Genomic DNA, 278,801 nt, shown 5'->3' with positions numbered 1-278,801 from the left:
TAATGCATTGAGGGTCCTCTCTGTGGGCTCTGCTCAGCCCCAGGGGGCCCAGCAATAAGAGGGACCCAAAATAGGGACACCAGGGGAGCAGTGGCAGGAGCAGAGGTTATCCGTATGTCCTCGGTCACGTGCACTCTCCACAGGCCCGGGACTGCAGACACAATCATACCTCATCCCAAACAAAGACAACCCTGGACGTGCACATGCCATGCATGAGCATCCTTGGACATACAGATCACACACAGAACATCATGCCTGGACACACACATCCTGCTGTTGGGCATGAACATGGACACACTGATCTGTGGGCCACCCACACCCCTGGGACACAGACAGACACTGAGCGATCTACTGCTGGTGGACAGTGAACCAGACACACCCAGTCATCATGCGACGTTGCTATGCTTTATTGTTGCAGCCAGGCCCATCTGCTGGCTGGTCTTCTCAGGGGCTCTGGCTTTAAAGCTCAAAGTTGTCTACGGGCTCAGCGATCTCTCCCAGGTCATCCAGCTCATCTTCTGGCTCCTCTTCTTCTTCGTGGCGTATGCGTCTCTTGAGGGGCCGGCGCTGGATGATTGGGGGGCCATGGGCTGTGGCCCTTGGCCGCATGCTGCGGCGGCGAGGGCGGCTGTGGCCAGTGCGCCGTGTCTTCCGCAGGGGATGGCGGCTCCGGCTCCTGCTCCTGCGCCCTCTGCCCCGCCGACGGTAACCAGCCATGGTGGTGCTCACTGGGTGCTGTGAGAGGCTGCCCTGCTTTTATAGGGGTGCCAGGCTGGGGCCCTTTGTGATGCAAGCGCTTTACAGAGCCAACATCACCAGTGGTGTCACAATGGCTGTGTGATGACGGTGTTGCCAGCTTTGCTTGCAAGTATGGCTTCTGATTTCCCTAGTAAATTGGCTTTTATCTTGAGCCACAAGTTTTCCCATCTTCTCCATCAAGCTGGTGGGGAGAGTGAACCTCTGCATGGCACTTTGTTTCTGGCTGGGGTTAAAGCATTGCCTGCCTTCATTGTGCATGCTCAAGGGCTGCAGGGGCACATCTGCTCACCAATGGCACAAAATGGGCTGCACAGTAAGAGCCTGCAAACCATGGTCTTCCCCAGTATCTGCAGAGGAACTCCTGCTGCATTGTCTGGAGCACCTTCTTGCTTCCTTCTACCCTGCCCTGGCCACTGCACGACTGCTTCTCACATGTACTCCTAAATATGTTATCCACTCCTGCACTGCCCTTTATCACTACAGCTGTGTACTGGTAATTGAATTTTCTGCCCAATTTTATACTTTTATATAATTTTTATTCAAACAAGAAGCTGGTACTGACTTGGTAGGAAATGCTTAAAAGACTCTAATAGTCCTTAAATGATAATAAATAAATACAAACTGGTCACTTGCACTGTGTCCTAATGGAAATTGCTTGGTGAAAGTGGAATATTCTGGTATGCTTCAAATTTCATAGCATGGTGAGTCATAATCAACTGCTAGCCATGCTTTTAAGTATTGACAGAAACACTGCTTCAGCACAAGGGTATTATCATTTATAAGGGAAAAATTCTGAGGAAAACCTCAAGGGACCTTCTGAAAACTCTGTTCAAGATATTTGGGATTTGCTTGAGGAATACTTGAGGAAAGCCCTCTGCAAATTGAATGAGGTCTACTTTTCACCCTGGTGCTGTTTTTTATTTCCCCTTATCTTAGACATCAGTGGCACAAAGTTATAGTGATAGTACTGTAAAACACTCCAACTATAGTGCCTTCCCTGGTGTTATGTGTGACATTGGCTTCATGGTTCAAAAGCAAACCAGGCTGCTGCATTCCAAGATCTGCCATCAACTCCCCGTACATGTGGTAAAATAGTTTCATTTCTTTTGGCTTTATTTTAGTTTTTCTTTGCTGTAGGTAATGACTGACATAATGAAAATGCTGTGAATTAGCTGTTATAGGTATTTATGAGATTGAGATATCTCTTGACTATATTTGAAGGATCTTGGGAATCTGGAGAGGTCCCAGTTGACCAACATTGTCATTGGCTAACATTGTCAGTTTTCTAAAAGGTCTAGAAGGATGACCCTGGACACTACAGGCTTGTTAGTCTGACTTCAGTGCCTGGGAAGGTTATGGAGAAGATTATTCTGGGAGTTATTGAAAAATATCCGAAGGACAACACAATCTTCAGTCACAACCAGTATAGTTTTGTAAAGGGTAAAATCTTTTTGTCAGGACTTTAATTTTCCGTTTATGGCAGGGTAACCCACCTAGTTGATCAATGGAAGCCAGTTGATGCTATCATTTTCAGTTTTGGTGAAGCTTTTGATACTGTCTCTCACACGATCCTTCTGGATCCAGCACACAGCTAGGTAAACACATTGTATGATTTGTGAGCAGCTGGATCACAGGTTGGGCACAAAGGGTTACAGTAAATAGGGTGACATCAGACTGGTGTCTGTTCACTAGTGGGGTTCCACAGGACTCCATCCTTGGTTCTCTGCTCTTCAACATCTTCATAAATGTCTTGGACTCAAGACTTGAAGGGATACTGAGCAAGTTCCTAGACAATACAAAACTGGGAGGAGTTGTTGACTCCCTTGAAGGCAGCGAGTTCCTGCCGAGACACCTCAACAAATTAGAGGGCTGGGCAGTCACTAAAACTGTATGAATCATCAAAAGGATGCTACAAAGAATTCTTTTATTAGAAACATTTATTTATTTTAATTCTTACCTTAGCCTTTGTACTTCATAATGTTGTTGAACAATCAGCTGATTCTTGGTATGATTACTGAAAAATTTTCAATTCTCTTTCTAAAGAATTGGGCTATGATATTTTCAGTAGGTGTATATAAATTTATCTTCTTTCAAATGCGGTAAGAACAGAAATACTGACCAGAAAACATTTCTGGTTTGGTCGGAAACAGCAATTTCTTAATGCTTGGAAACTGGTCTCAATCCCAGTCTGTTAGAAAATAGCTGCAAGCAAAAGCATCCAATGTGTTTTTTCATGGTTTTTGTGAAAGAAGTCATTGGTTTGTATTTTTTTAACAATATCTTGTAACATCAGAAAAAATTCCTGTACTACTTTAAATGAGCAGTATAGTTTCTCCTTTATGTTTCAATAAGATTGAAAGTTTTAGTCAGTGGTACAAAAGGCTTTTGCTCCAAGAGCAGTAAGTTATATCAACAAGTATGTGATTGTCCCAACAGCCTTTGGTAATTTTCCCCAAGGTGATTGTACCACCTAGTATCGATGTAGACTTAGTGGGGCATATGCCCTGCAGTAGAAAATGTTGTTTTAATTTGCAGATCAGCTAGTGTTCTGAGCAGGAAAACAGGGGCCAAATGGCCAGTGGGAACTAAATTTTTCTCACAGAGCTGTAAATTCTGTCAGCTGGGAAGAGGAACAGAGAGAATTCTGGCTCCTCATTCTTGAAGATAGCTTTCATTTTGCCAAAGTCAGCATACTAAACCAGACCTGTACCTAATGTTAGTTCATTTAGCTTTTATATATTTCATATATTTGCTGCATAAACCCGTTCATTATTTGTATTGGTTTTATTTGAATTCTTTCACTGGAGAGTCTGTGAATCCCATTCAGGACTAAGGCAGGGTATAGAAAAGCTCCCAATTAATTTAATAGGATCAAAATGTAAAAAGACATATAATAATTTTTGAAGTATATTAGATGTACTAGTAAATACCTGAAATAAAACACTGCTTTATGATTGATAATGAATATTGTTGGTATATTTAATTAAAGTTGTGACCTAGATAACCTTTTTGGAGATTTAAGCTTGAAGTGAGCAAAGGATTGAATAAAAAGGGTGTTTTTGTATTGGTCTGGGATGGGTTCCTATTGCTACTTTCCATGTTACAGTTTTCATAGTACTTACATTAATGTAGATGTTGTTCTATCTAGATGGGATTATATTAATATCCAGATGTCTATATTCATATATAGATGTAATTATAGGGCTTTTATATGTACTTCAGATGACTGTGGTGAAAATATTGATTTGTTTATGATTTCTTAATTCTTTGGATAAAGTTGCTCTTAAGAATAACCACTGAAAAAAATTGCTGCAGCCGTAACTTTTGTGAGGTGCAGCTAATGAGAAATGTGTTAAATAATTTGCTACAGCTAATATTAATAAATACAGAGAAATTACTAATATCTCTTTCATCTTCAGTTGCATAAACCCCCCTTGTCACTGTGGGACCTGTGCAATTTTATCTACTCTGTTAGTTTCACATACACATTCTGACCTGCATCATATCTCTCTCATGTAGATATTTCAGCCTTTTCCAAGAAATTTCTCCCTCCCTCCCTCCCTCCCTCCCTCCCTCCCTCCCTCCCTCCCTCCCTCCCTCCCTCCCTCCCTCCCTCCCTCCCTCCCTCCCTCCCTCCCTCCCTCCCTCCCTCCCTCCCTCCCTCCCTTCCTTCCTTCCTTCCTTCCTTCCTTCCTTCCTTCCTTCCTTCCTTCCTTCCTTCCTTCCTTCCTTCCTTCCTTCCTTCCTTCCTTCCTTCCTTCCTTCCTTCCTTCCTTCCTTCCTTCCTCCCTCCCTCCCTCCCTCCCTCCCTCCCTTTTCTTTCTCTCTTTCTTCCTTTTTTTTCAGTTATAGGTTAATTAGGATGTATTTGTTGCACCAGTGCTTCATGACATGCATATAGTCATTTCTGTAAAATATTTTCTAAGTAAAGGATACTTTAAAAATATTTCAATATATATCCTATCTCTTAGGATACCTTAAGAATGTGATATCCAATAGTTAATGATCCTGTAATTCTGCCGAATGAGGTGAAGGTCTGTCTGCCTGTGACTTATTAATACTCTGTTCATTCTGTCTCAGTTCTACTATGAACAATTTAGCGCTTTCAGATACTATTCCTCATTATGACATTTTAAAGCTTATTTATCTCACCTCAACTTTGCTTATTTTGCAAGTAACAGTGAGTGGATTAATAAATTGCATCACTGTTGTAGGAACCTGATACCTTGAATCATTATTCTTGCTGGTTATTGATTTATGTAATTAAAACATCACACTAGGAGACTGGCTTAGTCATCTCTGAAATGTTTTTTGTGTGCTATAAGATAGCAGTTTTTTATGGCAAGACCTGGCAAAGGCTGACTTTCAGAACAATCATAGTGATGTCTTAAAGTACAGTAGTGCAATCTGAACATGATAATCCATCGGAATCAACTGCAACATATAAGATTCCTCAGCTGTTATTTAGGAATTTGAAAATAGAGGGGAACAGAGTACTGGAAAAAGGATACATTTCGGAAAGATTATTAATAATGGGGCATAAGATATTTGTCCAAAGTGAGGGCAAAATGATAAGCTGGGTAATGGTGTTGACACTTTTTCCTAAGAAAGGACAGTGAAATTAGAAGGGAAATAAGAGTGGCCTGTAGTAACTTTTCTAATAATCTCAAGTGGAGGATTTTGCATCTTCTTTCAAAATGTTCATGGACATTAAGAGAGTTTAGTACTTAGTGTTTTTTCAAGCAGTATGTGTCACCTGAAGTGATACAAAGAAAACAAAAGCACTGAAATGTCTGAGCATCTTGCAGAGGATTTTAGATGAGGATTTGAAATGAAAACTGAGAATATCTTTCATAGAATCTTAGGATCATTAAGTTTGGAAAAGACCTCCAACTGTTAAAAGACTGTCAAAGTGTTAACTCAGCACCACCGTGTTCATCACTAACTCCTCCCCAAGTGCAACATGCACACGCCTTTTTTACACTTCCAAGGGTGGTGAATCCACCACTTCCCTGGGCAGCCTATTCAATGCCTCACCAGCCTTTCAGTGAAGAAAATTTTCCTAATATCCAGTCTAAACCTCACCTGGCATACTTTAAGCCACTTCCTCCTGTCTGATCAGTTGTTACCTGGGGGAAGAGGCTGACCCCCACCTGGCTACAACATCCTTTCAGTCTTTATAGAGAGTGATAACGTCGTCCCTGAGCCTCCTTTTCTCCAGGCTAAACAACCCCAGCTCTCTTAGCTGCTTCTCATTGGACTTGTGCTCCAGACCCTTCACCAGCTTTGTTGCTCTGTTTTGGACACGCTCAAGAATCTCCACGTGCTTGTTATGAGTGGTCCCAGTCTCACGAGTGCCCAGTACAGGGGGACTCTAGTACCTGCTAGAGGTTTGAGTTAAGACTTCAACTGTAGCCTGTAGAGGAAAATAAAATAAACTTGATTGGTGGAAGTAATGACATAAAAGAAGCTTAAAACTTTTCCCTAATTTTTTTTTTATTCTACTGTGTGGTTAGTCCGTGCTCTCATCATTCCCTTTGGTCTGCAGTTAATATCCTAAAGGAGGTGAGAAATTCTTTATCTAAACTTTAGTATTGTAATCTTAAACAAAGTGCTTCACAATGCTACTTCTAATATTAATTTAATCTATTATACTTGTAACTAATATCCAGTATGAGTCAAATGGGTGATGTTACAGGCTTATGAAATATTACTTGGTTTATAAAGTATGTCAGTTATCAACAAAATTGTTTTGCAAGAACCTTAGTCTTAGCTTGTATACAGAAACAAAAAAGTGAACAGGAAATAGAGATATTGTACAGACATTGCATAAGAACAACCCTGCTAGCTCAGATCAAAGGGTTATTTGTGTCAGCAGTCTGATGTAACACAATTCATCAGCACTGGTTTAGAAAGAAGGCATAAAGACAAACAAAATAAACTTCCTCAAAATATTGTCCCAGGAACTGAACCTTTCAGTGGATTCATCTTGTATAAATCTGTCATAGATTTTTTCTGAAGCTACAGACATTGATTTTTATATTTGAGTTTGGTTTTTTGTGGGCTTATAGAGGGGCATTGAGGACTTAGTTAGCATTTGGGTATCAGGCAGACAAAATGGTGGATGGAGAAGAGAGTGAAAATGAGGAGTGGAATTCTTCACACTGAATTTTGGAGTTTGATGTAGGAGACAATGTAGAAGAGAGCATAGCCTGGATTCAGAGACAGTGCCCCAGTGGGACATCTGAGGGGCTGAGATGGGCTATCCAGTTAGGAAGTGAGTAGGGTGGTTTCAAAGCCTGAAATTACAGGAAAAACCTGATGTATCTGTGTTCTGTATCCTCAACCATACTGTATCGTGTTAACAGTCTGGCCAATGACATTTTAAAGCAAAAAACCTCAATTTTTTTTTTTTTCAAGCATTTTCTTCATGATATTTCTGAAATGCCTCAAAAATCTATTTGTAAAATCTAGTACTTTTGTATCAGCTGAGCCAGTGCTTTAAATCTGGCCAGGTCTGGAACATGCTTTTCTAAACTCATCAGTAATTACTGTTGGCAATCAATAAATTGTGGTTGCCATCTCTTTCGGTTGGAGACTTGTGTTTTCTGGATCATGATGATTTTTGTGGGGTTCTTATGTTCCTGCCTTAAACAACATGCAACAAACCCCACCAGAAAACTCACCCTCAAAAATGGGTCATATTGACTGTAGTGGAGTAGAGCACAGTTCAAAAATAAAGATTCTGGTTTTTGTATAAATACCTTTGATTTTAAAAATGGAAAGAAAAAAACCATAAACAGAAAATTAAATGTAAAAACTGATAGGTTATGTAAAACATTTTTTTTCTAGAGAAAATTTATTTTATGAGACCCTGAGGCACTTCCAGCTCATCAAATTGTTGTTAACCACAAAGGCCTATTTATTTTCATATTCTGAGGAAAAGACCTGTGCATTATATTTTTATTTTTAAACAAAGCAGTCTAGAGAGGTGAAAATTTGCTGCCTTCCTTTTAGAGACCAGTTGTTGTTTTCTGTTTAGGCCACACTAGAGAATGAGAGTAAAAAGAAAAGGCATTTTTAATAGTGCTGAGTTTACTATTTTAATTAATTCTCCCGTATCTTCCTTTCCTGACATGTTTACTTTACAAATGCTTTAGCTCATGGCCATAACTTATTTTGAATGGCAAAGTATATAATTAACATCAAGGTGAAAGACGATTATGTTTGTGAATACTGCTCTATGTCCTCCAGAAAGCACTTATGTAGCCAATTTAGGTCACACACGGTTCAGACTCTCAGAAATCTTACTTAATAAAGCCCCAAGGTGCTCTCTTTTACTGAGCAATTAACAGTGAGTGAGTTCTTGGTGTTAATGTGGGGAAAAGATAATTTTTGGAAAAGGAGGAAGAACCATGTGAAACATACAAATGTTTCTACACACAGTTCTGTGGAAAGCAGAAAATGCAATTTAAATGGGTACTTAAGGTAGAGAATAATATAGGCCAAAATGCTACAATGAGAATGCTTATATAAAAGTGCAGTGGTTTATGTTTGAGGTCTGCCATCATCTTCTGTTTTTTTTCTGTGATGTTTCCCTCCCTATGAAGACATGCTGAAAAGGAATTATTCTCAACATTTGGTGTATCTATTGCACCATGAAACCCCTTGGAAGTCTGCTTATGCAGGCACATAATGAAAATTTCAGAGTAATTGGTAAGCATTAGACTATGATTTGCAGTCATCATTTTGAAAAATCCAGCCCTTGAAAAACAGGGTCTTGTTCATGCTAGTAATATGGTAGTCACTTACTACAATTAGATTCTTGGCAGTGTAGACAGAAACAAGCTATGTATGAAAACATTGTACAATAACAATATGTAATGACCATGTGTTATTGTGTGGTACTGGAAGAGTTGCTATCAACTTGATATAGCTGGATTTCAGCTTGAATTTCTGAAGCTGGCTAGACTATGGGCTTTTATGTGAAACATCTTTATGGTGCTTCTGCCAATACATGACTTTGTGTCATTAGGCACTGATTTCACTGGACCAAGAGAATTCCCTCTAGTATCCTTGTTAGTCAGAAAATCAATCATATTAGTTTCATAATCAGACATTATTGAGTTATTACTCCATTTTTTAAACTCTCACAGTGCAGAAAAGTGCTATTACCAAATCAAGATACGCGATGATTGAAATTTAATAGTTACTCTTGTAGTCAGCACTTAGGAAGAGAGAAACAAAGTGCTGCTATAGTTGTGTGATCAATTGTATTTTCACTGTTTATTTTGCCATCTGTTCTTGTGATAGCTTGATTTGCATATATACATAAACTTTGTAGACATCCACCCAAGATGACCATATTTTGCAGCTGTCTGGTGGCTTAAAGGTCCACAGTTATTCACGTGCTGTACTGAGTTTAATTCACTGAACCTGATGGATGGCACTTCTCCAGGCTGAGTATAATGCAAAGCCAATGCAAGGCTGCTTAGTATCAGGAAGGACTGCACTTCACAGTAGGGATGTGGCTGTAAGCTATTTTTCTTTATTAAAAATACATGAATCCACTGCCCTTGTAAAAAAGGACAGAGATAAATACCCTTCCACTAGAAGGCATAGGACTAGGCTTGGTCAGTGTGAGTGGCTCCCATTTGGTTTGTGATTGGCAGGTTCTCTCTCCCCAGCTCTCCTCTGAACACAGCAGCAGCGGAGGTTGGTTGGGATTCAGCAGGCACTGAGCATTAAACTCTGAAGTCCTCTCACTCTCCAGCTGACTCTCTGTTGCCGACTGTTCTCTTCTGAAAAGAGAAGGGGGGACAACTGGTCTTCCTTCCAGCATGGTGGGGGGTATTATAAGGGATTACTGTGACTGCTGGTACAGGCAGGCAGGTGTTATGGCTTTAGGCTGCTCCATGCAAAAACTGCTCTGAGATTCAGATGATGAGACTGTCTCACAGCCTGTAGCACAAGAAAGGCAGGAAAATAAGGACCTATTCACTGGATGCTAAGTGGGTATTTTCAATGCTGCTTTCAATGACATAAAACTGCCTGTGAGGCTTTCTTCTGCAAGCAGCACAGAGGAAATCTCTAGATGTGATAATACTGGGTTAGAGGGTATGCATTAGTATAGTCTCCCTATGCTGTTGAGAATTGCCTTGTTAGGGACCTTTTTTTACACTCTGAGGACACAAGGAACATGAAATTTGTCTTTTCTGGTACATAATGTCCCGTTTAACTTAAACTGCTTAAATAGCTACCTGCACTCTTAACACCTTCCAAGCCTCATTTTCCCAGGTGTAGTTTATTTTTCTGCTGTTTGATCCGGTACCTCAGTACTGAGTGGCCCACTGATTTGCTTCCCCTGCACTCATCTCTCTTCTGCCTACATGCTCTCACTTTTCCATAGAGAAATATGGAAAACTCCCTTTCCATTGTGAGATCTCTCTATGGAAAATCCTTCTCCTAACTATTTTTGTGATGCTGACAGGAAATGAATGAACAGTAATGAGGCAGTTAGATGGAGCTGACAGTTCAAGTATTTATTTTTAAAGAATGCATATATTATAGAATTCAAATTGGATGGGCCAAATCCTTATTTGATATTGCAATTTTATATTAAAAGAGTTGCTCTCAGTTGTGCCAGAGAAATCTCTCTTGATGTGTACAGGTTTTTTTTTTTTTAATGGTAGTTGATTTTTCTGGGAATTCTTGCTTTGTAGGATGAAATATGTTATGGATGCTGTTTCAACACGAGTGAATGTAAAGAAATCTTTTTGGCATTGAATCCAACAATTGCTAGACTGGTGGTTGTATCACTGGAGTGCCCTGAGCCCCAAGAACACCTGGCAGCTGTCTCAGTTGGTGCCTGCAGGATGTTCAGCAATACGGTGCTCCTGGAACACTTTGCAGCACAGCAAGGGTATTGCACACATCTCTCTGGAGATCACACCAGTAATTCATCATTCAAAAGTTTTAAAAACAACAGAGTGTAATTTCTGAAGAAGTATAATTGTCACTGTTCTAAATAACACACCTCTTATTTAGCCAGGCCAGAACAAAGTGTCTATAAGAGCATGTATTTTATTAAGTATTCTTTCTTGTTGCAGCACCATAGCAAGCAACTCTGAGATAAAATTGCAAACACATCTTTAGCATCTTATGTACTGGTATTCTATGTTTTCTGGGTAAGGCTTAAGTTATACCTGATCTGACCTTGGAATAACTTTCAAAAGTGGAGCTATTTTTTAGTTCTTCCTTTGACTTTCTTTGTGATTTTCAAATCCTTTTCTTTGTTTTCAATCACTTCCTGTGAACTACAGGATGGTGAATGAATAAATAGCAAAATATTTATGAGAACAGTAAGGCTGGCCAGCACCTTTCTGAATTGATATCCTCTCACGCATCTGATTTGAAGGCAGCTGAGGAGCCAGAGTAATTTCTCATATAAGCTACTTGACAAGAGGAGTTCTAAGTGGTTATTATATGTCTAGAATATGCCTTTTTTTTTTTTTTTTTTTTTTTTGCAAAGATCAGGGTATTTGTTAGTGAGAGAATACGTCTATAGATGGTTAAGGTAATTCCATATTTCTACCTGTCTGGTTTCATTGTAAACATATGAAGAAAAATCAGGACAATTTACAATTCAGAAATTCGGATAAACTTTCAAATTTTTTTGCAGGATAGATTGGTTTTTAGCTGTAAGTGGGATAAGGAACTTCTCGCAGCCATGGAGACTCTTTGTACAACATAGAATTCTAGTTCAAATGTGGTCCAGGTCACCAGTACTCACTGTTCAATTTTCAAACTACTAGAAAGCTGGAGAAGATATCACTGCTGGTGCCCTGGCTGTCACCTGAGAGATAAGACAGAATAAACTAAATGTTAGGGACTGCTCTGTAATCTACAGAATTGGTCCCATCTCACTGGAGAGAGAGAATCATTTCATCTCATCTCATCTCATCTCACTGGAGAGACAGCATTGCAACTGGCTATATTTTACTTAACTAGTGGATGGAAGTGTTTAGTCTCCAGCTGGAGCTGTCAATGAAGTTTGAAAGTGACTTTTAAAAATTTAAGTAAATTTATAGCTATCTGAGCTTTTAATTTTATTTGAAGACAATTATAAGTAGAAAGGTTATCTGCCTGCTTGGCTGTCACCAGTACCAGGCTGCAGATAGAGTGCAGCTAAATATCAGCATTTCTAGGAAATTGGATGTTCTCTGTGTCAAGGGTTTGTTCTTGGAGCATAAAATCATTCTTGGAGTCAGTTCAAGACACTAGGCAGAACAGGTGCTGAACAAAGGACATGAGTCTGTTTTGTCCATGTCTGATATGGCATCAACTGTACTAGCCTGAGCAATTAAGATTCCTACACTTACTGAGCTTCGACTTCTGCTGCTTCCCATGGCTATGGTGTGCCCTGGAGATAGATGTTGTGAGAAGTAAGGAGAGCCAAAATTTGTAGTAGAATGGGTTGCTGCTAGGCTGCACTTAACAGCTTGAATCTCTGGTACTTTAGTAAGGACTTTTGCTTTGTCAGGGAGGGCAGAGAACCAAGACTACAGCTGTGCTGGTTGAACACTGTACAGCTGGAGGCACAACCTTAGCCTCACCTCTAAATGTTGCCAAGTGATGCCGTGGCAGAAGGAGGAGTGTCGGAACCCAGGACATCTCTCTGGATGCCCTGGATGTCTCAAAGCCCTGGCAGGGGCTCGGAGACCCTGGCAGGAAGCCAAAGACACCTGGAAATTTGACCTTAATTCATGGACCAAATTGCCAACCTGATATGAAGAATTACAGGTCACAAAAGTTTAAGTAGCATAGTAGTAAGAATCACAGGGTGAAGGGAAAAACTTTGGAGCACTGTACAGGGGGGTTTTGAACCTTGTACAGGGGGGTTTGAAATTCTGTACATGGGGGTCAGGGGTTCTAAGATGGAGGGATTTGGGTGTGCCCTGTCCTTCTTCTTTCTTCTCCTTGGCATCCATGTTCAGGATGATGTTGGCATGTGTGGATTGGTTCATAGTGAAAGTACACTTGCCAACAAGGGCGAAAAGTATTGGAAATAGAAGGTAAATAGCTAATAAATAGTTTTCACTATAAAAGAGACAACTGTCCCGTGGGCGGGAGAGAGTGCCTTTGGCTGTCTTGCTGATCAGACCTCGGCTGGACAGACAGAAAAACTTTGTAGATAAGGAACAGTAAACTCAACCGAAGACCAAAAAGCAAGAGTCCAGACTCCTTCAAAGCGCGGCCTGCCCAGAACCACCTTTTCCCGTGCTGGGGCAGAGACGAGTAACAGCCGACCCCGGCAGAGGAGAACATTGCAGTTAGGCTGAATGTTACTCCTATAGGTCAGTGAAGTAAAATCTCCATGTGTTCTTTTTTGAGTAGCCTGTTAGCCACTTCTCTTTAAGGTATTGCACCCAGTTGCTGTGTGCTGTTATACAGCGCTGCAGCAGCTGGCTGAAGACAGCCTTGTGTTTGGTTCATTGATCAGTTTGAATAGTGTTTTTGAGATCATTAGCATATGTAAGTGAAATAAATGATGCAAAGATCAAAGAAGCTGATATCCACACAAGAATTTACAGGCTGCCAGCTTGATTAGTTTTCTGTTCTACTCACACTTTAAGTACAGCTACAGATAATCGGTATTGAAAGATGTTATAAAAGGGCTAACATGGATGGAGAAGGCAGAAAAGTAGTTTATCTGTGAAAATTACCTAGATTAAAATTTAGAAAGTTGACTTGACAGTATTCCATAATGTCTTCCACCCCTCAGTCTGCAAGGAAAGTGTTATGTCCCACAGCTCTGCATGAAAAATTTTGACAGAATCAAGGGTTGCTTCCATCATGCTGCCAATGCAGTCTGTGTGATGAGCCTCTCAGAAGACATCAGCATGTGAACTTGTGTGATGCAGGACCACCTCAAAGAACTCGAGTTTCACATTGTTTCTGTTGACATGTTGGTGTTCAAGCAAATAGAAATAACCAAGAAGGATCTTTTTCAAGCAAATAGGAGATGCTGTGATTACTCAGGGTCCTACAGTCAGACATCCTTTATTTACTTGCTATACATATTTAAATTACAAATTTATGAGTACCTGAGATTCAAAAAATTTTATATATTCAATATAGAAGCCAGGTATTAAGAGCATATAGAAGAAAATAGCCCTTATTTTTTCCTGGAACAAAACGATTGTTAGAAAATCCTATTGTAGGGAAATGCCTTGAATAAGAAAATACCAAATGATTTTAAGCAAGTTCAAATCAGGATAAATATCCAAAATCCAATTTGTTTTGATTTTTTTTGGTTCAGCTGAATTTTCTGTGAAGTTTTTTGCATTACGAGAGATTTATTTTCTTGCAGTTTCAGTTGAAGTCTGTGAGATGGGATGGAAAGTGAAATGTTACAGGGAAAAAATGCCCCATGAAAGGCTAAGAGAGCTGGAATTGTCTTTGTTTGGTGACATAACCGAAACATTCCAGTACCCGAAGGGAGCCTACAAGAAAGATGGAGAGGTACTGTTTACAAGAGCATGTAGTGACAGAGCAAGGTGGAATGGTTTCAAACTGAGTGTAGGTTTGGATTAGATATTAGGAATAAATTCTTTACTGTGAAGATGATGAGACAACAGGTAGCCCTAAAAGAGATGGATGTCCCATCCCTGGAAGTATTCAAGGACAGATTGGATGGGGCTTTGAGCAACCTGGTCTAGTGAAAGATGTCCCTGGCCACAGTGGGGAGCTGGAACTAAATGATGTTTAAGGTCCCTTGCAACCAAGGCATTTCCATAATTCTGTGATCTGTGATGGAAAACACAATGCCTTACTGCAATAGAAAATACTCCAAAACTATCCTGTTGTATATTCTTCATCCTTTTGTAGAGTTTTTCTTAATTTAAAATAAGGTTGGCTAAGCCACTGAGGACAGTTTTGCTCTTTCTGTAGACATCATTAATACTGTAAACACCATTTGTACAGAATTACAGAATATTCCAAGTTGGAAGAGGCCCACCAGGACCACCGAGTCCAAGCACTAAGTGAATGACCCATACAGGGAGTGAACCCATGACCTGGGCACTATTAGCACCATGCTCTAATATGGGCATGCATGCAGTGCTGTAGTGGAAATTCGCAGGCAGTATTGTCCAGGGGAAAATGTTGCCTCAAAGAGTAAGATCCTATAGGATATGGAGACATCTAAAAGTTATTGTCAGAGCAGGTGGTATATCAGAAGTATGTAGGCAGTGGCTTTTACAACTTCGTCTTTTTTACTTCATTATTTATCTTCTACCAATGGGAAGCTGATATTTCTCCTTTTGCTTCATTTTTTCAGTAACTCTCATATGGCCTTATGATTTTATTTTTCATATTATCATAAGCTGTGAACTTATGAAGGGAACATGTGCTAATGCTATTTCTGAGAGTCACAAGTCAGAACTATTCAGATACATTCCAAGAAACCATGTCATTTTTCATGATGTCTTTTGACTAATTTAGTAGGCAAAAGCAACAAAATGAAATGCAGAAAGACACTGAAGTTCAGTTACCATTGTATTTACTGTCACCTGCCCTTGAATACAGAATATTATTTCATTTATGATACTAATTTGATCATTTTCGTGACTGAAACAGCAGCACTGTTGGATGTTGGCATGACATGTGGTAAGGAATCTAGCTGTACCTCCAGGCTAAAATTCAGTGAGTTTGAAACAATAGCAGAGACGCAGTTAAGAATGTGCCTGATTGCTAAATATTTGTTTCTCTTATGTACTTCGCATACAGTCCCATGAAAAATAAAAGGCTTTTAGGCAATTTGTTTTATATGAGCTTTAACAGAGCTTCACTGACAGACATATGGAATGGCCTTTTGGCCTGATGATAGGTAGCACTTTCCTCTACCTTTTGCAGAGCATGCCTAACTTTGCCTCTACAAAGTGTTGACTTATTTCTGATGTGTGATCTAACTCATGGCAGGAGGCAGGAAACTGTAATTTATTTTAAAGATGTAAATATTTCATGTTTCATTGTTGCATTATAAAGACTACTTGAGGGTTCAACTGATCAAAATAAGGCTCTGCGAGTCATTTTTGCCATCACAATCACAGCTCTTCCTCAAATATAGGCTGTGAGAAGCTGACAGAGCTGGGGATGAATCTGGGTCAAGAATGGTCTTGAAAGGATTTTTTTCTCAGCTCAGTACTCCAGCAGCTGCAGGAATGATACTTGATCCCTCCTCCTTGATCTCCTAATTTATGAGTATACCAGGAGCACAGAACAGGTCAGAACTGAAGTGGAAAAAAACCAGCCAAGTTGACTTTCAGGTCACCAGTTTTACTGTGTCAGAATAAAAATAGATCAGGAAACATTTTCAATTTTAACATGGAAAATTCAAAATGCACTTGTCTGAGTCTCTGGTGTGGGGCTTTTCTGCGAATGTTGTTTAGCATAAAGTTTAAACTGCTAAGAATGACTCAAATTCATTTACTCAACTTGAAGAAACATTCCACCTGTGTGACAGACTGCTGGCTTCCTCCTGCGTGTGGAAAATTGACATTGTATCACATCAAGAGTTAAGGGGGTAATTGGACAGAGAAATTTTTCATCTAATCTCCATTACTAGATTTTTTTTTCCTTGTCTATTTGAAATATGCATAGAAAATTCAGAAAAGCAAAGAATGAGAACCCTCAGTAGGCACAAGCAGGTGTGTGCAGGGTCAGCCATATTGCCCGACTCGGAATTGCTGATCCATAGGCAGAGCTCCCTTGATATTGTTGTTAAGCCAAATGATTTGCTTCAAGCTTTCAGCTTTAGATGTTGACATGACAATATATGGCACTTCCTGGAGTTTTTGAGCTCTGGAATAGATGGTAACAGATAAATAAATGTGTACCATGTGTGTACATGTGAGAAAAAAAATAAAGGATACAATTGTGCTTGCTTTTTTGCCAAATTTTTCAAAAAAGGTATACCCTCTGCTGGTTTTGGCTGGGGTAGAATTAAGTGTCTTCACAGTGGCTGGTATGGGTCTGTGTTTTGTATCATTCCAAACACAGGGTTGATAATAGAGAGATGTTTTTGTTATTGCTGAGCAGAGCTTACACAGCGCCAAAGCCTTTTCTGCTTTCAATACTGTTAAACAGGTGAGGAAGTTGGGGATGCAGGGGATATTGGGAGGAGACTCAGCCAGGTCAGGTGACCCAAACTGACCAAAGGGATATTCCAGACTATGTGGCATCATGATCAGTATAGAAGGAGGGGAAGGAGGAGGAGGGATGGGGTGTTTGGGGTGATGGAGTTTGTCTTCCCAAGTCATTGTTACATACGATGGAGCCCTGCTGTCCTGGAGATGGCTGAACATCTGCCTGCCATGGGAAGCAGAGAGTTAATTCCTTGTTTTGTTTGGCTCATGGGTCTGGCATTTGCTTTTCTTATTAAACTGTTTTTATCTCAACCCACAAGTTCTCCAGCTTTTACCCTTCTGATTCTGTCCCCAGTCACTCTGGTGAGGGACTGAGTGAGAGGCTGCTTGTCTGTGGGTAAACCATGAGAACTTCCCTCCACAATCATCTATAATTCTGATAACTCATGAAGCTTAATGTTTGTGCTAAACCAGTTTAACTTGCCAAAGGCTCTGCCAAGACTAAAAGACATCTTTGTCCAACCCAGGGTTCATACAGATAAAAATGAGAGAACATCATCATCTTGCACACGGAAGTGTTTCTTCAGCAGAAGGTTATTTTCTGTGAGGCTGAGAACTCCTAGGTAACTAAAAGTTAACAAGAGAGTATACATCATCCAGTATATGGGAGTAAATACATAGTACAAAGTTAGCCTTCTCAGGCTATGGCTCAGTGTTGTCTCTGCAAAGACTGCAAGTGTTAAAACAGCTAATGATAGCAGCATCTCCTACTTATCATAAAAAGAAACAAACCAAGGAATAAAAATTTAGGGAGAAAATAAAAAATTAATTGCAAATACTATATAGAGACAATTTTTATTATTACTGAAAGTATTTTTAACCTAACCAAAATGTCTTCCACATCAAGTGACAGAGTTGGTCCAGTAACTTATGTTCACGTTTTTTAGACACTGCATGGTGTCCCTAGATACAACAGGCTGCAAACTTACAGTCATGAAAAGGCATATCAGTGAAACAGAATGCAGATTATAAATCTCATTTATTTTTAGTTCTTTATGTTGGATTTTTTTTTTCTCTGCGTGTGACTCCATTTGCCTCTGCAGCAATAAAATGAAAATTGTCAACTTAATGGCTGACACTTGTTTTTGCTTAAGATTTCTCAGTCTTGTACATGAGTAATACTGAGTTTCTAATGCTGTAGAGAAAATTTTTGATGCAGATAAATTGATGGCCTTCAGGGAAAGTTTTAGTGGTCTTTAGCAGTGAGCTATTACTCATGCTTGGTAATCACAGGTGCACTTTAAGGTTTATAGAACTGCATTTTGATTTTGTAAAGCTTAGGCTTTTTACTAGCATACTCTTTTCATTTTTGATTTAAAGAAAATTGGTGCTTACTACCACACTCTTGTGCTATAGAAAGCTTAGCAGTATAAATGCCCTCTGCTTCTCCATCTGACTGGATGTATCTGCTGTGCCTCAAGTGCATTGGAAACCCTCCCTATGGGCTTAGAGAAAAATGGGATTTGGTGTCTTTGTTATTCAAATAAAGGGAAGAAGCAATTGTTTTGTGTTGCCAAAACTCAAGGCAATACAGGGATTTACATTTTTTAATTTAAGTGTGTTTTGATGACTCTAGTCCCTAAATTCCTCTTCTTAAAAATATGAAGTCAACATAAATATTACTGAGATAAAGAAAAACCATTAATGCTGGAGGCTCACAAGGCCAGACTCCTCTGCATGATTATCAGTGTTATTAGCCAGTATCTGTACAGACTTGCTTTTGCTGGGGTTCAGTTCATGCCAATCTTTTCTTTGCAAAAGCCCTTTGTGTTACAAAAGTCCTGAAAGCCCCAGAAAAAACTCCAGCAGTGGCCTGGATGCACACTCTTAGGTTGGTCTACAGGTTCTTGGCCTTTTGCTCCAAGCCTTTCAAAACCAAAATTTTCCAGATCCAACTATGGATGTGGAATAAGGTATTGACTCATCTGTGCTCCATTGCTCTAGTTTTTCTGCTGATGTTTCTAAGGTCAAGTGATGTTGTAAAGAATGAACTCTAGGGCCTTCTTAACCCTACTGGAAAAAGAGCCCAGCGTAGGATGTGGACAGGATGCAATGCTGGTCCACATTACTGATTCCCCACAGCCACATCAGGTGTAAATCAAGATTTCTTCCTTTCAAATGCTCTTAGCCTAAGGAGACATGATCCATTTTGGAGCGTAACCTCAGTCTACCAAGTACTCTATCAACTTCCTTTACAGTAGGTGCTTGTCCTTGTTAATGACAAATTTTGGGAGGAAAGCTCTGAGTCGGCTCCCTCTAGAAAGCAAATTCAAGTGGCCCCTCCCCCAAGTGGTTTGGGAAAAAAATTATCTGGAAAGAAAGTGGAAAAAACTGTTTATTTAACCAGCAGAGGATTCACAAGCATTAAAAAAAATAAATAATACTAAACAATAAAACCTCTCGCTGTTCTGAAGAGATGGCAAATTGAGAAAGTTGTTTTTGTGGAGTGTAGTCTGGCTCTCTCAGTCTCTCATCAGTCCCTCTAGTGCTGAAATGCAGCATCCTGGGTCCTGGTGGGCCACAGATGTGAGCTTCCAATGTTCTTCTGGGTTTTCAGCCCAGAGCAGATTTGAACACTTCTAAGAAAAAGAAAAACCACAGTCCAGGGAACTTCACTGCCTCAGCTAACTAAATAAAAACCTAAAAAGCAAAGGAGACCTCTGTCCTGCTGTCTGTCTGTGCTGCAGACAACACAGTCCAGGAGCAGGATGCGGGGCAGTGAGTGCAGTTTCTGATAGCAAACTCTGCACTTCTCCTCCCCCCTTCTCTCTCAGAACCAGTCTTAAAGGTGTAAACTTAATATCCAGCATAAACAGAACAGACAAATGGGGATACAAACATCATAAAGTCACCCCAGGACAGTGCTGAAATTGCTCTCTAAACCAGGATATGCAGATCAACTAAATCCATGCAGGTCAACTCAAATGAGGCCCGAAAAGACATAAGTGATTTTGTCTGAACAAATTAAGAAGTGTTGAAGGGCTCAGCTGACATATCCGTAGATGCTTTTGACTCCCAGTAAAAGGTGGAGCAGAACATGGTAACTACTCCCTTCAACAGTGGCATAGCTGAATCTTGCAGAAGGTGTCTCTGCCCTTCAGTTCCTTCTTTTCCAGAGAAGAAATGTATTTCTTCTTTCTAATTTTGTGGCTTAGAAGCAAACAGAATTGTTCTAGATTCAGTCAAATGTTTTATTTACAGCAATTGGACAATTACTTTTAAGTTCCTGAGCAATGTTGGACAGATCCTCTTTGCTTTCTTCCTTTCACCTGGAGTGGAGCAAACACTGGAAGTATTTATGAGGACATTTTGATTCAGATATTTTCTCAGTAATCCCAAGGTTTAACAGAGAGGTCCTGCTTATTAATTCTACTGTGAAGAAAAACAGTGAAGTGGCAATGTCAGATCTCATTTTACCCTCCGTAGTTTGTTACTGAACAACTCATCATCCCTGAATTATTCACAACACAGAATACCAGCAAGTGTCAAGATTGGTAACCATCAGCCAAGCAAGAAATCTCGGCTAGTAGTGGTGGTTTTGCACTCTCAGGAGAGGCTGAATTTGAGAAATTAGATGTTCTTGCTATTCCATGCTCAGAACAATTCAATAAAAACACAAACACTTGACTGGCCATCTATGTGTATTCAAATCCATCCATTTATCCCATTTTTAAAATAAAAAGGGTTTTGTTGTCCTTGCTAAGATTGTTTTTAATTTCAATTCTACCCATGTAAATGCAAAATAATTTCACTGGTAGTATTAGAATCCTTTCAACTTTATGTAGATTCAACAAAAGTTAAGTTCTGAACCCAGTATTCTCATGGATAATTATTGCAAAAGCTAAAGTTAGTGCTAAGAACCACAGCCTTCAACGATCTTCAAGATTTGGTGCACTACTGTAATAGCAGGTGCCTATAAAGCAGTCTAAGTTATTCAGCTGTAGATTGCATTTCTATGGTACAGTCTCTTGAGGCTTGTCAGGAAACTAATATGATGGATAATTTAGATGAGTGACATTCTTGAAAAAGCATTTGCCCTTTGATTGAATAAAAATGACTTGTTAAAAATAGTTGGAAATCATGATATGTTAATCAAACTAGGAAAGTGGAAAAGAGAAATCTTACCAAAATGAATTCTGATTATGTGCAGCAGCCAGCCTTTCTTTGTCTGTGGATGTTTCCACTAAGCAGAGAGAGTGAATATTTGTAAATGCTACCTTCCTTAGATGAGCCATGAGCAGGTTGAACAGCTTCTTTCATGGGACCAGGAGTTCTCATTAGTAATTAAAGAGTATGCAACAGCTGTATTTGGGTGGTGAGATTGGAACTACAGGGTAATCGCGTTTGTTTGCTGTGATCCAGAGGTTTAGGTTTATTTATTTCCCAAATGTTCCCTTTTTCCTTAGGCTGATGATGTGATTCCTGCTGTATGAATAAATTTTGTCTGATGTGGCTGTGGGGATTCAGTTACGTGCACTATCTCTGCAAAGAGCATGTGAGCTTTGTCTGTGCCCTTTTTCAAGTAGAGTAAGGAAACCACCAAGGGTGTTCTTTTACTGTGGTGGTTGACCTTAAAAAGACTAGGCCTGTCAGTGTCTCTTTCTTCTTGGTTTTAGTTGTGGTCTCTTTGGAATACTGAGAGGATGAAATGGGAGGGAAGAATGAGAAGTTTCTTTCAAAAATAACAAAGCCCAAACCAACCAGAGAAACCCCTCATAAGTCATATTTCTCCTACAAGGACAGGAAAAAGAGAGAAATCAATAGCTGTAATTTCTGAAAAATATGGAGTGATTCTTTGACTTTGGCAGGGTGATAAAAGTAGATAGATAGCAATGGAGTAAAATGGGGAGCTTTCATATCCCTTCAACATGCTGGTGAGGGGAAGTGAATATTATGCTTGAGCACTCTTTCCTATTGCTTGTTAGCCATTTCTTATTTTACCTGACACATTATTGCTATTTCCATTTTCTTTAGTGTTTATGGAGAGACTTAAAAAAATACAATATTAAGAAATTTTTTTTTAATCAATTAATCAAGCTTTGCTGTTTTTGACTTGTGGTATTATATTCCTTCTCACATTTTTCAGTCATTCACGTACAGTTTCTGGAAGAACAGTACATCCAGTAGAGTAAATCCAGTTGAATTGTTCTCCCCTCAACCCTAAGGCAGTGCTCTTATTTTTCCTTCCCCTGCCATGCACTTCTTTACAGACTTTCAAGGCTTTTTTATCTGTCTAGAGGACTGAGATACTAGAATTCCATATTTTTCATTTCAGGTCATGTTTGGCTTAAAAAGGAGACTTCAAAGAATACAAAGTATTTTGATGATACTGGTATACATCATGTTTTCAGCCTCCGTCATGAGAGACTACCTGCACAGTGAATATGATGTCTAGAAAAGTAGGAGGTAGTTTAGAAAACAGAATGCTGTCTGAATTGATGGGAAAGGAAGAAAGAAGATAAGAATTGAGGTGCAAAAAAATTTCAGGCACAGATAATGAGGAAACTGCTTTAACTGAAGAGAAAATCTAGGTTACATAGCTTAGAAGTGATGAGAAACTCTATAGCTTATGATTTAATATGCCTGAGCTCAAAAGAGTTGGTCTATTTCTTGAGTTAATGAGTAAGGAAGTCTGTAACTTATTGGACAGCTGAAAATATAGTAGCTATGGCTGCTATAAGGAAATAAACTTTTATTAGGACTGTAAATTTCAGTTTTCTCTTTTATTGAAGCTTTTTCATATTATGTGAACAAAAGCTGAAGAGCCTATGGAAACGGCCTGAAGTTGCCTCAGGTGTTAAGGTAATTTGGGTGGTGATACAGGGGTAGAAGGGGAGCATTTGGTGCAATGAGCACAAAGTTAGTAAAAAGAATAGCTGTAGTGCATTGAGTTCAGCAGGGTATAGTCACACCTCTGACAGTGTTAGTAAGAGCCTCAGTGTGTCTCCATGTGTGGAAGGTGTGACCCAAAGCCGTTACCAACACACAGCCAGGTAACGCGGGGGACAGGGAAAGAGATACTCTGAAGGTCTGGGTGTGCACAGCTGCCTGAGGACAGCTGCAGCCAGCGTGCAGGTCTCTCATCTATGTTGTTCTAGTTTGTACTGAGAACCAGATATTTTGTTTTCTTTCCCTTATTGATTCTATGCTTCTCAAAGGTAAAAAGAAAAAAAAAGAAAAAAAAAAGATTTTCCAAATCCTGGTGTTTGTGAGGATCCCCAAGACAAAGTGAGAGATGAATCTAACTCCATGTTCTCAGAAGGCTGAGTTATTATATTATGACATTATATTATATTAAAGAATGTTATACAAAAACTGTATTAACTATAGAAAAAATACATATAAAAGCTTAACAAGGAGTAATAAAAACTCATAACTAAGAGCTTTGCCACAGCTGGACCATAATTGGTCATTAAATTAAAACAATTCACATAAAACAAATGAAATAATCACCTACCACATTCTAAAGCAGCAAAACACAAGGAGAAGCAATCAAATAATTATTATTTACATTCCTGTCTGAGGCTTCTCAGCTTCCCAGGAAAAGAAATCCTGGGGAAGGGATTTTTCAAAAAATATCGCAGTAACACCAAATCACTTTCTTTTCCTCTCTGATGACCTTGGCAAGATACAGACTGAGTTTTTTCATCCATAATCAGGCTAACAATCACTTTTAAAATAGTTTCTCTGAATTTGAGTTTAAGAAATCACAAAGTAAAATGCTTCACAATGCAAGTAAAGGGTAAGGAATCAAATCTGCAGGATGTTGTTAGAAAACAGAACAAGATTAGAAAATGAAACAACTGGTGTACATGTATTTTAAAGCATAATGTTCTCTAGGGGAGAAAAGGAATTTTCATGCTTCTTATCTGCCAATTCTTTTCTTCTTGCCAATAAGTGCAGTAAAATAAGTTTGTTCTATTTTTTTTTTTTTTTTTTACATTTTTCTTTCAGGGCTTACCTTTTTGCAAACTGTCTCCACTTTTAAAATAGCTACCCCGTGACACAAGAAAACATGAATTTTTTTTTATCATCTGCTTTAGCATGTAGCTTGGCATAAAGTAAGCACAACTCTCCAAAAGTTTGATTTTTATTTCTTTAAGAAGCATTTGTATATTTTCTTGAAATTTTTCTGTGTGGAAAAGAGTGTCTTTCATGCAAAAACCCCCAAGCACTTCAATGAAAGACTTTATAGATTCTCTAAGTTAGCTCAAGGAACAAGAATGGGACAAAGTAATGCGTAGTAAGGAGGGGAGGTAAAATGTTCTTATCCCCCAGTAAATTAATGACTCTTCTGCCATGACAGTTTATAATAGTGAAATTGTCTAATGCATCATCCTTGCTGTAAGCAGAAGTGAGTACTAAATTCAATGCAAGTGTCTACAAGAAAGCACGAGGTGCTGAATGCTTTGTAAGTGGCTCTTAAGTTTAGTGCTGGAATATGACTCTCTTCAGAGTAATGAGAAGTTAAGTCTTTTTTGTCTTAGAGCTGTTAATGAAATATGTCATCCTCTACCTATAATGGATATAATACTTCACATAAAGTATTGAAGTAATGAGCCACAATGCTAAAAAGGTTTTTGTTATTAGAAATCGTTGCCACTGGAGTCCAGGCACTCATGTCTCCTGCAGTTCTGCTGATGTTTAATGTCAGTACTTGTCAGCTGTGTGCTTTATGGGTTCAATATATAGTGCAGTACATGCTAGTTCTGATGTATGGATGAGGTATCATACCTACTAACATAGAAGAATTTTGGAGAAGATAGAAGAGGTTTGGACTGAGTTCAAATAAAGATAAAACCTAAATAAAATGTATTGCTTTCAATTTATGAACATACAATAGACTTAGCTAAGACTAAAAATTAAAAAAAAAAAAGTAGAATGTGAGGCTTATTGCATTAATTCCTTGGAACCAGTTTCTCACTGCCTGTTCTGTACTGTGCAGAGAGATCAGGATCCATATGTGTATTTCTCAGAAAAAGAAAGTAGATGGTACTCTGTATCATATACAGAGCTGGGTGATGAAAAACATTCAAGAGAACAGTATATCTGACATACCGTATTATGGGTGAACTAAACTTTTATGCTGCTCAGAAACTCTGTGTTCCAGAATCAAAATAACAGATCAAAGAAATTAGTTGTTTACTAATGGCCTTAGACACTTCATTCTTCAATAGAATGGAACTAGTGGTTGTGGGTGAGCTGGAGAATATATTTACATGTATTCCTGAGGTGGTGCTACATTTTTTCTTTAATGAGTGATCATAAATGCCTCTTTCATATATCATGTCTAAAAATCTGCTCTTACCACTAAAAACCTAGCGTGTGGCTTAGCAAATTCAGCTATATTCTGTTGGGTTTAAAAACAGTATCTCCTCTATCTCTGGGGGAAAATTATGGTGCTAGTGGTAGTGATGCCTGTCAGAAGTAATGGTCTGCACTGTTACCTTTCCATGGACTGTAATGCTGCCCAGAGTCCCTCTGATGACTTGGGCTGTAGCCCTCTGAGCTATGTACAGCCCTGATTTGACTTGGTGCAAGCTTTGGCAGATGCAGCTGCACCATGACACGAAGGAGGGGTTTACTGCACTAGCACTCCTTATCTGACATTTGAGGATCTCTCCATGTAATTTAGTTTGCTCCTCTGCCCCATGAATCAGAGCCCCTGAAGGCTTTCAGCAGGATAATGTTGTTAAATACTGCAAGAATCCTTGAGAGTGTCACCTTGAGATAGTGTCACCTGATAAGACAGCTCTACCTGTCTCTATATTACAAAGCATTTGCACATAAACAAAGAATAAATGCTAGAGTCATATCAAGCATGAATGTTTAATCAGTAATGAAGAAAATGCTTTTAGATCCTTGCTGTTCCTGTAGATTTTTGATTTTGTAAGCAGGAGGTTAGAGGAGCAACTTTAAGAGCAGAAGTGCTTACTGAATAAGTTTTTCAAAGAAGAGGAGCCCCTGACCTTACAATGTGGCAAAGAGCTAAATAATTTTAATATCCATCCTGTGTGGAAAGGAGATGCAGTGAGATGGGTTATCACAGGCTCTCCATCACTTAAACATTCATGGACAGTTGTCTTTTGAACCTGTGAATCTATCTCAAGAATTGTGCAAAGAAGAAGGTGTCCAAAACTCACAACAGACAGAAAAATATAACTTAAAAAAATTGGTTTTCTTCACTTCTGAATCCAAGTTTAGGCCTCCTGGACTTAGCAGCACAACTAGAAGGTGAATTAATTATATTAATTATGTCTAGCTTTATAACAATGAATCAGTAAATTTGAATAGAAAAATTCTGTGTATGGGAGCATTTTGCTTTTTGATGCCTGATCTATGAAGTTGATTTTCTCAGATAGAGGTTTCCACTCTGCTTAATATACAACTTTCCCATTTCCCATGTTTTAGAGACATGGCTGAAGTAAGATTAAATTTTCCCTGTTCTTAGACTCATGGTAGTTTTCTTGTTTTGTGTTACATGTAGCAGTGTAGGAGGGGAGAGTGAAAAAACTAGGAAGAATTCAGTCTTTCCACCAGGATTTTGCATTGTGATGGATGGCATTGCTTTGTAGAGCTTCAGTTTCTCTAGCTGCAAAATTGCCCTTCCTTTGTTTAGCACGCTGGCATGAGGGTATAAACTTGGCTCATAAAGGTTAAATGTAGCATAAAAGTAGAACTTGTGCTGTTCTGTAGTAGGGAAATCATGAAGGGCAGGCTCGAAAGGGATGGTTTTATTAATGGGCACCATCCTTAGATTGCTTTACAGTGATTTACGTTCTTGTACTGTATGTCCATCTGTTTGGAACTGGAGTTTACATGGTGGAGAGGAAGAAGCAGAAGGAGCTGACCCAGCGGCTGAGTTGGGAAGGCGGTGCCTGGCGGTGCAGCCGTACCTCGTCGTGGGCAGGGGCTGGGTGCTGCTGCAGAGCAGAGCTGGGGAGAAATGTGGGCTGGGGCAGCTCCAGGGTTTGCCCATGTGAATACCTGGAATTTGTTCCTGTCCATGTTTCCTGCTGCAGTTAAATGGAAGACCCTCTCAGAGACTTGGGTAATTGTCCAGGTGCCATCTCAAAGGATGGTGACAGTAAGAATTACTGAAGAGAAGCAAGAAGCCTAATCTGACAGATGGGTCCTCTATGGAATCGCCTTTTTTTTTTTTTTTGGTAAGAGCTGAACACATTGAGACTATTCCAAGTGAAATTTTGCAGGAGTGAGTGCAAAGTAGAGGGAGAACACAGGAATACTTGTTTTAAGCACTATTGTCATGGCAAAAAATGTTTATGGTGTAGGAGACTAGACTGAAATGACTATTTGTGGCACTACTTGTAATTGACTTTATAAGAAACATTTTTTAACCTGATGGCAAGTATTTGAAAAGCTCTCAGTCTACAGGGAAAAGAGATTTCTGTGGGTGGCTATTTTCTTTATATTGTGTAATGTGCAAACCATTTGTTTTCTGAATAGGAGTTTGTAATTAAAACAGGTTAGAAAATGTCTGGGAGATTTTTATGAGGAAAAGTGTGTATGGATGGTTTGGTTTTTCAAACATGATTTTTTTTTTGTAGTTTCTTTATGATAGCTAAATTTCCCTTTAGGGTTTACAATGCAGTGTATGCAGTTATTTATGAGATGCTGAAGTATGATAAATACAGCATTCTGACATTAAAAAACACCTCAAAACCCACCCAAAGAAACCTCAGGATGTATTACATGCCTGCTTTGTATTAACCCTGACCTTTATTATGAAACTCAAAATAATTAGAAATACAAAAGAAGTTATGCTGGTGGTATGTAGGTAAAATAGCAGAAACATGTTTAATATGATGGCCAGACATGAAAAATCTTGTTCTACCTTTTATGCAATTATCCTCTTTGCAATCACTCTTTGCAATTGATTGTTGAATTTGATCTTCATCAACCCTGCAGGAAAAAACAGATTCATAGAATAGGAGTGTATCACCAGGGTTACTGAATTCATCCAGTTCTTGCACAACTCTGTAAGAGACATTCAGTCTATAAAAGTCTAGGGAGCAAACCTGCCTCAAGCCCACACACTTCACAGCAGTCAACATAAGCTCTACATCCAGAGGGGACCAAAAGCTGTAACCTTGATGTGCTTTCCATACCTGAGAGTTCTGCAGTACTAGAGAAACTTGAAAAATACCACCCATGGTTACAGTTCCTTCCTCATAACTTAAAAGAAGGCTGACCACTTGATTTTTATTCCCTTTTTACAAGAGCTGTTAAAAGTGTTCAAATTTCTTCCTAAATACCTTTTAAAATGTTTTAAAATGTTTTTAGTGAGTTATTTTGTTCCCACAACAATGCTTTTGGGATGAGTTGTCTGCGATACATTCCCTTACACCTTTTCTGTATCTTTAGGGGTTAGAATACCTTTCAGCTGGCCTTTTCTCACACTTCTTAGGTCTAGCTCAGACAGTCTGATACACACAGTGTGAGCTTTACATTTGCTGCATAGTTCCTATGGCCTATCTTCTTCCTCATCTTTGACACTGTATCACAAATGGTTGGTTCTGTGCTCTGTTGCCTGGCTACCTCAGCAACCTGTACAGGGTGATGGGAAAGGAAGAGAACTGTGATGCTGCGTGTCAGCAGCTATGGGTGAATATTTTCAGCTTGGTGTCCCTTGGGAAAGTGCACGCTCTTCTCCTGTGTAGTGCTTTGGGCTCCCCAAAAACCACAGACAGATTTATTTCAGATACAGCACCCAGGGTGTAAAGGGACAAACCAGGAGAAAAGTAGGTGTAAACATCTACAAAGCTTCACTAACCAGCATATTTGGGGCGTGTTTTCTTTGTGGTGACTTTGGATCCTTTCTCTGCAGCTGCTGAGGGAGGTGTCTTATGTGCCTGTCTGGGAAGCTGTGTCATGGGACTGCCTTTTGTGAACAGCTGTGGTCTGATGGCTGCTTTTGACTTTACTGGCATCTTGGGTTGGTTCTTATTTCTTGAGGGAGTACCTGGTGTTTGGACACAATGGTGATTTTTTTTTTTTAAAGCTGACTCTTTTTCAGTGAGCTTGTCTGTGTGTGTGATTATGTTGCATGTGTGTGTTCATCCTGTAATTTACCAGAGGACATGACTTTGGAAAGGGCCAGAAGCATTTTTCTTCTTTTAGAAGACAAAATGTGATAGAAAGTTCAGCACTAGAATACATTTCCTGCATTGGACTTATTTCATGGTGTCTGCATGGTCACTTCTAGAGCCTATATTATTTGGTAGATACTGCTGTGTTCATTTTAATATAAGGGTGAAAGTTTTGCTGAGTGAGACTTGTGGAAATAAAAAAACCTAATAATACTAAATAAAAAAGCCTCAATTGCCAGCAACCTTGTAACATACCAAGCCAACTGAATGAATAAATGTACATAGAATAAACAGGCAGAATTAATGCCAAGAAATGTGCTGGCATTCAGACCAAAGCAAAATACAGTTCAAACATTGAATATTGCTGAAGCTCTTGGAACTTACTTCAAAAATCCAAAGCCAAAAAAATATGTATCTAAAAGTTAAAAACCAGGCTTAACCCACTAGATATTTCTGAAGTAGGACACTCCACTTCTACCTTAATGTTAAACATGAATGTGTTTACACACTTCGTATTTACAGAGCAGTGACATGTTGAACAGTGGGCAGGGACTCTCCTTTCTCCTTTGCTGCAGTTAGTTCATGTGTCCATGCACTGACTCCATTGCTTTTGGCTTTTTATGTACCAAGAATGGCCACTAATTGGAGTAAAATATTCCTTCAAATAGATTAAATGTGTTTTCTTTTTTGTTCGTTATTTTGTTATTTTTGTTGCCTCATTTCAGGACAGAATGTTTTAGCATCTCCTGTTACTTGAATAGACAGAATCATCTCCCATTGGGATTCCTAATCTTAGTATATCTGACCAGATATTCAGATTCAGTATTTTGGTCTCACTGGCACACCCTAATAAACAGGGAAGCCAAACAATTCCTGAGAGGGAGGTATTTCTGAAACCCTTAGGAATTAGTGTAATTACAGTGGGATTTTCTTACTGCTATTTCTGCAGCTTCTCATGTGAGCTTGGGTGATTTCTTCAGACATTTTGCCCTTCACATTCCATTTATACAATTAGCATGCCCAATTTGTCTGAGAGGTGGATGAGCAAATACCAGAGCTACTTCTGGGAATCTTCTGGCATTAACTGATGTCCAAAATGTGGCAAAACCACCTTTTTCTTGCCTATTCCAATCTTGTGTTCTTAAATTGTAAAATATTCCAGGATTCTCTCCATATAAATAATTAATAGAGTGGATCTCCAGCTTGCATGAGATCCTTAGAGATTATTCTAATAAAAGGAAAAAAGACATATTAATATATCTTGCAGAGAAAACAGAGGAAGATTCACAAGTCTTTCCCTCCATTTGTTTTTGATGTGATCTATCCATTAAGCTTTGCCATGCCCACACCTAAAATGTGCCATTCACACACCTAAGATCCTGCTCTGTCTGTCACTTTCCCAGTGCAGTCAGTTGGAGTTGTATCTCTGACGCCTGGTGCAGCAGGAACAAGGTCTGTCAGCATGAGGAGGGGAGCCCATGGAGAAAGCTCTTTTGTCTGCTGATCCCCTCTCATCTCTCTGTATCTTTTATTTCATCTCATCCCCAAGGAAAAGGCTCTTTCACAAACCCTTTGGTCAGGAAAGGCACCTTAGCTGTCAATCCTGAACACTTACATGAAGAGGACATTTGTTGGTGTGAAATACATGCAAAATACAGCAGGTATTATAAAATATTGAACAAATCTACATGAGACAGACAGGCATACAGAAGTTCCCTGGAGTTCTAAATTCCTTAGTTCTTGCTCTGTGTTCTTGGTTTGTCTTTTTTCAGGGCAACAAAGTGGTATTTATTTACTTATTTTAATATATTATTTTTATTTTCAGATCTTGATTTAAAGGAATTTGTACTAATGACTTCATTTAATTAGAATAGGACTTGGTAATAGCTCAATAAAAATTAAATTACAAGCCATTCATTATTCTTTGGGAAATATTAAGATTTCTTAGCAATGCCTCCAGAATCAAGTATTTCAAAACTGGTATTTTTAGAGTTAAACTGGGGAACATTGGTTTGTTTAATTTAGGGTGTAATTTTGCTGAGAATTTTTTTTACTTGAATTAAACTTTCTTCATTTGGAGCCATATTTCCACTGTATACCATTTCACACTCCTTGATAACTGTACTCTAAAAGAAATCATCATTCTTTCTTGGAATCCAATGAATCCCATCAGACATGAATTTTGTTTCCAGAACTGATTCAAAAAAGGAGGCAAATGGAAGCTGAAGTTGATTTTATTATCAAAGTTCAGTACAAGTATGAAATGATGACATTTCATTCTTTGACATAAAGTATTTAATTCCTTCTATAATGAAGGGAGTTGTGGTAATCTTGTTTCATTAGGAATATCTCATGAGATTAATTTGTTCCCATATAAATATTGCAAAATTGATAAGCTGAGAGTCCTTAGCTAGATTGGCTACTGCTTGAGTGCTACCTACTGACAGACTTTCATAGTCTTACCTTGTTTTGACTGTGTCTAGAGCCACTACTGTCTTTGTAGTATCAAAAAGCTCATGCCAGTTTTTAAAGCGTATTTGCAAAACTTTCCTTAAACTTAAAAGTTCCACTTAGTTTTTAAAACTAGAGATGTTGAATTAGTAGCATAAGGTTTTCTTAATCTTTCTGTCTATTGTCCTTGCTTTTTTTAGTGGAAGCAAACCACTGGAGGGTTTGTATTTTGTTTATACTTTCTTCTTTCTCAATGGCATTTCAAGACTTCTACCTCCAAAAAGCTGTACTGTCAGATAAGAGCAGAGAAAAGTGATAAAAAAGCAATGAAAGGAAGTCTGAATGCTATTTAGTATGATGCATTCAATTGCAGGAAAAATCTGAGAAGGGGAGGAAGAATAAAAGTAATGAAAATATTTTGAAGCACATTTTGTTAGGTTTTGGGGACAAGCTTGACAGGAAATTTTGTCTTTTAGAGATAGAACAATTATTGGGGTGTTTTTTACAGAAATGCTTGTCTCTTCCTCCTTCTTTTCTGCATTATGTTTTAGCACTTTCAGAGATGCAAGAAAAGAGAGCACAGAGCCCCAAAGGCCTTGTTTCTAGTCTTGCTTAATACAGAGGAATGGCTGGACTGTTTGGAAAAGATGGCTCTTCTGTTAGACCAGTGAATCTCCTTGGCAAGGGAGATCATATATGAAATTTTAGCCTTTGGGGAGCAACAGGTTGCTCTAGAGAAAACTTCTGAGTTTACTGTGAACTCCTGTTTTTATGTACTTTATCACAGAGTGCAGTTCTGCTGTTTCATGGGGTAATAGGCTCTGACAGCAAATTGCCATTAGAAGCAACCATTTACCAATCAATGTTCACTACCACAGACAGCAAAAATATGAGTAGCAATGCCAGCAGGTTTCTGTGCACTCTTTCTGACATTTTTCATTAAATACAGCATATTTTCTCACAATTGGTCAATTACTGCTGTTAACAAATGGCTTATCACCACATTAACCTGCATTAATAGAGTCTTGTGTAAGAATTGGCAGAGACAACCAATTTCTCAATCTTTATAGATTTCAGTAATCCCTTTGTGTCATGAAATTTACAATTTTCTGGATGGAAAAACTGGGGAAGATTTTCACTGGCCTGACTGTGAGAAGTATCTGTCAGTACTTCAGTAGCCCCATACATATGGCATTATTCTTTATTCAAAACTTGTCTGTTGCTCACAAGGCTTTCTGGAGTGTTTTAACTACCTGGAAATGTTGGGAGAAAAATCTGTTGTGGTTGGGCTGATGGAAGAGGTGGATCCAGCAGCTCTATAAGTCTGATTCCTGAAGTTTACAAATACTCAGATCATCTTAAGAACTGTAATGAGAAATGTTATTTCAGTACAGATGGGACTTGATATTTAATAACAATATTTAGTATTTGAAAATTACTAAGATTCCTGAGCAACTGCCAAATTATGAAGATGAAGGTGCTCAGTGTAGAGACTCAAAGGTACTAAAGGAGACATGCAAAGAACAATTTAGCCAAAAGCTACTTGGTACCCCAGTATCTATTGTTGGTATGTCAAAACAAACTCTCTCTTTGTGATTTTCCCTGTTAATGATCCTCTTAATTCCAAAGTGGATGCCGAGGAGGACAGTGTCTGGTGTATTCTTTATGGCATAGAAACATAGGTACTGAGCAAAGAGAAGTCACAACTCTGTTGAATGCTGAGGAAATAGACAAGGTGTGGCAAGAAGAATCCCTGTCCCAAACCATAGGTTATTTTAAACACTGCTTTCACTGTGTGCACTTGCATACTTGGGGGGAGCCTCATTCCAGAGACATCCATCTGCATATGGACTCACACCCATACAGCAGAATAGAACTCCTTATATGAGAAGGGCAGAGAAGAATGAAGTTTGTGCTTTTTAATGCCTGATCCCACCACCTAGCTACAGACATGCTTAGTGTTAAAGCTGAGCATGACACTTCATCATGCAGTAAGAACAGGGACTCTGAGTATGACACAATGTGTCAAAATTTTAGACTCAAAGCCAGCTAAAGTCACACAGTTTGGCAGAAGCGGTGAGCACGGTGTATGCAACCTCCTCCTCAGCACTCCACAGAGGGAATTGAAATCCATCCCTGCCTAGTTTGGGAAGGGACCAAAAGTAATAGAGAAGGAGATGATCTGTAGGAGTAATTTTAATAGTATTTCCCTTGTCTCCTGAGGATTTTTCTTTTACTCTGTTGAAGAGACAAGACATTATACAGATAGTTTGCAAAATAGCATTCTCATGAATATAAAATGACTGCAGAGTTGAAGATGCTGAACAGTCACTATGAGGCCAAGGGCAGAAGTGTGTGATGTCCTCCATCAGACTGTACTGTGCAAGGTGAATTCTTTGAAAGCTAAGGGAAAGTTTTGAGCTGGTTGCATTCGATGAAAAGAATGACTCCCTACACATTACTTCTACACAGTGCATTTATTTACTCCTGACAGAAAACAGATTTTAGACTGGGAGTTTTGAAAGAGTCTAATACTGAGGCCAGTGTTGTTTAACTTATTCATCAATGACTTGGATGAAGGGGCAGATGCCTCCTTCTGTAACTCTGCTGACGTCACAAAGCTGGGAGGAGCAGCCCACACCCCACAGTTCTGTGCAGCCCTTCAGAAGGACCTTGAAGGTTTGGAGAGATGGGCAGAGAATCACAGAATTGTTAGGATTGGAAGGAACCTCTGGAGATCACCTAATCCAAACCCTCTGCAAAGGCAGGAAGGCAGGGTCACCTAGAGCAGATTAGGCAGGAATTTATCCAGGTGGATTTTGGATATCTCTAGACTGGGAGATTCCACACCCTCCCTGGGCAGCCTGTTCCATCTAAAATTCAACAAAGGTGAATGCAGCACCTGGAGAAGAATAATCCCATGCACAAGTACAGACTGGGGTCTGACCTACTTGTAAGCAGGTCTGTAGAGAAGGACCTGGGGGTCCTGGTGGACAACAGGCTGTCCATGAGCCAGCAGGGAGCCCTTCCTTGTGGCCAGGAAGGCCAGTGGTGTCCTGACGTGCATTAGGAAGAGCATTGCCAGCAGGTCAAGGGAGGTGATCCTGCCCCTCTCCTCAGCCCTCATGAGGCCACAGATGGAGTGCTGTGTCCAGCTCTGGGCTCCTCAGTACCAGAAAGTCTTGGAGCACCTGACACAGGTCCAGTGGAGAGCAGCAAAGATGATTAAGGGACTGGAGCATCTCCCTCATGAGGAAAGGCTGAGAAAGCTGGGACTGTTCAGCCTTGAAAAGAGGTGACTGGAACGGGGGGATATCAAGAGGACGGATCCAGGCTCTGCTCAGTGGTGCCCAGCAATAGGACAAGAGGCAACAGGCAGAAATTGATGCACGGGAAATTCCACCTGAACAAAAGGAAGAATTTCTTTACTGCACAGGTAACTGGGCACTGGAACAGACTGTCCAGAGAGGTTGTGGAGTCTCCCTCACAGGAGAATCTCTTCAAGAAAAGGATGTAATCCTGTACCATGTGCTTTAGGATGACCCAGTTTGAGCAGGGAAGTTAGACCAGTGACCACACAGAGTGGTCCTTTTCAACCTTTCCCATTCTGTAATTCTGTGATTCTATAAAGTGACTTCAGATTACAAGATCCAGGATTTGGCCTCTTTAATCATTCATATACCCTTAAAATACCCAGAGGTATCCCATAACATAGGTTTCCACAACAGTTGAAACAGTTGTTTCCTTTATATTTTCTAAGTGATATATCTTGTATCTGCTTCTCCATGTTACTGTGGATGGTATTTAGCAACTGTTCCTTCCTAGCCTAGACTAATTGCCTTGTTAAATTTAATCTCAATGAAATAAAAATACTACCTCATTAATACTTAGCCTAACCCTTCCTGCTAATTACCATCCTTAGCAAAGGTTTAAGCATCTTGCTATTTTACTTTTATAGCTGGCTATACTTTTCTGGTTGGTCTCATTAGCAGTGACTGCCTTTGAAAATGCTTTTCAATTAATATAATTTTCACATATTTCTTCACACATTATGTTGGAATGCGTGTTGATTGGGAAGAACCGGTGTGTTATAGGAATTGTGGAATCAGGAACTACCAAATAAGTCAGCACAGATTATTTTTCAGTAAAGGGTATTTATATTAACCTTCTGTCTAATTAAAATAATTGTTCAACTAAGTAAAAATTTTACAGAGTTTAGTGAAATCATTAAGCAGTGTTTTTGCTGTAAGTAGTAGGTGTGGAATATGAAAACACGTGTGTTCTTTGAAGTGTTAAGTCATAGCTCCACATGGTGCTAGATGAAGTCACTTAGAAGGTGAGAGGGCAATGAAAACAATTTAACTTTTCAAAGAATTTTGTGAGACTTTAGGACCTTGAATTTGCAAATTTTGGGACAGAGACTATATTGCCACCTGCATGCAGTTCTAATCACCCTCAATGCAGGGATGTTGTGAGTGTTATTCTGACAGAACGAATCTAATCTAGCTACTGTAGCTACTTACTTTGCGGTCTTCTTGTTAGCTGAATGCCATGTTATCCAACTAACTGAGTAGCCAGCTAGCTTCTGTGAGATCACCACTTAGAAATGGAGAATTCTCCAGTCTTGCATGCTTTACTGTGATCAAATCCCTCTAAGAGTCCTTAGACATCCCATCTGTTGTTCTGCATGTAACTACTGAATGGTAGAGCTGTTGAGTTGGTATCCACACCCCTTGCACAGGATCTATTACAAATGTCAGCTGTGCTGCTGTTTCTGTGCATCTGTGCAGATGCCATATTGTAAAGAGTTCAGCGGTGACCCAAGAGGGATATGATTTATATTTGAACTAGATACCTCATAATTGGATGATTCCCAAGCAGGTTGACAAATAACCTCCCTTAGTAGCCCTTGAACCCTAAGTGATATGGACTCATCATCTGGGTTTAATAAAGAATCATAACTTGAAAGAAACATGGATATTTGTGCACCATGGTGACCTGAAACCCTCTCTGAATATGGTTCTTCCTCCTTACTAAGAGAAAGGAGGGGCTGACTTGTATAAAAAAACTTCTCCTGAGAGATGACAATAGACAGAGGGTGAATACCCTTTTTAACAGCATTGTGAAGCAGTCAGGTGGATCTTACAGCCTGTCTGCAGCAGCTTGACTGATACGATGCAGGAAAGAGGGAAACAGAATTATGTTTCTGGGTGAAAAGAGAAAACACTTCTAAGAAATGATAAAAAAAGAGGTGCCTAGATCCTGAAATTTTGGGCTGATATGCCAACCCCAAAATATGAGTCCTGATTTACTACAGCAAATGAATATTCTCACTAGCAGGAGTACACAGAAAAATTCATCACGTAAAAAAAATTAACTCTATTTTTTATCCTCTAGAAAGCCTTAGGGATTTGAGGTCCCTAGAAATTGAAACTGTAAGAAAATATGCATAAATACAGCAATAAGAAATATGCATAATACAGCAATAAGATAATAAAAGGGCAAGGTGCAGGGCAACTTCTCTTGCAACTGCATTATCAGCCAGTCTTATCAAAGCCCTGGTGATTTTAAAGATATTTGATTCTTTTGAGGGTAATGCCTCCTTTTTTGGGCTCTCTGTCATGATTGTGCCTTTCAGGATTTAGGTCTCTAGCAAGAAAATTACATTTCTGAATTCATTATAGGTCTTCTCTTACCTCATTCAAAAAAAGAAAGTGAAGACAAGGTGTGTGTTTATATGACAGTTATTAAATTTTTTTTTTTCTACTTTGTGGAACTTTTGACTTTAAAACAGTGAAATTTTTCCTATGCAACATCCACATCAGATAAAATGTTGACACAAGTAGTCTTTGATCACTTCTGCATGAGACTCAGTACAATATGTATCCTCTGAATTTGATCTATTATTGTGAATAAGATAACCACACTGCATAGGGAGGAATTGAAGAGGTGAAGCTTCCCGTTTTTCTGCTCAGGATGTCAGGGATCAAAGCCTGAAACACAGCTTCTAGAAAATTTATCTTGACATCATGTCACCTCTCTGAGTCAGAACACAGTGCAGTGGAAGAGTAGCATACCCACAAGACTGTCATATTGGACCTATAAAAAGCAGCCACTGTGAGAAACTAAGCCTGCCTTAGGAAAACAACTAGGTGCTTGGGATACTGACTGCGCTTTCATGCTTTCTGCATCGAATCAATTTGTTTTTTTTTCCTGAGATTTGCAGTCTCCATTTATTCCCAGCAGATAACAATACATCCTCTCTTGAACACGCTGGCTCCCATAAGCCTACCTGCTAAGGTGAATATCCTTAATACCACTAACTGAGAAGAGAGCTTCCACACTGCTGTCTGAGGTTGCTTACTCCATGCTCACATGGCAAGAGGGATTTGTGGGACGGAACTCTCTGCAGGTCACATTCTCCCAGTGCTAAGGAGCCTTATGGAGACTTTTATAGAGCTGTTTGGAGATCCACTGCCACAGGCAGTGACTCACACAGAACTGCTTTAATGGAGACAGATTTGCCATAATCCAGGCATAGTGGTTTTCTTTCACAAGGAATAATGAGTAAGAATTCAATGCAACTGTTTATAATGGCCATGAGAACTTTTCTCACTGCTATGGCAGTTTGGGGTATAAGTCAGCCCAGTTAATGTACCAGGAAACAGATAATAAAAATTTCAAGTGTGCTGTCACTGAGTCAGTGGAGTTAGCAGACAATCATCAGTCTCGATTTCACTGTGCCCTGAGCAGTGCATGCTGTTAAGTCTTTTAGTGGGAGGGACCCAGACTGCTCAGCTGCATACCCTTGACCCTCAGCTGCAGAAACAGCTTTTCAGTTAGAAGTCAGAGCTTGTTCTTTGAGACTGGATGGATTTGTGTTCTTCCAAATATTAAAATTTCATGTTCCTTTTGTTTTTGATAGGAGATATTTGTCTTGTGTTGGGTTCTGTGACTCTAAGGAAGAGCACAGTGCTGATTCCACTGTAGTCCTTTCCCTACTTATGCTCAAGAATATCTCTTAGAAATACTAAATCCTTATGTGGAACTGTAATCTTGTTTATAAACTGATTCTATACAACAGGTAGTTTTTAACTATTTATATAAACAAACAAACAAACAAACACATATATATATATAGTTATTTACGTGATGAGAGGGTTCTGATCACAGAACTGAGATGAGCAGCCACTGCAACAGGCCCAGGCTCAATGTGAGAGAGCACCTGCCTACCTGTTGTCTGTTGGCAAATTGGAGGGTGTACACAGGAGCCATGGGGGAGCAGTGTGTCACACCCAAGCAAGGACAAGATCAGGTACTTGGTCTTTGAAGTCCTTCACAGTCCTTCACAAATATTTGCATATATGAGCTCTGTCATAAAACTAGGCAATTTTTGTGGTACTCTCTGCTTTAGAGATTAGAATGTCTGTATTTGTAACCTGGTTTGTAAATGTATTTGTTAGTTTTCTTTTTTATTTGGCTTAAATAATTAATTTTTCTCCTCTATTTCTACAAAAGCATCCATGCACACTTTGCTTGGACAAACAGTTGCCATTTCCTAAAAAAACCTGCTCCTTTCCCTTCAGGAACACTCTTTGATCCAATTTAAGTAATTTTTTTTTCTCAAACAAGGCTAAATAGTATCACATTTTTCTGGCATAGCGTTTTATGATGTAAATGTACAATACCACTCTGTTTCACTGGAAATACTTTACCATGCACATACCGTGAATTGAGCTTATCGTGCTCAGAGTTACATGTCTTGATATTTACAGTGACAATACTCCACAACTGTTGTGCCTTTTTTTTTAATTTAAAAAATATGATTATCCACTTAATAGCAGAAATTGTAATTCTAGTGCAGGGCTTAGGAGCACAGTGCTATGAACACCATTTTTTCAACACTCCTGGAACTTATCAGCAGCATATCTTCCTATTAAAACTCCCCAAACTTTCATGCTCACAATTCTTCCATTTTTGACACTAGAAAATAACTTTCTTCTCTTTATGTCCTTTTAATTCAAATATTATATTAGATTCCTGTAGAATTGTAATCACCAGCAATCTTCCTCTCATAGCAGATAGCTATTAACCCAATTTACAGTTCTTCTGTATTTTCTGCACATTAAATAATGATTTTTCATCTGAGACCATGTTGATCAATTTCCTTAAGTGATAGATTAGATTTTACCTAATTTCCCTAGCAAATCACCTACCTAGCAAATAAGATTATGTTATCTGTCATGCATTAATTCATATTTTTCCTGATTGACATCACACCTTGTAGTTGCCAATATCACTTTCCCCACTCTAGTAAATAAAACCGCTACATTTATGATTATTGACTTGCATGTTTCTGCCTCTGATTTGACATCAACTGGAATTTTTTCCATATAAATTTCTGTTTCTTTAGTGTTCTCTATCATTTTTACCAGCTCATCCTGTTCAATGCAATGTCCAGTCATGCTTACTATGCTTTTATGTTTTCCTTAATGTTTGCCACCATCCAGTTTCATATCCTACGTCAGAACTTGTCGTTCCTTCCAGTTGTTTGTTGCCTTTGTTCTATGTGATAAATACAACAGCTGTTTGTGTCTGACTTGGTGTTGAGTTTTGTATTGTCAGCCTAATTGCATCATCCACCTGGCCACTGCTTCCATCTGGCATCCTTCTGGCCCTTGCTCATCTCTGTGCAAAAAGCCATTGAGCTAATTAAGGACCTAGACCTTCTATTGATCCTCTGGAAAGCCTTTCTCCTTGGCATGGTCTGTTAAAATGAACACAGGTTTCAGAGAATTTCATAATGTTTAAAAGTTTTGGAAGAAGGTATGTTTTTCTGATTCCCTTGTGGCTTACTTCTGTGAGTTCTTCTTGTTCTGAATCCTGCCCACAGTTGCAGGAATGAATGTAAAAATCCAAATAGTATGTCTGGATTATTTTAATTTTGCATTTTCTTCTCTCACTTCTTATTAATAAATATATGAAATCACTGCTGAAAACCAAGTAAAAGCTGCTCTTGGTTTGTGCTCTAGACCTTAAAAATTTCTGGCAAGTGACATATGGGGAAAACATTGGAAGAAAAAAATACTGCTGCCTTTGAAGTAACATATGACATTCTTTGTCCAAACAAATCTATGTAAATGCTACCAATCCTTTCTCTAGAAATGCAGGATTGCTTTCAAAGCACACTGTCTTTGGCTCAGGAAACACAGGATGCTGCTCAGGAAAGCAAGGTTGATAATAATGGAAAGGGTTGTTTTAGCAAGCAAAGGAAGTATGTGTACATAGGAAGAATGTTGCAAATACACAGAAGAGAGAAGTCAGACTGGCTCTTTCATTTTTTGCTTAACACAACCCTGAATTTCTTTGCAGAAAGCCCTAGAGCTTGGCAAGCAATGAAGCAGATCTGCCCTTAATTGTTTCTCTTCATCCATTGCATTGAGGAGGCAGGATTAGAAATCTCAAGACCACGTCATTTGGATCTGGAATTGTAAGAACCAGAACTGTATTGATGTGAACCACATTACTCTTTTAAAAAAATAAGAAGGCTGGCAAAATTTTAAAGAAAAGTTTAGAGAAAGGACCTTTCTATCTTAATGACTTAGTAACTGTGCTTGTCTGCATGGGAACTGCAAATCAGCCCCATGTTCCAGGTATGCTGCTGTGTGTTTCTCTGCTGCTGTGGGCTATCTCCTACTGCTACCCAGAAGAGAAAAGAATAAAGGTGATGGAAAGATTTCCCTCACTCCTAGCAGCCCTTATTAATTGAACAAATTTGTGCTTGAGTGTTGGTAACCTTCTAAAACCAAATTTGTACGCCCAAATGTATTCAAATTTTCTCTCTGTCTCAACATGCATTAGTCCCCTAAATCACTATCCATAATAATTTTCAGCTTCCCACAGTTCTTTTCATCTGGAGCTTTTGGGTCAGAAAAAGGACAGATTTTTCAACCATCTGTGGGACTCATGACTCCTTGGTATTACCAGGGACTCTGGTTAACAGGTTGCCCTCATGTTGTACCTTATTCCTCTTCTAAGACAGGAAAAATGTGTTCTGGAACTATATTCCTAGACTATTTCATTCACAAATCTTTACTGTCTTGGACGGAGATTTAAAGGACTAAAGTGGCAACATATCAAAGCTACAGCAAAATGTGCAATTCCCTAGTTCCCAGAAAGCAGCTGTGCTTAAAAGCTGTCAGCCAGTAAAGCATTTTTCTTTTTGCAAAACTATGTGTTTCCAACAATTCACTCTGCCCTGGACAACTCAAATTAAGGACTCTCTGCCATTCTGTTTCCATCTCAATTATGCATCCTCAGATGAAAGCCAGCATTGATGTGGATGCATCTAGATAAACGCAGATTGCACCTTCATTTATAATGTGAAACAGTTTTGCTTTTATGGAAATGCTTTGCATTTGAGATATGATACCCTGGAAAAGTTAATGGGCTCCAATTAATTATCTTGTGTTTCTCCTCCTGGGTCAGTTCCAACCTTTTAATTCTTTAAAGCTATCCAGTTTCATTGCTTTATCACTTCTAACACAACAAGGCGTTCCAGGTCGTAACTTGGACCCGTGAGCATAAGAGGATTGCCCAGCAATTTATCTCCCAATAGATAAACCCTGACAGGTTCAAATGTGTATCCAAGTGCATCCAAAAATCTTTGGAGGAGAAATCTCATTAGAACAGACTTCCTTTGATTTTCTTTCATTCCTGGTTCGCTTTGAAACAGCATCATTCATAGCTTTGATTTCACATGTGCTTTTCTCCCCAGCATTTCCATTTGTAGCTCTGAGTGAAATTTGATAGCAGAATAATACAAATATTCATGAGAAAAAGAACCGAATTTTTTTGAGACAATCAAATAGTAGAGCTAGTCCAAGCACTGGTCAAAATGTAATGCTGGTTCTTGATCATTACCTGACTTGACCAGTCCTCTCTCGTCCTGTTTGTCATGTGCTTGTAAATCATGATCAGCTGGCAAAGAACTTGTTTCAATGTCTAGTTTGTAAATTTCCTATTTTGCTATTTAAATTTCATTGATTACTTATAAATTAAATCAGATTATGCATTTCAAATCATTCAGTACTTTGAATGATTTGAATGTTCATATGAGTACATGAATATTTGTGGAAATAAACCATAAAATTCAATGAGAAAGACAATAGCAATAGCATTACAGTATGAATTCTTCATTTATCACAAGCTAAGTTGTTCTTGATTACATATTCATCCTATTTTATTTCACAGTAATGGTAAATACTTAAGGAAATGTGTTGCTAAAAGGTAAATGAAAGACACCATGGATATTCTTTTTATGATATTTTCAACTTGCTCTGTTGGGGCATTTATTTTCTCATTAGAATAATTGCACTTATCCACATTTTTCTAGAACTTCTACTGGACACTTGCTGTCTAAAGCTTTTCAACAAAATCTCAAAAGCTTATTTAAAATTCTGTTAAATTATTACTAATTTATTTTATTTTTCTTTTAATGTTGCTAGAAAAATCACATTTGTCATTATATTTGTATGTGAATATCACTTCCTTGTTAAAATTGTATAATAAAAATCTCAGGATATCAGAAGCAATTCTTGAATCAGTTAACAATCTTAAAAGAAAAATCAGCATTTTTAGGTGCAGTTCATAAATCATGGTACCTTCAACTTCATAATATTCTGTGAAGGTCTAGGAAAACTTAGACAGAAATAGACTTTAGCTTAGTGTTTTGCAAGGTTTCTGGAAATGTTTTGAGGTGAGAATTTGTGCATTTGTAGGTCCAAGCCAGAGGTTACCTTCTTGAAATTTCATGTCCTGTAGCACCCATTCTGTACAGAAAAGAGTGCTCCCAAGTAGAGGCCCAAAATGCTTTTACACAAATGATTCCTAATGAAAGCACCAGCAAAATGGACCTATTTCTGCCATCAGCCTTCTCATTTAAGAGCTGACATAATTCATCCTCCTTCTCATCTGCTGCCCCTCATTATCCAGGAGGCCTGATGTGCCACGTTACACTCTTAGCAGAAGTGTCCCTTTCAAAAGCACACTGCCCAGATCAGAGCTGTTTCTTTTGATTTTCTTTCTGACTCACTGACATTTGCAGAGATATGCCAGTGCATCTGAGTCCAAAAACAAGAAGGTAGAAAACACCTGAAGTTCCTTTTATCTCTTCAGTCTTTGTAGTCAGAAAAGATTTCTATTACATTGGCCTTTCTTTTCTTCTTTATTTTCTTTTAATTTTTCTTTCATTTACCCTGATCTTATTAAAGTTGCTCATCTCTTTCTTGAGTCCTTCCAGCAGAGTTCTCAGCAAGTCTCCTCATGATGTGAGTGCTATGTAAAACATCCTTTAGCACTTTGTTGCTTGAGTTGCTCTGAACTCTATTCCTGTTACATCAAGATGCATTCAATTGAAGTTGGAGACGCAATTTTAAAACCCTGCTGAAAAGAATTGTTTTGCTCAAACTCAGGTGTGCCTTCGGAGGATGTTGTGATCTCCTTACTCCATCTTAGAGTTTATCCTTTGTCAGTCTATGATACAGAGATTGCTTTCTGTCCTGTAGTAATGAACTAGCAGTTATATTATGATTTCCTGCCTTTTTCTGCACTAAAAGTTGCCAGGTAAGTCTGAGGTTACCCTGTACTTCTGGCTAAAGCCTAAAATAAAGCTTTATACTATTGCATCAAACTGAAAGAGATTATCAGCAGACAATTACCAGTCATCTATCTATGCATTAAATATCTGTGTTTATAGAAGGTACTGACTTCTGATGATTCATCTGTCTAGTTTAATCTATGATTAGTATCTGTGTAGGTGTAACTACACCTACATGCAGATCATGTTTGCAGCATTTGTTTCTGAGAGGAAGAGAGCTCCTAAATGGAATAATTCCATTTGAGGCAATGGTGATAGCAGTCCCAATAGACAAGTTCATACTTCACACAGGGAGACCACAGAGGGCAGGCAGTTTATGGGCAGACAGGCACTACCTCTCAGAGATTTCTAGGTAGAAGAAACAGTTAACTGAAATCTGGGGAACAGATCTGCATCTCCTCCTAGTCCTTCAGACACAGTTCTTCCCAGCACTTCATACCCTGTGTAAAATGCATAGGGCAGTTGCAGCATACTAAAATCTCCTTCTGTCCGTTATAATCAAAGTCAGGAAACTGGTGTTATACAAATTTTTAATCTGGCTTTCCCACCCCCCCCCCATCCCCCAGAATTACTGAATCAAAAAAATGCCATACAACAGGATTTAAAAGCTATGAGCAAATCTTATTTGTTAGTAGATTGTCAGTTGCATTTGTCTGGGACTGTGCAATGAGAAACACATAATACTTACAGAGGTGTCTCAAGCACTGGTTATGCTTAACTGAATTTCATATCCCACAGCAATTCATTTTGCAGCATTCCGGTCTGTATCATGACTCTAAAACCTCCATTGGGAGGTGCAGGAGGTTTTCAGTTATGACAGTAAAAATGAAGTCACAAGAAATAGTGTTTGCTGTGCAGTTCTGAATATCATAGGATTTATTTAAAGGTTGTTATTAGTGTGTTAGATTTCAGCTGGACAACTGAACTCTTCTGTCACTGTCTGGGCTTTGACTTGGGCAGCAAAGAGACCTACAGTCCTAACCACTTGAGAACTTTTCTGTACAACTGCTGTGTGATCTGCCATCTCTGAATAGGTGTAAGAATAACCCCATCAATTGCTTTGTGCTGTTCATTGTTTCCATGTGACCTGGACAGTCATCTCTGATTCCCAGTTCTGACTCTTGCTCCTTTGAGCAGTAATTTGGGTTTTGTTTCCTCTCTTCAGCTATAAGAAGTTGTATCTTCTATTCTTTTTTTGAAGATGCAGTAGACATCTAAATGACACAAGATTATATATCTTGTGATGATAGATGAATTATAAACATGATACCTTCCTCTTTGATACAGAATGTATTTATGTAAACCGAGTGTAATATTAGAGAAATATCAAAATTTTTCTCTGCACCTTAAAGTGGTGTGTGTTTGTAACCTAGTGCAGAAAAAAAGTGCCTCGTAACCCTCTTGTCCCACACCTAAGTCCTAGGTAAGCAGCTGCTGATAACCAAGCTGAAGCAGATTGAATATTACAGAAAATGGTCTTAATGAGAAATAATAGCTCTTAATAGCACTTTTGGCATGAAAGAGTAGTGTTAGAAACAACATTCAAACTAGAAAATGTTAATTTCTTATCCTTTCTCTGCATTTCCTCTTCTGAAACTTCGTAAGTGGATCTAGCATCTTAGAAAATTATTTGAAAAATCTTTTTAAGGGCTATGTGTTGACATGTGTTTGCATGGTGATACTTCTAAACCTTTTAGCATAATTCAGTGTGGTGCAGTTCAAATTCAGAATAACCATTTTAGTATATGGGCTAACAGTTGAGGATTTTTCAAGGACACTGTAGAAAGTAAAAGTCCAGTTTTCATTTGTATGGTGTTCCCTGCCACTCTGAGATTTCTAAAGAGGCCTCAGCTTTCATATAGGTGACAAATAAGGAATCAAAACTCAGGTAAAACCATACTTCTACTCACACTGAACCCTTAGCAACAAGAAGGATTCAAATGGGTAACCATAGTGTTTGGGTAGAGACAATTAAGTTCTTTGGCTGAAATAACTGCAGACTGCCTTTCTTCAAGGTAGATTTCACTGTTGTGGTCTAGTCTTCAATATTTATGGAGCATTTTTAAGATGAATAGCTTAATATACAGCATTGTATTGCTACAGTGATTGGACTACTGCTGTGAAATACTATAGTATTTTTTAATAAGGATAGTAAGTTGAAAATGATCCATCAGGGATGGACCAAAACTGAAAATAAGCAATGTGAATGGTGCTCTTTAAAAAAAGAAATAAAGTCCTCCAAGACAAATAAACATTTGCTGCCAACCCCTTATTTTATTAAATTAGCTCCCTTTGCTCCAAGTTTGGTGTTTATCTTTTTAAATGTCACTTGTGTATATTATATCTTTAAAAGTTCCCATTTATGCCTTCCCCAAAGCTCAGTTGACTTTCAGTTACTGTCTGACATAATGAAACTGTGGTAAGCATTTTTTGGAGTTAAAGTGCACTGTCCCCATTTTCTCAATCTGCTGCTGCCAGTACAGCTTATAAAAACATATATACAGGTAAAATTTACATTTCAGGTTTTGTGCCTGTAGTTCTTGTCAAGGTGACAGTTTCTTTGCACTAGTTACTGGTGAGGCTGTAGCCCCTCATGAAGAAGGAAAAAATACTCATATTCTTTTGCTGTACATGGTTATCGTGCGAAAAAAAAAAAGTGTTACAGTGTGGTAAGTGTGAAGATTAGTGATATAGTGGTTAAAAAACTGCTCCCTGGAGAAAGAACACTGAAGAAGATTTCCTGCTTGCCATCCTTTACTCAAAGATAAGCTGAAAGTTGTTTTTTGGTCTGATTTTGGCCTGGGTTTCAATATAGCCTTAGAGGTGAAACAATTCACAGTTTCTGGAGAAGGGAACTTCATGTAATTCTTGAATTACTGAAAGCTGATGAAAGCCTTTGCCTGATCTTCTATCTGCAGCAACAGTTTTCCTTATGGTTCCTTGGTGCTGTACACCCCAGACAGTAATCCTTTCCCTCTTTAGGCTTTGACACAAGGGAAAACACAACCTGAATGAAAATACAAACAATTTGGTTCTGATATGGTGCTTACCATGTCAAGATTTTTACTTGTGTTCTTGCATCTTTCTGAGGTTGTGAGTGCTTGTTTACTCCTGTCCCATTCTACCAAGCTGATCACAGTGGTATGTATGCCATATCACTGCAATTACTCTGTAAAGTGTAAGTTATCAACTTCTGAGAAATAAAATATCTTTTCAAATATTTTAGATTCTTTAATCATTTTGGTTGAGTCCCTTTCATATGACTTTAGAGAAACTTTCACAGGCACAGCTGTTGCCTAGAAGCAACCTTCTTGTCTCTATTGGCAAAGCTTTTCTTGCTCTGGTGTAAACTGCTGAGTTAAAGTAGAACCATTTAGGACAATTATAGCAAAATACCTCTTGGGAGTAATGATTTAAGTCATAAAATAAGAGGAGATGGTGGGAAAAGTGCAACCAAAGGACATAATTCAATCTAGGTCAACTTCTGTAATCCATAATAACACGCTGATGATGCTTTTGACAGAGCAACTAGCAGAGTCAGTTTTATCACATTTCTTTGACCCATTTTGAAATGCCATAAAGCTAAGAGACCTAAGGGCAGCTGAGTCTAAGACAGCTGAACTGACAAAAAAAAAAGATATCCATTTAAAATCGTAACTAGAAAGATTTTCATGTGATAAAGTTGTGTGGCCTTTTCTTAAAAATACATATACAAATCCATAAACAAATGAATGGATCTCTTCAGCTAGTCTGGGTGCCCTTCTTTTGATACATTAAGCTATATGACTCAGTCATTAATTTCCAAGTATTTATCAAAGTTCTCATGTGAAGTGATGATGTAATTTTCTAGAATGAACCAAAGTTTACAGACAAAATTATGAGACTTCACAGGAAGCTGTTGACACATGAGAAGCTGATGCCCTAGGGTTTATAAGCAAGAATAAGTCATTAGCAAAGTTTTTATAAAGCAATATCCTTAGCTAATTAGTACTCTTCTACTTATATTTACCTGACAAGAGAATGAAGGAGGAATAGAATAAAACAAACACCAGTGAAATGAGGAAATTAGATGAGCAATTGTTAAAAGTTGTTAATCAAACCATTTTTAGGTTCTTTTTCAAGCAGCACTGGTGTTAGGGTGTCCTGTGCTAACTGTGTGTATTGAAGCAGCATTAAACATCTCAGATCCAGCTATGAATGTTGGGCCAGGGGGAACATTCATGGAAGTGTGAAAACAAGGCTTCAATTCAGCCTGTTTCAGTTAGTCTCCTTCCTCTATTGGTGGAATCTTGGATGCTGAGAATTTTAAACTTTCTGTGCTTAAAGGCAAAGACCCACAAGAGAATGCTGCATTTGACCTGAGGCTGTGAAGAAGGCTTCCAGAATTGATTGACAGTACTGGGATTACAAGTGCATAGTTGGTTAGAAGTGTGTAATTTCACAGGGTGGAAAACTTAGAGTTTGGGATTTTAGAATATAGAAATAAATATGAAACAAGATGGAGGTTTTAGGGTGGAGGCAGGTTGTTCTTCTTTACCTACTTCTTCCTTCTTCTTCATGGGTTTGGGTGGCGTTTTGTAATTGGACAGAAAAATCTGCATTGTGTGCTTCCAGGGATCAGTCATTGGGTTAAAAGGGAAAATAATCTAGGTGTCCTTTCTTAATTGGATAGTTTAGTCTTAAAAAACCTTGTAACAAGAGATAATTAGCCATTTTGTGCCTTGGTAATGAAAGGCTGCCAAACTCATGGTGGTGAGGCTGTTTTACTGATAAGAAATAATAAACACCTGAGTCTGAACATGAACTATTGTTTCGAGTGCCTTCAACCCAGACCCAGAGAAACCAATACTCTATTTATCTGAATTATCTGTTTAGGTCAGGTGCCCTGTGTCCATCTGTCTGTGACCATGGGCAGTGTAAGAAGTGGCACACAGAGCTAGGCCTCTCCCAGAATCAGCCCACAGAGGGTTTGGTCACATGTGGCTGCAGTCTCCTTTTGTTCCCAAAGCCCTTTTCAGTGAGTACATTGCAGTGTAGTACAATGGGCAAACCCTTTGGGTCTGTCATGTGCTGTCAGGTCTTGGCGGGAAAATGACAGTTCCTTTTACAGACTGTAAGTGAGCACTTCCTCATTGCAGGCCTTTGATGAAGTGCTTGGGAAAAGCAAAGATGGGAGGTGATGCCACCTCTAACTGAGCTCTGAAATCTGCCATTTATCTGTGCCCTTGCTGCAGGTCACCAGCAAACCTTTCCTCGTGCAGTTGATGCATTGCTAATGTTGCACAGGAGCCTCATGCTGGAGTAGGTAGAGCAATCACCTTAGTTTAAAACAGATTATGTCTATCTTTTCTTATGACAAGCTCTCAAGAACTAATTTTTACTACTGGTTTGAAAGTAGATTAATGACTTTCCTATTTAAGGACCTCTTCTAAAGTCCAGTTATAAAATCCAGTCATTCAATAAAATGGATTTTTTCCTTCTAAATGAAGTGTAAAGAGAAAATATGTCTCATATTCAGAAATATACTGACATAGTTTGCATTTTCTGTGGAGAGTCCCTTGATATTGTTCACAGATACTATATTTCTCTGTCTCTTCTTCATATTTTTGTCATAAATTCAGTGTTTGTGAGAAAAGCAAGATAATCTGCATATGCAGTTCTAGTCTCTCTGTGTATAATTCTGTACCTTATTAATGAAATAAGGCAGGACCAAACCTCATGGTGGCACTGGTAGTCCCTTCTCCAATACAGATTTCTGCTAGATTAAGCAAAATTCGTCTTAAGTTGCTCTTTGACATGGATAGTGGTGCTTCTACTCCTTACCAGCCTACTCTGCTGACCTGCTAAGCTCTATCTGTTTATCTTTAAAAAAGTCCATGACTGGAACAGATCTTAGATGATACATACTGCCCCAAAGGGTGATAGCAAAAGGCTTTTCTGCCAGAGTGGGAGAAACAGGGCCACACATTTTAAAATGAAGAAGGAGGGCCTCATAGAGAAATAGGTGGAATTTTGTTCTTCAATCACCGTGATACAGTTACCCATCTAAAACAGTAGAACCTGTCACAAGATTTCTTAAAAGGTAAATTAATTTATCATAGTGGCCTTGTGTTGTCTAGCCAGAATTTACTTTCTGTCATACATCCATATATTTCAGTACCAGGTTTTCTTAATGCAGTTGTATTTCTTTTACTTATTAATTGCATATTTGCAAGTGAGCAAAGTGGGCATCAATATAATCTGGTCTGATTCTGCAGAAGGCCTGAAAGTAAGTTGGAGAACTGAAAACTGACCCATTTCTCTCAGTGGGAAAGACTGTGAACTTTGTAATTACTTGCCTTGGATTCAGTGCTATGATAAACACCAACAGGTTATGTACCAATAAGTATCTTAATCTGTAAGTAACAGTGGATGTCTTTTCAGATGAGATGGAGGTGGGCCTGATACACAGAATAAAATTGATTTGGCAGTGAATTTTAAAGGTTAAAAATTTAATCTTTAAATGGTTAAATTTAAAGAAAGTAAATCCAATTTTTTCTACCATAGTGTTGGTGAGTATAAATGACCCAGCATTTTTTTAAAGTAACTGAAGCTTTTACATGGTGTCTGTTCCTTTAGTGCTTGAATCAGAATGTAAAATGCCTGTATTAGCCAGATCTAGGTGCCTGGCACGATTATAAGAACTGAGTTAACCCAGACCCAGATGCAGTAAAAAATTCCCCAGATGCACTCTCCAGCATCCAACAATATTTGGATCAAGAACTTAATCATCTGGAAGTAGTGTCTTTGTATTTATTAAATAATGATAGATATTTATTCTGGGATTTAGTCAAATTAATTGCCTTCTAAGTCCTTGTAAATACATAGTAGCTGCCATGTTCTGTGACAGTGACTTCAGTAGCTTAACTGAGAAGAAAACTGCTGCTTCTTCTGCACCCTGCAGCCCACTATTTATCTTTGATTTCTCTATTAGAAAAGAAAGAAAAATTATTCCATGTGCATCATCTTCAGGCTTATGAGCTTAATACTGTCCGTACATCTTCTTTCTGACCTGTAACCTGAGCCACTTACATGAGCTCAAGATGATGACAACTTTGTACTTCCTGTGCCAGGTTCTCCTCCTCAATGAGTACTGTTTCACTGTGCCTATGCATGACAGAAGAATCAGTGCTAACACAGAGAATCTTCCATATAATTATGCTTATTCCTGGTTTGAAATGTATCCCCTATATATGAGGATCGAGTTCTTCTCAAGTAGAGAGTGCAACAATATTTTCATCTGTGCTTGAAAGTGATATGAGACTATTTTCCTTGTGACTTATAAATAAATCACTTAGATGGTAAGTTTTATCTTGCAATATTTTTGTTGCATGATGTTGTTTAATGAAAGTGGCTTAATGGGAGATGCATTTAAACTGAATTTCAAAGGAGGTTTGATATCCTGTAGATTGGGTTTTATTTAAGTTAATATCAATACTAGTTCAGTTTCTGTGCTGCATCGTAATATGGAGATGAGAGTTCTGTTTGATATTGCAGTGGATATTGAAGGGTAATTGATGGCATTAATTTTTCTGCTGCTTCACTGCATGCCAACTCTATTAATTGCTAATTGTTTTAAGATACACCTCTATGTATTTGAAACGGGTGGGGGGCATTGTCGTCCTAAAGTGATGTGTAGTGAGTGCTCTGAGAGCAAGCATGACTCTTTAATTTACTGGGTCAGATGAGGGCTTAGATGTTGCTTTCTAAACTGCTGCATTTTACACTTTGTGTCCAGCTATTCCATCTTCTGACTCAGAAAGCTTGTTAATCCTGATGACTTCCAATTTACTACACAATAAGTAGCAGGCTTAAGAAGCAAAGTCTGATGGAACAGGACTTGTTTATTCAACCCTCAGCTTCCACTAACAATGTATTTCATTGCCTTTAGACTGGCTCTGCTCTCCATAGCTCAGGGCTGGCAGGGGCTTACATTGCTCCTCTTCCCATTTCAGGCTTTGGCTCCTTAATGGTCCGTGGCTGACTCACTAAATAGGTGTTCCAGACATGCATTTATATGGCTGACAGGCAAAGACAGATTGCCCTCTAGATGACAGGGCTTTGATTGGATGCTGCCTTTCTTTGAGCTGCTTAGCTTCAGACAAACTGGTCAGAAAATGCCAACAAATTAGAAAGTAGGAGCACAATTCTTTGTTATGCTGTTGCTAGCAATAATAATTCAAAACATGGTACATCAGTTCCCACCTGGTGTAGTTTTCATTTTCTGTGCTTTTTCCACTGGAGCAAACAACAAGCTTAGAATATGTTACAGAATTGGGTCATGGATAATTCTGATTCAGTTAACTTTGTGTTCATTTCTAAAATCTCGTTCATTAGCAGTGGGTTACTGTCAATTTGTCCCATTAGTCAGGGTGGTGGAGCATGATGGATTCTATGCTTATCCCATGAGAGAAGACAGGAAATCAAGAAATAAACTCCATGCAGCTTAAGAAAGTGTGTAAATAAGAACAGAATAATTTTTTTTTAATGAAGTAATCTTTCATATGTTTATGTCAGTATTTATCTTAAAACATCCAATTGATTTGTCCTTGCAAAAAGATTTTTCCTGCTAGATATCCTTCAAAGTTGAAAAATAATAAAATTGGATTTTTCTAATTTGAATGATAAGGAGAGAAATTAGAGTAAAACAATTTGTTTACCTATTTTGTTTCCTACAGTGCCAAAGTCTTGTTTTTTTGTTAAAATAAATACCCATGGTTTTATCTTTTGTGACTGGCTAATAAGAAAAATTACTATGAATTCAACCCTCTGTCCCCCTCAGTGTAGTCCCTGAATTTCTGCGTCTTTTAAAAAACCCCAGGGAACAGCTGGTTCAGTGTTGAGGTGATCATGGGTGTGTCTTCTTCCAGAAGTGCAAAGGAAAGCATAAGAGCCCAAACATATAATCTGCGTAAAAGTCAAAGATGTGTTTTTCAGATTCCATGTCCTTAGTATTGTCCATATTTACACTGGGAAAAACAGCATATGTGTAGCAGCTCTCATCTGTGTACTCCACACACGTGCTCCAGACATCCCAGACTAACTGTGCACAGGCACACAGGCCATGGATTGTCTGGATAAATTCACTCTTGATTACAACAGCACTGGGTCCAGAGTCTGATTCAGGCAATGTGGCCATTTGTCAGGAAAGCCAGCAGATGGCTGCGATAGGTAAAGAGCATACTACCACTAAAGCAGGAGTCTGGTGTTCAAACCAGTAACACTGGCAGAAGTGCTGCTAAGGTCAGCAAATTAAAACAAAATAAGATACTGTATTTTTCTGTTTTTCTGTCTCTATCATGTCCTTTTCTTCACATACCAAAACTAAAGATAAATATTTTGTCCATTACCAAAGAAATTTAGCAAAGAAATTTAGAATTAAATATATCATTTCAGAACTGTCTTCTGTCTTTGTTTCATGAAGAGGTAGATCACGAAGGTCCTGTATCTTAGGGTGCAAAGGGTTGCTTTTATACTTTTACATCCAAAATAGAGACACTGAAGCCAGCAGACTGTGCCTTCACTGTCTGACAACACCTTGCCTTTACCTTTCTTGAGTGGCTTCAGGCAGATTTCCTTGCATCCTTCCCTGTCTGAGGAGGAGTGCCAGGGATTGGGATGAGAATATCTGTGTAAGACTACATAGGCAGTGAGAGATACACAGCATGAGATACTCAAAAGGTTTTCACAAGTGCCCTCTGCCTTCCCTTGTGCTAGTTACTTGGCTGTTTTGTAACTGTTTAAAATTTGTGGGGTGGGGAGGAGCATGAGGGATGTTTGTCGGAGGCAAGAGCAAATGTGCAGAGGTAGCACGAAGAAGTCAATTCGAGCACATAAGACAGGAAATTTAACTGCAGTTTTAGCTTCCCTAAACTTTTCTAATGAGGACCCATTTAATTTTTGTAATCACTGTGGTTTTTTCCAGATTCTTTCCTACTCAGCAGTATTTAGAATAGTCTTTGCATTCAAATAAGATATTTTATTCTGTAAAAATAGGCTGTAAATATTTTTTGTGTCCTCCTCTTTGAAGGATAGCTACATATCAGCTGAAGAGAAGGCATTTCAGTGCCTAAAGGGAGCTCATAAGAAACCTGGAGAGGGAATCTTTACAAGGACGTGAAGTATAAGACAAGGGTGAACAGCTTGAAACTAAAACAGAGTAGGCTTAGACTAGATATTAGGGAGAAATTTTTCACTGTGAGTGTGGTGAGGCACTGGCACAGGTTGCCCAGAGAAGACATGGATGCATCATGCCTGGAAGTGTTTAAGGCCACATTGGTTGGGCCTTTAAGCAAGCTGCCCAGTGAAAGGTGTCTTTGACCATGGCAGGAGGGTTGGAACCAGATGATGTTTAAGGCCCCTTTCATTCCAAACCATTTTATGATTCTATGTTACGTGTCTTGTGTCAGATGATGAAGTAACTGCAAGGAAAAAAGATGTAACTTCTGCATGTCGAACAGCCAGATTGCTGTTTCCTTCTCTCCACACCAGGTCTTCAAACACACTATACTCATCAATTACTGTCTTCCAAATCTTTGCACTTTGGTAGAAATAATATGTGACACAGGACATGTTGGTGTAATTTACTCTGTGTGCAGTAAAGCTTAATGGTATTTAGCCTGGCCTGTGTTTTTTATGACAGAACATAAAAGAATTGTGTATGACCTCCTAACCATCCAGTGCTGCTATTGCCTGCAAGATAGTGTGTGGCTCCTTCCAATGGATAAAAAATATGTTGCCCAAAAAGGATCTGAATCACAGAATCCTCACCTCATAATCGATGGAGAAGTGAGGGAGCAGGCTCATACAAATGCTGTTAACCTGCTGGCTGCACTGCACAGAACCTTTCCTTGGTACACAACATACAACTGTGCAGTATGGCTGTTGGTTTGTCAATAGTGCGTGTCCGCCGCTCTACCCAGAGGCTGGAGAAAAGCAGCTTACTTGATCACTTTCCATTTGACTGGATCCATAAATCTATTACTTGGAAGTATGTGTATCTCTTCCACTGTCCTGCTGTCAGGAACTGAGACAGAGTACAGTGCTAGTTTTGTCTGAAGTAGAGTAAATTTTCTTCACAGTGGCTGGTATGGGACTGTGTTTTGGATTTATGCTGAACACAATGTTGATAATAGAAAGATGTTTTTGTTATTGCTGAGCAGGGCTTGCACACAGCCAAGGCCTTTTCTGCTTTTGAAATGCTATTGCTCTCCAGTGACCAGCTATGAGAGTTACAGCTGTCAGTGACGTGAGGCAGCTTCTCCAGAGTGTGAGGTTTTAAACATGTCATCAGTTATTAATGGCTACAGGTCACTATAACATGGGCCAGGATGGGAAATACTGACCTAGAGATGACAAGCCTCATGTATCTTTAGCATGGCCATGAGCAATCCAGGGCTTCTTTTCAAACCATGTAAGGAAATTATCTGCAGTGTTATTATATGTATGTACTAGTGGAGATAATGAGATGCAATGAGTCTTGGTTTTTGCTCCCTGTTTGCTACAGTGCAGTTCTGTTTGCCTTGATATACTGTTATGGGAGGCTGATGATTAACGGGCAGAAAGAAAGGGTATGGCTAAAGCTTGCCTCCCTGAGAAGGCCAGAAGGTCTAGCCAGCCAGCCATTAAAAGCTCATTACTGCAGCAATAAAGGGATTGATCCCTTAGTACAGCTCCCTCAGAACTTTAACAATTAGCCCACATGCAATTATATACTGGCAGTATAAAGAGGGTGCTGATAAATCATATTTTTTATTTCTAAAGGCAAGAGAGATGAGAGGTATTAATACACAGCAGCATATGGAATTAATATAAATTGGGAACTAACAAAACAGGCTGCTTGCAGTGGTGCTGCCATTGCAAAATTTTGAATAACTTGACAGTAACAGACAATTCATTGCATCTGGGCAGGGATGAGATTCTTCCCATATCAGGTGATTTGGCTCAGAGCAAATATGCATATTAAGCAGACTACAGACCTCAACAGAACTGGCTGGCAAAAATGAAGTTAGAGCAGCTTGAAGCAGTGGCCTGAAGAACAAATAGACGGTTTTAAAGTGTAGAGTACTAATTACTCCATTGTATTAGGTGCAAACACAGAACCAAAATGTATCTCCTACTCCCCAGTGATAACAGTTTATAGTTTTTGACATAGAAATGTATGACATGGTATATAATGGATCTGGTAAAAGACAGGTTATGAGGAAGAAACAAACAGAATAATAAGATTTTTGTTCTCTGGCTTCTCTTTATGTGTTTCCATGTAGTGGGGGCATGTTTGTACTGAGACAAGAACACCAGAGCTTTCTAGCTGAGTCCCATTAATAGTCTCACTCTGCTTCTCTGGACTTAGTCTTAAGAAACCTAGTTAAAATACAGGCCTGCAGTCAGCATTGTTTGCTCCTCCCCAGAGTAGGCTTGAAAGATACAAAGTGCTTATGCAATGGAAATAAACTGCAATATTAAATCAATACATATACACCTCCAAGCAAGGGCTTTAGTGGCCACAATACACCCTGCACAATTCTTCCATATTCTTCCTCTGCTTTCTCTTTCAGGTGGAGTGACTGCCTTTTCGGGAGCTCTCCTCAGCACATTTCACAGGCCCCCATAGGGCATACTGGTTCTTTAGAAATCAGCCCAAGAAAAATCCAGCTGTTAATACCATTCTTCAGCTTCCAGTAATTTCAAACATTTCAAACATTTTACCTTGAATAGAACATAGAGAGGACATTACACTGATTTTGCTTCCTGTTAGGTTTGCAGACCTGCCCGTAGGGTGTCTGGTGCATTACAGGAGTGTAGCAGGATGTGGGACATTCTCCCTTTGGGTCAGTGTCTTGGCACAGTGCTACAGAGGTTGTGGATTTCTGTGTGCTCTCTCAAGTGATTTTAGAAGCACTATCAGCTTTAGGATGATAAATTAGTAATAATATCCCATGGTGGTAACATTATTTACTCCTATAAAAGCAGAGTTAGAATAGACAAGATTTCTGCAAAGCACTTATTCCAGTGTCCATAAATATCACTAACTGGAGTCCTAATTCTTTGATAACTCAGCTGCCACTAGATATGCCATATTGCACTCCAGATAGTCCAGTCCATTTATGGTAAATAAAATAGAAAATTGAGGGATGCAACATAGAAAAATATCAGCTACTCATTCTCAGGATTGTTTTGCAGAAATGTTTTCAAGCAACTGTAAAGAGCTGATTGAATAAATTCTCTGATTTCTTCTTCTGCTTCTTCCCAATTAACTTGCATGTGTTTTCCATTCTGGATCTTGCACACCACTGCTAAAATAAAAGGGCATTGTTTTACATCCTTCTTTGACTGCATAATTGTGTGTATTCCTTGGCTTTCCATATAATTAGCTTAAAGGAAACTGTTACTGTACCTCAATTCTTGTAATTTATGAACCTTAAAAGAACTGACAGAAAAGACTGTCAAGTCATCATTTTGTTTTGCCATTTCCCAGTTATATATATATATATTCCCTAAATTTTTTAGGATGACTACTTGATTTGCATCATAAATGCAAAACTATTGTAAGATGAATTTCTGAAATAATTTCTTTCTTGTTTTTTTAAACAACTTCAGTGGCAGTTGGCATTCTAAGAAGTCAGCAGAATCTTAGTCTACACTTAACTGCACTTAAGACATGAATGCATTTTATTCAAAATAATAATCTACAGGTGAATATGCTGCATTTGAGAAAACTATTTGCTGCCTCACTTTAGTGGTTGATTTATAAAATAAAAAGTTTATTAATTTAAGTGAGTCTTATTTCTTCATAAGTCTAAAGAAAATAGTCAAGAGCTGCTGTTGGCCTAGACCTAACCATGAGGATCTCTACAAGGTTAGCATCAGAGCATGTCCTCTCTTCCTGCCTCAAAACAGAAACTCCTCTGTGCGTAGATTCAAGAATTCAACTGCTGTTGCTGTGGCAATCTGTGCATCCAATCTTAGCTTTCTTTTCATTCTCCTTTCATGACCTGAGTTCCTCTTGAGAGATGGATTGCGTATTTTAAAGGCACAGTTTCAAAGCTACAAATATCTGAATCAGGAGGGAGTAGTTAGAAAAGTGTCTTTATGTGCTTGCCTGATTTTATACTTTTTCCTTTGCATTTATAGGATGCCCAGGGACGTAATACTGAGTTGGACTAACCTTTTGTCTGACCAGGATGACTGTGTTGTTTCTGTACATCTTCTTCAGAACGTACATCCAATTACAGAAGTTAGCAACACTCAAGGGATTTTTGCAAAGAATTGCTTTTCCTCAAGTGGGCTTTTCCTGAATATTCAGTGCTATGTGAAGGGTCTCTTGTGTTACTTTTGCTGTCTGCAGCATAGCAGGAAACACTATGTCCCTTTTTTTTTCTTTAAATCTTACACTCAAAGGTACAAGACATGAGGTCTCTAGGTGCCCTTGCATGACAGGATGTGAAAGAAGAACTCAAGCACTCATTTCCCTTCTGTGCATGAAAGGCAGTTCACATATACAGGCTTTCAGTCTGGATTAAAGCTGTTGGCATCACTTGACATTCAGGTGGCATTTCCAAAGAAAGTGTTCATGTGCAGAACGCTTAGGTAGTCTCTGAACAGTTTTGAAAATGCATCTACAAACTTCAGGATTCATAAGCAGCATTCACAAGAAAAATGGCTTTGTTTCAGCCCACACATGCAATGTGGTATTTAGTAGTCATACCAACTTAGCAAAGTGTTTCACAAAGACACAATGTCATTTCTCATCACAGGCATACCCTACTCTAGGAAATGGGAAGAACATTTCTCAAAAGAAGCAGCAGATGAGAAGTGCTGCTTTAGCTGTGGATTTTGGTTAGTTCCTCAGGGATGAATTAAAAGTGGATCTAGTCTAGGACCTATGACAGGAGTTGTGATGGAGATGAGAATACAGTCAAGAGACTAACAGAAAGGAAACACGTGTAAAGCTGACCCATAGCATTTAACAAGCTATAAGCAGGCTGGCACAACCCACTAGAACATACTGTACATACAGTGCAGTTAAGGCCCAAGTTTAGCAGCAAATTCAATATTACAAAGTACTTCATGTGCTGGAGACATCTGAGTTACAAGGTGCCATGGGAGATATAACCATGCCTATCTTGGCTTTGCATTTTTATTCCTTTAGTTCACACATCCTTTTTGGGAGACGAGCCATTTCAAAATCTGAAAAAAACTTATTTGCAAGAAAACTGTACAGGTGAAAGTGAGTTTTTGTAACCTGAGAAGCTAGAGAGAGCAGGGAGTCCTTGAACCAGAACCAAGGTAGGTTCCCTCTGCATTTGGGCACCTGTTTCTGCAGTGCACTGTGTTCATGAGCCTAAAGACTGCAATGTTATCCAGGATAAAGAAAATGCCAAGGTAGTCCTTCAGTGCTATTATTTTTTTTTATTAGCAATGAAGCAAGATACTAAAAAACCCATAATCCCAATTATTTCCCTCTCACCTCAATAATCAGGAATCTTGGCACAATTTTGTAATCGCTTAAACCTTATACACCACAGTAATCCTTGATGATGTGCAAACCCTCCAGTGTCTCCTGCCAAATGAACTGCCTGAAGCAAAAGTGATATTCTTAACATAAAAAACCCCATTTCCACCAAAGCATGAGTCACTTTCATCCTCTTCTCATGTAATAGTCATCAGTGTGCAAGTTTTGATAAGTTTTACCAGTTCTGTGCTCTTCTGACAGACTTCAGACATTCCTTCCCCATGCTTTCCGTTCCATTATCTCACCAAGACTGAACTTTGTACTGTGTCTCCTGAGGACCTTGTTAAGCAATTTCCTTAATAGCTGCTACTACAGTGCCTTGTAAGTTTCTCCTTTGCCTCTGCATGAAGAACCTTGGTTAGATCAGGAAGGAGCAGGTAGAGCAGCAGACTGGGCACCCGTGGTAGGAAATTCCCACTGCTCACAGTGGTGGGTTCCACAGTGCTCACAAAGCTTTGGAGGGTTCAGTAAGTGCCTGAGTGCTCTGGGAACTGACTGCTAGGATGGAACTAGGTTTAAGAACTCTACCAGCATCAGCTTAATGTTTAAGAGCACTGAATGAAAAATTAAATATCCTGCTAAACTCACTTTTTGTGGGTTTCAATTTGAAACAAGTGTGGTTAATTGTCTTAAATTTTTGAGAGGATGAAAGTTAACCCAGATTTCAAGGGCCTTTCTAAAGCAAACTTCTGGGTTTGTGCCAGAACTTTGCTATATGCTGAAACTGAAGCTGTAGCTCTGTTATGGATCAAGGTCATAGAGTAATGCCCTTCCAAATCCAAGCCAGAAACCTCATAGGTTTTGTTTTGGTTTAGAATTTGTTCTTTTTCATGTTGCTCCAATCACAATACCTTTTCCCTGAAGCACCACTACCAGCAAATACTTTGCCCAGTACATTTCTCTTGCTATAATTTTTTTTGTTGCTGGTCAGGCCTGGCTGTGTAAGTAATTTTTTCCTTGGACTGAGGCAGGAGTGCTCACAAAGCACTGTGCTGGCCTGGCAAAATGTCTGCAGGGTCTCTGCCTTTCCTTCCAACTAGGGCTGTGGTGCCATCAATATGCTAATTCAAGGCAGCTGAGAGCAGAACTCCCTACCTGCAGCTTCTTAAGCTCAAAGATTTTTTTAATCAGTTTCTTAATTGGAACCTAGGGGACCCCATTATGCTTTAATAATACAAAATCTAACTTTAAAAAAAATCTTAATTATGGGCTGCTTTTTAAATGGATTTGATCAGTGAGAGTATCTACGTTTTGGAGAGGGGGGAGGGAGTTTTGGCTCCTTTTAGAAGATTGGTACACAGAAATGCTCAGGAATCACAGGTAAAATACTCCATATGGACAGTGCATTTAAAATGTTGCCATTGTATCAATCCAGTGCCTATACAATGATAACATTTTTTTAAACTTATTGTTTTCTTTGTCTTTGCTTTATTGGTGACCACAGTGATTGTTATGTGCTGCTGTGGTCAGATTACTCTGTGTCCCAGACAGTTTAAAGGTAAGTACTGTGTTGGTAGTTTTGAACTGATGATGTAGACCAATAATTTCGGTGATATATATTCCAGAGGCTCTACTGGAGAATAAAACTGTTCATCACAATGCTTCTGTAAGCAATTTCTCTCTAACCTCATCTCGTGATTGGCACCGTACTGTCCCTGAGCTTGGGGATGAAGTGTTACTGCTATTTAAGATTTTTATCACGTAAAGATAAAAGCCCTTTTTTTGGCACATGGGCAAGCACAATCAGAAGTATCCCTACATCTGCTGGTACACTGATTGTACTGTTTGTAAATCATCACTTGTTTCTCAGTTTACAAAGGGAAGAAATAGTTTCATAACACTTACACTAATTATGAATTTAGTAGTTTGTAAATTTGCATGTAATTTCCAAGATACTGATTAAACTCCAAACCAACATAATATTTTTTGGTGAAGATTGTGTTAGAATTCCCTGGAGACTATCTTGTGCTGTGTTTTCTTGAGTCCTGATAAGGAACTTGGCAATGTTACCCTCAGGATTTCAGCTACTGTCTTCATAATTTAATTTGTGGGGAATGCTCATACCTGCTCTTTATACTGGAAATCACCATAGTTTGAAGAGCATGCACTTTGTTAAGTCACTATGCATTAGAGGCACATTAGCAATCCTATGAGGTATCAAGACAGTGAGTGTCTCATTGATGTTCTGTAAGCCTGTGTATATCCTGCATTTTGCTCATTGTTAAATGACTCCATTCTTTGAAAGACAGTAAACAAGAGATGGTATCTACCAAGACACAGAGCTCTTACAGGGAGATTTGGTCCCACTGAGTGTTTGATCTCTGAAGTCATATTTGTTACCAGCTTCTTGAGATTTTGTCACCAATGCTTATCTCTAAATGTCTGATATGTAAGTTGAGTAATAAATATGCTGAGTGATGACAGGGATCTTGAGGCTGTGGCTGCCAAGAGATGTAGGAAGAGTTTGATTTGGAACTTTATATGGGGTTTGGATTGCAGTCCTGGAGAAAGGATTTGCTGATGGAGAGATCCAGAATCACTGAATATCTACCTGCTTTTGAGACAGGGTGGGAGTCTGTTTACTTCTGCTAGGGGCTGCCTGTTGCCTTTTTGCCTCAAGTACTATGCTCAAATAAGATTGTTTTGGACATCCATATTATCAGAAGAAAAATGCAGACATCTACCATAAATAGTGCAGTTCTGAGATGACTTTGCTTAAATGACTCTCCCCACCTCTTTCCTTTAAACACAGGGGCAGCTGAGGATGATTTGAAAATTTGGTTGAATGTCTTGGATTAAGTGGGGTAGGCCTGGATATAGGTATATAAACAATAAACTCAGTGTGAAAGAAGAAAGAGAGGCACTGTTAGTGATTTTCCTCAGAACGAATTCTATATTTTAGCAGAAGAAATCCAGTTGTAGAGTTGCAGTAACTACTGGCTAGAGGTGGTTGCGCTGCTAGCTGGGAACAAGAAGGTATGGGAAGATATAGTGAATCTGTTCCAGACAGCTACTTGAGACTGTAGGAATGTAAAATGGTCAAAATCAGTATGTGCATGGTGTTATATAAATGAGGGCCAAAGAAGAAACTAAAGCATTTCTTCTACCCAGCCATTCCTACTATGTAAGTTTCTGTTTGGTCTTTGGCTCTTAATTGGAAGGAGTGCACAAACCAATTATATTTAAGTTGTGAGACCATAGAAAAATCATATACAGCTGAAAGGGGAATCTGGAGGAAGTACTATGGAGTATGTGTATGGCCAATATGTTTTGGGGGAAGGCAGTTCTAAATCAAAGGCACATAAGTCAGCCTGGACTATTTGTCTTGGTGCCAGAAAGGACTCCTTGATCCTCTTTTACTGAGCTTTAGATATGTATTAGAGGGAAGATGTGCTGTTGTTAGCCAAATAAACTGAAATATTTTCAAGGGAAGGAAAAGGGAGGGATGAGATCTAACAAAAGAGCAGGAAACAGGTGCAGTGAAGATGTCTCAAAATTCATCTCATTCTTTATTTACCCAGGAAGGAGGAATCCCATCTTCTCCACTGTCCTAGGACATGCAATGTATCTTAGTGTGGCTGACTTGCAAACTTTATATTCCTACTGCAAACACAGGCAAATCAAATATGTAAGTCCCTGACACTGCTTGTTCTGCCTTTGCCTGAACTGAGAAAGCAGTTTCTGAAAAAGGAGCAGCACACATCAAACTGCGTGACACATCCTCTTAAAAGAGAAAGCAAGTCCCTCTGTGTGAATAATTGCATAATAAATAAATCCGTACTTTCTCAAAATTGTTGACATTCTGGGTCAAACCTCTCTCTGGTGTAATTCCCCTGACTTCAGTGAATTTACATGAGATCAAAAGTGATCCTCTTTGTTAAGAGACCGAGGTGGTTCTGTCCATGCATTTGTCTCACAGTTTGGAAAGCTAGCTGCAACTTCATGTTTCTGCATGTCTGTGTGCACATTATATACACCTGTAAAAGTGCACATGCACATCCATGTATGCATTAAGAAACTAAACTTCAGTTATGTTACAAATTTTAATGCTATAAATTATTAGTTTGAATGCATTTTGATTTTTTGCCAGGCCTTTTTTACCTGCTACAATTTGCCTATTAATTTTTAATATAAACCTTACTGTCCTTTCACTTGCAGAAAATCAGGTTTCTCATGTACTTTTTAGCATTAAAGAACAAAAAACTATAGATGAAATTTAAATATAATAATTATAAAAGTCATGATAAAGCAGCACATTTCTCTCTGCTTTAGCTTTTGTTAGTTTCTTCAAGTCATTGGTGCTGATTAATACAGAGCTTTTGCATCTCTTTTTGCTGTAGCCCAAACACAGCTACAGCAGAAGGAGCTGAATCCTTGCTGCCTCACAGAAATCAGTTTGAACATCAAGCTCCTTTGCAGAATGCTTATTGTGGTGATAAGGTGAGGAAGAGCAAATGCCAACTGGATTGGCAGGTACTGCAGCTGGCTATGAATCACTAGCAAAAAACAAATAATGACTTTGATCTCAAACCAAATAAACTTTCAGCCATGTAAGAAGAAAAAAAAAGGTTGCTCTTCTGGGCTTTCATGTCTGAAATGAGAGCACACGAGTATAGATCTCCAGCAAAATTTTAACTGCTTTACTTTTCACTAGACATAACCAAGAGACCCACCTAAATATAACTTCTGGAAATAATGTCTATCTTACTATTTGCAGCAATTGAAAGAGATTAAAATTGGCCGAGTGTAAAATAAGGGATGAGCCAGTGAAGGGCTGGTATATGGATCTATATCTGTCTTGTGTAGAATACAGGACTGTTGAACAGTGTCTTGGGAAAAACACATATCCAGCAAAAGCATTCCTCTTTAGTGCTCTGATGCACATATTTCTGCCTGTCCTAAATATCAATTTTCCTAATGTTTCTATACAAAGATTTATCTAAATGTTTATAGAGAAATATAATGAGAAATTAAAAGCAGAGATTTTTTTTCACACCAATAATTACACTGTGAAAATGACCATGGCAGGTTATCACTTAAGGCAATAGCTTCTCCATATATGAGAATAGAATATTCATCTTAGGAATAAAAGTATTAGAAGTTTTCTGAAGTACCACCAGTTTCACTACTTTATTTTTTTGTGGCAGATTCCTCAAACATTTTCCTCAAGGTCTAAAGCAAACAACCATGGTTTGAAATGAGGGCTGGGGTGCAGGGCAATGAGTTAAAGTACTCAGTACTGCATGTCCTGTTGTGACATGCTCTGCAAGCCTTCTCAGAGCCTGGGACAATTTTACATTTCAGCCTTTCACCAGGAACCTTTAGGCTTGAGACAAAGTCTTGTGTGTGTGCCAAGTTTCTTTGGAGCAGCTGGTGACAGTCAGTGGCAAAACCAGAACTTTTAAATAGCTGGTTAAGGTTTTGACATTTTCATGTTTCTCTGCCGTCCTATTTGCATTCTGTAAATAAGGTATTTATGTGAGGTTTTTCTCCTGTACTCTTAGATAGGTTTCTGTGCCCTATAAAGATAATGCAAAGCCATATAGTTCCATGTGAAAAATATTGATGTTTTCCTTATGTATAGCTGACTTTTTAAACCTAAATAAAATTGCAGTTGTCTAATTAGTAGCTGTATCATAGAAGAGGAAAAATATTAAAAATATCATGTTTCTTTTATGTACAGTAACATGGAAGGAAAATAATTTTAAATGAAATGAAAATAGTTGAGTTAGCACTGCATGATGCCACCCTAAAATAATAGTGATCAATGTACTCAGAAAGTTGTCTGTCTTGCATATTCTTTGAAACACCAGGTTCATCCCCACCACCTGATGACTGCTGAAGCCAATGAGGTTGAATTGGTCTTTACCACTCAGACCAATTCTTTTATCTAAGAAAATGAGAAAAGGTCAGGGATTTGGTGCTACCAGACCATCTTCCTTTTCTTAATTCCCATTTTTCAGTGCACAGACTGAGGCTGAGATTAATGATTGTGAATAGTATATCCAACAGGCATTTTCTGTGCTAGAAGTTGTCATGCTACAAGCTGACTTAAAGTGTTTCATGCACAGGGTGGCTTTTTTCCCTTAACCAGCAGAAAGATCTGAGGGAGAGCATGTTCCAGGGAAAAGAAATATATTTTGAAAAGTTTTGTGATGAAACTAGTTTTAGGGTTTTCAGACCTCAGCCACTCAGCTTACTGAATATCACATCCAACTACAAAGCTGTTATGCAACACTTGGATAGAAATTAGAGTTTGTCCCATCAGTATGTGTTAGTGTAGCATAGACATTTAAATACTACATTTAAAGAATGGATGGTTTCAAGATAAATCCAAAAGCTTATGATCAACTTTTTTGGGAGTTTCAGAGATAATTCCTTGTTTGTGCAACTAGCTGAAGTTTACTCAGATCTTATTTTCACTTTGGTGGCTATTTTGTTTATGAGAAAGATGTCTGGATTTGATCCTGAGCTGTCATGAGTGGTCCCAGTTGAGAAGGGTTGCATCAAATGCAAATTAAATTGGACAAGTGTGTTAAGGTAGTATTCTCTCATCAGAATTTTTATTGTCTGAAGTACTGATCAAATAAAACCACCTCTCAATGTCTGCTGCATGGGGTCATAACCTTCATAAATGTGACCTAGAAGAAAATGAAGTTGAGAGGTGCTGAGAAGAAATTTGGTTATTGCCCCATCACTTCTCCAGTGTACTAAAGTCATCACACAGGGCTAACGGGCATCTGCAGCTCTGAGGAAGCTACCAGGTTTATTGGGTGGAAGTGGACTATTTTGTTTTTATGTCTGTTTTTTACATTTGTTTGAATATGCTGTGCACCTTTCATTTTCAGCATTCAAAGTTTTGGCAGTCTTTATTGATTGTCTGAAAGGCAGCATATTGATTTATACAATGTGGGAAAAGGATTGTAGTTGCCAATGAATTGCATCCATATCTGGAGTGAAACATAGCAGGAGCTTCACTGAACACAGCAGTAGTATGAGATACTGTGAAGAGCCCATCATATAGTAGAAGAGCAACAGAAATGATATTATTAAGTAATGACTAATATGTTGGGAATATCCCTCTATTTTTAAGAAAGTCATAATTGTGAACCATTGTAGGTGGCTGGAATATGGCAGCAAAGTGCACTTTAAAATCAAGCCACTAGTAACTCATAAGAGTGTGACCTTTATGGAATTTATGAATTCATGAAATTGTTATTCCTGAAACCAAATCATATTGGAAATGGCTTGGAAAAGTCAAAACTGAATATTAGGTGACTGGTAGAAGTAGATCTGTGGTATCCTCATTAATCAACTCCTTTTTCACACATTCTTTTATAAATGAATCCAGTTTTATGTAAATGCAGTGACAAAACAACATAGGTTGATAAATAAAAGAGGAGAAAAAAAAATTCCCTTCTGAAAAATATAACTCCATTGATACCCTGAGTGCTTTGATTATAGCCCATGTTTTTTTTCACCATGGCATGAAGAGGAAAACCAAGGTGTTTTGATTCCCCTAATTTTTCCTGTGATTCATGGTTCTAAAAATACCTGCAAGACCCCCTCTCTGTTGATTTGATCTTAAGGTTTAGTGTTGGCTGGCCCTTGATTTGTTTCATTTTTTAGGAAAGCTGTGATGGTCTAGTGGATGTGCATGGGGTAACAGTGTACATCATGTAAGCACAAATCATATGTTTTTCCTGCATTTGTATGTGCCAGATTCTAAAAGGAGAAGAAAAAGTTGTGGCTTTTTTGTTGCCTTTTTTTTTGTTGTTTGTTTGTTTGGTTTTTTGTTTTGGTTTTTTTTGCCCTTGTGCAGTTGGGAGGACTTGTTTCCGCTCTCAGGTGCAAACCAAGACAAAAACCGTGCAGAAAATAAGTACTACATAGTTACTTCCATGGTGATGGAGAACATTTAGTGAAATTTCCAAAAGGCTCTCTGTAACATGTATTGTACAGATATAAACAGTGAATACTCATCATTATGATTGGGATAATTTAAAGTAGCTGCCTAATTCTATTGGCAAGTTTAATTGGCTAGATTATTAATTTTTGATTATTGGCTCATTGCCAATAATATTTTAGCTCATTATCGAGCATCTGTATTAGTCTCCTGGAATTGCACATTTGTAGTTTTTGTCATACAGTAAAAGTGTCATTCAGGAAAGGCAGAGGCCCAAGCTGTGTTCCTTTCTGACCTGTAAATGGGGTTAATAATGCTTTTCCCATCTTAACAATTTACCTTGCACAGCTTTTGGGACAGTATCACTCTGTTTCTGGATTTATCCTGCATCCTGCAAACAGGCATTTGATCTGGCTTCTGTGTCTCTGTGGTTTAGAAGTGTGGCCAAGGGATAAATTGCCAGAAGACTGCAGTGCCAGACAACCCTCTTTCCTCACTTCTGTGGGCTCTGTGAGGGAACAAGCGTCTATGGAGATGGGCTATCACTGGGTTAGGAGCTCTTCTGTTGAGAATCTGTCTGGTGAAGTGTAGAGCAAGGAAGGTCTACAAAGGCCATTCTTGTCAGGCATGTTTTGGTAGCTTTTAGAGGAGATTAGAGAAGAGTGAGTATATTCCTGGGAATACTTCAATGTTGTGTCAGTGTGGACAGTGGTTTGGCTTCAATCACACTGCTAGGGCACAGTACCCTTGCTTATATAACTTAGCTCTTAGTACTTTGTGTACAATAAGGATAATGACATGCATAGATATTGCATTTTTATGAAGTCATAGTACCAGAAATGCCATACAGACTGGCTTGTATTTTAACCCATATAGAAAGGGCCCACGTGGTGTAGTGTAGCTATCGAAGACAAATGGTATAAGGATTAAAAACACTACTTTATCACTGTGCTTAGCTAAATCAACTTAAAATTATTCCACTGTGCATTTCAGGTAATGTAATAAATTCAAGTTAGAGACTACTAAACTCAGTTGACTTAAACACTGAGAACAGTCTCACAAGAGCTGCACAGAGAAGGGGAAAGGCTAATTTATTTCACTTCTCAGATCTCTGCAACCACTGTGTGGATTGGTATTGCTAATGAAGACTGCTATATAACACCAACAGAGAAGAAATATGATCTGAGATTGGGGAGGTCTGGGTCTGATCTTTGCTGCCACCTGCAATGGACTATGTGAAATTCAGAGGTTATGAAATCCAGCATATATCTTGCTGGATAGTAACAGACATGCTGTAGGTCCCCTGCCAGTTTTTTTTTCTGTTCTTTCCATAGTCTGTCTTTCAGTACACAGTTCTTTCCTTCCAGATTTCATTTAGAAATACCTGCAATAACTGGGGGCTTGTCTGTTCTCTGAGTCTTTGTTGCTGTGAATTTTAGGCTAGGGTCAGATATAAGATTTCCATTACCAGCATCTGAACCCCTCTGTTCCTAGAACAGGAGCAGCAGAGGTGACTGAATTAGGAGACTTGGACTTAACCTCAGGCTGTTTGTCCTTCCTTAGCGTTCCTGCTGTGCAAGTCATTTCATCATCTAATGAAGCTGAAGATAGACTGTCAGCCATGTCACTTAAACTAATAATATTTAGGACCTTGACTATAGGTGTAGGTCACTACATGACAGAAGTGTGGATCCAGATGTAGCTTTCCCTTCCCTTTTAAAAGCAAAAGATTTTCCATTTAGGTTTCCCTCCTCAGAAAACGGACATTTTTTACATTATATCATTAATGGAGAAATCTGTGCTTGAGTTTTTAATCTTGGCCGTGATGTCTTCTCTCCTTGGAAACTGTTTTTTCTTTATTGACTCAAAATCTTTCATGCCTTGCCTTCCTCCCTGGCCCCGATTCCTGTGACCAGGTTGCAGGAGAGGAGCTCAGCCTCTGGCAGTGCTGGTGGCAGTAGATGGCAGCAGCAGTCCACCGTGGGAACCCAGAGCTGCAAAATAAGTGATAGGAAGCCGACGGGCTCACAGGAGGCTGGCATTTTAAATATCATCCTTTTTTTTTTTTTTTTTTTTTTTTTGTTCCCTGGCACATCTCTGGTTCTGATTTTCCCTTCAGATCGCCTACGTATTCTATATCAATTACCCATGAGGTTTTTTCACTTTATTTCCTATTACTTTTCGACACATGGGTGGTAGATAAAAGCCTTGTACATGCACCCCTCAAAACATAAGCACAAGAGGATTTGGGAGTCTCAGAAGATTTCCCTGCAAAATACAGCACGTTGGTTTATTCTTGGTTTTCCAAATACTTTCCCCCTTGCATATGTGCTTACAAACCAAGGAGTTTCCATATACCTTACTTGATTATTTGTTCCTCTGAAGCTGCCATTCAGTATTAGAGCAGAAAAACCTGGAAGAACTGGGTTTTTTTCCTTTTTGAATACTTTTTTTTAAAAAAAATGTTGTAGCTCAGCTCCATGGCTTATAATGAAGGGGAGAACAAATTTTCTTTATTTATATGGTGAAACAGGATCCTACAGGACAAAAGGATGGTAATATTTTTGTAATCTTACAAGCTAATGCAAGGTTTTAAAGCATGGTCATTTTGCCCTCTCAAGTGACCACAGTAGCGAGGGATTTAGGCATTGAACCTTACAAGTGGATGATGTCTTCCAGGATTAGATTCAGGCACTGTTCCAGGCTCCAGGCCATATTGATGTGCAGGCATATTCTACCTGGTATGGAGCTCACAGTAGCTGCTTTCTTCACTCTTCTGTCATTTAACACACCTCCTTCCAAAGAAACCACCTGCAGATTGCAGGGGTTGGAATTAAACAATCTCAAGGTCCCTTCCAGCCCTAACCACTCTGTGTCTGATTCCTTGATTAATAACTTCACAAGTCAGGCATATACACGGCTGCATACAGAGAATCAGAGACATTAGCTGGGAGCAGGAGTCAGTGTTTTACCTGCCAAACAAAACAAACAGAAGAGAAATTGTTTAACAAACAACAAAGTAGGTGTAAAGCCCTTAACTCTTGGTGGACTCAGGATGCTGTCTGACTGCAGAAAGGCAGTCATTTTATCCCTGATTAATCAAGCTTATGCCCTTGCCATGAGCACCAGTTGCCTCATATAATCAAAGACTTTTGTGGATGATTTTGGAGTCAGAAATTACCTCTCCCTGACAAATTGCTTTTTTTTTTTTTTCCCCCGGTGTGACTGAGCCTGTTGTTAAGATGGTGCATACATAAAAAGAAAAATATGCACAAATTACTTACACTCCCTGACTGAGCTTTAAAAATGCTTGTGAATCTGTAGAACTGTGTTTTTCAGAGTTACAGTGAGACCAAAGACTTCACTAAAATGCATGATAGAGCTACCTGCCCTAAATGTATTTCTCAACAAGAGTAACTCTGAATTGCATTTGATGGTTCCAACAGTTGACAGAAACCTGGGGTTATATTATGAATATTGACTTTATACTTAATAGAAATTATTGTTCTCAGCTGTTACCACCAAGGATATACTGCTTGTCATTCACAAGCTTACAATGATGAATGAAGGCACTCAGCCTGGTGTAAGTTTCTAACCCTGTTCAGAGGGTTAGCACTTGGAGATGTGTATCTGTAGTCTAGTGCCAAGAGGTAAAGCATGCAGCTGCAGTTAAAAGTTTTCAGATTATTAGAAACAACTTTGAAGGGGATTTGAAAGTAATATTAAAAATTAAATGGAAAATAAAATGTTCCTTAAGGCAGAGTAACCACCAAATCCCACTGCATTACCCTAAGCACAGTGGCTGGACTTTCATCATAATTAACTACATATCTTCATTATCTGGTCTACCTCTTACAGGTTAAAATGCCTATTAATACGCACTTTGAAAAAGAAATTAGTGAGGAGTAAAGGCTGTATCTGTAAAGGTTGTTCTGACCAGCCTGAGTGCAAAAAATTGAATTAGCCCTCCAACAGTCCTAAGACATTACTGTGTGTAACTCATCTACAAAATTCTTCATGTAGATAATTAAAAAGATGACAGATCCTAGTCTTGAGTTTTCTTACTGCTTATGCAACTTAAGGGGGAAAAAAGGTTAAGAAACATTTTAAAATGCACAAAAAGCCCAGAACTCAGACTATCTGGGTCTGGTTTATAGATATACAAACTTGACTACATTGGTACATCCCAGGAGTGCCTTTAGAAAATGGTGAACAAAGTTTAAAAGAAAGTGACAGATAGCTGAATGTGCAAGGAAGATAGAAGATAGAAAGTCTGACTGAATGGTAAGAATTGCATTGAGGAGATCTTTGAGATCTACACAGGAAACACTGAGCTACATTCATTGCAGAAATACAAAAAACCCAATCTTCTAATCTTAGGCAACATCATCCTCTATACAAAATAGGGATCTTTGTAGATGACCAGAGAATCTGCCTTTGTGGTGGAAGCAATAGTGGTTCTGATTGTCAGGCATGGAAAAGAGGGCTTAGACCCGATTGTCACCTAAAATGATCATCAGCTCAGCTATTCTGTATTTTAGTGATGAACTTTGGATATTGTTTGTTAAGGAACAGAGAACAGTTTAGGATGAGGAGAAATAAAAAGTAAATAGATAAATGTGCATTTGAAGTGTGCACAAGCAAACCAGTGAAACATATCTAAATATGCATGGAATAAAGCACAAATCAGCAAAACAATCTGGTAAGTGTAGGAAAATAAGGAAATGGGAGAAGTCAAGCCGAGTTAGGTCTTGCACAGGGCAGCAACAGGTTCTTAAAACATTAAGAGAAAATGAGAAAAAGAAAACTTGAATGATTCTTCAGTGAGGATGAGACTGAGATAGTAATTTAGATAATCCTCAAAAACAGACAATACTTTGCTGCAGGTTTTCAGTAATAATAGTGATGGAGTTGTTGATCTTAAGGGTGCAGACAAAGATTAGTAAGGATGAAGAAATGAAAGTTGAAAATACTATTCTGAGTTACAACCAGCACTCATGAGCATGAAATGTTTCCGTTGGAAATCTGTAGTAATAAGTACTGGACACTTGTATTCTCTGTTTCAAGTCAAACACCAGAAAAAACTTCAAACAATTAAAAAGTGGGAGAATGCTATATAAGAAATAGATATAGACTATAAGTAAAAATATTATCTGAGAACATAATTAACACAATGCGTGTGAGAACTTCCCATAACACATGTGGGAAGTGGGAAATGGGATCAAACGTCTCATGCTGTTCTACTCTACGTTGTGCTTTTGGTGGGGTTTTGTTTCTTTATTTGTTTTATGATGGCAACAGAATTTGAATTGGTGAAGAATCAATATGTTGGATGTAGATAATTAGCAAATTGGACAAATTATTATGAGAAAAGTAGAAAGAGTTTACTAATGAAACAACATCTCTAGGAATATATTGGAATAACATTTTTAACTGGAATATCCTTAAGATAAATGCATGACCAGAAAAAAAGAAAACATTGAAGTAAACTCATGCTTAAACATCAGGTTCAACTAAGTTGGAGGATATTGATCAATGCATTTCCACAAGAAAAAAGAAAGTATTAGTTCCATTATGAAAGCTAATGGTGAGAATTTTTGTATATATGTCTGTATAATTTTCTGACTTTCTCCCCATGTTTAGATAATATTAAATAGAACTGGAGTAGGAATTGAAAAGTCTGTTATGGTTGAGCCAAAGAAAATGAACAATAGGGTGGGTAACACTAGTACTAAACAGCTGACACTGAAGAAAAATTTTGTGGTTGGGGCTCCTTGGAGAAAGATCTTACACAACATCTGTTAATATGTTGTCAAAACATTTAAAAGCAGTATCAATTCCCTCTGTTATGGACACATTATTGAAAAGTGGCACAGGCCAGCATGTAAAGTTTTGCAGAAATGCTTGTCTCAGGGGACTGAGAGGCTGGTACCAGGCTTATGGTAACATTGAATTGATGCAGACAACAATCTACAGGCAAAATGGACCTCAATGACCCAGACAGTGTCTGGTTATGAACTATATTTGCTTAATTGTAGAAATACAGGGATAAGTCTGTAAGTACTCCAAGCAGCTATATCACTGGTCTGGTTATCTACACTAAGAGTGCTGGATGACAAAAAAGCCCCCCAAAAAACCAAAACAGTTGAGTTTTAATTATTTTCATTATATGTTAAGCTCAGAGACAAAAGACTGAAATGCCAGCTTCTTTGGTCTTTTCTGTCAGGTAGCTGGGGTGTGTTCAGTGGGCCAGCCCATTGTTTTAATCTGATACCTTAGAAGTATCATACAGAGCAATGATAGAAAAACATTAATGTGAATGACTCAAAAATAAAAAAAAACCTGACCCAACATTGTTGTGTGTCAGCATGTGCTGCTCATTCAAATTGTTTGCAGAACTTGAAACCTGGGAGCCAGGGTGAGTGGGATAAGAGTGAAATGCTATGATATTTAAACCAGGCAGACAAAGTTGAATTCACAAGGGAATCTTTTTCTCCTGAAGGCAATTATATTTTCTGAAGTATTTTTTCCTCCCAATGCCTCACTTCCTTGAGATTATCCTAATTAGGTAAGAAGGTAATATAGCAGCAAAGCAAATTTTGAAGCAGCTAGGAATGGAACTGGCAAGTAACTCTACTGAGACTGCACCTGGCTCATGGTGCTCAATCAGATTATGCCTAAAAAAACTCAGAGAATCAGAAATATTCTTATTTAATGCCTTCTGATAATTGACTGTCTATCCAGAAAGGATCCCCACTACACCAGGAAGCTTTCAAGTATGCAGAGGGTGTAGCATCTGACTTGTGTAGCCATGATCTAACTAGAGAAGACAGAAGAAAGGATGTGGTGATGTGGGTAATTGTGGGGAAAAAAAATCCATTAAGGGACCACACAGCATAACCTATTGATAGAGCCAAGGATAGAACCCCAGATTTTCCAATCTCTCCTTAATCTCTTGAACACAAAAAGGGCTTCCAAGCTGTGGCAATTTTCAGGCTAGTTGCCTTCAAATATTTAAGAGTTACATTTATCACACTGAGAGATTAAAAATGACCACTTGCAACTGCTGACACAGCTAGCTAGGGCTTACCTGTAGCTACCCTGGAGTGGTGTCCTGGTATCTTCCTATTCCAGCCTTCCTGCAGCTTGTTCTCTAGAATATGTATAGACAATAACATGCAAAAAGTGACAGCTTGACAAGAGAGCTTACTGAAAGTCAAATATTAAGGCCTCTTCTACTTAGCCTCATTTATTCCAGTACACTTAATATTTCCCATTAGCTGCTGAACAAATGTAATGGCTCTGACATTAATGAAATCTGTATAAAGTGCACATGGCTTAAGCAGGGACAGCCTGAAATGAACAGCATAAAAGCAGACCACACTTTACTAGACTGTTCCTTCCTATAATACTAAGCACTTCTCCAGTCATTGTGGAAGGATTTTGCACAACAGCCAGGGCTTGAAGTAAAATTAGAAACTTTTCAAGCAAATTGTCATCTTCTTTTCTGTAAGTGTCTTTAAAGCAACTTGTGTAACTAGGTGCAAGTTTGCCTTCCAAATAATTAATTAATTCCTGTAATTAATTTATGGCTATAAATCTGCTAGTAAGGTTGTTATGAGTAGGGGAGACAGTCTTGGAGATCAAAGGGTTTAGTTATTACTGAATAAGGAGGTAAGACTGTGGATTTCAGGTTTTACCATTAATGATTATTGCAGATTATGACATTACTTTTAGCTAAGTACTCCCAATCTGTATGTACCTGAAGGATATTGCTTGTACATGGCTATCCAAGTTCAGTAAACTATCCTCCAGTCTTTTCCTGTGCTCATTAAATAGATCCTTCTAATCAAGAGCCTTTGACTGGTGTGTTCCAAAACCCAGACAAGACAGAAATTTACCAAAATCTGGTGAGACAGAATATACCATGGTTAAACTGAAAATGTGCCCTCTGTAAAAAAAGCATATGTGTATTTGAACCTGTGCTAAGGTTGAGACTTTTTTCCCCAGCTATGCTCAATGACTGTCTGCACTTAAAGTGCAGTGTTGGTGTGTTACAGAAACCACCAGCATGAGTAGTTCAGGCTAAAAGCTGTCTAGAGAAAATGCATAGCAGGAGAATCATCTTTCTAGTTGTCCCTTTAACTTTACTGCACTGATTGTGGTGTGTCCTTCAATTATGAGCATTAAGTATCTGTAATTGAAACATGCTTTGCTGCAGAATGCCCTTATGGCCACCCACTGTTAGAGTTTCTCAATGATTTGGGTGAAATCGGGAATATCTGACTAGTGTCTGAACACTGGGGTTCCTGCTCTGTTCCTTGTTTTCTAGTGAATGAGCTTTGTAAAGGAAGATCAACAATCTGATTTTTTCTACCCTTAGAATTCTCAGATGCCTGTCCTATCTTTGTTTTGAGCTGCCTCCATGGTTGATACATGTTTATAAGGTTCTGGGCCACCATGATGAAAAAAGGAATGATACAAACATCGGGATAGGTAATTTCCACTGGAATAACTCACATGTGGATGAAGATTTCTCCCTAGCTCAATAGGAAGGGATTGAGAAAACTTGTCAATCCTCATTGTTTTCACTTAAAAATCAATGAGAAACAGGGAATTTCTAGGGATTCTAAAAAGTCTACTAAAACCCTGGCTTTTTCAGCTGAGTATCTTGGGAGAAGGAACCTCTTTCAGGAGTCAACCCTTCCCCAGCTCCCATGCTCTTCAATACAGCCTTGATTGCTTCCTTTATCTATGCCTTTGAGGTTTCCTAGCAGTCTGAATATGACAGTACCCAGAATTGATACAGTATTTTGGCATATCATGAAGATTACCAAATGTTTCCTCAACCTGTAAATGGTAAAGGCCAGATTTATTGCTACATCTCATGAGCAAGCAACTGAATTATAAAGAGGTCAACACTATGGGTAGACTGGGAATTGAACCTTCATCCACTGAGTTTCACATTCAGGAAACTAATAAAAAATTTATTCAGGCCCTGGCAGGACTTTCTGGGTTAAAAGGAGGAGACCAAAACCCAGCTAAAATGCTGCACCCAGAATGGAATAAGGCCTTGCCTGACAGTGCAGGTTGTTAAATTCCCTTCTCACCCTCCATGAAAAAGCCATGAAAAAGCTGTCATTAGGAAATTTGCAGTGTTCAGATACCTGTTGTTTGACATTTTGTGGTTGCAAAACCAGATGACATGTCAGATCAGTCATCTTATATCCTTCAGGTATTTATATCTCATCTAATCTCCATGTAATGGATTATACACTGTACTTGCAGTAAGGGTTTGAATTTCATTATTCTTATTAAGATGTCATTTCCATAGCTGTTTCATTCATTTCCATTTTAGGCCTGTGCCTTTGGTGGCTTTGCTAACCAATTACGATAATGGTTTTCAATTATGAGACAAATAGAAGTCTCGAACAGTTAATATTTAGAGTGGAAAATGTTCTTCTTTGATTCCCTGACAGCTGAGATGTGCAAGCATCCTTTGGTACTATTGTTATTCTAAAACATTTATAGAGTGGGATCAAATCACACACATTTTAGAAGCGTGGAGAGAGACATGTTACTTGCCCTAAGATAAGGCAAGACAAATATAAGACAAGACACTTGACAACAGATCAGTTGAAAAAGTGTCTGGGGGAGGAGAGAGAGAAGCAGGTTGGGAGATGAACTCCATAATGATGTTTCATATGTATGGCAGCATGTCAGATTCACAACACTCTCAGTGGGAAAGGAAATCAGGTGCAAGAATTAGTTAGGATCTTTGACTGGAAGCAAGGGGTACAGGGCTAGCTGTGCTTTGCAACAAGCTTGTTATACTTTAGGTACTGCTGTCAGGGTATTTTTCATGGGAAGTGAGAGGTAGCTATGTCTGAGTAAAGACAAGCAGGATGTGATGAGAGCCATTCTCTCCCCAGCCTTTCCAAGGCACTGAAAGAGAGATTCTTATGCCATCTTTCATTCCAAGTCAATTTTCTTCCCTTTTCTTCTCTTCTTCCCTTTTCTTCCCTTGGGTTGTTATGTATCCCAGGAACAAGTCCAACGGGAGCCAAGAGGAGTCAATGCTGAGCTGATTTCTCCATGCAGTTCATGACTTGATCATGTCCATGTACACCCAGAAAGCAGGAATCCCTGCAGCTATCCCCCCTCTTTACTGGATGAAGAAAGGCAGGAGACACGAACCACAGACTGATTCATTCACCCTTTTGCAGCAGTAGTGTTACTAGTTAGGAGAATGAAATGGAGAGGCTGATGGCAGTCAGCATGAGATCTGTGACCTTTGTGAGTCCTTGGGATGAATTTTTCTCCTCTTGATGTGGGTTTGAATGAACAGCTCACCCAGCTGAACTATCCAACTGCATGTTTTTTTTCAGGAGCACCATAGTGTTTTAACTGACAGTTAAAAGGCGCAAGATGGGAATTGTATCCTCACAGGAGCTTGCAAACCACTGTTTCACTGAAGCTTTCTGCTAATAAGTGACATGTCTCTCAGGAAAACTAACTGCATTACCTTTCATTAATTCCACATGAGAGGAAGACCTTTGTCTCAATTAAATATGATCTGGTGGAAGAGATACTGGAGAAGGCTCAGCAATGATTGCAAAGTCATGGGAACTCTGTTCCACTTATTCCACCTGCTGTCTTAAGGCCTGAAACCCTCACATGGCTTGGAAAGAAATGCAATGTTTGGACTTGAAGGTTTCAGAGAACTTTGTGACTATTTGCAGTTTATGCTAAATGCCTTCTGCCTTCACTTCTGTGAAGTTTCTGTGAGGCTTAAACTAAAACTTACAGTGACAGGGCAAATAGGACAATATGATGGTGTTTGGGCCCTATGAACACCCCTTGTGCTGATGGTATAGTAAGACAATCCTGTGGTTTCGTCACTATGGAGACTGTGACTTTAAGTATTAAGCAGACTCCCTCTTTTTTGTTGAGGATGGATGGCTCTTTAATTTGTGCTGAGAGTGCTCTCAGAAAAGGTATGGGTCAAGCTAATGATTTTTAAACTGATTGGTCAAAGAAAGGGAAAAACATTAGTGGATTTATTAGCTACAGATTTTTTCGAGACAAGTTGCTCTTCCCTGCATTCATCATCTGCTTTCAGATTACCTGCAGTACCTGCTTTTTTTGCTATCCAAAAGCAGGGGAAGGAGTGGAAAGATAGGGAAATTTTTCTCAGCGAAGTTAGATGGAGTGAGCCATAAAGATGGACAAAAAGCACATGCTAGTGACAAATGCATGGACCAAATTGTTCCCTGAGCACATCTTGATTATCAGGCCAAATGAAATAGTTGGTATGTCAGATGCCAATGGCACATATGAGGTTTAGTGTGGCAGTGAAGCTATAAAACCTACTATGACAGTGTGAAAAGAAGTCAGACAACAGCTCTGACTTTGGACATCTGGTTTCAAGTCTTGGTTTAGCTGCTTCGTTAAACAAATTGCAACGTGTCTTTACACATGGCCTACCTGTGAAGTGCAGATAATGTTTGTAGTGATAGCAGTTATTTTAGAGATTGAATGGCCCCAACAATGCCATGTTTGCTAAAGGTTGATAAAAGAAGGTTCATTGCACCTGGAACAGGGAATAAATAATAATAAACTTGAAAAATAATTTCAAGTACTTCAAAAGCTGTAGAATATTTGCTTTTTATAGGTATGAAATATTTTTGGAAAAGCTTGGCCATGCACACCATATTTAGCTGTCCTAATACATGTGGGACGGATGCCCTGGGCCAACAGATTTTTAATTGCACAGCTTCAACTTCACCAAGAAAACCTGGAACAAAACCTTTGGTTTTCCGATGCTGAACTAAATCTGGAAATTGCTCTTAGTGTTATTTTATCCCAGAGCACTGGGATATGACTCTTTGTGCCAAGTAGTTTGTTTAGTTTAAAAAAACCCCTGAAATCATGCTTCCTTAAAAGTCATAGAAGAATATGAATTCTTACACTATGATTTTTAATTAAGGTTGAGTTGACTTGTGAACTCTTAACACAGTATGAAGGATGAATACTTTGTAACAGAGATTATAAATGGCTTATCAAAAAATCATTTAATTGAAGGAAAACCTAGAGGTGCTAAAGAAACAAATATATTAGTTGTAATGAAACTTAACTTCTAGAGATAAAATAAGCTAAAAACATATATTTGTCAGGTTGTAATTGGTTTCTGTCTGTGTATGCGTTAGGTACATAAAATTAAATTTAAGAAGTGACATACTAGATAGCCAAGTAGCATTTAAACTGTACCCAGTGTGAATCTGCATGGATTTGATTTGCCTCACAATGTCAGTGTTAGTTCAAGTTTTTAGAAGCCATCCCAAACTGAAGCCTTGCCACAGCTGAAAATGGAAGCAAGCACGTTGTTTTTAGACACCAACTAAGCAACCTGGTCTAATTTCAGTCTTAACCTTGCTTTGATCAGAAGCCTGGACTGAAGAAATCATGGAGTCCCTTCCAACCAACTTCTACCTAATATTAATTTTCAGGAAATGGTCACCTATTGCTACTTCTGCCACAAATAAGTTGAGAGTGTACTATAGCTGAAGACTTTCTCTTCTACCAGTGAATCTGCCATCTTGTGATTTTGTGAGTCTCTGCTCTCTTTTAAAGATCACCACATCCCTGTCTGGAAGAAAAAGTGTAAATTATTATTCTGCATTTCAGAGTAACATAGAAATGCATTTTCTAGTAGAAAGAAGGAAAAAAAGCCATGAGTTTCACAGTATAATGTGCTTGCAGAGGTGATGGGGGATGGTGGTCATTACCATCCATTCACTGTATGTTTCTGGGACTTTTCACATTTTACACTGCACTGCACCTTGGTTTAAAGCAACCTTCCTGCTGCAGAATAGGAAAACTCAACCTTTAAATTTATTTATTCTCTTCTATCTGCAAATGGGTTTCTGCAAAGCTTGAGTGCTGATTATAACTACTTATACAGTTATATTCATATGTGTTCAGACACAAAAAAATTTATATACCTACCTTCACTAATCAGTGCTTCTTTCTTGCATCAAGCCTTTTCTCTCTAACAGTGGATTATTGAAATCCTTAAGAAATTTTGAGACAAGGCAAGATTGCCTTCAGCAGTGTTACAATTTATACTCTGTAATACTTTCCTTCAGAAAAATCTGCCCCTTTGATCTGTTAGTGCTATAAATAGTATTTGTCATACTCTCCATACTAACATTTATTTGCTCATTAACCAAAATACACATTTTTTTTTCCTGGAATTCCAGAGACCATCTGTGACTAAGAGCAGTGTAGCAAGAAAAATTTCTAAAATCCTGCAGGAGAATCTGTGATGGAGGTTGAATGTCTGTAGCCTGTGTGCTGGTACTACATTCTTTGTGTTTGTTTTCTCTAAATTCCTCTCTGCTAGCTCTAAATGTTTTAATCAATACATATTAAAAAAACCCCTCTAACCATATTGTACATCTTACTGCTTGCAAATCGAAATCTATTTAAGATATGTAATAAAAGTGTAATAATAATAGTTCTTTCAAAACCAGACTCCTCTCAAGGTGCTGAAAAGCTGTAAAGAAATAAAATGAGACCTCAGAGAGGGAAATATTTGAAATTTTCTGGACAAATATAGACAAGAGCTGAGGTAACCACATTTTAGGTGTACTTGATTTCAGGCTTTCAGTTTTTAAGGTACTTCAGAACTTGTTAAGAAGTAGATTTTTTTGGTTTTGTTTTTGTTTTTTTGTTTTTGCATGTGTGTGCTAAGTTTTTCATTTTCTAAGCATTTATTTTCAGGCTGAGGATAAGATTCCCAGGACTCCCAGCTTAGCAGCTACTGCTAAATAAAAGTTTATATACAGCATGATATTTGATCTACTATTTGTTGAGACATGCCCTGATAAGAATTTGAAGAAAAAAGAAGAAATTATCAGGATCTTTCAACATTATTCGTAATAGTAAAGTCTCTGCAAGGCAGACTATGCAGTTTGTGCTTTGTGCAAAAGATACGCCAAGGATGGGCAAAGGAGAGTAAACAAGGAAGACAATTCTCTGTGAATTACTAACTTCAGGCAGGTAAATAACTAGATGTGCTAAACACCAGCAAGTCTAGAAGCTTCAAACTGACATAATTCACCTTTGGTGAAGGCCTCAGGAGGCAACTTTTCTAGGAAAAAAACCCCCAAACTCAAGATTTGGAGCTTGTCTGCAAGGGTGAGGAAAGCTTAGAGGAATTTGTTGGACAAAACCCCAACACAGTAGGAAGGCTCTGAAGATAACATATTAGCATAACATGTCCTGGGGGAAGCTGATGAGGGAATGATCTGAAAATCCCTTTGATAAACAGTGTCTTCCTAGTTGCTAATAATGGCAGACAGTCTGCTGAAGAGCATGAAATAGGAGAGAGGTCTTCTCCCCAGAGCAGATCTGTCTCCTCATTACATTAGAGCTTGGTGAGGCTGAAAGTGAAGAGTCGCCCTACGATGGGTGCTGGTGAAGAAGGGAAGAACCGGGATAAGATGTGGGATCTCTTCAGAAGGACTTGGCAAATTAGAGAGACCAATCACCTACCATATGGAGTTCAGCAAGGGAAAGTGCTGGATTCTTCACCTGGGATGGGGCAACCCTGGTTGTGTGCATAGACTGCGGAATGAGAGGCCAGAGAGCAGCCCTCAGAAAGGGACCTGCAGGTCCAGGTCAATGGCAAATCAAACACGAGTCAGGAATGCCTGAGCAGCCAGGAGGGCCAGCCCTGTCCTGGGGGAATCAGGCACAGCACGGCCAGCCAGGCAAGAGAGGGGATTGTCCTACTTTGCTCTCCACTGGGGCAGCCTCACCTCGAGTGCTGGGGGCAGTTTTGGGTGCCACAATATAACAGAGATATAAAGCTATTAGCATCCAAAGAGCATGTGAGGATGTTGAAGGGTCTGGAAAGAAAGCCTTATGAGGAATGGCTGAGGTAACTTGGTTTGCTCAGACTGGAGAAGGGAAGACTGAGGAGAGACCTCACTGCAGTCTTCAACACCCTCACGAGGCAAAGTGGAGAGGCAGATACCAGTCTCTTCAAGGTTGTGACCAGTGAAAGGACTTAAAGAAATGGCATGAGTCAGGGGAAGTTTAGATTTGATATCAGGAAAAAGTGGAATGGGGTGGTTGGGCACTACAGCAGGCTGGGAAGTGGTCAAAGTACCAAGCCTGTCTGAGTTCCAGAAGCATTTGGATAACGCTCTCAGCACATGGTGTGACTCTTGGGGTGACCTGCACAGGTGATGATCCTGATGGGTCCCTTCCAACTCAGCATATTCTGTGATTCTATATTCTATGACTTTATCTGTGTGAGGCATATACTGACCCAACTGCCTTCTGAAGACTAGACAAAATGAGTAATTGCAAACTTAATTTCTACAATGATAGTTTTTGAAATTTTGACTGACCTTCTCATTGAAAATAAATGAAAGGGAATTTTTCTGTCATGGATTTCTTCAACTGAATCAGTAAGTATCTTTAAAAGAATAGAGGAAGTCAACTCAACCTGAAATTGCCTTTGTTTGTAGTTGAGGTTTCATAGATGTAAATCTCGTCCCCTCTAACATGTTCATCCACAAAAAAGCAGGGATATATAGTAGATCCAAATAATACTTTCAGTGACATGTGTTTTCTGTTCTGTCCTGTCTCTTTCTATTGGGGTTGCAATGAATGCAGAAATAACAGCAGCAGCACAACAGCTGCAGGAGTCACTGGAGTAGCTAGACAGAAAAAAAAAGATAGCAATTAGAACTACAGCTGCATTTAGAAAATATTCTCAGATCAAAAGCTACAGTGATTCTGTAAAAAGGGAATCTTTTTATACCCCAAATTTCAGTTAGATTAATGATAACCTTAGTTATCAAGGCCGAGATGTGAAAAAGTTTGGAGTAAAGTAATCTCAAAAGTCATGCTAGACACAAAAAACTGCAGAGCTGTAACTGCATGTGCAGAGTTCAGTGCCATTTGTTTAAAAAAGCAATAAGAACTGCTTCAAACATCTCTAGTTGTAGTTTGTTTAGGTTATACAAGGAATTTAAGTGTCTGATAATCACATTTAAAATTCTGCCATTTTTCATACGGAGCGAGCAGTCATACCTGTGAAAGGAAGCTTTCTGAGCTCTGATAGCTCACGGGAATGGAATCTATGATGCATTTCAGTAGAAAGGAATTTTCTTCATGACAATTGTTTGCAGAAGACAGAAAACACACTTTGGACATTTTGAAGATCTTCATGGACTGGCAGTTCTTTACCCTGTCTGAGGTACTGTGGAGATTATATCAGTGTTCTTGGAAAGAATCTGAGGTGCTCTAGGGTTGACAACTATGTACTGGGGAGAAAAAGTGCAATACCTTGAATGTGTTGAAATGAAACATTTGACTTACACAAGGAATAGGCCTTTTAGTATATAAAGACTTTGTAAAAAGAAGGGACTGGAAATTTATGTTGTTAAGAGGACACCATAATCTTTTTCAGTGCATGACCCAGGCATCTATCTTCACAGCTATTTACGGCCTAATGTTCTTAGAGCATCACAGTACATCCTCCTCAAAGCAGGAATAGCAGGCTGGCATTCATCTCCAGCTTTTCAGTGGCTACTGTGTATTGTAGACAAAAGAGGCGAGATATTTTACAAATTTCAGGGTGAGGAACTGAGAGCAAGTACTTTTTAGATGAACAAATGAACAGGATATTCATAGAATTTTAGTTTTAATTTTTCCATCGTTGTTTCTGCTCTTACTGTAAACCAGAGTCAGAACTTAAAAGAGATGTGGGATAATGCTTTTCTTTCTTACAAGACACAGAAGAAGGTCAGTTATCTCAAATCATGGGAATGTGCCAGTAGAACCCAGCTGGGAGCACAGAAGAAGAGCATGGCTTGGAGTGGGAAGTTGGATGTTTGTCTAAAAAAGAGTTGACTGTCAGAACCCTTAGTGCCTGGCTATGCACTAGCTGCAAAAAGGAGTAATCCTATTCTTTTGTGCTACAAATTCAAAATGGTTATGACATCTATTATCTATTTTTGTTTGTTTGTTTGGTTTTAATGGGTTGTTTTGTTTTGGTGTTTGTTTTGTTGTGGTTTTGGTTTGTTATGTTTGTTTGTTTTTGTTTTTATGTTTTAGTTTTAGGTTTTGTTTTTTTTAATATTCCATTCCTTTCTCTAAGCAAAAGCAGGGGTTATTATATTGGACATTCCAAAACTTTGATGACACCTTTCCTTCCCTCTGTTATTTTGAAATTTGACAGCATTAACATAATATTAACAGAAGTGGCACCTCCTTTCATTTTCATGGTCAGAATGGCAGATGAATGAAATCATAAAATTCAGTCAGTGAGCTCCACAAAATGCCAGACTATGAAATTGTTCTAAAATTTCCCATATGGTAAATGTGGCCAAAGAATAAGTTGATAAGTTGTTTTGTTTTGTTTTGTTTTTTTTTTTTTTTAGGATTACCATTGACTCCAGTAAATGCTTTTACAGTTCTCCCTCCGAGTAATTACCTGAGTTCATTATACAGTTGTAGATGTGATGAAATGGTTTGCCTGCCTTTGAAGCATGCCAAAGACAGTTACATGCTGGTTATAAAAACCTTTTCATAGCCCATTTCACCCTGCTTACAATCACTTATCACTCTTTTATAGAAATGCAAGATCATTTCAATACCTTGACAGGTGATGCAATGTTCATGAATCATAACTTGAACCATCCAGTGGGTGATTATTTAAAAGAACTCATAAATGAGATCCCAGAAAATCAACATGTCATGCTGTGTGTGTCAGCAGGACTGAAAAAGTATGGGTAAATGTCAGGGAGAAAGGTGTGTATATAAAGCAAAGGGCTTACTCTGAGTCAGAAAAAATCAATTTTGGCCATTTTGAACAATTCAGTCTCGGATTATGGTGCAGCTCTTAAGGGAAACAAGCTTAAAAAAAGCTGGAGAGCCACTGCGGGTGCCAATTGTTAGGAAGAACACTACCAGGCAATGGAAACAAAAACATTTTCAGAAAAGTCCTCAGCTTAGCAGTATTCGTGGTTAGAGGCTTAAGCCAGAAAGGTAAATTGCAGCCTGACGGTTTTATCAGTATACGATGGAAATATCCCTTTTTAAAAAACTTACAGGGACCACCAACTTTGATAAAAGTTATTGTATGAAAAAATGTACAGAATAATGCCAAGTGAACATTGTTAGGTCCAAGAGCAGACTAGACTATTACAATAATTCGCAACTCTGTATAAAGACTTGCTTTATAAATATACTTTTACTAATACTTTAGAGGGCTTATCTTTTGTTTTGATTAGCCAGCTGTTCTCCAATAATGAAATAAATATGAGTTATTGTAGATTATTTGTTGTGGTTTGCTTGTGAAAGTTATGAAACTGGAAAGATGGACATCATAGGCAACTGAATAGGCAGTGGGTAGTCCAGAACATAGTCCAGGAAAAAAAAACAAAAAAAAACCCCCAAAGAATAGAAAAAAATGTTTTGTTAATTTAAACACAAAGTATAACTTACTTTTTAAGACCTCCTGGGTAAACATGCAAGTAACAGCTACACAAAAAGTAATGTATGCTGGTAGCATTTAACTCTTTCTAGAGAATTTTGAAGTTTCCAAAGACATTGTAACTAATTACCGGTGACTTTAAATGTTCTTGTAACAGAAGCTTTTATATTAAGAGCAGAGTTTTTCATCAGGCTGGATAGCAGTTTATCTTTTGAAAAGAGCTACTGCTGGGTGTAAAATGGAGATATAAGAACAGACTGTTTTAAGGCCTGAATTTACTGAAGGAAGACATGTCCAGCTGTGTGAAGAGAAACAAACTTCTAAAGAAACTCATCCAGTCTTTCCCCTCCAACAGAGAAAGCAACATGCATTTTGCTCTCACATGGTTGAATAGCAATGATTTCAGGAAAAAACTTGTAGCATCTTGAAAGGAAACATTCTTTGGATGGAAATCAAAATAGGAAGTCCCTAAAAGTGTACAAGAAGCTCATTAAAAGTCTGAGGAGTAGAAAGCTTTCTCTTAAAAGAAGCAATCAATGGAAGTGAAACAGCTGGGTAAAGAGTGTGAATTAGATTGTTACTAAATTTTTCTGTATTTGCTGCTTATCTGTTTTAATCCAAGACATTAAAATGGTTCACAGCTCAAAATAAATCTGGTGTTCAATCACAAGAGGGGAAATGAGAGACTTTTCTAGCAAGGAGAGAGAAAGTGAGAACTGTGGCAGGGCAGCTCCTGACTGTGTTGTTGAATAGTGTTTTCTAAAGACTACATTTAAATGAATTTGAGAAAGCTACAACTTGCTTCTTTATGCTTCAGAGGTGTCTGACATTTGGAACAGGATGATGTGGATAAAGGAAAAGTCGATACTTTTCAACTAAAACAGGCAGAAAACAGACATCCATAACAAATTTAATACCTACCTTGTAACTCAGAAAGCCTTGTGCTGTATGAAATACATTTTAGGAAGTGAAGTCTGTTCAAGAATATGCTTCAGCAGACCCATTTGATCTCTGGATAATGAAGGACTCTCTTGTTAATGGCTGAAATATGCAAAATTTAGTTTGTTGTGACTTCCAGACTCTAGTCTGTGTCTTTAAAAGCCTCCTAATGCTGGGGATGCTTTTATGAAGCATGGGAATGTATGTGTGAAAGCATCAGTCTGACTGAAGATCTTATCTTCTGCTAAACAAAATATACTCAGAATACACCTGAAATTTCAGCTGCATACTAAAATTCTCAAATATAGCAACTAAAAGGTGGAAATTGGTAAAAATAATGGTATTTTTTTGCTTTAAGAATTATTTAGTGTTTATGTAAACCTTTCCATATTTTCTTAACATGTTCCCTGTTGTTACAGGGGATATCTGTAATATCTGTAAATGTCTAAAAATAACACAAGACTGCAGCAATGGTTTTTTAAGAATGTGGTAGCTGCAGAGGCATGTGTGGATTTGTTGAAACAGGTTTTGAAGTTTCCTAGACTGTCAAAGACTGTCTGTAGTACAGAGTGTATATGTAGCATAGGAAGTGTTTCTATATGTGCATTTAGTACAGGTATGTTTCCTACATCTGTAATATATTTTTTATTTATAGTTGTGAGTAGAATCACCATTACTTTTCTTTTTTTCATACTAAATGATCAGATTGTGCTGTCAAAATGCATTCAGAAGATAACCCTTCTTTCTATGAAGTATCAAAAATGTGCAGCCATTGTTCCACAAAACAGAGAAACTTTTGGAGTCTGGGCTGAAATAGCCTGTATTTATAAGCATTTCACAGCCTTTCTAAAACAGAATATTGAGAACAAGGTTGGGGCAAAAATAGGATGTCCATATGAATGAAAACCATTTTAAAATCAGGATTTATGCATTAGAACTTATGAATTTTATGTTTATGAATTTTGTGGTGGGTGGTGGTTCATTTTTGCATGTAGTCAAAAAGTATTTTCTTCTACATACTACTGCCAAAAAACTTCATATACATTAACATTAGGCAGATATTGATTAAGTTTTTGGGAAGTTTATTTCTACTTTAAAGTTCCCTATTTTATTAAGTGAATAGTGCACACATCTGATCAGAAGAAAAATCAAATACAATATATCCTTTGGCAAGCTTCTCTCAATTAGTGAACATGCTTTGATCTTCCTTTTATTTACTGAACAGGAGACCCAGCTGCATGTATACTTCTGTTCAGCTGTCAGTGTCAGATCTGTGGAATGTGGAAGTGGTTTTTCTCCATTAATGTGTCACTGTGTGAAAAAAATTAATATCACCTGTCTGGAGCTAAAGGGATTTATAATGCAGTTCTTGCTACAGGTATAATATTTCATGAATCTAGTAACAACTCTTTTAAGGAGCTTACTTATTCCAAGAGTAAGTTTTCTCAATTACTCACCTGGTTGCTAAATGTTTTCATCATTCTTGGTTCATGAGAAAGCAGGCAATGGCTGCAGGCAAACCTGTGTGTCCCAAAGCAGACATAAGAGGCATCTGTAGGTTCTTCATAGCTTTTGAGATAATGCAAGTGGATAATATTTGCAGTTGACACTGACCAAATGTGTCACTCATTTATACAGAAGGTTCTTTGATATGGGGACATTTAATTTTTGCTTTTCCCCAGCTCTGTCTGGGCTGTCAGGTTGGCATGTCATAGAATCATAGAATTGTAGAATCATGGAATCACAGAGTCATTAAGTTTGGAAAAGACTTCTAAGGTCACTGAGTCAAGATGCCAACCCAGCACCATCATGTTTTCCACTAAGCCGTGTCTTTCTAGAGCCATGGTGCTGCTTGTCATTCAGGAGGTTTTTGCTTGTCAAATGAAAATGTCTTTACAAGGAAGGTGGTCAAAAACTGAGTCACCAGGGTGTCATGGCTGTAAACTGAACAACAAGCTCCACAGAGACTCTGTGGGCCTTTTGTCAGTAGGGACGGAGCTTCTGAAATCATATTCCAAGGTGACATTCTGTGGTCTGGAAAACTCATGGGGAAGATTAGTTTATTTTATTGCCAAAAAGTGAGTAGGATAGTGAGAAACAGAAACAAAACAAAAAACACCATTTCCTCCAACTTTTTACAACATGGTAACAATTCTGGGGTTTCTCACAGAGCTCCTGCTACTAAAACTTTGCCACATGAACCTGGTACAGATTTAAACATCTTAAGTTTACTTTTCAAAAAAAGATACAATTGTCTTAGGGAAGTGACAAGTATTGTCAGTCTGTTGGGTTTCTCCTAGGGAAGTGCCTTAGTCTGTGCTGTGTGATAGCCCCACTGGAAAAATGCATTGACAGGGCTTTTCTGCTATGAGCACAGCACTTGTTTTGTTACAGCCCTAGAGGTTTCAAACAAAGGTTAAGCTTGTGGATCAATTTACCAAAGCAGAATGAAACTATTCTGTTCTGATGTGACAATATTTCTGTGATACTGGAGTTGGAAGAATACTTCCCTTTTCAGCTTGCAGGTGTTTGCCATACACGATGGCTTCAGACTTCAAATATAGGAGCAATATAATAAGGGAATAAGAGATTTCCCCCCAGGCCAGCTTTCTCCAGTGCTGGTTTATACATGAATACTCCAGTCATATCTGCAGTAAAGGGAGACACATAAACCTCACAACTTACTACCTCTAAAGTGTTGACTATTTCAGCATCAGCAGAAAATGTGTAATCACTGCCAGAGCACAGCCTCCTAGACAACTTTTCTGCTTGGCAAACTTGATCAGGAACACTCCAGGAAGTGCTGAATGAATCATCTGTAATTGCTGAAGGTTTGAAAATAGCTTCATCACATCAATATATCCTTTTTCCTGTTTCAAAAAGAGACTTGAAAAGAAGTGTTATTTTGTACCCTTTCCTCTGTAGATGCGGGGTATTTTTATCAAAACTTCCACACTGATATGAAATAGGTACATTAATTATTCCCTTCCAGATCTTTGGAGAATTTAAAATTGGCAGCTGAACACAGATGACATGCAGGCTTTAACTCAAGTATCAATGATTTAGAATGTCTGTGTGTTTTATATACAAAGTTCTGCTTTATATATAGATGTCTACAAAACATGAATCCTCCTTCTTTTTGATATCAAAGCCATATAGTTTTGAATATGAAACAGTCAAAAATCAGAAGGAAATGAATAGTCAGTATGCTTTATAAACAAAATAGGAAATATAGCTCATTACTAATTTTGAGCAGTCCAACACACTTACACTAGTGAATTCAGAACAAAGTTAAAATTTGTCTTTGTGTTCCCTTTTGTTTTTGGAAATGGGCTCAAAGCAGAGCTGAATGTGAGACATTGCAATACAGAGCAGTTGACTGCTGCCACATGGACTTGCTGAAGTATGTCATTAGTTACTTTATGTGCTGTGCAAAGGTCAAGAATGAATAATTCAAAGGATGAAATCCACTCCTTGATATGGCTTGTGAAGGAGATACATTCTCTTTCTTGCTCAGCCCCAGACCTAGAAGATCTGCTGAGGAGGAAAGATGAAGACAAACATCACTGGGATTGAAGAGAGATAGCAGAGACTTCAGGGAATATGGTGTTTGCAAAGAAAATGTTAAGGGTCAGAAATATCTATGTAATAATTTCAAAATCCTTGTAATACAAAAAAGTGAGGTTTTACTTCCATTTGAAAAGGGACTGATAAGGAAGTTATCAGTTTAGTTTCTTGAGAATTTAGTTTAGTTTAGTTTCTTGAGAATTGTTTTCTCTTCATGTTCTCTTCATCAAAACCACTATTGAATGGGAGGTAAGTTCCTGATAATTTCAGTGAGGTCAGAACTTCCATTTTGATTGCCAAATATTATGTAGTTCTGGTTCCCAGGTGAGAAGCTAGATATTTTCACTAGATACCCACAAATAAAAGATGAAAGACTATTCCCCTTATGAAGATGTCGGTTCTCATCTATGACGAAAAGCCATTTTTCTTGCCTGCCATGGAAATCTCTCAGTCTCTCTACAGACTACATCAACTGAAAACACATTCATGTTTCCACACAATTTAGGCCATTGCCTACTTAATGGAACATATCATGGGATGAAATTGCCACCTGGTGGTTGAGATATGGGACAGCTCCCAAGGCTATAATTATAAACAATTTTTTATATTCTAATAGCACTGATATAAACATGTGTTACTTCCTCTGGATTTAGCTTGTATAAAGTTTAACAAAAATCAGTGTAATTATTTTCCTTTGAATTTCACTAATTGCTGAAGTTGCCTATTTTAAATATGATTTAGCTCTGTATATGAGTTGAGCTCTGTGAACTCTGGACTGCAGTATGGTTGAAGGAGCAGAGGACAAAAGTGGTAATAGTGAGCAGTAATGTATTAAGTTGGAAAGAGATAGTGTCAAGCTAAGTGCTGCACTAACTTTGCTTACATGAGACAGACACTGCTGATCTAAACAGTGCTGCCAATACAGAGAATATTAAATATTATTAAAATAGTGCAGATACTGACAGTCAAAAAGCTCGTACCTCTGTATTTTTTGAGACTACTAAGACAAGTAAGGAAAAGCTCAGGTTGAAGGAAAAACGAGAGAGAGGTGGCATGTAGGCCATGTTCATCCCTTTCAGTTCTCCTGAACTAGAAGAACAAGATTTGATGGGCATGTAAGTCAAAAATGCATTTCTTGATAATGAGATGGCAGGTTTGAAAGGAGCCTGTAGAGAGGCTGTCATTTCCCTAGATACATGTGTTACTGCCAGGCACATGGCAACACGCACAGAGTTACCCTGTAAGAAGGAAAAGAATCTGATGTGTAGAGTAGGAAGGAATCAGACATAGTCTCTGAAAGATGCAAATCTATGGAAAGGAGTAATGCCAAAAAATATAGCTAGTAGTAAGTTGTATCTGAAATTGCATCTGAGAGGCACGTTGCAAAAAGATTTGGAAACACGCGTGCTGAGTCATCTTGTCAAAGAACACACCAGACACCTATAATCTAGGTTTTGTTTAAGTACTTTGAGAAATTGGACTGATTTTAAGTGGTGCAATGGATGTTGGTATGGGGACCAGCTGCTTCAGGCATAAAAGTGATTGCATTGAAGTTCTATGTTTCCTTTATGCTATCAGGATGATCTGATCACATTTGATGTAGTTAAGAAGGAAAGAGGCAAGGATGCTCTTGGCACTTTTCAACATTCTAGTAAAACTAAGTTGTGCTTCCCAGAAGGATGAATTGTTTGCACAAAATTGTGACTGAACTGTCCCTGTTATGAGAAAAAGAGGCTGAGAGAGAAAAAAATGAAATTGCTGTGCTGTGCTGGGAAGACAGCTGAGAAGGGTCAGGTTTGCTGTTCCTGTGAGTGATTGATGGGGGGAATCAATCTTGTATTGACTACTGCTCCAAAATTACTGCTCCTATAGCCTTAATTTTTCTTAATTGGTGGTGGCAGCAGCAGCAGCAGACAGCCCAGGCAAAATAAGCAACATGGTTGTTTGATCCTTTGCCTTTTTCCTGGGTACTCAGGGAAATACCTACTCTGCTTGGTAGGCAAGGCTGCAACTAAATTGTGTGTGCAGAATTTAAGAGTCATTAGAGACTTGATGCAAGGCTGTGACAGAACTGATTTAGTAAAATAAATAATAGCCCTTCTTGAGCTTTTTTATGCCAGTATGGAAATATCCTCCTGAAATTAAATAGAGCTTTGCCACATCAGATGACTCAGCTGGTTCTGCTCTTCAGTACCATGTCTCTGGTCGTACCATCTTCCTACTTTTCTTAATAACCCCTTTCTTTCAATTTCTACCTTTTTAAAAATTGTTTAGAAAATAGCTAATGACAATTTGAATTATTTCTGTGGCAAATTTCTGAGACCAAAAGCACCACCAGCACCACTAAACACTATAGGAAAGCATTGACTTTGTATGGACCAATGAAGTGGATCTTCTGGTAACAGTAATGACATCATCAAATTTGTAAAAGGTTAACCTGAAGAGCATTGAGAAAAAAAATCACCCAATTTTACCAACAGTGGAGCCTGCTAGGGTCTGGAATAATCTTCTGAGGAATTACTCTAGTCACTTTAAAGAACACACAGTTTTGTAGTAGTCTCCAGGGAGATGGGCTAAGTGTAATCTACCAGGCCATTTTTATCTCTTCCTTATGTGTCTCCAGGAGTTGTAGTCATGTGCTTTATTACTTCCAGTCACTGAGCTCACAGAGTGAGATCAGCTATCAGAATTTCTTCTGCCAATGTATGGATCTAAGCACTGTGTTCACCAGTTTGTGCTCTGTCCTTTCCAAGGAGGAGAGATGTGAGGAAGGCGGAGGGTGGCAGGGCAGGGAAGCTGCTGAGTTTAAGGCTCATGGTTAGTATGCTGTGCAGCCAGACAAATCAATCGGCCCCTGCCTGGGCGTCTTAATCAGAAGCGTGTGGTTCACTGCAGTGGCTAAGTGCTACCGTGCTGGTGATGGCATCTTTTTCAGAGGCACTATTGATTGCTCTTCTCTCTCTTCTGAGAAGAGATTCCAGCTGTGTAGACAGCATCACGGAGAGAGCTGGTAGAGAAGTGCCCCCTTACAGCTCTTTAGGACTAGGATTGACGGTTTAATTTCCCTGGAGATGGGCAAGCTGTCATTCTAATTCATCCAGACCAGAGTAGGAAAGAGGAAGGAGATGCCTGTTTGAAAGGTCCATTGATTACCTGAATAAGCCTGGTGTAAGGCCAAAGATGATGCAGTCCTAGAATCATGAAAACTGAAGCCATGTTTGGGAAATGTTTTTTGAGGGAAATCTACTTTCACAGTGAAATGGGAGAGAAGTGTATTACAGAACGACCTTTTCAGGGAGAAGAGAGGATCCCTGAGCTGGGTGGCATCAGGGTGGGGATATTATAATCATTTGGCATTGACAAAATACCAGACAGTTAAAAAAACCCATGATATTCTGTGTAGGAGTACATTTTGGTCTCTGTGTGTTTGTATGTGCAAACATCTGCTTTTATCCTCTCCTGTAATAGTCTTGTGACTTTTAAATCATGAGTTTATTATATATAAAAAAAGTGATGTACCATAGGAAAATGCATTTTCAAGAAAGCGGAAGATGCAATGTGAGCACACAAACCACATTATACATTTATCATAAATTCGTTTACACCATAAGTAGAACTTCAAGACTTGAATTCCTTAGTTCTCCTTAAAAAAACCCAAACACCTGACCAGCTAAACAAAACCAGCAATACCTATATAAAGCATTCCATGCTGATAACAATTAAGTCCATCCAGTCGCCTGTTTAATGTGGACTATCCAGTGTGCCTTCTGTGTCAGTTCTAGACTTCAGATCTGGGAACAGATTTATGTAGTCTCATCAGTTGAGTTTCATTGTTTTGTATCATCAAGAAGAAGACAGCCAGGTCTGAAGCAGCATTGTAGTTTCTTTTTTTGGAAGGACTGTTCATAAGTGGATCAGTTAGTTGCCAGGTCTATGCAGACATAGACACAAATTTTTATAATTATGACTGACCTTGTCATAATATAGAATTCTCTCTCTGATATTTTTAGTTGTGAATGACCTGCTATTATAACTTAAAATCTATTGAGCGTTAGCAACCCAGCTACATCTTTCCTGGTATGATTTAACCAAAGATAGATCCTGAAAAATGCAGCTGATGCTTTTAACTTTGTGTTTTTACCCCCCAAAGAAACTAGGATGGGGTGCCACATGGTGTGAAAGCAGGAGAGGGTAAGGTTTTAGTTGGAAGGTTGGGGACAGTGCATGAACAAGTATCAGGAAATAAGAAGATTAGGAAGGTCTGCTGGAAAATACTCAAGTGAGGAGAATATCTTCACCAAATAGGTTCAGGTAGGGTTGAATCCATATCAGGAATTTTATCTCTATCTAAACTACATGTAGTTCTAAAATAAGTAAATTATCCCCACATTGATTAAAAACACTTCCTCAAAATACTGCAGATTTGTAATTAGTGTAAAGAGCAGCAGAGTTTAGCTGTGGATTTGTATGTGAATAAATATGTGCAAGGGGAAGGGAGCTCTATTTTCTTTGTATTTACTACTGTCTGAGGTCTTGTTCCTCCTTTCCAACAATAAATCAGCTGCCAATCCTGTTTTTCATTTCTGGGCTCCTCTTGCCTCTGCATTGACTGGCATGCAGGAGATTCGTGTCTGTGGGAGCTCATTGCTAATGCAGTAATGAAGGGTATAAACAACAGTGCAGCACTAAGACTGAACTACCTAAATAACTTTTTGGTGATGGTTTCACTATTCTTATGTGCAGAGCACTGTGGAGGCTTGAAAACAGATTTACTTCTTTTTTGAACAGGAGGAACTCAATTATGCAGCAGGATTTGGCCCTTATTTTCCTGAAGCTGACAGAAAAAATGAGCAACTGATGAAGATTGAATCAGTTTAAAAGCATACTAAAAAGTAGATTCTTTCTATGGACAAGGTGGAAATAAGGGTCAGCCCTGCTGGAGAACATCTTTGTAAACCAAGGTATTTGCAGTGTTTCAATGTGACCTCCCATTCCCTCTCATTATCTTCCACTTATTAACCCTGATCTAACTGTTATTGATAGCTCTATTATTCTGCTTGGGACGTCAGTGACAGTCTCACTGACCTTGCCCTGGGTGATCAGAAACTCATTTAATGCTCAGCATACTCTTTGCTGAAGTGTATTGAGGGAAAAGTAAATTCAGCATGAGAAGCAGGCATGTGTTTTTACAAGGGTTTCTTGTGATGCTATTAATTATCTCAAGAGGTGCATTATTCTCCATTAAATATACTGAAAACTTGTCTGAATTCCTCTTCTGTCTAAGAGATAAAGTTTGAAATAAGAACAAAAGAATGAGAATTGCTAATCCTTGATGCTGCATAGTGTTAATTGTGAGAAAATAGGCCAGGAAAGCATGACTAAATGAAAAACTAACAGTTCAAGATTTTACATGTTTTCATGATTCTCTCTTACTAGCATGCCTACCTCTTGGGCAGTATCATTAGCTACTTTCTGAACACTCAGTGTCACAGAGAATAAAATCTCTCTTCACACTCTCATATTTGTGTAGTTGATTTATTGGCTAAGTGATAACACTTTTGTTTTGTATGTATGTAATCACAAGAATTGCCCACTAGCAGGACCAGATCATGAGCACTTCATGAAAATGGGGAAAAATTGAAACTCTTAGAAAAATTCAATGAGAATTATGTCTATCTGGCTCTTCCCTTAAGCCTGGAATTTTGTGGTACTCTGGCTTGGTATTGCGGCTCGGGTTTTCACCTGTGAAGTTGCAGGGCTTAGGCTGTAAGGAATGATAAGTTTCTTCTATTTATTAATTCAGTCTTATATAGATATATTTGTTTATGATAAAGCTATAATGTATCTCCTTTTATTGTGATGGAAACGGTCTAAAAAGTTAATCTTCTGTAGTAATGATCTCCTTTTATCTCTCTCACTTTCAGCAGTGGAAATAGTCAGCCTGTTGATTAATCACTGCTTTTAATTCCCTGTTTTGGTGTACTTCCATGTAACTCCACTGCTTGCATCACACATACTATGCAGGGATATTTAATTGCTTTAAAATAAGATCATTGATGGAAATAAGACAGATGAGCTTTCCGTCTGCTCACAGAAGCATATGAGTACTTTGGTTTTGGAAAAATACGGTTTTGAAAATCTAGTAAATCTAGTTTCACCATAAAACTATATCTGTCAGTCTTAATGGACAAAGTTCTGTTGGCGTGTTTGCTAATTGGAGATGAGAAGGTTGAGATTCTGAAAATGCTGGGCTAAATTGCAGACACATGAAAAACTACACACATGTTCTTTGTTTCAGTGGTACTTCATGTCATCACTCCTCGTGTCAGCAGGAAAGTTACAAATTATCTGTTTAATAGATGTAGAGCACAGGAGGCTACAAAATAGTATTTGGTTCAAATGAAAGAACATTGTTTTTTCAAAAAGGATGCCTGAATAGTCCATCAAAATTGTGTGTGTTGTAATGAAAACCTCAGATGTTTATTCCTCGTGGATATTAAAATATTAGGATCACACAAGATGGATCAGCATTGGGAACAATTCTGTGATCACTATCAAAGTGGTCTTTAATGGATTTCTGATTTAAAAGAAAAATAAATTATTTACCTTCATGTTTCATGACATTGGCTCCTGTGCTCTGTTTCTTTCTTGTGTTTGTATACCTTCAGTAGTTTCAAGTTGTAACAGACTAGCAGCTATGGAACAACTAAAGGTAAAAAAGTCAAAACATGGTCTTAGCAACAACATTTCTTTCAGGGATTCCTGTATTAGAGGCTGATCTGAGGCAGAAATGGCCAGATCTCCATGAAACTAATTATGTGGATAAAATGTAACAGCCAGGCAGGGCTCAATGGGTACCTGTCCCTGTTTATGTTGGGGCTGAATTTGTCCTTGTAAATTCTACTAACAAGTGAGTGAGAAAAGGATAGGCCACAAAAAGGGATCAATAAGTCCTGTTATGAATTATGTGTTTACCCTGGAAGAATGCATGGCTCACCCTTTGGAAACACTGAAAACCTGTGGTGTCCTGTAGGCGATAAGTTCAGTTGTCCAAATGTAACTGTAGGAAAGAAAATCATCGAATCATCGACCTTTTAGAAAATTGGACCCAACTGCCAACTCACCACTGTGAACCCCAGCACTGAACATGTAGTGCTCAAGGACATGATTTAATGGTGGTCTCAGGGACTGTTCAGAACTGACTGCTCAAATTATTTTCTAGTCTCCTTGCTATTCACACTCCAACTCATTTGTCTGGAGTGTTTCAGCCTGGTGCCACAAAAATCTGAATTCTGAGTGTGTTCTTTTTGGATTGAATCTCTGTGGTACCAGTGTGAATGAAGGTAGGGTCACTGAACTCAGTGAAAGACCACACATGAGTAATAGGAATGTATGGGATCAGTCATGTTAGGTGACTGTCCTACTGAGAACGTAGCAGAAGTGCTACTTGCAAAAGTACTGCAAAGTTCAGCTTCTGTAGAAGGATTTTGGCTGATAAGTCATTATTGTAAATTCTGACAAAGCAAAAAAAGGATGGTCACAAAAAAAAAAAATCTACATCTGTACACGCCTGTATATTTAAGGTGTTTTTTTAAAATCTAAGTGTGATTCAGGAACTGGGTTTGAAACAAAGATGTTCCCCAAACATGCAATGTCAATTGTCTGAGTTGCACTGCAATGAATCTTCCATTTCTTTGGCTGACCACTATAATAATTACCCAAGGAACTGAATTTACTGTATCTCTATCTAAGGATTAAAATATATATTTACTTCTTTACACCATAAATCTGGAATGTGCCTGTGGTGAATCTGTGCAACTGCTGTGAGTGCAATGAAATAGTTTAATGAATGCCAAAATAATTTCATTTCCATTGCTGAAACTCAGACAGAATCAGATTCCAGAACCCAAACTATTCAACCTTTACCATCTGAAGACATGACCTAGATGTAGAGAAGGGTGAAGAAAAGCAAATAAGAGAGAAAATGTTCTCAGAGAAATTATTAAGAGTCACCTGTAACTGCTGAAAATGGCTCATTTTTTAAAGAAGGTAAAATGTTGACATATTTGTTTTTTTAATTCTTCAGTGGCTTCTCAATTCTCTAAACTACTCTCATCCTTTCTTATTCCAGTGGTAAATAACTATGGGAGCAGCAATATTTTAGGATGCTTGATTTGTTAACAATTTTCCAAATTAAGACTTTTTAACTTTCAGGAACCATGGGTGTATTGGAAACTTAATACCATCTTACTCATTAATGTGACTAGAGGAAAAAAGAGCAGAATCTAAATCTCTCCAAGCACATCACTGAAAGATTACAGAGATTGTGGTGAACGAACACATGGAAATACCCTCATCAGGTATTTTCTGGTGCAGGTGTAGTCTAAACTCTCCTATTTGACAACCCACAAGCATGGGGTTGTGAACAGGGCAGAGACTCAGCAGAAGGCCCTCCATGACAATGGAAAATTGTATTTAGAACCTGGGCCTCTGGAAATTTCAAGTTGCTAAAATATGTTCTTACTGAAAATGAGAGCTTCAGTTTTTCCATGACTTATTAACTAAAAGACAAGTTTTGTAAGGTCCGTAGAGACTGACTCTCTAATTGCAAATGAAATTCCTCAGCTTCCCTTCTAAACTTCAATACCCAATTCAAAGCAGGAAGACAATACATTACAGCCACAAAAATATCTTAATACAACTAAATATTTTTGGATATAGTCTCAGAAACAGGCTTTGGTTGACTTTTCATTTGTTACACAGCAGTAACAGTGGTCAGCCTGGCAGATACCTGGTGTTCAGACTTAGTTTCAGGCCATTTAAGTGGCATGTCAATGCAGCCTCTAAGGCTGCCAGACATTTTCATTATAATGACAGGCAAAACTCTCAACTTGGCTGATAATGGATGCAGTTTATACATTGCAGCCTGCTGTTTCAGGAAAGAATTGTAGGTGTCCATTTGTTCACAGAAGGACTGGTGACATTTTCCCCACTCAGGCCTTATTCCACAAAAACAGCTGGAGTTTTGTCTGAATAAGGATTGCATTACTAAGTTGGCAGCATGGGAATAGGAGGTGGCCTTTATCAACAGAAGCTCTAGAATCTGAAAATCACAATCCAGTCATTGAAGTGACCTGTCATTGTGAAAATCTGTGCTAAATATTTTTTGAGTTAAAAATTTCATTTAAAGAGGAAGGATCCATGTCTTCTCAGGTGAATTTTTAGGAAGGATGCTGGAGATTAGATGTGTTCATAGTTTTGTTTGGCCAGGAAGGATCATTCTAGTCCTGTGTATATCATGGGCCAGTTAGGCTTTCATGGGTTTTCTAGTATTGAATTTAGCACCTTGTGCTGGAGTGAAGTTTATTAATTCAAAAAAATGTTCATGAAAAAAATTGGCAATCTGCTACTTCTTATTTCGTCTTTCTGAGTTAGACTGAAAGAATCCTATGGTAAAAAGTATCATCTTCCTATGGAAATCTGTGTGAAACAATCAAATTACTCTTATTACTCTAATGATAACATCATTAACATGTTTAGTTTCATTTTAAAATTGCACAAAACCTCAATTTCCCCATGTTTAATACTCTTTTATCGTACTTATCTGTCCTTACTTTCTCAGGAAAATATATTTTTTTCCAAATTATTGTCAAAGGGAGGACAAGTATTTTTGCAGTAAAAAAATAAAGACTCCACCTGTATATAGAGAAAGAAAGACACAATATTTCAAAAATGTTTAAGTCTATATTACACTTAGTGATTCAGTGGGGGAGAAAAATCACTGGAGTCTGTACATCTTAAAGGGTAGCTGGAACTGCAGCCTGCATCCTTCTGTGCAACAGCAAACTGTTGGCCAAAGTGTTTTGAGTGCCCTGCACTTGAAGATACTGAGAGCGATTTACCAACACTATTGAATAGGACTTGTAGCACTGTGTTGACAAAGATAAAGTAGTGTCCTCTTTTTGCAGAGGAGAAAAGAGACACACTAAGTGACATTAGGGAATTAACGTGAGTCTAAGGAGAAGCTGAACCCAGAAGCCCAAAAGCTCAGTTTCTTAGGTTGTCTGGTTGATGCCCAGAAAGAATTAGCTGATCATAGGTTTAAAAACAGTACATGACATTTTTTCTTGGAAAAATCATAGACTAATTTAGTGTTAAAAAAAACCTTAAGATCATTGAATACAGCTGTAAACTTAGAAAATGTTGCCTTGTGTTAAATATAGAATTATCATACCAGTTCTAAGGTCTCATATAAGTGAAAAGAGATGCAAAAGTGCTACAGTTGTGTTTAGTATAATTTCAAGTTTAAATCCTACTACTTTTCTTAGCTCAAGTCTGCTTTTGGATGTAGGTGTAATTGGTCATTAATGCAAGACACTGCTGTTAGGCAGAAAAGGTAATTCATCTCGTGTTAGCTTCTTTATTTAAAAGATATAAAATACTTCAAGTAAGATAAAAATGAAGTGTTTAAAAAGCCCTCATGGTGAATCACTGATCACTGCCACTTTCTCCATTTCCATACTTGAATGATATTATTTACTTTTAAAAGAATTCAAAGATTTCATCTGTGATGAGATAACCAGCTTGTGCTTTAAAATGAAATGTGGTACAGCAGAAGTTCCATCACATCGGAGAAGCACTGAGGTGCCAAGAGAGACCAGTAATTAGAATTTATGCACACATCAGGGTGCCAAATGAGAGAGGAGTAGCGGATGATGGGAATAATGGTGGTTTAAGAAAATAGCCAGATTAACTGAATTGTTCATACAGTAAGAGGTATGAACAGAGCACATAGATATATTGATCTATCAGGTGCAGTAGGGATGTGCACATCACAGCAAATTTATAACAATGCATACAAACTCTTCTACTGTAATTAAATAAATGCTCAAAATGTTTAAGTAAAGTGCATTTTAAAAATAGATTCTTCAGTAGGATTTATGCTGATAAAGCCATGCAAGTGATATAGTCACATTTATTATTTGCATTTTGGAGACAAAGAAATGGAAATACAGTGTAAAATTATAAATCCTGGATTGCAAGAGAAGTTCTGATATAGAATTTAAGTTCTTATCCAATGTGTCTTCTAACACGTATTAGAGGAATGGAATTATTTCTTTTCCCCAAGAAGCAGCAATTGAACCATTCTAAATATAAACAAAACCAAAAAAATAAAATACAAATTGATTCTCAAAGGATTACTCTGCTGCCAGAGTTTAAATCCTGATTGATGGAGTTACCTGGAGTTATCAGAGATTTCTATGACACATTTTAGTACAAATTCAAATTAATTTAGACTAAGAAATATGAAATTACAAACAGCTAACTTTAAACTGATTTCAAACATATTTAGGGCATGGTTTGTGTGTATGAAGGTAAGAAGCATCCTGTGGCTTTGAGTTCACTAGGCTTCTCTGCCTTCGTGAACAGGTTTGCCATCATGGTAGAATGAGGGATGCTTTGTTTCAGTGGAAGCCTTAATTTTGGGAATCTTTTGAAGGTGAATTGATTCTGGAAATAATTAGGCTTATGGCAAAGACTCCCAGTATCAGTCTTGCTCCCTATCTCCTTCATATCCAAAGCTAGGACAAGATGGCTGAACTGTATTATCCCTGTGCTTTGGTGAGTTACTGAGCTACTTATGGAGCAAGGATCCAAACCAAAGAGCAAATGGCACAAGGAATGGGGCTTTTTCATAATGCCAGTTTTACCGTTGAAAAACTTTGTTGCAATTGAACCAAGTTTTTAATACAAACCCAACAGTTTCTGAGAACTAATAAGTGTTGTGGGTTTTTTAAAGCAGGAAATGTGATAGTGGGAACTTTAATGCACCAGGCATGATTTTAATTGAAAAGTATCAGCCAATTTGTTTCAGTGGAAAAATCAGCTTTCATTTCTTAGGCTTAAACACTTAAACAAAACCTTAAGAAAAACAACAAAAGTGTCCAAATAAATCCCTCCTATACATATAAATGTCAATCTGAAATTAAAGGTTTAATTTAGTTTTGTCAGGCATTAACAAATTCTTTGACACTTCCCTTCTCACAGATTTTTGTGATTTTATTTTTTTAATAAAACAACCAACCAATTTTTGTATTTTTAATTGAACAATGTATATGATATGAAAAAATACTAATGCTACCCTTCTGGAAGTGCTGGTGAACTTAGAGAAAGGGAATTTGGATTTGAGGGCTGTGAATTCAGCTAATTTTGAAACTTTTGCTGCTTTGAACAAATCACTTCATTTCTTGTTCTTGAGCTGTACAAACACGAAAGGGAAATAAATGTTTTCTTTCCTCAAGGAAATGCTGAAGCTCAGATGGAAACTACTGGAGAAGGACAAAGCACTGTGTAATATTAGCTTGGTTAATCCTGGTCAGATCATTTGTTTCTCAGAAAAACTGTAACAGAACTGAATTGCCTCTGTTCTGCTATTTGTATTTCCTCACTGTTCTCCATTCTGTCTCCAAACCGAACAATTTCAGCTGTTGCTAAAGGGTTTAAAACTCTTGATTTGTGGCAATAACTTCCACAAAGATACATTATGGGCGCTGAAGTGATTATCTTGAATGGGAAGAAAAAGACAACCTAACTGGCAATTGCATTCCAGTGTCTGCCCCTCAGCATAGCACCTGCTTTACTGACTTACTACTCCATCCCAGAGAGCTTTATTCATTAGGAAGGGCCATTCAAGCATTTTATGGAGCTCTTTACATTGAAACAGCTTTATTTGCTCCTATCTATCTTCTAGGCTTCTTCTGTAGAAGGAAAATCCTTTAAAAGGATATTGTTTTGCTATGAGTGTTCAATGAGCTCCTCCTTGCTCTCCTGGGTAGCTTTGCTGCCCCTTACCTGCAGGTGGAGAAGGTACCACATAAAGCAAAATTACAGCCTGTTCTGTTATTATTTTTCAAGTCTCAAGGCAAAATATTAAGAGAAACAACTTGTTGTTGCATATACTGAAATGATGTTGTAAAGCTTTGTTTTATAACACCTAGAGTGGCTCAGAGGATTTTAGCAGTATGCACATTATTTAATTGGTATAACTTCTAGGGGTTTGGAACTTGTACTAGATTATACCTACAGGCATACTCTAATGCTACAAGTAACCAATTATTTTGATTTTAATAGAATTTTAAAACTCTCAGAAATATAGTCCCTGAGCATGTGGAATAAGATGCTTAGAAAATCCTAAGAAGTAAATGAATTTAAATTAAACCCAAATCACAGTGCAAATAACACATGGGTGAGAACAATGACAATAATATACTCAAATTAAAAAGTAGCCAGTTCATTGGAAAAAAAGGCAAAATTGAAACATCAGTTATTGAAGATGCACATATAACTTCATCTCTTTACAGACTTGTGCATGGACAGCATGATTAAGCTATGAGCTTAGTCCTATTGTGGGAAAAAGAGCATGTGAGAGTAGGAGCATTCTCACTCAGCTCTTTCTGTAAGGGAACAGAATATAAGAAAATAAAGATAGTGCAGAAAGTAATCTCACCCCTAAGGATTTGCAGCTGGGCCAATTACCAAAGATTAGGAGCAGGCCTGACTTTAACAGGCCACAGCTGTGACCAATGAGAAGAAGAGTGCTATAAAAGAGTGGGCTGGCTGCTTTGTGAAGAACTGGAGTCAGTTGTTTTGTGAAGAAAAAGTTAGTGTTCTGAGGAGCTGCTCATGAGAAAACACCAAGAAGGTATGAAACTTTTGTGATAAGGTGACAACAGCATGAAACTTTTGCAATAATACGGCCACATTTTTCTACTTCAAATACCCAGCTGAGCAAGTAAAGAATAAGCTTAGCTTCTCTGGATCTAGAGATTGCAGTTCATCTGGGTGGAAAAGTTCCAGTGGCAAGGTTCTGTGGTGTCAAATCCTTTTACTGTTCAAGGATATTAATGTTTTTCTGCTGAATTTAGCTTTTGGAGTTTGGTTTAAGCTTTATAAGTAATGGTCCATGTTTATTTTCCACTGGAAGCTTCTGAATATCACCCAAATCTGAATCCTGGCTCCACCAAATTTCCTCTTCTTGTTGTGATGTGTAGAATACTTTTGGGCTTCCAAATTATTGATTTTAGACTTGGAAGGCTTAGTCCTGATCCTTTTTAAACTGGCTTAATCCTGTTGTCAGAATGGTCTTACTTTAAGTTGGAGGAAACATCCTATTAAATACTCAAAGGTGCCTCTGTGTTTCATTCATTCTAGGCTTCAGTCTTCTTTCTTTAAAAGATTACTGTCTGTCAAACCATATTCAATAGTGGGTCAATGTCTACAAGGGTAAGGCTGGGATATACTTTCAGTCTGGGTATTCCAGTCAAGTAAGTTTAGAACTTGACCAACATGCTCCAGTTTCCATGTTTTTGTTGCTTTGTTTTCTGTTGTTCAAAGTATTAGTGTGTGCTCTAAATAGAAGTAAGATAGCCTATGCAAAACAGTCTGAAAAAAATTATGGATGTGTAATTAATGTGCGAGAAATACTTTTTAACTATTTGACATTGCTGTGTGGTGTTAATGCACATAATTCAGAAAGTATTTAATTTTTATAACATTTTTATTTTCTTTCACTTCTTGAATGAGGAATAATTTTAAGAAATTTAAAATATGTGCCAAAGAGGCCAATAATTGTCAGTTACCTTTTGCATCACTATCCTAGATTTTCAACTAGTCTGAAATTCAATTTATATACAAGGCACCAAACAAATGATACAGCATTAGGGTAGGCCAGGGTTTTTTTCTTAATATAATGTTATAAAATCTGTGATGTTACTCGGGGGATAAATTTACTGGAGAAAACAAGAACTTACTCTGGGATAAATCAGTCTGCCACCTCCTGTAGCAAATAAAAGCAGATTTTGCTATGTCATGGATTGAAATAACTGGGGAGATAGTATAGAGAGAAAAAAGATTTCTCTTATTATGTGATATGGTATGTTTAAAAATGTACTACAAGCACTTTACATGCTTGAAATGGCTGAAAAAGATACTAGTCAGCTGTTACTTGTCTCAGATATGGGTTGTGGCAGCCAACTTCAAATCCTTATTCAAAAGCCAGTGGGAACCTGCATAATTTCTCTCCATTTAAACTAATTGATTTTCACATTTGTATCTAATTGCAAGCCATAAATCCCATAGATAATATAGAAATGTTATTCTATAATTCTGTCGCCAGTTTTGGCTTTGAAGAAACAAAGGGGATTTTCTCCTCACTGGATCGACTCAAAGGCAATTATTTTTCAGTTCTGCTTCTTGTTGTCATTTATCCCTCCTGGCTGCTAAAAACTGGAGTGCCACAATGTTTACTAGTACTGTTTAAGTCAACCTATAAAAAACATAGGCTTGAACTTCCACACTAGGAGACCAGGTCATCCAGGGGAAATCTGAAAGCTTCTTTTAGTTCTGTAGCTTTGACTTGTCCTGAATTCATAACAACAGTTAGGCTGTGTTTCTGACTGTGATTCATGTTTTGCCAGATGGGTACAAGCCATTAGCTGCCAAAAGCACAGCATATATAATTACGAAATACAGTCCAGAGTAGCATGTGCAAATGCTTCTGACTGAAAAACAGACAGGGCTGTGTCTGAAATTTAGGCAACCTTTCCACTTTGCATTGTCTGTTTAGATCAATGTAAGTGCTGGAAGGGATCAAATGGATCATTTCCATTTGAATGTTAGGCAAGAAATATTTAGATTAACACCAAGAGATTATTCTGTTTATTGGCATGTATGGGTACCTCCATATAGAAATTTGCGTTCTCAGAGGCCAGGACAGGAATTTCCCTACATTGTGTTTGGCTGGTGCTGCTTGTTCTACAGCATACAGAAGGTGTTACTTTCTAGGGCTGTAAATCCATGGAACTAATTTATTCACAAATAAAAAGATTTAAAGAGGTATTTTAGGCATCATCTTTATAGTGGCCATTAGAGAGAATGGAACTTAGTTATCCAGTGTTTTGTTACAGAACTGTGCAAAATAATTTAGATAACAAACCTGGCTGAGATTTGTACCTTTCTGTAAGTTCTAGTCATTCTACACTGCTTCTTCAGCAGCTTCTTTGCTCCATAACTGGATTTTGGCAAAGAAATTTCATCAGGTTTATTTATAGCAATATGCACTTAGCAACAAACTAGCTAAACCCAATCTCTTTGCATTTCTCTTTGTGAATCAAAATCGGAACATAAGTCTGTTCTCTGAACCAATGAGGCAGTTCATTAACTCAGAAGATGGGTTGGATCTGTCTGTATTCAATCTCTCCCTAGTGGAGCTTTGCATAAAAACATTTGTCATTTCATTTCACATAATTTACATCAATGAAATGTGGAGATGCCAACAGTTGTTCCATGTTTTTTTGTCACTGCAGATTTGTAAGGTGCTGCTTTCCTTCAAAAATATTATTAGAAAAAAGAAGTGAGTAATGAAGTAGAACTTCAGCACTCAAATTTTGGATGTTGCATTTTGGAACTTTTCCTAGAAGAGCAATGTAAGGTAGGAAGATTTGTGGCGAGACTGAATCATAAACACGTAACTGAATTTCTTCCCTTGAAGTTCTTCCCTGATTCTATTTGGGCTCAGCTTCTATAATGTATATTAGAGTTTTATAATGAGTAATCTTTTTTGGAAGATAGAAGTGACAGTACAGATATTTTCACTATGATTCTGAGGAGCCATGAGTTTCAAATTGACTGGAACACTGTATTTTGCATAGTTTCTCATATTAGAACTACTATCCTAAATACTGTCCTTTCTGCTTCTCTTTATGCTTTGTACGAACAGCCCATAACAAAACCTATGGGAAATGCTAAGATTGGTTGCAATGTCTAAGTGGAGGTTCCTAGCCCCTTCATTGCTGCCTTTATATCCACTATTACTTGTTTTCTGAATGCACAGCTAGATTTCTGTCCTCTGTAGCACAAGGCTTAGATTGTGGTGGAGCAGTTCCTTTGTCCCATAAATTTTGGTCTCCACCTGAAGATTTGGTTTCCCAAATTGCATGGAGTAATGGAACCAGACTTAGGTTTCTTTGGAACTGGTTTACTAACTGACCCTGTGTAGAAAGTGAACAACACAGAAGTGTCTTTTGTCAGGGACAAGCAAAACTTGTGCAATGGTTTAAAGAGAGATTGCTCAATGGTCTGGAAAGAGCCTGGGAGACATGGCAGTTCTGTTGATTGGATTTGGCCTTGATTCCTTCTTATTTTTTGTAACCCTGGGGACTACTGTTGCCATGCGACTGTGATGCTGCTGAATTAAGCAAGCAGTGGTTGACTTTAGGGCCAAGCAAGCTGCCAGTGTTTCTAGTTTAATATACATCTTTGCTGTATTCAGAGGAATTTGTAATGAAAATCACTGTGTAAGTTACAAGCTGTCTGCAGTGAAGAATGGGAAATACCGTGGTTGAGTGTCAGATTACTGCAGAGAAGGGCTGCAGCATGACACATCAGAATATCAAATGCATTACAGATCTGTTTTAATTTGTCTGTCTTATCAGTACTTAATCTCTAGCATTGTAAAAAAGTGTGCAAGAGAGGAGATATATTTTATTAAGAAAAAAAAAGTTAATAATAAAAGGCTGTCCATGGCTTAGACAGGTGCACTCATCACTGGATTAAAAACTGTCTGGTTGGATAGGTCCAAAGAATGGTGGTGATTGGAGTGACACCCAGCTGGGGCTCAGTGATCAGTGGTTTTCTTCAAGACTCAATACTGGGGCTAGTCCTCTTCAATATCTTTATCAATGATCTGGATGTGGAGAGTGGGTGCACTCAGTCAGTAACAGGTGGGAACAGTTGGTTGGGAATGTTGATCTGCTGGAGGGTAGGAAAGATCTGCAGAGGAATCTGGACAGGCTGAATCAGTGGGCCAAGACCAATTTTATGAGGTTCAACAAAGCAAAGTGCCAGGTCCTGCACTTGGGGCACTACAAACCCATATACTGCTCCAGGCTGGGGAAGAATGGTTGGAAACCTGCCCTGTGAAAAAGAATCTGGAGGTGCTGGTCAACAGCCACCTGGACATGAGTCCGTGGCATCCTGGCCTCTATCAGAAATAGTGTGACCTGTAGGACAAGAGAAGGGATCATCCCCCGCTGTACTTGGCTCTGGTAAGGCCACACCTTGAAAGCTGTATTCAGTTTTGGGCACCTCACTAGAAGATAGATCTCAAGGTGCAGGAGTGTGTCCAGAGAAGGGCAATGAAGCTGGTGAAGGGTCCAGAGCACAAGACTTGTGAGGAGCAGCTGAGAGCTGGGGTTGTTTAGGAGAATAGGAAGCTCATGGGAGACCTTATCACTCTCTATAACTTTGTGAAAGAAAGTTGCAGTGAGGTGGGGGTTGGTCTCTTCTCCCCAGTAATAATTAGTAGGACAAGAGGAAATGGCTTCAACTTTCACCAGGGGAAGTTTATATGGGATGTTTGGAAAAAAATTCTCCACTGGAGGGGTTGTCAAGCATTGGAATAGGGTGCCCAGGGAAGTGCTGGGTCACCATTCTTTGAGGTACTTAAAAGATGTGTAGCTGCCATACTCAGGGAGATGGTTTAATGGTGAACTTGGCAGTCTTAGGGATGAGATTGGACTTGGTGACCTAGAAGGTCTTTTCCAACCTAAACAATTCTACAATTCTATAATTCTAAGGTAAATCAGAGGATTGAAAGACAGCCAGCAACTATCACCTTAAGAAACAATGTTAGGGAGTGACTCCATGGAGGCTGTCTGGTGTTTGCTTCTGGTGCTGATCAAAATAGTTTCCACATAATCATCTTGTTGGATATTCCTGCTGCTTTCCATTGCATTGTTCTTTAGATAAAGTGGACTAGTTTGTGGTCTTTTGTCATGAGAAGGGGCTTGAAATTCTACCAGTGATTCTTTATAGCCATACAGGAGTGCTTTTAAGTTACTCCCTCTAGAGCAGAAATAATGGGGTTTGTTCTGTTGATCTGTCTCTAGAATTCTGATCTTCTCTGATCCAGAATTTTCTCAGGTGGTGGAGGGGGTTTGTTTTTCTAACAGTGTCAGTGGTCATCTCCAGACTTGCAATCCTCATATGGCTCTGCGTTGCTGCACAAGGATCCTTCCTGCCAGCTATCTATGGGACAATGGCACGAACCCTGAGCTCTCTTTAACACCTTCCACAGTTCAGTAGTCAAGATAAACACCATACTGAATATACAGATTTTTTTTTTTGGTGGCTTCTGTAAAAAAGTGTGAGTCAAGCTGGAATTGTTTGAGACAACAGCAAATCATTGGGTGGGAATTATTTTCCCTTAGGAATAAAAGTGACTTAAAAAGTGAGAGAATTTTCTAGCATGTCAGAATTATAATTACTGCAACAAAACAAGGTCTTAATTACCTCTAATCCATCCTATGTCTACCAAATGTAATTTGAATTTTAGGTGCTGATTCTGGCCATCTGTACTGTAGGCAGATTAAGATGAGCTTAGGGTTGTATATCGAGATGACTGAAAGGTGCAAAGTAAACAATATCAAAAATGAAAAAGAATCCTGGAACTTTGAATAGGCTCCTGGGATCTGACTCATGCTTTCTGTTTGACAGTGGCCTTTTACATTAGTCTAAATATGTGATATGAATATTCATGAGCAATCCTGATGAAACATGCCACACAACTTTTCAGCTGTGCTTGTAGATTCTCCACCTGGTTCCTTAAAAATGCTGTTGGTATGCTGTTAAATTGTAGGTTATTTTACTCATTATGATGGATTGAATGTAGTGTTTCAAGTTGTAATAATCAAGAGATTTTTCTTTTCTTATGCACCTGTACTTGCCTTCCAGATATCATTACTTTGAAGCCTTAGAGAATTTAAGTTAAGATTTTTAACAAAATCTTGATTTTTAAGCACATGAAAAATTACGAATTCTTTAACAACACTCAGTATAAGACTACTTATGATACATGGAAACATATTGAGACTTTCTATTAATTGCTTTGGATTTCCACCGTACAATGAGATGGACAACAGTCATCCACTCCTAGCAGGAATATTCTTTTTTTACAATGAAAAAGAAAACCTTGGTCTTTTTCACAGCTCATTGTGCTATGCTTCCTTGGGCTGTCACTTGATCTCCCTTTTAGAGTTATTTTCATATCTATATTACCAGAAGGCTACTGTCCCCTAAACCACTTTGTAGTGGGGCTGGGTAACTGCCTGTGCTGGATAAATTCTTTGTCAGCATTTGGTAGTGCCTCTTTTGGGATCATGTTGGTGATCACTACTGTGAGATGATCTTTCTTTAGTGTTTAATTTCAGAAAGAATTTCAGTTACAAAATCTCCTGTATTTGCCTTTTGTTTCTGTAGCCTTTGTGTTTTGTTTTGCCTGGAATTCATGATTCTGTGTTAGGGTTTCACAAAGAGCACTACTTTGAGTTAATTGAAGCTGCTAAACCACATCAAATGATTCAAAGATCCCTCACTGTGAAGTGTGTGTGTATATATATATATATATATCATGTTTTTTATTATCATGTATTCCTTCCAGGTACAGCACACAAAGCTGAATATTTTCCAGTTTTCTGCAGTTATGGAGGATTTAAGTCCTCATGGAGCTTGGATCTGCTCCTTCCTTCTTTTGCACAGCTCACTCTAGCCCCTGGCAATATGTACTGCTCAGAATTACATCTGAACAGATAATTTGATGTCTTCAAAGTTAAATATCTCAGTCCTTTGACTTCATTTTTGTTACAAGTGAGACCTAAAGCTCCCACTGCCTGTGTTCTTTGTCAGCTGCAATTTCATCATCCTTTCACAGAGGCAGAAGACAGTGTTGTCAAGATCACTTATGCTATGTACCAAAATACTAACTGTCCTTCATAAATTTAACTTCTTACCTTCCAGGGCTCACTGCTTGAATGTGCATTTTTTGTTCTGAATTTATTGGTTAAATTCAGTCATAATATGTGCCTCATAGCAGCCAGGAGGAGACAGGTTCTCATCCCATCACGATACTTGTCCCTCATCAAATATTGAAAAGCTAAGGTGGTTGTAGTCCTCATCTGCCTGTGCAGCCGTGACCTTGCAGCACACTAATGTGCTGTGTTTACACCATTAATTTAGCTTTAACTGCCTTGCATTTGACTTGAATTTGCAGATTGCTTGTTTGCTTTGTGCTTCTTTGGCTCTCACTGCAACTCTGTCATTGGAGAAATGAAGTAAAGTGATTAATGACATTTAAATTAATTAAAACAATCAATTAATTAAATTAATCCATTTAAATTAATTAAGTTGATTAGTAAAATGAATTCCAGCAATTCAGATTCTGCTGCTTGCTTTAACTCTGTGTCCTTGGTACTCGGGCACATTGTGCTGGACTCTCTGATGGGTAGCCAGAGGAAGTCCCCTAAGCAGATGTGGGATGTCCTGATCACCAAATGCCTGTAAGACCCTGTGATATGCCCCAGGTGCCCTTTTTAGTGTATATTTCTCAACCCCCATTCTCCAGTTAAAATAAAAAACAAAGGCCGAAAGAGATTCTGGTTTTACTTTTTTTTTTAATACTAATATAAATGATAATACTACCAAAATATCATTAACGCAGGTTTATTAGTTCAGTGTCCTCTGCTCTGTGGGTGTCATGGGGTCTGTTCAGATGAGTCCTCATTTGTTACCAAATTTCTGCTTAGGCTTTAAGTGATCCTTTTGGTGTCAACACAGGTCTAAGGATGTTTAGTGAGTTTGAACAGTACACTGCACAGTGGCTTCTGGAGGTAAGGTGAATTGAAAACATTTAGGGATCAGACTGCTCCAGTTCTAAAATAATTTAAAGAATGAAACTTTTCCTGATACTTATGTTTAAACAGAGGTGAGATATGTAACAAAAAAGCTGCTTAACATAAGAGGCTGTAAATTTGTACTGAAAATATTAAGAAGTGGAAGTCAGTTACATGCTGGAGCTAGTCATTGAATTTGTGCAGAATATAAGGCATTTGTTTGAAGATTTTTCAAAGTCCTAATTAGTGTTATTTGTATGTACACCCTAAATATTGTTTTAAGAATTTTTACACAGATAAGGTATAATTTCAGTAGTTATGGTTCACAGCAGATGAAAAGTGATGTTGAAGGCAAGGGAAAGAGGTAAAAAAGATAACATTATACCTACACCACTGGATCAAGGAAGTTCTAAAGGGCTGCAAGTAGAGATTACAAATTTGCGGACTAAATATAGATCTAAGCTGTACTTTCTGAAGCACACAGGAATAATGTGTTCAAACATCTGGGTGTTCAAATATCCTGCCAATACATTAACACCCTGGGGCACACAGAGTCTCTCCAATTCATCTCCAAGGCGATGGTTTGAAGAGAGGCTGAGTGAAGGCAGAACTTCATTATCCCTTTAGAGACTGCTGTTTTATAATGATGCAGCTGTAACTGGTGATCACACACAGCACTTCTGAATCAAGAAGTAATCCCAGGTCTTTCAATCCCAGTCCAGAATCCTGATCTTTTCTCATATAGGTATTTTTTTTCTTGTGTTTAAGTTCTTGTACTCTGCACTCAAGTTGATATCTTATAAATGTCAGGGATTTCAAAGTACAGTGTGAATATATTCCAGACAAATTCTTGAAGCATACAGTACAAAACTACAGAATTAAGTGGTTATTTTTTTCCAAGAGTTATACAGAATTCATATAGCATCACAGACAAACTTATGAAACATCAAGGAACTGAATAGAATACTGGAGCTGCCAAAAGCCACAAAGTGAGCCAGAAAGGATGGTGTGTCCTGGAGAGGTCTGAGTGTAAGAGAAACAGCAGAATTTCTGAGACAGTTTGAGTAGGAATGAAGGGTACTGAAAGGAGGTGGATGTTGTCTCCTCTGGGATCCTTAGAGCAATTAGAGAAAGGAGATGATCAGAAAATGTGTTTACAGATAAAAGACAGTAAGGATGCCTAAGACTTTGAGTGTAGGATTAATTACTTGGATATTGATTTAGGTAACAAGTATGCAAAAGCTAAGGAGGATGTATGCTTATAAAAATACTTCTAAGTGTTGCTGCCTTAACGAAACACATCAAAATTGATGTAATATGAGGCAATTGGGGATGCTGAAATATTAAATGAATTACAGTTACTTGTATATTTCAATTACCTTTAATGCTCAGTTTTCACTCCTAAGCTGGCCAAATTCTTTCATTTGTCTGTAAGGGCAGACCAAACACCTCAAGCTTTGTGAGAGTTATTTGATAAACACAGACGACCTCTGTGTTTGTACTGCAGTGATTTGTATATTGGTTAAGTAAACAGAGAGGAAGGAAACAGTGAATGCTTTTGTTTAATCCAGTCCCTGAAATTAAGTAAGATATAAATGAAGAAGAACTAAGACATCTGGAAAGAGGTGAGGTAATGACAGGGCATGAGCCATGGTGCCTGAAGTAACAGTGCAAAACATTTTTGGTGAGAGCAAACTGTGGGCTGCCAAAGATGCCTTTTGTGAGCTGAGCCAATCAACTCTGCAAAAGGAAAGTAGAAAAGTACTTGGAATAATAGCCATGATGTAAACCATAGAGCTGGATAAAGAAGTCTCATGCTATGTCTAAAGTGAAGGTGGTATATAGACACTTTGGATCCAAACACCATGTTTGAAGCAGAGGCAACACTTGATAAGTGTTATTGCTTCTACAGCTATCTTGTTATAAAAATATTATTCTCAAAACATCTTTTGTGTACAACTTGTAATTCCAGATGAAAGAGTTTATGCTTTTTGTCTTAAGAGCTTTCATGCTACTTTTATTCTCATTCTTCTGCTCTTATTGTTCCTGAACTCTGACTTGTGTAGCCACCATAACCTGCTTCACTGATGTGTTATTGTGTTTTGATTCCTTTTGTCAGTAAAATGCTTTTGCTCTGGAAGTGGATAATTTATCAGTAATGCCAAATTCTTCCTGCCTTAACTCCCTTGCTCCCAAAAGGAAGCCAGCTTTGACACCATTATTATGTAGCATTTTCTTATGTTTTATCTGCATTCCAAAGAATGGCTTCTTGTGGAGTATAATTTGCTCCTAGTTGATGAAAATCACTGTATACATTTGGAATTGCAGGGGAAAAAAAACCTGTTGGAAATCAGGGAACCTGATTACTGACCAAAATGTGCTTTGAATTGGAAGAGCTAGTCATTGATAGGACTAGGTTTTGCATAGCTATGAAGTAACAAGGCACTAACTACAAACACTCAAAGTGGTTTAAGGATTAAGGATCTCCTGCTCTCTTGTTGGTGCTCTCATGCAGCACTGTTGTCCCTTTTCTGTACCAGTGCATCTACTTGTGGTGTTACACCCTTGTGTTCTGGATTCAGCCCCTCTTTACCAAAAAAAGGAGAAAGGTTTATTTTTAAGATGAATTACTCCAAAACTCAGTTTGTGCTATGGTTTCCAAGACAGCTCTATAAACAGAAAATAAGAGAATAGGAGCCCTTTTAGCTTTCCCCACCATCAAAGTTGCAGTTTAAGCATATCCTGACAAGGATAAGAGTGTATCTGTGTAATTTATATGCCTTACTAAAGCTCTTGTAGTTTCAAATGTTGTATTGCCTTGAAGTATCTAATGGGCTATGACACAAGATTGATTTCTGTGAAAATAGCATTGGCTGTTAATTGTTCATACATTATCACATACTGCTTCTTCTATGAAATCCAACACAGAAAATATTTAAAGGGAGATTGTTAGGAAAATAACAAGAGATGATGCTTCTTCAAGAAAATTAACATAATTGTATGTAATTTTTTATATGAAGGTACTTCATCTTAACCTATGCCTTACCTTATGAATACACGACTGGACACTGTCTTCCTATGCAGGAGAAAGGGATCAAGACTGCACATCAAACCTTAAGCATTTCCCTACAGGGAGATGAAGTCCTGGATTAAACAGTAAACCTCATTCCCATGCACAATAAAATACAGAGATGCAGCAGAGCTTCTGTGTCTTTAAGGTCTTCCTCTAGCAAGTGCCCTACTTTCATGTGAAGGATGTTCTGTTGTGCAGAAAGGAATTGAAATAAAAGATAGGTAAGCATGGTTTCATTGGAGGGGTGGAGGAGTGGGGAATGAAGGATTGTGTCAATTTACCCCAAGTTCAGGCAGACAGAAAGTTTATAGGTGTCAGTGCAGAAGATAGTCAGGCACTATGGACTGGGGGCACTTCCTCCCCCAACACCATATTTGTGTGTGGAGTTAACAAAACACATCAGGACAACTAAACAAACATAGTCTGTGACCTACTCCCTTTAACTGGTACTTTGATGTCATGAGCTCATTAAGAGTAAATCTGCTAACACTTGTTTTGTGTTGGCAGGAGTGTGTGGGGCATGCTGTCATCTCAACAGGAGATCAAGAGATATCCAGCTCTGATATGACCCATTATTGCTAAATAGCACATTTGTGTAGTTACTTGTATTTCATGAAAATGCTTGATGCACATCAAAGGAAACCTTTTGAACCCAAAGCTCATTAATTTTTTTAGTTCATCAAATTTTCAGGCAGGCTTCTGTACAGCCCAGTTCTCAGCACTCTCTTGACAACTGTCTAATGATTATGGATGTTATTTGCACTTCTCTTTTGGGGCAAAGGCCCAAATCTTGATGCCTGTCTTTCTCCCTTGGCATTAACTAAATTTGCAGCAATTAGATCCCAATCTTTTGAAACACTGAGAGCCCTTAACTCTGCTGATTATGGAAGACTTGGCATCCTATGACCAGAAAGGCCACTATGCCAGTGGAAATATGCAGAAGATCTTGGCATAAAACTGCTTACATGTAGTCATTTTCCCAGATGTCTGTGTACATCTTCTGTTTCTAAATGAAAACCATTTAATATGTTTCCTTTGACTTTGAAGCAGATTAACAGTAACACTTAAATTTTGTTTGGGAATGATAGGCATAGTTTTATTTTTGTTTGATTTTTCTTTTTGTGCATGGTTTTTTTTTTTGTTGTTGTTTTTTTTTTAGATTTTTTTTTTCTTTTATCATAGTCTTAGTACAGAGAATTGGTCAACTTCTGCAGGTGGATATGTGCTTGGAAATGGCTCAGGTGTTTTGTACCTGCACTTAGATATGCCTGTGTTTTCTGCTTCAGTGTCTCCAGCCTCAGGAATGCCCAGTGATTTCACCACCAAGTAGTAATCTAATGGTAGCAAAGTTTGATGGAATTACATATGAGCATTTGCATTAGGTTTATTTTTTGGTGGCAGTTCTGTGGTAGACACATTAGTGGCACAGACTGTGGGGGAGATGGTTGTAAAACTCTTTCTAAATCAGGAATTTCAGAGCCTTTACATGAAGATTTACAAATTCGAAGTGCACTGGCAAGCTGGAACAAACAGCCAGGCATTGCCATTCTTGAATTTAACAAAGCTGTGTATGATATAAGGAAGACTTTTATGCTATGGCTGAAATCAGTAGGGTTCCACAGAAATCTTTATTACAGCTTAGACAAAAACAGTGTGGTAACTGATCCTTGGTACTTCACCTTGTCACTCCTCATGAGATCCATCTAGTGCTCTTAAATGTGGAGAGAATTTACCCTTTCCAGCCCTGTTCAGTCACTTGACCAAAAGGTTCTAGTCAGAGAGAAAGTCTACTTGGGAAAATTAAAAATACTTAGAATTTTTAAAATACAGTCAGCTAATGACTAGCATTTATGGTAAGAAAGGACAAAGAATTTAGGCAGTACAAAAGGCTTTCTATTTGTAAGAATAATGGAAAACAAAGGAAAAATAGCTGTGAAATCTATAGGACTAGAAACTAGTTACTTCTACTTTGAATTAGTTATCTTTTTGGGGTCCCTTCCAGACCTATTTTCTATCATTATTATAATTTCATCCACTACATGACACAGCCCAGGAGATTTCAGCAAGTCCAAAACTGCTGGGAGAATGAGAGGATTCAGCCTGTTAGTCACCGCACTGGCATTTTTCTGTCCCTAAGACCAAGCACAAATTCATGTTGGGTAATGACCCATAAAATTCGTGGCTGAATTTGTTGCTGGGTATGCTGTCAGGGCTGCCTCGTGAGCAAGCCAGAGCAAATTCCCAGGGCCACGCCACTCGAGGATGCACTCGGATGTTGTTCACATAAGCTCCAGGCTCTGCCTAGACAAGCAGCTTCCATTGAATCTGTCTGCTCTCAGAGAGGCATTACATGGCTGATTGCCAGCAGGCCAGATGACACTGTGCACTTTACTAGAAGAATCAGCATCAGCTTCTACAATGATAGGCAGTTTCTAAGCTCTCTGAGTACAGGTTTAGGCAGCCTCAAAGACAGTAGAGTTGCAAAATGTCAGGTCTGAGGAGTTCCCTGGGACAGGTAAGGTCTGATACCTTCAAGTTTATTATGGATTGGTATTATGTCAATTTGCCTACATTCACATTTTCTATGTGTTAAAGAACACATCTGTATAGGGAAAAGATCTCTCCTAGTGACTTGGAGATTATTTAGTCAATATTTGATCCAGTATTTGTTAAGTAGGACAGACTGACTTTTGCTGCCTCCTCAAATGTTCTCCAGCAAAACCTGGAAATTATTTCAGTTGCTGTTTCTGAAGTAAAAATTGAATTGGGTCAAAGAGCTTTGTGTTTTTACCTAAAATGAAAAAATAAGAAAATATCTTTTCTCTCTGACACCTGGTGGAGGACCTTATGTCAGTCTGCTTTGGCGTGTTTCAAGTTCAATAAACACATCCTTAATACACCATTTGGGCTACGCTAGCTACAGATATAGTTAATACTCTCTTTTCCATACATGGCATACAATATAATTTCCGAAGACACATTTAAAGTCCTGAAGAGTATTGATACAGCCTTTTATTTTGACATTAAAATTGTGCCTGAAGGGAGAGGATAATTGTTTGATCTGAGGCTGCAAGTGTAATGAAATAAAGGGATAACTTAGTGGAAAGGTAACTAAATGCATATACATCAGAGAATTTATAAATAAAACTTCCTGTATTTAGAATAGACCAAAGCAATGATAGCAATAATAATAAAAATATCCTTAAGATTTCTATCTTATTATTATGTTAATCACTCTTTTAATTAGAATTCTACTTAATGACAGATGTTTCAGTCCTTATACCTGAGTGTTCTCAGTATTGTTGAAACAGTCAATTAAATTTGTTTTCATTCTTTTAGTTGCTGGAGAAAGAAAGCTGGTTTGAAATATTTTGAATGCTGTGAATTGCTAAAAGGGATTGAGAATTGAGAGATAAAATCAAATGCTCTTGGATTTAACCTATAAAATGAAAAGGAACAATTTATGACTGTGTGTGTGGTATTGAAAACAGGATCCAAGGGAGCAGTGTCAGTACGACAGAGTAGTGACTAAGTGAAAAAGAGCCATTCTTCTACTCCTTTCTCAAAGTGGACCTGCCAGGTCTCACACTATTCCCCTGCAGCTGTAGTCTCCTGCGGAATCCCAAGAAAAGGATTGGAGACGAGTAGCGTTGTGCCCTGATAGGCTGTTAGCTTTTATCAGATAGGTTGGTTGGTTTCCTCTTGTGCGTTGCCTCTTCATTATGTCCCCTATTGCGATCCAGAGAGCCTGGGTAACACAAAACAGACATTGATTTTGTAGGATTCAGTCCTGTTACAGAGGGGTACAGACATACCATCCCATTTTGAAAGCATTATAATCCTCTAGTAGATTCTGTTTCTATTGAGGTTGGTTCTGTGATACCACAGGAGGCAGGGTCACTGTGGCCAGTTTTCTTTCTGCTGACTACTAATGGGAACAGTCAGGGTCAGGTGTGCTGAGGAAGCACAATGAACAATGCCCTTACGGCAATTGCGGTCATTCACTCAGCACTGCAGACCACAGACACCAACCTCCACTATTCAAGCTAAAAAAGTTTTGTGTTGGATTTGTCAGCATGTTATCAGTCCTGGCAAGTCATCTGTGCAAGATAATGACATACACTGAATTTGCAGTAATTATTGTTCATCTTTTTCAGCCAGTCGCCACAGGCCTGCAAAACCCTTACCATGAAGTGACAGCTTCTAATCAACCTTTTGAAGCCTCTTTCTTCTTGCTGACTTCTGACTTGCATGGTAGTGTGAGGCTGCTGAACCTATGGTTTCTAGAGATCTGATGGAGGCGAGTTCTGCAGAGATAGCATATTTTATTAGATCAGTGACAGGTTGGTAAGAACAGACAAGCTTTCTGTGTTCCCAGTCCCTTCCTCAGATAGTTAAAAATGTATTTTCTTCACCCAGGAAGCAGTTGCTTCTTTTCCTGGCAAGTGCTCTTAACAAATTATAAGTTACCCAAACTCCTTCTTTGTTGTAGAGTTTTTTCTTTGTTCTTTGTTTTAGAATTTTTCCTTTATTTTTCAGTGAAGGTATCATTGTCTGCCTCTGACAGGTTCTTTTCAACTGACATTCCAAAGACTTTCAGCCATCTGTTCCAGACCTTTCTGCTTTGGACTGAGTTTGCACTTGAATTTTTACATTTACATACATACATGCGAAGAAAACCACAGTTCATATTTTTTTCTCTGTATTAAAAATTTGAAATTATGAAATTTATTTAGACAAAAGACAGTTTGTTCAAAGAAAATGGTAGACCTCTGAGCTTGTTCCACCTCTGTCCAAAATAGCACTATAGAAAAATGAAAAGCATATGAAAAGCATGTGTACTTTAAAAGCCATCCATACTTAAAAGTTTATCTGTGGGTCTTTTGAAAATCTTTGGTTTTTCCTTCTTTTTCCAAATTGTTACTACAATCAAATATCTATTTATACATTTTGTCTTAGCATTTTCACCCAGAAAGGGCTTGAATGAACACTACCAGTTATTTTTCTTTACAACTTTGTAAATAATTTTGGTAGGTGTCTAAAACTGGATTGCTTTTGATGACTTAAGCTAAATTTACCTCTGAAATCTGAATTCTTTCATTTGTTCACAGGAATGCACTTTGGTTAGCAAGGAAAGGTCTTACTGTTAATTCTGTACTGAAGTGCAAAAACCTTGGGCACTCACAAATGAAAAATCTTCAAGTGGCTCAGCAGAAGACTGGGAGTTGCCTTTTTATAGCATTTATTCAGTCTTTGGATGCTAAGGGAAGTTACTGACCAAAGCAATGGTATTATGACTGTAATAAGCAGACTCAAAAACGCCTCAGATACTGTTATCTGCTAATCAATCTCTCTGAGGCTTTAGTACTGCTCAGAATAGAAAAAGACCAGTTGAACATCAAGTGCATAATATTGGTTTTCGGAAACAGTGGAAGTGATCACTAGTAGAAAAAGGCATCTGGCAGCGTGTTGTTCATAAAGCTGGCTTAGGATGAAAACTCAGTAGCTACAATGATATTATTTCTTATCTTTTGGGCTCCCTGACTTGGCTGGTGATATTTCTTAAGAAGCTCAAGCTGTTATTTCCATTCTGCTTCTTGCAGCCTGAAAAGCATTTGGAGTGCAAGCTAAGAAGTAGTAGAAAGGAGACTGTGGGTTGCTGGGCACAGATGGCATTGGTAATAAAGCAAAGCAGCTGTCAATATTGTCTCAGAGTAAGTTATTAATGATTAGCACTCCAGTTTGATATGTTGACAAGACCAAGCTTTCAGTTTGGAGTGTGCTGATTTGTGTGCCAGACCAATATGGCTGAAAGCAGAGAAGAGTGATGAGCCTCTAAGGCTTTCTGGTTGCTGACGCTCACTGCTTTTTCCAGTAGGAGCTGCAGTCATTTGCTGCAATACCTCATTATATGAGCTCATAAGTATTTGAAAATGGTAACCCCCCCCCCCCCCCCAAACCAGACAGTAGAACAATGTATTTCAGTTGGAACAAGCAACTCCTGAAGCATTTTGAACCTTGCCCTTCACTCATGCTGAGATCAGCATCGATCTGTAAGTATGTTGTTTAAACAGGTCAGAAAAGAGTCTTCTGTCACATAATGATGGGCTCTGTAAATAGCTTTTTATTCTTTTGAAGTACCAAGTGTGGACTCTTTCCAGAAGCAGGATATTGAACTAGGTGGACTGCTAGTGAGGCACAGCTCAACTCTCCCTCATGACCTTATTTATTGATTGAATAAGGATGGCTTTTTATTTACATCTTTCTGCTCAACAATGATATCTATGTGCTACACTGGAAATGTGTTTACTGAAAATATTGACTGCAGCTGGTCTTATTAGCTTGAATTCTAGCCTCTGAGTGGTAAAAAATGATATTGTACTGTGCATGGCTGCAGACTGAAGGTCTCAAAGGGGTGCTGTGAAATTGAATGCCTCTATTGCATGCCTCTGATGAGCACCTGCCAGACTTGTTAAAAATAAGGAAGTGACACTGAGGTGACTATATCATATATCTATCTGAAAAACTGTGAAATAAATGAAAGAGAAAAAAGAAAATACATAACCTTTCAATAAAGTGAGACAAAATACATATTTTAAAATTTTTAACCAAGTAACTTTAGTTGAAGTGCTCCATGTATGTATCTTCTCCACATTTTTGCATTTCTTTCTCTAAAAAGTATCAAAGAAAAACCCAGCTATCGTGGAGTAAGAAATTTTACTCACATATATTTCTTTAAATGCATGTGTAAGACTTTGCAATGTTAAGTTTACTTCTGAAAGGGAGGTATAGAAAATCTTACATTAAAACAAATTTTTTGCAGTGCTAAATCAAAGGTTGACAAAAAGTCCAATTATATTACAGTAATTAATTTGTTCTTAAGCAACCAAACTAGTAAAACTTAGAGGAATTTTGTGTAATAAGTTATGTCTTCTCAAAACAACTCCATATTTCTGTTCAAAAATCTTTATATCATAGTGTTCTAGTTTTTCAGTGAGGATGTCTGAGACTTCCTGGTCAAAAATTCCCTTTCTGTTTGTTGAAATTTTAGTTCTCCATTTTTTGACACTTCTCCAGCTCTTAGAAATGGTTACCAATTGACATGTGTGGTTTAGAAAACAATTGATTATGTTAAGAATGTTAGGTCCTGGAGACTCTGTCCCTTACTAGGAATTCAGCTGGTGAATGTAGCTTTTAAGAGCTGATGCAAATAGACCTGGAAGTGAGTGCTGCCATATTTATCACTTGGGAGTTTCTTTTAGCTGAGGCTTTAGTGCTGCCTTTGCCCATGCTGCATCAGATCTGTGTAGCAGCTATGACTGCATCATCTCCCACCTCTGCAGTCTGATCTGGACCTGCTGGTTTGGCTTCCTGGCTTGTCCTTGGATGTGCCTGGCTGCTGCAGATTTGCTTGGTGGTCACTGTGCTGTGTCTGGCCCTGATCACTCTTGATCATTGTCTCTTCAGAACTGAAATCACTGCTCTGCATCCTGCCCTCTTGGTGTTCAGGACACTGCTCACACATATTTAGTTATCACACTTGACTGCTGGCTCACCTTTCCTTGTGCGGCCTCTGATCCTTGCTGCTCACTGAAAAGTCTTGGGCACTGAAAGCCATCCAGGTCAGTTAGTTTAGGAATGTCATGTTTGAACAAATCTTGCCTTTGTTGTAGATGATAAACATGATACCCTGTCATTCTAATATCAGAATGGAACAAGCTCAGTTTTCCTATCAGCATGTACAGTATCACCTGTATCTGGATATGGACCCAGGCTTAAACCCATGATTTAAAACCAAGGCACATGTATACTAGTAGTCACAGATTTTCCTTCCTGGTCTTGTCCTTTGAGGGTGTTTTGCACATTTCTGTTGCCACTTTGTGTAAAGATCAGAGAGTCTGTAGAATCTGAGATTCTGCACTCTGTGGAGAAAGATCAGAAATATTGTAGATGAGACAATTTATTTGAGAAGAGTATTACCCTCCTTGTAAATGGCTATCTCTGACTTATTGCTCTGAGAAAGTTTATTCTGCTGTATAAGCAGTTGTTTCATTTCATCTGCAGAGCTTCTACTGTGTTATGTAATGCACTGAAGGAAGTGGGTTATATTCTGGGTCCCCTATGAAATGGGGAAAAGGTGAACATACTTTATTGTGGGTGTGAGAAGTGTTGTAGGATCTTGCATTTCTTGCTTAGGCACAGTCTGACACTGTTTGATGTATGGGGGTGTACAGAAATTTGTTTCTGCATATTCTGAAAAAGAAGATGAGACTTTGAAGAGCAGAAAAGAGAATTTGAAGACGGGATTCATGTTATTCATTACCTTCATGCCAGGAAAGTTTATAGTTTGACTTTCTACACATCTTCCTGGAGTGGACTGTATAGGGCTTATGGTATGATTCTGTCTACCTAACAAGAAGTTTCTTCAAAGAAGTAATCTATTTGATAGACCATGGCTTTGGTGGGGAGAGTTTGTCTTCAGGTTGGTATGTGCATTGTGCATTTCTCTGCACTTGTCTTCAGAATATTCTATTAGATGACTCTCTAATTCTGCTTACTTCCAACGTAGCCCTGTCTATGGTCTTATTTATTTTTTATTCTTAACCTCTCGTGTGCGGTCATTTCACTGTTGGTTTGAAGATTGCATTACCTTTTTCCACATAGAGAGAATAACTTTCACCTTTGGTTGTTTATTCCTGAGAACATTTGCTCAGAGCTGGTCTGGTTAGAATGGATAGACAGTTCTGTGTACCTTAGAACTTTAAAAATGGACATTTTCTGTAAAAATAGAAAAAAACCCCACAATACAACAGTAAAATATATACCTATTCAGAGGACATAGAAAAGTACCACCAAAAGGTGCTGAATTAAAAAAAAAAATTCTTTCTCTGGTATGATAGTGGGTCTGATGATTTGGGGAAGACATATTTCAAGTTCGATGACTTTTAACACACATATGCAATAAGATTCAAGGTGCTTTTGATGAAACGTTCAAATCAGAGAAATGTTCTTTGATAAAAACATGCATTTTCACTTAGAAACTTAGATGGCTGGATAACAGATTTGGAAAACTGTTCTTGAGTACAGGATGAATTTTTGCGGGCAACAGAAAAAGGAAATAGTGTTCAAGCCTTATTGCTACTTGTTTCTGACCAAAAGGTTTGTTCATTTTGAAACTTAGTGGTTTCCTAAAGTATCAGTTTATTTTACACATTATTGTATTGGAGGTGTTCTACACTGTGGAAAAGAGATGAGAAGAGACAAACGTCTTCAGTATCATGGCTTAGTAATGAGGGAATTAACCAGAGCTAAACAGGACAACTTGATGGAAATCTGTTAAAAAAATTAATCCTTAAGCAAAATGTGAACAAATGGCTAAAATTATATCTCTATCAGCTCAGAGAATCTTCGTTTTTATTTCTTAAAAAATTGTGAAGATCTTTGGGACAATATGGAATGATAAGTTTACTTTTAAAATTCTTATAAAATTTTGTGGTGTGGAAAATCTGTCTTTTCAATGAAGGGTAGAGAGCAACAAGGACAAGATTCTTCCTGTTGTAGTGGATGAACTATCTGGCAGCTGGAGCTTCCTTTCAGACTTGTTTTCCTATTATTATAATCTCTTAAATCCCACTGAATCTATCAATTTCCATCCTAATTCCATATTCATACCATTAGATGCTCTTTATCATTAATGAGTTTATTTCAATATTGACATTGATTGCACTCTTAATTATGTGTTACCTGTTGATGTAGCATTGAATCAAATTCTGAGAGTAAAATAAAATAATTTGGCAAATAAATAAGAGAGACACCTGAAACTGGGAGAGGCTAGACATGGAACATTATTCATAACACTTGCAAATTCAGTGTTATGAAGCCGCTTCTAGAAGTTACATCAGCTAAAAATTTTCAGAACAAGTCTCCTTGATTTTTAATTTTTTTTAGTTGTTTTGCTCTAGATGTAGGAGTTCAGTATAATTATGCATCCCCTATCTGATTATTAGGTTTATTTTTTAAGTTCAGGCCATTCTGTTTCAATCCATCAATGTGACTCTACAGCATTTGATAGTTCCTTTGATTTTATGCTGCCCTATTCTTTTCCTGAATACATCCTTTTCTACCATATGCATAACAGCACAATATCATAGGAATTGCCTGCCAGTGTTCAGTCAGTTTTTGAATGCACTCACTTTTCACATGCTCACCTATGTGCATGGCTTCAGGGAGTATCCTAAAGATTCACGTCATGAAGGAACTGTGGTATTACATGCAAAACCTGTTACATGTAAAAGCTTTAGAAGAAAATTAATGTTAAATTTGTTAATGCATGTCTTTGATCCAGAAGTTTGTAAGTATTTATCCAGTCTGGGAATACAGACCTCATGAAGCTTATCAGAAGAATTAGATAGTCAGCAGTCTAATAAGTCCCAGCTTAACCCCTTGCACGTGTGAAAAACCCCAAATTCAAATTTCCTCATTTGTAACTATAGAAAATACTAAAACTCTCACAGAAAACTACTTGGTCCAATTTAAAGAGCTTGAAAGGTCTGCAGTTATTGATTACACTGATGTTTTTTTAACAGATTCAATAATGCTGTGACTTCACGGTCTTTCTGTTAGCAAGATGGGTTTGGTAGTAGAGTAGTCATTTCCATGTATTTTTTTTAGATTTACCTGTGAAGAGGACCAACAATACAAAAGGCAGAACATAGAAATACATTTCACTGTTGCAGTAAATGGAGGAAAGAAGCCCATATCTACATTTCTCATTGACATCAGTGTCACATTGCCCATGTCATTGTCTCATTGAGGCAACCGTGTGCAAAACAGAGAAAAACCATTGCCAAGGTCTTAGTTGAGGAAGAGGAGTCAGAGGTAGAAAAGGTGGAGAACAAATGCTCCTTAGGCTTGGGTCATTAGCAAAGTTTTATTTTGTATTGTGCAGATTTACAAATTATATGTGCTGTTTCTAATTGTGCATGATATTGTCTAGCTAATAACTGCTGAAGATGATTTGCTTAAACCAGAAATGTCAGAGACCTCAGCACTTAACATTATCTTAAAATACACTCCTGGTTTCCTATAAACACATAGCATATTCCTGGCTGTAGCTGTTTTTTACTGATGTGGGTTCATTGAGACATGAGCCCATGTGGAGGATGGCTGTTGCTCCCTTTAGCCTCGTCAGCACTGCACAGAGCAGTCCTACACTGTATCCAGAAGGGAGGCTCCAGATGCCCAGCTAATACCTGGCTGCAGTCACCTTACATGTTGTGACTGACTCTAAATACAGGAGAGACAAGAGTTCATCAAGTAGATGGGCTATGGGAGAAATTTCATAGTGCTCCCAGAGGATCCAATAACAGCATGTGGAATTACTGAGAAGTATTGACCTATCTTTTATGAATGGCCTAATTTTCACATATTTTTTTCCCTCAGGAATGGACAGGTGCAGTAACGAAAAGTACACAATAAATGAGACAGACAGGCTGCTGAGGCTGTTTTTTTTTTCCTTGAGACTATAGTCCCTATTCCTTGAGTTAATTCATTAGCAGGAAAAGGCCATTGTGACACTGTTCTGAAACCAGAACTCATAATCTGTTAGAAAAAATTTCTTTCCTGAGCATTCATGACAGTAGTATTTGGTTCAATTTTCTTGATTCTGATGCGCATATAATTTTATACTTTTATTTGATTATTTATGGGGTTATATGATGAAATGAAGTGTCATACTACTAGATTCATATAAATAATGTATAGAAGGATTATACAAAGTGATAAAATCACAGTGATTTTTCCTGCAACTTCCTAAAGCTCATGCAATTGCCAGGAGGTAAGAGAACACATAAGCTATGCTGTACCTGGTGGACTCTACTAGCATGTGTTTATCTTCACAATACTCCTGTAAATTAATTCAATATTTATGTACATATTTATAAACCAATAAAAGAGAAAATCAGAAGTGAACAATGAAGTCAATAGACAAGCCAGGGGCATTGGCTTCCTGTGTTAAGCCTTTAACTTTCTTATGTAACTAGGCATATTCAGGTTAGTTACTGAATAATCAGTGAACAGTTTTATTATTTTTAATTGAATTATAGTCTAATTAATATAACCTAGAGTTTATTTGATATCAAGACAAAATTTCCACTCTAACATTACTGCTGAGTTTAAGATGACCACTACTTCGGGGTTTAGTAGATTAGAATAATCCTCTTTTTCTTCACCTGACCTTCTTTTAAGTCCATAGAAACTTAGTTTCTCCAGGGACACGAGTCCCTTAGCTGGGAGGCAGACCACATTTGTTCTTCATACTAATTTTTGAGAGCTTTTTTTATTAGTTACATTTCCTGCAAGATCTCTGTTAATTATCTCTTGAGGTAATGATTTGGCAAAGGTTAATGATTTTCCTCACATAGGAAAATTTGCAATTTAGTTCTACTTTAAAATGAAGGTGTTGATTCCTGTGGGCAAAAAACCTTTATATCTCAACTAAACTTTAAATGGGATATTGTGAGGACTGAGAGTTCTGCACTGCATTTGAAATGTTTAAACTTGTGTTAAGGTTTCTCTGTGTTACACAATCCTTATGTAGCACTGGGTGGGACAGAGGCAGTCTTACATGTCTACTATTATACTGCAAGATAGTTATGAATACATCTTTGATATGTGCCTTGCATAAAAAAGCCTCAAAGCTAGAAGAATTTAAAGAAAGGAGAATATTAAAAAAAATAAAAATATTAAGAAATCCCCAAATGAACCAAAAGAAACAAAACCAATATTTACTTTTCATGAGTTACATGGCCCACAGAATTTCACTTGCTATTCATGGACATAGTCACTTCTCAATTCCTCCAGTTCTGTTCTGGTTTCCAGTATTTCAGGGGAAATCTGCATTAAAGAAAACAAATCTTTATAATAATTAATAAAAGAATATTGAAAATAGAATATAAAAATAGAAGAAACAGCACATCACTTTCTGTGGTAGTAAACCTTCAGTTTTTGTACAAAACTTCATTTAGATCTGAGTTACTTAAGACTGTATTTACTTCATTGTGGTATCTGAGCACTAAATAGAGCATTGCATTCTTGGCTTCAGGAAGGTGATCAGAAAGTGCATATTTTACATGATGAAATGAGTCACCCAGCTTTTCTTTCCCTCATCTTCTGCGGCAAATATCCTGATTCTTCTCTGCCTTATTGATTTGCTGCCTACATCTTCTCCCCCTTTGACATCCTGAAAGAGAAAACAAAACAATCAGGTAAAAAAACTAGGAAAATTCACTATGTTCCTTTCAACTTGTGCTTCATACACAATTTTTGGTAACCATTTTATACATATTATCCAACACCAAAGACAGCCAGAGGTCAAATTGGTATTTAAACAGACATTCTAAATGGAAATGAGCTGCAAGTTATTTAAACACACTCCCTGCATGCAAATTTCACTCTCCCTCTGTAACAAGAATAGAGAAAATGCCTAAAAACAAAATCTGTAAGTATTGATTCTTCTGAATACTTGAATGCAAATCTGGTACACAAATACTTCATTATCTCTTGCCCATCCATCTCACAATTATTAAAAAGGAGTATTTCCCTGCTATATGTGTGTCCCCTCTGAGTTTCTGAAGTGATGGCACTGACACCATTCCTCAAAATGCTATTTCCTTAGCCCTGTAAACAGCAAGTTTTTACACTCTTCCTGTCCTATTTAGTTTTGCTTTGCTTAATTTAACTTTTTATTTGTAGTCTGTAAATCGGCCCCTATCCCAACACTTTGAGTGCCTGTTATTGATGCTCATGCACTGTCTCCTGTCAATTTCAGTTGCCATATGGCTGATAACTCTATGGCCAGTACCTGGTACCCTTTCCATCACAGCCATATGGGCCTTTCTGCCTCTGGCAGGTTAACATTCAGGTCCTTCTGTTCTCAGTGTGCCAGCTGTCTGACACTTCCCTGACCTAAGGGATATTTTTGCTTGAAGATGGGCTCCTGAAATAGAGCTATCCCCTGAAAACATGCTCTGCATGTCCGAACACAATCTTCTGTTGCTGTTATTGCCCCTTTTGTGCCTGCTTTCCAAAAATACTTTAATAGACAAACTTGCCAGCAGTGATGTTACAGGCATCCTCCTAGGAACAAACACATGCCATGTGCTTGCTGTAGCCTATCAAATCTGAACAGCACAGCTGGAATTTCAAATAGCAAATCCTTACAGATAAGTAGTTGTGGATGAGCCATTATATTTAACTTGGAAATAAGCTTGAATAGCAAATTAATTCCACAAAATCATGATCTGCTTGTCAAGTCAGAAATGGGGAAAAAGGAGGGCTTGTCAGCACATTCTTTAGAGTATTTTTGCTTGTGACTGATATATAATAAAACTGTTCCAATAAAACAACACCAATAATAATTAATTCATCTTGTCATTATCTTTAAATCAGTCTCTCTATATGTTTAGTTTTTCTCTTTTCCTAAGTTCTCTTTGTTCTTTCAGGTCTTTGTGTTAGGTAGTCTGGGGCTAAATACTGTATCTTAAATGCAATCACTGAAACAATAGATAAAGAAGCTAATAACTCCTTGCTCTTTAATGCAAAATTTCTGCATATGTGTCCTTTTCTTTCCTACAATCCTGTTTTTCATTTCAGCTGCAGACTCTATTCAGTGGCAGCAAATAAAGACAGAGCCTAATATGGGAGAATATATTCCAAATCATTAGGGGCTCATTTTCAGCTCTTCAGTGAAATTTATTGCAGCTCTCCACCTTCAGCAGGTAGTTTAAGGTCTGTTTTGAAGACTCTCTCATTACTCAGTAGTATAATGAGAAGTTTTCTCAGCCAGTCAGAGACCAGGAAAAAGATTTGAACAAACAGAGTAGGAATTTTCATTGTTGAATGCCTTTGTTTAGGATATTTTCTGGAGACACAAATGGAGATAACAAATACATTTAAATGCAAGTCCATCCCTATCACTGGTTCTCTTTGATCAAAGTTTCCTAAACCCTTTTTAGATAGAAATCATGATTTGAGTTCCAGTGATACAAAATTGATTTGCTGAAGCAGGAGGAGTGGAACTAAACATGTTGTGAGGCAAGAAATTACTACTGTGCTACTCAGTAACAGATAGTCTTGGATTTGTTGCATATAAAAAGAAATTAAGCAATCTGTAAAAACTATAAATTATTGACTCAACCTAGAACTCCTGCTCCTATGAAAAACCTAGGTACAGAGTAGGGAATAAGACTGGACAGAAAGCAAGGCAAAAGGACTGAGCTACCACCCAGATTTAGAAAAAGGATTTTGAAGTACTCCTTTCAGTGTGTAGCATTTTTCACAGGTGGAGACACTTGGAATGGTATGGAATTCAGATTCTTTGTAAGAGACATAGGAAAACCTAAGGATTTTGAAATGGTTCATTTGAAAATTTTATTTTCCCTGTTACACTCTGGAATAAAATCACTTTTATAGCAAATAAGGCTCACTCTGACAGATCTAGACAGAGATCTCTTTCCATCTTATGAAGCATCTCACTGTACTTTTTAACTTACTGGTCATAATGTTAACAGCTCTTAATTAAGCCCACTGAAAATGCTGCATTGAAATAAATCAGTGACTACACATACAAACTTTGCTAATTATTGCTGAAGATTTTTCCCAAGATCTGTCAGAAAAAGCATCTTATGGAATCTTTCAACAGTTTAAGTGAATGTAGAACATTAATAAGTTTTGTAAAATGCAGCTTTTCTCTACTGCTTTCTGTACCCAAATTCTTCAGACATAGTGATTAAATCTGCATCCGTCATGTGGTGTTATTAATTAATACGGTATGGAAAACAGTGGTGCAGTGCTGATTAATTTGTATTTTAGATGCATACATTTCTTATTTTCAGCTCACCTAAGAAATGCATTAATCAATCAGACAGAACTGATTTTAAATAAAGATATAATAGTTACTTCTGTTCCTTCCCATTTACTAAATTTAGTGCTACCATTCTTATAGCATATGTTTGCTATCCACTATTTTGTGTTCAATGCTTTAATTTTCTGCTTAGTGTTTTAGTGGAAATATTTTTTTTTTTCAGATATCAGTGTCCAGAACAAGATTAAGGCATCAAAATGAAATTTAAGATCCTACAATGAAGCTCAAGCTTGCAGTACTGAAAAACCCATTCAGCTGCCCTTTAATTTCACAAGTCTCTGAACTCTCTAAATATTCTGCTTCTCAGTTACTGAGACATCTGATGTCCCTCTCTTCATGCATAAGAGGTGCATTGGTCATGAGAGAAAGGGATAGATTGAAAGTAAGGCTGCTCAGGCTTCAGGAGGCAAGCATCACTTTGGGGCTGGACATTGATGGGCATTCTCAGGCATGCTTACAGAAACACAACAGGATTTCTCAGAGATGCATTTTTCACATCCAATGAGAGAACTGATCTTTGAATGGCTGCCCTGTGTGTGTGTTTGACCACACTGAGCATCCAGGGCCCAAAAATTTAATGTTTAGAAAATGATCGGTAGTTAAAATGAAGTTCTGGTTTTCCAGTGGGAACCATATTTCTAAAAGAGGAAAAACTGGAATAACTTTAACACCACTGTCCCTTTATTTGGTCTGTTAGAAGAATTTTCAGACTTGGGTATTCAGAAAAGCAAAGACCTGAACTACAAGCCAATATATTTTATAATGAAAAGGTAAAGGTAAATATAGGAGTTTCATCCTCAAGTTTCATCTTCCCTTCATTCCCAAGATTTCCTTTTCATTTCTGATTCCCAAGTTTTTCAGTCGCTCTGTTTTTGGTGTGTTTTTTTTTTTCCCAGTGCTGCTTTAATTTGTTATTTGAAATTTTAGTTAAGATTTTAAAGTATTTAATCAGTAATACTTCCAAATTCTGGAAAAATCTGTATGATCATGAAAGAGGAGAGAGGTAGAGAGGTTTCCTGTGTAGCCATACAGCTTCATTTCTATATAAGCTGTAAATCTAGAACATTCTGAAAAATAGCTATTTTATATTTATACCTCTGTCCTCATTTCATATCACTATCAGTTCCTTTTAAGAAAAATCTTCAGCTTGTGCCCCTCGCTGATTACTGTATTTCAAAGTGAAAAGTAAAACAGGTAGTTTGACTGTGAGGATGAAGGGAGGGGAAGACAGTTGTAATGTGAAACAGTAACTTCAAAGCTTTTAGGATCATCAAAACATCACAGTGCTTTAGCTTTCTATAATCTTAGAAGTCTAATAAAATAATACCAATTTGCTTTCACTGCTACAAAAAACTAAAATTAATGAAATGCTGGATGATTTGGAACTTTGGTTCTGAGAAGCATCAAAAAGTCAGGAACTTGTAGAGACAGTACAATTGACAATAAAACTGTTTTAGAAGTTGCCAGAGCAACATAGCTTAAAAACTAACACAGCCCTGCTTCCAGATGGTAGTGGCCAGGGTGAAGGAAAAAAAAAAGTCACATATGAAATTAAAAAATACTTTTCAGTACTCCAACAGTTTCTTCTCACCAAGAGTTTTTGCTACAGTTTCTCTCTAGCTATTGTCTGTGAACTGAAGACATCAGACTTTTTAATCCCACCAGGAGACAGAATCAGACACGAGCCTCTAGCTTGCTCCAAATAGAATATTTTGGCTTGAAAAGGACTTTTTAACAATCTTCTGTACCAGGTTGCCCACCGCCTTATCCAACATGGCCTAGAATGTTGGCAGGAATGGGGCATCTACCACCTTTCTGGGCAACCTGTGCCAGTGTTTCACCACCCTCATAATTAAAAAAGTATTTCCTTATAGCTAGTCTAAATCTGCCCTCTTTTAGTTTAAACCATTGCACTTTATACTATCTCAGCAGGCCCTGCTAAAAAACTTGTCCCTGGCTTTCCTATAGGCCCCCTTTAATTAATGAAGGCTGTAATAAGATATCTCTGAAGCTTTCTCTTCTCCAGAGTGTGACCCCAACTCTGAGTCTTTTCTCGTATGAGAGCAAAGCCCTATTTTTCTGCCCCTCCTCTGGACCTGCTCCAACAGGACCCTGTCTTTCCTGTGCTGAGGATCTGAGAGCTGGATGCAGTGAGATGGTCTTAATCTGGATCTCAGGAAGGCAACAAACTTCCCTGAGAGTCTGGCTGGCACATGGAACAAAGGAATAAGGAGGAAGTGGTCCCATTCTTTTTCAGGGCTGCAAAAATATAGTAAGAGGCAAAAAAAAAAAAAAAAAAAAGTCACTTAGCTCTTGAGATGAACAAGTCACAGACTTACCACAAGGCAACACCTGGTATCTGACATTGACCTAAAAAAGGCAGTGAAGGCAGTGTGCTGAAAGAAGCAAAGAGACTCCTATATATGCTTTCTCTCTCCCTGTGGGAAGGTACATATTATCAAAATAGATTTTTATAATGTTTCCTTGAGGTGATTCGAAGTCTTCAGATGTCTGTCTTCTCCCCTGTACCTGTAAGAATGGAAAGATTTTTAAAACAGAAATTTATTGACACTGGAAAGGGCAAATTGCTTGTTCTGGCTCACATGTTCCTAAAAATAGACATTAAAAAATTCAAATACCTCTTCTGGGATTTTCAGATGAAAAGGTTTCCATTTTACTACTTAAATGCTTATTCCACTTGTAAAAGTCAATTTTAATTATAGTAAAGTACCAAAAAATGATAACTTGCAATTACCAAACTGAAATATTTTGGAAGAGAAAATATTTTGTAATCAGCATTTTTCTTTTCAGGGTTGCAATCCCTCTTCCTACTCACTTATAATTTTATGTAAGAGGTAATTAGTCTCATCAATGCAGAAAATGTATTTAGTCTAACTTACACATAAGTTCATTTTTCATCAGCGTTCTGCTGCTTGGCTACATCTTCCATCCAAAACTCTAAGTCACATGCAGTCTGGTGCAGCTTGTCTCTTGCACACAGTGAAGTCAGGTTCTTTCCTGACATGAGGCAACATGAGCAAGTGCCAATTAATATGTTTCTCAGTGAGTATAGTACATTGGTCATGTCTTTTCTAGTTGGGTTTATCCTTGTGTTACTCTAATGAGATCCCTTTTGAGATATGTCTTTAGAAACATAAAGAGTACCTCTTGCATACAGGTCTTTATCCACTATTTCTCCATTAACGCTGAACAATTCAGAGCTCACCATAAATTGCTAGTTTAGACTGAAAAATGGCCTGGCCTGCCCTGTTGGTTCTTCTTCCTATTCTCCCACTCTCCTTACCCCAAGGACTGCAACCGGAGAGTTTTACAAAATATAAGAAAAGCAGGGGGAAAAAGGAGGAGATTTTGAAGCCTTGCCCCTTTTCCTTTTCTCCCATACCTTTCTTGAATTTGGATTTGAATAACAGTTACAGAGCTTTAATCCAACACTTCTTTCACTGATGTCCTATGATCTAATAACCAAAGGAGACACATACATATACATATATATATATATATATATATGCTGGAAGGAGCCAGCCACCTCACCTCCCCTTTCGTCATGGAATCTCAGTTTCCTTTTAATAAACTATCACTTTCAATAGTGAATGAGTTCACAAATAGCCTTCAGAAAATCGTCCATATCAGCAGTCATTAACTGGTTTGTGTCCCCAGACACATCTTTCCAAGACCTGTCACTGGCCAGGGGAGAGGCTCATTGCTGGTCAGAGGAGAGGCTTAGTGCATTTTCATGCAGCATAGTGATGAATTATAGCCTCAGGGAAGAGAAATTAGAGCTAAGAACAGCCAGAAGCCTAATTCCTGTTGCTACAGCAAGTGTAATTATGAATGCATACTTAAAATAGTTTCTGAATGGTTCCTAAAGCTTAATGAAACATTAATTTGCTATGTAAGTCAAAGTCCTGAACTTCACTATTACTGCAGAGTGGCTGTCAGAAATTATTTGATGGCCAGTCTATCTCCCAGCTGACAGGCATGAATGAGGCAATGGAGTCATTCTCATAAATAACCCAGCCTTAGCAGGGGAGCTTGAAATTGGTAGGGCCAGGTCTAAACGTGGAAGTGGCTTATATCCCTAGAAAGCTAAAGAAAATAGTGCTAAAGTGGATTAGAGTTTACACAAATTCTGCTCTATCCGCAACCTACTGATTCACTGTGGACTTAAATGCCAGAGAAATGACCAGACTTGACAAACTGAAATCTTACTGGTTTCTATCAGCTATTCCCTGCAGGAGACAAAACTCCTGCTTCCAAAATTAGATTTTAAGAGCTTATTAGAAATTCAGCAAAACTGATAATTAGACTGAGTAGCTCCACTGCTGTCATTCATTTCCTACTAATCAGAGATGAGGGTGTGATGAGGGATTTTTATGCTGTGCAACTCCGGATTTCCTATGACTATGTTATAGTATTCGGCAAAATAAAGTGCCTTGCTGTTGCTCTGTTCTCTTTGGACTTGTCCCAGGATGCCCTTGTAATGAAAAAGACTTTGCAGGTTTTCTGGCTGTAAATGATTTCTCTGAATGCTTGAGTATGTACCGCCATGTTCAGTCTATTCAGCTAATATAAGTGCCAGTACATATATCTCATTAAATAGTTCAAACTCAGCCTCTCTGAATCTAAAAGCTTTGCAAGACAATGGGCTTTCAAACCTACACAATTTTTACCCTGGATATCTAACATCGGTGAAGGCTGATCTTTCCAATGCCTCCCTCACAGGGAATTTTTGCTATTTGCTCTTAACTGAATGTTTATTCCATATGGAAGGGCAGAGTTAAAGTGTTTGAACATGCAATTACACTGCTCTTTAGTCTTGCCAATCAGGCTGCTTTCCAGATGCTGGCACAGCAGAAGTATAATTTTTTTCTCTCAGAATCACTGTGGATAATTTGATGCAACTTGGATGAGAGGGAATTTTTCTACAACTTGACTCAAAGATTACATCCCTTGGAGGAGAGAATGAAGGAAGCAAGTTTAGCATATTGAGAATTGGAGACGTTTGGGCACACATCACATAAGCCTGACTCTCTTTTGTATGCTCAGCTTTGAAATCCTAGTTATGAAACACTGTATATTTCTGTCAATAAGACTTGTAATTCTCAGTGACAAATGGGATAAGATAGCTGCAGCAGTAACACTTGAGCTACAAAGCATCCTTTGCACTCCCCACAAATGCATATAAACCTTAGAGGAAAGTAATTTCCTTTTAGACCTTTTCAAAACTCCGGTCTCTGCTTCAACAAAATATTTCACACAAATAGGTCTTTCTGTGCTAGCAAAGCCCTTTTAAAATCAATAAGGCTTTGGAATATTGCTTTACTATCTTGCTGCAAAGAAGGACTCCATTGATTTTGGTGTAACATCTAATTGGGAAACAATGTACTATATATTCTTAAAATGAAGTATTGGTACCTGAAAGCACACAGACAAGCTTTTGTGGTGGCAGAATTCCAGTCAGCACAGAATTTAAAGTCTTAATTTGAGCTATACAGGAATCAAGAAGAATTTATAAAAGTTTTGAACATTTTTACACATATTAAAAGGGTGGAGTATTTTACATAATTATATGATGACTAACAGTTCTCCAGGACTAAAATGGACTCTCTGGAGTTGGTAACACTGTATTTTGAAAGACAATAGCCTTGAACTATGCTTTATCTTGATTTCTTTGATTCACCAAGATAGCTCACCAGTTCTAATAAAACACTACCTCACGTCTGAAGGTTTTGTTTTGAAATTTTTCTATTTTAGCTTTATGTTACCGGCAAAGACATCACAATGTATAGTGAACAAGGTGCAGAACATCTATTTCCTGCTATATACCCACTAGTCTGTCATCCCATATGCATTTATAAGTCTTTGTAAGTACACTTGCTCTCATTACATGCTCTACATCAAAAACACACCTAGAAAAAATAACTATCTTAACATCTTTTTATAGCCATTGTCTATAATTACTCTAATAGCATGTTGTGAGTTTTATTTTTTTTTAATAGACTAGATGGCTCAGCTCCTCTGAGCCCCTTTAGAAGAAGGTCAGATGTGATTGAAATGTGCTAATGATTAGCAGGTGTGACCATTCAGCCTCTTTTTAAAACTAAAATAAGGCCTTTTTATATTAAGAAAATACAGGAGCAGTATTAAGCAGTATGTTTTCAGCAAAGGTTAGGATGTGTGAGAGACGTAATGGAGACCTGGGAAATAGATTGCAGATAAACAATGTGTGCTTGGGAGGTGTATAGTTGCACAAGAAATAACCTAAGCATCTAGGGGCTCTTTCAGTCTGGGGTTAAATTAGTTCAAGAGAGCTGTAATGCTCTCAGAGTGGAATTAATAGGGAGGTGATTCAGGTACACTAGATTTAAACTGTAGTGCTTTTAAAAGCTCTATGCAATGTTTTAAAATATAGAATCAGACTTGCGATATCACTGCAGGCTTGAGCAGAGCAAGGGAGCTTAAGCATGAAGAAGTACCCTTGTTCTGTCACTGACTGTATGTGTCACTGAATAATGACACCTAGAACCTGAAAATATTGTGGGCAGATGTCTGTTTTGGGTTCCTGGATTCTTTGCAAGATCTCAAAGAAATTTAGGCACCTCAGAGTATAGTCTGGGTGATAGAGCATAGTCCAGAGTAAGTCACTTGGAAACACTAAATATAAGGGTGTATCTGAAAGGTGAGGGATGGCTAACTGGGCTTCTGCTTAATAATTCTGACTGTATTTCTTACTATGCTACTCAAAAACAAAACAGCATTTTAATTTCATGTGCTACCTGTTCATTGAGCTAATCTAGAGGAGGGAATGTGGGGATAGAGGCTACTCCAGGAGGCAGCAGTGTGGGAAGACACAGCAGCTGCTTCTGACCATTGGTGAGAGAAGAAAAGAAGACATGATTTGCTGGGCCAGAGGGGGTGGGATGGTGACATTTTTGTAGCTCCACAGTTAGAGATCTGATCCACTGTTGTGAAATATAGCCACCGAGTTAAATGTGGAAACGACTTTATTTTGCAATGTGGGTGTGCAGTGCCTTCAATTATCTGGCCAGACATGACATACAAATAATAGAAAGTGGGTGAGATTGGAGACTGATTTTAATTTCTTTTAGCTTGAGTTTTGAATTTGTGTGTTTAAAGGCCATTTCAGGAGTTACCAGTGCTTGCAGAGTTAACAGAAACATCATTTTAGATATTATAAATTTTTTAGTTTTAGTGAAGAGATGGAGGTGTTTTGAGACTGTTTAAGCCTTTGTATTTACATTCTCTTTTAAACTAAGATATATTATCAGAGCCAGCATACAAAATATGTTGCTAATGTTGTGTTCTCCAGGGCACAGATCAGCCTTTGCAATCCACTGGGAAAACTCAAAACCTTTAAATAACATCACCCCTATCCCCTTCCTCCAGTAATGTTAGTAGACATTGCCAGAGGTACAGGTAGATTATAAACAGGGATCTTTTGCTTTCATAATATAAATAAGTCAAAAAGTCAGTTTTACCTGTGCCATTAATTTTGCTATTAAGCAGAAAGCTCATCTGAAAGGAAATTTAGTAGAGCAAATCTTAAAATGACCGACTGCTGAAAAATTCTGTTAGGTTTGATAATAGTCACAAACCCTCTTGGATCAACAGAAGAAACAAGGCTTAATGGGACTTGAGAACAGAGGCATGTGGAGAACAGAGGCCATGTGAGTGTTTCCCTTGGGTTCCTGCCTCCTTCGGTAACCTTTTCTTAGCTTTGTCTCTGCTGCTTGTTCAGGTGTCAGGTTCTGCCTGTGGATTTGGCTCTGGGTGTGTCTACTACAATGGAAATGGAGATCAGATCTGGGCAGTGAACTGTCTCTGTTACAATTAATAAATATCATGATCACTCAGAGTCCATGTTATGTGATATAACTACTTTACATTACTTCCTTTTTCTGCAAGGGGCAGCCATTTCTCTTCTGCTTTCCTACACCTCCCAGCATGTTGCCTGTATTCATATGTGTGGAATGTGTGCATAGAAGAATATTTTCCTCTCTGGAAGCTGCTCCTCTGTTTATTCAAGAGGGGGAGGCATAAACTGAGCCATTAGTGGGAGAAATAGAGCCTGAGCACACAGCAGCAACCATTTTTTAATGAGTCTATTTGTACTGGGCCAGCGGGCAGCCCTGACATTGAGTCAAACCTGAGAGTGGGTCTGGCAGCCAGCCAGTGTTCTGCTGAGAAGAAGCTAAATTATGCATCTTATTTAGCACATTTATTAAAAGATCTTCTACAATTCCAGGCAAAAGTCCCAAAACAAATGCTACTATAATTTAAAAGCCTTGCAGTTGTGAGCTACATTTAATACATTACAATTCCCCCATAATAGCTTTCTGGCGTTGGCTGAGCTTCATCTCTCACTGGTGTTTCATAAATTGTTATGGTAGAGAGATATTAAGGGGAAGGAATTCTCCCTGAGCTAGGGGTGTGGAGGAAGATAATTGGTGCTGGGGGTGCCCAGCACTGTCCTGACTTGGAGCAAAACCTGGCATTGCAGCCATGGCTGCTCTGCTGAAAAGCAGCTGCCATTTGTATCAAACAGTGCAGAGACTTCTGCTGACAAATCTGACACACACATGCTGATTGACCTCAGGCAAACACTGTGGGGTTATGCATGCTCGCTTTGAAACTCTCCTTCCCTTTTTTAACTTCTCAGGTTTGAGCTGATAAAAAAAATACCTTGTGGAGAGCAGCTTACGCCTCTGCAAGTTTTCTAGCACTGTTTTTTAAGCACAGAGATTCTGCCTAGGGAACAAGCTTTTTTTCAAGCCTAGCCCTAACATGATTGGCTACAGTGTTTTAATTGGGCATCAGGCAGCTGTATTACAGAAATCTTTCTCTGACTGGAACTACAGCTACTACTGTTACACTGTGCTGAACCTTTTTTACAGCTTAAAACCATCAGAGCAGAGGATCTCAGTTTATGACTTGAGTTTGGCAGTACATTGTTCTGCCCAGCTCTTCCTCTTTCATGCCCTATTTTGCTTCTCAGCAACTATGTTCCTCCCTTAGCAGGTGAGTAGTTCTCACAGGAGTTACTGGCTGGCCTTTTATCGTAGGATCTGCTTTATGCATCTCTGAGCAAAACCCAGTGAATCTGGATCTTGACAGGGCCTGTGTATCAGTCCTGATTTGAATTTCCAACCCTTTAAAAAACCTTTTCTAACCAATCTATATCTATTTTTTTCCAAATAATCTCTTTAGAAGGGTGTATTAAGGTAATGTTCCCTTGAGATGGAAAGAAGTCAGCAGACAGCAATTTAAAAACCTACTCAGAACTGATCCAAATGGAGTGGAAAGCACTCCAGGAAAACTCTCTTCCTCTGTGTAATTGTTAAAAAGTGGGATAAAAAGTATGGCATCACCCTTTGGAGTGGTAAGAATATGCAGACAACAGCATGTTACTGCTCATGAAGTCATCAGATTTCTTACATAAAGGCTGATACAGGTAGCCTGGAGAAAAATTGGCTTTTTGCACTAGTGTATGTGGGACATATGGGCTTCTTGTCTCAGATTCCCACTTCCTTCCTAATATATAATGCTCAGGTTGGCGCTTTTTTTTTAATATATATTCAATGCTCTGTTCAGGTGATAAGAATATAAAGCATAGACATATAGGGAACAAGGGAAAGGATTAACTTTATCCTTAGCTTTTATCTTTAGCATTTATCCTTATACTCCAGATATTGTAGGTGGGTCTGATTGGGATGCCAGTTGCAGCAGCTGCAAGGCTCAGGTTCATATATTATTTAAGGGTCAATTCCTTTAAAAGACACAGGTTTTCAATTGTCAGACTTAACAATGTAGCCTGAACTGTTTCCATGCTGAGTGTCAGTTTGATGCAGATACAGTTCTTGAATACGCAGTCCTAAATATCTTTGTGTTTCTTAGAATGACAATAGTGAAAATGTAGTCTAGTTGTTTTAAATGCCATCCTGCTTTGAACTCAGAAATTAATGTTTGGCTTCCTGAGTATATCTCTGGAAACATTTGCTTATCTTCTTCAGATTCTGCATAGACATTTGCAGCTAAAGTCTGTGTCTGCAGTGAGAGTATACCTGTGAGAGATGATCAGAACTTCATCTATGACTGTAACTTTGAAATGCTGCAGTCAATGTCATGTCTAGATGCAAACGCTTGATGAAAACACTTGAGACAAACACTTGAAATGACTCTAAAACATTAATTTGTGGGCAGTCTAGCAGTCAAAAAGCAGTTGGGAAGTGAGGCAATGAAAGCTGTCCATGCAATTAATTTCCTTTGGTTAGATGTATGTCAGTATCAGAGACAAGATTCTAAACACTTTTTCTGGTAGTAAGGTTTCTGCCTCATTTGGAACACAGCTGTTTATGCTGGGAGTTTTCTTTGTAAAACTTTGACAATACTGGGAGATGGTGAGAAGAAGAGAGAGCAGAAAGCAGGAAAAACAGTGCATGGTTTCTTGGTTATGGCAGCTAAATTCTACTTGAGGAAGTGGTTCTCTCTTTCTAGGTGATTCAAAGAAAAGACAAATTACTTTTGTCTGAATAATGAAAATTTGGTTTATTTTACTTTCAGAATGCCTTGATTGAATACTCAGAAAATTCACAGAAGAGTTGTTATATGACAGGTTGCAGGAAAGGACTGTGGAAATTGTGCTAGGAGAATAGTCACAATTGCATATGTGAATAGCACTGAATTCTGAATGAGGAATCTAGCAAACCAGAGATAAGAGTCATGAAATGCCTTAGACACCTGGATGCCACTTGGAGGTGTCCATGCTCACCTTCTAGTTACTGACTTCATCAGCCACAGAACTATTCTGTACCCAAGAATTTAGGGTACACTTCATATCTCATCTGTCTTCCTAGTTCTAGCTCTTTAGATGTTGAAATTGTTTATTCATTCGAAGTGGGGCTATACAGTCAACTAGGCAGTTTTTAATTTTGGGAACCCAAATGACTCACGCTGAATTATTCTGGGTAGTACTCTCATTGCTTATTTTTAGAAAGTCTAAAACTAAGTGTCAGAATGTTTTTAATTGTTGCCTAATTTACGTTCCCTGGGGGCTAAATATAACTTCTAATAACGTGAAAAACAAACAAGATGCCTCTAAAGTCCTCCTAATAGAAAGTTACTGAGTGTACAGCCTAAGGACTGGTAAGTTTCAATGGAAATATTATTTTCTCTTTTCAAAACTCCATGTTTAACCGACTTCATTGTTCATGAAAGCAAGCAGGGAAGATGCTGAATTAAGGGATTGCTTACTGACCTTCTCTGGTGTGTGCTGTGTGCACCATCAGGGCTGTGAATATGACATTACAGGATGAAAGAATCCTTTTGGATATGGGCATTTTTTTCATAATAGGTATTAATGACTTTCAAGATTTTTAATTTATCAATAAAGCAAAAATAAAAAATACTCTAGCAAACAGTACAATATATCAGTTATGATTCCTAGGAGAATTGATTATATATATAACATACTATATATATGTATAGTGTATATATAACTATATACTATATATAATTATATAACTATGTATATTACATATCTATTATATAACTATATAACTATATGTATAACAAAGTAGTTATATATATCGCTATACAGTTATATATTAATAATTACATTTATTAACAGTATTAATATAACTTATTCAAAAACCTTACTGATGATTTAACTTAGTTTCCACAGGAATAATCAAAGTTATTAGCATGTTATTTGAATTCTACGAGTAGCTTTTTCACAAGTCTTGTCTGACTTTTATCTGATTACACACTTTGTAGACAGGAGTGAATATCCAGCCAAAATGGTGGTTAACAAAAAGTCAGTTAAACACTGATTTCAGAAGTTATGTGTGTTAGTATATAAATCACAGGGTGAAGTTATCCAGGTTCAGTGCTGACACTCAGGAGCACTCTTTATTGCTTCTTATGATTCTAAGGCTATTGTGGACTGCTGGTCCTTGCATTTCAGCATTTTTTTTTCTCGTATGTTACATGAGTCAGAGAGACATTTCACATGCTAAAGATGGAATCCTTGTGACAGCATGATCATCCCCCTCCTCCAAGTGCTGCAGTGTGGCTGTGCCATGCATTAAGTAAATGACTAGATCTTTGTAATGCCAATGTAACTTTATGGGTGAGGATTATTTGTATTTATAGCATCCATAAAGCAATTTATAGTCCTTCTGCTGCCTGTTATTTTGTGCTTTTGAGCAGAAAGAGTGGACTGCAATGACTTGAAATGCAACTCAAGTGTGCTTCAAAGGTTGAAAAGCTTTCCAGGTCAAAGGCAGTGAATGTGAATAGCAGTAATAACTACTCTTTTTTTTTTTTTTTTTTTTTTTTTTTGTTACCCTGTATTTAGAACTTTGCCTTTGGGCTGTTGATCTCCTTGGGGAGAGCAGATGTTAAGCATGCCTTGAAGCATACATGTCTTGTAAATCTGCAAATCAGGAAACAGAGGTGCTGAGGTGACATGCTGTATCACCTACCAGACTGTGGTGCTAAAAGCAGAATATAAGTCCGTAAGTCTGTGTGAAGGTGCTGCTTAAATAGTTCTGATTTAATCTTTGTAAATCTGGATGAGCTGCTACTCAAAACTAAATTTGAAGTTTAGTGGAGAGTCACAGTGGGGAGTCTGAGAACAAAGACAACATATCTGTCCCTTTGAAAAAAGGGACAGAAGTGTTCTCCGTGTTTGATCCTACCTCTACCAAAGGAGATGGTGCCTTAACCTCTTCATAGAGTGCTAAAATGCTGTCTGATTGTGATGGTGTGAATAGGTCTTCACATAGATACAAGGACAGAACAATGGGAAAAAGGCTGAAGGACCACATTCTACTGGTGCAGCCGTACCTTGTGTCCTGCATGCAGTTTTGGGCACCACAGTATAAAAAAGACATTGAGCTGTTGGAGAGTGTCTAGAGGAGGGCAATGAGGATGGTGAAGGACCTTTAGACGAACTTGTATGGAGAGCTGCTGAGGTCACTTGGTCTGCTCAGCCTGGAGAGGAAGGTACTGAGGGGAGACCTCATTGCAGTTACAGCTTCCTCATGAGGGGAAGAGAGGAAGACACTGATCTCCTCTCTCTGGTGCCCAGTGACAGGATGTGAGGGAATGGCCTGAAGCTGAGTCAGGGGAGGTTTAGGTTCAATATCAGGAAATGGTTCTCCACCCAGAGCATGGTTGGGCACTGCAACAGGCTCCCCAGTGAAGTGGTCACATCACCAAGCCTGACAGAGTTCAAGAAGCATCACGACAATGCTCTCAGGCACATGGTGTAACTGTTGGGTGTCCTGTACAGGAGCAGGGGTTGGACTTGATGATCCTGATGGCTCCCTTCCAACTCGGTATAGTCTGTGATTCTGTGAAACTGGAGAATGGTAACTTAAAACCAAATGATTGTGTGTTGGTTTAACAACAGCCTCTCCAGTTCTGCTTATTAATGTTAGCTAAAAATACACCGTGCCTCTGTTAACATGCAGAGAATAGCACCTGACACCAAGAAGTTAAATACTTTTCTCATTTTGGCATTGATATTTTCTCCAAGGGACACATTAATCAAAGGGGGTGGGAAGTATAAGACTACAGCATCATTAAAACTTAAAACAAAGTGTCACATACCCATCTATTTTTTCTCCAGAGAGCAGTACTAATCCATTCACAGAGCTATATTACTGAGTCACACTTCAGCTTATTTTCTGAACTGTAAGACATTTTCAGAAGACAATGAACACTGCAGTGATAATTCAAGAACTGAAAAACTGCTACAAAAAATGAAATAGAGGCAAATGTCCCTGGTTTAAAAAAAAAAACAAAATCCATCCTAAAGCCCTCTGAGATACAACAAGAATGTCTCTTAACATATTTTGCTGGCCAGGGATGTTTCATTATGGAAAACACTTACATATTCTCTGTGGAAGTATACATACTTTGAAATCCAGTAGGCTATTTAGCCATAACTTTTACTTTCTTCTGATGTGAGTAGAGAGCAAAATTTGTATGTGCTGCCTGTGTCTGCTGTAGCGAATTTTTCAATTTATATAAATAAATAACCTGCCAAAACTAATTACTTCTCTTCAAATTCTAAATACAGTATTTCTCTTTTTCCTCCCCCCCCCCCTCCGCCCCCATCTGTCTTGCTTTAATAATTTTTGCATCAGTTGTCATTTTAGGAGCTGGTTTGGTCTAAAAAGGGATGGTTGTATATGTCTTACTATTTTAATGTAACTAATTATGATTGCTGCTTATTTTTTTCTTGGTATCTGGAGGCAGTAATGGAGTGGATGCTCATATAACAGTGCTCTTGATTTGATGAATAAGAAGTTGTTCTGATCCAATATTACCTAGTAAAAAAATACAGCAGAAACACTCAGCCCAGAGTTTGCTAAACTGGTTGGTTGATTTACAAGAATTAGCCTCTCAAATACCATTTCAGTCATGGGATTATAATATCTGGTGCACAGTTAATCTGGGGAAAGGCTGATTCATGAATGCATTGTCTGGCACTGTTGGGGTTAACAGTGCAAAATTTAAATATCAGAGATATCAGTGAACTACATAATCTTGAGTGTGACTATCTCTTTGTGGATTTCATGAAAATATTTATGCTTTTACAGAATTCATATCATGAAGCATCCCAGTGATGACATGATGTTACACTTTTCTTTATATCTGTTCCTTCTTTGGGTTTCTTCAGGTTTAGGGTTGTACTTCTGTTTTACAATGTTGCTGATATAAGCATATATAATCTGCAGTTCTGGACTCTGCACAGGATATTTGAGAAGAAAGTTTACCCAGCAGTTCTTCTGCAAAGGTACTAGCAGTAGCCCACACCAGGGAAATCTAGTTTTGTCTTATTTTCGTTTAAATAGGGTTGAACTTGTCTTTCTTATACTTGACGCAAGAAGCTGATGAAATAGCTGTGAGGGATTTTGTGGTGACAGAAAGGGCACATTGTTATTCTCATCCATTTCAAGATATTTCTCTCCAAATGAAGTAATTAAATGAGCAGAGAAGGCCAATTTGAATTCAGCATATATATGCCATATTTCCAAGTTGAGTGCACAGGTAGCAGGTCCACAGCTGCTGTAACTGCAAGGATGTATTACGTTTGCAATTCCACACTTGTGTGTAGGACAAGTTGAAATCAGTGCCATTTAACCTGCTTCCCTCATGGAGAGGAGATGGCCAGGCTTGCATGTCCTAGTCCAGATGGTGACAGCAGTTTTCTACAGAGACCTTCTAAAATGAAGTGATGAGGATTATTCTATTCTGGGTCACTGTTGCAGGAGACATTCAGGGAACTGGATGATATTTAAGCTTCTGTCCAGCGCAACCTATTTGGTGATTCTCTCCAACTCGCATCTGTCTGCTGTCCTTGCACATCCTTGCCCATCTCATTTCTTACTAATCCTACCTTCTCTTTAAGGATATTCCTAGGCTGAGAGTAACCCTTCCCATGTTAGACTTGCTAGTCTTTGTTTTTTAACAACATGGAGATCGGTTTGATTTGGTAATGTTAGATGGACCTTTGTCTTGTGTTGTAATTTGCCATACAATCTTTATATACTTGTCTCATTTCAAAAAGCTCTTCCACTCTCATTCTGCTTCACCAGGGTCAGTGTCTGTCCTGCAACCCCAGGACATTTAGGGAGGTGAAATCATTTCAACCACAGGTCAATTGAAGTTCTGGAGATAAGACTTCACCTTAACATTTTGACACTAAATAACATTCTTACTGTTTACATGACTGAAAAGAAAACAAATGTCATTATCTGCTCTATAAAGTGTTAGCTGTGTTTTCAATACCAAAGAATATATTTTTCATGTGTCCTGTGGGAACACTAACTGTCATTTCTGGAACCCCCATTTCTCAATGTGTTCTGAAAAGGTCCTCAAAAACCATCTTTATTATTACCCAGTATATCTCTGAAGAGTGTTCATTGACCCATTTATATTAAAAGGCAATTTCATAAATATATGTGCTAAGGCACCTTGTAACTTACATAATTTGTTTCAAACAAAGATTTGTGTTACTTCTTTTCATACAAGCAAGCATAATTTATCTTTCACATATATATTGTAAACAAACACATTAATAATTTTATCATATGCTTGGTATTTCCCAACAGTATTCTTGGTATTTCCCAACTTCCCGAACAGAAGTGATTTGCTATAACCCAAGTCAGCCACAAAGTTAAAATCTTATGCATTTAAATTTTTTCACCTTAGGTTGCATCCAGTCACTTAGACTATTATGTTTAACTTTTAATAATCTAGTTTGGATTTTTGCCAGTAGAAAGAGCCTTTTAAATTTTTTAAATATTACTCCATTTGATCAGTTGAAGAAGAAGTTCCACTTTTCCTTAGGATTTCCTGTTTTTTAATACCTGTTTTTGTTGACATTAAGTTGAGGCCTATGATAAGCCAGGGACACTGACCAAAATTATATGGCACAAGGTACTGTACACAGGCCACCTTCAACTCTTCAATTATCAGTCTGCTGCTGCAACATTTTGGTTGATAACACAGCATTGAGAAAACAGATACCTATCTCCATGAATCATTTAAAAATAGGTGTTTTCCATGTATTAAAAAAAAATCCGTATCAAGTTAAGTTTTGGAAAAACTTGCAGTTTAGTCTTTTCATCCTAGATTTCATCATGGACAGATTCACAACAGCAAGGAGAGTTCTGAGAACCTTGTGACTGAAATTATCTTCATTTTCTTGGCAACTCTTATGGGTATGCAGTGTACAAAATCAACATTAAAAGTGGCCTTCATTATGAGCTTAAGTGGATTTTGAGACTGTGCCAGGAACTCTGCCCCACTAATAGCTTGCTCCAGCAATGGAATAAACAGTTCTGTAGCAAGTCCTTCAGACAGATTGCTTCTCCAGATGGGATACTCAGGTTTGTCCTTGCTGATTTTGTTGTCTGTATCAGCTCACTGCTGCCTTAGCACGATAGAAGGACTTGCTTTTCTGTGTTTCAAGATCTAGAAGACAGTGAACAGAGAAGTAGTCACAAGAATCAGTTCATAACAGCCAAACAACTTCCTTAATATCATTGTGGCAGTAGTGGAAGTAAATTGACAAAAAGGGGAAAAAATCTGAAACATATAGGAAGCTGGGAATACTGTCTGCAATGACTGATCAAAATACAGAGAGTCCTGTGATGAGAGGAAACTGTTGGCTTACCCTGTACTAGAATGGAGAAACTCCTTAGAGCATATGTTTCCAACACAGTTACAGTATATCAAATTGTTCTTTATCACTCAACCATCACTGAGGTAGGAATTAAGAACGAAGTTCAGAGTTCGGCCCTTGATTGATATGATGGCTCATCTGGGATTTGAATTACTGTATCTTTTTGCCAGTCCCAAATGGAACCAAAATATGTTCCAAGGAAAAATGATCCCACTCTTACCTCATTCTGAAGCCCAGTCCTGCATTTTGCCCCCTAGCCATTCAAAATGTATGCATGTGCTTGCTTCAAGGTTTACTCCATAATTTCCTGAAGTATGAATTTTAGAATCCATTTACTTCCACTGTGCTTATCCTTATATGTCCTGCTTGTGATGGGAGCCTGGAGTCTGAGCATTTCTGAAGTAAACAGAAATTTATAGTACTTGTGTCTTTACACACATATGGAAGATTTTGCAGAATCAGGTCCTGTGATACTTATTTTTGTACTCCTTGTGCTCTCATACTGCATTCCAAGCAGATGGATAGATAAAATCCTTATTTGGATCCTGGAGGTAGTCTCAGTGTCCCACAGGAAGAGTCTGCAGACACATGATCACCATAAAGCTGAGGGCTGTACATCCAGGAAGAATGCAAATCCCACAAGATGATTTTTCCCTGTCTATAAAAATTCTTTAATTAATGCATAATTCCAAAGGGCATGTCAGACTTCCCAAGGCCAGGTGTATATAACACTAAGAATCGTAACAGGCCTCAGATATTCTCACAATGTTTTGCGATAGGCATCTGATGTATTTGAAACCTGACAGCTGTCAGGGTCTCATTGCTAGGACCAGAGCAGATCATTAATGATTGTGGGTTTATTACCGGACCCATCAGGCTTATATTATATATTCTGCCTTCTTTATTGTTCCAGTCAACAACCAAAAGAAAATAAACAAAACCTGACTGCATGTACACAGAGGCTGAGGCCCTCTCCAGGACTGCTGCAGTACCATGTCACTGCCAGCCTGTGAAAAGGGTGAGGTTTCATTTGAACCACTTAATCTGAAACTTGGCCTGTGGTAGCTCCCAAGATATGATCCAAGTAACTATAACAATACACAAATAACAAAATTCCTGATTTGTTCCTTGCCATAATTAATATTTTTCAGTCTGGAATTAGTCAGATAGTGCAAAAATCTCTTCATCTTGCTGAGCATCAGTTGATTGTACTTAAGATGACTTTTCACCACATAGTCACTCTTATAGAGCTCCCTGCATTATCTGCTCAACAATTCTCTTACAGAATAGGGATGTTCCTTCAGATTTTAGAATATTATGTGGGTACAGTCCAGTAATTACTCTGAGAGTTGCTTGGACATAACTGTATGCAACGTGATTTTTGGTTTTTCTTTCACACTTTCTCCTCCTCTCTAGGAGGAAACACCTGCTATTTTTCAGCTTGTCTTTCATTGCTTCATATTGAAGTCATGGTAACTCAAGTAATGAGAAGCAGCCATGAAAAGATAAAACCTGAATTCTGACACATATCTTTTTAAAAATTCTTTTTTAGATAGTATGTTGTATCTGTTTTTCAGTTGCTGATTCACACCAAGCCATGCATCATTGTGCATCATGGCGCTTCTCATTGTGTTGTCCTCAACCATTCCCTTTGCTGTCTCCTTTCAAAGTGTGCTGGTATTTGCAGTGAAAATCAGTTCATGCAGTGAAATAAAAAATTATTCTGCTAGCCCCAAAGGAGCAGTCAGCTCTTCAAATTTGAGTTTAAGGAATTTCAGACAAATGTGTCATTTTGCCCCAGAGACACTTGAGAGAGCTTTCAAGGCCATTCTTGAAAAGTGTGAAAACAAAAGCAAATGTGAATGTCACAAGAGAGAGAGATTTGCTGAAGAAAAATATATTCTTCCTGATATTATGTTGGCTTTTGGGCTTCTAATAGTTATCAACTTGAAGTGTGCTCACATTTAAAGCTCCTAGCCTTTGTAAAAGGGAGAAAAACTCACCAAGCTAGCCTTTTAATGGAAAAATAGAGACTTCAGCTGTCCCATGGCCAAATATTTAATTTAACATAGTGAGACCTATAAAGCCAGAATATTACATGCATTTCTCATTTGATGGGAGCTTTGCCAGAGATTCAGAAACATGAAGTTTGTCCCTTGGTTTATCTTGAAGATGTGTTATTTTAGGACGTGTGAAAAAGACTGAAGCTTTCACAAACCCTGAATTAACAGGTTTAATGTCATATGCTAACACGTGTTTTTTCACTTATAAATCTATAAGGTTCTTAATTTTTTCCTGAAACCTGATTGTAAGGAGCAGTTTTCTTACTTTCCTTACTGTTACACTGGGTTAGGTGAGCTCTTCTGTGGGTGGTTTATCCACACTTTAAATTGCTAAACAGAGCTCAACAGTGATATCTTCAGGCAATGTGTTCTATGAGAAATGGGATCACAAAATTCCTTTTCTCTCATGTTGCCTGCCATAATTCGCCCAGAGTCACAAAGATGAAAAGACAAAGTAGTCTGTAAAATTACCTTATTGATGTAGTTTGCAAGGACAAAAATGTAGTCTTATTAAATTTGTCACAGAGCTTCTTTCCCATTTCCAGCTTTGATAAAACAGTCAGGTTTAGTAAAAGTGGCATTTCTGTGTTTTTTGCTAAGATTCCTCAGTTGCTGCATTTTTTTTTTTGGCTCTCTGCTATATCACATATCTGCCATATGTGAAATACATGGTGTCCCAGTGAGCCCACTAGTTTGGAAATGGGATATGAAGTTCTTCAGACCCTGACTCTCTATGTCTTTGAATTCACTTTTGTAACCAAATGTTGCTACATGACAGCCTTACAGTGACCTGCATGAAAGAAGTGGCTTAAGTCATAGCCACAACTAGTTGACTGATAACAGTATTGCATCAACCATTAGAATGCCATTTAGCAGAATGCCCAGCTGAGAACTTAATGCCAAACAGAAAGGTCAACTTCTACTTCACTCTCTATACTCTTTATAAGCAAAATGCCAATTGCAATGAAAGGTCGCAGAGCCATTTCCAACCTGGTGTTTCTTTGAGGTGAGAGTGGCTGCTAATGAAGCACATTTCATTGGTTCTACATCACTCAGAAAATGGTTATAAAACAGTTTGGATGTGCATGGAATGTAAATATGAGGGGATGTATGTATGTATGTGTGAAGGGATGGATGTATGGATGTACTGTCAAATCTAGATCTGTAAATAGGTTTTAATAGCTTCTAAAGCCTTCAACTACTTAAATCTGTGACAAGATGAATTAAATTTGTACTGATGGTTTAGGGGTGCTTTATGGAGAGCAATACATTGCTGTTGCATCAAGGCTGGCATGACTGATATCCTCTACCGAGCAGAAGTTTTGTGTTACTGATGCTTGGAAACAAAACAAATAGGGAAGTTGCCTGTTTCAAGGGCCATTTTTTTTATTTTTTTTTCAGAGCAGTGAAGGATGAGTGTGTCATTATATCAGTAACAGGAGTATGTGAGTATTTCACAAATTGTTCAATACTGTAGAGGTGAATTTCTTATCTCCATGGTAAAAGATTATTCCCAATGAGTGACAATGTTCACTGCAAAGTGCTGTTGTCATTCACACTTGTTTATATGGCAGATTTTGTTGGCTTTCTTGTTTAGCATAGTAAGCTCTCTTCAACAAGCCTTAAACACTGCTCAGAGGCAAAGGAGACTGATGATAGTAAATAATACTGAATTGATAGTAGAAGTATGTAAAAATGAAATAGGAAACTCACTAGAAGATTTGGAAGGATTTATATTCAGTTTTTAAATAAAAAATCAGACAAAGTTTAGTCATATGTCTGGGTAATAGCTAATGGGCAAATGCAAGGAGGTTTGTGGAGAAGTTATTGCTTGTTGAGACATTTTTAGTCTCATACATCTTATTTAAGAAGTGGAAAGTTCATGTTAGTGACTAAACCTTTGTTTGTTCTTCCCTAGCTTAAATGAGGAATTTTACTGAATTCTTCTCTTCATAAACCTTGGGCTTGCTCCCAAGTCCAGTAGCAAATAAATGCACAGCTAGCTTGCTGTGGACTGAGTCCAAACAATTCTGTGTTGGATCCAGGAACATATAGAGTTCCTGAAAAGAAAAGGAATATATTTGTGTGTGTGTGTGCGGGTGTTTGTTCATTAGGAGAAGAAAGACACTGTTATTGCATATATACCACAGCAACCCTAGGCTGCCTGAAGAAGGGACCTGTCAACTTCACTGCTTGATTTGGAAAAAGGTTGTGAAGGGATTCTGCAAGAATCATCTACCCGGTTTAGTAATACAGGCTGCTGTATCATGTGGGTACTTTGCTAGGCACATAATTCCTGCTGCATTTTCATCGTTCTCCTCAAAAGAATGGCCTTGAACATGGGAGGGAGGAAATGGATGACTGCTTGCTTTTTTCTGGAATAGGATAAAAATGTTTTCTAATGTTTAAAATACATATAGGAACACATTGCTAACCAGCTCCAGCCTCACAAGCTACAGCTAGCTCAGTTTTCTGAGGTTTTCCAATGCTTCAGCTGTACTATTTTCAATTACAGGCTATACAAGTGCAGGTAGAATGTGCAGTGGATAAAAGCACATACCTCTAATATGAATTGCATGCATTGACTAGATAATGCCATTGAATCAGTGACAGTAGAGGGGAAAATGAGCAGAAGAAGCTTGGCAAAACAACACTACATCTTGCAGCACCACAGCTCTGATACAGCCTTTCTGTCTTGCTTATCAATGAATGGCATGTGTCTTACTCTTTGCACATCAATGCTAAAAATACACTTTGTCTCTCTTGTTCTTAAATGCTGTAATAATTCACTGGAGCTCACAGGTAAGAACTGTTTGTTCGGAAGCCAGTTTGCGTGCTGAGTAGTTCAAATATTCTGGACTTTTCTGCTAATCTTCGTTCCTTTAAGGTAGACTCTGCTTCACTAGAGTCAAGGTTAGAGGAAGCTTGCAGAGTGGATTTTAAGGAGGGGAATAAAGAAGAGCAGCTAGTGTACTAGGACAGCTTCCCTGCTGTGGACCTCAGATAACAATGAGTGGAACAAGATGTGCCCTATTTTCTATGCCTTGTTTTTAATGTCCTGTTTTCTCTCTTCACATGCCACTTAGAAGTGCAGCATTTCTTCCTTAAAAACTGGTGTAGCTACAGTTTGTGCTGATCATCTACCTGGGATATTAAACTGCCTGGACATTTTGTTTTTGTATAGAGTGGTTTGATTACTGAAATTCCATTATTGTCAAAATGTCTCAGCATGACATGAAGCTCTGTTAGCCCCTTGTCTCCTAATGTATGTAACAACCTTTATTAGTGTTGTAATGTCTTTGGTTCCTGTCTCAAATGTAATGGAATTGCCTGCCAGATGCTTGATAGGGCTGCAGAATATCTTGGTATGTTCTCTAGGTGCTGCTGTCTTTATTAAATTGAAAGTCCTTTCCAGTTGTTCAGAAACGATCACTTCTCTTTTGCATTATTATTTCCCCCTGCTGCTTGCGGGCACCTGACTTTTGTTTCTGAAAAATCTCTCTTCCCTTTCTTTATTTATAAATTAATCTTTTCATTCTTCATTTCATTTTATCCATCTTTCCTGCATTCCTGTCCTGCAATGTGTGCTAAATGTATATACTTCAAAATCCTCACTACTCCATGGAAAAGTCTGAGCAGCTTCATATTTTGTTTATAGTCCTTAGTTTTTGTTTTACTTTTACTTGTTTTTAAAATCTAGTTAATGAAAATCCATCTACTGAAATTTTTAATACCTTTTAAAATGATTTCTTTTATGTTTGGAACATCATTTAGAATATTTATTAGGACTGGATTTCTCTTTTCTATATTTTTTCTTTTTTTTCACAGTTTCAGAAGCAGTGACCACTGCTGCACATAGGTCTGTGGACTACCCTTGTTTCTCCCAAAATTTTTGTGTTCTGAGGGCCTGTACCTATGATATAACCACAGCTTCTGTCAGCAATCCAGATCAGTAATAATATGGATAATGACGAAATGCACAGAGGTTGGTGCAATTATTGCTTGCTAGAGCTCGTCTTTTGCAATCCGTCTTTGTCTACATGTTGCTGAAAAATGTCATCAGTGTAAGGTTATAGTTCCCAAGTAGTATATATTTTCTTCTAAAATGTCAGATTTAGCAAGAACTACACCGGTGTAAATCAGGAAACAAACTAAAGATACTTTCAGACACAAACTCTCTACAACCAGCAGATATAGTGAAAATATTCTAAGTGAATCTTAGCTCTCTTCCTGGAGGTAGCAACAGTTACTGGGAGTACCTAGATAATGTCTCATTTTTCCATAGCAGGGTACCTCTGGTGAGTGAAGATGTAGTAAATAATGCAAATTTTAGCTGGAGAAGGCAGTTAGAGCCATGGCTGTGACACATGGGGGTGTGTTGTTCTGTATGTCTTGATTATGGACACACACTCACATTACCATTGCTGTCTTCCAGATTACCAGTAGCATTCTTACTGTGCTCTGTCTCTGAGTGGGAAAGAACACCTTGTCCTGCAGTCAGGGCCTAGGAACATAACTGGGATTTGTAGAGTCATTGTAGGCTTCTATAATTTGTGCTGTATTTTGTCTCATGATATGAACAATCATCCTCATGTGTTTTCAAAGACTTTGCAAAAATTTCAAAGACTTGCTGCATTTTCAGAAAAATCAATCCCCTTTCCATTGACTGAAAAAAAACTAGCAGTGCTCTATTTCAAGAAAAGGTGATATTTGTCCAACGGAAAAATAAAAATCAAGGAAAACAACTGAACATGCTTGGGAAAACACAATGCTTGCAGGCCATGCTCAGAGGTCAACACACTGCATGCACACAACAAGCATTCAGGAGCAGCAGAACCTTTCTTGTTCCCTTAAACCTGCTTAATCCTTCTGGCTAAGGGATTAAGTACAAAACAATGCAGAGGTATAAACTGTGCCTTTAGTAGTGGTTTCACCACTGCTTCCTACAAGGGACAGGGCATTCACAAAGACAGGCTTTTGTGGAAGTCTAGCAGGGCTCTTTTATCATGGCACACCACATTCATGGCTCTTTTTGATGCTGAGACTAAGCTTGGCATTTAAAGAGCATAGGGAGTGGGCGGATATTTCCTTACACAGGTAGTTGCTATGTGGCTTTGGGACAATGGCTTTCAGAAACACGAAAGCCCTTGCCATCATGTTGCTTTCTGACATATAGCACTTCTCTGCTTTTTAGAGCACAATACTATTATTTTACAAGATATCCCAATCATCCTTCTTTCTTCATCCCAGCCTGGACTAAATGTGAACAGAAAGTCAGTACTGCTTTTCCATCCAACTTGTTTGGTATTGGGAGCTGTTAAAGGTGCTGTGGAGGCAGGCTGGGTGGGGTAAAGTAGCACCCTGGGCTGCATCCCTGCAAGTGGGTTTTTGGGGGCACAAAGAAGGGAAGTGGTGGTGGATCACTCCTGATGCTGCTGTCATGGGGTCAGATGTGACAGCAGAGAACAGCAAATCCAGGGGAGATTTCAGCACAAAGCTCTCAACAAATGGGCACACATTTTGCCACCTTCAGGTACATCTCTGTCTGCCTTCTCTTTTTATGCTGTCAAAATGTGAGTGAATACTGAACACCATTTGTCTCAGCAATCAAGAGGAGGCTGACATCATGTAAGGCTAACACCTAGAGGAAATCTTTCTAGTCTTCAAGTAAATTTTATATTTACTTTTTTTGTCGAATTGCAACATTTTTGTTTTTCTGCTGGAAGAAAGAACTAGGCGAAAACATGCTGAGAAAATTTTAAAAAACCCAAAAAGCAGGGGAGAAGTGGAGCAAAATAAAGATTCAGAGACCAGATCAGAGCTAGGCAAACATGTAAAATATGTCTTCATCTTTGGGAATAGTTGATAGATCAGTTGGAATAGTCAGTGGAGTGCTGGCAGTTGGTGCCAGATGGAAGCACTGAACTAGGTCCTTTGTAAAATGCAACAGATTGTCACAGGATCTTTTAAGGGTTCAAGAGTGTTTCAGTGGTAGATGGGTGCTATGTAACCCTGAGGGAAAACTTGCAGTAGCTTGGCCTATAGGGTCATTTGCAGCTCCGTGTGCCCAATTAAATGACGAAGCACATGTGGAGCACAGATGTTCATTTAGTTTCCTTTGACAGGAATTTAGCATGCAAGCACCAAAACCACTCAGAAACTGAGATCAGTGACAGGCAAATGGTCGCAGATGGCAGGAAGGTGGCAGAGCTGAATCAAAGCTATGCCTGAGCTGAAGCTGAAACACTAATGTAGATGCATCTTAAGAAAGCATACAGATTTCAGAGTTCTTTGAAGAACAGATTTTTAATAGAAAAAGCTTCAACAACTAAGCCATGACAGGTGCTCCAGTATCCCTTTTCTAGGCACTAAAGATGATCACTACTTTTTACTGACTAATGCTGAAAAAATTCAGCTTGCTGTCTTTCTGTTCTCTCCTGCTTTTTTGTGGTATTCATTATACCTCATTTTTATAGCACTCCAGACTGCAAACCGCAGTCTGAGATGTCTTTGTCCTGACCAAATGCAGGAGAGAGGAAGCACAAAATTTGATGTCTGATCTGCAGCATGAGAGCACAATGGTAATCTCAGTCCTGCTGGTTTGTGACATATTCAGCTGAATTGATACAGGCTTTCTCTGATTTATCATCAAAGTAGCAATGAAAATTCAGCTGACAACACATACATTGAATTTCTCTCTGGGTTTTACAAGGCTACTTCTGCAGTAATTACCTTCATACCAAATTAAATAACTTTGTGAATACATACATAGCTTTAACAAGTGGAGATTTTTGAGTAGTTTATCATCTGTGTCTGCTCGAAATCACTCTAGTTCGTTTCTGCTCCAGAAAGAGATGGCCAGGAGTCCAGACCTCTCACAGCTCCCATGAGTCTTTCTTGTGCTTCCAGCCCATTCCTCAGCCTCAGGGAGATGCTGAACAATGTGCTTGGCTTCTTTTTCCCTGGAAACACTTAGACATTTTGCAGTGAATGGGCGAAGATACCCTGCTACAGCTGTGGCACTTTCATAGGACAGCGGGGATAATTTTTTAGAGCAAAGGAAAGATGGAAAGACATAATGTAGTCCTTCCACCAGGCAATACCACTCACACATGCTTTCTGCAGAAGTTCACCTCTGTAGCATGACTCCAGTTATGTGTTTCATATATTGGCTGTCTTAGCATAAGGAATCTATGAATTTTGATCTCTATTTGAACATTTCTGTTAGTTTTATTTGAAAATAGGCTTTAAGATTTGGAATACTGTAGAAATCTTTGTTAGAAAGCTTCCTTGTTTAGAAATGGACAGAGGGGGAAAATAGGAGAAAGTTGTCTTGAGGGCAAATAAACCCATGTGTTCAGGGTTTTAAATTGTCTAATTTTTGAAAATGATTTAAAATTGTAATATGTATTTGTATGTATTAACACTGAAACAGGATGTATTAGAAAAAGGAAAGTATTTCCTCATATATACACAGCATACAATTGTATCTCTGCCTAGGCTATGTTTCTGCAACAAGTTTGAAACAATTGGCAAAGTCTCTCCCCATCTCTATCCCAGGAGTCTTTCCTGCCAGAAATGTCTAGAACACAAAAGCTTTTAAAGCTGTGTTCTCATGTATGATCAGTCTGTTGAGTTGTATGTTTATTTTGAGAATATACAGTAGTGCTGTGTTTACATTAGGATCATCAGGGAAGTTTCCCAGGAATATCAGTGAAAATCCTTATTTTTCCTTTGTTGATAGTAAAGATGATCACATGAAACTGTTGAGAATTAGAACTTTTCTCTAGACAGCCTGCACAGTTATAATTGCTGTCAGCAGAATACTTTTTTTTTTTTTTTTTTTTTTTTTACTTTAAACCATTTTCTCTCTGCCTTTTTTAAACTCTAGAATCAGCTGAGGTTTTATTTCATGTTCTACACAAATTGAATCAACATATTCCAGTAATGCTTGTACTCCTTATGCTGGGTAGGTCTCTTGTTGCATTTACAAAACCCTGGAGACATCTATGTTGTGATTCCTCCTGAAAAAGATATACATGAAAAACCTGTGAGATGTTCTGTTGATAATTGTCTCTACATCATAAAAACATATAGCCAACACTTTCAGAAGCAGGCTTTTAAATTAGGTGGGATGAATTCTAAAACTGGGGATTAGTCCTTCAGCTGATACTGTTGCTGACCTTGAAGATAGTATTATGTTGTAAAGGTAGCAGGCAGGTTGATTTGATTTGTCTTTTTTTTTTTTTTGAGCTCTACCACTGGCCTCCTGTACAGCCACGGGAGACTCACTTTACTATGTCTACTTCTATTTCCCTTAAATTCCTTCCCATTTTCTTTAGGCTGTAGTATCTTCAGGGCTGGAATTTTTTCTGGGACTCAACAGCAGTTTGCATACTTAGGTCTTCTGTTTGGTCCTCCAGTGAGCTACGTTATCAACAGAGAGACCTGGACAGTGTTGCTCGCAAACATGTTTTACTCAGCAAGCACCTCCAGTCTTGCAACATATCTGGCAAAGACTGCTGAATTTCCTAAAGCTTCTTACCACCTACTGTTTCCTCATCTGATGCAGTCTGTTGAGGAATCAATTTAGAGCAGGTGGCTCAGTGTGCAGCTGCAGTGTGAGCTGCACATTGAGCTCTGGGTGATGGGAGCCCAAGGCAAGAGGCCATGAACTAGTGCTGACCCTCTGCATAACAAAGGGCACAGGGACCCATGGCCCAGCCAGGTCACTGGACACTCCAAGTAGCTGATGTCCCCAGGATTTTGTGTTCACTGACTGTGAGGGTGTAAAAATCCAGGGTTTCTTTTGTTTGGGGTCCCTCCTCGGAGGTACCCAGCTTGAGCTGTCACTCTGTGGTTGTGCCATGATTAAGTTAGTTTAAGGACTGAGATATCTGAGACTCTGGTCTGGGAAACCTAAGGTTTAGCTAGTAAGGAAAGCTGATCTGACTCACTGTATGAGTGTGGAGTGTAGTGGCTGTTGCTGGGATTTTAGTCCCAGCTCAGGTGTTGTGGGTGTGACTGCCAGAGTGGGCCCCAGTTGATCAGGCAGGGAGGTTTCCTGAACACAGTCTGTTCTCCAGCTCTTTCTCTTGCTGGGGTTTCCTGTTGGCCTCTCTTGGACTCACTGGACAAACTGCTCCTGAAAGTTTCAGGATAATCACCTTTAAAAAACTGGTTTTTAAACCATTTTCAAATTCCTGCTCAAATGGTATTTCTTCCCATAAGGGGCAAACTCCAAACCACATAAATAAGTATGCAGTTTGTAAAAGGGCTCTGTTTCAGCAAATTATTTATGAAAGCATTAATAAAGTCCAGCTAACATCTTCACTTGGTCTTACAAGTTGCTTTCTGACTGCATAATAATGTACATTTTTCTTTTGACAAATCAGACATCCCTGGTTCTTTCCCCTTAGGTTGCATTTTCTTTAATAATGCTTTCAGATATCAGCTGAGCCAAGTTTTCAGGTAGGTACAATGACACAGTGGTGTACTACAGTAAATTCCCCAAGCTTGCACTCTGTGTCTTCAGTACATTGGATGCAATGAACCTTGGGGGCCTTTATTTTTATGATAGCAATAAATTCACCTAGTGAGATGAAGACTTATTTTACAACTCTTCCTTTTGATGATAGTAGCCCTGTAGAGTGCAAAGCCAGTGAAACTAGACATGCTTAAATAGTACAAAGTTTGAAAAAGGAGAAAAAAAATAATGCGATTGCTGTAGAAGGAAACCAAGCTTTTCACCTGTCCAAAAGCATCAGAGGAAAAGGGCTTTAACCATATGACCACTCTTTGGACTGAATCTGGCAAAGGAGAGTACCAAAGGATAGGACTCAAAGTCCTCACAAGCTACAAGTGTATCTTGTATGAGCTCCTTTTGGAGCATTCTCTCTCAAGGATTAAGGCCCTGGTTAAAGAAAATGACAAATAAGCAAAAGTGTCTCCCAGCCTTCTTAGCAAAATGTGACATGCTGAGATGAGACCTAAGGTCAGGTTTGCTGTCACAACACTTATCTTAGTTATCCATTATGGAATTTCTTTGGGCCAGGGCAGATCAAATCTAAACCGCTTTATTGGCTTAGGGCTTTATAGGAATTTCATTTTGTGCTCTTTTTTTAGTCATAGAGTTAGGCTTCAGCCAACAAAATTAAAAAGAAAAAAAATTCTCTTGTAAATGAGGATTTTCTTTTCTGGTGGGAAAAAAATACTCATCTAATGAGAAACATTTCTATGCTGATTATTAGTTGAACACATTTTTTGGCACATAGGTTATATGCCATGCCAATAGTGAACATATGAGAGTGTCACCTTTATCTAAATATGGTACTGTCATTTTGCCTCCAAAAAAAGTAGAAAGTATGGGAAACAGCAGAGTCACTACTTTAAAAGCTCATAGATAGGGTAAGCCATTCACAGAAATCTAAGATCCAAAATTCATTGTGGTTTCAGTCAGAGCTTCTGTTACAGGCAGGATTTCCTAGCACATTTCTTCTTCATAAATAATGATTTGAATTATTCTTCTTGAAAATTGTCTAAATTATACCTAGCAGATTTCATGGAAATATGGTCCCTTTTGCATCAGGTCAATAGATGTTAAAATCAGAAGAACCCTTCAGGTTCCAGAGTCTTTTATGTCACTAAGTGCATTTAAAGGATTTATTGAAAGATCAGAGAGGGTCTGGGAAAGGCAGGCAGCTTACATTACTGGATGCAATACTGTCCTCAGCCCATTCTCCATAGCTTTGACTCTTGGAAAAGATACTTAATTCTTTTGTCCTTCACTCTCTGCCTACAGTCAGGTTTGATTTATGTAATGAATATGAATGTGTTAGCAGTGTTGAAAGCTGAAGAATAACTCCTAGAACTTCAGGTTCTGCTCTCTCATGTCTGTGGAGAATGAATGTAATTGTGGACATAAATATGGTTTTTAACTTGGAACACATCTGTAACTGAGGTACTAGGACACATACTGTCTAGTATCATTGGCATGTTACAAGAATACTCTTTTTAAAGGATTAATTCCCTAGTTTAAACAATGCAGAAGATAAGTCTTTACCACAACAAATGGCAAATTCATTACAGAAAAAGCCTGAAGAACAAGGGCTGTTTAGCTGAACCAAAAATAGACTGAGAAGAGACTTTATTGCAAGACATCAATTCTTTCAAAAGTCAAAATTACTAAATAATAATGTCCTCATTAATTTAGCAGGGAAAGACATGAAGAAAATGAATAGCTGGATTTTTCATCCAAAGAAATTAAAATTAAGAATCAGTGCCTCATTTCTAAGAGTGAGATTGATTAACCATTGGAACGTGGAGTCCTTATTTCTTGAATAAAAATAGAGCAATACAAAACAAATTTTTAGAATATATTTCAATTAAAAAAAAAGTGAATGCCAGCTCAATACACAGGTGATGGTAAAATTTTAGGGCATGTATTACACAGAAGGTCAGACAAGGGGATCTGATAGCCATTTCTGGTGTTAAACGTCTGAATGAAAGCAGGCCAAGGGACAGAGCTGATTCTCAGTGTTTTCAAACCCTGAATAAATTGTTGACATTTATCACTCTACCTGTGATTTCAGCTTTATGCTTGTGTAACACAAAAACATGAAATCCAGAACACTCAAACTGCAGTTGCATTATATGGATTGCAGGCAAAGTTTTATCATCTAGCTCTAGGCTGCTGTTGTATCTTGGAAAAAATATGTCTGCTCTGGCAAACACTGCATCTCACCTATTTTATGCAAAAAAGAACAAAGAGAAAGAAAATATATACACGTAAATGCACTCCCTATCTGATAAGAAATATGCTTGTGTCTTACCCAAAAACCGAGAACTGCCTGCATATCCATGAGGTATGCCCCTGTAAACATGAAATTTGATTAGCATACAGTTTGTGTATCACTTGATGAAAATTGACATTCCCTAGAAATTAAATGTGAAAAACCACTATCTGGAGACCTTGCACATTCATATGCATTGTTGAGTAATGTACAGGTGGACAGGTCATGTAGGGCAGGACTTTGTTTGAAGTTGTCCAAGGGTATGTAAAGGAGAGGAATGTCAGTGTTTTTGGCACTGAGCATTGAAAGATTAGACTAATGGAAGTTTTATCAAGTTATATCCTTACAAGGGGTGTAATGGGATGGTAGAACAGAAACAGCTTCACTGATTGTTCAGTTGTACCCGAGCTAGACTTTGGTAAAGTTCAGCACAACATTACAGGGTGAATTTCTTGAAAAAGGTCTAATCATATACAGTAGGCAATTTTAAGGGGAGGATGCTGATGAGTTTCTAGCAATGAATCATAAATAGACCTGATGCAAGAAAGAGAAGAATGGAGAGATCAGCAGAAGTGAGGCACTGGTTTGTACTAGGGCTGAATTTCTAGAAAATGTGAGCTGAACTTTATGTGTAATACCTGGAAATCTGTGGCTAAATAAATACTTAGAAAACAGGGATAGGCTTATAAATACTGAGAAAAGCTGCAGTCTGACAAGTAAAATATTTAAATTCTGGGCGGTTTTTGTGAGATAGTGATGGTTATGTCTCCTTTATAAAGCAATCCTTATATAAAATCTGAGCACTGTCAAAGACTAAAATAATGCCAGTTACATATCTTGTACTTTGGTTACTGAGTTTTAGTATTTATGGGGGGAATATTCGCAATAAAAAATTCACTGTATTTTGTCTATTTGATGATCAGTGAAGGATGCCAACAATTTTAGACACTTGTCACTTCTATAGCAGTATAACTTTCGTGGTTCATCTTCTTCTCAGTGCTCAGATATTTTTGTGAGTGGTTGAGTTTCAAGAACTTGGGTGAAAATTCCCTTGTTTTATTTTTCTTTCTAGTCACAGTGACATTTTGTTAAAGTCGGTGGTGTCAAGAGCTCTATAAGATCTTAGAAGATGGCAAAAGGTTTGTCCTTGTATTTTTGTCACTGCTTTTCTCAGGATAATTTCACCCTGTTAGCCTAGTATTAGTTTCATTTAGCTCTGCTAATTTGCATTGAAGTGTTTCTGGCTCAAAAAAAGGAACTGTCTCAAATGCACTGGTACAAATGTATATTTCTTTTCATGGCCTTGTCTAAAGTGCATTTGAAAAAAAAAATGTCATAGCAGGTAGCACTATGTCTTTTAAAATTCAAAGGTTAGGTCAGAGGGAGTGTTTTGTCTTTATTCAATTTTATAAGGTTTTTCAATAAGGTCCTTTTCATCTCTGAGTAGTACAAGAGGGCTGGAGGGAACCTGGCAGAAAGCTGGAAAATCTCCATCCAGTGATTCCAAATGTCTTTCTAGAAGCAAGTGAAAATACCACAAAGGGAAATGTACCACACTGTTAGAAATGCTGTGAGGAAAGTGCAACAGAGGGATCACCACCCAAGGCAAGCGACACACTTCAGAGTGCAGCTGGCAGGTGACTGGTCAGCATGATTGAAAAAATTGGTTTAATAGAGGCAAGATATACAAAACAAAAAAATTAACAGCTCAACTACTTGGAGATTTACTCAGCGTGCAGCACCACAACTGAATGGGGTTTAATTCCTGTATTTACAGAGGGACCACAATTCTGGTCTTAAATTGTAAAGAACACATTAATGTTTTAATGCAGGTGAAAATGTACAGCTGCTTGAGATGAAATCCCCAGTGCATAGGGTAAAATAATTTTAATCCCTTGCAAACAAAATAGAACAAAAGCTAGCAAGATTATTTCTTTTTTTTTTTCTTCTCCCTCTCTCCCCCCTCTTTTTTCCTTACTAAGCAGGGAGTACACAGTGAATAACAAGAAGTGTTTAAATCATGCATATTGTTTTCTGTGTTGTCTCAAGCATCAATTTTATGGATGCATATGGCATGAATGTCAAAAAAAGTGCAACTGGATGTTTTTTCCCTGAGATTTTGACTATTCCATGTTAGAAGGCATTGTATTAATATGTACACTGTGACTTCCAGATTGCAGCCTTTCAAGCAAGAGGGCAGTCTAATGAACTGCTTTTCAGGCACAGTTCTGCCTTGAGTAATTATAAATCTGCTGTGTGCTACTGGCCCTGTGCTGGTTCTGCACATGTGTTTGTACAGCCATTCTGTGAACTGGGCTGGAGAACTGGTTCACTTGCAAAAGAGCAAAACTAGTAACAGTATAATGATTATTTTCACCTAGGTTATCTATCAGCTGGACCAGACTTCCTTCTTCCTTGCAACATACATAGCACCATTATCTGAAGGATAATTCAGGGATGAGAAGAAAAGCAGAGGGTACTGGAACCAGCTTAAATGACACTGCTGTTTGGATGGCCATCCCAATCTAGGAAAGGAAACCTTACTACTAATCCTTTGTGAAAGTCTACATCTGTCCACTGGAAAACATTAAAATATCTAGTATGAAAAAAAAAAAAAAGAAATTGAAAACTTTAAGCTGAGTGCTGAGGAAGTTTGATGCTAATACTGCTATGTAGTGTTTATAGCAGATGGGAGGCAGCTGAGCTGTGATGGAGCATCACTCATGGTAGCAGTGTTGGCCAGCATTTGCAGATTCGAGGGAGTGACAGGTCTGTACAGTGATGTCTTCTCATTGCAGTCATTGTTGGTGATCTTTCCAGCTGAAGGTAATCTTTCCAGCTGTAACAGAACCAGGCAGGTCTTAGCCATCAACCATTTAAGATAACAATAACAGCTTCAATGCTGAATGTGCCACCTGAGTCACCCTTAGTCAAATTGTAGCTCACCCTGTTAATAGAGCAAATGTTAATGTGTTGGAAATAACATACAGATGTGACAGCAGTAGGTGATCTGTCAGTTGTGAGTGGAAGAAGTCTTCATGGGACATGGGATCCCTGAGCTATTGATTCAGTCCTCTTTTGCTTCCACATGGCTTAATGGGAATATAAAACCATCACTCTGAAAATTTGGTCTCACATGCAGACTTCCTGCACAGCTTGCTACATGAGTCAGATATTTAAAACACAGCTGATATTGCAGGGACTTGAGCAACAGACAGTTTGGCAAAGGGCAATGATGCCCTGTTTAGGGCATCATTAGTAAATTTGTTCTGAACCTGCCTAGAGATAGAAACAATAAATGTAAGAGAAAATGTTTTTTCAGAGCATTGTTTCTAACTCTTGCAGGGCCATGAGAAAGCAATCAACATATTTATAAAATCTCTATGGGGATTACTTTTCCTTCTAAATATTCACTGATGATTTGGAGAGCTGCTTAATGAAGCTACCAGGGGCTCTCCCTCTCCCTCTCCCTCTCCCTCTCCCTCTCCCTCTCCCTCTCCCTCTCCCTCTCCCTCTCCCTCTCCCTCTCCCTCTCCCTCTCCCTCTCCCTCTCCCTCTCCCTCTCCCTCTCCTCCCCATAGAAATTTTTCCTTCAAGTCTTTCTTCTTTTTCAACTTGAAAATTCACATGCAATTACAGACTTACCAGATGCTTTAGCTTAACAAGAAATGCTACTGAAGACTGTGGTAAAACCTCAAGCTTTGGTAATATTGCAAATCTTGATTTCTTCTGAAGTGACCTGTTTGGAGTTAGGCTTTTCAAATAAACCTTGAAGTGGTAGGATAAGATGAGAACTAGGAGAAAGGGTAGAAGTTTGAACATTAGTACATATAAAATGAATTGAACAGGCTTGGACTCTTGAAACCTTGTATCCACATCCTGCATTGCTGAGAAAATTTTCACAATTTTAAAATATTCCACTTTTGTGTGGCGCTTTTGCACAGTTGGGAAAGCAGCAGGTTCCTCCCATGGAGGAGGGGGTCAGGTTATATTATACTGGAACTGTAATATACAGTCTATATTAATTTTCTCATTTTATTTGTATGAATAATTAATGCTTTAATTTTCATATATTCACAAAAGTAAATTAGAATTTCTTATTCCAATATAATAATTTCCAGCAAAATAGGTATTCTGCAGGGATTTACATAACATTAATTTCCTCCTTGTGTTGTTATAAATATTTAGAAATTGTGTGTAGGTGGATCTCTTATGGTTAAAGATGTCACCGAAACCTCTCAGTGGAATTATTTTCTAGTAATTCTTTGAATAATTTGTTATACCATTAGCTTTGTCTCTCTTAGCCAATTTCAGCAGTAGCTTAACTGTAAAAATAGCAAAACCTTTCTTAAAACAGCAATTTTTCTTAGATGGCATTAATAGTAATACAGCTCATACTTGGTATTAGTGCTGGCAACTTTCATTTGAACATCTCAGCATACTTACAGAATGTCAGCTGATTCAGACTATCCAGTTTCACAGCAAAATATCTTTTCTATTAATGTCAATTCTCATCTTGAGTTTTGAGCTAATGTTTTTTTCTTGCAATTGAAGCATGGGAATTAAGCAGTTTAGCCTATGGAGCAGGAGCCCAGAATATAACATAGGAGTTTTGATTTGACACAGGGAACAAAAGGTCTTTAATGCCTTCTCTGATGTGAAATATTGCAGTACAGAGCAGGAGTTTGGATGGTCACAGGAGGTCACATTGTTACCCCATGAAAGGGGAAACCCTTTCATTTTACAGATTTCTCAAACACAAAATAAGTAATTGGAACCTTACACCGAACAGAACACTGCCTTTCCCTTTCTATAGGAGCTACTGTAACATTTCTAGCAGCTCTGAAGTTTGATTTTGTTTTGAGAATTAGTTCCATTAAAAGATGTCATATTCATAGGTCATTCAATGCTAATGCTGTACATTGAACTACTATATAAATTCTTGTGTTTAATGTAGGCTAGTTTTGAATATCACAAAGGAAGCAATCATATAAATAAACCCACATTAATACAATATGTATTAATACAATAACTGGGTGACATTAAAAGCAGTGACCTTCAAAAGATGTTTAAGGATTTTCCAGGATTAGTTGTGTTTGTGCTTGGAGAAGGAATTTCAGATCAGGATTCTTGGCTTCTTTCATGGTTTAGGCACTGGTATATCACTGTCTGCCAACTCATGACAGTGTCCATCGGACAGTTTGCACATATACACCTGTGTATTCTGTGGGGGCTCAGCTGCTGGTACTGTTTGTTAAATGACTGCAGATACACAGTCCTTTTAACATAGCAAATATTCATCCTATTTTGGTAAAATTGCAAAGAAATATCACCATTAAAAGCTTAGCAAAATGCTATATGAAAACCCAGTAGTATTAGCTTGCCTGAAACATTTTGAAAGTATTTGTCATATTGATAATTTACTAATAATTGTAGATCACTTTGGGGAGCTTCTAATCTAATCATATATAATTGAAAAGAATGTGTTTGTTCATAATGAAGTAATAGCTGAAATGCTTATTAACTTGTTGGAGCAAAGTCATATCAATTTTAGATGGAATAGACACAGTGGTGATAGCTCTAGGAGGCTTTCCATTTCTTCCAGATCTCACCTGACCTAATTACTATGGACTAAACACTTGCTCACATTTGAGGTCTCATTTATTCCAAAATAAAAGAACAAAATCATTGAGATGCTTCATGACTCCATATTTGTGAGATCAAATATTTCTGTTCAGAACAACTACTGAAATTTCAACACAATTTTATTTTTTCTTCTTTGGTGCTGTTTTCTGTTTCTTAAATGCTTAACATGATGACATTATAGACAAAAGGGAGTATCATATGTATTACAATTCTTGTAAAAATTCATAAATTCCTTAAAGTTTTCTATAGTTCTAGAGTATATGTACAGGTATCTCTGAATATTTAATGCACAAAACATTTTTAAAATCAATATCTACAACATAACAGAATTATTACAGGTTTAAATCACTGATTCTTCAATGAATAGAATTGCAGCCTGCCATTGTGGTACTACATGGTTTATGACCTAGTTTTATGTACTTTAATATTCTTAGTTCTTCTAAGTTTGTTTACTGCCCTGAGTAAAATTATATGATCCATAGAAAAGATTAGGGAACAGAAAGCTCAGTAATGGAAGTTTTGTGTATCTGCTATCTGAAGACATTATGGTAGGGCTGAGATGATTTGAGGGAGCCTACGAACCTCTTACAAATTCTCATAGATTTTGTGCAGTCATTCATAAAAATATACCATCGAGTTTTTCTGTAAGGATACAAAATCTTTCTCTGATGAACAGTAAAATTTTTTTCTGGTGGACAGTCCAGACCATCTCTGTCAGTCAGAGACAAAAAGCCATATTAACTCAGTGACTGAAAAACAAGCATAATGGGGAGGCAGATAGAAGATTACCAGCAATGGCATAAGGAAACGTCTAACCATGGAGAGAGAATCATGAAATTTGGGCAAGAAGTCAGACCAGGTTACTCACAGAATCATCACAGAATGACTTGGTTTGGAAGAAAACTTAAAGATCATCTAGTCCCTGGTAGTAACTGTTTTTATTATTATTTTTAATCCCTTCCAATGTCTGAGTGGTACATACTGCAGTCCCTCTCCATACTCTGAAACACAACTGAATTCAAAGCATCCTTCTTTCTGGAAGAGCTGCCTTTAAACAGCAAAACCCCTTGGCATCAGCACCTCTCTAGGTGATCGAGAGACTTTCCTGTGAGAATGCCTTGAGATCTGGCAAAAGGCAGCCTCCTGACTCCATTCAGACTCAAGTGCTAGGGGATTTTAGGTGCACAGAGGATCTGTGAGAGCCAGCTGGGGAGCCAAGTACAAGGAGATCTTCCAGACCTGAGACAGGGGTCTGAAAAATGCATGAATTAGTCTTGCAGACATCAATTTCCCTATAATAATTCTGCCTAACCAGATTCTAAAATACATGGAAAATATATTTTGAAAATGGCTTTCTAGTGCTATTCAGCATTAATAAACATGATAAGCAATCACAGTACCTCAGTATATACTGTCTTTCACATGAAGAACTTTCACATGAAGTGCCTCACAGACACTAATTAATTAAGCCTTACAACACACTTGGGATGGAAAGACTTCAGGAGAGTTTATAATATCAGTTCATTTTGCATTTAGATTAAACATAGCACAGAAAGGTTAAAAGATTAGCCCTCAGTGACACAGCAAGTCAGAATTAGAGCAAAGAGCACAACCCCAAGACCCTGCTTGGATGTTACTCTGCTGGAACAGTGGAAAATATGTAGTGCAACCATACAGTTTATAGCAAGATAAATTAGCTGTGTAAATATTTATTTATGCTGCAATTTTGGGGTAACAAAACATTGCTGTGATTTAGTGAAGTTCATATTGCAGAGACTGAGAAAAAGAACAGAGTAGTGCATGAAAGGACTAATTTCACATTAGCAGCACAGAAGCATGCTACTAATCCTCTGCTATCCACTTCTGCAAGTGTTGCAGATGCAGCAGCAGGACTGACCTTGCTTTAAGAAAAATGACTGCAGCTAGAGGAAACTGGCTCATCTGAAGTCCAAGGAAGGGTTAAAGGTTTTGATGATCTTACTGTCCATGCTCTTTTCATGTGTTTAGCATTTCATTTGATTAGCCTGAGTCCCCCAGACGAAACTCCCAAAGGAATTGCAATTGTGGTTTAGATATCTTTTTACCCAAACCTAATGCAAGTGTGTATTGAAATACAATATATGGACCCTAACAATATTTGGGGACTTAATTTCTTTTGAGTCAGCACTGGGAATTTTCTGGGGAATCAGGAGATTTTTCCAAAAAGATGGTTGACTCACCATCTCTTGAGATGCCCAAGAAATGACTGGAGGTGACACCATGTTATGGACTAGTTGACAAAGGGGTGGTTGGTCAAAGGTTGAACTCCATAATCTTGGAGGTCTTTTCCAACCTAAATGATTGTGATTATTTTCTGAAAGGAGAGTTCTAGTGAAAAGACTGGAACCTTCCAAGAAGCAGAGGTCTCTACTGGAATAAATTTTATCTCAGTTGGTTAGAGCATGGTGCTAATAACAACAAAGTCATGGGTTTGATCTCCATGTGAACCATTTACTAAAGAGTGGGACTTGATTGTCATTGTGATTCTCTTCCAGCTCAGAATATTTTGAGCTTCTGTGAAATTCAAACACATAGGTCATCTTCTATTTGCAAGCATGGCTGAGCAAGAGACTTCCACATTAAGTGCTTTTAATCTCCTCAAATTGACGAACATTCCTGTAAGTAATTCCATCATAGAAAACACTTTCTATTTCCTTGAGAAATAGAACATTCCAAAGTCTAGAGGAAATGGATTTCTCTCTTGTTAAAATAAAATTATTTTAAAAGGTCTCTGAGTGATTTCTTCGTCTTTTTTAAAAGATGGTGGAACTGGAGCTTCTTTTTACAGTGCTGTGTTACTGGAATCCACATCATGCCTAGCTTTCCACTGGAGTTTTCTACTAATGACATCAGCACCCCAAAGCACTGATTTCTTAAGTATTCATCTCTTTTTAATTTGAGCTACCTGCACTGATGGGAGGAGGTGAGGATATAAACTCTTAATTAAAAAGGTGAATTTTGAGCTACATCCTGATTTCTGTTGCATGTGTGCTGTAGATATTTGATACCATACTTCCTTGGGCATTTGTAGGGTTGATTAATGAAGGACGGAGGTTTGGGTGAGAATATGAACCCATTGTTTTTCCAAGATGATTTATTAGGCATTTGTTACTGTGTAACATATTGTAAGCCCATAAATTTGCATTCATTTTTACTGATGTGACCCAATTACAGAATGAATCGAATTTCATTAAATTGTACATGGTGGCTCTCCTTCCAGTGAAGTTCTTATTGTTGTCTGCCTTTTGTAACTTACTGAGGAAGAAGCTTGTTTCAGTAAAGTCTGTAGGCTAAAGCATTTTATGTTTAGACTCAGATCTTAACTCTCAGCTCTGTCAATGCTTTTTTTTCCCTCTTTGTAGTCAGCCTAGTTGTATTGCTTTCAAGTACTAAGGGTAATCCCTACAGCTTTCACAGACTTTGTCAGCTGCTTTGATGCATGATCCACTATAACATGAAGTGGATCTTCATTTCAGTGTAAGAAGTTCCATAGTATACACCTTATATTTTTGCTTTAAGGTAGTGCTGAGGAATGCACTCCCTAACTTTCACCTCCTCCACATTGTTCCCAAATGTATGGGGTATAGTCCTTAATTTTTAATGTAGAATATGTATCTTTTGGTGGTGATGAGTATGAAATTGGCAGAAGGATGTTCAACTGAATGTCTTGAAGATGGAAGTTCTTTCTTCAAAAATGAGAAACAGCTAAAACAGTGTACCAGGTCCATAAACTAATATAGAAAATTCCCTTCTGAACAAAACAGCTACTTATGTCTTACTTTAGACCTGCATTAAAAATAACTTTTGAACATGTGATCTTTAAACTATTTTTCTGCTTTACCAGCATAGGCCATCCCAGTTAATATATGTCTCACTTTGGAAAGGAGAAAGTAAAACCAGAAAATTTGTTTTTCCTTCATCATTTGATTTGAGTTAGTGAACTGTGAGAGGGAATACTGTGATATGTATGGCAACTTTTCCCAAGGTAATGTTGGTTTTAAGAGATGTAAATTTGGAATGATGTAAACAGACATTCATACAGTAATGAAAGATTTGTTATAAAGATCTGACATAAATAAATAGAGGCAGAATATGTACTTAAAATACAAAATAGTATTTTTTAATCTGAAGTTGCATTAAGGTGTGACTTAAACATGCTTTTTGTTCTTCATTGCTGCATACTAGCAACATCACCACGTCCCTACTTATTAACCTCAAGAGACATACCTGTGCGCTAATCTTGTGAGTAGCTTCAGTTTTAATTCCTTTGATGTCAGCGAGGGCAGCCCAAAAGAAGGGAGTCCTTGGTTTACAATCAGAGTAAAGTCGGTACAGAAAGTAGCAGGGCAGATTGTTTCTGCATGCTCAGTGTCTGTTGTTCATAACTACACCTTAGCAAGCAGCTGAATTTAGGAAGTCCAGCATTCGCTCTTGCTCATTAGTTGTCATCTTTACTAAAAGAGTCAACGAGGGAGCCAATTAGTGCTGGCTGCAGCTGTGGTCTGTCTTTTTATGGATTCACCTGTTCAGTACTCAGGAAGGCCAAGACCTACCTGCTCATTTCACACACAGAATTGGGCTACTATCAGATGATGTTAATGATGATTGGCCTCCATTGTCCTGCTATGTATTTATAGTGAGTATGAAAGACATAATCATTATTACTATCCCTACACAGCTTTCAGAATTTATTTCTGCTGCAAAAGTGCCTCTTAAGGCTATGAACTTTTATTTATTAACCCTAAAAGAAAGAGAGTGAGCAAAGACTATATTACCACCATCCAAGTTATCAGAAAGCCTGAATCCTGCTTTGAAAGGCTGAAAGTGAGAATGCTTTGATTTGAGCTCTTGCCTCATGCATTTATTTCTGAGATTCTTGAAAAGGGAACTGATTAGCAGTCACAGTTCTGGCATTTCTGTGCTGGTGCACACCTGTCCAAAGAAAATGAGCCATGAACAAGGAGATGCTTTTGCAAGGGCCACTGAAATGACTGATAATTTTAATGTATTTCAATTGTTTTTTGAAAATAGCCTAAGATAGATTCATTTGTGAGAACTAAATGTGAAAGGCAAACATTCCTACTGTATTTCTATGTATACTGTCATGCCCTTATATTTCAGACTTCACTGTTAGATAGAATTTATGCCTCCCCAGAGAGCTGACTGCACTTTTACTATCTTACTCTTGTGGCAAAAGCAGCATCCCAGTTTTTTGCACCTGTGACCCTTCTTGTACACACAAACTTCTCAAGACATTAGAATTTAGTTGCTAATTATTTCTGTCTTTAGATAGTATTACATTTACTGAGGATGACAAAATACCAAGAAAACTTTGAATGACAGCACAGTTTTCTTCAGTTTTTTCTCTCTCAATATTTCACACACCTAAAAAGAGAATGCTGTTCCAGATGTAGAGAAAAATGTATTAATGATGTTTGATCTGCAACTCTTGCAAATAAACATGAAATAAATAATATGAACTGATCAGAGTTGGATAAGGCTTCATGGAAAATTCTTTCCCTCATTTATAGGTCATGTTATATCTAAAACACCTTTGAAATTATTCTCATTATTCTTAAATATCACAAATTAAAACATGCAACAATATAGAATTATCTTGGATGGAAAATGAGAAAAAATGACAAATGCTCAGCAGCAATTCAAGGCTTTTTTTCCTTAGGGATTGAAGATTTTGAGAATATAAATAAAGCCAAGAAAGTAGTCTAGATGTTTTATGTAGGCTGTAGTTCATTAGGATGCTTTAAATAACATCATTCTTCACACATATTAGGAAGTGATCCACTGTACATAATCTTTCAACGGTTTTAAGGTCCCAATTTCAATTCTTGATAAGGAATGCTTCCAAAAATTCAGTGCCTCTTCAGTAGCTATACAAGGAGATGTAAAGGACACCTCAGATCTCTATTTGCATTGCAAATTTAACATTTCCAAAGCACTGGAAAAATGCCTACACAATGTAACCAGGTGGCCAGAAGAGGTGATCATCCCACTGCTTGCAGCATTGGTGCAGCCTCACCTCAAGTACTCAGTTCAGCACCCCACAGTTTAAGAAGAATTTGGAAGTCCTTGGATATGTTCAGAGGAGGGCAGTAAAGCTGGTGAAAGAGCTGGAAGGAATGCCCTGTGAGGTGCAGTTGGGTACACTAGGCTGGTCTACTTTGGAGGAAAGTAGGCTGAGGGACAACTTCACTGTGCTCTGAGGGGTACTGAGCTCTTCTCCCTGGTATCCTTCAGCAGCGTATGTGGGAATGGTTCAAAGCTATGAAAGGATGGGTTCAGACAACACATTGGGAAACATTTATTTAATAGGAGAGTTTTAAGGGCTCTTCTGGGGCCCTTACAATTGAACTGTTGTATTCTATATATTTCTCTATTTTGTAGGATTTTGATGTTTTGGGGATTTTTTTGAAAGACAATGCACAGGAAAGAACATGGTATTTTTGGCTTCATTCACATATTTACTTTCTGCCAAAGCCAGATCCTTAGTGAAAATAGGAAAACAACTCAGTGAAATGGTCCCCTCAGCCTCCTGGAGGCCAATCTCTGCACCATTACTGCAGCACCAGGTGGCTGCAAGCACAGCAGAGATCTTGCTTCAGACTGCCTTTTAGTATTCTGACATGCTGTCGTGGTTTGGCCTAGAAGTGTGTTTCTAGAAGAGTCTAAGTCAGACCAATCAGTGGCCAAATTCAAAATTGACATCTGGTGCTAGCCACTGAGATTTGGATACGCCTCTGAGAACACACAGGGGTTAAAAGCAGGAGATTCCCAGAGAACTTCCTCTTTAGGAATCCAGCGTTAGTGAGTGGAGTCTGGACCTCTCCCCTGCCCAGCTGCACCTGGGTAGGGGAGGGGGAGGCCATGCGGCCTGTAGAGAGGAGGCTCAGGGCCCCAAAAGGTGCAGGGGTGGAAGAGACTTGAGATGTCTGAGCAGCCCCTCCCCCCAAAAAGAGAGATAAAAACTGTGCTAGCAGCACGGCTAGTCAGAAGCGGGAAATGCGGCAGCTGTAAGAATCTTGAGCAAGAAGAAGTGAAAATTTTAACCCCTTTGTAGACTAATAGAAACCTTACAAATACTGAATCTTCCTGAATCAGAATGAGGAGAGAGAGGGATGAGAGATGAAATAAGCAAGCGTGAAGAAAGCTAGAAGAAAAGAGAAGAATCTTAGGTAGAAGAGATAATAGAGTAGCCTTGAGCTGGACTCTTTCTTATATAGCCATGGACAGACCCGTGTTTTTTTCCCCTGTAACCCAGAGACTGTATTTAGGGGGAGGCAACACCTAGAAAAAAAGAGTGAAGCAGCGGCATAAACAGAGACGGCTGAAGAAGGTGTAGGATGCCCTCTGTCCTCAAAGAAGGCTTGAGATCTCTGTTCACAAGGCCTCTCAGCCCCAGGAGGTGAAATTTAGGGGGGACTGGTGTCCCGAAATTAAGAGACTGCTGCTTCTGGAAGTAGGTAAAGCATCTTTAAAGAGAAAACCGTAAAAACAATCCTAGCCCATGTCCAGTGGTGAGAGCACTGGACATGGGGGGGGAGAAGTCACGAGGGCTGATGTTCTCTGAGTAAAGCCATGGGTGACATGGAAGCACAGGAGGTTTTAATTGTGCTTCTGGGGGAAGCCTATGAAGCAAGAGAAGACTCCTCTCTCCCTGATAGATTTGAGAGTTGATTATTTGAAGAGTGGTGAGTCTGTGGAAGAAAGGGAGGGGGGAAGAAGAATGTATTTAGAAAGTTTTCATTCTTAGCTTTATATGTGTTCCTTTCTAGATTTGTAATGAATAAAGTGTTGTGTTTTTCCCTCCATCCCTGAATGGGAGCCTGCTTTGTTCTGTTCCCTAATCACATCTCACAACAACCATTTAAAAAATATACCCTTCATGAAGGCCCTGACATTGTGCCAGAGTCAAACCATAACACATGCCAACCTTCACAACAGCCTTGATAAGCAGACAGGCTTTCAGGCTAGCTAGTGTTATTTCTAACATAAAGAGGGTTTCTGATTACTTGTATTATCCCCCATGTTGTTGCTTTAATTTGGTCATGTTTTTGGGGTTTTTGTTTGTTTGTTTTTATTTTGCTGTAGTTTTTGTTTTTATTACTGTTGGTTATGGTTTTTGGTATTTTCATGTCTGCTCACATAAATTTTGATCTGGAGGGAAATATCAATGTTTCAGCTTTACTTTCAGGTGGAGTGGGTTGCAATTCAAGTCTGTTACCTAACTGTAGTATTGTAACTACATCATCAAGTGACCTGACTGATAGAGCTAGGAGATACTACTGTTTAGCATTGTGTAGCTAACTAGCAGAAAATGATGCCTGGAAAGAGGCCTGTATTTGAGAGATTTCCTGTGAGAAAGCAGTGTCAAAGCTTATGACTGAGCTTTCCTCTGTCTGGAACATGGAAGAGATATTGCCTATTAGCAATGGCCTCATATGCCCCACCAATTGCAGTCAGCCAAAGCAGGTTAACCCCAAGCCCACTCTATCCTTTGCTCCTCTCTTATATAGCTGTTATTATTTTTTCATGACATACTAATCTAAATAAGGCATAAGAATTCTCTGACCATGGAATGTAAAAGGAGAGAAAAGCAGACAGCAGAAGAGAAGAAAAAGCCCCTAAGCAAAAGTTCACTTATTAGAGTACTTATTTTTTTCATTAAATCTTGGCATCTACTTTAAGAATTAAAATATTACTCATTTTCTTTTTTACTACTGACTAGCCAGTGAATTTAGAAGTGCTTGGGGAAGGGTGAATAGTTCATTATCTTGTTCCCTCAATGACACTTTCAAATGCTTTCCTTATGGTGACCTCTATTTTAAATTTATGGGAATCACTTAAGTGTCAAACAAGCTAAGTGGAGCATTTCATTAATGAAAAATTAATGGTGAAGACCTTGGGCTAGTTTTCGGTACTTATTTACAATACATATAATTCATTAGAAGAACATCAGTCAAGCAAGGATCCTGCATGGCTGCAGTGGTGTTGTAAATGAGACTTTATTCTCTTTTTTCCATTTAATGAAAGTATGAGGCAGGGAAAAATACACATAAAAGAGATTTAATGAGTCTCTGGAAAAGTGGTAAAATAGGGTACACAAGTCATAAATTCCAATTACTAACTCTACTCTAACCATTCTTTTTAGTGTAAGAATGAGAGAGCAGTTCATAAAAGGATGAAAGTCTTTGTGACTTGCAGAAATTTGGGACTATGATCCACTGGTTAGAATGAGGTACTGGGGAGAAAGCCTTAATGCTCCCACGTTGTCTCTGCTGGTGTGGTGACACAAGACCTTAAACAAGTTCCTTCTTGTCAAAAACTCTCTTTCTTCAGAACCTTCTTAGGGACAGCCTTTGGAGAGAATCTTGCTCTACCCTTCTATATAATGAGACACAAAATGAAAGTCACACTTTCATATACTGCAAAAGGCATGGTTTATTATCTCAAATGTAAAGCTGTGCAAAATTGTACAGCTCAAATATATTCTTCAGCTTAAATCAGCCCATAGCTACCCATAGGTTTAGGATCAGAAATGACACAAGTGTTTTCTTTAAAACTTTTTTTCCTCACATGATAGGTGAGGTGTCTTTCGAAGACATTTCCTTTCAAGCATGCTGATATGAAATACCATCCTGAATTAAATGTAAATAGTGATAATACAGCAGACTTTGATTCTATTTATATGACACAATACTTGCCAGTATTTTAGGTGTATTTATCAGACAAGTGATAAGGCAGTGACTCCCAAATTCTCAGTGGTATGGTATAAAACAATTCAGGCGTATGGATTCATAAAAATTAAGTAGTTTTGGGCATGGAAGAATATGATAATACCAAAACTTATTTTAAATAATGTTCTGGTATTCAAATCTACATATCTCTCAGCTGGACACACAACTTTCATTTTCAAGTTTAGAATGCTCCTATTGTAGTTCAGACTTGCTGCAAAATAGAAGAACAACAAATGTAAGAAACCATGCCTTACTTTGTCTGCCTATAAAATGAGAATACTGATATCTGTGAAATTGTTGTACCACCTCATTGTTTATTCATGGCACTCTTTACACCCAATCATTGAAGTGTTATCCCTGTTCTCATTGCAGAGTTATAAACGTCTTTTTAGGATAATGCTCTCAAATGCTCTGAGCACCTGACTGCCTTTAAAGTGATCCTCAAGGTCTGATGGGGCTCACCCAGTGCCAGTTTTCCAAGCAGAGTATTCAGATCTGTCTGCATGAAGGAGTAAATGAGAAACGACAGTTGTGAATTTTCTATCTATCTATTGGCAGTGGATTAATAATGTAAAGTATTCTGCATGACAAGTTATTTGTTTTTGCTGAGATTAAATTGAATCACTTGGAAAAGTATGTGGGTTTATTACTATAATAATTTTCATACAGTGATAACAAATATAAGCACCATAATTTCACTCAGATCAGTCCTTAATGGACACAAGTACCATTTAATGTTCTTAAATAAGTTTTGGAATATGAGCTCTGAGGATTATTTTGTTTAATAATGCTAATAAAAGAACAAGAAAATATTCAGATGCTGATCATATTCATTGCAAGGGGAGGGGAACAGACTGCAGTTATACAACACATTGAGGAAGAACTGAGATGATATTTGCAAGGTTTTTCCCAACACAAATCACTTGACTTCAGAAGTTTTAAAAGAAGCTTTTTTTTTTGTCTCTTGCACAAGGCTTCAAAAGTTTTTAAGAATGAACCAATATTTAGAAATGGACCAGCACAGGCTGTGCACGTTGCTAGACAACAGCTCCTCTGTATTGTAAAGAAATTTATTTAGCTGTGGCTGCACATGTGAAAGACTACAGCATGTGCTGTTCAGAAAATTGGGATCAAAATTGTAAAAAATTCCATTATTTATGATATTATCACCCTTCTAGACAAAGCCCATTATTTCCTGGTTGCTTATAGGCTTGACTTAAGACACGTGGGGCAACAAAGATGATGGTAAAACAGTGTTTTCTTTTTTTTTTTTTTTTTAATCTTCAACCTGAAAATTGAATGTGACTGAACTTCTTATTTAATGAAGAATGTTTTCACATTCTGGAGAAAAAAAAAATCTACTCCAAGTTGGTGTTTCTATAGCTATTTTTCTTCTTGAAATTTGGGATTACAATACACCGTGAAAAATCTCCAGCCTCAGGAACCTGGGGTATTGTAGTGGGTTGATCCTGGTTGGACACCAGGCCCCCTCCAAAGCTGCTCTCTCACTCCCCTCCCTAACTGAACTGGAGAAGGTAAATATAACAAAGGGATCATGAGTTGTCTGGGAGAGATCACTTACCAAATACTGCCATGGGCAGAAAAAACTCAAATTTGGGATATTAATTGAATTTATTAGTAATAAAAATAAAGCAGTATAATTAGAAGTAAATAAATGTTAAATATACCTCCCTCCCTCCTTTCCAAGCTCTACTGCCCTCCCTGCAGTGGCACAGGAAGACAGGAATGGGGGTTATGGTCAGTTCATCATGTTCTTTCTGCTGCTGATCAAGGAGAGGAGTCTTTTTCTCCACGGTAGTGTCCTCCCATGGGAGACAGTTCTCCATGAACTGCTGCAAAGTGTGTCAGTCTTTCCCAGGGTACAGTCCTTCAGGCACAGCCTGCTTCACTGTGGGTCTGCCATGGGCTCACAAGTCCTAGCAGGAAACCTGCTCCAGCATGGGCTCCTCTCTCCACAGGTCTGTAGTGCCCTGCCAGGACCCTGTTCCAACACAGACCTTCCATGGTTTCACAGCCTCCTCTCAGGCACCCACCTGCTGCTGGCCTGCCTGGCTTGTGTTCAGTCCTTTCTGCTGCTGCTAGGACCATGCATTAAATCAAGGTACCCCCTCTCTTGTACTGCATGGGGGCTTGCAGGTGCCCAGCACAATGGCATACTGGTGCTTCTCATGGATGGAGGGTGTCTACTGCCAGCCACTGCCATTTCAAGCATTTATCAACTGCTTCTTAGAAGTAGGTTTTTTTGAGTTTTATGGTACTTTTGTACTTAATATCGTTCCAGAACCTCACTGTATTCTCTGATAATTAGTATCTGTACGCCAGAACAAGCTTTTATTTATTAACCTGAGAAATTATGGGAGAAGGACAATTTGTGTGAAGCATAAAGGTCAGGTTTGAAGTTTTGCACAATTGCACCTCTTGATTCTAGTGATTCAGCTGACAAACTTTCCTCATAAAATGCATTTAACCAAGGAAATGATTCTATAGCTGTTTTTGTTTGGTGTGCTTCTCATAGTCTTCAACACAAAAATTATAAAAGCATAAAAGGAAAGTTTTATAGCTTTTAGATAAGGAAGCAGTAATTGTTCCTTTCTTTCACTTCCTCTGGTCTCCTGAGATTAATAACAATCTCACTCTAATTTAAATATGTTTTGATCAGTCAGGTTCAAGAGAATTAACCTTCACTTATATAAGGTTTTATTTGTGATCTCTTTTTCCTTCTTTTGATATATTAGGGAATATATAAAATAGCTCAAATTTGATCTGAAAATTTTCTTTTGAAATTATGAGTTATGAGTTATTATTTTCTGCCTAGTGGAGATAAATTCCAGACATTATTTACTGTATATGAGCAATAAAACATTTTATGTATCTCATTGTCCCCTTGCAGCACTTTTTATAACTCTATTAAAATAAATGTTAGAAATAAGACCAAATAAATAGCAAAAAACCTTCATACTCTTCATACTCATTCTAATTAGTTATTTTTTCTATTCTGTTTTTTACACAATGCGACTCACCTGAGGGTAGTGCAAATACAAAAAAACCAGCAGGTACTGAAGCCATCTCATTATCTCTAGAGTGCTGTATCTGGGTCTTTTCCCAGCCCAGGAAAGACATTGACCTGTTGGAGCAAGTCCAAAGAAGAGCCACCAAGATGATTAGAGGGATGAAGCACCTCTTCTATGAGAAAAAATCTGAGTGAATTGGTGTTGCTCATCCTAACAACTGGGGAGACTTATTTAGGCCTTCCAATACCTGTAGGGAGCCTACAAGAAAGATGGAGAGAAACCTCTTACAAGGGCATGAAGTGACAGGACAAAGGGAAGGGCTTTAAGCTGAAGGAGGGTAGGTTTAGATTAAATATTAGGAAAACATTGTTCACTGTGGGGGTGGTGAGGCACTGGAACAGCTTGCCCCAAGGGTTGTGGATACCCTAACCCTGGAAGTGTTCAAGGTTAAGCTGGAAGGGGCTTTAATCAACCTGTTCCTATGGCAGGGGAGTTGAAAGTAGATGATCTTTAAGGTCTCCTCCAACCCAAACCATTCTATGATTCTTTGATTCTGTGATTTCCATTTTGCATTCAAATGTGAGGGATACAAATGACAACTTGGTATAAAAAATAGTTCTGCCTTGGCAGCTCTACCTTGTGTCAGTAAATGACAAGTCTCTATAAGCCAATCAAAAGGATACTATTGCTCGAATATGTTGAATATTCTGGTTCCATTCCCTTCCTGAAGGAATGCATTTCAACTTCTCTTTGCCCAGCTCTGGACTAGACTCTGCTTGGTTTGGTCGATTACATATATATGCCTTATATATGAATCTGAGTGATTATTGAGAAAGGCTTATGATGTTGGACAAGGCTATTTTAAAACTGAATTATCTTTTATTGCTCTGCAGAATTTCCACAATAATTCTCCATTAATTCCAGATGGTCAATAAGACCTGTTTTTATTGTATTTGCAGAAGCATCCAAACTTGGCAGTAAGATACAGACTAGAGAAGTTCAGCCACTTTTGCTAGTTCTTCTGTAGTGAGGTTTGAGATGCTGTAGAGTCTGAGAATGTAGTTAACATTTGCCTTTATTCTTCAGGGAAGTGCTGCACTGATAACCTGCCTTGCTGCCCTATCAATAGGTTGCTTCAGGAAAGAAGAGGTGTAAATGGGAAGGATCCTGTTGACCAGAGTACAAAGAGAGTTTGTATGTTTGAAGTTTAAAGTCATAAATCAATTGACACTTTCATATGGATGCTTTCATATCTTTTGATTTTGCTCATGTTCTCACCTCCAGTAATGCTCTCTGTAACTATGTTCATCAGGAATTCTGTTTGTGGAGGTGTCCAAAGGGTCTTCAGGTAGAAGAGACTTTCAGAATTACTGAACCAAAAGAAGAAGTCAAAAAGAAACATTTTCATAACTGAACAGAATGATCCTATAGTTAGCCCACACATCATCTGCTTGTTTTGGTTTTTTTTTGCCTACAACACATTGTTGTGTTCACTTGGCATTTCTCAGGGACTAGAAAAAACCAAGGTAACTGTTTAATCTGACCTGTGACATAGTAAAGAAGAACTCAACTCTGCTTTCTTTTTGTTTCTGTGATGTATGTTTTAGATGACTTTATAAAAGTTCTTTGCAGTCTAGTGAATTTGTCTGTGTTTCTTAGAGAGCTTTCCTCCAGACAGGAAATCTCAAATTTTCCCCCAGGTGAACAGTGTTATCAATGTTACTTAGTACAGGATGGCATAAGATTGTGCAGCTACAGCAGGAAGAAATTGCTCCTGCAGGGAGTTTAAAATAGGAGAGTTTGAGAATGACAGCAAATCACAAAGCCATGAGTAATATGGAAGAGGTGTGATCAGCTCTAGACTCTCTTCCAGTTGAAACAATGGGAATTTTGAGGTGAACCCTGCATGAACTAACTTAAATTATGAAGTGCATACTCTAGTACATAACATAAGGAAGACAATTTTCTGTTACTGGCAGGAAGCATGATAAAAATCACCTAAAAATGAGCAACTTGGGAACAGACTTTCAGAGAATGTGATTTCATGAAAAAGAATAATAAACACATGAAAAATGGTTCAGAAGGGAGGTGATTGGATTAGAATAAGTAGTATGTTAAGAATAGAAATAGATGAGGTTCTTTTCAGACATTCAACAGGGAAAGAAAAAAATATGGGAAATGTGAAAATGAGTGACATAGAAAAATGGAAAGGCTCCTGGTTTGTCAATGATGTTTTTTTATCGCGTAATGATTTTATTGTTCTTCTGTTATGACAGAAGTTTGCATTGAAGGAAGTTGCACTGATGTCAACTGGCTAATCTTTTCAATGGAAGTTGGGAAAAGGGAAGAATGTTAAATAGATTTCTTAATTTTTATTCAGATTCTGACTGCAGAGAGAAAGACATGGGGGAGATGACAGTAGCGGTTTTAGAGAATGGAACTTGGAGGCGTAGACTATGAAGTCACTATATAGTATTTATTTGGTACCTATATTGTTTCACTTGTCTCCTTCCAGTAATACTCTCAAATTTAATTAGGTGAAAAAGGCCAAATTAGGAGTAGAAAATGCTTGATTCTTCTCCCATTTTAGCTACTGACTTATTATACCTGTTTCTCTCACTATTCCAACTGTGCCTTATATTTCCTCTCTAGGAAAATATCTGCTTTTTTTCTCTAGCCAGCACATTAAAATCTAGTCAGTGAAATTTCTGCCTTACTTGTAACTGGAATGAAGCTGATTAATGAGGTACCCATTTTTCTTCATATCTGTAAAGCAAAGAGAAAAGGACTGAAACAGATTAATAATATAGAAGAATATGCCACCTAACATGTCCAATGAAGGGCCTATAAAAAAAAAGTGAAATATTGCAAACTTGTAGATTTCCTCTGGAAACCTAAATCATGTTTTAGATTAAATTCATTTGTCAGATGAATCTTTTACTTTGATTCCTGTAGAAACTGTTCTCCTGTTCATATTCCAGACAAAATAAATCCCAGATGATTCATCTCCTATTCCTACCCATTTCAAGCCTTACAATATTAAAAAAAAAAAAAAAAAAAAAAGGAAAAAAAAGAAGGAAGAGTGAACAGGTCAAAAGCTTTAAAGCTTTCTAGAATAATTTCTTTTCTGCTCTTGTCTGACCTCCAGTAGCTGATAAAAGGAGTGGGACGATATATAGGTGAAGAAGAGGTGGGAAAATGCTAGTGGAAGTTTTAGAATTAGCTCAATTCTGAATGAAAACAAGATTTTTATTCCTTATGTGAGTTGTGTTGTAGAATTTTGTGGAAGCAAACAGCTGAGATGCTTCAAATAACTGTGACTGCCAGAAGACCCAAAAGCAGATGAGGCTGCATGTCAAATCTTTTCTCTCCCACATCAAAGACCTAAATTGTCTTCACCAATTATTTGATTAGTTTGATTTAACCTTGAATAATAAGGCTGTCCCTAGATAAGATAGTCTAATTCTGATATGGCTTTAACTGTTCAACAGTGAGAAGCATATATTAATTATTGCTTTGTAGAGGGTCCTGCCATATTACCCATTAATGAGGCACATTTTCTTCTAACCTGTCTAAATTTGAAAGACTACATGTAATTTAAGAAAAAGGACAATTAGGATCTTAAGGCTGCATGTAGGAAGGTTCAACATTTTGGATTGATATACAGATGCTGTTTTTCTCACTCCCTGTTTTTTTATTTTTTTTTTTAATTTTTAATCTATATAATTGCCTTACTTGTTTTACGGTATATGAGGTTCTAGGTTGGGATTCAATGCTATGGAAGCACCATTGGAATCCTCTCATGTAATCATGGTTTTGTTCAGATATGGGCTCAGAAAGGTTGCAATGGAGCAGCAAAGTCAGGGGCTATAATAATTGGTTCAAGAGTCAGTAACAGGGAACACACTTACACTAGTAAGTGTGGATTGCATTATTTTAAAGCCAAAGTGTTGTTTCAGTAAGAGAACCCTTCATACCAGGAGTTCTGTTTATGTACCACTGATTTCTACTGTGCTTCCCCAGACTCTGCATTTGCACTTTTTGGTGTTCTCTACTACTTACTACAACATGCAAGAGTATGGAATGGTGACAGATAAAAATGGTCTTGTGAAGAGTTACAAATTAATAGGCTGAATATATGTGAATTTAAATTTTTCTCATTTGTGTTGGCCTAAAAAAGCAATAATTATCTTACATTTATGACAACAGAAAGATAATGAAACATTTTGATAATCTCTTTTGCAATTTAGCATCACTAAGTATTTTCCATTTGGTCATCAAGCCCTTGTCCATATAGCCAAGATTGGGCCATTTACAAAAGCTTGGCCTTTCAGCATTTATAATGTCACTGAATTTTATACAGACCCACAGGTGTTCCCAGAAATCATTCCAAACAAGAAACAGACTTTCTAGACTGCGATAGCGCATTTGGATATGAGAAACTGAATTTAGAAGTGGTGCTTTTCCAACCATTACCAATTGGCAATAACCTACAGTGGTCCATCTCAACCAAAACAAGTGCTGGCTCATTTCTGGGGTCCTTTGTCTAGCATTTCTGGAAGGCATGCCAAGTATGAGGCAATCCAGGTATTGGTTCCTAAAGACCTTTGGCAAAATATGTCAAGAGTAAAAGCATCACTCTTCAAAACTGCAGAAACCCTCAGGAGGGATATTGGCTCAATACAAGAAACTACTTTCTCTGTAATATTTATTTTCTTCTGTGCTTTTGAAAATGCCTATAATGGCAATAACCCTGGCATTTGAACATGGGCTTAATGATGACTCAACTTTCTTCAAGCCACCTTTCCAGTTGGTCATTAATCCCCAGCTGAAGCCAAAGGCTTTTGACTGTAGTGTGCTTAATTCACGGAAGTTACACAGATTGCTTCCTGTGAAGATTTGCAGATGTAAATTCACGAACAAATTAACATTTTTGCATTTTTGGCCAGAAATCTACAGCCTTTTTGATATATTTGTCCATGGAGTAAAAGGACTCAAACTCTAGAATCTTTGAACACATCTTACTGCAGAAGAAAAGAGAGAAGGAAGTAGAATGAAGGGGAGGGGAAGGGAAGGACAGGGTAAAAACTTACATCTCTTTGGCACCCTGGTTCCCCTTATTTGCTCAAACTGACATGGGTTTTGTACCCCTGTAAGAGCTTTACTTTCTCTGTAACTACAGGTTTATAACCTGCAGTTATAAACCTGAAGTTACAGAGAAACCAATAACAATTTCGTTGTTTGCTAATTTGTCCTCTCCCCTGTAGCTCCGCTGGCTTTGCAGACTGGGCTGTATGAAAACAGTTGGTGCAGGTGGCATTCTGTCCATGGCAGGTGTCATTTTGAGTCAGGGATGGGGTGGGGGTGTTAGCTTTTCATTCATAAATTGCTTTATAAAGAATAGCATAACCCTCTAGTATCAAGGTTAAGAGCTAATCTTCACCACAGCTGTAACATATAGGAGCATGATCCAAAGCTATTTATCAGTGCAGAGCAACACCAGACAAAATTCAGGATGCAATTCGTCAGCACTTCAGTGCTATTTCTTTAGCACTGTCAGATTTCTTTCTAAACCCTCTCTCTTTCAATTTATCTATTGCCTACTTTTCTCTTAAGGTTGCAAAAGGTATTTAGTGTGTGTAATTAATAAAACATTTAGTCCTATTTCTTTTTAAAGCATTAACCTGTAAATACAAAATATGAAGTATGTGACTTCCTGTTGTTTCAGAGCTGAAAGTCTTCTGCCAAAACTTTTCTTTTTCCAGTTACTGTATCACTGAGGAAAATTAAAATTAAAAAGCCTGCATTTTTCACCATCCTTCTTGTGGCTCCTACATAACAGTATCAAGACTATGTACATCAAACCTGGCTCATGTTCAATTGACTATCTGACAATACCCGTCTGGGCTCTTCAGAAGAAGAAATGTGCTACTACTGCATTTTATTTAATGGTTCATCCTGCAGTTGAATCTGATTTTATCGTAAACATTTGGATACTGTGCTAATGATGAAACACGAATTGAGAGGTGAAGAGAGATTCTGTAAACCTGGAATATAATTTCACAGTTACATTTGTAACCATAGAACTGCAGATGGTGTGAAAACGGTGTTGATTAAAATAATCAGTCTAGCACTTAATGGTGCTTTAGGTTTTCAAATACAACACATTAATAGATTAATCTTTGCCACACCCCATGGGGTATTTTCCTTTGCATTTCCTATATACATAAACTGAGAAGCTGCACACAGAGGAGATAGACTTGAACTAAATTTGTGGTTGTACAGCTTTTGATCTCACAGAGTACTGCTCTGTGACAGAACTAACTGATTTCTGGTGATTTTAATTTCTTGCTGAATTTTGTCAGCCCTGTGAGCGCTCGTTGACTTCATCAGCAGGCTGGATAAAGTAAGAAGGTAAAGAAGTTGTCACTGTTATGCAATTTTTCTAGCCCCTTTCCTCTCTCCTCCTTAGATTGTTCCCCAGTCAGCAGAGCAGAGGAATGTGTAGTGGTCTAGTTCAATAAGGCCTAACCATTTTTAGCTCCTTCAGCTGGTGCCTTGGACACAGGCTTTACAAGTTATCTTCCTCTCTTTCTCATGATACCTTTTGCTAGGATGGTGTGGAGGGAACAAGAAAGCAGCTGTGATGGCTGAGACAGGCTGTTTGTGAGGAGCAAAGAAAGTGTTGCTTAGGTACCAGAATAATTTATTTTACTGTGGCAAGTGTCCTGGGGTGGCGGTGGGAATCAAACAGTAAGCCAGGCATTCTGCAGTTGATGAAGGTGGCTTTTGAACTGCAAAGTGTGTTTTTATTGCATCATTTATCTCAAATAAATAATTGAGGTCCAGCAACTCCTGACAGGAAATGACATGAAGACCAGCCTTGCTTTAGGCTGAAGTAGAAGCATCTATCATGTAAATGAACTCTGAACCATGCCAGCAGGATGCATACATTGAAGGGATAATGGCTGGATGATATATTTTGTTATCCTAGGCCTTATTTATCTACTTCAATATTTTTCTTTTTTTTAAACAGGCAGCTATAGTGATAATTGCCAAATGTATATACGGTAGAAAAACATCGTTATATAAAGGGCTTCAGGATATCTGAAATCATAATCAGGTACTGAAGGATTAGCTGGGGGATGGTCTAAAGTTTGTTTATAATGTTTTATAACATTACAAATGTTATGATTAATCTGTTTTCTTCCCCATTTCTTCTCAGTTGTGTTTTACTTTTCTCTATAAGAAGCCAACACCAAATTAAGGATGTCCAAGTCTTAGATTTGTGTGGCCAGATTTTGGTAGCAGGGGAGATACAGGGATGGCTTCTGTGAGAACCTGCTGAAGCTTCCACCAATTCCAGCTGATTCCAAGACAGATGTGCTGCTGGCCAAGGTTGGGCCAATTAGAAATTGTGGTAATGCCTCTGTGTTAACATATTTAAGAAGAAGAAAAGAGAAAAAAACAAACCAATCGCATGGTTGTAATTGTGTCCAGAGAAGAACAGGGTGAGAATACGTAAGAGGAGCAACTCTGCAGACACCAAGGTCAGTGCAGAAGGAGGGGCAGGAGGTGCTCCAGACACCAGAGCTGAGATTCCCCTGCAGCCTGTGGTGCACAACATGGTGAAGTAGCTGTGCCCCTGCAGCCCATGGAGGATGGTGGAGATGCAGAGATCCACCTGCAGCCCATGGCAGAGACGGATGCCTGGGAGGAGGCTGTGACCCCATGGGAGACCTATGCTGGCACAGGCTCCTAGCAGGCACCTGCAGACCCATAAAGGAACCCATGCTGGAGCAGGTTTCCTGATAGAGCAGCCTGTCCTTGAAGGACTGCACCAGATGGAAGAGTGAACTGTGTTGCAGCATTTCATGGAGAACTGTTGCCTGCGAGATGGACTCGGAGAAGTTAATGGATAAATACTTCCCATGGGAGGGACCCCATGGTGGAGGAGGGGAAGGACTCCTTTCCTTGAGCAGCAGCAGAAACAACAGGTGATGAGCTGACCATAACTCCCATTTCCTGTCTCCTTGTGCCACTGGGTGAGTAGGTAGAGCTGGAAAGGAGGGAGGGGTGTAGAGAAGGTGTTTTTAAGGTCTTATTTTACTTCTCATTACCCTGCTCTGATTTTGTTAGTAATAAATTCAATTAATATCCCCAATTGTAGCCTAATTTGCCCATGACAGTATTTGGTGAGTGTTCTGTCTCTGCCCTTATCTCAACCCATGAACCCTACATATTATTTTCTCTCCCCTGTCAATTACACCTTTAAGCAGAAACGATCTTCTAGGTTTCTTATCAAATCTTACCAAGACAAGATATTTTCTTTTGCCTGATAGGACATGTCCTCTACACAGAGACAGCTGAGATAGACTCTTCCACAATGTCTCCTTAGAGATGATAGGCAGGAACTAGTTAAACAGAATGAGAAGGGAGTAAGAAAATGTGCTGTTCAGTCCATCTCATCTCCTTATACTGCAGAGTAGGTGTTTGTGTCTTGAAGTGCTGAGAGATCCCAAATGAGTCCTTTATCCACATACACTTTGAGTTTTAACATTTACAGTATGCATTACAGAAAAATGCAGAGAACTGTGATTTGAAAACCTTTGGGCTTGGCAGCAAAAAAAAAAAATGCAACTGGTCTGTTTCCCATTTAAAACTGGGCTTCTACAGTTCTCATTGTTCATTAAGAATCCATAATTGTTTCAATCCACAGTCTTATGCAGCAACTATTGCACATCTCACTTTATGGATAACAGATCTGCTTAAGCAAGCACAGCTTTGTTTTTAGGCAAGTTAGTCTAGTAAGAGAAGCTGTGTTGACATCTACCTGCACTTCTCAAAAGCCCTTGACTTCATACCACACGACATTCCAATTAAAAAATTAGAACTATGCAAAATTAATGTAGCACATAATGAACAGATTATAATTGTTTGATGGATTTCAAAAAAGGAATTGTAAATCAGGAATCATCATCCACTGAGGGTATTTCCAGCAGGGTTCCATGGGAATCCTTTTCAGTCTAATAAAATTCAAAGGTTTTATTAATGGTTTACAAGTGAGGAAATCAGTGCCTGTAAAATTGGCAGAGGACACAGCATTAGTAGGAGTAAACAGTGGTAAAGTTGGATCAGTTTGACAGATCAAGCTAGTTAATTTGGAAAGTGGGTCTTGTTTAACCAGCAGAAGTGCAAGGTTGTGTGTTTGGGAACAAGGATAATAGGCTTCACATGCAGAGGTTACTTCCAGAGAAACAGTGACCCTGAAAGGAGTTAGAAGTCAGGATGGATAATTGACTGAACAAGAGCTCTCAGTGTGATGCTGTTGCTGAAAACTAATGTGACCTCAGATGAATAAGCAGAAAATTTCTGAATAGGAAGAAGAAAGCAGAGAGTATGACTCTACAGAGTGATGGGGTATTTTAGAGTCTGGATGAACCCATTAAATGTATCCCTGGTTTGGGAGTTGAGCCTAAATCATGGGTATGAAAACACTGTATAACACAGCCCTCTGAACATGGCATGCTGAACTGAAGACACCTGAGAAAGTTCTCTGTCACCAGAGAATAGTTTGATCAGTTTGATTTGAAGTCTTCCTTAATGTAGAATCACAGATTCACAAAATAAGCTGAATTGAAAGGAACCCTTCCTTTCCTTCCTTTCCTTCCTTTCCTTCCTTTCCTTCCTTTCCTTCCTTTCCTTCCTTTCCTTCCTTTCCTTCCTTTCCTTCCTTCCTTCCTTCCTTCCTTCCTTCCTTCCTTCCTTCCTTCCTTCCTTCCTTCCTTCCTTCCTTCCTTCCTTCCTTCCTTCCTTCCTTCCTTCCTTCCTTCCTTCCTTCCTTCCTTCCTTCCTTCCTTCCTTCCTTCCTTCCTTCCTTCCTTCCTTCCTTCCTTCCTTCCTTCCTTCCTTCCTTCCTTCCTTCCTTCCTTCCTTCCTTCCTTCCTTCCTTCCTTCCTTCCTTCCTTCCTTCCTTCCTTCCTTCCTTCCTTCCTTCCTTCCTTCCTTCCTTCCTTCCTTCCTTCCTTCCTTCCTTCCTTCCTTCCTTCCTTCCTTCCTTCCTTCCTTCCTTCCTTCCTTCCTTCCTTCCTTCCTTCCTTCCTTCCTTCCTTCCTTCCTTCCTTCCTTCCTTCCTTCCTTCCTTCCTTCCTTCCTTCCTTCCTTCCTTCCTTCCTTCCTTCCTTCCTTCCTTCCTTCCTTCCTTCCTTCCTTCCTTCCTTCCTTCCTTCCTTCCTTCCTTCCTTCCTTCCTTCCTTCCTTTCCTTCCTTTCCTTCCTTTCCTTCCTTTCCTTCCTTTCCTTCCTTTCCTTCCTTCCTTCCTTCCTTCCTTCCTTTCCTTTCCTTCCTTCCTTCCTTCCTTCCTTCCTTCCTTCCTTCCTTCCTTCCTTCCTTCCTTCCTTCCTTCCTTCCTTCCTTCCTTCCTTCCTTCCTTCCTTCCTTCCTTCCTTCCTTCCTTCCTTCCTTCCTTCCTTCCTTCCTTCCTTCCTTCCTTCCTTCCTTCCTTCCTTCCTTCCTTCCTTCCTTCCTTCCTTCCTTCCTTCCTTCCTTCCTTCCTTCCTTCCTTCCTTCCTTCCTTCCTTCCTTCCTTCCTCTTAAAAATTTAAATAACCTCCATTGAGTGTTCAGATTTAGGGTGATGCTGTTGAAGCCCACCCCCATGCAGAGAGCTTGACAGTGAGATGGCTGTGTTATTTTGTGTTGCAGAGACCTGCAGAATTTATTTCTCTCCTTTTGAAAAGAAGATTTGAATAACCATAGCAACAGTAAAACCTGCTGTGAATCTCATAGCTCGAAGTGCTGCTGATATCTTCTTCTGGGGATCAAGGTCCTTGTCCCAGCTCTACCAGGTTGATTCTGGAGAGATCAATGTAAAAACAAGTGAAGAGTTTCTGACAGATATCTTTTAACACAATTTTCTTCTGTTCTCATTTTCTTTGATTGTTTGTGCATTGGCTGTGGATTTTTTTATGACTTATTTAAAAGAAATCAGTGTGAAATGTTTAATTTTTAATATTGGGTATTCAAAGCAAACCACACAAATACTTGAAGAAGTTAGTGTATTTTGCGAAGAGTGAAATCCAGCTAATGTAAAACAGCTTGCCTGGCTTAATTATATTCACTTCAGGGAGTTCAGTGGGAATATTAGTGACCTGGTGAGGAAAAAAAAAAAATCACATGTATGCTAAGGTTAGGGGTAGGATTATGTACTCTTTTAGCCTACAAGAAGCACAAAAAATTTTAGTATAACATCAGTCTTTTTGACTGTGAGGTAAGTTGAGGTCTTCTCATTTGCTTTGAGTTGTGAGCCTGTACCTGAACAGCCAGTGGAACTCAGGTGCTATGTAGTAGCTTAAGTCTGAACTGACTATGTATATTTAGATTATTATTCTTATTATTTTAGCTCTCCAGCCACTTTGTTTCAGTTTCACCCTCACAGGTGAGAGTAAGGTTCGCACTGAGTTGGAGGCTTGTGAATTCAAATGATGCCTATTGCCTGATTTCTGGCTTCAGATGAGTTTCTCTGGTATAAAAGGTACATGACTAAATTTAAGAATTGTTAGTTGCATATGTTCTAGCAGATCTTTTTTGCTTTTAAAATGTCTAATCCTGTATTCTGTATAGACTGAAGTCTTGTGACAGGTGCTGCCTGCTTGCCCTCCAAATCAGCAATACCATGTCATCACATTCCTTTGGCAGTATTCTGTTTGCTGTGGTTATGTTGAGCATATCATATGTGCAGCCTCTGCTTCTGGCCCCACTTGCCTTTGCTTGATTCAGTACATAGTGCAAGCTCAGGTCTGCCAGCAAACCCCTGGCAGAGGTGCCAGAGCAAACGCTGAGAACTGAAAATACACAGCTACATTTATTAATGTACCAGAAACTATCCCACTGGCAAAGAAAGCTTTCACAGCAGCATTTCACTAAGTTGTTGAAAACACTCTTGTTTGCCTGACTCCCATATACACAAAATAAAACATACTAACTCCCTTGTGAAAGATGGGTACTCCCTCTAACAGGTTGTTGGTCAAGTGCTTCTGCACACAGCAATAGGGTGTTAGGTTAAAGCATCCAAGTGGCAAGTACAGATGAGTTTGGGTGTAGAAAAGGCTTGTGTGCCATGAAATGTGGAATATTGGTGTACATTACAACATGCAAGGACATGCCTGACAGGACAATAGGCAATGGGCACAAACTGAAACACAGGATGTTCCATCTGAACATCAGGAAATAGTTTTTTTACAGTAAGGTGATGAAGCATTAACAGAGAGTGCACAGTCCAGGGCAAGCAGCTCTAAGAGGCTCTTCTTGAGCAGCAGTGAGGTTGAACCAAATGACCTCTAGACATGCCTTCCCTTCCAATACAGGATCACCATTCCATGATGCTGTGTTGATAAACCCCTTGTGACCTGTAGTTGATGACACTGTTAGAAGAAAATATGGCATGTCTGACATGTGGCTTCTGGTATTTGTGAGTCTGTCCTTTCTGTAGGAGTTGGAGACAAAACTCAATATTCCTTGCTATAGTTCAACTTACAAGTCTCTTGGCCTCTCTACAGCTATCCCATATATATGAATATTTCCTTTACTGCAGTATCCTAAACCTCATCAGAGGGCTGTATAAAGTGTCTGGTGATCTCTAGATTACACGCATGATGGGAGTCCCTGTTCTGTATTATACTGCACCAAGAGTTTTCATGCTGATGAGACTGGTATGTGGGCATTAACTTAGAGCCAGGAAAGCATTTATTTTCAGCTTGTGGCATCCATTTCCATGTAAAACAAACAAATGAACAAACAAAAAATGCCAGTATGACAGAGCAGAAAATCCCATTTTCCACAAAGCTTTTGCACTGTTCCTGCACTGCGACTTTTAATTGGAGTTTTATTGTCCAACACTTCCATAGGTTTTATAATGCATATCTGTGCTTGCTTATATACTTGCTTGTACTCCTAGACTTTGTCACCTCGTACTGACACAGAGAGGAGTGGCTGGGACTGCAGCCCACGCTGTTCTTTCTGCGGGCTGAGGCGCTGGGTGAGGGTCCCAGCTGCCACCAGGGAGCACTGTCACTACGTTTGCCGGGCAGCTGCCGCCGCTGCTGCTGCTGCTGGCACCGGCTTTCCCTTCGGGCTGGCAGGGGCGGGAAGGCTCTTAAAGGAGACCCGGAGTAGGAAGACTCTGTGCCATCTTTACCTCTGTTCTGCCCCGGGAATCCGCGCTGACAGGGCTTTCAGGGGAGGAGCAGCTCTGCCTCGAAGAAGGGCAGCCGGCTGCTGGCACCGCCCTGTGCTCTGCGCTTGAACCCAGGGTGTACGGCCCCAAACCAGGGAGTTCTGACACCCTGCTTCCTTCTTGTCTACAAGGTGTTTTTTACTCAAACCAGCTTCTTTTACACTTGGAAAAAAATATTCTTTATCTGTCATTAACTCAAAATCTTATTGCTTCTGCTTCAGACCTGAAGGACTTGTGCGTTCCTATAAACTTATTCATGTTTCTTTTGCCTTTATTTTGCACACAAATATAGCCTCACTTGCATTCTGCAGCAAAGCTACTGCTTCTTCAAGTCCCTGAACAACTCAGATGCACAACACTGCTGGGGTTTTCGGTGATCATCCATGTGGTTTGCATGCACCTTATCTGCCTGAAACCAATGCACCATGCAAGCCTAATAATTACTTTGAAATTGGATGTGTCCCTTTTGAAGAATAGCAAAGAACTCTGTAGATGGTTCAGCTACCTGCCCCTGAAATAAGCATACCTGCAGGTGTGAAGACAGCATTTAGTTCTCCTTCTGGGGAGGCTGCCAGACCAAATTATAGTCAGAGTTATCCCAGTTACTGTGAGATATTCACTGCTAAATGAAAGAACTTAGAGGTCTCAAGAACATTGCATTGTTTTTTGTTAATTTTCTGACTGAGTCTTTCTAGTTACACAGTGTCAAATGCTTCCTCCACATACTCAGCAGTGGCTAGCAAGAGACTGCAGTGCCAGGATTCCTCAGTTCTCCTCCCTGGGATAAAAATGTACATGGGAGTGTGATAGAGGGCTGATCTAGCTCACTGTATTCTCCTTTTCCAGCAGTAACTTGGGTGCTATTTCTGAGCAATGGTGTCTCAGCTTCTTGCAGCAGTGACCTATTGCTTTGTGGAGATAAGCTGCAGTGAAGGCTTTCGTTTCAGATCTGATGCAGACTTGGGGAGCATCTCTTTTAGCTTCGATAGCATAGCATCACAATAGGAAATGCAGTTCCTGTAGATGGAGACACTCAACATAAAGTTGTCAGGGAACAGCATGAGGTGGTATCCTAATGCTGCTGCTCATTCTGTAATGAACAGGTTAAAATAGGCAGCCTGTGGTGAGATGATAGCCCTGGGTCAGATGGAAGAGAATTTTTCTTTAAATAAGTCCTGTGAGTTGAGGCAGCATCCTCTTGTTTCTTACAGCCCTCCCTTTCATATAACTCCAGGGCCAAATCCCACTTAATTTATAGGCTCTGACAAGATCTTAGAGCAAGAATGATAGCATGGTTGCAGAGCACAGGCTATCATTTAGTATATAAAGTGCCAATTTTCTGACAAAGTGTATAATCTAATATAGTGTTGTATAGTGTCAGTGTTTGATAGGAAACCTCTCTAAGTCACCTCAGATTAAGAAGGGAAGAGTTTAAACTGTTATATGGGTAATGACAGGAGGAAAGCAAACAATTCAGGCACATATCTCCATTTTCTCCCCCAACAGAGATTTAAAAAGACAGGAAAATACAATCTGCCTGAAATCCTACATAGGTTTTTTATGCTGTCTGATATCAATGCATAATTCCTGTTTGCTTCCCCCTCCCCAGGGCTGAGAGAGCTTTACAATCAGGCACATGTTCACATATCCACACAAAGTGTTTTGAGAGAAATTCTTTTTGTTTTGCAGTATCCCTTGATGGCAGGATTAAAAACAGCACTATTAAAATCAGTAAAAATCTTAAGATTTTACTGTGAAGGTAAAATGAGGTGGATTTCTCCTGCTGGCTAAGCCAGGGATATGTCTCTTCAGGGCGTGCCAGGATCTGAAGACAAAAAGGCATAGTAGGAAGAGACATGAGAAATTATTACAGATTGATTGCAGGCTGAGTCCCAAACCAGAAGAAAACAGCTTAAAATCCTACTGCAGTATTTGAGGACTTTCAAAAAATTTGGGTGATCAGGGCATGGAAGAGAGATTGAGATTCTCTCATTAATTTACTCGTTTGAGGGTCTGCATCAGTGGCACAGGGTAGTTGGTCGTCTGTCACTTGTGGTGTCCCCCGAAGTTCAATGCTGAGTCCTGTACTGTTTAACTTGTTCATTAATGACTTGAATGAGGCAAGCAAGTTTGCTGACAGTACACAGCTGGGAGGAGTGGCTGATACCCTGGAGTGCTGTGCAGCCCTTTGGGAGGATTTCGACATGCTGAAGCAGTGAGCAGAGAAGAACTGTCTGAAGTTCAACAAAGGCAAATGCAGGGTCCTGCTCCTGAGGAAGAATAACCCCATGCACCAGCACAGGCTGGAGGCCGATCTGGTGGGAAACAGCTCTGGGGAGAAGGACCTGGGGGTTCTGGTTGACAACAAGCTGTCTGTGAGCCAGCAGTGTGCCCTTCTTTGTGGCCTCTTGTGTGCGTGACCAAGCACTGGAACAGATTGCCCATAGAGATTGTGGAGTGTCCCTCACTGGAACTACTCACACCTTCTGGATGAAGTCCCGTGCAATGTGCTCTAGGATGATGCTGCTTGAGCAGGGAGGCTGGACCAGATGCCTCACTGTGGTCCCGTCTAACCTGACCCATTTGCTTCTGTGATATATGTTGCAAGTTTAAATTAGGAGCCTTAGCTTTCTATATAGTCATTTGAGCACCAAGCACTTTCTGAAGAAAGCAGAAAGCCCAAGATGGGATTAAGTGGAGCTGATGTGGACTAGAAACTGGAACAGGCACTAACTTGAGTGTTCAAAATAAATTTGATGGTTAGGTGGGAAAAAAGCTCCTTTCCATCATGATATTTACATGTAACGTGATGAAGTTCAGCCTGGAGGATGAATGGGATCCTTCTGCAGTTATTTGCCAGCCTTGGTAGAGCATGCATTGAATTGCTGTGCCATTACACACAGCACACAATATGTAAAACTTCAAAGGAAAATGGCCATCTATTTCCCCAATGAGGCAAGGGAATAATGTTTTGGTATGAGTACATTTCTCTGGGATCTCAGACCAAAATAACTTATTCCCTCTAACAATAAGTTAGCCAAGCTGCGGAGGCTGTGTGTAAGGTATGCCATAGATAATCTAAGTACATTGTTTTGCAGCTGAAGGATGAAAGACACAGTTAAGACAAGGGTTTCAAATAAGGGCACTGAAATTTTATGGTTCAGTTTTGGGTGCTCATCTTGACAGAATTCAGTGCCAGATTTTCAGGACTATTGATCAAGTCTGCTACAGCAGAAGTTAAAAATATTCCCTCCAGAAATACAGTGGCCATTTTATCAGCTGAAATTTGTTGCATCTGAAACTGTAATTGACCTGTGTAAACCAAGCCCACAGACTTTTTTTTTTTTTTTTGAAGTGAGATGCCAAGACAGAGTAATCAAAATCACTGAAAAAAAATCTCTTTTGCTTAGTGGCAGAGCTGTTTTCTCTAGAAGTACTAAAGGTAAATGTTTGAACAAGCAATTCCACAGCAAATCAGAATAAGATCTCCTGAATTTCCATCCCTTGTGACTTTATAGAAGTATATTTAATTTACTCTTCAAACATGAAAACTCTTTCAAGATGGTCTAGGAAACTGAATCTTGCATCCATGTTTTCCAGATTCAGTCTTTCAACAGTTTTACATCAAGCTGCCAAAGTACCAACATATGTGATGGGTCTCCACTGAAATAAGAGGTTTTAATCTTCTTCACAAAGCCCATTAAAATATTCCCTAGGTAATGGTAGATAATTTAGAATGAAGCCAGGTGAGGTTACTATTGAAGATACTATTTAGGAAAGAACAAGAGCTGACTCTTAGGGGAGTATAGCAGCACCAATTTAAGAGTTGCATGTAGGATGCCAAACTGAAGGAGTCTTAGCTCTCACTTTCTGAATTACCATTAACACTTGAAGATGGATGATGACTTTTAAGACGAGGACACCACATTTTATGCAATGGAGTTATGAGGTAAGAGCCGGTTTTGTTTTCTCTCTTTTGGAAGCAAAATCATATTGAAAATTCCTCCTTGATAAGCAGTTAGCAAACCAAAAGAGTATTTTTTGTTTCTACATTATTTTTTTTACAATTATTACAGTAGAAGAAATGACAAAATCCCTACAGTGAACTTAATACTTTTTCAAAAGTATTAAAATTTTCATACATATTATCTCAAGATCAAGCCAGTTCCATTAAGAATCACCTTTGAGTTGCAGACTCTCATGACTGATAGAAGATATACACTTTCTCATTCTAAAGAACTGAGGTAAATTTATGTCCTTCAGTTATTGTCTGTCTAAATAATATTTCATTTATTCTGTCACAGACAGTCTTTCCTTGCTACTGAGTGGAATACACAGATCCAGATTTATGGCCCCTCAAAAGGAGAGGGCAAATGGGATACAGATTCAGCTTTTGAGGAAATCATGCAAAGTGTGGGATCCTAAAATAAATTTTTGAACCCTCCTCTAATTCAGAAGTACTGCAATGGAGAAGGATCTTAATGAGAAAATGTTTTTGAGGTAATGAGAGACACAAGAAGAAACACAGTTCCCTGTTTTCCCTGCTTCTTTCTTTTTGATTACTCGGGCTGTGAAATCATTTGACAGTTAGGAGTCAATTCCTATGGATTAGAGTAAATTCTGCTTCTACCTTGCCTTCACTCCAAGGTTAAAGGGGTAACAAGACACTATTTTTCAGTATCCTGTCTGTAGTCCACATCTACAGATGATCTCCTGTTGGGGATGTGTGAGGATCAGTACTAGATGGAAGCAAGTTGCATTTTTTTTTCAATCTTCTAGCAGTAAATATTAAATCCTTGACAATTTCAAATTTAAAGATTTAAGATATAAAAATTCAACTAAACTAAATCAGAGGTTCTGTTTAGAAAACAGAATACATGCAGCAGTTACAGTATCAGGCTGTGTTCCTGGGAAAATAGTCACACAGGAAAAGACATGGGTTTAGACCTGAAAAGCAATGTGACATGAGACTACCAGAACACTCCTATAGGGAAAATAAAACCAAACAGAAAAAATGCTCTATCCCCAGAAATTTAAGAAAGAGTAACAGGTAGTATTAAAGCAGGATTTACTCTGTACACAGTGTAGTGAGAGCCAGTACTAGACTACTGAGTTTAGCCAAAGTGTCTACATTTTAAGGGGAGCATTGAAAACATAATTGAAGTGCTAGAGAAAAATGTTATACCATGGGCCTTAAGAGGTTTTCCTAAAGGAGTGACTTGATTGCAGCATGTGAGAAAAAAATGCCTGGTAGTAAATAGTTCTTTAATCTAGTGGGGAAAAACATGATGAGTTGGAAAATGTAAACTAAAGCTGGGAGAAAAAAAAATCTAATCAAATAGAATATAAACAGAAGATCTGAGCAGTAAGAAAACTTAAACAACAACAGTGGTAGATTCTCTGTTCCTTGATGCCTCAAAACCAAGACTATATTCCTTCCTGGTTGATTCTTTAGCAAAATGTAATTTAGTTAAAAGATAATCTCTTGGGATCCACCCCAGCCCAGATCAATATAAGTCTATAAGAAACAAGTTATATTTGCTTAACTGGAAACTCAGCACCCTAGGAACACCAGAACAACCAGGCCTCAGTCAAAGGTCCTGTTTTGGTAAAAACTAAAAAACAGTTATCACATGTTTTATCTCAAAATCTCTGGATGTTTTCTTAACCAGTAATGAAAAATATTAAATCTCTAAAGGGTTAAATAATCTAGAGATGTTTCCAGTTCCCATATTCAGAGCTTTTTGGTTGTAGCAAACATGATGAAACATGACTGCTTTGAATTAGTTGATTTCAGATACTACCGAGTTTCATTCACTGCACATAAGAAAACTCATTTGAATGACTGTTCCAGAATTGTTTCTAACTTGTGGTTGGGGTAAATCACTGGTACCCAGTGCATGATAACTCTAAACAACATGCCCTCTGTTGAGTAATGGGCATAGACCTGGTGCTCCAAAAACTTTCAATGCACTTCCCATTATCTATACTTCAGATTCTCATGCTCCAGTGGATCATCAAACCATTTTCTTGAAAGATTCGCAATACTTTCCTTTTTTTTTTGCAAGTGGTTAATCTTTAACATTTAACATCTCTAACAAGTGGTAATAATTTGCTTCTAGCTTCAGCTTGTATCAAGAAGAAAAAATAGAGATGTGTAATTTTAAAGCTAAAGAAAACAAACTGAATAAGGAAGAAACTCTAAAATGTTCTCATTTATCACATTCTAAAGAAAAGTGAGTTGTCTGCCAGGGGATGTTGTGTTCTACCCTGGGACTATTCAGCTATTCCTTTTGCAATTTATATGTTTCTTGATCTGGTTACTGAGATAAGACAAAACTCCTGCATTTGGCTTTGAACAAGACTATTGCTATAATTTTCATGGAAAACACTGTAGTTTCGTAACTGGATTTTCAGCTTGCCTCTACTTGTACAAAACTCTCTGTCTGTAGCAGCACTTTGCTTGTTTTCTCTAATCTCAGACAGAACTGGAAGTTCAACCACTCAGCACACCTTCAAGATGTGCCTGTGCTGTTCTAGTACTCCTGACATATGAGGCCAGCTGGCTAATTAAATAAAGATGAGACACTTGGTGATGTGCACCTGGAAATCATTAGATGCCTGGAGGTTACATGTTCATGAGTCCTCCCTTGGAATTTGGACATTATCTGTTGTGTGTTTGTTTCCTTGAGTATCTGCTGGTAAAGTTCAAAGACAGTCATCTGAGAAAGTGAAAAATAATTCTTTGCTTCTGGCCAGGTGAAATTAGTTGTATTAATTGATAATAGGAATGAGATTAAAAGTTGACTGAAAATGAAAGCTAATTTAACAGTCTGGGTCATAGTGTGTGGTTAAATTTATTCAGCAAAATAACTTCTCCTGTGGAAATTAAAGAAATACTAATAAAATTGAATTAAGTATTGAATTTTTTCTTGTAGTTCACTCAAAAAATGGAGAGAAAAGGTCTGTGTGCCATGATACTTCATACCACTCTCTGTTTTGGCCTCATAACAGAGACAGAGAATGAGTTGTTCCCAGGCTGTCTGCTTTTGAACTTTCTTTTCTACTCTTTCTCTTATACACAGCAACCATATGGTTTTCCACAATGTAAAGTCAGATATGTTGCATTATCACAATTTGTGGCTGGAAAATGATGATGCTAACACACAGATTGCCCAATAAAACTCTTCTGCTGGTCAGAAAATGCTTAATCATTGAAATAAGCATTTCTCTAAGAAGTTATCTGATTTGATGGTAATTGTAATGGAAAGTTTTTCAGGTCTCAAATGATATTTCTAACCAGCAATAAGAATAAGAAGAAACAACCTTAGGATAATATGGCAGTCTCATATACAGAAAGAATGGTCATATGATGTAGTGCTAATTAAATTTTAAAAATTTTTTTAGAGAGCAGATTTTTTTCATTTACTAATAATATTTTCTTATGCACTTAACTAATAGAAATCTGTCTTGGAGTCAGAGATTTGTGAGCTGCATTCCACAGAGCAAGAAATTAGGCAGAAAATTTTAAAGACATCAGTCAGTGACTAGTCAGTCATGGAGGTCAACATGGCTCCTTCCCTTCTGCTCTGCTATAGTCCAGCACAGTTCAATGCACTGAATTATTTTGTTGGATTAACTAATCTGTGTTGGATCTTAAATATATGATTTAGTGCAGCTGAACAAGCTCCTGAAAGACAGCTGAGCCATGGTAAATCTTGGTTTTAGCCCGTGTCAGATCTGAGACAATTCAGCTTTTCCCACCATGAAATTACTGGTAATACAATACAAACATATGCTTCTATGGCAAAGAGCTTATTTTAGAGACAGATTATAATAACTTTTTTCTTTGTTTCTTTCTTTTTGTGTTATTACTGGTGGTTTAAACAACACTTTTTGCCCTTTTTTTTCAGAAGTGTCTGCAGAGGTCTCCTGTTAGTTTCTGCTACCATCTGTTCTTCTGTTTCAACAGCACAAAACATCAAAGAGACCTTTTTTTTTTTTTAAGTCATTGTCAATTTCACTGAAAGGGGTACATAAAAAAATCAGAACAGAATAACTGAGAAATTTACAAGAGGAAGAGTTGCAAAATTATGGAAAAGCTGTTATGTTTGTTGACAACTTTAAATTAAAGCTCAGATATGCCTTTCCAGATAGGTGGTGGTCGATCCTATTCCCCCCCTTCAGCTGACACTCTGGGTCTAACTTGACTGGAGTCAACAAAACACATTCCTTGGGTGCAGAGGAAGACTGAAAAATAGGAAGTAATTGAACATATTTGTCCTGGTTTAGGGCAAAAAATAGATTCTTTTCGGTGACACTGGTTCAATATTCACCAAGAAAAATGATACTGCCTTCTGTATTTTTAATAAGGCAAGAGAAGAAAGGCACAGATCATGAAAGGCAAAGGCTTTAGTACCAGACACAGCTAGATTATATGGTTTTCTTGTTGCTGTTTACTTTTGACCTTCTGGAATAAAGAAGAAATGAGACAGGCATGTGACACCCAGATATATACAAATTGCAGCTACAACAATTTGTTTGTGTTAATTTTCTTTAAAAGTATAACTTTATTTTCTTAACTGATAATGTTAGTTACTGTTTAATAAAAAAAGGTTCACCCCCAGGAAGGCACAAATAATTAGAGGCTTTACCCAAGGAGATATTTAAAATCAATATATTCAAAGAGGAAAACTATATGGGAGGTTTTAACTTGGGATGCCATCCATCTATCTGTGTCATATTGGATTATGTACATGCCATACACTGATGGAGATTAAGCTTTATGATTTTACAAGGAAATAACCCACTAAGAAAAGAAATTATGCTATTCAAAGGGCCAGAGAATTTGAAATGGAAAAAGAAAAAAATATTAAAGCCAAGCTGTGTAGGTAAAAATGGGATAAAGAAGTAAAAGGCTGTTAACAGTGACATCACTCAGAAAATGAGAATAAAATGTGACAGCTTTGATGGACTTTAAAGGCAAAGATATTGGAGTGAGGGTGGTCAAAAAGACACAATTTCTCATTTTTGGTGGGATTAAAAAGTCAAAAATGCCTCCAAACTCCAAACTCCTTCCTATAAGAATTTTACAACCTCTGCTTGTTTTTGCAGTGATTTGTATGAGAAGAATGAAAAAAGGCTAAGTGATCTTGCTTGGGTGCGTGAAGGTGAAAAGTTGCTGTGCTGGTCAGAAAGCAGTCTTTAATGGCAGGATTTACTGGGGTTGTGAAATCATTTCCCTGAAGGAAGCTGCTACAGCAGACTCATTGCTTGCCCCATTTAAAACAGGGCTTTCAGGTGTACTAGGGAGTCCTGTGTAGAGAGCAATCCTGCTGGGGCAAAGGTAGCCATGGTGTGCTGACAGCCCTAATGCACCTTCCCCTGTTCCTAGTGTCTGCTAACCTGCTACAGCCCTTTGCATAACCCAGTTGGTTTGGGAAAAAGTTTTGAGTACATTTTCCTTTGTCCTAACTAGTCTGGCTGCTTTTTGTGATCTTCCATTTCATTGCCTAAAAGCAGCTTCATTTTGACAATTGTGATTCATGGATTTCCTTGTATCCTCATGTTCCATTGTTAATGCATCAAGAGAATATATAGGCTTCCAGCACAGCTGGAAAAGAATAGTCCAATACTATTTCAGTCTCTTAACATTCCTTTGACATTGTAAGAAATTATGTAAAGAGCCCTAGGATTCTTATTTCTGTTGCCAACAGCCTATAAGACAGTTTAGACTGGAATTGGGAAAGTTATGATTTGTGATGCCACACTATGCCAAAAGAGGTGGGAAACTGGCACCTGCACTTGGTCTAAATATTGAAAAGGAAGAGATTGGGTCATTATGTGCAAACCATTTATATTACAGGCAAGTATCTTCTTGTGCTTCCCCTCAGGTTTGGAAGAGATAAATGAATCCCCAGAAAGCTGAATGCTGTTGGAGGAGACAGTTAGATTTTCTCTCTTCTTATGTCCTGAATAGGATGTACTTAATAATATGTCCGCTTATTCCACTCAGTGCAAAACCATAAATACCATCAGGGCTTTCATACAAGGAATGCATCCCCTGAACAACAATGGAGGAAGCAAAAATTGTGCTCCATGACACAGTGATGAGTGTATTAGAAAATGCTGGGATGGAGAGCCTGTTAAATGCAGCCCCAGTCAAAGCAGGGTCACAAATTCATGGTGGTGGGTCAGCTCTCTCATATTGATTCCTGCCCTTCAGGAATATTCAGGCAACTGGATGTCTGAAGAAAGACTGTTTCTAAGATGATCATTGTTATTGGGTTGTGAACCAGCCCAGCCCAAGCCAGCCACAAGGAGCCAAGCCAAGCAGAGTACTGCTGACCACAACCAAGCCCAGTGGTTTGGAAAGTGAGAGATGCAACATGGGTGATCTGGCCTTTTTGTGGTTCACCCATCATTTTTTTCATTGTCTTAGGCCTGGGGTTTGGGAATGGCAGCTGTGGAGAGCACTCACCATCTTGTCTTTGTCTCAGGAGACCACATGGCACTAGCTATGGAAAGTATCTGCTGTCTTGTCTTTGTCTCAGGAATAGCCTCTGCTGAGCTGCAGCAATATTTCCACGTTGTTTTTCTGTCAGTGGCCAGGCAGAGCTAAGCTGAAGTGATGTACACCTTTTGTGTGTAAAGCACCTTCTCTTTTGCATGCTTTCATTATTAGTATTGTTGATGTTACTGTGAGTTCCTTATTCTCCATTGCTGTTTGCTTTCAGTAAATTTTCATGTCAATCTATAGTCTCTGCCTTTGTCCCTCTCACCAGAGAGGGGTGGAAGGGGAGGGAGTGTCTTACCTGGGTCTTACTTCCCAGCTGGGTTTAAACACCACAAGATCACTAGCTGACGTACATGGAGTGTGTCGAGCATGTTCTTGTGTGCTTTAATGATCTTAGGGTTTATTGTGTTGGCATTTTCTCTCAGTTTGTATTAGCAGTTTGAAGATAAATTTTAGTAATTTTTATTGGTAGGGTATTGAGTCTTGGCTGCAAAAATGAGGGTCACTATAGCCAGAAGCTCTGAAAGTCAATTTTGACTTAACATCAACCCTGCTGCTTTAGCTCTGGGACTCTGCTGTTCCAGACACACATTTTTAGCAGATTGACTGGAGGATTGTGAGGCAATTACAAGAACACTTAAATACTTGGCCAAAGCTGCCAAACTATCATTACTTTCCATCAAAACCAGAAACCCCAGGTGGGATGCCATGAGCTTGCAGGCAGGTGCCTTGTCTCACATATATCTCCATGCACAGTATCTACAGTCCTGTACTTTTGTACAAGACAAAAGCTTATTAAATACAATGTTTGTTGATTTTCTTTCTTTTATTGCTGGAATTACTAATAACACTTACTGACATTAAAAACATTTTCAAGCTTGTGGAGAGGTTAGCATTCAATGTTTTTGTGGGTTTTCTCTCATGTATATACACAGTGATTATCCAGGGGTGTCTTCAAGAATAATTTTTGGACGATTACATGAAAGAAAGCTGACAGATATGATCAATTGGCAAATGTTTTTATGCCTATCCTACATGGCATGTGCCCTCCATGGCTAACAGCTGGTTGAGATCCTTCCTGAACATGGGGACATCTGCAGCATATTTGGTTAAAGCTTACTGCTACAAAAGAATTTGGGTAGACACGATGTACAAGAGGGATAAAGGGGAAATTTCTGAATAAGCATGAACTCTTCAGTGAGTGGTGTATTTTCTCTTGTGAGATGAGAACATGTTTGTGTTTAGAAAATTAATTATTAACTGGAAGAGACTTTTATGGCAACACTTACCACATTTGTGAGGCATATATAACTAAATAATTCTCCTGCTGACATATTGAAACAGTGCCTTCCCCTCTCTCTGCCATCATGCCCCATATGTATCTGTCTCCCACAGACACTTAACTAGGACTTTCACCATGAAAGCAAACTAATGTTTTTGTGAGTCAAGGGATAATGACAATGGACTAAGGCATTAATGTATTCAAGACAGATGATAATTTCCTGCTGCTATATAAAAGGCAAAGTATCCACTGTCAGAGTAGGAAATGCTGATCCTCTGACAGTGCTGTTTTATCCCAAATGACTGAAATATTTCCATCTGATTGTGTGGGTATATTAGAGTGACAGTTTCCCAGTGTCTTACATCTGTTTTATTTCCTTGAGAAAGTAGTGTTCATTGTCACAGTACTGTACTGCTTCTATAATGGTATTGGCTCCCCACAAACAGAGTTTGACCTTAAAATCTATGTATTGTTCATCCCTCCTGTCAGGCTTGGTAGTGCCCCAAGAATATAGTTCTTATTTGTGCACTATGTCTGTAAAAACAAACAAAAAAAATACTGGGTAAAAATTGTGGAGTAGGAAGACATAGTGGCTTTATTAATTTAGAAGTCTCAAGTGCTAGATCCTGGGTCATGCTCATTCATCTGCTAATGTGCTGCATGTATCTCTGAATGTGTTACTTATACTTTGAACAGCGCAAACATCCTGCATTGAGATACTTCATTTTGGAACCTTAGTTGTCTGCCAAAAGACTCTGCAAGCAGACTTAAAAGTATAAAGTAAATATTTATTAGATAACACACCTGAGAGAGAGAGAGAGGGAGAGAGAGAGGAGAGGGAGAATTTAGAGAACTAGAAGGCAAAATGCTGACAGGCTCACCACCTGATAAAGTACCCCAAGGGTCTTTCCTGACAAAGCAGGCATGGGTCAGGAGGGGAAGGATTGATTTCTGCTGCTCCCTGAAGCTAATCCTCTATGATGAGGAGGTGCCATTTTCCTAGGTTTTGCCTTAGGATTCTATACCTTTCCACTTTGGTGTTTTTTTTACTTGAATCTCTGAGCTACCTGCTGTCCCTGGCCCAGGGGTAATTTGTAATTTTCCCTTTCATATCTTTAAGGTCTCTTTTCTGAAGACTTTCTCACAGCATTTTCCAGAGGTGATTTCCTGAGAACTCCATGCCAAGATGACAAAACTGTGTCAGATCAGAGTTGAGTCTTAAATCCTTGGAGAACAAAGCTCCTTGCCACAGGCTGAAAGTTTGTGTATGTTTGAGATAAGATGGGATAAGTTCTTGCAAGAGGAGTCCATTGAGAATCATGGTATTCACAAAAATGCTATTTGGCTTCAGAGGTCTCGCAGTCTCACATTACAAAAAGCTTGCAAGAGGCACTGAGGAAATCACATTTGCTGCATTCTACTCCCTAGGTATTAGCAGAGAGTGACCTTTCATCTGATGTAGCATGACTGCTCTTATAAATTTGTGTATAGTTATGATTGCTCTGGGATAGAATAGGGACTGGTTTTGAATGTCCATTGCTAAAAAAGCACTCCTTATTTGCTATTGATCAGCATGAGAATGCTGTGGTTTATGGGGACAGCAGTCATGACCTCTCTTTTCTTCTGTTTTCACTCTATTGCTCAGGAGGTCACCAGTTCAGGTTTCCTTCTTCATATTTATGGATATTTGGGGTGTGAGAGGGTGATCCTTAACATGTGGTTTCTCTAAACTCATCATGAACACAGGCTAGGCCCATCTCCTTTCCTCTGCACACTTTGGCACTCTCATTCATTCTCCCAGATGTACATGGCGGTGGGTATATCCAAATTGTAAGGGATAATGTGGGAGACTATTTTGTGGAATGCCCTGGATATCAGTGGAGTATAACCTTCATATGGAATGAAATAATTCTAAAAGCCTGTATGATCTTGATCTTGATTTTGTAATCCATAAAAATCTGTTCTAGCATTTCCCTATCTCCCTTCCTTCCCTTAGTAAGACCTCCATTTTCTGACCACTGTCACAAGTATTTCCTACACACAAATAGAACTCTGTAGAGACCTTGAGAGCCTAGGGTAAACCTTTAAAACAATGACAAAATATGCCACAAACTGTGGCATGACTGTGTACTCGTTTGCTTACAATGTTCTGCTCTTTAGTTATCTGCACCCTGGTTACAATTCAGTAGAAAGACAAGAAATAACTCCAAAAAGAACTAAGAGATTTCGTGTTCTGTGGGCTTGACTGTAAAGCTTCACATTTCCAATCTCAGTATGTGTTAATATTTCCCTTTCTCTTTGAGATTCACTGCACTAGTGAAAATCCTAACTATTGTCAACAGAGTAGGTTTTCCAAGGCCTACACAATGTAAGCAGAAGAAGGGAATGCAGAAAAATTAGGTAGGACTTGACTCTATAGGTAAAATACCTAGATACCACAGAAGAAAGTTCATCAGCACTTAGAATGTTTGCCACTGTTTTAACTTTGATGACAATTGGCAATCCTACTATTTAGTTAAACTTCAGTGAAGACACAAGGTATCCCCAGGCCAGTAGCTCTAGCACTCATCTACTGATGATCCATTGCCCTCCTTGTGTCTTATGGTAGGCTTAAACTACACAGGAATTTGGCCAGCAAGGGTGGGTCTTCCCACCACCATGCTTTCTCTGTTGCCCCTCAGAGAGTCTATGAATTCTCATGAGATGTGTCAGCTGGGGCAGAAAATTCAGGGGAAAATGGGAGTCTTTGTCTGCAGACATTTTTGCTGTTCTATCAATAGTTCCTTGTGACTGAGGAAAATTACTTGTGAGTGTAGAGGAGTTTATATTATCTTGAAGGTATGGGCCCAGGTCTGGAACTCTGAAAAGCCATGAGAGAGAAGCACGCTCTCCTGGTGACCAGAACATAGCCTTGGTTCTCACCACAAAAAACATCTGGCTGCCAATGGAGACAATTGCTGTTGTCAGTGTTCTTGTGAGTGCTTGCAGATGGGCTCTGATGTTCTAGTAAGTACAATGGGGCAGGTGACAGGGCCTGTGTCTGATGGTGCATTGTTTTCCTCTTATTAGGCTAAGTTTCAGGGTGACATTTCTTTACATCACCAGAAAAAAGTGAGGATATGTACTTCAATGAGTTTGTGAGCTGTTCAGATTCTGAGCTGAAGCAAGTCTGAAATAGCTTAGTCAGAGCCTTTTGCAGCTAACATGGCAACGTATCAGAATCACAGTATTCCTGCATAAGCAGAGAAAAATCTTATAACGCAGTGTTGCATATATACACATTTCTGGCTGTGGGGAAACACTTGGAAAGATGGGATGCTAAGATGGGATGCTGAGATAAAGCTGAAAGTCTTTTACTTCCCAGTGCCTTGTAGCAAGAGAACTGTATGGTATCTCCCATCATTTGACCAGCTCACTTGGGGGAAACAAAAAAAGAATAGAATAGAATAGATCATAACAGAATAGAACAAATCAGAACAGGATATTTCAGTTGTAAGGGATCCTCTATTAGGCTTTTACTACCATGTCATTACTATTGGCAGGTTATAGAGTTTATGTGCAAGCCAAAGTGTAACATTACTACTCCATGTAGGGGACCACCTACCATTTTCACAGCTAAGCTAAAAATGTAACAGAAAGCAGGCTTTTACGCTGACGCCTTTTACAGAAGACTGTTGCTAGAACACCTGGAAAGCAACTGTCTTTCAAGTACTTATGCTCATCTTTTTCAGATGGAAACCAGAAGGGTTGAAAATCACATCTGAGCTTTACACTTGAGAGGGTCTGGGAAGTTTGAAGCCACCTGTCTTGAATGGAGCTCATTAGCATTTCACTTTAATAACAGTTACTGTTATTCAAGGAACCTTGTTAGTACTTCATGGCTCATGGGTCCGAAGAGAGTTAAGCTCCCTTTCTTAGAGATGTGTTATTTCTGCCGTGCTTTTTTGCCTCTTCACTGGATGTTGTGCAATTAAAAGGCGTACGTTAAGCAGATGTGTTGAGAAGAATGATCTCTTTTTCCTTACATAGAGCCACATTCTTGGTGTTTAAAATAGGAAAAGCAGTGGCCTTAGTTTAGAAATGAGAGACTGGACATATGGGTTTGAAGATGTCTGCATCTTAGATTCATATACTGAGCACTTAACTGTTGTTGACACAGCCTCTTCATTTCCAGCATGGACTTGCTGAGCTTGGTGTAATGTGGGACTTTTGAGTAAGAGGTGGTTTGCAGATGCACGTTGTGTATGACATCTGAGGTGTCAGATGTGTGTGTAATAGTCTCCATTGGTATGTTTGGCCCAGGATATGCTTTCCTGCTTCCCACTCCTGTGTTGATCTTACATTTTATGGCCTGATTTGTCTGTCCTAGATTTCCACCTTCCATTATGGGACTTTTTCTCTCCCTTTATAGTATTTCAAACTTTTTTCAGTTCAGCAAACAGTTTGTTCCCCCCACTGTCCTTCAAATAAAGTTTTCTTTGGCAATCTCTGTTAGGATAAATTCAATAACTATTTAACTCAGAAGGATCCCTGAGGAGGAAGCCAAGAGTCAAATGCTACAATTATTCACATTTTGGTGAGAGGAATCAGACTTCTCAGGAATCATTTCAAACAAAGCGCTAACAGTTTATTCCTGCTGGGTGGAAGCAGGAAGTGTGCTGGAGGGAAACTGACAGCCTCCTGAGCACCATCGGGAAGCATAAAATGGATGGGCAAGCAGAGGAAGAGAGAGAGGCATTAGCAAAGAAAAACGTCTCATTTCCTCCCTGAAACTAATTGGAAAAATATGTTACTGTTGTCGCATTGGTAATTTCTCAAGGTTGCAATATCTGAAGCTGTCCTGGCATGGGGCTAGCCACAGGTTGGACCTCTACTTGAAATGTCTGTCATTAGTGCAAATTATAGTTGTTTGTTTGCAGTATAAATGGACACATACACACACACACACACACAAAAATGTGTGTGTATATATATGTATAGATATATATATACACATATAAATATACCAACATATACATATGTAAGGGTTTGTTGTTTTTTTTTTTTTTTTTTTCCAGAGGATCTATGCTTCATTTCTAGTAATTCTTGACTATACATGCATTTATAGAATACGACATAGCAGAATTTATTTTTTTCATTAAACAGCTATGCTTTTATTCTCTGCCTGTTGTCTGTTCTCATCCCCACTTGAGGGTAGCTTACTCCATGAAAATGTAGGGAGAGATGGAGGGAGAACAGAACTGGTGTAATCGTATTGGTTACAATATTTTAGAATAAACATAGAATTGCTTATAAATACCGATGCAAGTTGTGGGCAAAAATGGAAAGAGAAGGATTTCTTTTAACACATCACAGAATGCTGACATCACTCACCCTCTGTAATCTTAATGCAATTTTGATAAATCAGTTTATGTTTCCTTTATTAGCAGGGCCAGCCCAAATTCAGGTGTTGCTCACCTGTGCTACTCTAATTCCAGTGCTTGGTTGACATCCTTTAATAGCCTCTGTGCCATCAAAAATGCACAGTGTAACTCCCCTCTGCCACAGCCACTGGCCCTGAGATATCACCTTACCAGGGAAGAGGCACAAAGCAGGAGTCAGCTTGCAATCGCTGGGACTAAAAGGGCGTTTCCTATGAACTGGAGAATTTTCTGCTCATGGATGTCTCATAAAGCCCCTTTATGCTACCTCAGCTTCACAGGTCTCTTGCTCAGGGAGGGAGGGAGAGCTGAAGGGATGCAGGGAACACACATTCTTTTTCATGTGGTATCTGGAGAAAACAATTTTCAAATTCTTACGTCTAATTTCTTATAAAAGCTTCATTCAAAAATATTTAGTTTCAAATCTCTTCACTTATATTTTCTGTGCAGCTTATGCTAAAAGCAAAATGTACAGCCCAAATGTAATGCAGAGGTTCTCTTCTGAATAAAGGGGTTGGCAGCTGTGTCTCAGCAATCCTATTCAAAATACTCAGCCTCTCTGGAAGTACTGAGTTATATTCTGTCATAATTTTCTTGGCTCTTCACCCTCCTGAGACAGACAAGTGAAACTGTCTGTAGTTTGCTGTGTATACATGTTATTTAGGCATAACATTTTAATAAGGATATAGACTGAAACTGTTAAGTGAAAACATAAGTAGTGGGCCACACCATATATCTAGGAATGTAAATATGTGGAGAGAATCTAAAATTACAGGTCTGGAAGCTTAATCGGTAGAGGTTTTACAGAGGCAGCAGTGTACTGAAATTTCACAAAGCATCTACCTGTATTCATAGCATGGTTTTCCTTTTATTTGAAAAGGAAAAGATATTTCAAGAAGAGATCAGAAAGCAAGTCTTTGTTGCAAACTTCCTACATGCACTTAGAAGCCAGCACTCTTTTAACACCTCTATCCACAGCAACTTTCAAAATTCATCTTATGTGAAAATTAGAGAATACTTTGCAATAATGAATCATCTCCCTCTTTCCTCACTCTCTACTGGTAAATGTGAGCACATGACACCCGGTGTAGGGCATGCAAATACACAAAAAGATGAATGAATGCTGCAGGTATTCATGGACCATCCTTATTGTATAATATTTTACAAAGTCAATATAGAAGAAAACCCAGAAAGAGAGTATGGGTAGCTCAGCAGCTGGGGAATTAGCAAACTGAAACAATGAGATTTAATTTTTACACTCCAGTGGCTATTTCACATCATCTAGAATAGATTTGGAGTTTGAGATAAAGCCAGTCATCAGGATATTATCTTGGAAGGGTATAGAAATTGTGTTCAAATCTTTACTTGAAACCAGCACACCACTGCCAGCTATGGCTTCTACTTTGAATATGAATACCAGAGGTTAATAATTTGTAAACCATGCAACAATTTGTCTCTATTGTTGCTCTTTTTAAGGGCAAGCTTCAGGGCTCTAAATCAGATGAATTGTCTTAGTTGTTGCAGTCTCCTCCCCTATGATATCTCTTTCCCCTTATTTCTCTGAATGGATGATGTCCTTTCTGTTTTCAGTTTTGCATATCATTTACACAACTGTGTATTTTATATTTGCTCAGACATGAAGACATTGATTCTGTGTCTTGCATTCCCTAGGATTCACTAGCCACATCTTTGCTTCTACAGATGTCAACAATGAGGTCACTGTGCTGTGACCCTGGTTCAGCCACCCAGCAAACAGCCAGTTTGGGTGTGATGTGGGAAAGCTGTCATGGATATTTGGAAAAGCCTGACCCCTACAGGTTCTTGGGCAAGCTGTACAGTTATTCTCTGTAGGCTGCAGAATTACTCTTTGCTCACCAAAGCAGTTGCCTAGGTGGTAAATGCAGAGAGGTGGAGAGACATCTTTGAGAGGGTCAGAGATATTTGCCCTCACAATTTCTTCCTGTTTCTTTCTGTTACATGGTGAATCATCCACCTGAACCATGCTCTCTCACAGAGACATCGTGTCTTCTGTGTGCTGATCCATGCTGATCTTCTTGTTTAATGCACCGTTAGACTAAAAACACTTTGTGTATGAAAGAATATATTGAAAAAGAAAAAAGGAAATAAAAATAAAAAAAGACACTTCAGGAGACACTGGAAAGGAGGTGGTACATCTCTACAGTTATTGATTTGTTTTTTTTAATCTCTTATAAAATTTTTTCACTTACTTGGTTATATATTTGTGTGCTATTTCTGCCAGAGTTGCTACAAGCCTAGGTTTCCTGAGCACCCTCCACTCTGGGGGACTCTGTCTGGGTATCCTGTAAAACACTTGCTAGTGGCCCTACCTGCTACAGGCAGCATACATGTATGGAATGACTCTGCTTCTGTTTAAGGGCAATGTTTAAAGTGTGGGAGGTATGGGAAATGGACATTATTCAAGCATATATAACACTTGTTGTTAATTTAATTTTCTCTCAACTATTACACAGTAGAACAGTGGGAAATATGAGGCCTTTCCTTAGGGTGGTTGTTGTTCTGATGTAGATGAAGCATAACATATAAATTTAAACAATAAAAATAAAATAATTTCTCTTTTAGCTCTAGTGTCAGTTATTCCTTGTTCTAGAAAAAAAAAGGGAGGACAGTGATTATGGTAGTAAAGAAGTTGTTTTATTTTTGCTAATGAAGGTTAGGGTGGATAAAATAAGGTGTCTTTTTTAAAATAAGGTGTCTTTTTTTTTTCCTCAGATTACTCATAACTTTTTGCTTTTCTTTCCTTATGCAACTAAAATCCAGCACATCTAAGAAATGCTTCTGTCTTGCACAAAACTGAATTCAAATGTAGCTGGCGAGACATCAGTGCATCACTTAGCTGGCTGTGAAAAGTAGCAGAGGCTCCGAGATCCTGTCAGTGTTTGAGAGGGCAATGTGCTAAAAGAAAAATCAGTCAAATTCTCAGATTCACTACGACCCATAAACTGTCTGCCAGAAATTAAGTGCCCAGTGGAGTCAGCAGAGTGTGCTTGTGTGTGAGTGTGGGTGATGGAAGTCAGAAATCCACACACAGAGAAGGGGAACGTTTTCTTCTCAGAAGCAGTCACTAACTGCAGAGGGGAAGGTCAGAGCCTTGGCTGCAGCCCTGCAGCATGTCCTTTCTGCACAGCTGGCACAGGCAGGCATCCCCATGAGAGGCAAAGAGAGCACTCATACCAGTGTGTACATCTTTGGGTAGCACTCACAGACACTGTCCTGCACCCAGGGGTTACTGCATGACCACAGCTGGGAATCGAACAGGGAAGAGCTGCACAGCACTGAAATCTGGTCCCAGTGTCAAACCCCTCAAGTTCACTGCTCCTGGCCAGTCAGATGTATGTTACAATAGCATGCTATGCAGAGCCTGTGTATAGAATATTTTCACAAGGGAACATTCATTTTCCATACCCCCTTATTCTCTGTCTGGAGTTTCCTAGAGCAAAGGGAGAAATGGGAGATCCCATCTCCACTACTGATAGGGCAGCTCAGCAGTCAGCAAATGAAATTCTTTGCCTGGCCCCTGTATAATTATCTCTGTCTTGAGTTCTAGCCAGCATGACTCATCTACATTTCAGTAAGGGGACAGGCTGGAACTGGGAATGGCAGAATTAATTTATCACATTTTAATAGAGAGACAGTTTGGGAAGGGAGGGACTAACGAGATACTTTACAAAGAACTTAGTAGGGTTCGGTTACAGGGTTGTCTTCCAATAGGCAGCTGCAGTAATGACAGATGGCATCAGGCATGCCCTCCTGATACCTCCCTGCTTCCTCCCTTCTCTCTCAGGGAGCTGCCCTCCAGTGCATCATCTCCTCGGATTATTTCCTCATTTCTGCAGCGATGAAGGTGTCCAGCTCATGTACCTTCCTGAGCTCAGGGTATAAAGCAACTGGGGTGTGTTGCACATCTTAAGCAATGAAGAGTTCATAGGTGAGACTGGTGAGATACCTCCCACCTCTGAGGGCAAAGGAAGAAGAGCTCCTTTTGCTTGTTTTTGCCTTGATTACAAAGAAGCAGGCCCAGGAGTCCCAGCAGCTCTGCTGACTCAACATTCACTCAGGACTCATTTGCAACGACTCCAAAGTCATTATTGAATATTTGGTTCAGCGATGCACTTAGAGAAATAGGATTTTCCCCCCTGCATTGAGGGAAGCATGTGAGAACATAATTAGATTAAGTAGGTGATTAAGGCTTGTTGCCTTCAAAAGTACAAGCAGATTCTCTTGTTCTGTATTGAATCAGGTCAAAAGACTGGATTTCTTATAGGTGTGTTAGTCTTTACCACCTTATTTAGGTATATTCAGACATTTTCACCTATAAATATTTTTTGTGGTTTTGCTTGCATATTTTTGTCTCCAAATATTTTCTGAACTTAGCTTCAAATGAAAAAAATGGAATGGAAAAAAGAGTTCTTGTAACTATTGAAAACAGTAAATTCAATTAAAACCTCACAGGTTTCAGACTCAAGTCTGATGCAAAAATTCCTGAAAGACAGTCAAACTCATCCTCAGTTGTGTTGCAGCTTGCTTACCTAAACAAATGCCAAGTTTTCTCTTTCTTTCAACATTTATCTCCCATGTGTTCAGCTTATATGTTAGTGCATTACAAAGTCACACTTTATACTCTGTTTCCTACCCATCAGGCATCATGCAGAGTTCTGCAGTGGTTAAGGAAAACAGATTTTTGTGTCTATAGACAGAGTAAACAACTGGTGACAAAATGACCTAATAATCTCTAAAGTCATTAGATTCAGCTCTGTATCAATCATTCCATATTGCAGATAATAATCCCTAATTATGAGCTGCTTCTGGTGTTAGCACTATTTCCATTTAAATGTAGATATTTCCTGACCTGCTTCCTGAGGAAAGGGAGAGCACTCCTTCTTTTCAAAGTCAAAGGAGGGGTACACGCAACTTGTCTTTCTAAGCACTTTAGGGCCATTTTCACCCCACCAGCAGGTCTCAGGCAGTCCTGGGAATAGCAGGTGTTTTCACAAGGCTGGACAATGCTCTGGACTGGTTGGTCAGAGCACAATTCCTACAGTAACCTGGCACTGCAGACACATCACTGCTGGTACACTGTACAGTGATGATGCTGCAGTAACCTGCTGCCTGTCTGGCAGTACAAGCCAGAGCCTGGGGAGGGGTTCGTTGTGGTGGAGTGGAGGAAAGGCCAGATATCTTTGGCCTCAGGTCTTGAAGTAGATGGGGCTGACCTTGGGTTTTAAATGCAATTAGGCATTTCTTAAATATAGAACTTGGTACAATCCAGTGGCAGTATATTTTGGATTATCAGGTTTGCATTTTTTCTTAATTTTCATAATTTTGTCATCTTTTTTCAGCATTCCTCCATTATCCTTGCTCAAAGTTTTCTGCCATTCACAAAGGGGATGAAATATATATTATTTTTATTATCTTGACACATATATATATATTTATATTTATAAGCATTTTTTAACATGTCCCATGAAAAACAAGATTACTGTCTCTGTCTCACTTTGATTGGTGTGATTTTTTTTTTCCAAAAGTATACAAAAATGTATTAATTACAAAGAGGCAATTTTTTATTTCTAGAGATACTAGGAAGAAACAGGGCATTCTCATAATATAAGGTGCTGACTTCTTTCTCTTCAAACTTAAATCCTTTTAAAATCAACATTGTTATCAAGGAAAAAGTACAACAGAAAATCTTTTTCTGCTAATGCTTTTTGGCATTATGTAGGAGGAAGTATAGAAAAGGTAGTTCAGTTGCCACGGCACTTCACAAACCAGGAGATCTTGTCACCAGGATGCTGACTGTGGCCGTGGCTCACTGTGACAGAACAACAGCCACCTGTTTAGTGGGAATAGTGCTGGGAATAAATGACATGCTGCAAGTGTTTCACCACCAAATCATTGTGGCAATGAGAATTGTGGTTACCATGTGCCACATTCATTACTGATGGGGTGATGGTGGGGTTTCTGCTTTGTGGACTTTGAGTTTGCCCACAGAAGGTCCAAAGATAGGAATTTGAATTTTAGTCACCATTATTTCTTAGTGAAGTGTCCATAAACTTCTGATTTTTGTATTTTGACTGTATATATGTGAGTTTATGTATATATTTTTGTAGAACTTATATTTTTGTCTTTTTGTAAGGTGAGCTTCAGAAAATCTGCACTCTTTTACAAGTATTGTCCCTTGAAAGAGAAATCTTTACAGAGTGTGTAAAAAATCAGTTCAGAAAGAAATAATTTGGGTCAAAAAGGTGACTTAGAGATGAATGGAAACAAGTTATTATAAGAAAACCCATAGTTAATTTTGTTTTGTTTGCATGTAAATTCAACTTGCAATGGTGTTAAATCAGGAGAATTAAAAATAATTTGTTGTCTTCTTGAAGACAATAATTTGACTCTTCACTTTGTTTTAAGAAGCAAATGAGAAAACTTTTGATAGAGTACACTGTTTCTTTTTTCTTCATGGACATTTGCTAGCTCTAGACTCAACAAACAAATGTATTAGCACTTCCTAACAGTAACCTGAAATATAGGACTGGGTAGGTTAATGACAGAGACACATTTCTTTGCTCTGTTATCTTTGAAAAAGTAATTAAATACACCTCATTGTTTACACATTTTCTGAAAGTGATTCCATCAGTAAATTTATTTCTTTGCCATGTTTTTTCTTTGTCAGTTTAATTTCTGTTATAAAAATCTTGTGAGTTATAAGGAAATAGCATACTTCTGGAAAAAAATTATCGCGTTCCTCAATTGGTATCATTACTTCAGTTGAAAAAGAAATAAAGGGTTTTCAACTTTACCACTTATCTTTAACTTAAAACTCAATGAAATCCATTTGAAATAATGGCTTACTGTAAAAAAACCTGCAGATAAGTGGATAAAATGTTACAGAATTCTTGCTTAGCAATTTGTTCAGATATCTAGATAATTTTTCAAGGCTTTTTTTTTCCCCCATTTATTTTCATTGTTAGAGTAGAAACTGTGATTTGTGTTGCATTTTCGTTAGTAATGTGAAATTATACCATATTTATTTTCTTAGAAAAACCTCTGATACTTTCTGTCTTTATATGGACTGAAAGACTCCTAAGACACTTTTTTTTTTTTTTTTAATTGGGGTCTAAATAAACAGATTGTAAAAAGCAATCAGTTAATATAACTTGGAAAACAGATTATAACCATTTTTAAAACTTGAAGTAGTTTGGGTAAATTTATATATAGACTGACCTTATATGAGTCCTTATTTTATCCAGTTCTTCTTTTGGAGCCTAAAAAAACAGTAATTTTCTTTCATAATGGGAATCTTTTCTCTAATGTACATTGCTGTTTTGTAAGTAACACTTTATTTTGACTGTGAAGCTATATATGTGTGAGAGATGAAGTTTTGTGCACCTAAGCACAGGTAGCATCCTAGGAAGTTTGACATTGAATTGAAACATGGAAGTCATGTACCATGCTATTGAAAGTGGTGTAAACCCTGATGTTAAACAGAAAAACAAACTTGCTTAATGATGCAAAAACAAAGGCCAAAATAATCTCCAGTTTAAGGAAATTCAATACGTTCCACTCAATAAATGGATTCAAGAAAATTCAACTTCTGCATGAAAACACCTGAGAAAATGATTAGGCTCAAAAACCCATCTTTGCCTCTATCCTTGTTTGCTTAAAGCTCTGCACAAGATGTGAAGAGTTGCAGAGTTCACGAAAATGTTTCCAGTGTCTTCAGTGGACTGTTCAAACACTGCTTGAAGACTAAAGAACTGGTGGAGAAAAAGCTCCCTTCTCTGGTTTAATTTTTAAAATATGTAGTTCAGATGAGTTTTTCTGAGACCATAATGGTTTGAAAAATTCTCCTGAGATGAATTAAATGCTTGTAAGTAATATTTGTTCTTGGAACGCAGCAATTGTCACTGAAACTACTTTGATGAACATTGAATTGTATCTATTCTTACTTCATTGTTCAAAGCTTTTACAGCCCTGTTCAATATTTGTTCTCCTTATAGTGGTCTTTTAAAATGCTGAGATTTTGTATGTCACACCACGACGCAGGGTAGAACAATACAATTATTACATAGAGTTTAAGTTTGTATACTGACATGCTCAGCAGGGAGCACACCCACACTTTTACACCTGCCTGTCACCAATGGTAATTACTTCTCTTCCTTTCTCTGTTGGACCAATCTGTTGTTCCATAACACTGACTATTTTAATCAGAAAAAAAAAAACCAAAACAACCCAAAAACTGGTTTTTTGGTTTTTTTTTTTTTTTTTTTTTTTTTTTTTGCATGGTAGGAGGGGAATTTTATTAAAAAAAAAACAAAACAAAAAAACCAAAAAAACAAAAATGGTTTAACTTGTCTGGATTTTCTCATCCAGAGCCTGAGCTTCAAGCATCTTCCATTCTGAGACAAATTTACTACTTCAGACTGGCTCAAGCGATCAGGCTTGCCAGATTCCTGCTGCAGAGGTGAGCATGAAAGATTCCTGACTTCTGAGCTTGGTGTCTATCTCTGGATGCTCCTCACAGAGTTTGTGCCCAGTCCATTCCCAGTATGTTCCCTATGTCCAGCAGCGTTGGAAATTGAGGTGAACTTAAATTATGCCCCTGTGAGAGTCTGGGACTTCCTGGAAAATTGCAACACTGAATGTTTTCTTTTTTTCAGCCAATTGCTTATGGATTTTACTTCCCATTCTCTAATTTTGGAAGCTAGAATGTTCATTCCAAAATGGGTAAATTATTTTTACAAGTTCAAATTTTTCCAAGTGCCACTTCTGACTTTCAATTACCTCCAGTCCTTGTCATATCATGTTTATTTAGATATATATGCCAGGTGATAGCTCTAATCTGTCATTTCTTGGATCATTCCAACCTGTTTAATCAAAGACTGATTTCAATGTCTGATATTCAGTATTTTGTAAAGCTGCTAGGTATGATTACCTCTTGTGAGCCAGGTCATTGGTTGTAATGGTAACAGCAAAATACCTTAACGAGTAGGTTGTACCACTTCTGTTTTTGCAAGTTACTTTACTAAGAAGTTTCCTCAGCATGTCAGCCAGATCCTTATTATTCATTATTTTTGATTCATCAGGTTGATACCATATTTTCTCTTCCAACAACTCAGGAAAGGGTCTGAAGTAAACATCTCCTTGATGCCTTTGCCTGTAAAGACAAAATAAATTTTTTTCTGCAATGTCTTTATTTCCCATGAATTATCCCTCTGTTTCCCTGAGTTCAAAATTCTCTCCTAAAAAGACTGAATAATAAGAACTGAACAATACTGTTTAAGCTTTCCTTCTTGTTTAATTGCTTTTTAATTTCACTTTGCCTTTTATTTCAGTCTTTCATGCATAAGTCTACTTGGTAAACAAAACAGCACATCTGCACTGCAGGCTGCTTCTCAAAGGCAGGAAAAATAAGCAGAGAAAGTTTTAACTAATAAAAATCCCCAAGTGAAAATCAAGATTGATTCTCTCTGTTTGTTTTTTATGTAGGACTGTAAACATTTTTTAATAATGACATGTGAACTCTCCAGTCATTTGAATTCTTACATAGATATATTTATCTAGAGGCTTTAGTAATTTTCTTGCAAGAGCAGATTTTTTTTTCCTTGTTTGGCTTGCATACAGTTAGGAAAATTGTCAGGCTAGATGTAATCTGAATAAGGGGAATAAACCTAGGAATATATATGACTGTGAGAACAAAAGCCAGCAAACTGGAGGAAAACAGCTTTTTCCCTCTACCTTCACCAGGATAAATAAGAAGAATTCAGACTCAAGGAAGACTCAAATGCCAGGCATCAAAATCATTAATAATGCAGTTTCGATACAATATATTACTTGTAAATTCCATTTAAAGGGCATGTCACACCATTTAGTACAATCCATTAATCAATAACTTACAGAAAAAGAAACCATCTGTCTTGGTTTGTTCCTCAAATCTAAACTTCCAAACAAGCAAAGATTTGTTCAAGTTAAGTATTAACTGTTCCAAAGCAAGGGAAGAAGCAAAACCATTCAAAAGTGAGCAAAGGTGGTTGTTTACTTTCAGCATAGATTGATTTCAGCATGAAATTAATAATCTGATTTAACTCTTCACTGCTTAGTACCATTAATGTGTTACAGATCTCTGTTAAAACACAATCTTTTTACTCACAAAATGAAATGAAAATATAACTCAAAGATACTTGCTAAAAGTGAGCAGGGTTAAACAGTTATCTTAGAAACATACTGTACTAGACATCAGCATGGAATGATCTGACAGTACTTGGCTTTCGTCAGATTCTAATGACAGTTTTATTAGAGACTGGGATAAATTTCTTGCAGTGCACCTAATAAGAGAAAGATATTTTTTGCTGACCTAATTGGCTAAGTGGTCTCAGTGCTGAAGTGCATCTGTCACAATCTTTATGTTTTTGAACTTTTGCTCTGGTATATGAACTTGGTTATCCCTGTTCTTGTTTGTGGACTCCTGAGAAACTGATCTACAGAAAATTGGAGGCTGACTGCAAAACACCTGCTGGAGCTACAGATTTGTAGGATGTCATGTCTGAGGCAGGGTGACCCTGTGCAGAACAAGTGCTGTGAGCAGCCATGTGGACAGGCTGCTGCTTAAGACAGAGCTCTCTCATTTAACAAGACAATATAAGACATACATTTGTGCTCCCCTCAGCTGGTTGTGGGATGCTGTGGACATGGTGACTTCAGGATTGAGTCTCTCTGATGGTCTTGAATCTTGAGAGGAGCCATTGATTCTCTTTATCTCATACTGTGATCATGAGTCCATTCATGAGTCCAATGTGAAAAGACAGCTGAACCAGCAGAATACTTACATCACCATGTGATGACCCTGAGCCTCCACTTTAAACCAAAACTGGAGTTTCACTTAGCTACTGAAATAGGAAGACATTTTCAAGGGACTTGTCTTGTTCTTTCTGCTTCTGTATATAGCCCTGTTTACAAGATTAGTTGGGACAGAGAAAGATCAGATGTGTGCTACTCCTGGTATGGATGCAGTCACTTTGATTGAAGCCCATCCCAAAAAGGATATATCTCCAAAACCCTGATGAGATTCCTACTGATCAGGTCTCCCAAACAGCTCTGAAGTGAACATGAAATTAGTAGTCTGAAAAAAGAACAGCCTAGGCATTTAGCTGGATCTTGGACTTTGGTCTTGAAGCAGACTGATATATAGAAACCTGGGCCCTGGTATTTGCAGTCATTTTGCTATACACCTTTCACAAGGAAAAGGCTTGCATTTGGATGATCCTGCATCTTTTCTTTCATCTACTTCAAGTCCTCTTCTAGCCCAAGAGTAGCGTGGGCTGAGTCAGAGGGGGTCAAGGGTTTGCTCCTTTACTCTTACCCTTTCCCACTTCATTGGATGACTCCTGGCATTTTATTGAGAAAGCTGCATGGCATTTTAACTTCTTATTGATTCTAAAGGAGGAAAAAAAGAAAAAAGCAAAAAAAAGAATCCATACAGTGAGGTCTATGTATAGATATTACTGTGTATCAGCACAGGGAGTACAATTAACCTTAGAGAGCAGTAGCAGTAAAAAGGAGCAGAACAAACTGAAATAATAAACCTGGCTCTGCACTCTACCATGGTGTCATGGACAGATTGTGCTGAAAAGCATTAGCACTGCAGAGCTTTCGGGTGAGGAGGGTTAATTATCTCTCTGTGAAACATTCATTACAGCACCTGGAAGTACATGGAACTCACTGGGCTGCAAGTTCGTTGAGAGGTTCATGATCCTTTGTAGCAAATCCAGAGTCATTCCGGCATGAAACCTTTTCACTTTGCTCCGTGTGCGTCCAAGCTCTGCCTCCTACATGTTGCTGTGCTGATGCTTTTTCTCTGCTTATTCCTGTGATTTTGACTATGGACTTTTGCTGGTTTTGTACAATATGTAGCACAATGGGACCCTGATAATAGTGTGAAGCCTCTGGGTGGGAGTGTGATACAAATAATGATGCTCCTGAGAAGCCAGGACATTCTCACTGTGCTGTCTTTCAGACTGTGTCATTTCTTCACACCCATCTGGCCATACTCATGTATGAGCTTAAGCTTTTCTTAACCTTTGCACTCTAATTTGCTTTTGCCATTTCACCCCAGTCCTTGCTCTTACTGGTTTGCATTACTCCATAATGCTGGCTTAATTATCTGGGCTTTTTTTTGGTCACAAATACTCTCTGTGCATTCATTTGCTCATCGACACTTTCACAGAGCAGTTCAAACCATCAGCAGAGACCTTGTCATTACAACCTCCTCTGTTCCATTTCACTCTGATGCCTATAGGAGATCCCATTTGCAAAGACAGTTGGGGAACTAGACAATACACCCATAAAATAGCTTAAAGATAGACTGGCATTGTACAAGTAAAGCCATAGCTATAGGGTATTTCTCACTTTTCCTCCAACACTTTGATTTTATCTCTGTAGCAGAAGGGGCTGCCTTGCTCTGCCGGATGTTCTAAACCTGTGTGGGGCTGCACTGCGAAAAGGACTATTATTCAAAACAACCTCGATATTTGCTTTCTTAGTCTTTGTTCAGACAAGGCTTTCATCCTTCCTAAATTATACAGCAGATTGACTGCTAATGGCAAGCATTCATGTCTTCATGACAGACATTTTAATTCTGTTAAAGCAGCCTCTGAGGGTTGGAAGATGTAGCTTTGTATTCTTTGAGATTGTAGACAAAATTTAATCTATTTATTCCACCTGCTGGTATTACTAAAAAAAACCCAAAGGATCCTCCCAAAAAGAAACATAAAAATGAGAAATCAGTATTTCTTTATTTAAAATGAATCCTTACAACCTGGAATTTGTGATGTGGCTAGCTGCTTCTCAGAAAGTCAACTAGATCAAAGCTGGTTGAGCAGGAAAGTCGAAAGAAATATCCCATATGTGAGTCTTCCCATAGTTAGTGTCAACCCAACTCATCTGAGTGGCATAAAGCGTGTAACTCTTGGAAAGCCCCACAGTTTAACTTAGAGGCACTAAAGGAATTTGTTTGGTTCCAAAGTTAAGTCTCAGCTGGCTGGGTATTTTGACAAGCATGTCTGAATTTAGACATGTAAATCCCAGTTAATCTTTCTCTGCATGTGAGGTCCCTGCACTTCCCCCCTGAAGTCAAGAGAGAGAAAATTGAGACACAACAGGGAAAGGACTGGCAACTGTGTGAGGACAAAGATGAGATCTGCTGTGTCAGTGGGAACTAGATTAGACAGGATTTAAAGTTGTAACTACTGAGAACAGAGAGGACAGGTTTTTGTCAAAAGTCTGTGAGGCTGTATAAAAAGCAAGATGTGAAAGATTGTGAGTAAGAAGAGACTAAGCATTAACAGGTAGAGCAAACAGTGGTAAGGACCAGAAAAACAGTCAGATGATAGATGAGGTACAGAAAGGGTCAGAATTGAGCTGTGACTTGAAGGTAGCAGAAAAAGTAGAAATTCAATAAATATGGAGAAAGACACTCACTGATAGCATTCCAAGGGAACTGCTTAGTATCAAAGGCCACATTGCGTACCATTACCTCATAAACAAGGCTGTAATCCAGCCTGAGATTGCAGTCCATGTAAGGGAAAATAGCGAACAACGATGAACAGCTTCAGAAAAGTCACTGTGGTCACTGCTAAAAGTTCAGTGGCATAGGAGAAATGTTTGACGGGATTAAGCCATAGAGCAGGAAAGACAAGTGCAATGAGAAAGTGAAAAGGATGGGGGAAAGTGGACTGAAAAGAAACAAGTATTTTTCTACCTTTTTTTCTGGAGCATCCAGGTAAATATGACTGTTGCTGTTGATGTCTTCCCTCAGAACTGAGGGCCAGCCATATAGCAGCTGCTGATGGCATGCCTTTGTGGAACTGAAGAAGGCCCAGTGGTTGTGAAGAAGGCCCAGTGAGGCCCAAAATTTAAATTTTTTCCCTAATTCCTCTAATTACTTTTTTTGTGTGAAAGTAATGGAATCTGAGCCTCATTACAATTTTACTCATAATGGTCAAAGTAAATTAGATCTCAATCTCTTTTTCTCCATATTGTCATTCAAATTGGTCCTGTACATAACCCAAAAAAATGGAAGAGATGCCTGGCACAGCAAAAACTTGGCTTTTGTTTTGCATTTTTAATAGAGTAATGGCAGTGTCTTCTTCTTCAGCTAACAATTTTTCTCCTTTCCTCTCCAATCCAAAACTTTTTGTAGCTGCAAAGAGTCAATAAGTAGGTCAAAGAGTGTGCTACCAACCCCAAAATGTTTTCAGAAATGCTTGTTACTTAGCAATTTTCCTGAACTTTTAGCAGCTTTATTGCCTAGTCCCCTTTGCTGAATGGTTAATTCAAAATTGAATGCTAAATCTTTATCAGAAAGCCCCAACAGTAAATACAAAATTTATGTTTTGATGCAGAAATTATCAAATAGATATTGATGGTTAACAATGGTTTAATGTATTTTTACTGTTATCTGGCACAGTTTGATTGTATAAATGACCTCAAAATACCTTCCAATGCAGCTTGATTTTGGAAGACTTGATGCAGAAATGAGGAGGGTGGGCTAACAAAAAGGAAGGCAAAAGTATTAGTGGCATGATGGAAATGCTTCAGATTATGATGATAAAGTATTTTGTTATTGGTCTGAAAAATCCAGACTAAATATTTTTCCTCCTCTTGTTTCATCATATCCCTTTTTAAAATACTCTTTGTTCCCAAGTTTGAGGATGTGATCATGTTAACACTTGCAACCCTGTCATGATAGCTTCAAAACAAGAGGAACCACCATGAATGAGAAGGAATTATGGGCTATGCCAACATTGGCACTCCAATACTTAAACCTAAATCAACCAAACAAAAACATCCTCCCTCCGACCCCAAACCCCTCCCACCCATTTCAAGGCCAGGCAAGCTCTGAGCAATGTGGTCTAGTGAAAAGTGTCCCTCCCCTTGGCAGAGGAACTGGAACTAGATGATCTTTGAAAGTTCTTTCCAACCCAAGCCATTCATTGATCTGTAATCTAATGAACCCATCAATTAGCCTCTTCTGCTCTGTGTTGCAGTAGACTACAAGCTGTGCCTAGACAACAGCTGCATTCTGCTGAGGAAAATCACAGTGTTTCATGTAATGTCTAGTTGTGCTCATTATTCAACTTGTGTCAAAAAGGTGTCTTAAAAGTGCACAAAAAGCAAGAGAACTAATAAGTTGCAGGTAAAGTACCTGCCTTTGAACTGAAGTCTGACTTGGCTAGTGACTTTATGTCTAGTTTTCAGAAAAAGACCACACTACACTATTTCTCAAATGTTTATTTGTAATGTACAGTTAATCTAACATTCTTGGCCCATTGCCAAGTTGTAAAAAAATATTTTTCATTGCTGTAATAATGATGATGTTGGGGATAGCGGTGTTTTTAAGGGATAAATCAGTGAAGTCTTTATAAAATTTTTTAATGTGATTTTGTAGGCAAAAAGGTGCCATTTTAATTATTTGGAATGACTTCATTTGAACTGAATAAAATTTCAGTGGAAAAATAAGAAAGGGAGGCTCATTGCTCTTCTTCTTCTGCTCCAACCGAAATGACATCACAAGGATACACCAAGTGAATGTAAGTAGTGCAGCTCGAAATTTCCAGAGGCAATATGCTCATTCTGATATTTTTTCAATACAGTCTAAGTGGTGACTAAAAGTGCATGTAAGATCCACTTTGGTTTTTCAAGGAATGTGACAATAGTATTTTTATGTTTTTTAAATCACAGTATTTAGATCAGTTGAATGGCTTTTCCTTAATTTGTCACAACCATAATTAGTTTATTGACTAGAATAAAGCTACTGGTGAATGCCCTATAATTTCTTTTAATTAGAAGAAAACCTTTTGGTTAATAATGAAAATAATTAATCTTCTTTGAAGAAAGGACTAGAAAGGAGTAAGTTGCTTGGTTGTGAATTGTGAAAAGTTAAAAAAAATAACAAAAGGCTCTAAAGTGAAAGGGAATGCTATCTTCCTTCTCTGTTTTCAAGATTTCTTTCTTTTGTCTACAAGTCATTTATGCCATCTTTGTGGGAATAACATCATTAAGACAGCTTGCATTTTGGGTAAGAAATATGCTGAAAGCATTCATTCACTGTGATCTGAGAAATCAATAGGAGTAGAAGGTGCTTAGGAAATAAGCTGCACCTCTTATCTGACAGTTTGGCATCTGAAACTCCATCAGTATAACAAATTGGTTAAAAGCTAAAGTTCTGGTTCAAAGCTATTTAAAAAGTTGCCACAGATTCAAAAGGATTTGGGATTAGGCTTTGAGAACAGCACCCTTATTTAAACTGTACAGTGGTATTTTTATCTTGGGTAACTACAGTAGTGCACAGGATTAAGAGTGATTCAAACTTCAGAACATGTCTGGGGTTACAGGGCTATATTGGAGTTGGACTAGTTGGTTCTGAGTAAAAGAAAAACTGACTCCAAAATTTCTATGTTCTGTTCTCCTTTAAAATTCTTTCCCCTCTTCTTTTCTAGTTACATAGATAAAACTACTACTTGGGTTGAGATGTAAGATACCTGGTCTGTCACAAGGTCAGATGTGATTGAATTAGTTCTAGTCTAGCTGTAGTGAGTGTTAGAAATTTCATTATCAGACTTTTGTTCAAAAGGCAAATTGGGTCAATTTGTGCAGAATAGGTGTCAAGCACAGAAATTCTGAAGAGATTTGATGGAATCAGAAAGTCCTATCTCATAAAACGTTTTTAATTCCAAAAATTGAGGAGCACTGAGGACTCATTAATTTGCTAGAGACTTTGCTGCTCTAAGGACTTAGGTTATGTGCAAAAGGGGCTCACATAGCTATGCCAGTATAAACCTCAAAATTAAAGAAGAGATCAGACTGGTTGCTCTTCAAAGTTCTGGAGATGCAGAAATCTTTCCTTCTGTAGATCACACAAATACAAGTGGACCCTTTCCCCATATTCAAAAGTTGGGTGGAGGTTGTTTTATTTCTTTTTTCCTTCACAAGCTTTTTCTTTGATTAGACTAGCTAAAAGGTTGAGAAAAACACACTCATATAAGGCAATACTCACAGGTATCACTATCCCTCTGTCCCTGAGCCTTGTTTCATTATGAAAGTCAGTTGGGTTTCCATGTTTGGGCCAAGTTTTTTCTGTACTCACAGTGATAACATGAACTATTCTGACCTCAATTCATCAGTTAATGGGGCTTTACAATAAAGTGAAATCCTCCAACAGAGAATAATGCTACTATCACTGCAAGTGATGTGCAGTGCTATGGTTTATTCTCTGCTGTCAAGCAGAGAAGGGGATGAACTCTTCATCTCATCTGTAGGAAGCAGGGTGCTTGGAAGCCTCTGGTAAATCATTTATTTTGATGAGCTCGTTTTCATTTGAGCCTGCAGCATTTGATATCCTTCAGTTACTCCCCTACTGAACATTGTTGAGGCTGTGAGTAAATTGCCATTTGTATCTATCAAGTGATATGTTTCTTCACTTGTGTAGCATCTGCCATCAAGGATCTCAAAATACTATACAAACTTTAATGAGTAAGCCTTCACAACACTCCTGGGATGTGCAGAAGTACTGTTAACCCAATTTTATAGATAAAGAAAGCAAGATGCAGAGAAATCAGCAGATGTATATTCAGAGTACTGGGTCTACCTACATATATATTTTGCAAGCTTTTGTTCATACATAACGAAAAAATTCAACATCCCTAGAAATGCAATTTGAAAATAGTGCAAGCATGTTCCTTTTGGGAGAAAAGGATTTACTGAGTGAACATCTCAGTATTATGGCATTCAGAAGTGTTCCAGGTTTATGACTAGGCATACAGGTATTTGCAAGACAAAACAAAACAAAAAAATCCCAAGTACACTCAAAGACTCATTTTTTTGTATGAACACCTGGAAGCCAATTTGGGGCTGACAGCTGTCATATAACTAAGAGAAACATGGGCATATGTTGTGTGAGGGAATAGGGCTCACTGGGAGAAACCACAACAGCTCAAGATAGTCTGTTTTAAATTAGCAAGTGTCTCTTGTGGTCAAGGCTCCTTAGAAAATTGCTACTCCAGTCACTGATATTTTTATGGTACTAAAATATGCACTATTTTGAATTATTTGGGCAATAGCTTTCCCTTAAAGAATCACCTGTGAGTCCCACGGGGACTCTAAATCTTTCCATTTCCTCACTGCTGCCCCTCCAGGTCTGCTGTCGAGCCCTGGGAGCTGCCCTGCCCTGCTCTGCCCTCCCGTCTGGGCACCGCCGGAGGCGCCTTGGAAGTGAATTATTACCGTTTTTAAAAGCAACAGTAGGGGATGCTGCCGGGTTAAAAAACCAATTCTCCTTGCTTCCCCCTCTCCTATGGCCTTTCCAGGAGAGCCCACAGCACCTGCCAGTTTTAGGAGCAGAAACCCAGCTAAAATCAAATCAGCTGTGTTGTAGTTAACCACAGATCACTAATTAAGGGTCCATTCAGGTCACTGTTAAATAATTATTTTCCACTTTTATTCTCAAAATGGAAATTATAATTTTATATAATTCCACTGCAAAAAGTGATGTGAAGAACCCAGGTGGCAAGAAGTTTATCTGGATTGTTTCTGATCTCTCAAATGAAAGAATCTGAAAAGTTCAACACCATAGCAAAATAGATATTTTCCATGTTGATAACAATTAGTTTTGAGCAATTAGTTCAGAGTGAAGGAGACAAATCATGTTAGAAAGATCTTCTTCCAGTCATTTACTAAATCCCTGGAAACTATGAACTAACTGTGTCTGAGAAGTTAGGACCACATCTAAAATAAAATTGCTGTTGACAGATTCCCAGAAAAATAATCTCCTGAAAATCTAAGATAATTAGTTATTAGAGTCTACATATTTATGAGTGATTTGGGTAGGAGAACATGCTCCTCTTTCAAGCTCTTATTACTGAAATCTAATTCATCTGGATTACCACAGAGGTTTCTGAATGCTCTAGTGTTCCTTATGATAATCAGAGATGTGATAAGGCTGCTGTAATCCTGAAAGAATCTCTGGTAATGGTGTTTGTGCCTATGCCTGGCAGATAACCCTAATCAAATGCCAGGTTTTAGGGCATTAATTAATTGTCCACAAAGGCTGGAAGAAAATGTTTCCTCCCACGTGCTGTACTGCAGATTTTGTCAAGGTACATAATGTATGTTGGAGTGAGTTGGTGTATGAGAATTAAACTTTTCTTTGAAATTTTATTTATTTGTCATTTATTTATGGCCATCTGGCAGGGTACCAGATTCACTGGACCATGTAACTAACTTGGTATAGCAAGTCTTATGGGAAAATAATTCTATTCAGACATGCAATACAATGTTAATCCTTAGATCTTGACAACAGACAATATGTTCTGAGAAAAACTGTCTTATTAACTCTGCTAATAAATGTGTCTATGCTGGAAATGAAAAATAGATTTCCTTGATATTTGAACTACTGTTAGAGAAGAAGTACACATTGCATGCATGAAGAGGAGCTGCCATGTCCTTTATGAACAGTGAGCTGGATATTTTTCACACTGATTTCATATTGTGTACCATGCATGGATGCCACAAAATCACGATGACTAGGAAAAATGAAACTCTTTCCTTTCCCAGATGTCTTCCCTCTAAAAATTATTCAGTCACATTTGCATGTTTAAAAATGTCATACCCCATGTATTTAAATGAATAATACATCCCTTGAATAAAATTTGCTCCTGATATGGGTCTAGTGATAGCAGTGCAGTTTAATCAGCCATGCATTTGGATAGCTGATTCATTCCAGAAGATAAGAAGCTAGAGAGGGAAATTAGCATTCTAGCTCCTTTTAGACTAGTTAAATCTTGTCACCTTAGAAGACCCCAAGACCCTGATCCCAGTGACAGTAGAATAACAAGGATTTCTGTTTTGCCATGCATTTCTCAAACAGTGTTTGATTTATATGCTGATCAAACTTTGTTGCTACAGATATCAATTAATCTTTTCAATTGGCTGTAAATCTATCCAGACTTTACGAAATAGTGACCTCAGACTACCATACTCACTGTCTTTAATTTTTGTAGTGCTGATGTCTAGCTGAAATTATTGCACTGGAAAGAAAATTAGAGCATTTGCTGACTGTCACTAAGTAAACACTAGTCTTTTTTGTAATAGACATGGTATCAGGAATGGGGCAAAGAGAAAAAAGTGTTCTATTTTTCATAGCATGTAAAAATATACTATTTTATATCTAATGTAGAACTCATTGTGATATATTATTATAACAGGCTTTTGATAGGCTCATTGGTGTTGTTTAATTATGAAAGCCCAGTGTGGTCCATGGTGAAGGAATCCTTCCACAGCTGAGGGGGTGATCAGGAGGACACCTGAATCAGCACCTGCCCTTTGTGCAGCCTTGCCCTTTCTGCCCAGATGGAGGCAGAGGCTGCTGGAAAAAAAAGGGTGGAAGAAGAGGAAAAACTTCTAAAATTTCTGATTGGTATCATTACTCAATCAGTAATGAAACAAATGCAGCAAAAAAGAGAAAAAGAAGAATATAAATTATTAAAAAGGAATCTTGTAATGGACAATATTCAGGCTTGAAGCAGAATTCAAACAATATCATGTCAAATATGTGTTTATTCCAATTAACTTTGTGACAGGTCTACTCATGCAGATTTAAATGTAGCTTTTAATTGGTGTGCTTTCCAGGGCATGGTAGGTGTTTGATCATTTCAGATAACAGAACAGCAGAAGGGAAAATTAAACTGACAGAGTGCAGAGAGAGAAGATGAAATCTACATGTGGGATGGAACAATAAACTATTATTAAAAATATTAGTAATCAGATCACATCCATTCATTATAATTTTTTTTTTCTGTCTTACAATATTTATTTATTATGATTGGCTTTTGCTGCCGTATTTCCCAGAGTGATTCAGATTAATACCTGATCATAAGGTCTTAGCTGTTGGCTGTACGATCCTTTTTTTTTTTTTTTTTTTTGGTACGGGGTGGGAGTCTAGATGAGGGGCTGTCCCTTAAGGGCTGCAGCTGGGGGGTCATTCCTCATGGAGAAATGAAAGAGCCCAGTGCATCAGAGACCTTTGTAGATGCATACCAACCCTGGCAATCACAAAGTATGCAACTTGCTTTAGGTTCATACTTATGTGCTGTTGACTTTGAGCAATTCAAGGTTAAACATGTACTAAATGCTTTGCTTTGCATGCTGTGTCTGAAGCAGAGGGAGGGAGCAGTGACAGGTTCATTAGCTCAGCTACCAGGTGCCCAGCTCCCCCTTCATTGCTGTGTTATTATTTAGGCCAGCAATGATCAGAACAGCCACACTTTCAAGAAGCAATGTGAAGTTCCTTAAGACAGCTCATTACAAACAAGACATGCTCTCACGTGCCTGGAAAATAAAGTCTCTGTATTTGCATTTTCCAGAAGACTGTTTGCTGCAAAAATTTGAAGCAATCCATGGACCTTGCCTGTTGATACCTAGTGAGAACATTAATTGTCTCCAGTCATTGTTAGAACATCTGTTTCCCATTTTGACAAGTATACTTATCCTTCTTCACTCCCACCCCTCCCTTTCACATCCCTTGTCTAAAGATAATGAATAAATTACAGAGAGATGACAAACGTGTTGATAATCAAGATGAAAAACAAATGAACTAGAAGCAGCTATGTTTCCACATGAAACTATAAATTGCTTTCTTTGCTTGTGCAGTGAAACTTCTGGCTTGCCATCTAAAAAGATGAGAACGTGAGAAAATTGTTAGAAGTATTCTGAAAGAAAAAGGTCACTCTAAAGAGAGGCAACAAAGCTTTTGGGATCTCTCACGTTTCTGGGGAGAAAATGGAGATAAGAGAAGAATCCATAAGGGTTGAAAGCAACGTGAGGACCTGGGTAGATGGGGAGTCAGTATAGTGAAGATGGAGTTAAAGAGTTTAATTTTAATTAGGATTTAATGAGTGGATATTTTGTTTATGCAAACAAAGGGCTGGACTGGAGCAGAAGACAGAAGGCACGGAGCAGTGGGACACCAGGCAGTGGGACACTGAGTAGAGGGACACTGGGCAGTGGGACACTGGGCAGTGCTGTACTGGCCCCTTCTGGCTTCCAGCACCTGTCCCACTTCCCTCGTTTGCTCATTTGTAAGTCCACTTTTGCTACTAGCTTAGGGCACATAAAAGTATTTTAACCTTCACGCTCCTGAGGTGTTTAATGGACTAAAACCTCCCTCATCTTCTGTGTTCTGTGCTCTTGCAGTCATAGGACCTGCCCACAGCCCAGCCACTGCAATCGTCCCCCCACCCAGAGTTTTATTCTTCCTATCAGCCGCTGAATCTGCTGGCACTCTCTGAACTTACAAAAGCTGTTTTATTAGTGTCATGCCTCTGTAGAACAAGAGTATGACAGCACTGAAGAAGAAGGAGTGACATATATGTTGGAAAATCATCTTTGGCACCTATAAATTAGAATAAATTCAGATTTTTCAGGAAAATTATGGTAGCTTATATGATTTTTAACATGATTGCTTGAGAATATGTTGAAAATTTTCAGAGTGATATCAGGATTCCCAGCCTCTGCATTTTAATCACTCTCTCTCTTGAGCTGAAATGAATGCACTATATAGTTAAATAATTAAATTAAATTAAACATTATTTACCTAAAAGTCTGCACAATACTTCTTTCCAGAACATGAAGGGCTGTGAAGTGGATTAATCTGATTCATCTTTTGGTTTTAAAAATTTCATGGATGTATGGCATTCTTGTTCATTAAAATTCAGAGCTGGATAAATATGAAGTAACTTCAGCTTACTGAATTTTTATATTTGGAGAAGACTGAAACATATACAGAAAACAATCCCTTCATAAATAAATTGTGTTGTTATTCCAATACAAGCACTTTTTTTTCTACAGTGTGATAATTAGTTGGGGTGGGCACAGTCGTGAGAATTTTTATAATTAGCATTTTTCAGCATTGTGTTATTTTAAAAGATCATTGCCACGTTGCTGTGGCATATACTTCTGAGAATCATCAACCTTGTTACACAGATTAAGAAACTAAGGCAAAGGTGAGATAACTGCTCCCTTTTAACAGGAAGAGTCACTGAGAGAATTAATCTGGGGTATTTACAATTCAAAATGTAACATTCTCTACTAAACTTGGAATAAGTGAGTTAATTTACAAGTTGATTAGTAACTCAATTCTGTAGTTTGGAGGCTGTTCAGTTGTTTGTCTGACATGACTGGATGTCTCTCTCTGGCTCCCACTGAACTCATACCTGCAGCTCAGAAGAGTAGCCTTGCAGCCCTTCTTAAGGTCTCTGCACATCTCCTTTCCTCGTTATTGGACAGTAAGTGTTGTCATTCTGGGGCCACAGACTGCTGCCCTGGGCTGAGGTCAGATTCTAAAGGTCAAATACAGGAGCTAAAAGATCCCATCTGTTTACACCAGTTTAGGCTTCTGTCTGTCCCAGACCATCCCTCCTCCACCAGCATGTTTCAGACTTGGCAGCTTATTTTGTTTGACTCCTCTCAGATTTTAACAGAGAGCTCCCTCATTTGGAGGACTTTGCTGGGGACAGGAATCTCAGTAATAGCCCTCATTCATCATATTAAAAGATACAAAGTGTAAGTATTGTTATAATCCCATGGTGCCTCCCTGGGAGAGCCATATGTTGCTCTCTGACACAGTGGCATTGTTTGAGAATATTCCTGGTGGGGCTAAAGACAGGGCATCACTCCACAGAGTCTTGGAAGGTGTTAGGTGGGATATTTAGCAGAGACAGAGGTGAATATAAGGAAACCAATTGGTTGAATTATCATAAAGCAACTTATCCTCAAGTATCACCCGGTGCTGCACCTGGTGCTGCAGCAATGCTCTGAGTCTGGTGTTTGTTCTACAGAGATGGAAATAGATTCTGCCAAAGCACAACCAGCATGATAGATGTTGCACTTTGAGTTCTCTTTTTTACTTTTCCATTTTCTGTGCAGAGCTGTGAGCCATGATAACATAGTGCCAATTATCCATGCAGTGAAGAATCAGGAGAAGAAGACTCTAATCACCCTTGAATTCTGACTAGGTCCAGAAGTTTCAGATATGACTAAACACTTTTCCTTTGAGATTATCCCCTTGATAACCAGATCAATGAGGTTTCCTAGAAAAGCAGGAACTTCAGAGCCCTCATTTAAATGCAGTATTTTATGATTTTTTAAGATTCATAAATACAACTATAATTCCCCTGCTACTCAAATATTTTTATTCTATACCTCTTAGGAACATGTAAAAAGCACAAAATCCACAAAAATTGGTTAACCATATGTGATTAGATCAAAACTTGTTTCCACATGAAGAAAGTACTGAGGATTTCCTCCTCCCTTTTTTCTTGAAACAAGAGTTCAAAGAAACTGTACTTTCAGACACTATAATTAGGTTTGATTGAAAAAAAGAAAAGAACTTTTTCTTCTTAATTAATATAAGGCCTCCTTGAGAAAATTTCAAATGCACAAAAGAGTGATTTTCTTTTCATATGAAAAAGCTTCTAATTTAAAAGTTAAAAGGCCTTTGAGGCCAGTAGTTGCAATGGGAGCACAGCTGAACTTTTTTTTGGGAGAATAATGCTATTATCAGAAACTTATGAGCAAAAAATAGTTCAGTGGGTAAGAAGCTATCTTCGGACTCAGAGAACAATGAAGTTTCTTTGGGGAACACCAAGTTAATGAGAAGCAGTTTTCAGAAAATAAGTGTTTGTGAGTATAGCTTCAAGCAAAACCTTTTGACATTTTGAAATTATATTTTTGAGTTTTAAAATTAGCTGAAATCATAATACATGGTAAATAGCATCTAATTTGGCTTAAAAGAAAGATTTGCCATTGAAAGAAGTGTTTGGGTGAGCAAAAGGTGTGCTCTCTCTCAACACAAATAGTGCAAAGCCATGTGCATCCCTGAAAGCCTCTAACAATTATTTTTGCCATCAGAATAGACTGAAGAATGTGTTCAGTTTTCCAACTAAAACATCCAATGTTTATATGATTTGGTTTTTTCAGAGCTTGGGATTTAGTTTTTGGCTCTGCAACAGAATTCCTGGATAACTTTGTGGACTTGGATGCAGGTTTATAAGAGGAATCACAAGAAATTCATATCAGATTTAGGCCAGGAAGATTTAAATCTGAGCAACTCTATGTAACTTTAGCGATGCTAAGATTCCAAGAGTGCCTTAGTTTTTAAGTAGTGTTTGTCTAGGTGCTTGATGAGGTGCTGCACTGTTGGTTACTCTGAAGGTCTGGCTTCTCTCTAACCCCAGAGCTGCCTCTGGACTCTGTCTCTAAGCTCTCAAGCCAGTTGGATTTGCTCTGGAAGGCATTCTTAATACATGCTTACAGATGCTTTAGACAAAATGTAGTGCAGCTCCTGTTAGCCTTGAAAACCCAGATGAAGTTTCCTGAGGGAGGTTGCCTCCTTTTCCACTGAAGTGTGGGTGTTCTGAGGCCCAGGGAACAGAAGGTCAGTGGGGTGCCTCTCTGTTCTCTGTCCAGAGAAATGTAACTTGGAACAGGCTTGTGTTCACAGGAAGGTTTCACAGAGAATACTTTTGAGATTGATTATAGTGACACAGAGAAGGAAAAAAGTGAAGTCCTTGATTATATCAACAGATTGTTCGCATTCCACAGATATGAAGTGACATGCTTTGAGTTTTCAAATCTAGTTCTTTTCAGGCTGAAATACAGGACTCGTGGTCAGGATTTTTTATTTTATTTTATTTTATTTTATTTTTTGCCAAGGATGTGAGAGATCCAGGCTCAGTTTCTCTTAAAGAGCTTCCATTCACATTAAACTTCCATCCCCACGGCAGTGCCTAAAATCCCAGACTATGTCCTGGCAGGAGTCCACTTTCCAGGACACCCTGTGCTAGGTGTCCTGTGAACCATGGCCATCAGCTCCTGGCCACTGAGTGCACAAGGCTGTACTGCACTGAGCAGGCAGCTGATGGCATTGGGAAGAAAGCTGGATTACTGAGAAATTGAAGTGTCCATGGGTTTCCGGTGGTTCATTAGTCTTCTACTGTCTTGGCACTGTAGGGCTATTGAAGGTCAAGACTGGTTCACTGTTTGTGCGGATGGACTACCAAATCAGATTAGTCTTGGATTTTTTTGCAGTGGATATTGTGTTTCACCTACAGGGAAAAAAGGAAGTTCAATTCTGTAGAGAAAGGTAAAAAAATGGTACTCTATCCTTTGCCCTGCCAGTAAAATATAGAATACATTCTCCGTGTCCCTAATAGTGCACTTTCCTTTAGTTTTGTGCTGTAAGAAAGGCCCAGAATTCAGAAATATGACTAATATTCCTGGGTGATAGAATAAAATTAATAACTTTTTCTCTTCTGGCTTAATTTATGTCCCATGTGACTACTGTAAAACATTCACTGAACATATTAAAGAATAGCTAAAATTCTTAGTATTCCTTTGTCATTCAGACTCTTCAGTAGTATTTGTATTTTTCAAATTGAATTATTCCAGATTATAGCTTAATTTTACAAAAAATTCATTATTTATTATCTTACATATTTTTTAAATATCTTTTCCTGTTAATCAGGAGGATGTAGCAATATACCATCCCAGGAAAATAAAAAGTAGAAAGTAAAGACAGGGTAATACAAAAAATAAGTAGTCACTGTTATTAAAAGTTCAGTGATTGCCGTGAAAGAATATATAGCTACTTCATACATAAAAGGTAAGAAGATGCTGAAATAATCATTGTGGTAAGAATCCTTAAAGCTATTTTGACATTTTTAGGTGATAAGTATATGAATGGAACAGCCATACTTGTGTGAAGGATTCTGTCTTTACTACCTGAGGAAATCTTTATATTTTCATTTAAAGAGACTTGCAAATACCCCTGTCACTACTGACTGTGGAATGTAAGTCTCATGCATGAGCCAGTTTATTTTCTGTTGTGTAAGATGAGGGTTTCAGTCTAGTTCTCCACGAAAGTTTCAGTTCTAAGCTCAACTTTTACTTCGTGACATAAAAATGTATGCTTTGGTAGGTATAAATACTTTTATATTTTGGTTCTAGAAAACTGTGGGACAAAACTCAGATACAATCTGACATGAATATAAATCGGTAACTCTTCAGTATGTAAATATGATTTTAGTAATTGAAGAAAAAAACCCCAAAGGAAACAACAAAAAATGAGGCAAAAAAGATTTGCAGGAATCAAGAAGATCAGCAGATGAGGATTGGTCCCTACAAACATGCTTGAAGCATTTTTTCTAAGCAGCACTTCTCCTTAGACAATTACTTCATAGAAAATTTCACCCATCCAGAGGTCCATTCCTAGGTGTCTGCCTGGGTATTTTAATCAAGAAAGATGGATTTTTCTTTCAAATTATTTTCCAATTCAAGATAGTTCTTGTATCAACGTGGAGGAGCATCTTCACTTAGATGCTGGGCTAACAGGGTTTGCGTGGCTTCTAGATCATCAATCTCTGCCATAAGAAAATTCAGATTGCTTTCTCACTAGTGGTGCCTTATGCTATAAATTATATTTTTGCCATATGCAGTTAGTACTATTCATGATTCAAGCAGGAAGATCTGAGAGCTACTAAATTCTACTCTTACATGTCAGAACATGCCTTGGTGGCCTCCAGAAGAGGAAGGCAGTAAAGTCCTCACAGAGTTGTTAAAGTTTTGTGTCTTGTCCCCTGGACAGGTAATCAAGTTCAATCTTTCACATTCATGCTCCCCTGGTAGGTAATTACTATGAGGTAAATACCCCATTATTTAGCTAAATAATAAGCAAGACACATACTCTTAGACAAGACAGTCCTATCAAAACGTTTACTTAAATTATTTGCTTAAATTAACATTTTAAAACTAAGCACGATCAAAACAGGCTAGATAACCTAGAAAGTGAGTAATTTTTTAAAAAGTCTTTTTTTCGAGAAGGATTTGGAAGAAGACGGACCCTGAGGCACAATAATGTGAAAAGACCTAGGAAGGAGTGAACTTGATATGAACCAGAAAGAGCAGACCCCACCTGTACACAGCTTACAGCAGGCAACCCTTTATTACAGGAAAATTTAACATGAAGATTAAACAAGACTAGAAGACAAAACTTCTCACTCAGAAGTGGTCCTACTGGGAAACATGATGATGTGGAAAATGTTTATATGGCATTTTATGTCTTTTATGTGTGTTCTGGGAAAAGAGAGACGCTTTCCCTCTGCAGGGCTGCCCATAAAGCATGCTTCACCTGTGTACTCATAGCTTAAAATTAAAACAAAATGCCTCATCAGTTAGGATAACACCATACTGCATTGTCAGTGACTAAATTCCTGTTGTTAGGTCTCAGTTTGAAGTACATTATATTTTAATTACATTCAGTGTATGATCTAGGTTTAGTAGGGCAAAAAACCCATAAAATCCTAGGACAAAACTATTTAAACAGAATAATCTCTGAAGCTAATTATACATAATAGCCAGTAAGGGGAGATGATTTCCCATTTCTCAATATTAATATATTAATACATATTATTATTATTATATGTATAAGGCATATTAATATATTTTCTGGCATGATTTTTCTATTTAAGGTATAAAATATTTGAAAGAGTGAGATTTAGAAGAGACTACATTACTAAAGCAGACATAATAATTAACATTTATATAATGCTTCATAATGCACTAAAAATTTATAGTAATTTTACAATGTAATATATATTTATTAAAATGTTCAAGCACATACATAATTTTTTGCCAATATTATCTTTGATAATATTACTTGTTAGCCCTACTAGCTAACAGGACTAAAATGAAATACTAACAGCTCTTTCATGTAATTTTATTTTATCAAACTTTTCACTGTTTTCAAAAAATTTAAAGCTTGTCAGCTCTCTTTTCTTACGTGGTGAATTCTACTTTAACTTCTTTCTAGTGGGGAAAGAAGTAATGTATTGTAAATAACTAAAAAAAGACAAACATAAGAAGATGAGAAAATCCTTATCAGTCTTTCCTCCACTTCTTTTCCCTTTCTTAGTATTTTCTGAAGATTTTATTACTTAAATGCCATAAGCATTTTTGAAATTCACATTTGAAATATTGTTTGATTTTGTAGTGATTTTAGTCAATGTATGGAACTTATAGACTTGGGGAGATTGTTGAGTCACTTACTAAAACTTGGCTGCAAAAACGGTTGGATAATGTATTTCTATTTTCAAAGTGAAAACTTTTGGGCATTCACTTCAAAGTAATGTCTTAAGACTAAATGTAGTTTTGTTTTATTTTTAAATAAAGGCGTGTGAAAACAATGTGTCAAAATTTCTGTCTTTATATAAAAAATTATTTCCCTCCACTGGCAAGTCTGGATCACAATCAAAATTCGTAATTCAATTCTGTTCCCAAGCAGAATATTTCTGTCAGGAGTAATCTAAGTTTACTGTCACCAGCCAGATTTCAGCTTGCTTCCAAGATCTGGCACGTTCAGAGCTGCTTGTGGGGAAGCTGTGAAAGATAAAAGGAGAGTAAGTCCATGTAGCCAACTGATCATTTATTGAAATTATGAAGAAATTTTTGACCTCAAGCTACACAGTGGAATTAATTCAGAAATGTGTCCTTTATTCTGCAAAATAGAGTCTTTCATACATACATATGCATACATATATATATATATAAAAATATATTCACTTGCAGAGGCTTAGTTTGTGGAAGCAGGATTCCAGACTTGTTGAGTAGATGGTCCAAATTCTGATTAAATTTCCTTCAAAGTAAAATCGACAATGCATCCCCTTATCTCACCAGAATTACTCCGGAAATGTTTAAGCATTGTTAAAAGCTCTGCTTTATTCTTTTTGAAAAAACCAATTTTGCCTTTTTTTTTTTTTTCTTTTTTTTCTTTTTTTTTTTTTTTTTTGTAAATGAGGAAAAGTGACATATTCTCAGATAAAATTTTCTCCCAGAAACTTCAATATATTGAGTAACTGGCCTTGTGCCACTGCCTTTACCAATCAAAGCTATTAATATAAAATTTTTATCTTAGATCAAAAAACCCCAAATCCAAACGGATTGACATCCTCTGGAACAAGGCATTTCCTGAGGGAATAAGGATTGGAGGAGGTTACTGGGGCAGATCTTTTGGCATTCTGATTTCCCAGTCAGTCATCAGCTTCCAGGAAAATCTTTTTGCTTTGACCAGTATTTGTCAGCTCTTACTCTGCATATTCCATACATGTCTTCAGTATGTTTTCTTTTTTAGAGAAGCTATTTTTTGTTTTGCATTTTCGATATCAGATAGGAGGAAAGACATAGCTGTGAGACTTACGGTACTTCAGCTATACTATTAATTAAATTGACTTTTTAGTTTTTGAATTTTGCTTGTCCTAAGCACTGATATCCCTTGTATCTTAACTACAGTGCATTAATACTCAACGTCTGAATTAAACTATCAGTTGTCTTTTGCTAGATGATCTACAAAGTAAATTGGAAAAACTCACAAGTTCTTCTCTTCCTACATCTGACAGTTAAGGAAAACATTCACCCTCGGGACAGCACTTGTAAATATGATTAAATTTAAAGCACATGCTTAAGGTCTGCTGAGAACCTGAGGAGGCTATCTACTTCAGACAATTTCCTCTTCAGTAGTTTGGTCTTAGATGGGTAAATGCTTGTCAATTATCTGTGAAATGTTATTGAAAGCCACTTCTTTGGAAAAATATGAATATTTATTTAAAGGCTTTGTGAGTGCTGGCTGGTGACTCTATTTTCGACTTCAGTACACATACCTTTTCTAGAAGTTGTTGAATATATTTTCAATTATTAAAAAGTCTTGCAGCCAAAATAAAACAACTCAAAACCCTGGGATAATGTATTACCTAAAAGGCTGCTTAATAATATAATTTTATATTAAATCTATTTCTGGGTACAAAACATCTGAATTTAATTTTTTGGTGTTAATTTCTCAGTTTCACATACAATGAGTAGAAAGGTCTTGCTTTTAAAAATGACCTACGATACAGTATATTAAGAATATTATTTTCATTAATGGATAGAATTCTGGTTTCTCCTAGCAAGAAAACAAGAAAAAAAAATTACCATCAACTATCCTTTTGCAATATATGAACAAGAGAACTCTCTTACCTTTCTAATTGATTTGGTTACTTGTCACATTCAGTACACAAAATGTATCTGCCCCGTCATGATTAGATTAATTTCATATATAATAGCCTTTCTCTTTCAGAACTGAGCATTTTTAGATTTCAGTTCTCTTCACCTCAGCTGCATTGCTGTAATGCAGACTAACTCTTCTGACAGTCAGACTGGCAAGCTCAATATGCTTCTGAAGAGAAAAACAGCAATGAATATTTTTATTTTAGGTCAGGGTGACAAAATCCAATTCCTGAAAAAAGAAAACAGAGAGTAAAGATTGCCAGTAGAATTTTTCTCATCTTTGAATTACTTAGCAAATCTCTCAATGACCGCAGCAGGGGTTTTATCCCTCATTTTTCCTGGGAGCATTGATTATGTGTAGCACAGTCTTACCACTGTTGAAAATAATTTTCTTGAAATGAATCTTGGTTTCACAATAGCAGTCAATCCTTCACAATGAGTTGCTTTGCCTACAGTTCTTCATCTTGCTTTCAAGACAAATTAACAATTTATAAAAGGCTAACAAAAACACCATCATCATGGTATGATTCAAGGATAATTATAGCACAGTACAAAAAATAAAGTTTTCTTATCTGTTAAACTTATAGAATTTAGTTTTCTATATTTTGGAAATGTGTTTATTTATTAATAAAAGTATAGGTCAGTTTCACAAGGAGTTAATTAAAACTAGACAGACAACCCCTTGTGTTCACTAACAGAGTATTGCATCAAAAGGACTGTTATGGAGTACTTTGAAATATATTCTCAGACATCTAAACATTTTTTTTTAGAAATAAATAAGAATTTACACATAAAACAGAAGGGAAGGTGTAAGTCCAAATAACAAAGTGCCTGCTCATCAGAAAAAAAAAAGCAAAATTACTGAAGCTTTTATGAGAACCAGAATAATCCATGTTAGCTTTCTTTCACAAAATGACAGGAGAAATTCATATTGCTCTTGCAAAGATTAATAAATCCCATTGAAGTTCTCACTTCACTTCTGGATTGCTCATCTCACTTTATGACTATAGACAGAGCACATGTGCCTAAATTCAGCTTTCTCTTTAAATGATAAATTTCAGCTAAAATTCCAAACAACTTTTTGTAAGTCTTTTCAGTCAGGTATTTGTCTTTTCCAGAAAAAAAAGAAAACCGTATACATTTCATCTTAATGTTCTAACCAGCACTTTTTATAAAAGGACAGGATGCACTGACACTTTTTTAAGTGTATAATTCAACAGGATCTCACTGCTTAACAATTCAGTTCTGTCAGGGTATGAGAGCAGGTGCTTTGACATGATGAAGATGCTGACTTCCCTAGGGTCCTTCTGATCTTCTCTGCCCTCTAAAAGTGCTGCATGAGAAAACCCACCTTTAATTAATCAGTGAGGAGATTGATTTGTTCCCACTCCTCCCATACAAGAAATGATCTTTTCAGAAAGTGGTAAGTGAATAACTGGATTAATTTCATCCTTGCCTCCTCCAAGAAGGGTGGCAAAATACCACTGCTATAAAGAAAACAAAAAATTATTAAGAAATAAAACTTGAACTGTGTAGTACAAAGTAATAATAAACAACAGTCTAAACAGTGCCAGTGCATCCTTTGTAAAGCTGGGGTCAAATTAATTCTTTGAAATCTTGACCAAATCAACTGATATTGAAAATAAATTTTCAAGGTACACAGCAATGAAAAAGCCTCACCATATCTCATTTTTCTTCTTAGCTTATCCATAGCCATAACACTAGAGAAATATATGAAACTATATTGTATGACGATGTTGTGACAAAAAATCCATAACATCTCCCCGTTCTTTTTTTTTTTTTAATATTTTTTTTTAAAAATCTGTTATATTTCCTTTCAGTGTAATTTTGAACTCCCAAAGTATTATTCTTCTGGGGTGAATTTTGCTGCTTCTGCAAGAAATTCATGTGCTGGCTTGCATTACAAAGGGTTATATGGAGTTGCTCCCTCCCTGCTGTTTCCATGCACACAACCACTCTGCCTTTTAAAAACTTCTCTGATCATGAATCAAAGTGGAATGGTTTCGTAAAGGCACTTCATGGTCTGTGTCTGCAGAGGGGAGGGAGGTGTGTGTCTTCCCCCTCAAGGGATGTTCAGTTGCAAACAGACAGGACCAGCTAACCAGGAAAACTTATAGAAATTAATGTTTTGTTTCTCAATTACAAGACAAGGAATAGGAAACGGAAAAGAGAAGGGAAGGAAAAATAGAAATAGTGAAATAGAAATTGGGAAGTTGCCCTGTGTCCATTTCAGAGTTCTCTCTGATATGCATGCACCATATTTGGTTCTGAAACAAACCCATTTCTATATTAAAAAAAAAAAATTCGCTTACAAATTGGTTACTTTTTGCTATATGCTTTTAAATTTAAAAAAAAAAAATCTCATACAGGAGCAAATGTTTTTCCTTAAACTGGGACAAAGTTAATAATAAAATTGCAATAAATTACATTTAACAACTTCTTATCTAATATTGGCTTATTTGAATTTACAGTAACCTGATGAAAGTCACAGGCCTTTCTGCTATATTGTACTATAGGACAACCCAACTAATCTTTAACTACAGAGCTAGTAGGCCTTAGAAGAAGACTTGGAACACAGTTTCTGGCTTTTTGTTTCATTCTGCTACATGCAGAATGTGATATTTAAGAATATTGGCTGGGCATGTAATAGAAACAGGGACAAAATTTTGGCTTTGAATCCATGCTTGAATCATAAAATATCTTTTTTTTTTCCTGCAAATATGGTGATTTTGGCTTGGGCCTACCTTTATAATTTTTTTTTCTTAAGACTTAGAATACCACAAGTAGTGGGCTGCTTGGCAAGCAGTTCATGAGCTGAAGCAGGAAACTGAAAAGAAGGGCAGCAGAGAAGTTAAAGATTTAATTCTAGAGGGGGATCAGGTATCCTTAGCCACAAATATGATAGCACAGGCAGACCTGAAAATCATGACCAAGACACAGAAACTCTAGAATAAAATCCCAAGTGGCTTTTAAATATTTTTAAACTGTGTTTGGGGAAATAAAAGCTTGTGTTCTTCCTTCATAAATAAATGTCCTTCTCTTAAAGACTATTTTGTATCATTAAATTTCCCTCCTATAAATGACCCCAAGTTTTGGCTAACTGCTTAAACCAGAGTGTTTACAACACTATAGACATAATCTGGAAAAATTAGGCTGCATTGGTTACCTACTTTCTTGATCCTGTTATAGAGCAGAAAAATGTTTATTTTAGAGACAGTATGTCTCAGGCAGAGAATGCCTGCTGCAGAAGAACAGCAACTCAGCAGTAAACACTTGGAGTTACCAAAGAAGATGTAATCATTATTGTAATTTTAAATCATGTTAAACAAAAGCAGCAGTAGTTATGGTTTTATTTGTGGGAATCCAGACATGTGGTTATGAAGAAAAATGAGAGAGAGAGAGATTGTGTGGTTCACAATGGATGGCACTGAAATCATAATATATGTGTAAAGAAATTGGTTGCTACACCTTTCAGCCATTGCAGCCATTCTGTACCAAGACAGAACTCCAGATACAGGTAAACACCGCATCTGCCCAGATGTGCACAGCTGTAAAGAGCTATTAAAACCCAGCTGCAGCTTAGTAGCTCTCTCCAAAACCTTTCAGGAAGCAATTGCTAAAGCCTATATTGACATCTCTTTTGACAACTGCATAGTCTCTTACAAATTGGTGATAAATGCTGCTTTACATAATCTTGTCACACGTTGCCAGTGAAGGGAGAGACAAGCATGTATTTCAAGGTCTAGTTCAGGTTGGGTTTATCCCTGAAGTCTCCTATGCAGATTTTCTCTTCTCTCTTAGATCAAAATATATCTGGCAATGGTGAGACTTTACTGATGTTTCAAATCCAGAGGCTTAATATTTTCCAAATAAATCTAATTTACAATTATTCGACTTGGTCTCTTGACATTAAGACACCAAGAAAAAATTTAAACTTCATTTAGATACTTAGCTTTCTTCTTTCATTTTCAGTACAGACATAAGAAGTCACAAAATATGGATATGTGAATAGGATCCTGAGCAATCCAAAGGGAGATTTGGATTATAGTCCATTCTAGATAATGAAGTCCATGCAAGTTGCTGAATCAAATTCTGAATTTTTAACCACCTAAGTGTGAAGATTTTCATATACAGGTCTTTGTTTTTAACAACTGCATGTTTCCTAATTCTAGCATACAGGATTCTTCCCTATCATCTCTTCCCTAAGCAATATTGTCCTTTTATCAGTAACAACAGCTTTTTGTGTCAACCCCTCTCCTTAAATAATATAACCAGGTAGGAAGCTGCTCCCAACTGTGCTTTTCTTCACGATTTTTCCTGACTCTTCATTGTTTTAGAACTGAAAAGTGATTTGTGTCCCAGAAAATTTCTGTCTTTTCTTCATTGTGACAATCTAAGATCAGCTCTCCCTAAAAATTTTTTTTTTGCATGTGTGTGTGTAGGTATAGTCCAATATTTAAAGGAGAATCCCGTTTAGGATATGCTATCACATTTGTCAAAAAGCTTTGGGGGTTTTCCTCACCTGTCCTGACTTGTTAATTTCTCATCTTACTATGTTTCTCCAACGCAGGAGTTAAATACAGGGTTACTGTCATGTTCCAGTCTGTGCTGATTCTAATGTACAGTAAAATGTCAGAATCCTGCAACCTTTTTCTTTTCAGTGGGAGTCTGTGGAACCAAACAAAACAAATGAACAACCAAAAAGAGAAAGAATAACGCCCCCGTCAAAAAGCCCCAAACCAGCAAACACCTCCTGTGATCTACTTAGACTAGTTTACAAATTGAAAATCGTTGGGAAAAAAACCCTGCTCATAATATAACTGACAGTTTAATAACTTTGGCACGTTGTTTATGGTGTACCAGAAGTAGGTGGTAGAAAAGGCCTTTTACTCTATCTGATCTCATCACTGAACTAGTGGTAGTGCTGGTGATACATATGATTTTCCCAGCTATTACATATTGTACAGGATCAGAGCAAACAACTTATTGACACCATTAGTGCTGTAGCCAAAGGACTCCTGATTCTTTCACATTGCTGGAGGTTTGTAACAACAGAGAAGCAATGACAGGACTGCAGACTTAGATGTAACCCAGGAGACTCCCTGGAGCCAGCATTTTATTTGCTTCTACTGTTTCTCTACATTTTAATACAGTAATCAGATTCAGCTCTAATTCAGACATGCTGACAGACATGGGAGTGGCTGAAGTCAGAAACAGAAACGTGTCCTCTGCACCCTTGTAGTTAATCCAGTCAGTGTTTGGATTTTTAAGAGCTTTAAAACTAAGTTGTTAATAACCCTTCTGGCCTGAAAATGTAATTTAAAGTATTGGAAGGAGAACAGAACAACTCTCCAAACCTCAAATATTATGAATCTGTTCTTTTAAAGTGCTGTTTCTCATGTTTCTGTCAGTTTGTTTGTTTTTACATTTTCTTAATGATACAGTACATTGAAAAACCCCAAATTTGGTCAGGTTTTAGTAAGTGAGACCATTAATAAAAACTCTTTATAGGAAACAAAAGTTTGTAAGAAGCAGCTGAACTCATTCAACTCAAGAAGGAAACTGGCACTGTCCTTTTGATTCTCAGTAGAAAAGTTTTTCTTACTGGAGAAAGATCCAAACCAGAGCTTCAGCCTTTGCTTTCTTCAGTCTGTGGAACCAGTGAGTGTAAAATCACATCATGGTACAGACTTGTGTGCTTTGTGCAGAGAATTTTGTAAAGGCAAAGCAAAATTTACAGTTATTTAAAGCTAATAAGTGTGTTTGCAAACTGTGTTAAGTAACATCTCTTGCTAATCTGAGCACAGTAAAAATATATATAAAGAGCAGGAGAAGTCATATTATTTTTAAAACACTGGCTGATATGCATTTTAATTTTGAAAAGCATAACTTTTTGAAAAGATAGGGAGGATAAAGGATAAGTTCTGTTGAGCTGTCTGAAATTATGTTGGGGTTTGTTTTCTGTAATTCCGCATCTTAGAAAAATAAAAATTAATTAGGAAAATGCTTGAGCAAATTTAATTTTTTTTAATAGTAATTGGTGCACCTATATCACAAAAAAAGAGCAATTATCCCTGGAACTGCTGTAATGCAGTTCCATTCCCTGTTATAAGGATCTAACAAAAATATATAACTTTTCTTTTTTAAAAAAAAAAGATCTAAACATCTTAGAGAGTTTTCCTATACAGAGATTTTCAAATAAAGTCCTGTTTTGACTTGGAATCTTTCTCTGTAGAAACCAGAAGTTTATTTCTTTTTCAGACATCTAAATATAAGAATGCTTTACCGCTTCTGACAAACAAGGGACACAATAGTTCTGGGCATATTCTCTTTCCCTGCCATGAAATGCTCTCTAAAAGAATTTGGGCATTTTTTTTTAATCCTGGTCTAGGATTTCTAGATGTGTATTTATCACACAGAAGTTCTGGCCCTGATGTCACACCAGAAGATCTCAGATGTCTGCATAGATCATACATCTATCAAATTACTGGTATAAGTCAAGCTTACCGTGGGAAACAACTTTTGTATGTCCCAAAACTATTGAATTTGTTGGATAAGAAGAGATCATCAAAGTACTCTAAGCACAGTAAGTCCAAACTTTCCCTGGTATGGGACACCCCACTTTGTTTGGATGTGTGTCCTTCAGTGACCTTTTTTAAGTTGAAGTTGGTTTTCACATTTTTTGTGGGTTTGTCTTATTCCATGCTGTTATCAAGATTGTGTTAAAAAAAAAAAAAAGAAAAAGGAAGATAAATCAAGATGTATTTCAGAGTTATAATCTATTACAGGTTCCTAGGGGTCTTCAGTAATTTACCAAGTTCCTTAAGGCTTGTGAGTCCAAAGACTACACAGAGAAATAGGAAAGCATCTGTTTCTTTGCCAAAGGACCCTCCAGAAATCTGTGTGTTTCCAAAACTTCTATCTTCTAATTAAAAAACAAATAAACGAGCAAAACCCCCAAAACCCCAAACAAACAAACAAACAAAACCAGCCAAAAAAACCAAATCAAACCAAACCAAACCATACCAAACCAAACCAAACAACCAAAATAAAAAACCCAAACCAAAACAAACCCATAAAACCCAAACAAAACAAAAAAAGAAACAACAACAAAAAATGTGGCTGGCACTGTCCATCCTTTCTCATCCTATCAGTTCCCATTTGTCCTGATTTCTGCTGTATCTAATTTTATTCCTTTGATTTGTAGTTCCAGTCCAGTGTTTAAAAGTCATCTTTGGATTGTTTAAAAATATTGCTGGGCTCATTTCACTCTTTTTAAGTTTTCATATCCAGATAAAATAACAGGATGTGCTGTAGTAATGAAAACACACCATTACATTCTGTTTCCAAAATGGAGCCCATTTAGAGCAGACTTTTAATCCCCAAATTTGCAGCACTATACCAACATTATTTAAATCTTAAAAAAGCTCAAGCAGAGCTTGAGGTTTAAGGTTTGTTTTTACCTCTTCTAGACCATCCCTCCCATTTATTTTTGGTATCCATCAAACATTAGGAACAAAACAGAGTATCCAAGAAAAACACAAACCAATAGCCTACTGTGCATTTCTAAATGCTCTTTAACTGTTTCCATTTCTTATGAATGAGTAATTTTTTGACTTACTCAAAGTTCTTGCTTTGCTGCAAGGTCAGTATATTTTATTATCTGCGTTATAAATTCACCAGGAGAACAAATTGGAAGACAATAAGTCTAAGCTTCCTAAGTTTTCCTTTTGTATGTTCAATTATTTAAAAAAAAGAACAACAAACAAACCATTTGTTTTTGAAAATGTGTTTCCACATCTGACTATAGCAAGTTGTATTGAAAACAAAAACTGGTGTTGTTACTCAGGAACAGCAAGTGACCTGGGAAGTCTCTGTGGCTGTCACAACATTTCATACACCTTTCCTTTTTCCATTTTAGTCCATTACTGACATAGTTACAGAGGAAGATTTTGTTGGGAGGGCTTGTACCCAGTGTCTCCCTTTTCTCATCCCAGTAGTGGACTTAAAAAAAGCACTGCACAAAAAGGAGATGGGTTATATGATGAGGCCTTTTTGTCTGAATAAATGTTTTTCAGCAACTGACTGAAATTATAACTCTGTTGGCAGGCTTGTGCTACTCCATCTATCCTCTTGTCTGAAAATGTTTGTTGCCTCATTACAAAATAAATTTCTCATTCTGAAATATGCAGGAGTGTGTCCTGGTGTCCCTGGGCCTGAGGATGACTCTCTTGGTAAGGCAGGGATAGAAAATAGATAAAGATCAGGTACCTGTTTCTTATTTTTCAATAGCAATTGACATAAGCAATTAGGACTTTTGGAAGATAATATTTTAAGTCATGTATTTTAGTGGGTTTCTTAGTAATCTGAAAGCTTAAAATGTAGTTTCCTAAAATCTTTATATAATCTTGATTAAAATTCACCAGCCGTGCAATTTTAAGCCTGGTGGGGCCAGGTAATTGAACAATGGCGAAGCACATATTATGCAACAAAGAGAATTTTCTGATTCCAACTTCATGAATGTTTTGTTTATCATATTGGAGACCAGGGGGAAAATTATATTTACAAATTAGGAAACATAATTTAAAAATATTAATTTAACATCTGCTCTGCTAATCATCCAAAAACCAAGTCTCTGAAGTGTCCTATCTGAATGCATTATGCCATGGATGGGCCTCTCCTGGTTTCCATAACTTGAGCAATATACCTCCACAATTAGGCACTGGCAGATTGTTTCTGCACACTGAAATGCATTTTGACTAAATATGTCAGAATAAAACTTTGTACAGAATTACACATGTCAGTGAAAATGGACAGGATATTTCTAGGATATACAATTAAGTAAAAGGAAGCAAAAATACTACGTGAATCACTATCCCTGTAGTATTTTAAATGCAGTAGTGATTTTCAGTACTAGAAATAAATGCATCAAAAACTCAAATGGGAATCCATCTTTAACTAATAGTATCAAAATGATCTGTTACATGACACTGATTGTACAATTACTTCTAAGTGCTTTACTAGTGCCAGTTAAAATGTGCTCTGGCTATCATGACTTTTAATTTGACATAATTAAGAAATGAAAATGACATTTTTGTATTTCATCTAGATCTTATTTGAGATTGTGAATTCCTTCCTTTTCCTCCCTTCCTCAGATTCAGTCATCTAACATTTAAGCTAAAGTCTCAACATTTACAGACATAAGGAAACACAAAAGATTGATTACGCCATTGATTTCCATCAATATTCCTGTGCTAGCAGACAGACAAAAGCAGTGACTGCGTGTTAGATTCCACATGAGCAGAAATGAATACTGTACTTAACAAATTGAATAAAATATTGACGTAGAGAAATTGTGATGGAGTTATTGTGGAATTATATGGACTGTAGTCAATAGAAATTGAGACAAAATTTCAAATGTCTAGTCAAATATTAATGAATTGAGAATTTCATATTACATTTAGAAAACAAAAGCATTTTACCTGTAGATGGCATTTTCATTTTACCAGGGACTAGAGACTATGCTTCACCCTACACTATTGCATAATGTATTCTACAATGCAGGTTTACATCTCCAGGAGGTTAACACCTCCTCTATAAGGTTTCTTAGGGTGAAAGGTCCTACTGCTTTGGCATTCTTATCGATGCTGACAGGCAGCTAAAGAGCTATCACATCAGTATTTGGAAAAATGACTGTTTTATTGTTGGCGTGGATTGCACTAAATCAAGCTGAGTGGTCAATAAACTGGGTAGCGTAACCCTACTTCTCTTAGTGGCTTCATAAGAGATACATAATCTCTTTTCTCAGCTAAAAAAGTCTGTGCTGAAAATAAAATGTAGCATCTGATATGGACAGACAGCTACTGCTCTGAAAAGTTTTGTGTGCCTGTAGGCAGGAGACAGGATAAACCAGAGCTGCTGGTTAAGCATCACCACGTGTAACTTGGGCAAACACTGCTCAGGAGAAAGCCTAGAGAGGTGAATGCAGGTGGAAAAAGTGCACTGGAAAATGTTCTGATTCATCTGACATTTTTATATATCTTCGTGCTTATGCTTTGCACTCTAAATGCCTTGATAGAATACTCATCTAGTATTTTCTGCATTCAGAACTCAATGAGAGCAGCATATCTTTATCAAGGAAAATAATCCAGGTCCTCCACTTCTGCTCCTGAACCTGAAAGCCATCATGCTAATAAAGAAGAAAGACAAAACTTTGGAGGAATCAGTGAAAATGCAGAAATGCATTGGCAGATTATTTTCCACTGGCCTGCAGTTCTTTATGAAATGTTACCTTTTTGCATAATAAGGAGTGAACTTTGACCTGCACCAGCTAATATTGGCTTCTATATTTGGGGCTAGCTATGGTGCATTCACAGCCATCACATTCTGTAAATAGTGGCCAACACACACCATTAGGGGCAGCATTAATTGAATTAGCTCTGGTGTACAGGTTATCACATCTGACCCTCTCAGGCCCATGATTCCCAAGATCAATAAATATGTTAAGAGGATAAATTTGTAGAGAAAATTATTTTGATAATCATATGTAAGGGAACAGAAACATCCTAAGCTTCCTTCAGGATCAATATTTGTCTGTCCCATGATGTTTTAAAATCTTTAGACATAGTTTTACCTAAAAATTATGTCAACAGTACTTTATACTAGCACAGCTGCCATAAGAAATTATAATCTACTTAAGAAGTGTTATAAACAATATTAATGTCTATGAGTCTGGTATTTCATGTACCTTCTGGACAACTCTAAATATGAAAGAGCATGTAATTTTAAAATGGTCTAAAAAATTTTTACTACAGTGATTTTGCAGTGTTAATTCTCCTTTCTTCCTTAATGACATAACTTTAATATTCATGTGGGCTCTTTCTTCATATTTAATGAATATACACGGTGTATTTTGAAAAAAAAATCAACCACAGCAAGTCATAACAGAGCTGAATTTGGTTAGTCTGATTAACAAGGGTGTTTTTTTGGCGTGCTACATAGTCACCAGATTGCTTCTGGGGGATAATCTGGCATCTGTTAGAATCTGACAAAGTGGTGTAGTTGTTCCAAATTCTTACAAAGAAGTCCCTTTGCCCTCTTATTTTATTTATTTATTTTTTCCTTAATGAATATATTAATAGGAAAACCAGCCTAGCCACAGTACTTCAAAATGAAATATAAAACACATGGCTGATGCTTAGACAGGAAAGAATCTGCTCTTTTTAGTGGGTTAACCGGGACTGTTTTTAAAAGCTGCAATAAAGACACTGAGGACCTATGATGGCAGCCCATGGGATCTCTGCAGCAGCCAGATGTTAAATCCTGTGCTATGAATAAACCCCCGGGGCAGCAGCTACCTAGCCTGGCCCTCTGGCTTGTGTGTTTTATCTTCTGTTCTAGACTCCAGGACTCTCCTGGGCCTTTTAAGTACTTGCTGCATTTTATCCTTGAGGCTGCTGCTTGCAGGGAGCAACCTGAAGACCTAGACAAGACTTCAAACTCACTGAGTACTTCCAGGAAATCTGTGATGAAGTGTTCAAGTTTTTCATTGCTCTTCTTCTTTTTTTTTTTACATATATTATCTGCATTTATATAATTAAAACAATCTTCCCAAATACAGAATCTGCATGAAAATTAGTTGGTGCTTAAAATACAGTTCTTTAGTAATGTAACATTGCCACAAATATCACTATCTTGTTTTATTCAAGCTGCGTAGCTCTGTCCCACCCAGAATACTTCTTACTCTAAGTGATGGATTTGCCAAGTGATGGACCTAACAGCCAGACTGTTCATTTAACAGTCTTTGAAAATCTCTTCAGTTGAACTGTGCTTAAATTAGACAGTCTTATTTCTTAATTGTTCCCAGGACAAGCATGAGAAATCCCTCTGTTCATTTTTGAGGCCTCTATAGACTTTGATTTACAGGAACTAAAACCAAAAGGTAGGCTATTACAAAGCTTCTCTTTTTATTTTTAGAAAATAAAAATGGAAATAAAGAAGAGAGAATAAACTAGTAGAAATAAATTTTTATAGTTAAAATCTGATATGCTTTTTCTCAGATGTTACTCACAAGCCCATGCTTAGTTAAAGCCAAGGATACTCTGAGGTATGCAAAAGCGATGACCTCAAATGCCTAAATTTCTTTTTGGTTATAAGCCATTTTTCATCTTTGGAAATACATTTGTGCCAAATATTTCAGAGAGCAGTTTATAGTCTATACTATAAACACCCTCATATGCTATAAATCTAGGGTGGCCTTTTAGCACAGGAAAATGTTGAATAGCACACAAGAAGCATTGCCATTCAGTGCTCTAAGCCCAGACTTCCTTTATTTGACCCAGGTGCCTCACATTTTCCCCTTTCCCCATTTCTGTTTTTGTCAAATCACTTCAGCTTATGAGTTTGACATCTCTGGTATTGTGTGTGTGTTAGAAAGGTATCTGAGCATGAAGGTTATGTGTTCACCCATACACTTGGCTGTGCTTTTAGGCCCATACACTTCAGGTAAAAAACTTTGCTGAAATGTAAATTGTCATACAGAATTATACAACTTTTCTTTTTCATTGTCAGGTAGGCCCTTTGTGCAGTAAGAAACCATCATACATTTCTTTGGGAAAGAAGAACACGATGTCTATCTGAAGATCTCTGCCTCTTCAAAAGTGATAGGAATGTTAAAAACCTGATGGTTCTTCCATGCTAAAATCAGGTCATACCACAGTCACCACCAAAGCCTGTGCAGGTGAGATGAATTTTCTGTTTTCAGGTTTGAATTGTAGATTCATCAGCATCAAGGTACTACTTTTCCTTTTAGTATTTCTACCTATACAATTGGATCTTAATTCCTGATTCCAGCCTGCAGCCCTAAGCCCCGTTTGCAGGACTGTCAAGAGTAAGAAGTGCATTTATTTGTGTCCATGATGATCCAAAAATGAGACAAGCTACCTGCTGCAGATTAAGATTTTTTTTTATTTTTGAACAATATAGAGATATCTTAATCTCTATATTAAGGGTTAATTTATTTTCCTTTTATTTTTTTTCCAATTATGCACCTAACAGAATATTAGATTAGTACTAAGTCGGAATAACACCATTGTTTAGTACACACCAGGGAAAAGCTGTATAATGTTAACTGGTGACAATAAGGATCCTTAGATCTCAGCAATAAGAGATGATGGGAATGTATGTATGAGAAATATATTTCGTGCCTCCAAGAGCAGAGAATCAGATCACTTGTGGCCATCACACAAGTAAACTCCATCTCTGAATATTTCTGTTTTGTTTTGATTGTGCAATCTTGCTGTACTGCTGAAGTAACCAAGAAGTCAATATCACACCAAGAATCAGCTAAAACTGATGGAATACAGGCACAGATGGAATACAGGCTATGGGTAAACTGGACAATGCTTATGAGGACAGCATGACAACCTTATTTACCATATGAAGACATAGACCAGCATTAAAATGTTCTCTTCTGAATTTCCTTTTTTCCAAGCAAAATACCAAATCAGTCTCAACCAAAACAGAGTTTGGATAGGTTTCTATTACTATAGATAAATCAGGAGAAGAATTTTTTTTTCACTTTGGACTTGAGGCTATGGGTCTGAATATTGTCTTGTCAAAATCTCTATTGACTTCAGAACTGAGAGAGAAGTTAGGGTCCTTTTACTAACCTGATCCCTAGGGAAAGTGTTTCTGTATAGAGAATAAATAAATTTTCCCACTTTTTTAAAAAGCTCTATAAGAATATCTCCTAATTCTAGAAACACACACAAATTTTTTTGAGTCTTCTTTTACTTTTGTGCCATTTTTAGCTTCCTGTCTATTTTAGCACTTTAGATGTGTTTGATTCCTGTGCCAAAACTACTAATTAATGCCTGACAGGTGGCCCATGACTGACTACCTGCAATTCTGTTACAGTCAGAGGAAGTGACAGTAGCTCTTTAGACAGCACAAGAAGGGAAGCAAGAACAGTCTTTTCCCTCCCAACATCTGAGTGGGTAGTACAAGTTCTGAAAAAATGTATTTTTTTATATGTATAGCATGTTATATACAAGGATTCACTTGTAAATTAAGTAGAAGCTCTGTTCAATGTCAAAATGATAACACAAACAGCTCTAATCTCCTTGCAGTTTTCAATTGTTTTGCTTGTTTGTTTGTTCTTGTTCATTTGTTTTTCTGCCTGGATAGGAGATTATTGAAAAGCAAGGAATGCTATTAATCCCTTCCAGTGACAGAAAGTTAGAGCACAGAGGAGCTGAATCACTTATGCCACGACTATGGATTTCACACCTCCCAACAGTTATCACCTGAACGTCCTCTATGGTTCATGGTTATCTTCAGAGGGCAGTTCATTCTATTTTAGGAAGGGATGAATCAGCTGCTGCAAATACCTTCTTTGATTACTGGGGGGTTTGGCAGATAGCTCAGAGGAGCTGTGTGCTTTTGGATAGGGACAACGAGGTGATCTGGGATACGTTTTATTCTTCAACAAGATTGGGTACTCCCAAATAGTGCTCTAGAACTATAGAAATAGGACTCTAAAAATATTGGTAGTACTGTGTTTGTATGAGCCACTAAAATATTTTTCCATCTAAAAATAATTTATTTATTTTTCATAGCCTTTGTATATTTTTTGATTAATTTAAATTATTTTTTTATGCCTGTTCTGGATATTTCAGAAGGTTAGTTTTTGTTGTAGCTGTAGAATTTATCTAGCTTTAGTATCTATAGAATTGAATTAACCATACAAAAATATAGGGAAAAGGAAGCCTTAGAATTTATAAATCAGTGCTACCCTTCTAAAAACCAAAAAGCTTGTTTCCTTTCTTATTAAAGCAAGTTTGTGACTGACTGATGAATAATGATGATGAAAATAAAACTTTTTTTTTATCTCTGCAGAACTAGTTAATGGCAATATCAGTAATAATATGTCATTTGTCCTTTGTATGACCTAACTGTATCTAAATAATGCTCTTAAAAGTGAGATAAAATTGTACTCTTTTTGTAGGTTGTGTGTTCATGCTTCTGAATATAACACCAATGTCTCCTACTTCACTGGTCATTTATTTAGTTCAGTTTCAATCTATATACAGCTTATGTTCCAGTTTTGGTTTTTATACAGTATTCATTACAATTATGATACTTTTGGTTTTTGAGTTTGAGATATCTCATGGTTTGTTGGATAGAACACCTTTCAAAGACAATGAATTGAATATACATAGACATTTATTTTGACATTCAAAATCATTTATTATTTTGTATTTTCTGCTCATAGAAAAATCCTGCAGTTATAATTTCTCTTCTATGGCACTTAAGCATTTTTTGTTGTTTTTGCATTAATGTGGTAAGTCTTTACCTTTCATTTTCACAACCAATTTTTTCTAAAAGTAGTAGCAAAACTTTTTTCTAAAAGTAGTAGAATGGTCATGATAGCAGTGTGATATTTGTAAATTTTGATAGAGGAAAATAGTTTAAAGATTATTTCCCAGAAGCATATTTGTATATTGTATACTTCAATTTTTTAAAGTAGATATTGTTACTGCAAACAATATCTCCCTTATGTCTCCCAGGTCTTTTAAAAAGATATGTGTTGAAATGAAAAAATAAAAATATATTGTTACATGAGTTTTGCCAGCACACTATAGTCCCCATAAATACATTCCATTTCTCCATGTCTTTTTTTTTATCATTTTTTTCAGTCAGGCAAATAAACAAGCCTTTTAAAATGCAAATATTGATATTTCAAATAATAGAGCCTTCTGTGTAAAAGAAACGAGAGGCTTGAATTCACAATTCACAACTTTGGAATCTCTAGGAAACTGTTGTTGATCTAAGCCAGAGTTGGACAAACAGTAATGGGAGCAGGAAAGCAGCAAAGATATTTTGTTTATTTCCAGCTGTTGCTTTCTGGACTGATGGAGATAAGATTTACTTAGGTTCAGCTGATTGTATCTGTATTCAATGCTATTCAGCTCCGTGCTCATTCTCTAAGCATCACATACCTGGTATTTTAATTTAGTGGGTGAAGTTACTATCACAGATAAAATTTGAAAGTCCTTTGAGATCTTTTTAGAGCAAGAACACCTTAGACATGTAAACCAGTTTATTTTTGGTGTCTGCACACTGATGAGTGCTTTAATGAGGTCACCTGTTTGAAAATTTTACTTAATTTTGTCCAGCCTCCTTGTCAAAATGAATTTTGAGTTGTGTGTCAGGACCTCCAGTCAGTAAGAACCCTGAAGTGAATGTTTTCCTTAACATGAGAACAGCAGAAAAAAAATAATCAGAGTTTCAGTCTCTAAACCTACATTTTGATAGAACAAAAAGCAATGAACTAGAACACAGTGATTCTTAGAACAATCAGAAAAAATCTCAGGAACTGAGACAGGCTTAAGCTAAACTAAGGTTCTGAGGGTCAGTCTTTCCCCTCCTGTCTGTGTCATTGCCATTTGGACCTTTTAATTTTTGGTGTTGATGTGCTTCACATATTTTCAGTAGCTTCTTAGCTGGGATAAATCCTGAGTTGTGAAAGAGTTCTCTTTTCCCAGTTTCTTTACCTGCCTCCTGGTTGTAGGAGGCTACTAGTCCCACTGGACCTCCTCTTTGCACTCCATCTGTCACACCCACCTGGTCCATTTTATGCAATGTACAAGCATTCCAAGACAAGAGAAACTCTTGCCTGTAACTTCACAAAAAAACCCTGGTTGCAAACTGTCCTGTAGGACACACAGTAGCCTGGGAACAAAAGAGCAAGACACAAACTACCCTTCAATTTCTGGTAATTTCTTCTCAGGCAGAGTTCCAAAAATCCCTCTTTTTGGCAAAAAAACAGGTATGCTAAATAATAATTTTTTGGTCAGGAAAAATTATTTTCTTTATAGGATATTTAATACTAATCTTTACATGATGTTGATGCTAGAATGGCATAAAGATTGTACATTTTCTTTGACTTTATTATGATGGATGCCTTATTAAGCCTCTGTAAATGGCATAAACTTCCCAGCCACATAAAGAAGTAGAGCTTAGAAGGTTTATTGCCAAAAGACTCATATTGTGTCTAGACCAAAGAAAACCACAGTGAACAAAAATTAACCTGAGTGGAGTCCAATTTGCAGTAAACACAAATTAAACTGGGACAAATCACCATAGTTAAATCTATTGAAGGAAAGAACATAAAGTGCAGTCTTCAATTACTTTTTCTGCAGTCTACAGTTGAAATGATTTCAGCTGAAGTCCACTTTACTTTCCTAGTAGGAAAATGAAGCACAGCTGGTGACGGCTTTGGTGTGGATAAATAAGGAATGCAAAAAGACTGAAATGGTAATCTGGGCTTTTCTTGCCTGCAAGAGGCAAGGAAGGAACTCCTTTGCTTCTGAGGATATTTAACTAAGCTCTAGATTTTTTTTAAGGCACTAGGCACTGGAGATGTTTGGCAATAATCTAAAATGAAAGACCCTGATAATCTCTTCAGCATAATTATCTGCTGGCTGGCTGATAAATTTTATTTGTATGTGCAGGGTTAACATACCAGTGAGGACTGCTTTCATACAGGCAATATTTGTATTTTCTCCTCATGGCATGGTTGTAGCTTTAAACTTTTGCTGTAGTCTTATATTTTCTTGCAGGAAGAATGGAAGTGTGTTCTGGGATTATGGACAGCAGATACTTGTGAACCCTTGAAGACTGCTGTCATTTTAGCTGGGGCTTGCTTCAGTAGTTTCATTCTACCTGGCACGTTTACATGCTTTTTGTTCACAATCACTTTCTAGTGATTCATAATTTGTATTTATTCTGTAAATGAACAACTGTCTGGCAGCCAGCAAAGTTTGTGAGGTTTAATTTCAAAGGATTTCTGAACTTCACTTGACCACTGTGGCCAGACATGTTTGATGTCTGGGTGACTTCAACAGCAAATAATATAGGATTTGTTCATATAACAGAAATACTCAATTTCCCCATTTTAAACTCTAAGACTTGTAAGCAATTTCCTAAAAACTTCATAAATGCAATTCTCTGTCCTTTTCTGAGTCTGTTTCTTATTTAGAAGACTCTCTTAGATTGTGCTATAACAATATTTGAAATCATATTCATTGAAATAGGATTTTTCAAAAACAGAAAAATCATAGATGTTTAAAAATATTTAAAACTTGACTTGCTTTCATTACAGTTGGAGTTACACACTTTAGGGCACAAAAAGTAGGACTCTGACCTTAACTGAATACAGATGTGGATCTCTTAATAAATCTGTATGGACAAACATTTTCCCCAGTTTGCAGTACCCAAGCTGGGTCTGAGTGAGCTGCCACACTTGCATGTATGCAGGGAGAGACTGAGTCCTGTCAACAGAAGTGTTGCTTTACTTGCCAGAATTAGGTGACACCACTACCCTTGTGCTCTCCTAAGGCAGTTGTGTTCTGGAGCCAGGCTGCTGACCATGCTGACCCAGCCTGTGGCTTGTACATGCTTCGATTTTTAGTGGGCAGTGCATTTTCTCAGGAAACTTTTAAAGTGAAACCAACAGTTCTTTCCAACCCTCAAACTCTTTTTCAGACATAATTTTTGTTCTCATTTATTAGCTGTTTATTAAAGGTTTATTAGCTGTTCTTAAGGGAGTTTGTAGATAAACAAAACTCTGTCATGATTTTGGTTATCCATTAATAAAGTCTTTGTGCCTCAGATTGGTCTGATCACTGAATTATGTAACCAATTGATACAAAGATTATCCTTGTAACAGCACTCGCATTTAATGGAACAGAGTCAAGACAGTAAAAGCTAGTGTTCATAAGAAGATTATGCGCTTAAGCCTTATGCACTTGGAAACTGTAGAGTTCCTGCTATATTCACCATGGGTAGAAATGTGCTTCCTCACTTGAAAAAAAAGCAAAGCCAAGTCCTTCAAGCATGGAGAAAAGCAAAGGGGTCTTTTCCAATTGGCTTTCTTGACTGCTTCCCTACAGCTAATTCACTGCAAAGACCAGAGGAAACGGCTTTTCTTCTCCACACTAAATAGCAGTATGAGAAATTTGTACTTACAAAGAGCATCTTTAAGTATCTGCTAAGAATACTTCCCTTTGGGGCTCAATGATGGCTTTCAAGGAGCATGGGGATGCAAAGAAAAGAAATTTGAGTGGTATTTAGGCAGACACCCCTGTAAGCAATTGGATGTAAGTCAGAGTGATCATTTGAGTATTTAGGCAAAACTGCCTTTGCCCACCAAATAATTTGGATATGTGTCACTTAGAGTGAAACTGAAGTCATCCATCAAAGCTGTACAGCCTACAGCCCTCACTATGCCAGCTTGAACCTGCCAGTCATGGTTTCTCAGCTGGGGCTTTCACCGACTTTGATTTTTCTGAGCCAAATTGTCATCTGGTAGATATCAGAATAGCTTCGTTACAGTCATTGGCACAATTCCAAATTACTTCAGCTGAAAATCTTCCCAGAGCCCAGAGTGTTTAAAGGCTGGTACTGTAGCTGTCCTTCACACACAGTGGTGAGAAGAACTGGAGGAAAATTCTGCTTAATGCTTTCTCCTTTTGAACTGCAACTAGAAGCAGCCACTAGCTATTTGTTGTATACAAAGGCTATAAATTTAGAAATCAAAGATTCATTTAAATGAATTAAGTGATTTCAAGCTCAGACTGCATTTAGCTATCTTTTGGTGGCACTGAAGTTATTTGAGATGCTTCTGATTTGCAGTTATTCTAATAATCTCAGAGTTCTGTAATATGTAAAGTCTCTTACTGCTCATAGTATCTTCTCTTCTTTTTAACCCTGATTTCCCCATCTTTCTTTCTTACCTTTTTAGCAGCCATCTATTATAAGCTGAAGAAAGACACTCGCTTTCTGCTTTTCACAGAAACTTGTATACGTCAATTATATCTTTGATACATCTTCATTTATTAAAGTGTTTGATGACATATTTGACAGTCATATACTAATTATTCAGTAACTGACAGTGTGCAAACAGCATGAATTAATATCTTCTCACTATGGTTACAAAGATGGCCCTTGCTGATGTCATGAGATCCTCTAGAAATTGGCTCCAGAAGACAGAGTTATTTTTATATTATATTTCAGCACATGAGATTGTTTTAATCTCTACATCTGTAATATCCAAATGACCCTGCACTACTCATGTTAGATTAAAATAGTAATGGCCCCTTTTCCATGAAGCAACAACATTTCATCCTTCATCACAATGTGCATCACAGCTATAAAGGGGGCATAATAAGTAGTTAAAGAAATTTGTAAAAAGAAGCTGTCATTACAAAATAAACACATTTAGTGAAGTGAGATTAGTGTTGACATGAAACCTCTCGTCAGTTGCAAGACTAGGTATCGAGAACCAGATTTCATCTGTGGTGTCACCTGCCAACGACCCTTGATTCCAGCTGGAGACATGGTGTGCAGAATTCAGCATGTGTTCAGTAGTCAAACTGCTGGCACCACATTGTCAAAAATGCCATCTGAAACCTGACAAGTGAGAACATAAAAAGATGTATTCTGGTGTGAAATACACTGAAGCTCCTTGAGGTACCACCTGAAGGTGTGGAAGCAGCATTACTTATGCATAGACAATTTCCCTGGTGTGCCCTGGAGCCAAGTCAGTCTGGACACAGGACTGTGGTACTGCTGCAGCTGATGGTCAGCCTCAAGTGGACCTTCCCTCCTGGTGTGCCTGTCAGCCCACCTGGCCTCCAAATACATGTCTGTCTGGGAACATGTTGGGATATTCTAAAACTCTAACATGGCTGGGCTTGGAGTAGGAGCCAAATAAACTATTTTGATATGATGAGCACAACCTGAAATTAGCTCAGTTGGTTAGAGAATGGTGCTAATAACAACAAGCTTGTGGATTTGACTCATGCATGAGCCATTTGCTTAAGAACTGGATTTGACGATCCTTGTGAGTCTCATCCTCAGAATAGTCTGTGATTCTTTATAACTCAATTAACAAGATATTATAATTTTTTTCCAGAAAGAATAAAAACCCAAGGATTTTGAGGAGTTTCAGATAAACAATTTCTCCTGCTGGAGTGAAAAACTAGGTAAACGAAATAAAAATAATAAAAAATCATAAGTATATTAGAAGAGTTATCCCTCTGGTGAACCACTGTCAACTGTGTATCTGATGTTAATACCAGATATCCCCCTGCCTATCTTTTTGACACAAGAGGAATGCAGGCATATTTTTCTTGAGAGAGTAAGGGCAGAGACCACTGAAATGCAGCAAAATGCAAACACAGAACTTTGCCAATATTCACATGCGTGAAATGTATTTTATTAGGGTAATTATTCACCTAAAGAATTAACAAATTTACACAATGAAAAATAATCTGTATTCAACAATTGAATTATTTAATGAGTTCTTGTATCACTGGTTCTCTATTGCCTCGTTTTTCTCTTGTGGATCTTTTAGAAACCCTTTAGAAATCCCTTTTGGGATCTGCCATAGAAAGTATGAGAGTCAACTGGTATGACTCCAAAGGTTTCCCCTGAGGTTAAGTTGTCTGGGATTCACTGTCTGCTGATACACCAGTCTGTCTAAGCTTGTAGACAAAGTGATATGATGCTAGGCTAAAATTAATTTAGCAGCTATTATCTTCATCTTTAGAGTTCCCTTTCTCTGAATGATTCTGTGTTTTCTCTAGGAAGCCATACCCACTATAAATTAACAAACTTTCATCTTCTGTAATTTTTTTTTATGTGACAGTTCACTGTTAGCTGAACACCAAATTTTCCACTATCTAAAACAGTAATTTTCCTTCCCTTCCTAATCCTTAACAGTGTTAAAATCTCAAGTTCTCACACAGGACTAAACTTGAAATCATCTCAGAATTACTATAGAGCAGAAGCATGTTGTCATTGACTGGGAATGACAATGGAATAGCCTTTCTCTAAAGGACAAGTCTGCATAAATCACCTTGCGTTACAGCACTTCAACAAGAAGAACAACCAGCTCCTGTGTATGGTAAACGCAAGGTGATTTAAGGCAGTTTTCTTTGTACACCTTGTGCTGCTGTTCTGTAACATGGAATGAATCATTAGCTGAAAAAATTCCCATCTTTCAAACCTCTCTAATCTAACATTTAGTAATCCTGATTGTTGATCCAAATTGCTATTTTTGCATGTTTCACAAGGAAATTAATACAACTTCCTTTTATTAGGATCTGAGATGGGGGTCTGTAATGCTTATTCCAAGTGTGTGCCTAGGACACTGTAGCTGGTTTTGATGGAATGCTGTAGCCCAGCTGTATTGAAAGCATCTGTGCATTCTGGTGATAGCTCTAGGAAACTTGTGTACTTATTCTGCATTACTGAAACTTAGTTACCTCTACAGCAACTTGTAACAACACAAATGTGTGCAACAGTTTATGACAGAATGAAAAATAGCAGTTTGAACTGTATGAGCAATTTGGGACAAGAGGACATTATAGTACTCTAGCTGGACATTAGCTGAGGAGCTGAATTAATACTCTTGTTCTTCTCAAAAGTACTATTGACATTTAAGTGAGCAAAAGTTATTTAGGCCACTAAAACCTATCTGAATAGTAATTTCCAGGACCACAGTATATAGAGATGCTGGTATACTGGAGGGAATAATACTCCTTTCAAATAGCCAACATTACTACATCATTATACTAAGTCTGTGAATTTATGAGATTTCAGATTCAGGAATCTGGGTAAATGCAAGTCCCACAGGTTTTGTAGTGGGACAGCTGACAGTTACTCTGCTACCAACACTTTATATACTTTCGTGGATCAATTTACTGCCAGGTATTTGTCACACTGGAACTAGGTGTTTAATATTCAGAAACAAAAATTTCCAGTACAGGTTGAGTAAATTCCAGAGACTATTTCTTACCTTCTGTCCAGTGTCCTGCTCTACCTGGCTCCTTATTTTGTATTCCATGTCTTGTGACTGTTCACTGCCTTGCCTTTCTCATTACTGCCATGCCTCAAGGCTTCATGATGGATTATTGTTTGTTTTGTTTGTTTGCTTTGTTTTGTTTTGACTTGGGGTTTCTTTCCCCTGATCTTGGTCTCTTGTCCTTCACATAACCCTTTCTTTTATCATGTTGTGAACTGGGAATGACAGGTTTCTTGCACATTATGTGTGGGTGCAGAATGCAGGAGGGGAAATAACTTGATGCCTGTTCTGCACAGTAGCTCCAGGTGCAGTCAACTTCTCCCAGGGTATACATTTTCAGCGTAATAATGGAGAACTGTCTATTTGCAGAAGAGATTATGTATAAATTGTTCTTTGCACACATGCTTCTGCTCTTCCCACCTGTCCCTCAGTGCCTTTCCTCAGCATACTGAAAATACTTTAGCAACCAACAAGGACTTCAGACATGTTTGTGAGACTGGTCCAGATATAATATTAATGGAGCTGTGAAATAAAGGGTTATTAAAGGCTAACCATATGATTTGTGCTGCAGAATCTTGTACACCTTTTCTTATATCTAGCGAGAAAAAAAATGTTGAAGGCTGTGATTCCTGATGTTCTGTGGTAAAATACCACACCCCCCCCCACCATATAACAAAGCAAAATCCTATAGGCCAGCTGTTCAATAACAAACACAGACATTAGTTCATTTCAGAGTTCCAGACTTTAAAAAACAGCTTTTGTTTCAATAAGAAGCAACATATTTTCCTATAGATTTTTCTCTCTAATCTGCAGTAAGTTTACTGAACCTTTGGCTTTATGGAGAAGTAGAATAAGTTTCACAGTACAAGATATCTGACCACAAGGAAGCTCCAACTCAATGGATTTTTTAATTATAGAAGCTCCCTTAAGAACACAAGTTTATATTTACATCAGAGACAGATATTTTTCAGTCCAGTAATTCAAGTAATTCAGATAAAGACATTAATGTACCATTATTGTACCATATGTTATTGGTTGCTAACACAAACAGGCAAGCCCAGTAAGCTTTTCACTTTTTCACGTTTTTCCTTCTAGGCCTTGAGAGAAGCTTTGTTGAGCATATGATTTTAAAAGGAATTTCTCCTGAAGAGCTCCTCTTCTTTGAAAAAAACATATTTTAGAGCTACTTTAAAGGTAGAATGATTATTGATGTGTTACTGCCCTGCAGTGAAATACTAAAAAGACCTACTGGTGTACCTGTGTTCTCCTCAAGGCTCTAGTTTGATGTGATTTCTCCAAGTTATTTCCATTCTCTCGGGAATTTATTACAACCTGTTGATCCCACACTCTGCAAGCTGCCACAGACAGCTTGTCATTCCTCCTCTGACAAGCAGTTCTTTTTAATATAGATACATCTTTTAGTCATCCACCCCTTAGATTTGGCACCAGGATAGACAAGGCAGATCCAAGATTTCACATGGCTACCTTTTATTCTGACCTTGTTCTTTTTCCTTGCCATGAAAATATTTTAAGGATCCCAGTCTTGTTCTAAACATGGATGGAAATAAATATAGTTATTCCTTTATTTTATTGTATTCTACTGCATTTTATATTATTTGTTAGATAAAAGTTTGTATTACATAAGGCTACAAGAGACTCTAGATGACCTAAGAGTGATTATTTTTCAATGGTGTTGAGTATAGGATATGATGTAAATTGTTATTTCTTTATGATTGTGTGAGGCTTGAGGACATTGTGGATCAACTCCTCAGTATACTAACCACAGTTCAAATGTGAATGACAGAGTTCATTGATACTGGTTTTGCACACATATATTACATGGTCTATTTAAATAAATAATAGTTTAATATAACTCCCATAGTTAATGAAAATCTTTAACATATGAAGACATGGATAGAGTAACAAATTCTAAGTGTTATCAAATTTTCTTCTTTAGTTGAACTTACAATAAATCACTCGAATACTGTGGCTAGTTTCTTTTATCAGTCTACTGAAATTTCTGTTAAAATAAAAATGTATGTGATATGCACAACCGAAATTTTAATTGTAAGCCTTCATCAACATATGGTGCACTAATTTCCTAGTTTATGTATATATTCCTGCAAATGATACTGCTAGGCAAAAAACTTCCATTGCTGTTTTAAAAAAACTTGGCTTGGGTTTTTTTGAATTATTCTTCTGAGTATATTAGAAAAACCACAATAACCTTCACTGGCTTCATAGTTGTAAAATAAGTACATTTATATTACATGATGCCCTGTTATACTTTGGTAATAGCTTCAATGAGTTCTGAAAAATATTATTGTGTTTCACTTGAATTGAAATATTTCTGGATGCAGAACACAAAAACCAAGATATTCTTCACTTATATTTAAAAGGGGAAAAAGCACTTTTAGTATAAGGAAGCCAAGTAGTAAGGCTGCTTTGTTCTCCTTAGGCACACACATTCACAGACTGAATGAAGCACATAAAAACTACAAGAGCGAGATAAACACAAGAAATCTCTGATAGCTCTGAAAGTGTTCTATAATCTTATCTATTTTTAGGGCCAAATTGAAAAAGACAGAAGTGTTTGTGTTATACTAACAGGAGACTGCCATTGCAGCTATGTAAAGGGACTTTAAAAATTAACGTAAGAAACCTGAAATCTAAAATCCATAGAAAAAAATGCTGGAAAATTTTCTAAGGAGTCACCTGTTTTATCCCTACATACCTCTGAGAGCCAAATTGTACCTTGGCAGCCTAACTGAAACAGATCATCAGGCTGGATTTTACCTTTTGGGCAGCACTTTCCTAAAGGAGAAACAAAGAAGCTTGTCTGAGAATGTTAAAGTACAGGTTCCCACATTTCAGATAAACTTTGGGGCATATGTAGAGAGAAATCCTTCTCTAAACATGCCTTCTTTGCCCTGTTGATTGGCTCCCCTCCCCTCCCCTCCCCTCCCCTCCCCTCCCCTCCCCTCCCCTCCCCTCCCCTCCCCTCCCCTCCCCTCCCCTCCCCTCCCCTCCCCTCCCCTCCCCTCCCCTCCCCTCCCCTCCCCTCCCCTCCCCTCCCCTCCCCTCCCCTCCCCTCCCCTCCCCTCCCCTCCCCTCCCCTCCCCTCCCCTCCCCTCCCCTCCCCTCCCCTCCCCTCCCCTCCCCTCCCCTCCCCTCCCCTCCCCTCCCCTCCCCTCCCCTCCCCTCCCCTCCCCTCCCCTCCCCTCCCCTCCCCTCCCCTCCCCTCCCCTCCCCTCTCCTCTCCTCTCCTCTCCTCTCCTCTCCTCTCCTCTCCTCTCCTCTCCTCTCCTCTCCTCTCCTCTCCTCTCCTCTCCTCTCCTCTCCTCTCCTCTCCTCTCCTCTCCTCTCCCGTTCATTTTTGGCAAAAGTTATCCAACTGAATTTTAGCAAAAGAGAACATTTAATTGGGAAAAAAACCCCCCAACTTGAAAGAATGGAAAATTCCCAACTAATTACACTGCACACTCTTTTAAAATGACTTTACATTTCTCGTGTTCTGCTCTTTGTTCTGAATCCTTTATTCTTCTGTGGCCTCATAAACTCCTATTCCATGGTTGGTCCCACGTCACAACCAAGTGCTTTCACAGTTGGCCTTCTGACACCACTGAACACTGCTTAAGAGACCCATTAGGAGATTTCTGTGCTCTCCATTTCATGATTTGGTCCATGTATGTCAGCCTTAATCAAGCAAAGACTGCACCTTTGCATCTGTCTGCCTGGTATTGAATCTGCTTGAGGCAATGCAGTGAACCTGTAAGAGTGTGTTTTACTTACCAAAGCTTCTGATCTCTCAGGTTAGCATTCTGTGCAAATTCTGTGCACAAAGTAATGCTGTTTGAACTTGTTTTGAAACAAAATGTTTTCTTATATAACTTGTACAAGACTTATATAGACTTATATAACTGTTGAGAAAAATATGAAGCATGCCAATGATGATCCTTCATTTAGTGTGAACCACCAGAGCTGAGACTAATAATTTTTCTTCCTGTATATTATGTTTTCTAGTGGATTTTAGTGAGTTCTTGCTAAAAGAGGGTGACATGTGATTTTTGATACTTTTGAAACTTTTTCATAAGTTTCTTAATCAATCTTAGCAATAGATTCACTCATCTCATTAACCTGCTGAGAAAAGATAATGAAATGTATTTTGCTTTAGCAAGGCAATAGAAAATTGGAAAGAAAATGGAAGGTGTTTCTGCTGCAGAAATTCTTTCAGTATGAGGGACAGGTTCTGAGGTCCCTGTGATTAATAGACATAATTAGTTTACAAAGGCTGGAAAACAAGGTTATCTGATTTTGTGATTTACTCTACACCATCGCTGGCCAGAATCAATAGGATAATGATCAGCTTTTGCCTCAGCGTGGGGCTGGAGAAGAGGGGCAGAGAAGAAATTTATAGCTTTTTGTTTTGGTCACCATCCATGTGATAACTGAGAATTGTTAATACTGGCTTTAGATGCTGTGGAGTGTCTTACAGTACCAATGACTCATTGATTTTTGAAAAGTAGCTGGAAGTCCATCTTCCAAGGCAAACTTTATCACCTGCAGTAAGATGATGTATCACTATCAGCCTTCAGGGTTGCTTTTGTGACATGTACAGTAGACATTCAAGCACAAGCAAAGACTGTGTGGCTGTTTCTTCAGGAGCCTTTGCAGAATAGCTTTATAGTTCTAAAATTACCATTGAAACAGAAATCTACACTGTCCATGTAAAATAACTGTTGAAATAGGCGTCTACAGTGTCCATGACAGCACAGCCCTCCTGGAATATCTGCTCTGAGCTTCTGAGCAGGTGTTACTGAAGGAAGCTTGAGTTAAACATAAAGACCAGATTAATTGTGCTAAGCAATGGATGTAGTAAAAAATCATAATGTATGTCAAGTTCAAGCCAATGCCTGAAACACCACTGTCTCAGGAAATGAAGAATAGAATAATGTTTAATTGTTGATAGAGCGGATCTGAGTAGAGTTTTATTTGTTTTTACTGAGTTTTTATTAAGTTTCCAATTTCATTTGAGAGAAACAGCATCAGTAATTACAGATCCTGAATGTTGGCCTATGTGATACAGAAATGGTATTTGACAATGCTACATAGAAGACAAAATCTTTCTGTTAGAAAAGAGGCACCTAAGCTTTAAGAGACAACTCTTAAATATAATAAAAACCTCTGCAACTTGGTGAGTGCAAAGATCTGATGATTGTATTTGAGTCAGTTAGCAAAAAGAAAGGGAAAACTTGTCACATTTGCCTCTCAAACCAAATTCCAAGCATTCAAAAACTGTGTGTGCTACATAGTATCTGTTACCTATTCCCATTTACATGGAAAACACAATGCTTCTCTGATATTATATCAGGAGAACTTGGGAGCCTTGGGTTTGAATATCTCTGAGATATTTCAGTTGTTAAAAGAAGTTCTTTTCTAAACCATGTGATGTGTATGGAAGATGTATCATGGAGGACTACTGCACACAGTACTGCTGCAGAACCATGCTCTAAGCTCTAAATAAGTTCAAAGGGTACTGGAAACCTTTTAGATACTGAACATTGACAGCTGATTCCCTGTGATTAGATTGCCATGGTCAGCTGTAAGACCTTATCTAGAGAACTCTCTTTAATTACGTTAATTTACATTGCTTCATGGTATGTTGTGCTGGATGGTATGTTTTGAAAATCTCATTGAGAGTCAAAAAAGTGTCAAAGATCATTTGGAAGGGCTTTGAAAACCTAAGTCCTCAAGGGCAGGATCTTTGTCAGCAGTGGTAAGTATATCTGCAATAAATCGCTTGCTCAGTGTAAAAAAAGGTTAAGAACACATTGCAAAGAGCCGTATTGTCCACTAATAAAGCACTCTGTGCATGCAGCTGTCATGTGAAGCTTTTTATGACAAACTTGACTGTTGAAAGTATTTTGTGGAACAATTCTTGAAATGGTGAGAAATTTCTCCTGAATTATTCACTTGACAGCTGGAGATGCAGCTGTTAAAAACAGCTATTTAAGAAGAAAAGAAATTAAAATGGGTAAGGAGAAAAATAATAATAAACCAAGGAAACAGGCAAAATGAAAAGAGTTTGTTTGAGTGAAAGAAGTGCGTACAGCGGAAATGTGCTAAAGGAATGTGCCCAGGAAAAGCAACATTTTTCAGCATTTTCTGTTCAATTTTTTTCCTTCTGTAAATTGTACACATTCAGGGGAGGGGATGCAAAAAGCAATTTATGCAGCTCGATATCACATTGCACTTTCCTGACGAGGTCCATCACCCTCAGAATCTGTGAGTGTTTGGGAAGGTGGTGATGCTTGCAAATCAGCCTACAACAGAAAGAGCACTGAGCAATCTGACTTCTTTTTTATCAGAAAGGAAAAAAAATACCAGACTCCATTTAGAATGTTTTCATGTTGTGTTTTTTAAAGTACTGGATTACATTAGCAAAATTCTACCTGGTTATTATTTATATTTCAGATTATGCCATTCGTTTGTGGGCTGCATTACTAACATAGTAAGACTTCAGAAATCAATCAAGAACTGGCACCCTGTTACATCAGGAATTTTACCATTCAACAAATTCTCTATTCCAGAAAACTGTCTGTGAGGCAGAATGCCGTAAGTGAATCAAATGGGCCAATGGATAAAAAAGAGGATCGGGGAAGAAAAATAGCCATAATTTATTAGGAGAGTAAAACTCCAGCTTGATAGCCCAACAAACCCCATACCATGTTTCATATTCATAATGAGCTGCACTAAGGTAGTGGAGAGCATCACTTGGAACATGTCTTACATACCAAAATACGGAGCTTGGATCTCAGTTAAAAAATGAGAAGCTATACATTGCTTAATTTTTAAGTAAAACCACCACATAGAGGTGTTTGTAAAGAATTGTGGTGAAAACATATTGCTGCTGGCACAGATATGTGAGGGTGAAGGCTTTAGAACAGAGACCTGAAGTTGTCTTCTGATCTGCTGAGTTCAGACACTTTAAAATGGTTCCTAAGCTTTTAGCAAAGTTTGGAGAGAGAGATGTGGTTACATCCTAGTAATTTAAAATATTCTTTAGGCATTTTAGTTGTTGTTTGGCTTCAGCTTTCCACTTAATTGCAAAAATGACTCTGCTACAATAACAGAGGTGCACTGGGACATACCTGGTGTAAAAAAGGAGGACAGAACTTGACAGTGTGAAGATATGAAGTGTGTATGCACTCTGGCTTTTTATATTGGCCGTTTGTACAGCACTGGTGAAGAGGTTTCTTTTCTCAGTGCGTAGATATGTTTTCTTTTCTGTAAAACAATACTTATTTGAAAACGCAGAAATTCCCACAAACCCTTAATTATCCATCCTGGATCTGTAGGCAGCCTCACCACACTTGTAGGGAAGAGCAGTGATGTGCATGCAGCAGCAGCAAGGCAGTGAGCCTGTGATTTAGAGAAGCCTTGCACTAATTACTGTGTGAAATTGGAGCTGGCTTAAAAGAGGAAATGAGGAGATAGCCAAAAGCCTGGCTGCTGATCCAGGGAAACCAAGTAAGATCACTGTGTATCAATATAATGCCCTGGATAATTTCACTGAGCACCAGTATATTTCTCAGTGAAAAGGTGCCCATTGGCACTGACCAACTTTTCACAGCAGACAAAAGAGCTTCTTCTCACTGCAGGCTCACAATGATGTTGCTATCTGCCATCTGTCTGTCAGCCTTTGTGAAAAGCCTGAAGTGCAGAGAGAACACTATTTCTTCAGCCAAGGGATTGTTTGTAGTAGATGGAATTAGTGGGAAAAATTGGATACCCAGGCTCCACTGGTGAAACCTAGACCTTTGATCCTATAGTTTTCACTGATTCTATAGTTTCCATTGCTAGAGCCAAGAAATCACACTGTTCAGGAGACTAAGAGTCAGAAAGAGTTGGATGTGAGACTTCTAACTTCCTTAATAAGATGTAAAAACAAGAGCCTGCTTAATGAGAGGTTTCTCTTGCAGTGAAGGTCCCAAAGGAGATCTTCAATGAAGGACTGTGCACTCCGTTCACTGAGGCTTTGGGTAGGGTCCAGGTTTGCCTCTGCTGGACTGTCTGTGTCTATGAATTTTGATTGCCTTTTCCTATTAAAGTGCAATGTCTAATTGTTACTTGGAGGAATATTGAGTCATTATTTTATGGCTCATTTAGTCAATATGTCTGCAGTCATAAATCCTGCTGTCTCTGCCTTTTAATCCTTACTTGTTGCTGTACTTCAATATTATCTTCCCTCAAACTAGACTGTTTGTTCCTTAAAAGAGTTGACCTCATGACCTCATTCCTGGTGATGTCATGACCACAGGGATCATATGGCGTTTATATATCGAGCTTTAGGTGGTAGAACCCATGTTGCACCTTTAACATATGGTTATGTTCCACTGAAGACATCAACCAAGTTTTCATTATCTTTAGTGAGGGAGCATGGTATGCCAAAGTCATAGCTAAAATTTTCAGACCAACAGATAATGGTCATCAACGCAAACAATCTAGATCTGATCAGTCTCAAAATGTGGCGCAGAACTACTTTGGAAAGAGAAGAAAATTAAACAACTGCTTCAGGACTAAGTCTTCTCCAAATCTATTACATAGATTTTTAAAACTGAACATAGGTACTAGTCTTCTGGAAAGGCAGCCTGGGATTCAGTAGAGAACTTCCCTAAAGAAAAATGAAAGTAGTTTTAAGACTTTTTTTCTCTATTTTTTTAAAAATACCTTTTCCTCTGAGTTAAATTATTCTTTATTGAAGTTTCATCATGGGCTTTGTGAGAATAAAATATCTCTTCTTGAAGTTCATATATCTTTGAAATACAATCACAGTTTAATTCTAAATGTGAATGAATAGAAGGGAATTTGTAAAACACCCAACTGGCTAGGAGTAATAGCTTCTACTTTTAACAAATATTTACTTGAGAGACTCCTATCGTGACCTCTGAAACTGGAGGATACCTTCTAGTTTCCTAAGTTTTAATTTCATTGCGAAGCTTTTCACCAGAAACAGAGACAAATAGAAGCAGTGCCTTGGGAAATACATGGAGACTACAGTTTGTGATCCAGTGATGTCAGTGACAGTCAAAGCAATGCTACAGTCAAACTGGGGCCAAAAGCTCACACGAGGAGCAGATGGAGGCCATTCTGGAAAACCAGAACAGAGGGGTCTGGGAAACAAAGCAGTGGAAGTCCCTATCACTCACACCCTGCCCTTCTTCAAAGGAGGTGTAAGGTGAATCCATCCCAGATGTATAGAGCAGACTAAGTAGTCTACCAGAATGCTGAAGCAGGGTGTCTATCAGACAAAGGAACAAACAGTTCCCACATGTTTCTCACCCTCTCTCTCAGCTTATCCCAGACCAGCTCCTCATTCTGAACAGATTAGCACCCAAGCCTCTTTTTCCTGTCTGGCAATTTGATGCTTGTTAAGACCAATCCCTCTGTCTCACTTGTAGCTGGGCCAGCTGCAGACTGTGACCTTCTGGTTCTGCACAGGTTGCTGCATTTGGAAACAGCTCATGCCTTGGCATAAGTTCATCTTTCTCCCTTCTGGTTTGCTCAGAGGGTGAGGAGTCTGGCAAATCTCCTGTGTAGCTCACACCTCCAACTGCAGCAACAGTAACAGATGCAAGTTTTGCTTTCTCTGCTGCTCTCAGCTGCTGAATGGAGTTTAATTGGGGTTCTGCGGAAGCTGGAAGACATAATTTTCTTGTGTTTTGTGTACATCTTGATTTGCTGCTGAGACAGACAAGGCAGCAGGTATCAGTAACAGGTATCAGAAGGGAAAAAGCATAGACTGTCCCTTTCCAGACATCTGAATCCCAGGAATAGATGAATCCATGCCCAACCTTGGGAACAGCTGAATCAACCTGGAATTGTTCTGTGCTTGTTTAACTAGATACTTTAATTAGGTTCATCTTTATGGCAACATTCTTAATAATGGGAAATGCAGAATATTTCTGCTTTTTTATTGTCTGGAAATTGTATGATTATCATTCCATTTGAATTTTATATACTTTCTAATTATGTATTCCTGGCATATCTTCATGTGCTCTGACATCAGATAATATGCTGAATAGTTATCACAAGAGAAGATGTGTTGATTTTTTTCTAAAACAAAAATGTTAGATCTGCTGTCTTGGATCTGTTTCAGCTTGGATAGCTGATCTTTATCTAATAAAATTTTCCTAATTTTTGTAATATTCATAATATAATTTATCTTCTGTCTTAATCTATAGTTGCACTGTCTGTTGTTAAAGAGTCACCCCTGCAACAGCTATGATTACATTTCAGCAAAAGATAAAGCAATCCTTAGCTAAAATCTGTAAATTTGACTGCTGTTATCTTGCAAGTAAATGAATACGAGGCGTTGTTATCCTTCACCCTCGTTTGAACCCACATGGCAGCAGGAGTGCAGGCAGTGATTGAAGGGCATAGCAGGTGCTGGTACAGCACATCTGGTGAGCTGTGTTGAGACTGGCTTCCAAGTGGTGCTTTCTGATGGAACTGTTGGAGATACTTGCTCTGTTTAAGTTACTGTTAGAATTTTTTTTTATATATGCATAAATGATGACGAAAAATTATCTCAGCAGGAAGGCAATGCTTTCATGAAGGCAAATACAATGGCCAGGAATGTTGAGCCCCATTTTAAGATTCTTTCTAGGAGTACTCCGTTTTATGACATATCCTGAAAATTGAATTATTTTCTATTCTGGGTGCATGTTCTGTTGGACTAGTGAATGGAATTGTCCAAAGATGAAGATGGATATTGATCATCTCAGAAACTGAGGGAAAGATAGAAGCAAGGAAATTCAGGACAAGAAAAGGAGAAGACAGAGAAGAGAAGAGTAAAAATGAGAAAGGAATAATTTTGTTTCTGATCTCAAAAATACAAGTGCAAGCAGAGGTTCTGTTATTTTTACTCATGTTATTGACTGTAGGATTATTATCCATCTATGAATGCAGTTTTAAAACCAAAAATATTATTAGGTGAGCCATGGGAAATATATCTCAAAGTTGATATACAAAACACTTTGTATGGAAGAATCTCATCGAAATCTAAACATATACATAAACATGTACATGTACATAATCATGTACATAAATGTTTATCTTGAAGAAGGCTTGAAGAAAACTTTTGCTTCTGAAATTATATTATTATTATTATATTAATATATATTATGAAATTATATTATTATTGTTATTATAATAAATTATATTATGAACATTATGAACACACCTCCCTTTTTCCACTTTCCTCTGAGCTTTATGGGCTGGATTAACAGGAACTATTGCCTCTGCCTACAGATTTTGCCTTCTTCAATTCACTCATAAACATACAAGGTAATTAATCTGCATGTTGGTGAGTGCTGTGAAGTCCTGAGCTCTGCTCTATTTTAATGTAGTTGTATCACAGTTCCAGTTGCAGTGAATGACACAACTGGCAGAACACTTCTGGGTGGCAAGCCCTGGAAGATTGTCCTTGATAGTTTTCCAAGTGGTCTAAATCAATATAGGGCAAAGGTAAAACAACAGAACTGTATTGATTTTCACTGGCTACTGTTTTAAATAGCCTGTGAAGTTCTTTGAGAGGAAAGGGTTTGGGGAAAAAATTAAAACTTACATTATCAAATAGGAGAATCAAATCTTAAAATTCCCAGTGGAAAAGTTATATGGGAGGCTTAAGGCCAAATAAAGGAAAAAAAAAAAAAACAAAATAAAGCTTTTTCTGTGGATGATACTATGCCTGTTAGAAAAGATTAATTAACAGTTTCAAACCACTGAAAAGCCTACACAAGTGTGTAATGAAAAGTTCTCCATGAGATGTTCTGGAGTTGGATACAAATTCCAAGAATCTAATATGGCTCCTGTCTGTGTTGCAAGATGCAATTGCATGCAATAAAAATGTCATACTAGCATGAATTTTGTTGTTGCACAAGCATGAATTTGGTTGTTGCACATCAAAGCTGTTTGTGGTAACTGTTTCTGGATTGTCATAAAGAACAAAACAATTTTCAAGATTTTTTGAGCCTCATGTCCTGTTAGATAGAGATTTGGTGTTTTTTTGTGTGGGTTTTTTTTTTTTTTTTTTTTTTTTAAATAGGAGCTGATAGCTAATACTGTTAGGAAAACACATATTTTATAACAGTAATTAAAATAACCATAAAGAAAATATCTACGAACTGTCTTCCATTTTACAATGGTATTTGAACCCTTATCTATATTTAGGATGCCGACAAGCCCTTTCCTCCTCTCAGTGACTCTCTGCTGTAGTTTAATCTGAACACCTTCTCAAGGTTTTTAGATGCCTCTTGAAATACACAATACTGCAGTTCCATAAGCAGGTTAAGCTGATAAATCCTGATATTGCTGCCCCAACTTTTACTTAAGTCTGATAACTTTACCTCCACAGTGTTGCTCCTATTTGAGATCCTTGTTTTGGCAGAAGGAATTGTTGCCATGCAAGAAACTACAGCAAGTTAGGATTAACTTTTCTCCCGAGGATGATTTCCTCAGTTCAACTCACTCATGACTGTCTATATATTGCTGTGCTGGCACAAGGGAGAGAGGAGATATGGGAAATGAGTTTTTGGAAGAAAGCAGCCAAAAAGACCCTCTGCTTGCAGCAGCAGTGAGGGCTTACATAAGCTCAGGTCACTCTTGAAATTATTGTCTGAATTCATCTCAATAATTCACACAAGGCACAGCCTAATGCATCATTGGCACTTTTGGGCAGAGATTCTACTTTACCCTGGTATTTCACTCTTCTCCCCTTTCCAGACACAGCCATGCATTCCTTGAGCTGCTGTTGGTGCTTGCCACACTGAGCAAAGACATAATTCCAATTTCTAAACCAGCAGTTACCTGCTCCAGCAAGAGGGAACAAATGGATTTCTCCAAGTTACAGAGCTGAAGTGTTCCAGAAAAGTGCCTGAGAAGCACCAGAGCTGGTATAATGGAGAATATAAAAAGTAGTCAAGAGAAGGAACAAATACTCCCCTATTGATAGTGGTGAGCTGCTACATTGACTCAAAAATACTGGGCACAAATAAACTGTTATATTAAACATTCCCAGAAACATTCCCAGACAATTAGGCCAACTGGCACACAATGGCCCATTGACCGTGCTAACAAATTCTCATAAACTCCAAAACACACTGCTGCATGCGAACTGCCTTTTGGGAAATGTCTCTGGAATGAGCTGTCCTTGGGAGGAAGTTAGTTATGACCTGCCAAAATTGTAACAGGCAATGTTTTAATAGTTTTGTACTATGGATGGTTGAGTTCCAGTGCCTGGGAATGCTCCCAGATGCTTT

The 278,801-nt window shown here is 38.1% G+C and overlaps 5 long non-coding RNA genes across 9 annotated transcripts; 2 read left to right on the top strand and 3 right to left on the bottom strand.

Annotated features, from left to right (window-relative positions):
- Positions 1 to 9,504: 9,504 nt before the first annotated feature.
- Positions 9,505 to 28,501, bottom strand: LOC135302779 (uncharacterized). Of its 2 annotated transcripts, none has more exons than XR_010364344.1 (3): positions 28,365 to 28,501; positions 27,823 to 27,890; positions 9,505 to 9,720 (listed from the first exon to the last, which is right to left on the bottom strand). It is a non-coding gene; the product is annotated as an uncharacterized LOC135302779 (long non-coding RNA). The 2 variants fall into 2 exon arrangements; XR_010364343.1 differs by lacking the exon at positions 9,505 to 9,720 and adding an exon at positions 19,483 to 19,546.
- A 32,185-nt stretch (positions 28,502 to 60,686) lies between these two features.
- LOC135302780 (uncharacterized) lies at positions 60,687 to 80,255 on the top strand. Of its 2 annotated transcripts, none has more exons than XR_010364345.1 (3): positions 60,687 to 61,059; positions 61,184 to 61,237; positions 80,155 to 80,255. It is a non-coding gene; the product is annotated as an uncharacterized LOC135302780 (long non-coding RNA). The 2 variants fall into 2 exon arrangements; XR_010364346.1 differs by lacking the exon at positions 80,155 to 80,255 and adding an exon at positions 78,034 to 78,991.
- Positions 80,201 to 89,024, bottom strand: LOC135302777 (uncharacterized). The gene is made up of 4 exons (XR_010364339.1): positions 88,559 to 89,024; positions 83,756 to 83,988; positions 83,166 to 83,379; positions 80,201 to 80,294 (listed from the first exon to the last, which is right to left on the bottom strand). It is a non-coding gene; the product is annotated as an uncharacterized LOC135302777 (long non-coding RNA).
- LOC135302778 (uncharacterized) lies at positions 88,876 to 255,330 on the top strand. Of its 3 annotated transcripts, XR_010364340.1 has the most exons (4): positions 88,876 to 89,179; positions 98,883 to 99,028; positions 226,885 to 227,026; positions 255,177 to 255,330. It is a non-coding gene; the product is annotated as an uncharacterized LOC135302778 (long non-coding RNA). The 3 variants fall into 3 exon arrangements; XR_010364342.1 differs by lacking the exons at positions 226,885 to 227,026; positions 255,177 to 255,330 and adding an exon at positions 164,867 to 164,960; XR_010364341.1 differs by lacking the exons at positions 98,883 to 99,028; positions 226,885 to 227,026; positions 255,177 to 255,330 and adding exons at positions 89,813 to 89,932; positions 95,457 to 97,121.
- A 7,572-nt stretch (positions 255,331 to 262,902) lies between these two features.
- On the bottom strand, positions 262,903 to 269,021 carry LOC135302306 (uncharacterized). Its single transcript, XR_010363999.1, has 3 exons — positions 268,982 to 269,021; positions 268,214 to 268,293; positions 262,903 to 263,081 (listed from the first exon to the last, which is right to left on the bottom strand). It is a non-coding gene; the product is annotated as an uncharacterized LOC135302306 (long non-coding RNA).
- Positions 269,022 to 278,801: the final 9,780 nt, after the last annotated feature.

The sequence above is a fragment of the Passer domesticus genome, chromosome 6 (genome assembly GCF_036417665.1).
Source record: "Passer domesticus isolate bPasDom1 chromosome 6, bPasDom1.hap1, whole genome shotgun sequence".
NCBI lineage: Eukaryota > Metazoa > Chordata > Aves > Passeriformes > Passeridae > Passer > Passer domesticus.
Note: the sequence above shows the minus strand (reverse complement) of the source record. Positions and strands in the feature narration are given on the sequence as shown.